Source organism: Podarcis bocagei, assembly GCF_964188305.1.
Source record: "Podarcis bocagei genome assembly, chromosome: 4".
In the NCBI taxonomy this organism is placed as follows: domain Eukaryota; kingdom Metazoa; phylum Chordata; class Lepidosauria; order Squamata; family Lacertidae; genus Podarcis; species Podarcis bocagei.
This window is the reverse complement of record NC_138128.1, coordinates 94523989-94812346: the sequence shown is the minus strand read 5'-3', so window position 1 is coordinate 94812346 and position 288358 is coordinate 94523989. Positions and strand designations below refer to the sequence as shown.

The window sequence follows — 288358 nt, the reverse complement described above, 5'->3', positions numbered from 1 at the left end:
TGTCGTGACTGTGGTCCGCCACTGTATGCACATGGTGGCGGCTGAACGTCTGAAGTGTGGACTTGAAATTGCACATAGACAGTTGGACAACAGTCCACTCGTCCATATGGCTGTTGTTGTTTAGTCATTTAATCATGTCCGACTTTTCGTGACCCCATGGACCAGAGCACGCCAGGCACTCCTGTCTTCCACTGCCTCCCACAGTTTGGTCAAACTCATGCTGGTAGCTTCGAGAACACTGTCCAACCATCTTGTCCTCTGCCTTCCCCTTCTCCTTATGCCCTCCATCTTTCCCAACATCAGGGTCTTTTCCAGGGAGTCTTCTCTTCTCATGAGGTGGTCAAATATTGGAGCCTCAGCTTCAGGATCTGTCCTTCCAGTGAGCACTCAGGGCTGATTTCCTTAAGAATGGATAGGTTTGATCTTCTTGCTGTCCATGGGACTCTCAAGAGTCTCCTCCAGCACCATAATTCAAAAGCATCAATTCTTTGGAGATCAGCCTTCTTTATGGTCCAGCTCTTACTTCCATACATCACTACTGGGATAACCATGAGTCTAAAGTGGGCTTGCCTCTTATTTCCTGATGCCCCCCCCCCCCGGCATGTCTTAGTACAGAGCATTGGTGTTGTCAACTTGCTCAACATAATGTCTGTGCACACACATGCGCAATAGAGGGAGAAATGGGGGGGGTGCGAGTGCATGTCAGAGAGATGAGGAAGCAATTGTTTAGGAAAGTGTGTCATTCATTACATATGTACAGAATCTCATTGTCTCCACACGGAGGGGGGTCACCCAATTATTCTCTACCTATCTGTGGATAGGGTAAAAAGTCCAGGGGTCAGCACACTTTTCCCACAGGGGGCCGCTCCGCTGTCCCTCAGACCTTGTGGGGGGCCGGACTATATTTTGGGGGAAAATAAAAATGAATGAATTCCTATGCCCCACAAACAACCCTGAGATGCATTTTAAATAAAAGGACACATTCTACTCATGTAAAAACACACTGATTCCCGGACCGTCCATGGGCCGGATTGAGAAGGCGATTGGGCCGCATCCGTCCCTGGGCCTTAGATTGCCTACCCATGGTAAAAACAGTCCTTTTTCCCCCAGGGGATGCTCAAAGGTACCAGCACCTCTTTGTTTGTTGTTAAAAAGTGTGGCGCTTACTGTAACAACTTCATAGTGAGTGCGGGACCTATTTTTCTAGCAAAAAAAGCACTGGGTAAGAGTTTGCAGGGAATAGGGTCCAAGTATGATTTGCAGGGACACGGGTGGTGCTGTGGGTTAAACCACAGAGCCTAGGACTTGCCGATCAGAAGGTTGGTGGTTCAAATCCCCGCGACGGGGTGAGCTCCCGTTGTTCTGTCCCTGCTCCTGCCAACCTAGCAGTTCGAAAACACGTCAAAGTGCAAGTAGATCAATAGGTACCACTCCAGCGGGAAGGTAAACGGCGTTTCTGTGCGCTGCTCTGGTTCGCCAGAAGCAGCTTAGTCATGCTGGCCACATGACCCGGAAGCTGTATGCTGGCTCCCTCGACCAGTAAAGCGAGATGAGCACCACAGCCCCAGAGTCGGTCATGACTGGACCTAATGGTCAGGGGTCCCTTTACCTTTATGATTTGCTAACATATTTGACTTCATTTTCTCACTTAGAAATTACATGTGACATACATTTTTTAATTCATATATTAAATACACCTACACATCCATTGGGGAGAAAAAGTAAAACTAAACAAACACACACAAACGTTAAAAATGCACGGAACACCTGTTTCCAGTTAAACACAGTTTTCCTTTTCCCTCCACAGCAATAAAAAATAAAAACGGCTTTGGCTTTTCACTATTTCTATTTTGAACTGCCCTAAGATCTTCGGGTGGAGGGCAATGTACAAATTTAATAAATAAGAATAAGAATAACAACGCTTCTTTCTCTAAATTAAAGCAATGGGTCAGACAAAGAGAAGTTTTCTCTCTCCCCATCAACCATTGCATTTCCTTAAATAAATGCTGCACAAGTTCTATTGTGGGGGAAACAGCGAGATTAAAATGCACAAGTGAAAATGCCGCCAGCTGCCCCTGGCCTCACCCTGATGCTGAACTTGCACAGCTGATAATTCATTTGCAACCCTGATAATTTGCCCACAGGGCTGAGGCACTTCCTGTGGCTCAGAGAGCAGCCGTTCCCCTTTCAAAGCTGCACTAAATTTATATCCATGTTGTTGCGGCTAAGTAGATTGTCGGAACCTCACTTTTAAAAACTTGAATGAGGCATTTGGGCTCTACGAAATTCTTGTCCTTAAAAATCTATATGGTGTGTGTGGGGGGGGTTTGATTTCAGTCAGTTTAGTCCCCAAGGATGCGGATTTTTGCCAGGAGAGAAGACAATTAAGTGGGATTAAGGTTTATATGTGGGAAGTTGTGGCCATTCTGGTAGCACAAGGGCCTAACTCCCAGTGGAAGTTTTTTAAAAAAATAAATAAATAATAAACTTAACACCCCAAATCTACCAGGTCTAGAAATGACATTTTATTTTTTCCTTTGGTATTTTTATTTTGATTGTGATTCCCCCCACCAACACACACACACACATTTGTAGCTTGGGAACTCAGAGCAGCGTATGTGGGGTTGTTCTATGATACTCTTACAAAAGACCTGTGAAGTAGGCCAGACTAAGAGAGTTACTAGCCTGAGATTATCCAGTGGTCTTCATAGCTCAGCCCCTGCCATCCCCCAGTTTTCATCCATGCAAGTCCAGCACCCTAGCTGATATATCACACAGACTCCCATTGAACTCTTCAAATATTGTAAGAATATGAAGCACCAGAGAGAGAGAACATCAGGGGGGAATAAGAGAATATAATGCTGATACTGAGCATTAATTGTTTTTGATAATGACTGCATCATAGCTATACCTGCGATACCCATTTAGCCTATGAATAGACATTTTTGCCTTTGCATTTCATTGCATGATTACTACTCAAATTTCTTCCAGCTGAAGAAGGGGCATTTTGTAGTCTAAGATTCTTCAGTAATAGCCTATTTGACTGTGGACTCACATCTGAGCTACACTAGAAGGTTGAATTCAAGGCAGAAATCCATGGATGGAAACCAAAGTCTATTCATTACTGTTCTGAACCGAAAACTATACGAATCCCAGTTCCATGAAAAACAAGTCGATTGCCAGATTTTGGATTTTATAAGCCTTTGAAGTTGTTTCTGTTTTTCTTCCATTTCCCCCCAAGGGCTTTAATTTTTTAGTCTTGATCACCCTTTTTATTTTAGAAGTTATGTTTAAGAGCAGGATATAGCTTTGGTAGAAACTGCGATGGAAAGATAGTTAGGAAGGAAAGACAACATAACTAGTTTCGACTCTGCTCTCTCTCGGTTTGTTTTAGCTTTAAGCCAACAGAAAAGTCTTAAATAGCCTGGCTGTAGGCTGTGTCTGGCACAGATGGAATAATGCAAAATGGAGAATGGTGCTTAAAACTGCCAACTGTTAGTGCATTGTAGCTCAATGTAGTTTGGAGCTTAAGCTATTTCTTCAGGAGCAATTGTAGACTTTCTGAAGCAGCTTATACAAATGGCACTAGAATTCCAGCTTCTGTTAGTTTAAAACACTGCATGTTTCTAGCACTCATAGTTATCAAAGAAAAGACATAACATACAAAAAGCGATGGTGAGGTGAAGTTTCAGCTGCCTCAAACTGTGGAACTAAGTCTCTGCCTGACTTTCTCCCTTGGCTTCTGCTTCCTCTACTTTCATTCTCTGCCCAGAAGTTCTCTTCCATTCCTTCCCAGAATTGATCAAATACTTAGCTAGGAATTTAAGACGTGGTCAATTTTGTCCTGAAAAGGTCATTCCCATTTCATTGTTCTAACATTTTGCATAACAGGACACAATTGAATCGGTGTGTTTTTCAATGGCTGGTCATAGTTTCATAGAGTTGTAGAGTTGGGAGCGACCCTGCTTCAAAAACCTCCAAGGAAGGAGAGTCTACCACCTCCTGAGAAAGTTCTCACTGTCAAACAGCTCTTGCCACCAGAAAGTTCTTTCTGATGTTTAGTTGGAATCTCCAGTCATGTAATGGGGATCATTTGTTTGGTTCCTACCCTCCAGAGGAGGAGGAAACAAGCTTGCTCCTTCTTCAATGTGACAGCCCTTAAGATATTTGAAGATGGATATCATAACTCCTTTCTGTCTCCTCTTTTGCAGGCTAAACATACCCAACTCCTTCAACCGTTCCTCATAAGGCTTGGTTTCCAGACCCCTGATCATCATGGTCGCCCTCTGCTGCACAGGTTTTTAGTCTTTAATCAACTTTCCATTTTGTTCTAAAAGTAGCTGCACCTCATCCCCTCAGGGGGCCTATCCACCTGCCTGAATCCTAACCATGTCTACTCAGAGAAGTCCCACTAAATTCAGTGAGTCTTACTTCCAGGTAAGCCTTTGCACATACGGGCAGGGGTACGGGCAGGGGTACCTTTACCTTTACCTATTCTCTTTCTTAACAACTTGCCCCAGAGGGAGCCATGAGGAGAAAGTATTATCCTTTCCAGGGTGCAGAATAAATCTGTGCCGTACATTTTCAAAATCGTCTTTGGTCTTTGCATTCCCAAGTGCCCCAAGATGCTTTGCTAGATTGCATTTGTGCATCATTTACATGTGTAACAAAGTCATATCAGCTCAAATAAAATGTCTCTGGTTTTGCAGTTACCGATGATGAATTTTAGTACTTGTACAAGCAGATAAATGGTGGCCAATATTTGTAAGTGATAGAAAATATCTTGGCTATAGGATTCTCTACTGAGTCTGAAAGTTGTGTCTTGGTGTCAGGGGGCTGTCACAAATAGCAGGTTCCTCAACAGGCTAGAAGGGAGACTCAGGGACTTGAAGTAAAGTTAGATGTTTTATTTAGGAGATTAGTTCACAACAATAGAGATCACACAAGCATGGCTGCCTCCATAAAGACATTACCAAGACTGGCTCTTGGAACCTCCTCTTCCTGCTACCCCGCCTCTTCCTGAAGGAGCGTCTCCACCCCCATCCTTCAGCCCAGACACTGAGGCGAGAGCCTTCTCGCAGTTCCCTCACTGCAAGAAGTGAGGTTACAGTGAACCAGGCAGAAGGGCCTTCTCAGTAGTGGCACCTGCCCTGTGGAACGCCCTCCCATCAGATGTTAAGTATGAGTACCTACATAACTTTTAGAAGATGTTAAGTTGTGGGTGAACATATCAGACGACACAGCGATTCTTCAAACAGCTCTTGTTTATTCACAGGCCAGAACAGAACTGAACTGAAGGGTTCAGCCAGCCTGCTTATATAGAGCTCCACTAGAACGCAACAGTAACCACTTTCTGTATCTATCCAATCACTGAACGTCACTTTCAATCCCTTATTTGCATATGTGGACCTGAGTGAAAACTATCTACAGTATCTCCCTGCTGGCCCAGGGTGAGAACTTCAGTACATAACAGAAGACATCTGCAGGCAACCCTGTTTAGGGAAGTTTTTAATGTTTGATGTTTTATCATGTTTTTCATATTCTATTGGGAGCCGCGCGGAGTGGCTGAGGAAACCCAGTCAGATGGGCAGGGTATAAATAATAAATCATTATTATAAATTATGATGATGGTGGTGTCTTCCAAGCAGACACACACTCTGAGGGAGAGATGCCTCCCCTCTTAGCCTTTTCTGGCTTTCTGTTCAGCTACATGTAATGCTCTGTGAGACCTGACTCAAAGGGTGAAGGGAGCTCAAGACAGAGGGACCAGGCAACTGCTGTGAAGCTGTTGCAGTGTCTGGCCCTTCTCTGTCAGATTCTGAATTTGAAGTGTGTCCCTCTGCATCCAGTCTTGTCCTAGGAGAGCTCTCTGCCTTTGGCTCTTCTTGTTCACTCAAGCCGCAGTTTCTCCCAACCCATTGTCTTCCTCCTCTGGTCTGTGTCCCCCCCCCCCTGGATCTGAGCCTTCATTCTCTGTGGCTTCACTTGGGGGTTCCTCAGCTGGAGCCTCTCACCCCTTTCCATCATAACTGGCAACCGTCCCTTATTTGGCGGGAAAGTCCCTTATCCCAGCACCGTGTCCCGCTGCTGTCCCTTATTGATGATGTCCCTTAAATTTCCCGGGTTTCAAAGGAAGCAGCTCCTCTCCCTCCCTCCCTGCCGCCCAGGGAGGAGGGAGGCTCCAACTGTGTTGCTTGGCTGCGTTGCTCACCCAATAAGGAGTCTAAGAACGACTGGGGGGTGGAGCTTGCATGCCTTGTGCCGACCAAATTGTCCGCGTTGCCTGGGGACTCGCCTTTGCTCAGCGCTTCCCGGCGGAGAGGTGACGGTGGTTTTCCTTGCTGCATCCCCTTTGCCGGGTTGTTGCGCTGTGGGAGCCACTGCTTGAGGCTTCGTTTGGCTGCTGGCTGGGCTTTCTGCCTTTGGCTCGGAGGGGCTCAGAAGTTGAATATACCTGTGCTGGGAAAATCCCTTATTTTGGCTGCTGATCCCTTATTTTTGAGGCTGCTGGTCCCTTATTTTCAAATCTGTAAGTTGACAGCTATGCTTTCCATCATCCAGCCAGTCCCTGACACTTGGTGATTAACAGTGCGAGCCTACTAACCATGTCTACTCAGAAGCAAGCACTATTTAATTCAATGGGGCTTACACTCAGATAAGAGGGGGGTTCGGATTGCAGGCTAATTTTCAAAGATTTTAAATCCTTTCTCAAACACAGTGAGGTTGACCAGGTTAGAAAGAACTGTCACTTAACGTGGTAACAGCTTCTGCACATTTCTAGTTCCAGTTCATTTTCCGTTCCATTTCTCCCAGGAATTCTTAAAAGTTTTTGTGGAGGCGGATGTTTTCCTTCATGCAGCGGCGTATGGATTGTACTCTGAAATGAATCATTTTATGCTTTATTTATTTTCTGCAGGCGACTGTTTCTGATTACAGCAGCTCAAGGAAGGAAAAAAGGGTACTTAAGTGGACATAACTGCTATTTTTTATTTTAAGACAAAGTAAGTGCTGGAGGCATGTCATTTTGAGTTACACACCTAGAATTCCCCGAGGTTAACTTCTACCGGGGTTAAAAATGCCGCCCGCTACCAGTTCGTCGTCTGAGGATGTCTTTATTGACTCATAGTGCATATTACAATATTTCTGTTCCTTTTAAAAAATAAAACTTTCCGTGAGTGAAGCTAACTTCGTTTTAAAACAGCACAGCTTGTGCTTCTGAGATCTGCCAAATCAAATGTCTTTTACAAACAGGAACTGAAATATTGCGTAAGCTTACTTTATATTTTATTGAAGGTTCATTTTCCCTCCATTAACCTTCACATCAATACAGCCACAAAGTGTAACTGTCTGAGCATTTCGAAAGGTAAATTATTTCCCACTATGGTAGCTTCAGAATAACACGCTATCCTTCAAAGAATCATTTCTTCCAGTGATTCTACATGGGTGACAGTTATGCTTTATATATACAGTGGTACCTCGGGTTACATACGCTTCAGGTTACACACTCCGCTAACCCAGAAATAGTGCTTCAGGTTAAGAACTTTGCTTCAGGATAAGAACAGAAATCGGGCTCCGGCGGCACAGCAGCAGCAGGAGGCCCCATTAGCTAAAGTGGTGCTTCAGGTTAAGAACAATTTCAGGTTAAGTATGGACCTCCAGAACGAATTAAGTACTTAACCCGAGGTACCACTGTACCTTACTATAACAATGATGTAGGAAGAATCTGACATTTTAAAATTTAATAAATGCAATCTAGCACATAATTAGAAGGGAACGATGTTGTTATATATATATATATTCATTCCATTCTATAGGAACAAATAAAATTCAAAATAGTTTTAAAAAATAAATGTGTGCTTCCCTGCCTCTTAAAATTTGTTCCCACTTTCGCTGATTCATCCCCCAGTTATATCCGTAAAAGCCTACAGCATCAATATTAAATGGTTTAAGGAAGCACACCTGTCACTCAGTGGTTTTTTAAAAAGCTGTTTTGTTTGACCAGTTGTAACAATACATGAACTCCTTTTTTGTGTTTCCTGTATTGCACAGCTATATCAATAGAGAACATACCGAATGGCATGGCACAATTGGCACCTGGTCAGGTTGGCACAATAAACTGTGGCACTTTTTAGATAAAAGGAAAATGAAGACTGAACAGCTGCTCACAAGTGCAGGTTTATCAAGAGTAAGATTTCTTTGATGAATGCCCCGCCCCAGTTCATCTCAACAAAGCTTTCCCAGTCAAGGGAAAAGCAATGGTCTTCTCTCTAATTGTTTTCTCAGAGGCAAAACTGCTCAAGAAATTCCGAAACAGAAATATATATGCTTGGGTGCATCTGTGGAGCACAAGTTTCTTTCGCAGCCTTCTTCTTATGAAGTGATACGTTGCTGAGCTGAATTTCTAATGGTGTCACTTTTGGACGATGATAGAAGTCATGAAGAACTGACAAATGAAAGCAAGGTGTGCACCCTTTCATTGACATTATCCCTTTCTCACTATGTTTCGGTGCTAGCGAGAGAGACAGACAGTCCAAAACATCTAGTATTCTACCTTGGCTCCCTGCCAAGACTTTAAAGTCTTCCACTGAGCTAAAACAACAGCAGCCCAAGTGTTTTTCTTGGCCCTTTCAGAGCTCATCTTCCAAAGCTGGACTGAAGATAGAAATCTTCTCTCAACATTTTTTTCCCCCCTTTAGACCTTTCTATTTCATTATTCCGCAGCTGCAGAGCTAGATAAGGTTCTGGTCTGTAGGCAGGGCACTTGGCCTGCTTAAAATGCCTCTAATTCATTGATTTTCTTGAGAAGCAATCTGTTAAACCTTATATCATTCAGTCTCGGATTGTTAGGTTAAATGCTACCTTAAAGATGGTGGATGCTGTGCTTCAATGGTTCTGCTCTGGCCTCCAAGGCAGTTTCCAGGAAGTAGTTATGCAAGACTACTGTTTGGCACCCTCAGAGTTACCGTATTTTTCGCCCTATAGGACGCACTTTTTTCCCCTCCAAAAATGAAGGGGAAATGTGTGTGCGTCCTATTGGGCGAATGCAGGCTTTCGCTGAAGCCTGGAGAGGGAGAGGGGTCGGTGCGCACCGACCCCTCTCGCTCTCCAGGCTTCAGGAAGCTATCCGCAAGCCTTGCAAGCCCGGCGGGAGGTCCCGCAGGCTCGCAAGGCTTGCGGGCAGCAGCCTGCAGCCCACAAGCTTGGGGGATAGCGGGGAAGCGCAGCGCCGCCACCCCGCTATTCCCCGACCTGGTCTGGAGGCTGGCGGGGGGGGGGAGAGAAGCAAGCTTACTTCCCCCCCCCCCGCCAGCCCCACAAGCTTGGGGGATAGCGGGGAGGCGGAGCGCCGCCAGCCCGCTATTCCCCGACCTGATCTGAAGGCTGGCGGGGGGGGGGGGGAGAAGCAAGCTTGCTTCTCCCCATCGCCAGCCCCACAAGCTTGGGGTACAGCGGGGCAAGCCGCTTCCCCAAGGAGGCTAGAGAGGCTGTCCCTGAAGGCAGAAGAGGGAGATGGAGCGCTCCGTCTCCCTCTTCTAGCTTGGGGATGGCTGCACAAACCTGGGGGGGAAATAAAAAAATTTTCCTTGATTTCCCCCCAAAAAAACTAGGTGCGTCCTATGGGCCGGTGCGTCCTATAGGGCGGAAAATACGGTATACTGTGCTGTCCCTCGGGGTTCCACCTTGTCTCATGTGCTATCAAGATATTTGGAGTGAATATAATAATAATAATAATTTATTATTTATACCCCAACCATCTGGCTGAGTCTCCCCAGTCACTCTGGGCGGCTCCCAACTAAGTGTTAAAAACAGTACAGCATTAAATATTAAAAACTTCCCTGAACAGGGCTCCCTTCAGATGTCTTTTAAAGATAGGATAGCTGCTTATTTTCTTCACATCTGAAGGGAGGGTGTTCCACAGGGTGGGTGCCACTACCGAGAAGGCCCTCTGCCTGGTTCCCTGTAACCTCACTTCACGCAATGAGGGAACCGCCAGAAGGCCCTCGGCGCTGGATCTCAGTGTCCGGGCTGAACGATGGGGGTGGAGACGCTCCTTCAGGTATACAGGACCGAGGCCATTTAGGGCTTTAAAGGTCAACACCAACACTTTGAATTGTGCTCGGAAATGTACTGGGAGCCAATGCAGATCTCTCAGAACCGGTGTTATGTGGTCCCGGCGGCCACTCCCAGTCACCAGTCTAGCTGCCACATTCTGGATTAATTGCAGTTTCCGGGTCACCTTCAAAGGTAGCCCCACGTAGAGCGCGTTGCAGTAGTCCAAGCAGGAGATAACTAGAGCATGCGCCACTCTGGTGAGACAGTCCGTGGGCAGGTAGGGTCTCAGCCTGTGTACCAGATGGAGCTGGTAGACAGCTGTCCTGGACACAGAATTAACCTGCGCCTCCATGGACAGCTGCGAGTTCAAAATGACTCCCAGGCTGTGCACCTGGTCCTTCAGGGGCACAGTTACCCCAATTCAGGACCTGGGAATCCCCCACACCCGCCTGCCCCCTGTCCCCCCAAAACAGTACTTCTGTCTTGTCAGAAGTGCCACCAATATACAGGTAGCTCCCAGTTCTGTCTTTCTGTTCATCTGAATCGGGAGGGATCATCGAGGTGTTAGACTGCTGCTTAGAGATGGGTGATGAGTCGGATGTGGGCCAAGAAACTGAAGCTGAATCCTGAGGGTCAGAGATATTATGCGTCTTGGATGGGGCTGCACTCCCTTAGAAAGAGCAGGTCTACTGATGGTGGCCGTTCCCTGGATTGATCACTGGCAGTGAAGGCTCAGGTGACTTTGGTTGCTAGGAATGCCTTTTTTCCCAGCTCTTGCTGGTTCACCAGCGATGGCCTGTTTTGGGTGGAAATGAGTTGGCCACTGTACTCCAAACTCTGGTACCTTCCAGATTGGATTATTGCAATGTGCTCTACAGACAGCTGCCCTTGAAGACCACTCACAAATTGCAGCTGGGTCAAAATGCAGTGCACACCTTTAAATCTCATGTAACCCCTGCTTTAAAACAGCTGCATTGGCTTGCCGGTTCATTTCCGAGCCCAATTTAAGGGGCTCACGTTAATATTTGAAGCTCTAAATGGACTCAGGCCCCAAATCGCCTCCTTCCCTACAGATCTTCCTTGGTGTTAGGATTGGTGGAGTGGTCCTTTTGGCTGTTTCACCATCCTCAGGTGCTTAGAAGGAACCTGGGAGAGGGCATTCTCTGGGGCAGCCTATAAGTTGTGGAATTACCTCCCCACAGCAGTGTGCCTGACATCTTCATGATACACCTTCCAGTGAATGCTGAAGACGCACATCTTTAGGCTGGCTTTTGACACTTGAAATGTATATTTTTAAAGGTAAAGGTAAAGGGACCCCTGACCATTAGGTGCAGTCGTGACTGACTCTGGGGTTGCGGCGCTCATCTCGCTCTATAGGCCGAGGGAGCCAGCGTACAGCTTCTGGGTCATGTGGCCAGCATGACTAAGCCACTTCTGGCGAGCCACAGCAGCACACGGAAACGCCGTTTATCTTTCCACCAGAGCGGGACCTATTTATCTACTTGCACTTTGACGTGCTTTCGAACTGCTAGGTTGGCAGGAGCAGGGACAGAGCAACGGGAGCTCACCCTGTCGTGGGGATTCGAACCGCCGACCTTCTGATCAGCAAGTCCTAGGCTCTGTGGCTTAACCCACAGCGCCACCCACATCCCTTACTTTAAGAGGAGGGTGTTCATAATTTAGGTGTGGCAACTGAGATGGCTCTCACTATTGTCCCACTTACGCACACTCCCACGCTAGAGCGGACACAGAGGAGGTCCCTCCTTCTGGCTAGAGAGGACAAGGTACCCGGGACAGGAATCACCAACACTTTGAATTCTCCAATTCAGAAGCAGATTGGTAAGCAGGGCAGCTGTTGCAAGACTGGTGTAATGTGAATGGCTCCCCATCAACACCTTTAGTCAATTTGCTAGGCAAATGCTGAGTAGAACTAGATCTACTCAAATATTCATCATCAGCTAAGAAAATGAGGAAGGGAGCAGCAGGAGGAGACAATGACAAACTTCTTCATAGGTTTGACTGAGGCCTTCCTTCCTTCTCTGAGCCCTAGAACCTGTCTCTGACCTCAGAGACCATATGGCATTTTGTATGCACCTTTCAGGCTTGTGTGCATTTCATGTGGAACCAGGTGCACCTTTTCATTGGCAGTGGAGCTATTCAGCAGCACAAAGTTATATAAACACACATTGTTACTCGCTCGGAACCTTACTTCTCAGGAACAGGAGATCAAAAGCTGAGAAAGCTTTTTTCCCTACAAAGAAATATATACATTTTCTGTGAAGGCAGGCAGGCTGTCTCATTTTGTATTGTATGCAGGCAATGATAAAAGACTTGCTTTTTGTATTTTACCGTGAGGAATGGGGAACAGGACAGGGAGTGACTCATAAGGATTTCATAGATAGTTAACCTGCAGCTGGTGGAAGAGGAAAGAGGTGTATACAGTCACCTGCAGTTCACACCGGATACCCTTTCCCTGTTTCTCATCAGAAAGATGCTGTTATGAGATGTGGAGGGGAGTAGGCCATAGGCCGAGACCCTTCTAATTCCTGGATGCAGCAAGTGCTAAAATCTAAGATATAATCTGATTCCTGGAATAGTCAGGCTAGCTCCCTGATGTGATAAGAAGAATGGATGCTTTTGAATTATGGTGCTGGAGGAGACTCTTGAGAGTCCCATGGACTGCAAGAAGATCAAACCTCTCCATTCTGAAGGAAATCAGCCCTGAGTGCTCACTGGAAGGACAGATCCTGAAGCTGAGGCTCCAATACTTTGGCCACCTCATGAGAAGAGAAGACTCCCTGGAAAAGACCCTGATGTTGGGAAAGATGGAGGGCACAAGGGGAAGGGGACAACAGAGGACGAGATGGTTGGATAGTGTTCTCGAAGCTACCAGCATGAGTTTGACCAAACTGCGGGAGGCAGTGGAAGACAGGAGTGCCTGGCGTGCTCTGGTCCATGGGGTCACGAAGAGTCGGACACGACTAAATGACTAAACAACAACAAAATATGGGCCAGATAACCCTCAACCCTTCCCTTAACTCACTGGTAGTTAGAAAAGACAACGACCAGATCTGAGTTGTGTGTTTGTGTGTGTAAGCTAGAAGATGGAGGAAGAAGCAGGCTGGAGCCTGTAAGGGAGAGACATGCCTGATTTCTGCTCACATCCAAGGCTGTGGCTATGGGTGAAGCAAGACCCTCTTGCAGTGCCAGTGCTGTGGCTCCCCATCTGTGGAAAGCTCACCCCCGACAGGATCGCCTGGCATCATCATTACATGTCTTTAGGAGCTGTTCATCCTTACACAGGTCTTCGGCTATTAAATAATCCATGACTGGATGTGTCACGTGTTCAGCTATCCATGAGGAAGAGTCTACACTTGTAGAATGCAAAACTCGCAAACAGATTTTTTTTGGGGGAAATGAGCCACTAAAACTCTACTAGATCCTGCTAAATTTCTAGAATTGGCTTTTACATTGTGTGAAAGATCAAATAAAACATGAAAATTATTAGGTAAGGAAACGTTGGGGGAATGGAATAAAGTGCTCTAGGAATGCGGCAATTTATGTTATAAGGAAGAGGGCCTTCTCAGTTGTGGCTCCTCATGTGTGGAATGTTCTCCGCAGTGAAGTCCACCGGCTGCTTTCACTGAATTCTTTTTGGCACAGGTAAAAACTGGGACACGTGTGGCGCTGTGGGTTAAACCACAGAGCCTAGGGCTTGCCGATCAGAAGGTCGGCAGTTCGAATCCCCGTGACGGGGTGAGCTCCCGTTGTTCGGTCCCTGCTCCTGCCAACCTAGCAGTTCGAAAGCAGGTCAAAGTGCAAGTAGATAAATATGTGCCACTCTAGTGGGAAGGTAAACGGCGTTTCTGTGTGCTGCTCTGGTTCACCAGAAGTGGCTTAGTCATGCTGGCCACATGACCCGGAAGCTGTATGCCGGCTCCCTCGGCCAATAAAGCGAGATGAGCGCCGCAACCCCAGAGTCGGTCACGACTGGACCTAATGGTCAGGGGTCCCTTTACCTTTACCTAAAAGCTTACCTTCCTCCAGGCTTTTATATATATATATATAAAAAGATTAATACACAAATACATACACATATAAATCATAAAACATGCCATGACTAACAAAAAAACAAGTCACTAGGGAGCTAAAAATACTAAACCATTTATTTTACAGTACATCATAATGAGGTGATTACAATAAACCAATCGAATAAGTTCTTCAATAAGTCATCTTGGAAAACACAGGAATAGAAGTGAACGAGTGAGTAAACTTGCTTATCTACGCCTTATTGCAATATATGTTGTAGCTATTTCTCATGCGCATGTTGTTTCATTTGTATATTTAATCACACCGTACTTTGTAGAAATCATCTGGTTTTTCCCCTCTCTCCTTGCCATCTTCAGTTTTTGCTACAGCTTTTCCCTTAGGCAGTTTGCCAGACTTTATTATACCGCTGATCAATATTCATTCATTGCAAGGTTTTCAAGTTCTGACTACTACCATTCTAGCTGTCCCCCCCCCCCCAGGTTTTTGATAGACTGATAATTATTTTTCTACCAGTGTGCTGCCGTTTAGGTTTTCAAATGTGTTCATCACTTGGAGACCTTTGGGTAACCATCCACTGACAAGTCTAAATACCGTATTTTTCGCTCTATAGGACGCAATTATTCCCCTCCAAAAATGAAGGGAAAATGTGTGTGCGTCCTATGGGGCGAATGCAGGCTTTCGCTGAAGCCTGGAGAGTGAGAGGGGTCGGTGCACACCGGTGCCTCTCGCTCTCCAGTCTTCAGGAAGCTATCCGCAAGCCTTTGGAGCGCAGCGGGAGTGCCCGCCATGCTCAGAAGGCTTGCGGATAGCAGCCTGCAGCCCAAAGCCCAGGGAGCACAGCGCTACGCACCCCGGGCTTTGGGCAGATATCCGCAAGCCTTCGGAGCCCGGCGGGAACTCCCAGCCTGGCAAGCTCTGGGAGCGGACCCGTTCTGGGGGCTGGGGTCGGGGGACGCTCGGGCTTCCCCCGCTCCAGCCCTGCGGCTAAAAAGGAAGGCAAGACAGCGAGCGGGATCCATCCCACTAGCTGTCTTGGCTTCTTTGCACTTTGGGGCTGGGGGAGGGGGAATAATTTTTTTTCTTTATTTCCCCCCCAAAAAACTAGGTGCGCCCATGGTCCGGTGCACCCTACAGAGCGAAAAATACGGTAAGTATAATTATAATTAATGTGAGAATACAGTTAAATACTGTTACGGAAAAATCTAGCTGCGAGGCTGCTCAGTCACCCAGCTCTTTGGGCAGAGCCCGCGGGTCCCTACGGAATAAAGGAAGGAGTCCAGCCACCAACGGGAGCAAATAGCTGTAGACCAAAGTTTATTGCGCAACAGGTTCAAAGAGGAATTTTGAACTCCGAGGATGGGGTGACAAAGACTTTTAAAAGTTTCTATCTTATCCCAGCATACAGTTCATTAAGCATCATCACTACATCATTGCTACATCAGAAAAGGGGAGGGTTATACTTGATTAACATAGGAGGAATGTGTTGGGGCAACAAGCGGATACAGGATATGTATTGGGAAGTACGGTACAGTCTAAGCACCTACTGCAAAGGGAGAATAGAACTTTGGTTTGCATAGTCTGCCACCTGGGCAAGTCCGGAGGAGTGCCTTTGCCCAGCGATTGACACCTATGAGTACCTTCCTGTGAGTACAGTGACCTCCCACCTGAGGGATTATGGTGGAACCGAGTGGTTTCCAAGTCCTTGGCCAATGGAGCAAATTGGCGGTGGAATGCAGGAAACTAGCAAAGGAGTTGATTTTATATGAATTTTAAAGCTAGGTAACTTCCCTGAGCTGTCAAGTTGAAAGGATACATTCATGCATAATATTTATAACATTTAACAACTTTAAAGATGTGCCCCCCCCCCGTAATTTCCGTAACAAGCACAAAACAGGATCAGAGGAAGGGCAACAAAAACAGGAGCGGGTTATGCAAGGGTAAGGCACCTGTTCAGGTGTGCTACTCATGTGAAACGGCTGAACAAGAGGAGGGGGGGTGAGGAAGCAAGCCCCTCACTTTCCATCAGTTGAAGTGGGAGGTCTGTAAGGGGACGCTGACCTCCTAAGGGAAGAGATCTCCCCACACAATTCAGGACACTTGCATGTAGCCTTTGCATGTCAGCAGCATGGCTAAACAGGGCTAAGATGCCCATAATCCAATAAAATGGAATAAATTCAGCCTACTGAAATAGAAAATGCATTATTTCTCGTGCAGTAATTGTTCTCACAACGAGCCCTCCCAGAGCCTCATGCCTGAATATCAGTTTCACATGGTCCCCTTTGATTTATTACCATTTTGGAATGGTTCATTAAACTCATACTGGTGGAACAGATCTGTCCATTTCTACGCACAGGAGAAGCCTTTGTCCGTCATATCTTTGATCACTAGTTTGAATGGGTGCGGGGCGACAGAGAGATAACAGGTTTTTTTTTCCTGGCTACTCTAAATGCTTCAGCCTGTCTTTGCTCTTCGTGATTGACACATCCAGGAGTGAATGTTACTGTGAACACCGTTCAGTTTTCTCCACTTCTAGATAGCATCAGAAAAGCAATCCTTAAAGTGGTCTGCAATCGCTGCAGTGAAAATTTATATACAGTATTTCAGCTGAAAAGCAGAAGGGGGTCTGGATAGAAGGCTGAACCCTCTGCTAAAGAAAACCCATGCTTTTTAGTCACACCAGGGAAAGCAGATCCAATGTTATTCAAATGCTTTCCATAGAAGTTCAGTTTCTCAGGCATATATCACTTCAGACTGGACCCCATGAATAGCTAGGAGTCTTATCCCAAAAAAGTGACAGATTCCTATCTAGGTTATAAACATTACAAACCCCCTTTTGCTTCTCTGCATCGGTTGTATAAAAATCTGGCAATTGTGTTAGACAAGCAAAAAGTAATTTGCTTCATTTTGCCAAACAAAGGAGGCTTTGTGGTATAGAAATGTAGATATGTATGTTTTGGAAATGTGAATGAGTCTTGTGTAATTTGCAATGTTTTGTAAGTCGACAATTGGATGAAGCAATAATAGAATTTGGTATGGTTTGCATTGCAGAAATGTTGTGTGTTTCCAATGACCCTGATACTTATCGAAACCTCTGACCACTCAGACATTTGGGTACAGTATTGTACACTGAATACACAATTTCATTGGGCAAGTATACTTCGATCTGTGTTGAATTGTGGCCATACTGTATTGAGAATGAGTTTATGGTCATTTAACTTGGCAAATTTGTTGAGGGATCTTCCTGGAAAATAAATGTAGATGAGAAGATAAAACCAGAGCCTATGAACCAGCATTTTCATAAATGCTTTGTGTGGTAGAGATATGTACAGTTGTACCTCGGAAGTCAAACAGAATCCGTTCTGGAAGTCCATTTGACTTCCGAAACGTTTGACTTCCAAAGCGCGGGTTCTGATTGGCTGCAGGAAGCTGCTGCAGCCAATCAGAAGCCACGGAACCCCCGTCGGATGTTTGGCTTCCAAAAGAATGTTCGAAAACTGGAACACTCACTTCCAGTTTTTAATCGTTCAGGAGCCAGAACGTTCGACTCCCAGGGCATTTGGGAGCCGAGGTATGGCTGTATATTTGGAAGAACCAAATGTGTGGATGAGATATAATGATTTGGATTTGTTAGACACTGAGGAAGAGTTTAACAGCTCTCCTTGAAGTTTAAAGAGACCCAACTGCCGGCAATTACAATAATAAGGGCCGGAGAGCATTGTTTACCTTTGCTAAAAAGTGTTTGTTATAGATGGAGAGGCATAATGAATGACCTAAAAGTGAGAATTGCATAGAAATACAGTGGTACCTCAGGTTACATACACTTCAGGTTATATATGCTTCAGGTTACAGACTGTACCAATCCAGAAATATTACCTCGGGTTAAGAACTTTGCTTCAGGATGAGAACAGAAATCTGGAACGAATTAAGTATTTAACCCGAGGTACCACTGTAGAAAACAAGCAGAGAAGAAGAAAAAAACCCCAATGAGAGCCAGTTGGGACAGTTATAATGTCACAGGAAAGATTACATGCAACAAAGGCATATTAAAAAGGGGAATGGATTTATAAAGATAGCGGAAGCTATGAAGCTACATTGATTAATTCAAGGTATTGGAAGTAAGTGAACATGCATCTGTACCTTCCAGGTAGATGTAAAATTCAGGCTTTTTTCTTTTCTTTTGTGAGCTCCACTGCAACCCAATTTAAAAGGTAAAGATAAAGGACCCCTGACAGTTAAGTCCAGTCTTAAACGACTCTGGGGTTGCGGCTCTCATCTCATTTTACTGACTGAGGGAGCTGATGTTTGTCTGCAGACAGTTTTTTCCGGGTCATGGGGCCAGCATGACTAAGCCGCTTCTGGCGAACCAGAGCAGCGCACGGAAACACTGTTCACCTTCCCGCCGGAGTGGTACCTATTTATCTACTTGCACTTTGACGTGCTTTCGAACTGCTAGGTTGGCAGGAGCAGGGACCGAACAATGGGAGCTCACCCCGTCGCGGGGATTCGAACCGCTGACCTTCCCATTGGCAAGCCCTAGGCTCAGTGGTTTAAACCACAGTGCCACCCGCAATTTAGGCATACACAAAAGCCCACCCTAAAATTGATGCTCCCAGTATTTACGAAAAGATCCTGACACGTTTCTTACAAACAGTTGTTCCCAAAGGAATTTCTGTACAATTTCTGTCTGTCTCTCTGGGACAAACAAAGAGTGCTTCTTAATGAGTCACAACCAAATATCATTGGAAAATAAGTGTCCCCGGCCAGAGAAGAATGGCAAACCAAGTTGATGGACTATGTTGAAATGGCAAAACTAACTTGAAAACTTAGGAACCAAGAGGACAAGAACTTAAAAAAAATAATGGGGAAAAATTTATAATTTATTTAGGAGACCATTGTCAGCAGATGAAAACATTAGCAGGATTTTAATCTTACCTGTGAGGTAACAAAGACTATGGATAATTCAGATGGATTTTTTTTAAAAATGTGGATAACTGACTGATATGCAGTTGTAAGCATTGAAATTAGGACCCATGGAGGGGATGAGGGGAAGTCTTGAGATTCAGAGTAATCTCTTCATATGGATTTGTAACTGATTTTGTTATAGGTTTGTGATCTGGTTTCCATCATGGTTAGGGGAAGTGTACAGAGCTGGGGGCTTTGAATGAGAATCAGAAAGCGAAAGAAAGCATGATGCATATGACGGCAAAAAGTGCAGGATATAGGGACCTGTGTTTGTACACTAGACAAGAAAATTAGTTGGCGAATATTAAAAAAACAACCATAAAGATAAAGAAAATAAGTAATTGCTACCTCCCTAGTCAAGACTGTAATCTCATACATTATTAGAAAATAGGTCAGAGTTGTTTTAATAATTCATTCCCAAGCAGCCTTATATAAAATGTTAGTTATGTGAGACAATAAAAGCCTTGTAAGGATTCTCAGAAATAGAAATGGTTTGTTTTATTTGGACTTTATTAGACATAATCATTTAGATTATGTGCAATAATTGGCCATCCTTACCATGAATACCAGATTGCAGCTACAGAAATGGGGTCCTTTAGTCTGGGCAGAAATAAATCCATTCCCACCCCCCTTTCGTGTTTACAATATCCCTTCAATACCTTGCCAAGCCAATCAGGAGAAAAGAAAATTGCTTTGGATAGGGATCTTTATCTATAAAATATGTATTTACCTTTTTATTGATCTTCATACCACTTGACAACACTCCAAATTTTGATTCAGTGTTTCTGAGGCATGTTAGCTTGGAGAGGTGGTGTTGTGTGAGGTCCTATTCTGTTTCCCCTCATGATATGGGCCAGTTTAAACACCTACAAAGCCAACTGGGCACAAACAAGTTGAGCACTCCGCCCAGAGGCCCGATTCTGAGAATTATTACAATCAAGCCTCTGTGTCTCTTCCACACTTAAATGCATGTGGGGTTGCCTGCCTTGGCCTTCAACTGACCAACAATCCTCTTAGTCGGAAGAAAAAGGCAGATTCCATCTCTCAACATGGAAGAGCTGCCATACAAAGTGATGAAGTGGCCATTGGCTGAAAGAAACAAAATCACATTTCCTCCAGCTTTACAAGTCTAATGTGTGATTCTATTCAAAGCCAGATATCTTTGGAAAGTAACCTGGATTAGCCATTATACTGAGCCTATTTTAAGTTTTAGCAGGTTTTTTTTAAAGGCTCAAAACCTGTAACAAAATGGTAGTTTTGCTCAGATCAGAATTCATCTTCATCACTTCATAACCTCTGATTTTTACACCTTGATCCTTAAAGTGCAAGTGTTGAGATGAGTCTGCTATTGTATCGTTTGCATCTGGTCTAATGGTATAGCCTAACATAAATTGGTGACCAGGTGTTGTTGTTGTTTAGTCGTTTAGTCGTGTCCGACTCTTTGTGACCCCATGGACCAGATCATGCCAGGCACTCCTGTCTTCCACTGCCTCCCGCAGTTTGGTCAAACTCATGCTGGTAGCTTCGAGAACACTGTCCAACCATCTTGTCCTCTGTTGTCCCCTTCTCCTTGTGCCCTCAATCTTTCCCAACATCAGGGTCTTTTCCAGGGAGTCTTCTCTTCTCATGTATTGGAGCCTCAGCTTCAGGATCTGTCCTTCCAATGAGCACTCAGGGCTGATTTCCTTAAGAATGGATAGGTTTGATCTTCTTGCAGTCCATGGGACTCTCAAGAGTCTCCTCCAGACCATAATTCAAAAGCATCAATTCTTCGGCGATCAGCCTTCTTTATGGTCCAGCTTTCACTTCCATACATCACTACTGGGAAAACCATAGCTTTAACTATACAGACCTTTGTTGGCAAGGTGATGTCTCTGCTTTTTAAGATGCTGTCTAGGTTTGTCATTGCCTTTCTCCCAAGAAGCAGAAGTCTTTTAATTTCGTGACTGCTGTCACCATCTGACCAGGTAGGTAAATTAAAATCATGATAGTTTCTGTAAATCATTTTTTTCTGTTTAGTTTTGATACGGCGGAAATAAGGTCTATAAGGTCACTAGGAATTGACCTCTTTGATAATTAAGGAGAGCCGACAGGCTGGGCTTGTTTTTCTTGCCCGACAGAGGGGCAGAGGGGAATATGCCCCTGCCATTAACCCATTGCAAAAGCCATCTACAAGACAAAAGACCCTACCAGTAACTGAGGGGGATGTGGGACTGATGTCACACAGAAAAAAAGATGCCCTTTTACCCAGAGGTTTTGGCAAGATATTCTGGGAACAAGGAGGAGGAAATTAGTTAGAACTCCATGCCACGCCAGCAGGAAGAGGCTGCACTGAGAGACCAGGGGCCAGGCTGCTATTTTGGACCCAGGCTCACTGATCAGGGCAGTGAGATGCACTCTTGGAGCATAATGTTATGTGCACACACCTACCCACCCCACTGAAGGCTTCCAGGTGTAAATATGTGTGAAAAAATCATATTTCTTTTCTTCCTTTTCTTTTTTAAAAATATTTTTGTTTGATTTTACAAGTATAAAATTACAACAATACAACCATATACATCCACATTTAAATATTCCTCCTAATCTCTGGACTTCTCACCTTCCTCCCGTCCGTGGGCCCTATTATTAACCTTTTCTGCTGCATCTTTCGCAACATATGAACAACTTGCATATAAACACAGACTCGCCATGGACAAATTCAATGATATTTAGAATCCATTCTTACAAATGCTGTAATAGGTTAAAATCTGGTCAAGTACAAAAAACAACCTTGTAAGATATACCGTTTTGGGTTTCCCCCCACTTTTATTTTCTTTTTCTCTTTTTTGTTTGTGTCTCACCATGTCTGCCACACATATAGTTATGTCCTTTTTGAACTTTCAATAAAGGTGTTTTAAAACAACAACAACAACAACCTTTTCGACTGCATCTTTTTCAGTAATCCATATTTTATATAACTCCATTATCTCCATAGTACTTTCTACATTACAAGTGTTATTGCAATCCTGCCATTGTTTTCATCTGCTTACAGTGGTCTCTGAGATAAATTATAAATTTTTCCCATTCTTTATGAAAGTTTTGGTCTCCTTGGTTCCTGAGCTTTCCGGTCAGTTTCGCCATTTCGACATAGTCCAACAATTTAATTTGCCATTCTTCTCTGGAAGGGACATTATCTTCTTTCCATCTCTGGGCTTAATAACATCCGGGCGGCTGCCGTCACATACATAAAAAGTCTTTTCTGCTCCCTTGGAATATCCGAAACTATAATTCCTAATAAAAAACATATTTCTAAGACAGTGCAGACTCCAGTGTGCCTTGCTTTTCCAACAGAAAGACAACTTGTGTTCCTGAGATTTGTCTTTTCCGCTATGCCATGAGTTTAAACACTATTTTGTGCTCATTCCCAGGTGGTGCAGCTGTGCAGACAAGGAACGGATAACTGGCAAATGTTTCTGAGGATCTTGTTCCAGGCCACATATAAAGATAATGGCCACATGGTGTATTGTTTTCATTTATTATTCTCTGTGGTCTGACTCCATATAAGGCTGCTTCCATCGTTTCCAATACGCAGCAGCCTAAGCAAGATGTTATCAGAGTGTGGTGGAGACACAACCAGCACACCAGCCACAACGGGAGAAAAGTGTTCGGTGCCAAAGAGGCTGCTGGAGAACAGGAGTGGAGCAAAAGAAGGTCCCAAGCTGGGAATCTGATGTTTTAGGCCAAGGGTGACTGATCTGTTCTCTGCCCTGCTTCCCGGTAAAATGTAACACTTCACCTAAGAACAGAAATGGCAGTCTGAGACAAGGCAGCACTGTGTGCTTGGTCCTTGTCGTATTCAATACAGCTGTGGTTCTAGTACAAGCAGTCTTTGTTTTTATTGCCAATGGAAGAAGTAAATTTGTTGTTTAGTTGTGTCCGACTCTTTGTGACCCCATGGACCAGAGCACGCCAGGCACTCCTGTCTTCCACTGCCTCCCGCAGTTTGGTCAAACTCATGCTGGTAGCTTCGAGAACACTATCCAACCATCTCTTCCTCTGTCGTCCCCTTCTCCTTGTGCCCTCCATCTTTCCCAACATCAGGGTCTTTTCCAGGGAGTCTTCTTTTCTCATGAGGTGGTCAAAGTATTGGAGCCTCAGCTTCACGATCTGTCCTTCCTGTGAGCACTCAGGGCTGATTTCCTTCAGAATGGATAGGTTTGATCTTCTTGCAGTCCATGGGACTCTCAAGAGTCTCCTCCAGCACCATAATTCAAAAGCATCAATTCTTCGGCGATCAGCCTTCTTTATGGTCTAGCTCTCACTTCCATACATCACTACTGGGAATACCATAGCTTTAACTATACGGACCTCTGCTTTTTAAGATGCTGTCTAGGTTTGTTATTGCTTTCCTCCCAAGAAGCAGGTGTCTTTTAATTTTGTGGCTGCTGTCACCATCTGCAGTGATCATGGAGCCCAAGAAAGTAAAATCTCTCACAAGAAGTAAATACATGCATGCAAAGGAGCACTTGCTTCACTTCCTTTCAATAAAGTAAAGAAATAATTTGCAGCTATGGAGTTCTCTACATGCAAACTGATTTAGCTGTGCTTCATGCAGTCCAGACGGTTGGGTTAGATTGCCCATTCTACAATAGCTGGTTTGGGGAAGCGACCTTTTAGAAATGTTCACAGACTCTAAACACAACGTATCCTATAGCTTCAGTTTACCCTTTCCCCTGGATATTAAACAGTGAAGATGTACTACATGAAATGAGATCAGAATGTCTCTCGCAGTTATGAGGGTCTGCGTCAAGTCTACAGTGAAATGGTATTGATTTTCAGGTAACATGGCGCCCTCTGCTGTATCTCCACTGTGGTTAAAAAAATAAATCTGGCGGAAAGCATACTGGGAAAGCCATGTCTCAAAAAAATAAATGTTAAGCAGAATTCGCATTCAGTTAAGGAGGGGTTGCTTCCTGGTTAAATGTACTTGCACCCCTAGTACACATACACTCATATTCTGAAGCCAAAGTTTAAGAGAAAGCCATATTGAGAAATGATATTCTTACACGCCACCCCTGTCTCCACAGCGGTGCGAGATTCCAGGGTTCCCAGGTTCCATATGAGGTGCAGCAGAGACTGTGGTGTGCTTATGATATATGGCTTTATTTACACATATATACAATCTTCGTCTAGATGGAGGGAGTGCAGAGCAGCCACAGCCTAAGAGGGCCTTGCCTTCTTCCCCTGTTAACCCAGTGAAAACTGTTTCCTCCAGCTACATCATCCAGACTTCAAATCCGAACCCCTTCTTGTTTTTGCCCACCAACACACAGCTAGAGAAGGAACCCTATCCCTTCTTGGCCTGGAAGCCTTCACCCTCTGATGGTTTCCTTGACGGGCCATCGCCAGTCTTGGTATCCTTTTAATGGCCCATCTTAGTGGCTATGCCAGGGGTCAGCTGTGGGCCAGTCCACCATCCCTCAGACCATGTGGTGGGCCGGACTATGTTTTTTTTTGGGGGGGGGAATAAATGAATTCCTATGCCCCACAAATAACCCAGAGATGCATTTTAAATAAAAGCACACATTTGACTCATGTAAAAACATGCTGATTCCCGGACCGTCTGTGGGCTGGATTGATAAGGCAATTGGGCCGCATCCGGCCCCCGGGCCTTAGGTTGCCTGGGCTATGCTAAGCTGGCCTGGTTTATGAGCATCAACTAAGTCCAGGGGGAAGGGTTCAGAATTTGGCACAGTTTAATCAAACCTTGGTTAATTTTATCTTTCAGTAAATTCAAAAATTATGGGTCCCCTTTCACCCACAAACTCTGGAACCCAAACACATAACAATATATATGTGAGTTTGGGTATGTAATGATCACCATTGATACTGATTTTGGTAAGAGTGTGAGATGTGTTCTCTTTTACATGGGATGTGTTTGTAAAAGAAAAAGAAAATACTTTTCTCAACGCTTAGCATATGCAAAATGGCTAAAATATGAGGAGCTACTAAGATGGCTGGGGGTTTAGAGTGGCATGTGGGTTAAACCACAGAGCCTAGGACTTGCCAGTCAGAAGGTTGGCAGTTCAAATCCCCACGACGGGGTGAGCTCCCGTTGTTTGGTCCCTGCTCCTGCCAACCTAGCAGTTCGAAAGCACGTCAAAGTGCAAGTAGATAAATAGGTACCGCTCCGGCAGGAAGGTAAACGGCGTTTCCATGCGCTGCTCTGGTTCGCCAGAAGCGGCTTAGTCATGCTGGCCACATGACCCGGAAGCTGTACGCCGGCTCCCTCGGCCAATAAAGCGAGATGAGAGCTGCAACCCCAGAGTCGGCCACAACTGGACCTAATGGTCAGGGGTCCCTTTACCTTTACCTTTTACTAAGATGGCCAGCTGACAGCAGTGACCAGTGGCCCTACCAGAAATGCTTTCAAGTTTTAAGAAACAAAATTTATAGACTTTACCTATTTGTCTACTTGCATTTTGATGTGCTTTCGAACTGCTAGGTTGGCAGGAGCAGGGACCAAGCAACAGGAGCTCACCCTACCGTAGGGATTCGAACCGCCGACCTTCTGATCGGCAAGTCCTAGGCTCAGTGGTTTAACCCACAGCACCACCTGCGTCCCTTTTAGTTTGCCTACCCATGCCCTAAACCTACCCCCAAATCCTCATGCTAGCCTGTTCCCTAACCCAACCTATAATCCTGACGATAACCCCAACTCTAAACCTAGTCTTAAACCTAACATGAACCACAGTCCTCAGCCCCAGCTACAAACCTTAATCCAAAGCCACAACCCTACGCTTAACCCAAGTACAGAACCCTAACCACTAACCCTATTTCCTAGCACTAAGCCTATCCTCTAGCCCCTTAAACCTAACACATAACTAACCCAAAGCTTAAATCTAACCCTAATAATAATAATAATAATTTATTTATACCCCACTCATCTGGCTGGGTTTCCCCAGCCACTCTGGGTGGCTTCCAACCGATTATTAACATGTAAACCTAACCTCAAACCTATTGGATTGTTTTTCTTTTCTCTACCTCCCCCCCCCCCCGCCCACTTTCTCTTCATTTTTCTTTCTTTCTAGTAGGATTCTGGAACACTGCCCAATTCTTGCGTGAGCATATGGTAGAACAAAAGAATGAAATCTCCATTAATGGAGAAATTGGCCTACTGGGCAGAGAGCAACAGGGCACCACTTCTTAGCTTGCAGTGCTCCTCATGCCCTTTCCAAAGGCCACCAAGACCCTGAGTGCCAGGAACTGTCCTCTGACCCCCTGGCCTTCTGGTCAGCCTGTGGCCTGTTTGGCAGGACCAGCCTCAGGTTGTCCAGGAAAGGTTTTCTTCTCCATCAACCAATGTCTCAATTGGGAGGATGTTTTCTGTGGCGAGCAAGATAGCAGCACCCCACCAAAGCAGTTTGCTTCCAAATCCCGTGTCCGCATGTGGGGGGGGGGGGACAAGGAAGTTGCGGCCATTTTGGGTTTCCTAATACAAGCCAGTTGGATTTCCAAAGATTCCCCCCTCCTCCAGATCGCAATCTGGGGGTCAGTTTGGGTCTGGAGATTCTTGGGTTGGGTTTGATCTACACTGCTGAATTGAGCCCTAGAAATTGATGTAGCAGTTCTATCTACAATTGATGTTCTGTTGTATAGATTGTTGGTTGACAGTTCAAATAGTCTTAATATGAGAAGTGTTATTTTGATGCTTTAATGTAATTGTTGAAAACACCTGAGGATCTTACCTGATGAGGTATGGTTTCCAAATGGATGAAATGAATAAAAATGGCAGGCCAGTGATGGCTTGGAGGAGTTGGCTGGTGGTGGGTGATGTAGCAAGCCAATGTCAGCCAGCAGCCAAACAAGAGAATTATGGTTTGTTACGGCATTCAGACCATAGTATTTCTCTCTCTCCACACATAAACATGTGATAATGGCTAGCCTAGTTATTTTGTCACGGGGCATTCTTCTTATCCCTGAGAAAGTCACGCCTCTTATTTTGTACACCAGCGAGGATGCTGGTATTGTATTTTATTCTCTGCCTTTCCTGTCTGGTTTTTTGTTTTGTTTTCTCAAGTGTGCATTAAATATGTTTGCAAATAACGCACCATAAATGTCAAAAATCCCAGCAAAATAATTCAGAGGAATACAGTGCATATAAATACATGTCAAAGAACACATTCTAATTCTTAAAGGTAGTGGCCTTTACTTTTTTTTTTTTACAGATATGCATGTCTGATAATTGAAGTACATACGGTTGAGAAATGTTTCTGCCACTAGGTGGCACTGCAGTAGTCCATAATAAAAAGGCTGTTTTCTATCTAGCAACTCAGTTTAGCAAAAACATTTCAACAAAATATTACAACTATTCTGAAAAATAAGGAATATTAACAGGAATAGGTGGTGTTAACCAAGTGTATCCTATATTTAAATTATCTAAATTATTGTCCCAGAAAACCGTCTCACACGCAGTTATCCGGCTCGCATTCTTTTTCTTCATACAGCTCTGGGCAGGGTATTCCATTATTGGCCGGCTGGAGACGTATATACCGAGTTCGTCTTTTAGTTCCTAAATGTCCACACGTGCCTCTGCAGAGGCCCCAAGAAGACCACAACGATGTCTCACAATCCAGGGGAGTTTCTGAAATATACAGGAAATTGATAAAGCAATAGGAGTCTGCTTCAGATCCAGGAGCCAAGTGTGCATGAACCATATGCATGAACCATCCTGCCCCATGCTTGTCCCTCAAGGCCAGGAGAAGGCGATGGAAGCTTCCTTCTTTCCCTCAGCTATGGTATGCTGTTGATGTAAACAAAAATTGCCCTTATGGGGTATCCAAGAGCCCATATAGAGTCCTTACATAGGTTCCCTATTGGTAGGAGAGAATAACAGAGGCCAACCAGAGAATATTGAGAAGCAAAGCAGCTAGTAAGCTTGATCTTTATTGATCTGTTGCAACAGGGTGCTCCCCTCACCCGCAGGAGAGGAGGAGGACCCAGAAAAATGGTGTGCAAGGCCTTATAAAGACTTTTGAAATTGCCACCCTGTAGATCAAGACCACCCCCCAGAAACTTCATACATACATCACAGAAGGGGTGTAACTTAAGACCACCCCTCAGATACATCACACCTACATCACAGGAAAGGCAGTCTAAAACAGAAATTTGGATGTTGTTTTTCTCCTGTCGTTGTTTATCTCCTGTCTGGCAGGTTACTTGATTGGATTGCCAATCTTTTGTAATGATAAATACTTAGTTCCTGGGCCAGGTCACAGACTCACACCCTATTATATCTTAAATGTGCCCTTAAGACAGGATTTGTGAGGAAGGAGACAATGGGGAGGTTTCCCACTTTGACCTTGCAGAGAAAACATTTGGTCAGTTTAGGAATCAAAATGGTTCCAGGTCGGTCTTCCTGTGCTGATCTATGTACGTGCTTGGTTGGTACACTTATGAACATTACCATATATCTAAGACCATAAAATTCCTATCACACTGTGTTGACAAACTGTGGTTAATTTCAAACAAGCCAGGTTTAAGCCATAGGTCTCTGACAATAAGTGGGGATAGTCCTGGAACCCAAGCCTTGCAAGCCTTTAAAAGCAAGCACCAGAACGCTCTTAGTGCCAGCATAGTTGTTCAAGATCTGGTGACTTGTATTCTGGTGACTTGTATTAAACTAACTGAAATTTCCACATACAGTGGTGCCTCGCAAGACGAAATTAATTCGTTCCGCGAGTTTTGTCGTCTTGCGATTTTTTTCGTCTTGCGAAGCACGGTGTCGGGAAAGTTTTGGGAAAGCTTCAAAAATCACCAAAGTCTTTAAAAACCTCAAAAAAGGCTACCACACCGCGTTCTATGAGTTGCTCCTCGAAGTCAAGTCGCAACTGTATTAACGGTGTTAAGAAAAAGGAAACAAACTTGCAAGACGTTTCCGTCTTGCGAAGCAAGCCCATAGGGAAAATCGTCTTGCGAAGCAGCTCAAAAAACGAAAAACCCTTTCGTCTAGCGAGTTTTTCGTCTTGCGAGGCATTCGTCTTGCGGGGCACCACTGTATATGAAATAGTCTTTCCAGTCAGAATTCGCAACAAGTGTTTTCCATAGTGTTTTCCCCTATTTGTCACAATGTATGGTTGCATAAGTTTTGTCACAATGTATGGTTGCATAAGTTTTGTTTAAACTAAAGCAAAAGCTCTGGAGAACTGTGATTTAAACAACTTGATACATTCCCAGCTTTCTTCTTACTCTTTCAAAAAAAAAAAAAAAACCACAACCCTCCCCTGCAATCTTCCTCTTTAACTGACTAAACTTTGGGAGATTGTCTGTTGCTGTACACCTGTATTGAAGCTACTGCATGGAACTGTACCAAAAGCTGGTAGTCTTTTTAAATTAATAAAAATTGTGCTCTAAATATGTGTGTGTGTGTGTGTGTGTGTGTGTGAGAGAGAGAGAGAGAGAGAGAGAGAGAGAGAGAGAGAGAGAGAGAGAATTTGGTGAGTTTGACTTATTTCCTCTAGTCTAGCGGTCAGCAACCTTTTTCAGCCGTGGGCAAGTCCACCATCCCTCAGACCATGTGGCAGGCTGGACTATATTGGGGGGGGGGGGGAATGAACAAATTCCTATGCCCCACAAATAACCCAGACATGCATTTTAAATAAAAGTACACATTCTACTCGTGTAAAAACACCAGGCAGGTCCCACAAATAACCCAGAGATGCATTTTAAATAAAAGGACACATTCCACTTATGTAAAAACACACTGATTCCTGGACTGTCCACGGGCCGGATTGAGAAGGCGATTGGGCCACATCCAGTCCCCGGGCCTTAGGTTGCCTACCCCTGCTCTAGTGATCTGTTCTAACATCTCTTTTGATCTCTCAGTTAACTGTTTCTGATAGCAGTGGTCTATAGTCCAAGGTTTGCATCAGGCTTCCTGTCTTAGCTGTGGTCCCTTCACTCTCAAAGTTAAGCAACAATGGAATACATTGTAGGCTCAGAAAGTTTTCTTTGAGGTTGAATCCTGACAAGACAGAAGTACTGTTTTGGGGGACAGGGGGTGGGCAGGTGTGGGGGATTCCCTGGTCCTGAATGGGGTAACTGTGCTTCTGAAGGATCAGGTGCACAGCCTGGGAGTCATTTTGGATTCACAGCTGTCCATGGAGGCACAGGTCAATTCTGAGTCCAGGGCAGCTGTCTACCAGCTCCATCTGGTACGCAGGCTGAGACCCTACCTGCCCACGGACTGTCTCACCAGAGTGGTGCATGCTCTGGTTATTTCCCGCTTGGACTATTGCAATGCGCTCTACGTGGGGCTACCTTTGAAGGTGACCCGGAAAATACAACTAATCCAGAATGCAGCAGCTAGACTGGTGACTGGGAGTGGCCGCCAAGACCACATAACACTCAGCCTAGTATACCTGAAGGAGCGTCTCCACCCCCATCGTTCAGCCCAGACACTGAGGTCCAGCTCCGAGGGTCTTCTGGTGGTTCCCTTCCCTGAGAGAAGTGAGGTTACAGGAGAACCAGGCAGAGGGCCTTCTCGGTAGTGGCGCCCGCCCTGTGGAACGCCCTCCCATCAGATGTCAAGGAAATTAATAACTGACTTTTAGAAGACATCTGAAGGCAGCCCTGTTGAGGGAAGTTTTTAATGTTTTTATTGCATTTTGAATATTCTGTTGGGAGCCTCCCAGAGTGGCTGGGGAAACTCAGCCAGATAGACAGGGTATAAATAATAAATTGTTGATGTTGTTATGAACTACTGGACAAACTATGAAGATTCCTAAGAGAATATGTGCTAAATGCTTTCACTTTCTAAAGGTATAATATGCATAAATGATTGCCTTGAATTTCCTTTTAGGAAATTCCTAGGCATGGAAATCCTAGGCTCAAGCAACCATTGGTGTAAGGAAAGAGTTAAGGCCATTGTAAGTTCACTCAAGCACCAGAATGCATGGGAATGATAAATTATGATGCCAGTTCCGGCTAACTCTGACTGAACATAAGCAGCACTGGGGCTGAAAGTCCAAGGGAAAGTGTACATGACGTGTTGCAAAATATGCTTACTTCCTTGGTGGTGATTACAATTTCCATGCTGTTTAACACGTGGGTGAATTTGTAAGCACCTTAACTAAACACTTACTAAAAAGTAAAGGGACCCCTGACCGTTAGGTCCAGTTCCGGACGACTCTCGGCTTGCGGCGCTCATCTCGCTTTACTGGCCAAGGGAGCTGGCGTACAGTTTCCGGGTCATGTGGCCAGCATGCCTAAGCCGCTTCTGGCAAAACCAGAGCAGCGCACGGAAACGCCGTTTACCTTTCTGCTGGAGTGGTACCTATTTATCTACTTTGATGTGCTTTTGAACTGCTAGGTTGGCAGGAGCAGGATCTGAGCAATGGGAGCTCACCCTGTTGCGGGGATTTGAACCGCTGACCTTCTGATCGGCAGCCCTAGGCTCTGTGGTTTAGACATCCCCAAACACTTACTAGCTGAAGGTAAAAGAACCTTCTCAGATGGACCAGGGGTGTTTGGGAGAGGACCTCTGCCCTAAGGTATGAATGAAGCAGCAGTCCGCACAGTTTTTAACCAAAGTAAAGCAGAGGCACTAATGGTCACTCTTTCATCTAGTCAAATAATTTAACACACTCGGTGAGGGCTGGTTGTAGAAAAGCCATCCTTCCACATGCCTGTGGTACCATTGCTCAACCTGCAGCTTTTAAAAACCAGCTTTGCGCTTTGTTGTGGCTGGTCATATGAATGTCCAGCGGGCAGTGGCAGCAATCTGCCGGCAGATGTGTGGTATCAGCATAAAGAACTTCATGTGATCTGCCTGATCAAATTCCACTCTAGCCAGTACAGTGGTACCTTGGTTCTCAAATGCCTTGGTTCTCAAACGCCTGGGAACTCAAACGCCAGAAACTGGAAGTGTTCCAGTTTTCAAACATTTTTCAGAAGCCGAATGTCCGATGCAGCTGTCGGCTATTGTTTCTGGAACACCTGCACCAATCAGAAGCTGCACCTTGGTTTTCGAACATTTCAGAAGTCAAACGGACTTCTGGAACGGATTAAGTTTGGCGCTTTTGTTATTGCTATTTATTTTGCGTTTTGGTTTTTGAGGCTTTTTTGGTTAATTTGTTTTTTTGTGACTGTGTGGAACCCAGTTCAGCTACCATAGCTGTCAACGTTTCCTTTTTTTTAAGGGAAATTCCCTTATTCCGAATAGGATTCCTCGCAAGAAAAGGGAAAAGTTGACAGCTATGCAGCTACTGATAGATTGACTGTGTGACTGCGGAAGTGGATAAAAGTCCCCCATCCAAACATTGACTATCAGTGCAGGTAAGAATTTTTTTAATTTTTTTTATCATCTACAATACAGTCTTATTTATTTTATAGTACAGTACATTGATTAGTGCTTCCATTTTATGGCTCAATGGTTTTGTTAAGATAATAAAATTCATGTTAAATTACTGTTTTAGGGGTTGTTTTTAAAAGCCTGGATTAATTCATTTTGCATTATCTTTGGGGAAGCGTGCCTTGGTTTCGGAATGCTTTGGTTTTGGAACGGACTTCAAGAAGAGATTAAGTTTGAGACCCAAGGTACCACTGTACTCCTTTGGAAGTAAACTTCACTATCACTTGCAGAAGGGAAATTGTGTGGGAAACTGTAGTCAAGCATAACTAGCAAGCTGAGGGCTGGTTAATGCATGAAGGGATTAAGGCCACAAAATTGCATTCCTAGGCTCAGCTGGGTAACATCCCTCACCTGGAAGAAAGTTAATTTCCCTCCTTTGTTTGTTCTTTTTTCACCATGTGAACTCACCAAGATAGCTCACTACAAGCTCAGACCACGTACTTAGAGCTATTTCACTATATTTTGTATCCCAAGATTTCTGCCTACTTGCCACTGAATGGAATACCGGTAACATGTGAACCTGACCTTTTGACCTTCAGTCTTTGTAAGTAAAGCATTCAAACTTACTAATGGTATGGTCTGTTCATTGTGAGAGGGATAGAAAGGGGAAGCATCATAAGCATCTAGAACAGAATATTTAAAAGGTCTATTATTCCCTTGCTTAACTTTGCTGCATGATTCTGTGTTTTTAAAGTCTGTTGGGAGCTCTTTTTCTGCTGGAGAGAATGTTTAGCCTTAAGGGACGCGGGTGGCGCTGTGGGTTAAACCACAGAGCCTAGGACTTGCCGATCAGAAGATCGGCAGTTCAAATCCCCACAACGAGGTGAGCTCCCATTGCTCGGTCCCTGCTCCAGCCAACCTAGCAGTTTGAAAGCACCTCAAAATGCAAGTAGATAAATAGGTACCGCTCCGGTGGGAAGGTAAACGGCGTTTCCATGTGCTGCTCTGGTTTGCCAGAAGCGGCTTAGTCATGCTGGCCACATGACCCGGAAGCTGTACGCCGGCTCCCTCGGCCAATAAAGCAAGATGAGTGCCGCAACCCCAGAGTCGGCCACGACTGGACCTAATGGTCAGGGGTCCCTTTACCTTTACCTTTATGTTTAGCCTTGCACTTTGGATCTAAGGGATCCAGCCAATTCTTTTATTAATTATCCCACAGGGATTATCTATATAAATCTATTTTTGCCATTTCTCCCTATGATCTCCCTGTGCATTCATTTTTTCACATTACATACCTATAGCAAAACAGTCCACGTTATCCAAGTGTTAAACACTTACCTGAAACAGAATCATCAATTTCATTCCTGATTGCAGTCACATTGGGCTGAGGAGGAGGAAATCCTAGTTTGCCTCTTTTCACTTTTATCATGGTTACTCGAGCGATAGGTGGCAATTTTTTAAGCTTGGGGTAATAAAACGAGTTCGCTGGGTGACTTGGAGAGGAAGCAGTGATCTGTGAATTGAAACACATATGCAAAAGATACCAATTTAGTATCACAAAGGGAATGTGCAGCAAAATGTTGCAGTGTGGGTTGCTCCTGCGCAGGGTTCCACCACTTTCATTTTCTGTCCCATCACCATCCATCATAGTTCGGCACCCATTGAACACACTCAGTTCTCATTTTCCCCTAAAGGTTTCTTTTTGATCTTTTACTAATCTTGGGGTTCCATCAAATCTGCTGGTTAATAGATGGCAACGTTTGGGCTGCATAAGGATAAACATTCAGAGAACTATTAGTATAGCTCTCAGTATATATTAGGAGTGTGCACTAGCTCTGGCCAAATATATGCCAGTCTTGTGGTCTGGGCAGCCCAAAACCTCTGTTATGTACTGAAGTTCTCACCCTGAGCCAGCAGGGGGATACTGTAGATAGTTATGCAAATAAGGGATCAAAAGTGACATTCAGTGATTGGATAGTTTTAGAAAATTGTTACAGTTACGTTGTACTGGAGCTCTATATAAGCAGGCTGGCTGAACCCTTAAGTTCTGTTCTGTTCTGGCCTGTGAATAAACAAGAGCTGTTTGAAGAATCGCTGTGTTGTCTGATATGTTCACCCACAACTTAACAACCTCCATGCAAACTGCCCTGGCTTGTGCCCCAAAGAATGAATGAATGAATCTTTATTTGCGTCAGCCATCAGCCATAGCAATAAAACAAAGTCAATTATATAAAATACATTTTGGGGTTTTGAATCACTAGTCAAATGGTGGATCTTATTCTGATTGCCCCGGCTAAAAACCTTGCAACCTTTGCTGTCACCTGCTCATCTTGATATGCCAAGAGAAAGGACACTGTGGCAGTGGTTGGGTGACCTGGAATGGACAATAAAAGAGGGGTAATAATCTCATTCCTCAAGGCTTTATAAAGAGTGCAAGCCAGAAGGGCATGTGCCACCAATTCGGTACTGCCAACTCCACAGGGACATAAATGTTTTTCGTGTGCAATCTGTTGGAATTATCCCTCAGCCGAGGGCAATACATTCAATCTTGCGAGAGTAAAAGCGTTGCACCCCAGAGAGGTCACTTCGGTGTGTAGAAGGCAGCATTTACAAGTTCTAAGTTCAACTTAGATGCAGGTGGCACTGTGGGTTAAACCACAGAGCCTCTTGGGCTTGCCAATCAGAAGGGTGGTGGTTCGAATCCTGACGACGGGGTGAGCTCCCGTTGCTTGGTCCCAGCTCCTGCCAACCTAGCAGTTCAAAAGCACGTCAAAGTGCAAGTAGATAAATAGGTACCGCTCCGGCGGGAAGGTAAACAGCGTGTGTGTGCGCTGTTCTGGTTTGCCAGAAGCGGCTTAGTCATGCTGGCCACATGACCTGTGGAGCTGTACGCCGGCTCCCTCGGCCAATAAAGCGAGATGAGTGCCGCAACCCCAGAGTCGGTCATGACTGGACCTAATGGTCAGGGGTCCCTTTACCTTTACCTTTACCTTAAGCTCAGCTTGACTGGCATAAGGTATGAGCACTACAGGTTGCCTTCCATCAGTGAGAGAGATGATTGTGTTTCACTGGTCAGCTACTGCCCTCATTAAGCCAGGCAGACCCTGGTCAACACAGTGCTAACCCACCACTGTCCACCTACTTCAGTGGGTTCTTGGGAGTTCAGAGTCTCCAGCGGGTTGATGTCACCCCCCAAAGGTGCGCCCTTTCATTGTCTCCCGAGACAGACGGATGCCCACAATCTCAACATGCCAACAAATGCCAGGGAACCAAATTGTACCAATTTGAACTGAACTGGGATTCAGCCAGAGTGGATAGCAGGAGCCCAGGATAGCTCTGTGGCAGATCCACCTGGGGTAATCCAGAACTATCAAAAGCAGGGGGCAAGGGGCAGTCGTAGGAGCTAGAATGCAACCCCCTACAGCTACTCATCTGTGCCTCTGTTGCAGCAAACACAGCTCCACAGTTCATGCCTCTATGTCAGTGGTGGCCAAACCTGGCCGTCCAGCTGATTTTGGACTACAATTCCCATCATCCCTAGCTAACAGGACCAGTGGTCAGGGATGATGGGAATTGTAGTCCAAAAACAGCTGGAGGGCCAAGTTTGGCCACCACTGCTCTATGTGAAGAAACAAGAATGCTCTTGTTTTGCAATAGGATTTCTGGGGATCTGTCATTTCTGGATCACAAGCTGGGTTCAGTTCTGGGATTGGCTGAATCTGGTCTAGACCAAATCTGGCCCAATCCAGATTTACAAATCAGGGTTATAAATCAGATCAGGGATGTCTGCACAGCCCTAGTGGTTTTATTGTGGTTTTATGATTGTTTTTTGTTTCTTGGTGCAATGTGTGTGTGAAGCTTTGTGAAAGTGTTTCAATAAATATATAAAACAGTTTTTAACCAATAGCAAAGCTGTACCTGAGGTTACACCTTCTCCAAAGTAGCCGGCAGCTATTGACAACGTTGCCTGCTTCTTTCCCATAATAGGGCAATGTCTGAGTGGCCTTGTTCACACATCACAGTAAACTATATTAATGTCAACATGTCAATCTTAACCACTCTGTTCCTGCCTGCTAGAGTACAGGTGAAACAAACCATGCTTAGTGTTCTGTCTGAACTGGGGATCATGGTTTGTTACACTCTGAACAAACCATGATCTGTAGTTAAAGTATGTTCTTGACTTATTGATCATGGTTTGTCTGAGCAACAAACCATGCTGTAACATTTCTCAGCTGTAGGAGAACAGTCAGCAGAGTTAAAGGTTTTTCAAAAAGGCAAAAGTGCTAAGAAGAATACTATTAAGTATGTGCATTCCAAGGCCATTAGTAAAGGGTTTGCACCTGCATAAACAAATTGATTTTTTTTTGGGGGGGGGAGTGCCATGAATTTTAAGAATTCAAAAACACCAATAAGCTCCCCCTCACATTGTATCCTATGGATGGGTTGCATGTTACAGCCTAAGAATGGCTTTAGATGTGAAACTTTGCTGTTTCCCTAAAAACAGGTATCAATGTGCAGACCTCTGAGCATGTAGAAAGAAAGAAAAATTAATTGCACCTATTTGTTGCGGCAAAAGGCTCTTGCCTCTGGAATGCTCTTTTAAAAACAGTATTAAAGAAATGTCAAAAGAGGGTTTGAGAGTTGGGATAGTGATCAACTTGTTATGGAGTCACAAAAACCCCCATACTTTATGACATCACATTTGACTGGGAGCCGACATACGCAGAGTTGTGTGCATCGCTTGATGCCCTCGATTGCTAACTCTTAAAATCAGGAGGTGGTGCTCTTGTGAAAGAGGCTTATGTGATTTGACCTCTATAAAGATGTCCAATGAATGTCTCTTGTTGTCGTTGGCATCCGTCTGTCTCGAGAGACAATGGAGTGCGCCTCTGGGGGTGAAGTCGAGCCACTGAAGATTCACAGCACTTGCTGTGGCTGCAGAGACCAGTGGTAATTCAAAACTGCTCCCTCCTGCTTTGTGTTTGCTGGATTAGTCTGCCAAAGTGACCTGCCAGGTCACTTCCTGAGCACTGTGTATGGAGACAACACCCCAAAGATATCCCTTAAGGCAGCGGAGGTTTAGAACTAGAGTTTTCCCTCTCCCAGATGAGTTACCTTCCCCTGCTGATGAGCCTCATCTGCCCCACACTTCCCTCTACAGCACATGCAGAAACTGCCTGAAATATAGACATCGTAGACAATGTGAGGGATGTGGGTGGTGCTGTGGGTTAAACCACTGAGCCTAGGGCTTGCCGATCAGAAGGTTGGCGGTTCGAATCCCCACGACGGGTGAGCTCCCGTTGCTTGGTTCCTGCTCCTACCAACCTAGCAGTTCGAAAGCACGTCAAAGTGCAAGTAGATAAATAGGTACCGCTCCGGCGGGAAGGTAAACGGCGTTTCTGTGCGCTGCTCTGGTTCGCCAGAAGCGGCTTAGTCATGCTGGCCACATGACCCAGAAGCTGTACGCCGGCTCCCTTGGCCAATAAAGCGAGATGAGCGCCGCAACCCCAGAGTCATCCGCAACTGGACCTAATGGTCAGGGGTCCCTTTACCTTTACCTTTAGACAATGTGAAGGACAGAGGAAACAAGCATGACCCCAACATCCCTGCCTTAAGTCAAATCTGTGTAAAGCTCTTGTGTTTTTGGGGGGATTTTTAAATTCTATTAACATGCATCTATAATGGAAATGGTGGAACTGGGAAGGCAGGGGGAAAAGACACCCCTGATTCCACCATCAAGGTCTTATAGAAAAATAATTGGGTGAAACGCAGAGTCCCTGTATTAGGTTTCTATATAAATAATTTTTCAAAATATAAGCCAACAGTCAAATAATGCCAGCAAATTTAATTTCCATATTAGCTTTCTTTTCACTAGAATTCATTATTACGTAACTAAGTTGAATTAATTGAGTAAGTAGAATTAATTAGTGTAGATTAATCAATTAAACAATAATTTTGATTGGGTCGCTTCACACTTCTTTGACGGAACTTCCCCACTACAAAAGAGTGCAGCAGAGCATGGTTCAATTGAAATGTGGAATAATAAAGTTAGGGCACAGCATATCCTTCTGTTTAAGAAATGAGTCAGACAACACTGAGTACAGGTGTGCTCAACATATAAAAAGGTAAAGGGACCCCTGACCATTAGGTCCAGTCGTGGCCAACTCTGGGGTTGCAGTGCTCATGTCGCTCTACTGGCCGAGGGAGCCGGCGTACAGCTTCCAGGTCATGTGGCCAGCATGACTAAGCAGCTTCTGGAGAACGAGAGCAGCCCACGGAAACACTGTTTACCTTCCCGCCGGAGCGGTACCTATTTATCTACTTGCACTTTGATGTGCTTTCGAACTGCTAGGTTGGCAGGAGCAGGGACCGAGCAACAGGAGCTCACCCCATTGGGGGGATTCGAACCGCCGACCTTCTGATCAGCAAGTCCTAGGCTCTGTGGTTTAACCCACAGCGCCACCCGCGTCCCTATGCTACCATCACAATTACGGCTGTGATATAAAATAATGATCACACTAATGTTGAATGGAATTGTGTGTTTGACCAGTCTAGGAACGGCTTAGAAACTTACCTCTGTGACAGGATCCTGTGGGATAGTGGCAAAATTGGGGGAGGAAAACGTGAAGCCGCTGTCAGTGCCAGCGTCATACGGGAACAGATCCAAAGATACTTTCTGTTTCCAGTGGTCTTTTTCACACAGATTTAAGCTGTCAATGCCCACAAACCAGTCAGGGCTGGGCACAATTCGCACTGCAATGGACACCTAGCAGTTAAAAAAAAGAAAAGGCTTACTTCAGAACCCGAATTAAGCACGTTAGTTTAAGCCTCCTTATATTATTGCACCACAACGTCACATGTAAATAAACCAGTGTAACAGTAATATTATAACATACCCTCCAAAGTTTCTCCGATGGAAATAGGGGTGTCCTATTCAATAATCATAATAAGTTGATTATTTATATGCCACCCATTAAACATTTTTTTAAAAAAATCCCTATACAGGCTTCTAAAGGTTGTATCTTCTTGGCTCAGGAGTCGCATAACTCCATACCCTCCAACATTTCTCTGATGAAAATAGGGATGTCCTAAGGAAAAGCGGGACATTCTGGGATCAAATCAGAACCCAGGACGCCTTCTGTAAATCCAGGACTGTCACTGGAAAATAGGGACACTTGGAGGGTCTGTCATAATCCTGTTTTAGGAATAATCTACTTTATTTATTTTTATTGATTATGGCACAATACGGTCCTTTCCCACATCACACTTGGCGGCCTCTTGAGCAAAATATATTAAACTCTGCGGCGCTTATATAAGAGACTCTTCTTCAAATAGTTTCAGTCATGCACATATTGGGCTGTGTACAAAGCTGTTTGTGCAGGAGTGGAGCAGCCTTCTAATGCGATGGGACGTTGCCTTCCTCTCCTCCTCTCGGCAGTCTCCGCTCCACCCTCAAAATCTGAAGTGGGTGAAAAGAGGAAGGTGACATCTGCTCATGCAATTCCACCCATGCTTCCAAGAGTTGCAACCTTTGAGTGACGGATCAGTTAGATGGCTCAATTGATCCTCAGGCCTATGCAGGGGGAGGGGGGCAGCTGGATACACTTGTGATAGGCCTTGGAGGGCTAGGTTGGTTGGGGGGGCCCTGCCAGGTACCTGCCAAACTTAGGCTGTCATGCCAAGAACGCCCTGTCAGTGGGAGACCTTGGGCTTTCAAATTTCAGCAGCATCCCGTGCAAGGCCTCTTGCGCTCCATTCTGAATTGTAGTTGTGGCACCCCCACGGCTCTAAAAAGTGAAGGTAAAGGACCCCCAAACGGTTAAGTCCGGTCAAAGGCGACTATGGGGTTGCGGCGCTCATCTCGCTTTCAGGCCGAGGAAGCTGGTGTTTGCCCACAGACAGCTTTCCAGGTCATGTGGTCAGCAGGACTAAACTGCTTCTGGTGCAACGGGACACCGTGACGGAAACCAGGGCACACAGAAATGCCATTTGCCTTCCCACCGCAGTGGTACCTATTTATCTACTTGCACTGGTATGCTATCAGACTGCTAGGTTGGCAGGAGCTGGGACCAAGTAACGGGAGCTCACCCCGTTGCGGGGATTCGAACTGCCAACCTTCTGATCAGCAAGCCCAAGAGGCTCAGTGGTTTAGACCACAGCGCCACCCCAAGGCTCTATGCCTAGCATGACCAGTCTGGTTGCACTTTCCTAAATCTTCCACTGGACCCCTACCTCCCAGCTGACTGGGGACTTTATGTGCTGCAAGACTTTGATAGTAAAATCTGAACCAGCATTACTGCATACTAGCAGATTAGGATCTGATTAGGCGCTGCAGCTGCTTTTTTTGTTTGAGTTTATAACTTTATTCTAACAAGACTCTCGCCCCGGGCATCACACAAGCTCTGCATGGGCCTGTTGACACCCCAATTCATTGGCCAACACAGTCTTTTCTTTTCTTTTTAAGCCTGTATTTAGATGTAACTACTTATATTTTTAAAAAACCATACAAAGGTGGCAGGAACCATCTTAAAAGAGGCATTCCCCCTGCGGACAGACACACAACGACATGCCTCTCTTCAAAGGTGCTTGCTGTGACGTACACATCTAAAATTTAAGGATGCCGGTTATTGAAAACCATTGTTTTACTTGCATGCAATTTTGGGGGGGGAAGCAACTGACTGAATAACACACTCGTTTTAAGTAACTGACTTCCATTTCTTTAATCAGGTGATGGCTCTATTTTTTTACAAAAAAAAATAGGCCAATGAGCATTTTCCCTACTTACCAGCGGGTGTCTTGGGTGGACCTCCAAGTCTGCGGCTGTTTGCCCCGTGCCAGTGGAAATGGCAGGAGCGGAGAATATTCCGTGAATGCTTTGGATTTTTTCCCCAGCTGCTTCTATTTCCTTCATTAATGCCCAGGGTTCACCTCTTTCGGCAAAGTCACGCATCCCGTTGCTGGCAAACTCGTTCATTTTCCACATGTTGTAGTCAGAGTTATGGGCAGCGCCTGTGGAAGGGAGGACATGGCAGCAGGCAGGAGTCTGGTTTAGATTTGCTTAATAATATACTGTATGCTGTTCTTCTCCTCTCTTTCTGAAGTGGAACAAGCTATGTTTAAAGAAGTAAGGTATGCTGTTTACTTTAGCTGCAGCAAAATTGGAAACAGAAGCTAGCTGGAGAAACCAGCCCCACATTGTATAACACTGAGCTTGCTGATAGTGCATGTTTGGTCTCTCAGTCATAGGAACTTAGACGTAACTTGATTACAAAAAAATAAATAAATTAAGAAAAGATGGTACAGTTTTTAGAGAGTTAGCTTGCCTTTAGTAACTGAAGGAGCTTGACTTACCCAGAAGTGACGACCATTGTGCTGGAGGCCTGTACAGAGGGTACTGCTTAGGGAACGATGCCTGGCTCCACTTTCCTGTGAAAATAATAGTGTACCTTGCAAGTTCTTCTGCTGTGCACACAGAGTCTTCCTCAAGAGGCAAACAATTAACAAAGCTCAGAACAGTGAAGAGCAATGCTATGATGATTCTATAGGAGCTGGAGACAGCCGTCAAGTTTTCCATTTCCTCGCCGGTGCAGAAAACCCTCCACGTTCCTCTCTGTGGGTTAAATAAATGAAAGCTTGATACAGTTAGACTCTGAGCATGCAGAAAGTCAACTGCCAAAAACTCTGCTGCATTCAAGAATCATAAGACTTTCGAATAAGTTGAAGTTGTAACAGTACCCCAAACAAATGTTTCCGATTGGGAAATGAAACATGTTTCTGGCGACGTGTTTTTTCAAGATCCGTTTACAGTTTTGCTTTTTCAGTCTTATTAGAATCACATCTTGGCCCAATTATGTTAGCAATTGTTTCGGTGCGTATGGTATATATGTTTTCAAATATTAAGTTGCATGTCAATTTGCCCAGAGACATACTTCCTTTGAAAATTGAGTTTAAAAACTGCCTCATGGCACACAACACTGTAAGGTCGGAGTTAGTACATGCAAATTTAAGGCATAATCTAGCTGCTAGGTCTCATGATGCAGAAATTAGGAGGGGGGCACATTTTACAAGGTATTAGGTAATAAAACACCAAACTATGATTGTTTTAAACAATAACTTTTAACATTATTTTAAAAACTTCTTTAAGAATTGGACAGAATTAAAAACAGCAGCTAAGATAGTAGGAATGTACATTAGTAATACATGCAAATATTTCACACTTACTGGGTGGTGTTTCCTGTGAAGCCCTGGGAAGTTAAGAGCCCTTGCTTGTTCTTGCAGCTGAGCAGTTCTGCCACAGAAAAGGAAGAAACCAGAGTGCTTGCTGCTATTTATGCCAGAAGTTAGGTCCCTTTGGTCCAAGGCTGATTGCAACCTTTAGACTAGATGAGCCGAACGCATCTTGTCCTTGTTTGAAACGTTTTCACTGTTTCATGAGAATTAATAATAAAAAAACCTATTAAAATTGTGGTGCCGAACAGATAAAACAAGATTTTAGAGAACCTTACGTTATTGCCATCAGTTCAAGGTTTCTGAAGACTGTACACTTCTTTGTTCTTCCTTTCATGCCCCAAAGCTAAGGACAAACTGCTTCCAAGACAAAACCTTTCTCGTGGAAGAGTTTTAGATGAGAAGCACATTTTTGCAAGTTTTATTGGTTGACAGATGGCTTTTTCAAGTCTGGACTGAAAGCACTCCCCTCTAATTCACCCATATGCGCACGTCTCAGCTGGAAGAAGAAAACCAAAGGTGCCTAAGGAAAATATTGTCGCTACAAATATGCTTTAGGGAAGCAATTATACGCTGTGTATGTTTTAAGTGCTGTGCACTATCTGGAGAAGCTCTACAAGACATCCTTGTTTGACAAGGTGCCACCAGTACGCCCCTCTGGGGAAAGTGTCACAGTTGTCATGTTTCAAATAAACTTGTAACAGAAAAATAAATAAATTATATATAAAAACTTTTACTATAACTTATCTTCATTAAATAGCCGGAATTAAGATTGCTGGAAGAAATATCAACAACCTCAGATATGCAGATGACACAACCTTGATGGCAGAAAGTGAGGAGGAATTAAATAACCTTTTATTGAGGGTGAAAGAGGAGAGCACAAAATATGTTCTGAAGCTCAACATCAAAAAAACGAAGATCATGGCCACTGGTCCCATCACCTCCTGGCAAATAGAAGGGGAAGAAATGGAGGCAGTGAGAGATTTTACTTTCTTGGGCTCCATGATCACTGCAGAGTGCCTGGTGTGCTCTGGTCCATGGGGTCACGAAGAGTCGGACACGACTAAACGACTAAACAACAACACCTTCATTAAAAACCCATGTAACTCCTCCCATTGGTTTAAATAGATTGCCTGTTACACCCATTAATTGCTACTTATGTCATCTCATTAAGCCAAGCTTTTTTCCACCCATATATGTCTTTGGAGATTGAAGGAAAGCAGAGGAGAAGGAGGAGCAGAGGTCCAAGGAAGCTGAACGTATAGCACTTCAATATAATTTTTTATTTGGTTTTAAAAAGTATAAACATATAACAACAAAACAATTCCCTATCCAAATATTGAGATTACTCTGAATCTCCTGATTTTCCCCATCCCTTCCATGGGTCCTAACAGTATTATTTACAACTGCATATCAATATTTGGGACACAGGTGGCGCTGTGGGTTAAACCACATAGCCTAGGACTTGCCGATCAGAAGGTCAGCGGTTCGAATCCCCTCGATGGGGTGAGCTCCCGTTCGAAAGCACATCAAAGTGCAAGTAGATAAATAGGTACCGCTCCGGCGGAAAGGTAAATGGCATTTCCGTGCGCTGCTCTGATTCGCCAGAAGTGACTTAGTCATGCTGGCCACGTGACCCAGAAGCTGTACGCCGGCTTCCTCGGCCAGTAAAGCGAGATGAGCGCCGCAAGTCGGCCACGACTGGACCTAATGGTCAGGGGTCCCTTTACCTTTACCTTATCAATATTTATCCAAAATTTTAATCCTTCTAAATTATCCATACTTTTCATTACTTTACAAGTGTGGTTAAAATCCTGCTAATGTTTTAACCTGCTTACAGTGGTCTCATAAATAAATTGTAAACGTTCTCCGTTCCTTATTCAAGTTCTTGACTTCTTGATTTCTGAGCCTCCCAGTTAATTTTGCCATTTCAGCATAGTCCATCAACTTGGTTTGCCACTCTTCTCTGGTTGGGGTAGTTTCTTCCTTCCATCTCTGGGCTAGTAGTATCCGTGTGGGTGTTGTCGCATACATAAACAATCTTTTATGGTCCTTTGGTATCTCGGTACCTATAATTCCTAGTAAAAAAAGCTTCTGGTTTTTTAACAAAAGTTATTTTAAACATTTTTTTCATTTCATTATATACCATCTCTCAGAAATTTTTAGTTACCAGTACTTTAGTTTACTTTACTTTAGTTACTTTATGTTAAAATGTACCTTCTTTTTCTTTACGTTCCCAGCAAGTATTTGAACTTATTCTGTACATTTTTGCTAACTTGTCAGGTGCCAGATACCACCTACATATCATTTTCATATAATTTTCTTTCAGTGGACAACATGCTGTGAATTCCGGTGCTGTTTTCCATAGCCTCTCTCAATCTGCCATTTCTATATTATGTCTCAAGTCTTTTGCCCATTGTCTCATTACAGATTTAAGCTGTTCATCTTCTGTATGCCACTCCAAGAACAAATTATACATTTTCAACAGACTTTATGCATTCTTTTTCTATGGCTGCTAGAACAGAACATCTTTGGTAATAATAATAATAATAATAATAATAATAATAATAATAATAATAATAATAATAATAATAATTTATTATTTATACCCCACCCATCTGGCTGGGCCTACCGAGAAGGCCCTCTGCCTGGTTCCCTGTAGCTTTGCTTCTCGCAATGAGGGAACCGCCAGAAGGCCCTCGGCGCTGGACCTCAGCGTCCGGGCAGAATGATGGGGGTGGAGACGCTCCTTCAGGTATACTGGACCGAGGCTGTTTAGGGCTTTAAAGGTCAGCACCAACACTTTGAATTGTGCTCGGAAACGTACTGAGAGCCAATGTAGGTCTTTCAAGACCGGTGTTATATGGTCTCGGCGGCCGCCCCCAGTCACCAGTCTAGCTGCCGCATTTTGGATTAGTTGTAGTTTCCCAGTCACCTTCAAAGGTAGTCCCACGTAGAGTGCATTGCAGTAGTCCAAGCGGGAGATAACCAGAGCATGCACCACTCTGGCAAGACAGTCCGCAGGCAGATAGGGTCTCAGCCTACGTACCAGATGGAGCTGGTAAACAGCTGCCCTGGACACAGATTTGACCTGTGCCTCCATGGACAGCTGTGAGTCCAAAATGACTCCCAGGCTGCGCACCTGGTCCTTCAGGGGCACAGTTACCCCATTCAGGACCAGGGAATCCTCCACACCTGCCCGCCTCCTGTCCCCCAAAAACAGTACTTCTGTCTTGTCAGGATTCAACCTCAATCTGTTAGCCGCCATCCATCCTCCAACTGCCTCCAGACACTCACGCAGGACCTTCACCGCCTTCACTGGTTCTGATTTAAAAGAGAGGTAGAGCTGGGTATCATCCGCATACTGATGAACACCCAGCCCAAACCTCCTGATGATCTCTCCCAGCGGCTGCATGTAAATGTTGAAAAGCATGGGGGAGAGGACAGAACCCTGAGGCACCCCACAAGTGAGAGCCCAGGTGTCTGAACACTCATCCCCCACCACCACTTTCTGAACACGGCCCAGGAGGAATGAGCGGAAGCACTGTATAACAGTGTCCCCAGCTCTCAGCCCCTCAAGACGGTCCAGAAGGATGCTATGGTCGATGGTATCAAACACCGCTGAGAGATCCAGCAGAACTAGGAAACAGCTCTCACCTTTGTCCCTAGCCCGCCGGAGATCATCAACCAGTGCGACCAAGGCAGTTTCAGTCCCATGATGAGGCCTGAATCCCGACTGGAAGGGATCCAAATGGTCCGCTTCTTCCAGGCATGCCTGGAGTTGTTCGGCAACCGCTCGCTCAATCACCTTGCCCAGGAATGGAAGATTTGAGACTGGGTGATAGTTGGCCATCGTGGCCGCATCTAAAGATGGTTTTTTAAGAAGCGGTTTAATAACCGCCTCTTTCAGCGGGTCTGGGAAGGCTCCCTCATGAAGGGAAGCATTCACCACCCCACGAAGCCCATCGCCCAGTCCTTCCCGGCTAGCTTTTATAAGCCAGGATGGGCAAGGATCCAGGAGACAGGTGGTTGGAGCTTTTTGCTTCAGGTATTGAAGCAAAGCCTAGGACCTCCCCTCTGCCCGTCGCCGCCACTCCTGCTCCCACTAGGCTGTACTGTGGCTATGCCGCCGAAGGACCCGGATGAGATGGGCAGCCTGGCATGGTCTATGAATTGATGAGGAGCCTTGAGAGGAGAGCGAGGGCAACCATAGAGAAAGCAGTTCAGAGAGAGGAGGGAGAGGAGGAGGCGGAGGAGGCGTGGGCAGGTGTTCCAAGGGCTACAAGGGAAGGACCGCAAGCGCTTCTCCCATAGATTTGTAGTGGTAGACTAGCATAGATGGTCTGATTTGCGGGTTTACTTCGGGCGCTATTTCCCCCTCCTCCTCCCGCCCCACCTGCTGGAACCGAGAGCTGCAGATGGAGCACAAGAGAAAAGATACAGAACTGCAGCAGCATCTTCGTAGCTGGGACTTCGTTTTGCGCGAAAAGTGGTTGCTGCTTGTAGTTATTTAATTGCAGTGTTTCATCAACTGGTGTCTTGAGCAGCAGCCTCTGGAAACGAAGGGCTAAAAACCGGCGCTGCTCTCCCAAATTATCTGGTCCCTTTTAACTTCGTATTTCAGCTGGTTGACTAAAATCCCTTATTTTGGCTGCTGGTCCCTTATTTTCAAGGCTGCTGGTCCCTTATTTTCAAATCTGTAAGTTGACAGTTATGGTTTGAGGGCCCCCTGTGAAAATTACCGTCGGTGCGCATGACATTGCCAGGATCACAGCATTTCCCTAAGGATGCAGCAGCCCTAGATCATTACTGTCTCACCTGTGTAGGGCTGAAAAAATCTGATAAAGTAAGAATGGGGAACCAAAGGGCCACAGACCCTCATGGACATCCTTCCAGAGCCGGGGCTTTTTTGGCCGTGGCCCCAATCTGGTGGAACGCTCTGTCACAGGAGACTAGGGCCCTGTGGGACTTGATATCTCTCCACAGGGCCTGCAAGACAGAGCTGTTCCACCAGGCCTTTGGCCAGGACACAGCCTGACTCCCTCCTTTGGCAATCTTCACAGAACTCTAGCCCAATGGTTGCCATCAATTTGATTTTGAATTGATTTTAGAATGAATTGATTTTAGAATGTATTTCAATTAATTGACTGTGATTTTATGTAAACGGTGTTTTTTTACTGTTAGCCACTCTGAGCCCAGCTTTGGCTGGGGAAGGCAGGATATAAATATATTATTATTATTATTATTATTATTATTATTATTATTATTATTATTATTAATTTATGTGCTGTGGTCGGTGGGGCCAGAGACAAAGTGAGTGAAGTGGGCTTAGCAATGGAAGTGATGCTTATTTATCTTTGTACAGTAGTTTGATTCCAAACGGCCCACCGAGGGGCAGGAAGTGGTGTTGGCAAGGACCACCGATCAGCTGTTTGCTGGCCCCTGCAAACCCTGCCTGGCAAATGAGAAGGTTTTACCTAATGCCATAGCGAAGGCAGGCGGGCAACCCCATCCGCCTTTCGAAATTGCCCACAGGGTTGGGTAAAGTCCGGATCCAGCTGAAACCAGTTCCCCACTCCTGAATGATGAGATTCACTCTCACAAGACGTAGCGAGGACTCCAAAATGGGACGGTACCCCTAAACATTTTGTGAATCTAACGGGAGAAGAAACTAAATAATAACAAGTTTCTTTTCTAGCACGGTGAATCGTCAGTTCCATTGCTACCCTTGATGGTGGCCCCATTTCCTGTCACTGTGTTTCTTGAATCTCAGACAGAAGCGGGAGTTTAATGTGTGAAGTAGGAATTGGAATCTGGCACAGTGATTGGTCAGTTTCGTTGTATTTACTGTATTTATTTCCCCAGATTTGATCTATATAATGGTGATTTTCATGAGTCAAAATGAGAATACCCGTAAACATTTTTTAAAGAAAAAAGCAGCACTGGTTTTTAAAGTGGATTAGAGAATTGAATGGAGGGAAAGCCTATCAATGGCTTCCAGTCAAGTTAGCTTTATACCACCTCCAGTCTCAGAGGCAGCACTGCCTGGGAGAATGTTGTGTTCTTGTCCAGCTGGAACTCGCTGGGACTCAGTTCTGGCACCTCTCAGGTGAGCGCCATTGCCATTACATTGAACCCTTGGGTTACGTTACCTTTGGGTAACGTAACTTCTGGGTTGCGAACGCAGAAGCGCTCAATTGGGCCACACAGAAGGGCGCCTCTGGTTACAAAGATTTCAGGATACGGCCGGACCTCCGGAATGGATCCCATTCGTAATTGAAGGTACCACTGTATAAGAGAACAAGGGTGAGTTCATGGTGAGTTCTGGCACCTCTTTTTCTAGAAAAATAGCACTGCTCATGTCCCTGTGACTTATACACATCAGACTGGCCAATGCAGGAACAGAATGTTAGGCCATATAAGCAGTTATCAATGAAGTGAATATGCTAACCAACTCAGAAAAGGAGGGAAGGTTTATATTCAACTGGGGTGCTCCCACGTGAAAGAGGGGAAAGATGGAGGCAACAAGAGCAGACCCATTTGATATAGTCAGACAGGAGGTAATCTTATGCCCCAAATCAGCACTGCCCCCTCTAAGAGCAGGGGTCTCGGTTTTTGAACACCAGGTCTCTGTTCTCTGCCCCCTGTCATGAAACCATAGATTGCAACAGACAATTATTCCAATACACCATATAAAACTAAATAAATCCACACAGTATTGAATGTGTTGCTGTAATCAGCCCATAAAAAGCATACTTTTCTTCTTCTTCTGCATATATTTCAATTGCTGAGGGGGTTTTTTTCTTCTTCTTCTGCATATATTTCAATTGCTGAGGGGGTTTTTTTGGGGGGGGAGAAAGGTTCTTGAACTTCAGGGGGGATCTAGATTATATATATATTTTGGAATTACTGTTATATAGGCCTGTTTCCATGTTTCTGGGATTTCGCTTGTGTTCAATATTTCATTCATGACATCTTTCAATGGGTTCGCTAATTGTTCATTTAATTTCTTATAATATTTTGCCGTAAAGCCATCCGGGCCTGGGGACTTGCCATTTTTAGAGCTTTTTATTGCCTCAAATATTTCTTGCATTGTTATCTGGGAGTTAAGGGTGTTCCTTTGTTCTTCTTTTAAGTCTGGCATATTGCTATTTCTGATGTATATACCTAGGTATTACCGAAATGTATACCTACTGTTTCACTAAAGGACTTTCAACTTTGTGCACTCATTTACCAAAGACGCACCGCAACAACGGCGGTGCTTGTCATTCACAACGGCGCCGTGTGCACGAAATTAACTCTTACATCAAAATATTATGTTATGTATTGTACTGAGCTGCTACACAGCAGCAGGGTCAGCGGCACCTTTGACACGACTGATGTTTCTCCTAAGTAGGTGCCTAAACAATACTAATAAGTTTAAGTGTTGTTGTGTTGTATACTTAAGTGTATTGTCAATAAATGAGCATATGTTAAGCCTGCGCTGGCCACACTTTTAACCAGGGTGTGCTGGTCCTGGGGGCTAACCGAGAGGCAGGGTCCGAGTCCAGTCCAAGGTTGATGGAGCGGTATGGAGGCTGTCCATCAGAGTTGTAGCTGGGTCCAAGGCGGCGAGTCAGATGGGGTCAGGAACTCTGGCAGAAGAGCAGGACAGGGTGCCAGCAGGAACAGGCTACCAACAATGTTGCTCCCACAACCTGGGACTGGGGCTGGCTGGCATTTATCTGCCCCAAGGCATAGGGCAGCCCCGGCCCACAGGTGACTCGCCTCTCCTGGCCTGGTGGCGAGTACTCCTCCTGCAGGAACTTAGTTCCCTCTGCCTCTCTGCCCTGAGCCTCTGTAGCTCAGGAGAAGCTGGAGGGTTACCGGACCCAGAGGCAACCTCCTCTTCCCCTGACGGGGCTGAGAGTGGAGCACCTGCAGGCAATGGGTCCTCCATCACCTCAGGAGCCAGAGCAGACTCAGCTGGTGCCTGCACCTGAGGATCCAGCACAGGTGAGGACCCTTCAGGCTCAAGCCCCAGCCCCGGCTCAGGCGGCCCTGGAGGCGGGGACTCCTGTGCAGGCTGGGATTCCTCAGGTTCAGCATCTGAGTCCGAATCCCAGGCCATCACACAGGGCTTTTCTTCTAGAAAAAAAAAGGTGCCGGGGCTGCATACCCTTGAATACCCCAGGGAAAAAAGCACTGGCTTTATATAATCTTCAAAATTGCATCTGTAACAAAAGCTTAACAGTGTCAGTGTTCCAGAAAATGAGTTATTTTATAGCCCCTTGAACTTTGCTATTAATCAAAGAGGTTTGAACGTTTTCCGCAATAAATTTTTCTACAGCAATGTTTTGCTTAACTGGGCCAGATTCAGAAAGCATTTGTTTTCAGTTCTACAGAAATTGAGTCACCGTTGTCCCTTATAACGTAATGATATGGACATTCTAAAACTATTTATGTGCCTGTTGCAATGTGATCCTTGGAGCTGTGCTATCCTAATAATTATATCAAGACAGCTTGTGTTACTATTGGAAATAAATTTGCCTATGCTTTACTGCCACTGTTATCACCAGGGAAAAACAGGTAGGGCACTAGGAGCAGAAAACTGGCCCATTGCACTGATATATGATGTAACCGAAAGTGCAGTTAAATAAATGGGACCTAAGTTACCCATGTTAATTAATTCCAGTGTGTCTGCTCTGTGTAAAACTTGGTTGGTTCTATCCCTGCCTCCTTCTGTGTGCAATAATTTGCGAAAGCCCAGTTCTGAATGTAGCTAAGGGAGGTTCACCCATCCATAACTCTTTTTTGTCATTATAGAAAGTAAAGGAAATAGATTTATTTTTTTAAGGAACTAACAGGCAGAACTGTTGCATATATCGTTATTCCTCGACTGTGCTGAAACAGCGTAGAATGTGGTACAGGACAAAGAAAATAGCAGACCATCTCAGCCTTCATTAAAAACAAATCGGTTTTCTAGCTTTTATGGGCTCTGAAGATATGCCTGAGATTGTGTGGGCAATGCCTGTTGAAATCTAAGAAACCAGAGAGGTAGCCAAATGAAAATAGGATGCAGGATTCGGTATCTGGAATAACTTCTTGCCCTTCTCAACGATATTCAGTTAAATCCCAAGGGACCATGACTTTAGCCCACCGTCTGTTGCTGCATGACTCCTTACATATATTCAGGCCAAAATAGAGAGTCTGCTGTGCTTCTGCAAACTCCCCTAGTTCTAATAAAAAAATTCCTTCCAGTAGCACCTTAAAGACCAACTAAGTTAGTTCTTGGTATGAGCTTTCGTGTGCATGCACACTTCTTCAGATACACTGAAGAATGTATCTGAATGTGTGTATCTGAAGAAGTGTGCATGCACACGAAAGCTCATACCAAGAACTAACTTAGTTGGTCTTTAAGGTGCTACTGGAAGGAATTTTTTTATTTTGACTATGGCAGACCAACACGGCTACCTATCTACTACTGATCCCCTAGTTCTGACATGCAGTCCTGAGTTTGTCTGCCCCCGAGAGCTGAAGTGCATTGTAGAAGTCGAGTGGTCTTGATTACTGAGCACCACAGTGGCATATATTTTATTTGTTAGCTGTCGCCTGGCAGCAGTCAAGCTGCAGCAGAGAAGGCAGGCAGGCAGGCGGAGATGGAGGAGAACTGTGAAGAAACCAGCAATGTTTGAGCCCTTCTGTGCTTGAACTTTCTATCCCAGCTGGTCATTAGAGGAGAGGGTTTCCGAGTACGTTTCCAAGCACAATGCAAAGTGAAGGAACGTCTCCACCCCCATCGTTCAGCCCGGACACTGAGGTCCAGCTCCGAGGACCTTCTGGCAGTTCTGTCACTGCGAGAAGTGAAGTTACAGGGAACCGGCAGAGGGCCTTCTCGGTAGTGGCACCCGCCCTATGGAATGCCCTCCCACCAGGTGTCAAGGAAATAAACAACTATCTGACTTTTAGAAGACATCTGAAGGCAGCCCTGTTTAGGGAAGTTTTTTATGTTTGAACTTTTATTGTGTTTTTAATATCCTGTTGGAAGCCACCCAGAGTGGCTGGGGAGACCCGGCCAGATGGGCGGGGTATAAATAATTTATTATTATTATTATTATTATTATTATTATTATTATTATTATTATTATTCAGCTTTGTTGCTTGTGGTTCAGGTTACCTCAGAGGTTAGTGTGCATTATTACCAGCTTCAACTGGTGCCTCTGTCAGCTATGACTGCAACTGGGCTGGGATAGCTTGATGACAGGGGCTCAACCCACTAGTAACCTGAAGGAGACGTTGATGTGACCGGATGACGCTTTGGGTCTCTTCCATTTCTACAATTCTGTGATTCTATGTGAAGCTGCAGCTGGTGCAGAATCCTGAAGTCCAACTGCTGTTAGGCATTGACTACTGACTGTCAGGGACTGGCCAGATGAGGAGGGATGGTGGGAGACCGCCTCCCCATCCTGACCCTCCCAGAGAGGAGGAAGATGAATACAGTATAGATTTACAACAGGGGTTTGAGGGGAGGTCACAGGTCAGAGGCAGATGAGGGGGAACATTAGGGAATCATAGGAGAGCCAGAACAACACCCAGCTGACACGTTGTCCTTAGAAAGCATTCGAGACCATCCATCTCCCTGAACCCGGCGAGCCTTAAAGGTAGGAGAGCAAAGAGCTCGAAGACAGAGGGCACATAGCAGCACCCGTAGAGGAGAGCATGAGAATGACGAATGAGGAAGTAGGAGAGATGGCGGTGTGATTCACTTGGGACAAAGCCATTATCCAAGAGGCTATAGCCCAGGCTTCCTCAACCTCAGCCCTCTAGATGTTTTGAGACTACAACTCCCAGCATCCCTGGCCACTGGTCCTGCTAGCTAGGGATCATGGGAGTTGTAGGCCAAAAACATCTGGAGGGCTGAGGTTGAGGAAGCCTGCTATAGCCTCTCTGTGTAACAATTGAAATAAAATAATAATAATAATAATAATAATAATAATAATAATAATAATAATAATAATATCTTTATTGTCATTGCCCCCTTCGGGGACAATGAAATTACTTGACTGCTCCATAAAAACACTAATTAAACAATACAGTATAATACAGCAAGGGAGATTAGATGACTTTCAAAGTCCGGGCTTCCCATTCAGGGCCGAGATCGCTCTGGAGAAGAAGCTGTTCTTAAGACGACTCGTTCTTGTCTTCATCGTCCTGTATCTCCGTCCCGACGGCAAGAGCTCGAAGAGACAGTGACCAGGATGCGATGGATCTTTTACTATGTCCAGTGCCTTCCTATGGTACCTTGTGGCATAAATCTGCTCTAAGGTGGAGAGTGTGCAGCTAACAATGCTCTCTGCTGCCTTAACAACCCTGCACAACCCCATCCTGTCCTGGGCAGTACAGCTTCCGTACCACACTGTAAGAAGCTTTTCCTTGTTTTTATTATTCCTGGGCAACCAGCCGGGAGCCGCTGACAGCATCCTGACACCGACAACATGTAATACCAGTGTTGTGGGAGCTGCACTGGCTCTCTAAAAGGGTATGGGAGAACAGGAGGCTAACGTCCAATACTAAGATGGACATCTACCAGACTTGCGTGTTGAGCACGCTGCTTTATGGAAGTGAGCCACAGGCAATTTACAACCGGCAGGAGTGACGCCTCATTGCTTTCTACATGGGCTGTGTCAGGAAGATTTTGGGCAGCACATGGCAGGACAGAGTCTCAAACAAAGAGGGGCTCTTCCATGCCTAGCATGTTGGCACTCCTGTTTCACTGCCTACATTGGCTGGTCATGTATGCAGAATGGAAGACGGCTGGCTCCCCAAGGATGTACTCTATGGAGAGTTCAGGCTCCAGGTCCCAGGCCCGTTGGCAGACCAACTCTGTGTTGCAAAGACATCGGCAAACATGACATGAGGGCTGGCAACATGAACCCTGCCTCAGCAGAGCCAGACACCTTCATCAGCTGCAACAAAACATGTATCTCCCGTATCAATCTCTGCAGCCACAGGCACTGCAACCTTCAAAACAGTTTGACTTCACCCCCAAAGGCATCCTCCATTGTTTCCTGAGACAGACGGATGGTGACAACTGGCTGACAGTAAAGTGGTGCCTCGCAAGACGAAAAGAATCCGTTCTGTGAGTCTCTTCGTCTAGCGGTTTTTTCGTCTTGCAAAGCAAGCCCATTGACGGATTAGCGGATTAGCGGCTTTTAGCGGCTTTTAGCGGCTTAGCGGCTTAGCGGATAAGCGGCTTAGCGGCTTAGAAAAAGGGGGAGGGGAAAAAACCGCCAGGAACTCGCAAGACATTTTCGTCTTGCAAAGCAAGCCCATAGGAGATTCGTTTTGCGAAGCACCTCCAAAACGGAAAACTCTTTCGTCTAGCGAGTTTTCTGTCTTGCGAGGCATTCGTCTTGTGGGGCACCACTGTACTCCGCTATATATACGAGTATGAAGACCTAAATAACCTGGGGTCTATGTACTCAAAGGATTGCCTTATTCACTCTGCGCTGTCCGATAATTGTGATCTGCCACTGAGGCACATTTAACAGTGGTGGAGCCGGTTTCTTTCCACCTAATGGGATCGGGCTGGCTCCCTCTATAATGAGCCATAGGTGCCAACTTAAGACTGTATTATTTCAGCCAAGCTTTCTTATGAAAACGATGTTTTTAATAATATTGTCAGATGTCCCATTTTGTACTTCTATTTCTTTAATATATTTTACTGTGATTTTATTTGTTATGTACTTTTGGTCTGAGATTCAGAGTGCTGCACTGCATAGATATATTTGCATGTGCATTTGTGATATAGAAATGAAAAAACCCCGAAGACAAATAAAATAATGACCTGTAACTAAGAACTTGTTTACTTCCTCCACAATCTGTTTTCCTTCTGTGTCATGGCTGTAATCTTGAGGGCAGGGACTGACTTTCTTTTGTGACCCATAAGCCTTTCTTGGCTGAAGAGTGGTATAAAAACTCTTTAAATAATAATAATAACAATAATAATAATACTGTATAGTATGTTACATGTCCAGCAGAAAAGCACCTATCATTTAAAGGTGGATTGTTGCTATGGCTTGTAAATTATTTCAGTAGGTCACTCTCTCCCTGCAGTGGAATCACTTTCCTCTTTCAGGTATTTTAGGGGAAAATCCACCTAGGCTTTTCTCTGTTTTTCATGGCATGAAAAAGTGCACTTAGAGGTGAAACCTCCTCAGCAATGCTCTCAATGTCATTTGCATCTGGAGAGCACATTGGAGGGCCCCTGGGGCAATCAGCCTTGACTAAAGACATAATTGTAAGATGAATCTTGCTCTGGAAACCTACTCCAGATACAATTGCCAGTTGGCCTTTCGCTGCTCAGAGACTTACAACATCTCCTCCTTAGTATATGATTAGAAAAACAGTTCAGCAGCAACATTTAAGGCACTGCTGCACAGAATAAAGTTTATCTGGGTTTACTAAGACAGTTACTCGTAGTTTCAATGGATCACCTTGTAGCAGAAAGGGATGCAGCAATAGAAAAGGGGCAATGTTTTTAAATTAAAGCAGATTTCATCTTCTGCAAACCCAGTCCTTGCTCGTTCAGTCAGCTGCTCTTCCAGGACTGCTGAAGTTGGATCTTTTTCTTTCTTTATTCTTATTTTCTTTTCTTTCTCCAAGTATTACCGGGAGCCCTGAAATCCCTTCTTTACTGTTTATTCATTTATGCACTTGACTCTAAGGTTGTCACAAAAGCAACAGGACAGAAAAATATCTTCTACTGTTGTAGGTCAGCATGTTAGAGTTGCAGTCCCAGTACGTTTCCAAGCACAATTCAAAGTGTTGGTGCTGACCTTTAAAGCCCTAAACGGCCTCGGTCCAGTATACCTGAAGGAGCATCTCCACCCCCATCGTTCTACCCAGACACTGAAGTCCAGCACCGAGGGCCTTCTGGCAGTTCCCTCACTGCGAGAAGCCAAGTTACAGGGAACCAGGCAGAGGGCCTTCTCGGTAGTGGCGCCTTCCCTGTGGAACGCCCTCCCACCAGATGTCAAAGAGAACAACAACTACAAGATTTTTAGAAGACATCTGAAGGCAGCCCTGTTTAGGGAAGCTTTTAATGTTTGATGTATCACAGTATTTTAATATTCTTTTGGAAGCCGCCCAGAGTGGCTGGGGAAGCCCAGCCAGATGGGTGGGGTATAAATAAATTATTATTATTATTATTATTATTATTATTATTATTATTATTATTATTATTATTATTATTATTATTATTATTATTATTATTTTATTATTATTATTATTATTATTATTATTATTATTATTATTATTATTATTATTATAGAATCAGGGAATCACTTAATCATAGAGTTGGAAGGGACCGCAAGAGCCATCTAGTTCATGGGTAGGCAAACTAAGGCCCGGGGGCCAGATGCAGCCCAGTCGCCTTCTAAATCCGGCCGCAGATGGTCCGGGATTCAGCGTGTTTTTAAATGAGTAGAATGTGTTGTTCTATTTAAAATGCATCTCTGGGTTATTTGTGGGGCATAGGAATTCGTTGTTTTTTCCTTCTTTCCAAAATATAGTCCGGCCCCCCCACAAGGTCTGAGGGACAGTGGACCAGCCCCCTGCTGAAAAAGTTTTCTGACCCCTGATAGTTCAACTCCCTACAATGCAGAAATCTCTGCTAAAGCACTGATTGCAGGTGGCCATCTAACCTCTGCTTAAAAATCTTGACGGAAGGAGAGTCCACAACCCCCTAAGAGAGTCCATTCCACTTTCAAACAGCTCTTACCATCAGAAGTTATTCCTGATGTTTCGTCAGAATCTCCTTTCTTGTAACTTGAAGCCATTGGTTTGAGTCCTACCCTCTGAAGCAGGAGAAAATAAACTTGGTCCATCTTCCTTGTGGCAGCCCTTGAGATATTTGAAGATAGCTATCGTATCTCCTCTCAGTCTCCAGTCTTCCAGGCTAAACATGCCCAGCTCCTTCAACCATTCCTCATAAGGCTTCATTTCCAGACCCTTGATCATCTTGGTCGCCTTCTTCTGCACACGTTCCAGTCACTAAGGAAAATGGGAAATCACTACATTTTGATAAAGATGGAAACAGCAAACTAAAAAAAAAAGATTTCCATTTGCAATAAAATAATGAATTGGGGCATTTATTTAAGGAGTCAAGATGTGCACAGCTGGTCTCACCACCTGGTGGCTGTGCACATAAACAGCACATAAACAGGCCTGATGCATATACCACTGTTCACATCTAGGTGTTCCTCCATAGGAAAAGGTACACAGGCCAATGTCCTTGGTCATCTAGTGCAGTGTTTCCCAACCTTTTTTGGGCAAAGGCACACTTGTTTGAGGAAAAAAATCTCGCGGCACACCACCATTACAGCCCTGTGACGTCAGCGCGCAGCGTCACGCCGGGAGGGACGCACGAAAGTGAAAGTTTTCAATTTTTTTTCCTCCCCCTTGCCGGGGAACCTCCAAGCTTTGGGGGTGGGGGGGGGAGGAGGCAGCAAAGCGAGGGACTGAGGGACGGCGGCAGCTGAGGCGGCGGCGGCTGTTGTGGTGGTGGCGGCGATAGCGGGCGGAGGAGGGGGCGGTGGCGGGGCCGAGGTGGCCGGCGGCGGCGGGGGAGGCGGCGGCGGGTGGAGCAGGAGGGCGGCCGAGGCCGGTGAGGGAGTAGGGTTGCCCGGGGCTTGAGGAGCCGTCGCCGGGAGTTGCTGCTGCTGTTGTTGCTGCTGCTGCCCGGACATGCCGGCCTCCTCCTCGTCCGCTGTCTCGCGCTCCTCCCTTTTGCACGCGCTGCCCCGCCGCCGCCCCATTGGCTGGGTCCTGTCAGCTGATCCTGTGTTATTTCCTGTGTGTGTGTGTGAGGGGAGAATGGAGAGAGAAACCTCGGCACCACCACCGCGGAGCCGCCCCCGGCTCGACGCGGATCCTCGCCGCCGCCGCCTCTCACCGCCTGACTCGCCCGCCTCCCTCCCACGGCACACCAGCCAACTTCTCACGGCACACTAGTGTGCCGCGGAACACCGGTTGGGAAACACTGATCTAGTGGACCCCATACACACAACTGATGATGTTAAGTGCATAATTGCAGGGTGTGGGGCTAGTGTCACTGTCAGGGACCGTGCTGGGGAGGGCTGCACTGAGGAAGAATGATGGGAGCCACCCCCTCCCCCTCCCCCTGATCCTGAACCTTCCCAGGAGCAGGAGGACAGTATAGATTTGGAACAGTGGTTTGCAGAGGGGCACAGTTCAGAAGGCAGAAGCTGGGAAATACTGGATGGGGAACAGCTAAGAGAAGAAACACTGGGGGGGGAGAGAGAGATGAGAGTTAACAGATACACCGTCTCTGGACAGCATTCCTCCGCTCAGCCCAAGGTCAAGAAGAGCTCAAAGTCTCAGAACAGAAAGCAAAGAGGGTACAAACTCAGATTACAAGAGTGACGTAGATTAATAAAGGGGGGGAGTGAGCCTCAATTGGGAGCACCACCATTTCTAGGGAGACGTGTTCTTTTCTCTCTCACTGTGATTATCTAACTGGTAAGACGTTCCTTTTGTTTGATCTTCTTGTTTACTGCCATGAGGGAGGAAGCCAATTTCCCGAAGCCTGACACTCACTGACTAGACGATGTGATCCTATTTCCTGCATTCCATGACAACAAGGGCAATCAATTTCCCTATAAAATTCTTATACTAAAGCTATTTATTATTGTTGTTATTGATTGTTGTTGTTATTATTATTATTCATAATTACAACTATCCGTTGCTTAAAGAAAACAAAACAAAGTCTCAGAGTGACAAGCAAAAGCAATTTTAAACCAGAAAACTTTAAAACAAATGAACAATTACAAATACGTAAAATATTAATCCAGTACAGTGGTACCTCAGTTACGAACTTAATTCGTTCTGCAGGTCCATTCTTAAGCCAAAACCGTTCTTAACATGAGGCGTGCTTTTGCTAATGGCACCTCCTGCCGCCGCCGCCGCGCCACGCGACTTCTGCTCGCATCCCGGGGCAAAGTTCGCAACCGGGAGCATCTACTTCCGGGTTACCGGAGCTCGTAACCCAAAGTGTTCGCAAGGAGGATGGTATGTAACAAGAGGTTCCACTGTACCACATTAATACAGAAATCTTCTCAGCAGCAGAACATCTGCTTTCAATGCCTCCAGGTCGATTGCTTTCCTGAAACTGTGGCAATCACACAGGGCCCCCGGACATTTGACGGTCTATTGACCCTGTGCCACCACTGACGTTAGCTTTCTTCGCTGCCACCACCCCGCTTCTCACAGGGACACACGGAGTCCAGATAGTTGTTAACATAAACAAATAATCAAGTTTATTTTTAAGTGCAGGAATAAGCGTATGGTTTCGGTTTATTTTTCTGTTGTCAGTTTCCTAAACTTAGTTCCTAACAACTCCAAACTGATTATTCCCAACTAAAGTGGTGCCTCGCAAGACGAAAAGAATCCGTTCTGTGATTCTCTTCGTCTAGCGGATTAGAGGATTAGCGCTATTAGCAGCTTTTAGCAGCTTTTAGCGACTTATCTGCTGATCGGATCAGCTGATAAGCAGCTTAGCGGCTTAGAAAAAGGGGGGGAGGGGGAAAAACAGCAGGAACTCGCAAGACATTGTCGTCTTGCGAAGCAAGCCCATAGGAAATTTGTTTTGTGAAGCACCTCCAAAACGGAAAACTCTTTCGTCTAGCGAGTTTTCCGTCTTGCGAGGCATTTGTCTTCCGGGGCACCACTGTATCTATCTGACTCCCTAACAATTCCTCTCACTCTCTCACAATAACACTCGACCAACCCACTGCCTATTCCACCCTCTTCCTTCTCCAACACCCAAGTCTCAACTCCCAACTCCCAAACCTTAACTGACTTTTCAAAACTTCCCACTCTATCTTTTACTCCCCCCCCCTCACATTCTCACTGGCCAATCACATCACACCCATTTTTAACTCTTTCCTTGACGCATCCTAGGGGCAAACGCCACAAAACCCTGGAGAGCAGCCAGCCAGTGTCGACTATACTGAGCGAAATGGACCAATGGCCAGGCAACTTTTTGTGTCCCTGTGGTCTACCCACCCCACTAAAAGGTGATCACCACTGCAGGAGGACTGAGCACACACAAATGTCTTAGCTTGGCTCCTGAAGACTGACAAGGTTGTGGCAGGAGCGTCTCCCTGGGGAGAGCGTTCGCCAGGACATGTGCTTGAGCAATCTATGTGAGGGGAAAACAATGTTTGTGCAATCTTTATTGCAGTGAATGATTTAGGGTTGCTCCATCGCCCATTGCAGGCACAGAGCAAAGGCCCCACTTCCCAAAAATTGTGAGCTCAGCAGCTGAAAGTTATTCTCTTGAAGGTGTCCATGGCCGGATTTAGGTTTGATGAGGCCCTAAGCTACTGAAGGTAATGGGGCCCTTTTTATGTCCAGCTGCCCTTTGTCAACAACAAATTGTCGCTGTTTTTTGTGTTGAATATATGCTATATGGTAATTTATGGACCTAATAGGTATCTAAAGCCATTTGCACATAACAAAATAGGAGCCTACACAACACAGAACACTGTTGCTGTGTGTAGGTTTTTTACCTTACATTTTGGAAACGTACATCCAGGTTTTTTCCTTTAATTTTTTTGGGGGCCCCCAAGGGAGTGGGGCCCTAAGCTACAGCTTGTTTAGCTTATACATAAATCCAGCACTGAAGGTGTTTTGTGCCAATAGTGTCCTGCCTCTGACTTCCTGCTCTCACTTGCTTTTACGGATCACGTTCACAACCGGAGATATGACTGTACCGTATTTGCAACATCTCATCCCACTGATAATTATTCAGCCATTTCCCCCATTAAGTTTCTCTGACCTCAGACTTTTGGGGAAGACAAGCTTTAAAGTCAGGCAAGGTTAGAAGCACGTCGCCTGCAAATAAAATCAGTTTATTGTGCCAGTTAGTTCACAATTTCTACATGCCAAGCACTTGTAGGCCAAATCAAACAATAATACGAGCAATGGCGGGGGGGGTGCAGAGTGTGTGCACTAGCGGGGGAGGGGGGGAGAGACCATTCATAACAAATGGGGTGATTAGGGGGCTTTAACCCTTTGCCCCCTGCTGTGGTCCGGATCCAGTGCAGTGTACAGTGCTATTCCTGAAACCCTGCCAGCTCTTGCCTGCTACATTAGAGTGGGGAAGTGGATTTTTTAATATAAAAAATGCTTTTTATTAATTTTCACACTGAATAAACAAACATACAGAATAAGATCACCAAGATAATAAAAGGAGAACTACAAATGAAGATATAATAAAATAAGAAAGCAAAATGAAAGGAGAAAAAATAAGAAAAAACATACATACAACCATAAATCCATAAGTTCTTGCATACGGTCACCATATTCTTTAAAGCTAATTCCTTTTCTTCTCAAACAGACTTCCATCTTCCTCTAAGTGGGACTATTTTAACTACTTGTTAAACTGCTCCTTTTGTGGATTTTTTCTTTGGCTGTGCCAGCTCCAAGCTATCACAGCTGAACGATCCAGAGATACAGTCCATATCTAAATCCTCTGGTGCGCTGTCCCGAAATGCCCTGTTTCAGCGTTTTTTTGTCCACATTCACCATATGACTCCCCCCTCCCCATCCTCCGGGAGAGAGGTGAGAGCGCTGAATCCTCACTGCCCCCCCACCAAGCCATCAACATCGGGGAGTTGGAACTGCAGGCTTATGAAACCTTTTCAGCAGAAGCCCTCAAAGCAAGCTATTGTGAAGGCAGAACTATTTATATCTTCAATGTAACAAAGGCAGAAAAAGCATCCATCAGCTCCAAGTCAATTTTCTAGCAACAAACTCTAGCTAACTTTTATGTCACATTAAGGGAGCTGGTTACATAATTAAAAACAAAACAAACCATAACAAAAATGTAAAAAAAAAAACAAAAACCCATGTAACTCATTGTGAATACTGGTTAGTGCATCAGGTAACTAAATATAAAGCTGGTTTCAAAGTCAAGACAAACAGACTGTAAAATGCTGAAAGTCTCAACATACTGTATTTTCACTCTATAAGACGCACCAGACCGTAAGATGCACCTAGTTTTTGGAAGAGGAAAACAAGAAAAAAAAATCTGAATCCCAGAAGCTGGGACAGGAAGCGGGATCGCTGCACAGCGATCCTGCTGGCTGTCCTGGCTTATGGGATAGCTGTGCGCAGCCCCCAAGAGCCGTGCTCCCTTTAAACAGCCCTTCTCCCTCCTGGGGGAAAAGCCCCGAAGAGCCATACACACGCTCCACGCGGCTCTTTAAAGGGAGCGCTGAGCAGAGCCTCCCACCTGCATTCACTCCATAAGACGCACACACATTTCCCCTTACTTTTTAGGAGGGGAAAAGTGCGTCTTACAGAGCGAAAAATACGGTAATCTTTATCAAGGTTTTCTGCAGCTTTTAACAGGCCTGGGTTTCCCCCTGTGCATAGAAGCCAAATTATAGCTTCTTGGGTTTTTCTTTCTTTCCTGGAATAGCTGGTCCAGCCTGGCTTGTTTGCTATGCTGTTACTTCCTTTGACATCTCTTCTCTTTTAATTTCAGCCTCCTTCAACATGGGCGAACAAAAACTCAGCACACATGTTCCATTTCACCCCCCCCCCACCCCGAACAAAGCCTTGCTTACTGGGGTTTACACTCTTCTTTCAGGATTTCCCCCTTCACCCATTTGATATACAAAACCCCTTTAAACCTCAGGTCACCTGTGAGCTTCTGCTGGCGCCACACATGTTTCTTCAAATGCCTCCCACTTTTCTTTCTGGTTGGAATGGCTTGCAATTGTTCCTTAAATATCTCACCTTTGGAAACCCCCATCCATCTTGGTCTCCCTTCTCTTTGGGTACTTTGGCCACCTCATGAGAAGAGAAGACTCTCTGGAAAAGACCCTGATGTTGGGAAAGATGGAGGGCACAAGGAGAAGGGGACGACAGAGGACGAGATGGTTGGACAGTGTTCTGGAAGCTACCAGCATGAGTTTGACCAAGCTGCAGGAGGCAGTGGAAGACAGGAGTGCCTGGCGTGCTCTGGTCCAAGGGGTCACGAAGAGTTGGACACGACTAAATGACAACAAAGCCATGGAATCTCAGCCAGTAGTTCCTTGAGCTTTCTGAAATCAGCTTTGTTGAGCAGTCAGGAGCTGCTACACTGCACGCTCCCATCCCACAAAGCTTCAGTGTTATCTGTTTCTAAAAGCTTGCTACAGCTAGGATGCCTGCATCTGTTTGAAAATTAAACCCTCAAAAGATATCCTGCGCTCTTTCACAAGCCAAATGGTGTGTTTGTTTGTGTGTGTTTGCTTTTTGTTTTTCATTCATGGTCTACATTCTCCTCTTGTGCCTATTAAGCAATCAAGCTTCACATCCATTTCTGTAGGTTTATACATATGAGAAAGAACTGCATGAGACATACGTCTTCCTTAATTTTGGGGGTGATACATTTCTGATATGAGATTAATCCCTGAAACAGAATTCCCATAGGAAGTCCCCTTTGGAACTTTATTGGGCTCGCAGATCATCATGAGCAAGGTTCTTGCTAGGGAGAGATTGTGTTCTTCAGGAAAAGCTCAACAGATTTTACAAGCTATGACGCAAGCTACGAAGAATTTTAGCAGTGGTACAACGCAGACAGATTTATGGAAGCTGGAAGAATCAAGGATTAAACCCTCTTCTGGCTGGTGTAAAACAGCCTGATCTTTCTAGCCAGCTGGAAAGGGAGATTGTGGTAACGTCCAACCAAAGAAAATTAATCTATTTTCATAGTGCAGTGCAGTCTAGCGATGACGACAGGCAGCAGTTGTGGAGACAAACAAATGGAGTTTATTGCTCATATGCACAGAGGTCAACAAAAAAACAAGGTTCATGAGGACAGAGGCCCAAATGTGTAAATTTTGTTATATTGGCGGTGGTGGGAACCAGAAAATGGAATGTAAGTAATGTCTTCACTAACTGGGGTGTATTTGGGGAGGGGCAGAATCTCTGCTGTGTGGGGGACACACATCGTGCTCCTTCTAGAGTAGTTCCTCCAACTTTGATCCCCACCCTGCTCTCAGCTCGCATTCGTGGCTCCTAGTGGCCACACCCTAAGAAACAGCTTTGACTGGCTGTCTAAACCAGGTGAGCGTAGCTGATGAGTTAAGGACTTGCCAGTGAGTTAGGGACTTGTCCATCCCCTGCATGTGAAGACAGGATCTGGCAGATTGAGCAGGTGAGACCAATAGTGGGCCCAATGGTCAAGAAGGAGGAGGGAATGAGGGGCAGGTGGGGTTTGTCCACCTGGAAATGTAGCCCATCTAGGAGAAGAAATATTCTGATCCTAAACCTTGCGGATATTCTCATACTCGGCAAAGGCTTTGGGAGTAAACCCTGAGGAACAATCCATACTCATTGCCATGTGGGGCATCTTCAGGAGGAGAAAAGGCCAGAGTGGAGTCCCTAAGGCTGTTGGATGATGCCTTGCCTAGCTCCTTCCAGAAAGTCCTGCAGCCAAGCTGGTGCCAAATGTATTGCTTTCCTTTCCTTTGGACCACATCAGCAAGGCCGAGAGGGGCATCTGGGCAGCCCCAGGACTGCCGCTGTTATGTACTGAGTTGAATAGGATCCAAACTGCAGCAGTCTGATTGGTCCTAAAACAATAGGATTCAGAATGCAGCAGTCTGATTGGTCCTAGAACAATGCAGCAGTATGATTGGTTGGCAGGAACCACCCAATCACGCTCCAGATATAAGTGAATCCACAACCTGATTGGCTTACAGTAGAATTCCAGAATTAACCAATCATGTGCAGCCCATTGTGTAAATAATGTATATAAAGCAGATACTTTGAGGGGACTTTCATTCATTCCTCCTCACCACTATGAGCTGAATAAAGAGCATGAAATCACTTTGCGACTCTGAGTATATTTCAGCCGCACACACTGCCCAGGCTTGCGTCCCAAAGAAGTCACTTCAGTGTTGCTAATGCAGCAAAAACAATGTGGGAGGTAGCAGTTAGGAGCTCAGCCCAATTGGCATAAAGTATGAGCTTTACAGGTTGCCTTTATTATTATTCACTTTTTCCAATCAATACAAACACCAAGCTAAAAAGATACACACAACAAAAAACCATTATAACAATAATAACACAAATTGACAACACAAATTTAAATACAGTAATATCCCTGTGCCTACTCCTTGTTTATCACCAGTCTACCCCCCTCTGTTTCCCACTGTTATCCGCCTTGTCACTTTGATATTTGTTCCAAATTTCTTCGTATTTATCCATTCTTATTTTGCGTTGACAAGCAGTTCTTTTGTATGTAGATAATTTGTCCATATTATCAATCCATATGCTCAGTGGAATCTTTTTGCAACTCTTCCAATTCATCAAAACAAGTTTTTTTGCTTCGAATATAGCACAATACAACCATTTTTATTTTTGGGCCGTTTGAGATCTTACAAGTTTCTGGAATATAATTTAGAATTAAATTCAGTTCCCCTAAATAACAACTTCTTTTTATTACTTTTGCTATAAATATCCTCACTTCGCTCCAGAATGGTCTGATCGTCGGGCAATTAATCAGCATATGTATTAAGTTCGCATTTTTACTCCCACGTCTCCAGCAATTATCTGCACTTGTTACTCCCACATCTCCAGTGGGTATCTCACTGGTCAGATCCCCAGGGACATGCTCTACCAGGAGCTAGATTCAGGTCTGTGTTACAAGGATGTCTGCAAACATGACATGGAGGCTGGCAATTAGCAACCCCCGTCTGTGGGAATCCCTTGCGGATGACTGCCATGACTGGAAGTGGTGTACCCACAGCAGTGACCAGAAGAGGAATGACTGCTGGGAGGATCTCAGAGAGAAGAAACGCCATGCTACAGATGCATCAGCACAACTGGATGCCTTCATCTGCCCCAGCTGCAACAAAACATGTCTCTCCTGTATTGGTTTCTACAGCCACAGCAGGAGATTATGTAGAGGGCAAAGGAAGAAAGATAAGATGGATCAGGTGGAGGGGTGGAGCAGGTGAATACCTTCTTCTGGAGGAAGTCACAGTGCACCGGATAATGTTAAAAGCTTTGGGGGTAATTTATGGATCTAGCTCTGCCACTGAATGATAGGGAACCACCCAGTTTTCCGGGGTTACCTGCAGCGTCTTGCTCTGAACATCAGCTGTAAAAAGCACAGTAACTTGGAGCAGGTATTTTCAGTAGTGGGAAAGAAACTCCCTTTCATTTCCAGGTGAGGTCAGAAGGCTGGTAAAAGACCTTTCTGTTTTAGAACCACCTTTGCACAGTAATTCCAGGTCTCTGTGTTATCTGTCTATCTTGTTCATCAGTGGTCTTTTCTGTTTTAAACTGTAGTATGTTAATCTCCTCCTCCTCCTCCTCCTCCTCCTCCTCCTCCTCCTCCTCCTCCTCCTCCTCCTGCTGCTGCTGCTGCTGCTGCTTCTTCTTCTTCTTCTTCTTCTTCTTCTTCTTCTTCTTCTTCTTCTTCTTCTTCTTCTTCTTCTTCTTCTTCTTCTTCTTTTGCGGCCTGTCTAGGGTGCCGTTGCAGCCAGATACCATGGTTACAGAAATCCTAGGCGGACTCTGCTTTTGCAATATGGTAGATTGCATAATCTTTTCCTGACACAATCATTTCTCCTGATGTGCTCGGACTTCTTCTCTTCATTAACGTCCCTTTCACAAAAACAGCTTCTTCTGAAAAACAATAACAATACTATAAATGCTTCGCCAGCCAGTTTACAAACTGTGGCTGTCACTCATTCAAACTGCTCTCTGTGTATTTGGCTGAAGTTTCCTGGAGATTTATTCTACTTCCCCCGAAATAACCTTTACTTTCTCTTGCTACTCCTCTAGAGAAAAAGATTAGTGACAGACGGACACCATGTAGTGTAACAGAGGCATCTGCCACCATGATCAGAAACAGGAAATAGAGAAAATAAAAAAATTCCTTCCAGTAGCACCTTAAAGACCAACTAAGTTAGTTCTTGGTATGAGCTTTCGTGTGCATGCACACTTCTTCAGATACACTGAAACAGAAGTTGCCAGATCCTTCTATATAGTGAGAAGGTGGGGAGGGGTATTACTCAGAAGGGTGGTGGGAATGGGAGATTGGCAGATAGCTGAGATGAGCCTGTTGACGACTCTAAACGACTGTAATAGGTCTTACAGGAAAAGGCAAGGGGTGAGAAGGTGAGAAATGGCTTAATCATGTATAATGAGATAAGAATCCAATGTCTCTGTTCAGACCAGGTCTCTCCATGGTTTTAAGGAAATAGAGAGTGATCTCTGACCTGCAAGTCCTTCGGAATACTGTATAACACTAGGATCATTCCACAACAGGCTTCACCACACTAAAGCAGAGATAACAGTGTTCAGCTTGTTGATGATAAATTATGAAATCGGTCTGATGAGCTGCACGTTCATTATGGATTTCCCCTTTCCCTGGAAGCTCTGATTCCTTCAGTCACACCCCAAACCTATGAAACCCTTTCAATGAAGCTGAATTGGCACGACAGCATATTTTAATCTTAATTGAAGAGTTAGTTTTCCTTGCCATCTGCTCTTCTTTCATTTGTGATGGCACAAGGAACATATTTCGCAACCACGTCAGTAAAATAAAGCCTAAGTGACTGAAGTAACGCAATTTTGATTTTGTGCGTCTTCGTAAAGAGCGTCATCCAGATGCCAATAAAGCATAGTTACTCATTCCTTCAGGCAGAAATGGAAACTTTCTGAAGCTTCGGATGCCACCAGGGCTGTTAATTTATTGCGGCAGAAAAGGTTGTGCATAGGGAAACTTCCACTGAATGTAAAACTATCTGCCGCAGCATGCTAAAAACTAAAGCTTTAAAGTTAAAAATATTGGAGGGCAGAGGCAGCCATCCTTCTTTTCAATCGACTTCGGGAAACAGATGCTTCCTATGTCTCCTTGTCTGGTTTCTAAGAGCCAAAGCAGCACAAGGGAACTTGGTGGCTTTGGAAGAAGACACACAGTCAGGCGTTCTCGTTTGAGCAATCATGTGGGGGTCAGGAGAAGGAGGGTCTTCCAGGACAGGGTTAGAGGCTGAGAGTCGCAGGGTGAACGCAGACTCAGATAGAGAGGAGTCAGAGGTTGCCCTTGCTCCCCACCAGCAGGACCAGGGCCGGATTTAGGTATGGTGAGGCACTAAGCTACTGAAGGCAATGGGGCCCTTTATATGTCCAGCTGTCCTTTGTCAACAACAAATTGTCACTGTTTTTTGTGTTGAATATATGCTATATGGTAATTTATGGACCTAATAGCTATCAGCTTCTGCCTTCTGGAAGAAGGTACAGGGTTATAAAGACTAGGACTAGCAGGCTGAGAAACAGTTTCTACCCAAATGCAATTTTGGTTTTAAATGCATTGTAAGGAGTCTGTATGGGAGCATATTGTATTTAAAAATGGGGTGTCAGAGTTTTTAGGGGGCTAACCAGGTTGGGATAGCTGGGATAGCAAGCTTGTTGGGTTTTGAATGTCTTATGTAGATTTTTCAATTTCGTTGTTCTGTATGGGACAATGACAATAAAGATTATCGTATTGTAAAGCCATTTGCACATGTAGAATGTAGGCACCCTGTATATAGAAATGAGCAAACCAGTGATATTTTAGGGAGCAGGCTAGCAGGCAGGACCCATTACTTACATCATAGGAGCCTACGCAACACAAAACACTGTTGCTGTATGTAGGTTTTATTTTATTTGTTTTTTATCTTATATTTTGGAAACGTATATCCAGGGTTTTTTCCCTTTAATTTGTGTTGTTGTTTTTCTCCTTGACACCCTGCAACATACTGATGTCTGGGTCTTTTGTTTTCAGTAATATTCCTCCTTTTTTATGCTGTAGTAATATTGCTATTAAGGGACGCGGGTGGCGCTGTGGGTCAAACCACTGTGGGTTGGCAGTTCGAATCTCAGGGTGAGCTCCCGTTGCTCAGTCCCTGCTCCTGCCAACCTAGCAGTTCGAAGGCACGTCAAAGTGCAAGTAGATAAATAGGTACCGCTCCGGCGGGATGGTAAATGGTGTTTCCATGAGCTGCTCTGGTTCGCCAGAAGCAGCTTAGTCATGTTGGCCACATGACCCGGAAGCTGTCTGCGGACAAACGCTGGCCTATAGAGTGAGATGAGTGCGCAACCCCTGAGTCGTCTGCAACTGGACCTAACGGTCAGGGGTACCTTTACCTTTAATATTGCTATGAGTTGGGGGTGTAGGTTGCTTCCTAATTCCTGGATCCAGTGCCGATTTAACTGCCGGAATAGCCAGGCCGGCTCCCTGGAGAGGAAATGGCCCTCTAAATATGGGCCATTAAGATAACAAAGGAAGTGGTTCTGTGTCAGATGCTAAATGGGTGTTCCCTGCTCCCTCAGCTCGATGGTAGTTAGAAAGACAATGACCAGAGCTGAGAGTTATGTAAACTAGAAGCTGGCAGGCTGCAGGCTGGGCAGCTGGGAGACAGAGCTATGCTTGATTTCTGTTGGAATCCAATGCTGTCACTATGGGAGAAGCAAGACCCCCTTAGGGTGTTAAGGCTGTGAACCTTTCTATTGTAGGCTCAGTGTAAATAAACCATATATCACAAAGACACCACAGTCTCTGCCGTGCCTCATTCCCGAAATGAAACATGAGCGCATGGAACCTTTGGAGTTTCACATCGCTCAGAGATTGGGGTGCCATACAGCAATATGTTTAAAATTGGCTTATGTTTAAAATATGTTTAAAATCCTGCTTCGGGCTGTCACTGTCAATTCACTTCATCACACACACACACACCCACACACACCCACACACACACACCCTATTCAGTTCTGAAGCTTTCAGTATTTTAGGTTGAAAGCTCAAATCCAAGACTGCTATACAGCAGTCAGTGAAAATACACTTACGGAGCAAGAGGATAGAAGCAACCTGGGCAGTTAGCAAGTGGTATATTAATTGTTTGGAATTTGATGATTTTTTATGTTGTGTTATCTAAGCTGCCTTGAATTCACTTGGTTAAGCAAAGTGGGGTGGATTTTTTTAAATTAATGAATACATTATATTCCCCCCCCACACACACACATAAGAGCCTCACATTTATTTTAAATTACCCTATTGAATATTTGCAGCCCTTGTTTAATTTGTACATGATTTTACAAGTTTCCCAACCACTCCTTTATTCAAGTAATCGATAAATGGATAAAAGCTGTTATATAGTAAATATGTTTTGAAATCAGTATTGTCCTGCTATGCCCTTTAAGGGACAGCAAGGGGGTTCTGTGTTTACATATGAATTCCGTAAAAGGCAGGCATGCAATGAGAACTGCCAAGTGATGTGTTAATCTGTTTCAAAGATGTCAGCTGCTGAACAGAATGGAATATAATGGGCAATTTTCCTACTCTGAAAACTAAGAAGTAGGGCAGCTTAGCTTTACCCTATATGCATGGGGGGGGGGGTGTTGAAATTTCTGGATACTCTGTTGTTTTGCTGGCTTGCTTAATATTCTACCTTTACATAATTGCTCAAGGCAGCTCACAATATTGATGAAAACAATTTATAAACAAATAAATTAAACTAAATAGACTCAAAAACCGCAAATATTAAAACCAAAACATTAGAAACCACAGTACGTTCTTCCTTCCCTCTAACTATAGAGGGTTTCCAAGTGGGGTAGTCCTTCAGAGACACCTAAAATCACAAAGAGGGAAAGACTTCTCCAGAAGTGGGGCAGCCACCAAGAAAGCCCTGCTCCTAATTGACAACTTAGCTTCCCCCAAAGGAGGCATGCCGGGTAGAGAGAGGTCTCAGTGCATTTAAAAGGTGGGTAGGCTCATATCAATAGCTGCACTTTCTAAGATCATTTGGTCAAACTTGTGGAAGGATTTAAAGATAAGAACCAGCACCTTAAGCGAGACCAAGAAATGGAATGGCAGCTACCGTAGTTGGCATAAGAACCAACTCCTAGGGGCCAAGGTCCCTTCAGCCTCCTCCAATAAATTATTCCCCCCCCCCAGTTGATGGGCATTGGCCATTCAAATGGTGTGTGCCACGTCATGTGATTAATTTTGCAGGGCGGGGCTTACCTGCCCCCCATATTTTATTCAAGTTAGCCCCCCAGATATGTTCCCACAAGGCAATGCCCACCAACTACTGAAGCAATCCTTGTATAATAGGCCAAGGAGAAGGTTCTTGGAAATTCTTGTTTAATTTACCAACCTGTTCAGCTCAGGAAATTCATCACTGTTTCCTAGAAGATTACTAAAGGCAGGGTTGCCATACGTCTGGAATTTCCTGGACTACTGTATCCGAAAGCAGTGTCCAGGCCGAAATCAACTAGATATCCAGGAAAATCCATATGGCAACTGCTGCTGGCAGTGTCATTTTTGCTGATTTTCCTAAAAAGTAGCTAAAAAATGCCTAAAGCTCAACAACTTTGGCCCCCAAATAAAACATTAACAAGTTTGCAACTCCCCACCCCCAGAAAAAAGGCTCAAAAATTTTGCAAAAAAAAAAGGCTTTTCTGTCCAGATTTTCACTTTTTGAAATATGGCAACCCGACTAAAGGGTTCTGATAATTAACTTCATGGCAAAAGGGTAACAACTCACATTATGTGTACACTGCATTTTACTTCTAGGTTAGGTGTAGAAAAGTCTGCATTCATGCCAACTCATTTTGCATCACGCGAAGAAACAGCTGAAACAGAGGCCAAAATCCCTTCATTGTGGGGACCTTTACGTGACCAGTGTTTTCTGTCTTAAGCAAAGAGCAGAGAAGTCCCAGATGGTGGTGGCTTTTATGCGTCATTCCGCAGGGCGATAGTTCATCCTCTTCCTTGCTTAGCTCAAATGAAACAGCTATGGCGATAATGTCCTGTGGAACTAAAACTATACTTTTTCAATTAAGGGAAAACAGCGTAGAGAGGAAGAATCAGAGGAAGGGAATGCTGAGCTCTGCGTCTCTCTCCAATTTCGTGTTTGTGAGCACACGTCTGCTGGGAGAACAGTTTGTGTGAAGAAGGAGCCATTTCTGTGATAAAAGAGTACATGTCTTTTCCAGCAGCTGGAAATCAGGGAGCCAGATGCGAATGCCGTGTAACTTGGCAACATGAACATTCGCGTACACGTTCATAATTTTTAAATAAATAAAAAATATCCATTTTCAGGTTGCAGTCTTTGTATTTAATTCCCCCCCCCCCATTACTGCTTGCTCTTTGGCAATTCATACACAATAAGGGATCAGGGACGCGGGTGGCGCTGTAGGAACGCGGGTGGCGCTATGGGTTAAACCACAGAGCCTAGAACTTGCCAATCAGAAGGTCGGCGGTTCGATGGGGTGAGCTCCCGTTGCTCGGTCCCAGCTCCTGCCAACCTAGCAGTTCGAAAGCACATCAAAGTGCAAGTAGATAAATAGGTACTGCTCTGGCAGGAAGGTAAACGGTGTTTCCATGTGCTGCTTTGGTTCGCCAGAAGTGGCTTAGTCATGCTGGCCACATGACCCAGAAGCTGTACGCCGGCTTCCTCGGCCAGTAAAGCGAGATGAGCGCCGCAAGTCGGCCACGACTGGACCTAATGGTCAGGGGTCCCTTTACCTTTACCTTATCAATATTTATCCAAAATTTTAATCCTTCTAAATTATCCATACTTTTCATTACTTTACAAGTGTGGTTAAAATCCTGCTAATGTTTTAACCTGCTTACAGTGGTCTCATAAATAAATTGTAAACGTTCCCCGTTCCTTATTCAAGTTCTTGATTTCTTGATTTCTGAGCCTCCCAGTTAATTTTGCCATTTCAGCATAGTCCATCAACTTGGTTTGCCACTCTTCTCTGGTTGGGGTAGTTTCTTCCTTCCATCTCTGGGCTAGTAGTCTCGGTCCCTGCTCCTGCCAACCTAGCAGTTCGAAAGCACGTCAAAGTGCAAGTAGATAAATAGGTACCGCTCCGGCGGGAAGGTAAACAGCGTTTCCGTGCGCTGCTCTGGTTCGCCAGAAGCGGCTTAGTCATGCTGGCCACATGACCCGGAAGCTGTACGCCGGCTCCCTCGGCCAGTAAAGCGAAATGAGCACTGCAACCCCAGAGTCGTACACGACTGGACCTAACGGTCAGGAGACCCTTTACCTTTAAGCAGGGATTAGCAACAGCATACTCAACACCATTCAGTGGGCCCAAGGCATTTTGCCACCTGGACGATTTGTTAAACTTCCTATGTCTTTAATATCCTCCTTTTCCTTGAATGCAGTGCCAATCATGGCGGAGGAAGGGGGTGCAGTGGGGGTGGTCTGCCCCAGGTGTCACCCCCGAGGGGAGTGACAACATGCCGGGTGGCACTCACTGCGGGGCTTGCTGCGCACCCGAGCCACATGTCTCTCCTGGGAGTGACGCAGTGGCTTGGGTGCCTGCAGGCTCCGTGCTGCGCCAAACGGTCCGCCCGCCACCTTCCCCCCAGCTGTAGGGCAGTTGAGTGGGAGGAGGCAGGCAGACTCCTCGGAGGCCCCACAGAGCGTCCTGCCTCGGCTGTCCCCGCCCCATGGATGGCTGTCCCCGCCCTTGGGCGCAGGGCAGGCGCGCCATCCTAGGCGCCCGATCAGCTTGCTCCACCGCTGGTACCCATATCAAAAGAATTGTGCAGTACTTTCTCACTTAGCCTTGGCTGCTATCTTGATATTATGATTATGATTATTATTGCAGTCACACAAGCTGGGACAGGTATACTCTTAACATATCTTTAAGTTAAATGGGAAAGAAGAAAAATGCTTAACGGTATCTAAAGAAGTACAAGGGCATGGAACACTTTCACGTGTTTTCTCGTTTTAACAGTTAAGCCAGACCCTAGAAATTAGGTTGGAAGGAAGTGATTTTGCTTCTTCTGCTCTGGATAAAGTGGGGAAATCTATCAAGCTTCCAGGACGTGCAAAATCACAACAGGACAGAAGAAAGGTTAGTCTCTCTTTTGTCAAGTTGCTAACGATCGATAACAGTAAATCTGCCTTCTTGTCTCAATAGGTCTTGGGCATCTTAACATGCAAAATGCCGGCTGCGAAGAATATATTGTATTCTAATTACAGGTTGTGTGTCGCACCCCAAAATCAGATGATTTTGTATCGTATCTCAGCATCAATACATTAATACAGCATTTTTGCCACCTAGTGGTAACTACCAGTAGCTTAGATAAATACTTTTAGCATCTTCACCTTTATGGGAAACATAGGAAATACATGGCATGATCCTGCCAAAGTTCAGTACTTTTTTCAGACAAGCTTCAGGACCGCCACACGATCCATCACTCAGAATCAAACGAAACAATTTCTTAGCTGACTCTGGGGTGTAATGATAACCAGTTCCACACTTCCCGATTTAAAGGGACTAGTAGGGAGTGACTGGGCTGCCTGGGGAATCTGTAGAAAGCAAGAGACGTTTGAGGGTTTTGTTTTTTGTTTCCAACAGGTAGTATAATTTTCAAGTTTGGAATGGTCATGTCAAAAATCAGGTGGTGCTGTGCCAAACTCATTTGCCAACTTTAATCAAAATGGCACCTGGCGTTCACATGGCAACAAAACCCTCTGCTGCCCCCACTTTGGGTACCCGTCTGCTGAGTTTGGCCAAAGCGACATTCTGGTCTACCATCTTGGTTCAAAACGGGGCCAGTGTCCAAATGCTGGCAAAGATTGCCACCCCCACCTTGGGGACCCTCGTGCCAAGCCTGGTGACAATATATTGAGAGGCGGTTGAACCTATGACCGAAAACGGGCAAAGTCACACCAAAGTGACGTTTTGGGCTGCAATCTTGACACAAAATGGCACCATGCATAGAAACGGTGATGAACCCTGAGCTGAGTTGGCTGGCAATATCCTGAGAGGCAGCCAAGCCTGTAGAAAATAAGGCAGGCAGGCAGACAAGCTGCTTTCCAAATATTTAGCAGATTGTCTGAAATAATCTGGAGGGATGAGGGTTAAGAGGTAGTTAGGAAAGGGAGGGACAAAGCCATAATGCGAAAATGTGGAAGCCATCATTTAATCAAAAGATAGGAATGTAATTACAAGATCTAAGGGGAAGAAGAAGAAAAATGAACATTTATGGGCATCAACAGAGCAAATTCAAAAGCCAGCAGTATTCCAGGCTGCTCCTTTTGCAGAAAATAGTGTAAAATAAAGAGTGATCCTTTCACCAGGTTTTTATTTCACCATAATTTGCTTCAGTGGCTGACTGAGGTGAAGGAAGGACAGCGGGGAAGGGTGTATGAAATATGGAAACATTTCCAGTAGGATTGTGTTCCATATTTAATCCGTTTATTCTTAGTCAAACTAGTTTTTTTAATATGCACATGAAATGTTTATGCCACTGTTATATTGGTTTGCAATGAGAAATATATATTTAAAAAGCTGGCTGTTCTGTGGCTAGTTGATGCTCTTTCAAAACCAAAACTTTATGTCCCAAGATGTAAGAAAACCGATTCGCATAGTTGGAAAAATGAAACGAAAGCTGTTCTTTTCCAATACATCATTTCCAGCTTCCCAGTCAGTAAAAACTTTCATTTTCCATTTGCTGTTAGATTTCAGCTTCCATTTTCCTTAACCACTGACAATGGCTGCAAAGGCCGGGGAGTCCAAGCTGAAGGCCAAACATATCCCTATCCTTGCTGTAAAATACTGAATTTAAAAGAACTGCATTTAATGATGTTGTTCTTCCGAGAAAGCATTACAACATTCAGAGCAAAATAAACCTAAGCGTGAAGTATCCCTCAATCCTCATAAAAGATGAAGAATCACCCAGAAATAAATATGTATATATACATATATATGGTGCACATGGTATTTGTTTGGAATTTTTATTTCTTGAAAATAATAATTCATACAAATGGACACAGTCACAAACATGATTTTAACCCAAAATATTGCTAGCCTACCACATTACCAGGAAGGAATCCATGTAGGCAATGAAATGCAGCTACTTTTCAGTAGTCTAGTGCCTCTCTCAATCTCTCTCTCTCTCTCTCTGCATCCCACCAATAATATATATTAACCGGTGACAAAAAGCATAATGCTCGTTTATAAAAAAAACTTTTATTTTGCACCTCAAAATCTCTTTGAAATGTCTTCATTCTGAAATAAGGGGAATTTGTGCCGAAATTAGGAGAAACTGTTTTTACTTTATTAAATTATTCTAAAAAAATAAGACAAGAAGGTAGAAAAAACAATGCACTGCGTGGCATAGAAAGAAAAATGGGAAAAATTGTTGTCCTGAGAAGTTCACCAACTGCTTCGCTTTTAGGCATTTTTAAACATATAAAAAACAAAGGATCCCAAATCTCAAAAATGGTTTGTCGAATGCCTCCCTTATATATATTTTTTTTCTTGTTGACAACTAAGCAAACAAACCCTTGTTAATGTTCTAAAAACTGTACACAGACAAGTACATTCATGATATAATTAAACTACTAACTTCTCTGGCTTAACAAAGAACCCATAGGACACAGAAACAGTGAGTCAGGTCACTGAACAGGGACAAACTACATTTTTATATGGAGGAATAAAGTTTTCAAATCTTTCATCTCCCACCATTTCTCGTTATACTGCATTTTGGACCACTTTCTAAAACATAATATGGCCTCCTCTGTATGTTCATGATTTTGCATCTATTCAAAGTCCAATCGGTTTTCCGCACGCTTTCCAAAGTTGCCCGGGCTGGGAATGATGTTTTCTTAGGCTACAACTGGTCATTAGGGTGGTCTCTATCAGCTTCCGGTTTGACTGTCTGGCCCGGAGAAGGAGCGTGGGGAGGGTGGGCGACAGGAGGAAGCCCATGCGATAAGGACATGGCGTTGGGGACTATTCCTTCTACTGCGGTAGGTAGGCCAGGTGGAGCCACGCTGACGACCCCGGGAGGATACCTGCTGAGAGAAAGGAGAACACTCGTCAGAGATCCGTTGAGACCCTGTGTGACTTTTTATTTTATTTTATTGTGCGTGTGTGTGAAGAAGATTTCCTACAAAATTTAAGGAAGAGTAACTTGTAGCACAGTGACGCGGGTGGCGCTGTGGATTAAACCACAGAGCCTAGAGCTTGCTGATCAGAAGGTCAGCGGTTCGAATCCCCGCGATGGGGTGAGCTCCCGTTGTTTGGTCCCAGCTCCTGCCAACCTAGCAGTTTGAAAGCACGTCAAAGTGCAAGTAGATAAATAGGTACTGCAGGAAGGTAAACGGCGTTTACGTGCGCTGCTTTGGTTCGCCAGAATTGGTTTAGTCGTGCTGGCCACATGACCCGGAAAAACTGTCTGTGGACAAACGCCGGCTCCCTTGGCCAATAAAGCAAGATGAGTGCCGCAACCCCAGAGTTGGTCACGACTGGACCTAATGGTCAGGGGTCCCTTTACCTTTAACTTGTAGCACATGACAACTGTTGTCTGAGGCATATCTATCGACCTGGAAGTCAGATTCACTGAATGCATGAGCATGAACAAAAGATCTCCAACTGGCAACTTTTAAGCTTTTAATCAGAAATGAAATCTTGCAAAGGAGTGCTACCGTGTAAATAGGTAGCCAGAAGTAAAAAGGTAAAGGTACCCCTGCCCGCCAGGGCCAGTCGTGACCGACTCTAGGGTTGTGCGCTCATCTCGCTCAAGAGGCCGGGAGCCGGCGCCGTCCGAAGACACTTCCGGGTCAAGTAGCCAGCGTGATGAAGCTGCAGCTGGCGAGCCAGCACCCAGCGCCGCACACGGAAACGCCGTTTACCTTCCCACTATAAAACGGTACCTATTTATCTACTTGCACTTAGGGGTGCTTTCGAACTGCTAGGTGGGAAGGAGCTGGGACCGAACGACGGGAGCTCACCCCGCCGCGGGGATTCGAACCGCCGACCTTTCGATCAGCAAGTCCTAGGTTCTGTGGTTTAACCCACAGCGCCACCCACGTCCCTAACAACCAGTAGAAATCCCAATGAAAAGGGGAAAAGTAGCTTAATGCCGCATTTAATTGCTCACTTATGAAAGGAGGGCTGTTAACTATTCTGACACTCTTGCAGATGACGTTGCTACCTCTCAGGGGCGGGGGAAGGTTATGGAGTTGCCCCCCTCCCCAATTTAGCAGCAACTACATGGGAGATCAAGGGACGCGGGTGGCGCTGTGGGTAAAACCTCAGCGCCTAGGACTTGCCGATCGTCAGTTCGGCGGTTCGAATCCCCGCGGCGGGGTGAGCTCCCGTTGCTCAGTCCCAGCGCCTGCCAACCTAGCAGTTCAAAAGCACCCCCGGGTGCAAGTAGATAAATAGGGACCGCTTACGAGCGGGAAGGTAAACGGCGTTTCCGTGTGCTGCACTGGCTTGCCAGATGCAGCTTGTCACGCTGGCCACGTGACCCAGAAGTGTCTTCGGACAGCGCTAGCCCCCGGCCTCTTAAGCGAGATGGGCGCGCAACCCCAGAGCCGGACACGACTGGCCCGTACGGGCAGGGGTACCTTTACCTTTACATGGGAGATCAGTCACTAGAGCACCAGTAGGCAAACTAAGGCCTGTGGGCTGGATGCGGCCCAAGTGGCGCCTTCCCTGTGGAACACCCTCCCACCAGATGTCAAAGAGAACAACAACTACCAGGCTTTCAGAAGACATCTGAAGGCAGCCCTGTTTCGGGAAGCTTTTAATGTTTGATGTATTATAGTATTTTAATATTCTTTTGGAAGCCGCCCAGAGTGGCTGGGGAAGCCCAGCCAGATGGGCGGGGTATAAATAAAAAAATTATTATTATTATTATTATTATTATTATTATTATTATTATTATTATTATTATTATTAATCGTCTTCTCAATCCGACCCGCAGACGGTCCAGGAATCAGCGTGTTTTAGTCTGGCCCCCCACAAGGTCTGAGGGACAGTTGACCGGCCCCCTGCTGAAAAAAGTTTGCTGACCCCTGCACTAAAGCTTCCCCCCCAAAAAATCTGGTTATTGTGGAGTACCAGCTGCCCCACCCCACCCCCACATGTCCACAAGAGATTTGGAAGTTACAGCAATAGCATTTGACGGGAGTGGCATTTGACTCAAAACGTTAAAACCTTTTGAATCTCTTCTCCCCGAGTTGACGCCTCACAATGACAGCTCACCATCAGCATGTCAACAGATATACATAGTGGATGCTGTCTACAGCAGACAAAAGGGAACGCCATTAAACTGGTGGCGAGAGAAACTTCTTACCTGTACGCAGCGCCATTGAGCTCTGGGTGAACAACTCCTGGGTCCATGCTGGCCCAATGTGTAGCTGCAGTCAAATGTTCTTTGTTGACACAGTTCCTCAGGTTGTCTGGAATGCGACCTAGCCAGACAGTTAAATATTGCAGCATAAGTAAATATAATGTCAGGTTAAAAATAAAATGCACGCGAATGTGCGTGACACGTTAATAATGGCCGTTTTTCATTGGCTGTTATCAGTTCACCTGGTATGCCCCACGGAGAGCCTCAAGGTCCACAAATAGCAACACCCTAGAGGTCCCGGGCCCTAAGGAAGTCAGATTAGCCTCAACCAGAGCCAGGGCCTTTTCAGCACTGGCCCCGGCCTGGTGGAACGCTCTGTCTCATGAGACCAGGGCCCTGCAGGATCTGATTTATTTCCGCAGGGCCTGTAAGACAGAGTTGTTCTGCCTGGCCTTTGGCTTGGAGCCAATTTGATTCCCTCCCCCTCTTTCTTTTTCCTTTTCTCCTCCTGTGATGAGGCTGCATTTTAATATTTTAATGTTTCAATATTTTAATGTTGTATTTTAATCTTGTTTTTAAGTTGTATTCATTCAACTTGTTTTTATTATTGCTTGTAAGCCGCTCTGAGCCCGGCCTTGGCTGGGGAGGGTGGGGTATAAATAAAAATTATTATTATTATTATTTGGCAAGTTCTCTCCTTCATTTGATATTAATCGCTATGAAGTGGTACCTTGAGTTACAAACGCCTCAGGTGACAAACGCCGCTGACCTGGAAGAGTTACCTCGAGTTGAGAACTTTGCCCCAGGATGAGAACGGAAATCGCGTGCCGGCGGTGCAGCGGCAGCAAGAGGCCCCATTAGCGAAAGCGCGCCTCTAGTTAAGAACAGTTTCAGGTTAAGAACGGACCTCCGGAACGTTTGTAACTAGAGGTACCACTGTAATACACATGGGGTCAGGTGTGCATCTGGTCCACACCTCCTGCCGCAACAAAATGACCCCACACAACCTTCCATGGTTCCAGTAGTAGATAGGTAGCCGTGTTGGTCTGCCATAGTCAAAATAAAAAAATTCCTTCCAGTAGCACCTTAAAGACCAACTAAGTTAGTTCTTGGTATGAGCTTTCGTGTGCATGCACACTTCTTCAGATACACTGAAACAGAAGTTGCCAGATCCTTCTATATAGTGAATATATACTGCCACATACACCCGGACAACACCATTACTGGCCCCAACAACATCACACATACCATCTCAGGACTATTTAATTGCTCATCGTCTAACATTGTGTATGCCATCAAATGCCAACAGTGTCCTTCAGCTCTCTATATTGGACAAACAGGCCAAACCTTACGCCAAAGAATAAACGGACATAAATCTGACATCAAGAATCACAGAACAGAGAAACCAGTAGGAGAACACTTCAATCTCCCAGGACATTCTATACAAGATCTCAAAGTAGCTGTTTTACTACAAAGGAATTTCAGAAATAGACTGGAAAGAGAAGCTGCTGAATTACAACTCATTACCAAACTTAAAACCATGAAAAGACCTGGGCTGAACAAAGACATTGGATTCTTATCTCACTATACATAACTAAACCATTTCTCACCTTCCCACCCCTTGCCTTTTCCTGTAAGACCTATTACAGTCGTTAAGAGTCGTCAAGAGGCTCTCTCAGCTATCTGCCTATCTCCCATTCCCACCACCCTTCTGAGTAACACCCCTCCCCACCTTCTCACTATATAGAAGGATCTGGCAACTTCTGTTTCAGTGTATCTGAAGAAGTGTGCATGCACACGAAAGCTCATACCAAGAACTAACTTAGTTGGTCTTTAAGGTGCTACTGGAAGGAATTTTTTTATTTTGCCCACACAACCTGACTTTGGTGAGACTCCACCAGCTTTGTAACTGCAGCGGTGCTCAGTTCACATTCAGAGTCGTGCTTAAAAGTCAACGTTTGCAAAGTTAGCAGTGACACACTTAGCAAACGTTATTCCAAGCCAGTTTGAAGTCCTTTGTACTACTGATGTTCTAGATCAGGGGTCTGCAACCTTTAAGACAAAAAGAGCCACTTGGACCTGTTTCCGAAGAAAAAAAAACTGGGAGCCGCAAAACTCGTCATTAAAAAAAAACTTTTTTGTCACTTTTTTATTATTTCCTTGTTTGACCCCTCAGAATTACTCCTCCTCATAGAAATAGACGTTAAATTAACAAGTTACCTTTTTTGGTGTGTGTGTTCTTCACTCCCCTTCAAAACAGTGACCAGCGTACATGCCCCCTTTCAATGCAGTGACCAGCGTACATGCCCCTTACAATGTAGCAGGCGGGAAGGTGACGTCGGGACGGTGTGTGACTAACGCACACACCGCCCCCATGCAACGTCACAGCCAGTACAGCGCCCGCCACAGTGGGGAGTGTCGGGGCGCACAATACGCCTCCTCCCCTCGCTAGTATCCGCCCTGGAGCCGCGGCAAAGGTGTAAAAGAGCTACATGCGGCTCCGGAGCCGCGGGTTGCAGACCCCTGTTCTAGATACAGAAGAACGGCATGCTCGTTAAGCTAAAGGAAGTCGGTAAAAGAACATTGAGGGGAATATGGCTGGCACCTGTGATAGCTTTCCGGATCTCTCGGGCTGCTTCTTCCCGCATCTCTATTGAGGCCTGCTCACTGTACCACGCAGCGTGGGGAGTACAGATCAGATTTGGCGCATCCTTCAGGGGACCCTGACTAAAGCTGAGAGAAAAAGTAAAGAAAGGTATCATATACTGTACATCTTATACTGTAATTCATCATCATCATCTTCCTGAACAGAGGCTTTTGTGTGTTTATTAATAAGTATAAAAAGGTAAAGGGACCCCTGACAGTTAAGCCCAGTCATGACCGACTCTGGGGTTGTGGCGCTCATCTTGCTCTATAGGCCGAGGGAGCTGGTGTTTGTCCGCAGACAGCTTCCAAGTCATGTGGCCAGCATGACTAAGCCACTTCTGGCGAACCAGAGCAGTGCACGGAAACACCGTTTACCTTCCCGCTGGAGCAGTACCTATTTATCTACTTGCACTTTGACGTGCTTTCGAACTGCTAGGTTGGCAGGAGCAGGGACCGAGCAATGGGAGCTCACCCGGTCGCGGGGATTCGAACCGCTGACCTTCTGATCGGCAAGTCCCAGGCTCTGTGGTTTAACCCACAGCGCCACCCGCATCTCCAAGAATAAGTATACGCAGCCAGAAATGAACTGCAAACACCCACGACTTCCATTTCTCAACAGCACAGCCAGTGCTGAGAATAATGGGAACAACAACATGTGCATTTGAGGAAACAGTATTGAGACGGGGTTTGAAAGCCCAGAGTAGATGCTTCCGTAGAGTTCGCTGGAGGAGGATATATGTAATAAAACAGTAAGACAGCCATTTGCCTAGATATAAAGAGAAGTACCGTATTTTTTGCTCTGTAAGACTCACTTTTTCCCTCCTAAAAAGTAAGGGGAAATGTGTGTGCGTCTTATGGAGCGAATGCAGGCTGCGCAGCCATCCCAGAAGCCAGAACAGCAAGAGGGATTGCTGCTTTCACTGCACAGCGATCCCTCTTGCTGTTCTGGCTTCTGGGATTCAGAATATTCAGAATGCGTCTTATAGAGCAAAAAATACGGTATTTATGGTAACCTTTTGGGAGAGTTAGTTCTGGAGTTACTGGTTCTGTGGTAGTATGAGAGGAACGTGGTTCTTTTGAACAGCTTCTCCTTGCCTTCATATCAAGTCTCAACCAGGTCAATATCTTGGCACCCCAAACAGATTTTGAAAGTCTGATTGACCTGTATACTGGGGTGGGTGGGCTTCCCTGGCCCAAACTTGATAGTGGAAAGGGATCAAAACAGCATCTTTGAGGTATCTTTTCCTGACTGAATCCATGGAAGCTATCAAGGTGTTGTCTAAACTTTTGTGTGGACCTGTTAGGTGCTCGCGCATCATCCAAAAACACTACCAGTATCTCAGAGCCCTGCAGGACAGAGAATATAGATGGAGGACAGGCCAAGCAGTCAGGCGGGAACGTATTTTTACTACGAAATACGCCTTTTACCCTTGGAAGATTGCGTAGAACCATTAATTTCCTACTAATCAGAAGCAAGGGCAAGCTGAACCTGCTGCTACCCAGGCCAGTGGGTCCGAAGGCGAGCAAAGGATGCTCACCAGGGGCACATAATTGATATTTTCTTTTCAATAAAGAGCGGGAAGCAACATATTCTGGGTCACTGCATATTCTGATAATAATCCAGAGATGCAAGTATAGGAGACACTTGGAACACTCTAGGAAGGACCAGAGAATCTTCATTTGGAAGGTGGTGCTGTGGGTTAAACCACAGAGCCGAGGGCTTGCCGATCAGAAGGTCAGCGGTTCGAATCCCTGTGATGAGGTGAGCTCCCGTTCGGTCCCTGCTCCTGCCCACCTAGCAGTTCGAAAGCACATCAAAGTGCAAGTAGATAAATAGGTACCGCTCCGGCGGGAAGATAAACAGCGTTTCCGTGCGCTGCTCTGGTTCGCCAGAAGCGGCTTAGTCATGCTGGCCACATGACCCGGAAGCTGTACGCCGGCTCCCTCGGCCTATAGAGCAAGATGAGCGCCACAACCCCAGAGTCGGCCACGAGTGGACCTAATGGTCAGAGGTCCCTTTACTTTTTAATTTTTCTTTAGCAATAGAACAGGCACTGAACAGGAAACAGAATCACCTGAATGGTTCTGACTCGTGTACGTCCAAGGCTGCCCCTCGTATTCTTCCTTCCTTCAGGGCCTGTGCAAGTGCTTTTTCATCTACTAGCCCTCCTCGAGCCATGTTCACAAGGAAGGCTCCCTGTCGCATCTGCGGGAAGTTAAAATACCGAGATTAAAAGCGCGCGAAATAAAGTTGATGTTAGTAGAGGAACCAGCTGTCACTGGAACAGCCTACACCAAAAAGTGGACCACTCGCCTTACTACACACTGGAAAAATGCTACAAAAATCTTCTTATAAACGAAGCTTAAAAGGTGTAAATAGCCAAGCAAAACTGCATCTTTATCACGGTTAAACTGAACAACGCCCAGGGGGAAAAGCATCAAACAGATTAATTTTTGCATTTGACAGATGTTCAGTCTGCGTTTAAATGCTATAATGTAGCCTAAGGCAATACTGAAAGCAAACCTTAAAAATATGGTTTAAAAATACTTTCCGTCTAGTTAACAGGAATTTAAAATGTGTGCCCCGTTGTACTGCACTGAAGTCAGATGACAATTTATGACATTTAAGACTCTGAGTCGCTGAAAGGAACTGCCGTGGCTTTGGAGAAAGTGCACAGGCTGTTTCCTCTACCTTTCACAAGAAACTGAACTGATTTACTGCAAAAAAAATTTTTTTAAGGTAAAGTGAATAGAAATTACTAAAAACGAGACATGTGAAAACAAGCACCCATTAGCAAATAAAATGTATTTGCTTACTGAGGCAACATTGTAATTTTCTACTTGCCTTAACATATCAATGGAAACACTTAAAGTTGTACCAAGTAGAACAGCACAGCTGTCGACATAAAAATAAGTGACATATTAATAACTTATCAGAACACCTTTGCATTCCAAGATCCTTTAGGAAAGCGGAAATATTTAATAAATTATAAAACTGACACAGACAATTGTAGTTTTCAGTAATACGCTTATGTCGATTTCCTGTTTCATCAAGAAGTTTCATGGCTTTCAGAAACTTGCAAGCAAACATATCCATAAACTATGTTAATGTAATTCAACAAATGGCCAGCCCATAATGTTGAGATTTCTTGCTTGCTGAAACCCAATTAACTTGAAACCCAGAAAGCTGTAGAAACCAGTTTATGTGAAGCATATGACTAGATAAAAGACAAATCATGAACTGCCTCAACAGAGAATCCACAGAATTAGCTGCACAGCAAATTCTGTTGGTTGCAATAAAGAAAAGTAAAGGTTTGTGGCACCTTAAAGATCAGCGCATTCATTTATACCAACATTTCTGCAGCACAATTTTTAAAAACAGAATCGGCACTGTAATTAATATAAAAAAAGAATAAAACGACAATTTGAAGTACCTCATATGATTGCAGGAGCAGCAAGATAGCAACAGGTTAACTAATGCGTTTATATTTCTTTATTTGACATCCTGCTCTGTCCCATGGGCTCAAGACATCTCAGAGAAGCTTTGCTAAACGTTAATACCTCGTTCCCTGGGAATCAAAGCACAACTCTAAAATCTAATGTGCCCTGAAAATGCCTGCTGAAATAAAGGTGGTTTTGCAACCTGCCTAAATAGAGGCGATGAAGCAGCCAGTGGCTATTCCATATTCTGTTCATCACAGCTGAAAAGCCCTTCTGCCCAGTCGCCAGACCTCTTAAAGCGGGGGGGGGGGGGGACACACCAAGAAGTGGATTGAATTCTCATGTTCTCATACAGGTTCACAGATGAAAAAGAGATTCCTGGAATTATCGCAGCACAAGCTTCCATGAACTAGGTGCCAATACATCAGGTGGATGGTCTGATTACCAAACCTCAGAGAAGTGGCTGCATAACACAATAGTTGTTGTTGTTGTTTTGTTGTTTCTGACTCTTTGTGACCCCATGGACCAGATCACGCCAGGCACTCCTGTCTTCCACTGCCTCCCGCAGTTTGGTCAGACTCATGCTGGTAGCTTCAAGGACGCTGTCCAACCATCTCGTCCTCTGTCGTCCCCTTCTCCTTGTGCCCTCCATCTTTCCCAACATCAGGGTCTTTTCCAGGCAGTCTTCTCTTCTCATGAGGTGGCCAAAGTATTGGAGCCTCAGCTTCAGGATCTGTCCTTCCAGTGAGCACTCAGGGCTGATTTCCTTCAGAATGGAGAGGTTTGATCTTCTTGCAGTCCATGGGACTCTCAAGAGTCTCCTCCAACACCATAATTCAAAAGCATCAATTCTTCGGGGATCAGCCTTTCTTTCTGGTCCAGCTCTCACTTCCATACATCACTACTGGGAAAACCATAACTTTAACTATACGGACCTTTGTTGGCAAAGGGGATGTCTCTGCTTTTTAAGATGCTGTCTAGGTTTGTCATTGCTTTTCTCCCAAGAAGTAGGCACCTTTTAATTTCGTGGCTGCTGTCACCATCTGCAGTGATCATGGAGCCCAAGAAAGTAAAATCTCTCACTGCCTCCATTTCTTCCCCTTCTATTTGCCAGGAGGTGATGGGACCAGTGGCCATGTTCTTAGTTTTTTTGATGCTGAGCTTCAGACCATATTTTGCACTCTCCTCTTTCACCCTCATTAATAGGTTCTTTAATTCCTCCTCACTTTCTGCCATCAAGGTTGTGTCATCTAGGATGCAACTAACTGCAAGACTGCCATTATTCTGTAGGCAGTTCTCCGCCTGCAGAACTAAGAAATGGTTGTTTTGATTGGCAAGCATACACTTCTGATAATGTAAGTTCAATAAAAACTAAGTTACGGCTGTAAATGCCATGGGTGATCTGCAAACGTTTCACAGTTGAAAGTCCGAAATTATTTCAAGTACTCTCCTCCGCCAGTAGCCGGACAACTAAATTGGGATGGGAATGCTTGTGAGTATTAGCACTGAACACAAGGGGGCAGTAGCCACTTAATCTACGAATTGAGATGTGCAGAAATTTTATCGGAAGACAACTTTTCGGTTCTCGAGTAAATAAAGATCCCAGTAGTGATGTATGGAAGTGAGAGCTGGACCATAAAGAAGGCTGATCGCCGTAGAATTGATGCTTTTGAATTATGGTGCTGGAGGAGACTCTTGAGAGTCCCATGGACTGCAAGAAGATCAAACCTCTCCATTCTGAAGGAAATCAGCCCTGAGCGCTCACTGGAAGGACAGATCGTGAAGTTGAGGCTCCAATACTTTGGCCACCTCATGAGAAGAGAAGACTCCCTGGAAAAGACCCTGATGTTGGGAAAGATGGAGGGCACAAGGAGAAGGGGACGACAGAGAATGAGATGGTTGGATGGTGTTCTTGAAGCTACCAGCATGAGTTTGATCAAACTGCGGGAGGCAGTGGAGGACAGAAGTGCCTGGCGTGCTCTGGTCCATGGGGTCACGAAGAGTCGGACACGACTAAACGACTAAACAACAACAACAAATAAAGATCCACGTGATTAAACTGCAGTGGTAGGATGTGACATTTCTTCACCGAGTAGAACCTATTACTAGGACAGACGGCAGACAAAATTGATACCTGGTTGCATGGCAGAACCGCTCGCCTCTCAATATACACTGTAACAATATATCTGCAAAATGGCGATGGCATCATTGGTCTGCCTCATAAGTACCTCTAAGGCGATGTTTGTGAAGTGCTTAGAACACACAAAAATTGCTATGTAAATGTTAACTCTTATCGTCACTGTGACATTATCCGAAACGTACCTGTTTAATGGTGAAGTCGTTAATAAGGTGATGGTTGTGTTCGTTTAGGCTGCAGTGGAGGGTGACGCAGTCGCTGTGAAACAACAAATCCTGCAAAGTCGTCACCCGCTGAAGTCCAAGAGCACGTTCCATGCCATCTGAGAGGTACGGGTCGTAGAAAATGACATTGAAGCCAAAGGCTTTTGCACGTAGTGCAACCGCTTGACCAACACGTCCTGCGGGGAGGGGGAGAATTTTTGTCGTCTTGCAACAAATATTGTTGAGGCAGGTATAAAACAACCACCCATTCATGCAGATGGGGCTTGGATGCAATGTTAAACTACCATATTTTTTGCTCTATAAGACGTACCAGACCACAAGACACACCTGGTTTTTGGAGGAGGAAAACAAGAAAAAAAATATTCTGAATCTCAGAAGCCAGAACAGCAAGAGGGATCGCTGTGCAGTGAAAGCAGCAATTCCTCTTGCTGTTCTGGCTTCTGTGATAGCTGCGCGGCCTGCATTCGCTCCATAAGACGCACACACATTTCCCCTTACTTTTTAGGAGGGGAAAAAGTGAGTCTTATAAGGAGAAGGTTTTGCTTCTGCTTTCAATTAACCATGGTTTATTATCATTATCCCCAAAGCTGAATCTTAAATATGGTTTAGGACAGTGTTTTTCAATTGTGGATCCCACCTGCGGCTAAGCTGGCTGACAATATTATCCAACAACATCTGGTGACCCAAAGCTGAAGAACACTGGTTTAGCAGAATCGTAAACCAAGGTTTAATGTTTGCTTCTTTCCCTAAACCATAGTTAAGAATATCCAGTTTATCTGGGTCCAAGGATAACGCGTGGCCATAATTAGTTGCAAGTGGAAGCAAAACTTTCCTATCTACTCCTCCTCATGGTTGCAGAGGAAGAAGAGAAGGGAGTTCACAAAGCAGAGGGCCATTCATATAATGATAAGCCATAGTTTAGTGTTACGTCAGAATGAGGTTGCAGAGTACGTACACAGTAGTCCAACTTAAAGAGTTCTAATGAAACATGGAGAAGAGAAATTTCCAGTTCCATTAGGAAAACATCACTGTTACTCTTCCACCACTCCCCAGACTTTGTGTAGGCTCCTGCCCACTATGGTTCAACAAACTTATTTCTGCTACGGAGTGACAAGGCGGTTCTGGAATACATTTTAGAAATGAACTACTGAGCAAAATACAGTGGTACCTCGGTTTACAAACTTAATCCGTTCCTGAAGTCCATTCTTAAACCGATTCCATTCTTAAACCGAGGCGCGCTTTCTCTAATGAGTCCTCCCACCACCGGTGCCCTTCCACAGTTCGGTTTCCGTTTGTAGACCAAGGTAAAGTTTACAAACCGGGACACTACTTCTGGTTTTGCGAAGTTCGTAAACCAAATCGTTCATAAACAGGTCAATTCTTAAACCGAGGTACCACTGTAGAGGGGTAGATATCTGGTCCTGGTAACGCAGACAATAGGTTTGGAGCATCTTAGGGCACTAGCTAACCCAGGGCAGCGATTCTAAATAGGATACCACCATCCCTAGCAGTTTGTTAGGGTCCCGATTAGCCTTAAGCCACAACAATGGATGCATTTAACTAACAAACAGACTTTATCTTCAAAGAGCAGAGAGCAGGAGAACAGGGTGGGCCTACCTAACCCAATAATGCCCAGAGTCTCCCCTCGGATTCTTGCAGCCCCAGAAGCCACTTCCCGGATCTGCTCCACACTCTGCACCCTCGTGCCTTCTCGCAAGGCCTGATGAAGCCAGGTGGTTCGTCTGTACAGGTTCAAGATGTGGCACATTGTAGAGTCTGCTGTCTCTTCCACGGATGCAGCCGGAACATTGCACACTGCAATCCCTTAAATAATAATAATAAGAAAAAACACAATGTGTTGAATCCTAGGGTGGCTCCAGAATGCCACGGAATCCCCCCCCCAGCATCTTTATGAATCCAACCAGCCCCTGGCCCTCAGAGATGTTGGAAAGACATATACTATTAAGCACCTAAAGCAGGCATAGGCAAACTCGGCCCTCCAGATGTTTTGGGACTACAATTCCCATCATCCCTGACCACTGGTCCAGTTATCTAGGGATGATGGGAGTTGTAGTCCCAAAACAGCCGGAGGGCCGAGTTTGCCTATGCCTGACCTAAAGCAAGACTATGCACCTTTCCAACGATTAAAAAATGGACAGCCCCCACCTGCTGCTTCAACCATCTAAAACAAGTCATGCATCAGAAAAGCACAAGAGAAATAGAGGGGTTGTGGGATAAACTCTTGCTTTGGGTAGGGCAGGGGAGAGTGGAGCTGGATGTCAGCAGTTGCTCCACGGATGGGACCAAGGCTCACTTGCCAGAATTTAGTTTCTAGAATGCTCCAAGGTTGTGATCCAGGCGAAGCTGACCTGTGGTCCTCCAGACCAGGGCTGGCACCAATGGTCAGCATGCTCAGGCATCTGCTGGAGGGCTCAAGAACCCTCCATGACGTGGGGCGGTGAGGAGCTGGGAGTCATGGAGGTGGCATGGAGGATGCCTTGCCCAAGAGCCCTTCAAAACCCAGAGCCAACACTGCTCCAGATCACAGAGTTTGGAAGGGACCACAAGGATCATTTAGTTCAATCCCCCAGAGTGCGAGAATCTTTGGCCCAATGTGGGGCTCAAACATACAGCCCTGGGTTAAGAATCTCATGCTTGGTCCTGTACACCTGAAGGAGCGTCTCCACCCCCATCGTTCTGCCCGGACACTGAGGTCCAGCTCTGAGGGCCTTCTGGGGGTTCCCTAGCTGCAAGAAGCCAAGTTACAGGGAACCAGGCAGAGGGCCTTCTCGGTAGAAGTACCCACCCTGTGGAACGCCCTCCCAGCAGATGTCAAAGAGAACAACAAGTACCAGACTTTTAGAAGACATCTGAAGGCAGCCCTGTTTAGGGAAGTTTTTAATGTTTAATAGGTTATTGTATTTTAATATTCTGTTGGAAGCCGCCCAGAGTGGCTGGGGAAACCCAGCCAGATGGGCAGGGTGTAAATACAGTGGTGCCTCGGGTTAAGTACTTAATTCGTTCCAGGGGTCCGTTCTTAACCTGAAACTGTTCTTAACCTGAAGCACCACTTTAGCTAATGGGGCCTCCTGCTGCCACCGCACCACCGGAGCACGATTTCTGTTCTCATCCTGAAGCAAAGTTCTTAACCCGAGGTGCTATTTCTGGGTTAGCAGAGTCTGTAACCTGAAGTGTATGTAACCTGAAGCGTATGTAACCCGAGGTACCTCTGTAATAAATTAATAAATAATAATAATGCTCTACCAGCCCCAGCCGGCATGACTCATGGTCAGGGTTAATGGGTAGTGCAGCCCAGCAGGAGCTGGAAGGCAAGGCCACAAGTTAGCCACCTATACCTTCGCTGTCTGCAACAGAGATGACACAAATATGCAATGAAGCTAGGCTACGCTTCACAGCAACGTTGCCACAGCAAAACGTGTCATAAGTTTTTGAGTCAATGTCCACAGCCAGAGATTTTGGTGGATGTAAGGAGCAAGAGTGCGCTGGGAGGGGGCAGCCTAAGTCAGTGCAAAGCAATGAACGCCTAAATATAAATAGTGGAACCCCCTTGTGTTCACAGGTGCTTTTGATCCAGTGCATGCCTCCATTAACAGAAGAAAGAATATTCCCCCTTTCCTTCTGTAACCTCCAGCTCACATCAAACGCTGAAGACCTGCTCCAGAGAGGGGGGAATCCTCCAACAGGACGGAAGGTGCCATGGCTAGTGGGGAAGGGCAAACTGGCAAAAAAAAAACCTCCCCTCCTCTTCCATTAGCAGGTGGTGCTGAGGGTTAAACCACAGAGCCTAGGACTTGCCGATCAGAAGGTCGGCGGTTCAAATCCCCACAACGGGGTGAGCTCCCGTTGCTCGGCCCCCGCTCCTGCCAACCTAGCAGTTCGAAAGCACGTCAAAGTGCAAGTAGATAAATAGGTACCACTCCAGCGGGAAGGTAAACGGTGTTTCTGTACGCTGCTCTGGTTCGCCAGAAGCGGCTTAGTCATGCTGGCCACATGACCCAGAAGCTGTTTGCGGACAAACGCCGGCTCCCTCGGCCTACAGAGCGAGATGAGCGCACAACCCCAGTCGGTCAGGGGTCCCTTTACCTTTACGTTGGGTCAAAGGTCCTTTGGCTGAGTCGGGATGATATGAGATTGGGGGGCAATTCCCATCTCTTGCGGGGGCGCAATTAGTGCCAGCACCATCCGTTAAGAGTTTGGGTGTAATCTTCGACACCTCCCTTTCCATGGAGCCGCAGATTGCAGCTATAAAAAGGTGACATTTTTTCACCTCTGCCAAGCTAAGCCGTTGGCTCCTTACCTCTCTCGCCCTGACCTAGCCACTGTTATCTACCTGACGGTCACCTCCAGACTGGATTATTGTAACTCGCTCTACGTGGGGCTGCCCTTGAGACTGACCCAGAAACTCCAGCGGGTGCAAAATGTCGCGACAAGACTCCTTACGGGGTCCTCGCTGCGAAATCACACTCACCTGGTGCTTTACCAGCTGCACTGGCTCCCGGTGGAGTACAGGATCAGGTTTAAGGTGCTGGTTTTAACCTTTAAAGCCCTATACGGCCTAGGACCCTTGTACTTACGGGACCGCCTCTCCTGGTATGTCCCGCAGAGGAACTTACAGTCTTCAAACAAAAACATCCTGAAGGTCCCAGGCCACAGAGAGGTTAGGCTGGCCTCAACCAGAGCCAGGGCTTTTTCGGCCTGTGGCTCCGATCTGGTGGAACGCTCTGTCACAAGAGACTAGGGCCCTGCGGGACTTGACATCTTTCCGCAGGGCCTGCAAAACAGAGCTGTTCCACCAGGCGTTTGGCCAGGGCATAGCCTGACCCCCTCCTTTGGCTATCCTCACAGAACTCTAGCCCAATGGTTGCCATTAATCTGATTTGAACAGATTTTATAATGAAATGATTTTAGAATGTTGTATTATTTTATTGTTGTTAGCTGCCCTGAGCCCGGCTTCGGCTGGGGAGGGCAGGATAGAAATAAAAATTTATTTTTATTTATTTATTTTTGTAAGCACCAACTGGAGTACCCTTACTTGAGTTATTCAATTAATTTCAAATACAGAGTACCACACTTAAGTGCAACCTTCAAACACGTCAGCAAAGTTTGAACACCAGCCCCCTTGGGTTTCTACATAAAATTTCACAGACGTGAATTAACGACATACCTAAATCGCCAGCAGATTTAATATCAATGTTATCAAAACCACTTCCAATTCTAACGATTATTCGAAGTGCTTTAAACTTCTCCAGGTCTTCACGGGTTAAAGTGATGGTGTGGTACATCAGGGCTCCCACTGCTTCATTTAGTACCTGAAAAACAAAGGCAAACACAATTCAGTTACGTTCTCAACACACCCTCCAGAATTCCAATTCCTGGGGTACACGCCATCGTCTCCAATAGTATGGTCATCTCTCAAGGGAGAATTTCAAGGTGCGGTTGCAGCAGAATGGGTAGCAAAATGATTGCCTGAGACTTACTGTTCACTTGAGAGACCTGTTCACAAATGCTACTATATTTTGCTAGTTCCCCCTGGGAGGTGAGAGGGACGTGGGTGGCGCTGTGGGTTAAACCACAGAGCCTAGGACTTGCTGATCAGAAGGTCGGCGGTTCGAATCCCCGCAACGGGGTGAGCTCCCATTGCTCGGTCCCTGCTCCTGCCAACCTAGCAGTTCGAAAGCACGTCAAAGTGCAAGTAGATAAATAGGTGGGAAGGTAAACGGTATTTCTGGTGTCCGCCAGAAGTGGCTTAGTCATGCTGGCCACATGACCCGGAAGCTGTACGCCGGCTCCCTCGGCCAATAAAGCGAGATGAGCACCGCAACCCCAGAGTCGGTCACAACTGGACCTAATGGTCAGGGGCCCCTTTACCTTTAGCCTAGCAAAATACCATGGATTAAGATGTTACGTACTTGGTAATCTGACTACTCTGGACCCGGTGCCCACCAACAGTCTGAGGTGCAGGTTTTGTTTTTAGCACCATGGCAAATCTCAAGACATTTATCAGGTTTCACTGAACTTGAGTGTACCCTAGTTGTTTAAGGCAAGAAAAAAGCCTTTGGGGAAATAAAGCAAAATAGAAAAATAGAGAAAAGCAATGTGTTTTCTTGTGGAGCAAAAGTGTTTTCTTGTGGAGCTATTAGCACTGTGGAGAACGGTTGTTCCTTTCTGATCCTTTAACTTTTACTAAAAGCGTAACACAAATAAAACAACTGAAAGGCAGTTCCCATCCCTACCTATCCTTCAAAGTAAAATAACTCTAGAGATAGGAATTATGCAAAGAGCTCCAAAGCGAGCCAAGATTTTATGTTCCAAAACATCATCTGGTGTCAATTTATACAAGAGGCATCTAAGGTCACGAAGAATTTCTCATCAGCTCTCCAATAAGTGGTCGGCTGGCAAGAGTTTCTCTTGCTGTCAATAGTTTGCTTATTTCTCGAAAAGAGTAACAAAAAAAACCACACCTCTATAAGGATCAAAATTGCCATAAGCACATCCAATGGCACAACTGGTACCAATTGGGGTTTTGCCATCTCCCATGGTACCAGATACCAGGTGGTAAAGGACCCCTGGATGGTTAAGTCCAGTCAAAGGTGACTATGGGGTTGCGGCGTTCATCTTGCTCTACAGGCCGAGGGAGCCGGCATTTGTCCACAGACAGCTTTCTGGGTCATGTAGCTTCTTTCCACTACTGACACAACTGAACACTGTGATGTAAGCCAGAGCGCACAGAAACGCCGTTTACCTTCCAGCGACAGCAGTGCCTATTTATCTACTTGCACTGGTGTGCTTTCGAACTGCTAACTGCTAGGTTGGCAGGAGCAGGGACCGAGCAACGGGAGCTCACTCCATCGCAGGGATTTGAACCGCCAACTTTCCGTTAGGCAAGCCCAAGAGGCTCAGTGGTTTAGACCACAGCGCCACCCGTGCCCCTAGGGTAATAATGTATTGTCATTAACATATCAAAGCTATCACACGCTGTAGCCATGGGTGATCTCGCCCAGAAGCTCCATACAAATATTGGCAGTCTGCCACCTATGGCCTTTGCTATTCCACCACGCTCAGCCGTCCCAAAGTCTACCACTTCCTGAAAGCAATGGGTTGCACCATTCCAGAGCCTTGTAATGAACTCTGACCAAAGCTTTTTTAACCTTTTTGAACCCAGCTGCTCTGTAGGCCACGAGTCGCATGTAGGAAAGGGTTGTTGTTGTTTAGTCGTTGAGTTGTGTCCGACTCTTCGTGACCCCCTGGACCAGAGCACGCCAGGCACTCCTGTCTTCCACTGCCTCCCGCACTATTCACAGTTTTTACAGCGGGGGGGGGGCACCCATAAATGGATTGAATTCTCATGTTTTCGTGCAGGTTCACAGATAAAAAAAGAGATTCTTGGAATTATTGCAGCACAAGCTTCCATGAACTAGGTGCCAATACATCAGGTGGATGGTCTGATACCAAACCTCAGAGAAGTGGCTGCATAACACAACAATTGTTGTTGTTGTTGTCGTTTAGTCGTGTCCGACTCTTTGTGACCCAATGGACCAGAGCACACCAGGCACTCCTGTCGTCCACTGCTTCCCGCAGCTTGGTCAAATTCATGCTGGTAGCTTCGAGAACACTATCCAACCATCTCGTCCTCTGTCGTCCCCTTCTCCTTGTGCCCTCCATCTTTCCCAACATCAGGGTCTTTTCCAGGGAGTCTTCTCTTCTCATGAGGTGGCCAAAGTATTGGAGCCTCAGCTTCATGATCTGTCCTTCCAGTGAGCACTCAGGGCTGATTTCCTTCAGAATGGATCAGTTTGATCTTCTTACAGTCCATGGGACTCTCAAGAGTCTCCTCCAGCACCATAATTCAAAAGCATCAATTCTTCGGGGATCAGGAAAGGGTATTTAGCAGCAACCGTGTTAGTGGACCTGAAAGTGAGTCTATTGGCTACACCCCAGCATTGCAGGGGGTTGGTCTAGACGGGATTCCTTCCAACTCTGCAATTCTACGACTTTGAAGTAGCATCTTGTCTGAAAGGCCCTGATTCCCTGCACACACACCCCTGCCCGCCCAAATAAGAAAGCTAGGTAGTAGAAATAGCGCAGTGCTGAACATTCTCCCTTCACTGAATTAGGAAACTGAATGTGCTTATCTTCAGGAAAAATGAGGTCTGACCTATGGTAACCTTGGATTTAAAGGTCAGTCGCCCATATCGGAGTGGAAACATTTGAGTGTTGCTGATGAGCTACAATCTGAAGCAAGTTATCCTGTGAGATGCTGCCAACATCTCTGGTGAAATCTTCCATCTATTAGAGGAAACAAACCTGACATTTCTCTGAAAAGGTCAGCCATTAGCAGTTTACAGAAATTACACTAATTTATTTGGTAGGGAACCAATTTTTTTGAGACTTCACAGATAGATCCGGATCTATAGTTCAATACTAGTTCAAATTTATTCTGCAGAGACACTAGCCATTTCTGTGTTGGGCTGTTCCAAAAAGCAAATGTTTAGCGTTCTTACAACACATTTCATATGTTTAAAAAAATGTACACTGTCCCAATAGCCTCTAAGAAACTCTCTGCCCAATAGCCTCTAAGAAACTTCATAGCATTGTTATGAATCGGGATGGGTCTTATTTTCAGCCTGACGGCAACTGTCTTCCTCAAAGGCAAGCTTCTGGGAGTTGCAGGCTAGTGGTGAGCAGTGCCAAAGGCAAAAAAAGGAACAGAGGGACCATGCAGCGCTGATATTTGTAGAGTGGGCTATATTCCAGCCACACAGAAGTCATAGGTTTATAAACACAAAACCCCATTTCCATCCTCTATCCTCCATCCAGGCAAGTAAGGTAAAGGTAAAGGGACCCCTGACCATTAGGTCCAGTCATGGCTGACTCTGGGGTTGCGGCGCTCATCTCGCTTTATTGGCCGAGGGAGCCGGCGTACAGCTTCCAGGTCATGTGGCCAGCAGGACTAAGCTGCTTCTGGCGAACCAGAGCAGCGCACAGAAACGCCGTTTACCTTCCCACTGGAGTGGTACCTATTTATCTACTTGCACTTTGACGTGCTTTTGAACTGCTAGGTTGGCAGGAGCAGGGACTGAGCAACGGGAGCTCACCCCGTCGCGGGGATTCGAACCGCTGACCTTCTGATTGGCAAGTCCTAGGCTCTGTGGTTTAGACCACAGCGCCACCCGCATCCCTTTTATCCAGGCAAGTAACAGGCCCTAATCACATTTCAGGAATATATTCCAGGCAAGCAAACGCACTACAAGAGAGTGCTGAGAGGGGCTGTGGCCTGTGGAGAGTTGAGAAGAATAGAATAGAATAGAATAGAATAGAACAGAACAGAACAGAACAGAACAGAACAGAATAGAATAGAATAGAATAGAATTTATTATTTATACCCCGCCCATCTGACTGGGTTTCCCCAGACACTCTGGGCAGCTTCCAACAAAGCATTAAAATACAGTAGTCTATTAAACACTAAAAGCTTCCCTAAAGAGGGCTGCCTTCAGATGTCTTCTAAAGATCTGGTAGTTGTTTTTCTCTTTGACATCTGGTGGGAGGGCATTCCACAGGGCGGGTGCCACTGCCAAGAAGGCCCTCTGCCTGGTTCCCTGTAACCGAGAAGGCCAGGAACTGGTACAGAGGGGTGCATTTGGCCTCTGGTTCCCCGTCCCTGAAATCATTCAAGCACATACATGACTCTTGGAAGACCTGGAGGGATCATCAACAAAGCAGACTTACTGGTTTTGCACTCATAACCCCTAGCTCAGTTTAGAACCCTTCTCCTGTTATTATTTCAACTGGTTGGAGCAACCACCAAACCATTCAACCAGGAAAGAGAGCACCTGGTACTGGCAGCTCATAGCCAGGGCTGGCTTCCCCAGTCTGAAAGGGCATGCCACCAGAGCCCGGATATCTGAGAGTCCTAAATATTTACAGTCGTACCTTGGATCTTGAATGCCTTGGTACTCGGACATTTTGTCTCCCAAACACCCGGAAGTGACTGTTTCTGTTTGCAAACTATTTTTGGAAGCCGAATGTCCGATTGGCTGCAGGAGCTTCCCCGCGCTCCGGAGGCTTCACGTTGCTTTCGCTGAAGCTGCCTGAAGCCCCCGGAGTGCAGCGGGAACTCCCGCTGCACTCCAGGGGCTTCAGGCAGCTATCCGCAAGCCTTCGGAACGCAGCAGGAGTTCCCGCTGCGCTCCAACGGCTTGCAGATAGCCGCCAGAAGAGCGAGAGGGGTCGGTGCACACCGATCCCTCTTGCTCTCCAGGCTTCGCTTTGCTGGAGAGGCGCTGCACAGTTTTCCCTCTCTGCGCAGCGCCCCTTCAGCGAAGCGGGAGGAGAAATGGAAGGGGCTGAGCAGAGAGGGAGAGAATTTTTCCCCCCCGTGTTCTCCCCCTCCTATGGTCCGGTGCATCCTATACAGCGAAAAATATGGTACTTCCTAGATGGGTAATTTAAATAAATGTTCAGCTGCACCTTTTCATGAATTTCTTGCGTGGACTGTGCATCGCAAAACGCAACAGTGGCGACGTCCTTCAGGATTGGCATTTCCACTGTGCAGTCCCGGCCATCCAGCAGTGCTACCAAGGGACGCGGGTGCATGGGCCCATTCATGATTGGTGGTCGAATGCCTGAAACAAAAAGGGGAAACGGTGCTTTATACACATGCTAAGTTACATCTCCAAGTGAAATAATGTAAACAAAATATCTTTCTTGAGCAGCTTACGGGTCATCGGAAGTAATGACCAGCGGTGGCAGAGAGACTGAATTCTGACTAGCTGAAGCGAAGAAAAAAGGCATTTAGTCGCTGGCAGACCTTTAAAAGCGACTTCTTTTGAAGCCATATGAGAAAATGGTAATTACCGAATCACCTCAAATCCCAGACTATGTGCTTCGGGATAGTGAAATTGCAAAGACACGATACAAAGAGTCGCCAAGAAAATTCTTTTGTTGCACTTATTACATGTACAGAGCCACTCACCCCCAGTGCCGGATTTACGTACAGTGGACGCTTGGGTTGCGAACGCGATCCGTGCGGGAAGCACATTCGCAACCCGCAGGGCCCACAACCTGCAGCGCCGCGTCTGCGCGCGAGCGGGTTGCGATTTGGCACTTCTGCGCATAGCGTGATTTAGCGCTTCTGCGCATGCGTGAGCGCCGAAACCCGGAAGTAACCCATTCCGGTACTTCCGGGTTTTGGCGTGTCCATAACCCAAATTGTGCAACCTGAAGCGTCTGTAACCTGAGGTATGACTGTATAACCAAAACAAGCTATAGCTTAAGGCCCCACTCTCTTGGGGGTCCGAAAAAAATTAAAGGAAAAAAACCCTGGATGGGTTAGATAGAAGATCTATAGAAGATAAAATAGAAGATAAAAAACAAATAAAATAAAATTGCTTTGATAAAATACCTATTTTCCTTTAAGCAAATGGCTTTAGATACCTATTAGGTCCATAAATTACCATATAGCATATATTAAACGCAAAAAACAGCAGAAATTTGTTGTTGGCAAAGGACAGCTGGACATAATGAAGTAGCTTAGGGCCTCATCAAACCTAAACCCAGCTCTGCTTTCCCCAACACCTGGAGAACTAAAAATTCCCTTCAGGTGAATTTTTGAAACATTGCCCATAATGGCACATGTGGGCAAGCAGGCTAGGGACTTGGGTGGACTTATTTACAAGCCTTGCAATAAAGAGATGCTTCAGCTCTTGCAAATTATATTTTAGGATTCCTGTCACGAGAGATTACCTAGTCGTTATTTAACACTCACTGCCCCCCCCAAAAAACCCCACACGTACTTTGCCACACAATAAGCTGGCATACATGACAGAATGAAGAAAAATGAATAACCAAAGAGGACAATTGGTGATATTCCTGTTTGTGGTTATATTACATTTAATTAGTGAAGACTAATTAAAAGCTTCATTTTGAATTCTTATGACCAGAGGGGAGATTTTCCTGCAGTGCTATAATGCACTGATCTGTGGCACTACGATATAAAACCAGCCTAATTAAATAAGAACAAAATTTATTTTGCTTATTTGTAAAAAGAAAGAAAGACTACTCCAGGCATAAGCGGTTTTATGAGTCTTCTACAATCACACTCTGATAGGGAAAAAGCAGGTATGGTTGATGAAGCTTACGGAACCAGAGGCAACAGATGGTCAGAACCAGCACCGCACCCAACCATGTCCAACTTTCCCAATTTCATTGAGCTCCTGAGAATAACAGAATCATAGAACTGTAGAGTTGGAAGGGACCCTGAGGGTCATCTAGTCCAACCCCCTGAAATGCAGGAATATGCATCTATCCCATACGGGGATCGAACCTGCAACCTTGGCGTTCTCAGCACCGGGCTCTAATCAACTGAGGAAGACACCCAGGTACAAATTCAACAGGGCTTTGTTTGTTTTGTTGCTACAGTGGTGCCTCGCAAGACGAAATTAATCCGTTCCACGAGTCTCTTCGTCTTGCGGTTTTCTCGTCTTGCGAAACATGGCTATTAGCGGCTTAGCGGCTATTAGCGGCTATTAATGGCTTAGTGGCTTTAAGAAAAAGGAAACAAACTCGCAAGACGTTTCATCTTGCGAAGCAAGCCCATAGGGAAATTCGTCTTGCGGAATGACTCAAAAAAGGGAAAACTCTTTCGTCTAGCGAGTTTTTCGTCTTGCGAGGCATTCGTCTTGCGGGGCACCACTGTATTATGTTAAAGTTGCTTTATAGATATGAATGCTGTCGTGCTTTGTGAATCTTACACTATGATTTTTGGTGTAACTGTGATGTTTAGCTTATTTTTTAGTTGTTTTGTTAATAGTGTTACATAGATGGTAATTCTTTTATTTGTGATTTGTGAACGTTTTACTGATGATGTGTTCAGTATTCTATACAATTTATGCTGTATTCGTGATGTTCCATTATGTTATTTTTATCTTTTGTTTGTAAGCTGCTTTGGGATTTATTTGAATAAGAAGCAGCATAGAAATAGAATAATAATAATTATTATTATCTGTATTCGGTATATCTGAAGGAGCGTCTCTGCCCCCATCGTTCTACCCGGACACTGAGGTCCAGCTCCAAGGGAATTCTGGCGGTTCCGTCACTGTGAGAAGCCAAGTTACGGGAACCAGGCAGAGGGCCTTCTCGGTAGTGGCACCTGCCCTGTGCAACACCCTCCCACCAGATGTCAAAGAGAACAACTACCAGACCTTCAGTAGACATCTGAAGACAGCCCTGTTTAGGGAAGCTTTTAATGTTTGATGTATTACTAGTATTTTAGTATTTTTTTTGGAAGCCTCCCAGAGTGGCTGGGGAAGCCCAGCCAGATGGGCGGGGTATAAATAATTAATAATAATAATAATAACAGCAACAACAACAACCTCAGTCAGACATAAAGCAAAGTGAGCAGAGCTAGTTCCTCAATCTGTCTTTCCCAGAGCTAGGTTTGGGGAATTTTTTCAACATAGTTTCAGTTTAATATAGTGCAAACATGCAATTCTGGGTTAAGCAGAGCTAATCGTGGATTTTTAACAGTGCTTTCGGAACCTAGTTAGCTGCCCAGATTTGACGGCTGTTAAGATACCTGGGTAAACCTTGTAAATGCGATTCGTATTCTGCAATTTGTCATGTTTAGGATGGGCAACACATGTGAATGACCAAGAAGGTGAGTGAGGTTGAGTGAGGCCCAAGGTCACCCAGCAGCTGCATGTGGAGGAGCAGGGAATTGAACCCGGTTCACCAGATTACGAGTCCACTGCTCTTAACCACTACACCACACAGCAAGAGCAGTGAGCCAAACGATGGCCAGAAGGGTGGGGACAGGGCCGTCTTAAGCATATCTGGCGCCGTGGTGTTTGTTGTGGGAGAGGAAGGGAAAGGAGATTGTTAGCCGCTTTGAGACTCCTTAGGGTAGTGATAAAGTGGGATATCAAATCCAAACTCTTCTGTGGGATAGTAAAGGGAAATGGCAAAGTCTTGTTTCTTCAGAGCTGTTCCTTTCCCTTATTTAGCCAGCAACAATGACTTCATGGGACGCAGGTGGCACTGTGGGTTAAACCACAGAGCCTAGGGCTTCCCGATCAGAAGGTTGGTGGTTCAAATCCCCGCGCCGGGGTGAGCTCCCATTGCTCGGTCCCTGCTTCTGCCAACCTAGCAGTTCGAAAGCACGTAAAAGTGCAAGTAGATAAATAGGTACCACTCCGGTGGGAAGGTACAACGGCGTTTCCGTGCGCTGCTCTGGTTCACCAGAAGTGGCTTAGTCTTGCTGGCCACATGACCCGGAAGCTGTACGCTGGCCAGTAAAGCGAGATGAGCGCCGCAACCCCAGAGTCGCCCACGACTGGACCTAATGGTCAGGGGTCCCTTTACCTTAATGACTTCAAACTCCACACCTGCCAACGTTCTTGCTGGCGAAGCAAAAGGAGGTCAGGGATGGCCTCCAATTATCCCAGGATTGGCTTGATAGGGCAGCAGTGGGTACTGCAACCCGGGTGCTTTGTCTCCTTCGCTGCAAGTTTTTAATAGTTATTTTCCTATTTAGTTGTCAATGTTTGTACAGATGGTGCGCTCTCTCTCTCTCTCTCTCTCTCTCTCTCTCTCACACACACACACACACACACACACACAGACACAATTACTGAGTTTTGTTCACAGTCATTCAGGTAAGAAGTCCTGCAAAGATCTGTGGAACAGACAGCATCATGGAAAGTTGCGTATCACAGGCGCTAGTCTAGGACTGTCCAGACACATTGAACTTACAAATAGCAACATGGAGGATACAGGCTGCTTAAGAAACAGCTGCCTTCAGTAGCAGAAACACAGGGCTATCAGTAAGAACGGACAGTGCTGGAGGAACATAATGGACACAGGAATAACTTACAGTCTAAGAGCCTAGCAATAATGCAACCATTCAAAACTAAAACCCAGGGTTTTAACGGCCGATGAACAAATCTAAAATACGGAACCCAGTTAGAATGGCGCTCCCCTTTGTCTCCCTCTCGCTCTAAAAGGAGGTTGTGGAGTTTTGATCGCAGCAAAATGGAAGAGTAATGAAATCCCCTCTATACAAGATTGGATCCAAAAGCTGACAGAATATGCCGAATTAGATGGTTTATCAGAAAAAATAAAGAATAAATCAAAACAAGAATTTGTTTCTAAATGGGAGGTTTTCAAAGAATATCTGAAAAATAAATATAGTAGTTTAAATTCTGTTGCAGCATTCGAGGAACTTCAGTGATAGTTGCTAGGTAGATAGAAGAAATTAGATTTATTGAGAATAAGTTTAATTATGAAAAAAATGTGTATTGGCAATACGTAATATGAATTTGAAATATGGAATAGACGGGAAGTTGGGTCTTTAGTGTTAAGACCAATAGATGTTTTATTGTTTGCCAAGAAAATTATGTGTCTATGGTTATTTTTGTAATTTGTGTGTAATTTGGTATTTGTGTTTTTCTGTGTGTGTTTTTTTCTTGTTGTATGTATAAATAAATAAAATTATCTAAAAAACAAACAAATAAATAAATAAATATAAGGAGGTTGTGGTGTCAATCAGAGTGACCCACCTGCTGAAGACCAACAATATAGCTATTGCAGACTTATGCAAAATGGGGAAAGGCAAGTTCAAATCCCACCTCTGACAGTGCGCAACCTTGAATATTTCTGTATCTCTTAGTCCATCCTATCCCTCAGGGCTGTTATTATTCTGCAACCCTTGGGCTACAGTGGGGATGGGGAATCTGCGCCCCCCCCCATATACTTCGACTACATCTTTCATCAGCCCTTGGCAGCATGATGGGAGTTGTAGTCCAGCAACATTTAAAGGACCAAATCACCATCCCTGGGTGATTCGTTTTCTCAGAAGCAGGTAGAAGGGAAAAGAATCTGGGTACCGTTGCTCCGGCCAAGCTAGCAGTTCGAAAGCACGCCAGTGCAAGTAGATAAATAGGTACCGCTCTGGCGGGAAGGTCAACAGCGTTTCCGTGCGCTGCTCTGGTTCGCCAGAAGCGGATTTGTCATGCTGGCCACGTGACCCGGAAGCTGTACGCCGGCTCCCTCGGCCAATAAAGCGAGATGAGTGCCGCAACCCCAGAGTCGGCCACGACTGGACCTAATGGTCAGGGGTCCCTTTACCTTTACTCATTCACCACTGACAATTTAAAACCTGGGTTTGTCTAGCACCTGGGTTGCCGAAAAGAGCACAAAGAATGTAACAGGTTCTCTCCACGAAACAGGTTACCACTTTTCTTAATATAAACCTTGTAAATAGCCACAAACCTATACAGGGAAGTTTCTGCAAAGTGGAAAGGACTTGCATAGTTTCTCCCCCACCCCCCGGGTTATCAGTGTGCCATTAATTCCCAATCTAAGTAATATACTGGGAAATGAGGCTAGTGCGCTTTTTGTGGAATACTTTCCCCACAAAATTATCCACTGCGTCAATCTCTCCATTCCCCACTCCCAGCGCAAATATTTTCTCCTTTGGTTCTTTTCTTTAAAAGAAAAACTGATTAAATACAAATCCCAATTTGCTCCCCTTTCTCTATCCACTTTCTCCATGCCAGGCTCAATTGTATAAACTTCTATCGTGTTGCCTCTTAATCGTCTTTTCTCTAAAACTTAAAATTCCCCAAAAAAGTCCCTTTCTGCCCTTCATCGTTTTGCTGGCCTTTTTCCCTGAAACTTTTCCAGCTCCTTTTTGAGAAGAGGCGACCAGAACTGTATATAGTTTTGTATAATGGCATTAGGATATTGGCAATTTTATTTCTGATTCCTTTCCCCCTAACAATCCCCAGAATGGAATTTTCCCTTTTCACAGCTGCCACATCCTGGGCTGACGTCTTCATCGCGTTATACAAATTATGCGAACAATCTTGCACAAAGATGTGGGCTTCTGTTCTACTGCATCCCGTGTTTTGTAGTAGGCCATGAGCAGATCTGAAGCATCTGCTTCTAATGTTAAACTAACCACAATCCCATATTATTTTACATTTGAACTCTGGGGACTATAGTTCGTTTAAGCCAGAAGTGGCCCTTGGCCTAATCTCATGGGCGGGGGGGGGGGGGGAATGAGATAGAAGAGGGATGACTAAATTGAGAGAGGAAAAGGTTTAGGTTACAGTGGTGAGATTGCTATATGCGCCAAAGATGGAAGAACCCTACCCCACTATAGAAGAATGGCGGTTAAAACTATTGGAATTGGCTGAGATGGGAAAGTTAACACGATTAATTAAGAGAAAAATCATTACGGACATTTGTTAAGGATTGGAATTTTCTTACGGACTTTTTTGCTTAGAAGAGAAAATGAACTTGTAATATCTGGATTTGAAGATTGAAAAAAGACTGGTTTATAGAAGATAGAATGGTTCAGTGTTAGAAACTGAGATAGGAAAGGTGGAAGCTAAATGGCACCTTAAACCGAGGTTATGGGCACAGCAACGGAATGTCTTAGGCACACTTTTTTATAAGAATACAAAGCTGAAAATGAATGAACTGCAGCTAAAATGTTATGTTTGTTTTTCACATGGCCCAGTCCTTCTCCTGCCCACCCCCCTAATATTCTTAAGAGGGTCTCTTCTCCAGTCTTCAGAGTGGCTGGAAGTGGGGAGGCAGAAAAAGATCGTCCTTTCCTTCCACTCTGCAGTTTTAATCTGAAATCTCCGGTGCAGTACTGCGCCCGGAGCTCAGAAACTGCTCGCCCTAATGAAATTCCCTGTTGCAAAATGTGCCTAGTACAATGGGAGTTTTGAACACTAGAATTGGTTGGGTCTTAAGGCATGAATATCATATGTAGCTGCAGGACAGAGAGCCAGAAGTCCTTTAATTCTCTTCTTTAGTTTTTTCTTTCTTTTCCTTTTCTCTTGCTTTCTGTTTTCTTAGGATTCTCCTCTCCTTGTCTTTTCTTCCTTCTGACTTTGTTCTCTTTTTGACTAAGCAGCTGCTTTATCTCTGTATATCATACAAAGATACTTTGTAATGGGGGGGGGTGTTTTTGTATATCTTTGAATAAGTATCAATAAATTTATTTATTTGTTAAGAGAAAGGAAACGGGGTGCTCAATCACTTTTGGCTCCAAAGCCCCCAAACAAAATTACCCCAAGGGAATGTGGCGCTTGACAAAAAACTATTTCCCACTGCTGGTTTCAATTATAGCCCGTGAGGAAAATTAACCACGGATTTATCCTCATTTGTTTGAACAAACCAGTTTGAACTAACCAGAGTTCCTCTACGTTCAGACGTAGCAGGGAACTCCAGTAAGCTTAGGGTTGTGTCTGAAAAGTCCCCAACACAACAATGGCCATAAATATGATGCAGACCAAACCCTCACTGCAACACAACTTGCAAGAACTGAAAATTAAATTAAGAATAGAACTTTAGCCACAAGCAAGCATTTAAGTTTCCATAGCTGGACAAGCATTTCCTTAAAAACAAAGTCAAAGTTGATTAAAAACAGTTGTAAGCTAGTTCCAGAGTTCTAGGAACCCCTACCAACCTGACATTTCTTAAACTGGGTTTCAGTTTCAGAGTCATTAATTCCACTTCTCAGCTATTTACAATCTTCAGTGCTGGAAGTCAACACAGCAACCTGTCATTTGATCCTCCTTCTCATGTCTTTAATTTTTCTTTTCAGCCTCCTGCAATCTTGAACCAAAGCTTTTAAAACTTCTTATCCACTGTGCAAGCTCTGTATCTTGGGCTCGAGTTCAAATTTTTACTAAAAAATTAAAAAACAAACAAACAAAAAATACAGTAAGACAACATTAAGGGTCTGACAACTGCAAAAGCCAGCAAGTTCAAACTTAAAAAGTTCTCACTGAATCTACTTTCCAACTGCAAATGAGCAGAACAGGAAGACAAATTAAGTGCTGGTGGAAAACATGGCATTGTTTAGACCAGGCATAGGCAAACTGCGGCCCTCCAGATGTTTGGGACTACAATTCCCATCATCCCTAGCTAACAGGACCAGTGGTCAGGGATGATGGGAATTGTAGTCCCAAACATCTGGAGGGCTGGAGTTTGCCTATGCCTGGCTTAGCCCCTGCTGCTTTAGGTTAACACCTATCCATAGAGTGAGCTAATTCCCCCCCCCCAAAAAAGACCCCTGAATTTTTGAATTGTATTGATATTGATGCTGCATTTTATGTTGTATTTTATGCTGTTTTTAAGTCGCATTTTAATCAATGTTTTATATTTGCTGTTAGCCTCCCTGAACCCGGTTTTTAAACTGGGAAGGGCGGGGTATAAATAAAAATTTGTTGTTATTATTATTATTAAACACAAAAGTTAGAAACAACAACAACAACACACACTTTTTCATGTTGGTTGAAGATTGCGGCCAGTGCACTTAAGCCTACCTTCTAGAAGGAAAGCAGAAAGGAAAATAGTTCAAGGCAAGAACCGCTGAATGGCCCACGCTCACCGAGAGGAGCAAACTGTGATTGACAGCAGAGGGTGACATTAGCTTATGTTATCATCCGAAAAGCAATTTCTTTGTAAGGTCTGCAGAACACATTTGGGAGGGGCAACAGCGATGTTTAAAAATGATGTAGCGTGTGCATGTGTGTACGTTTATTAATATATACAACTCAAGAGTACTTGGAGGGGCTGGGTAGCGATTTCGTAAATGCACTAAAACGTGCCGTACGAACTGGGAGGCACGTGAAGACACAGCACGTGACCTTCGTAAGTTTACTGCAGCTGTAGGAACTAAAGATCCAGTGAGAAGGCTTAACTTTGAATTTCCTGTACATAGGGAATGACGTTAAACCAGGCATAGGCAAACTCCGGCCCTGCAGATGTTTGGGACTACAATTCCCATCATCCCTGACCACTGGTCCTGTTAGCTAGGGGTGATGGGAATTGTAGTCCCAAACATCTGCAGGGCCGGAGTTTGCCTATGCCTGAGTTAAACCCTTAATGTCTTCCAAATGTATTTTTAATTATGTATCTAACAATGCAATTATTAAACCGCCTTTAGTCTACTGACCACTGATGAAGCAGGCCACTAGCATAACCCTACCATACATGTGTATATGATCCAAGGATAATATTTAACCACTCTCACATTCTTTTGCAGTGTTTAGGGCACTGTCAGCCCATTCAAGATATTCTGCAAACCGTCCTACTGTTAAGCATTTAACCGATTTAAAAAACTTTTCTTGATATGTGATATTTAGTAAAAATCAAGGACAAGAACAATATTTCACCAATATACAGGGACGGCCCAAAACATTTTGGCATCTGAGATAAACCACAAAATTGTGCCCCCCCATCCCCCCGCCAGGGAATTAAGGGTGAGTGGAATTACAATAAATTTCGTGGGCTCGTAACAATGATTGATTTTATTTTCTGATTCAGAACAGGTAAATCAACAAATTCCTGAAGCAAAACCTCTTCACAACAAAATTCCCACCACACCTTGATCTGACGATAGCACCCCTTATGCCCTGCTATTGCTTAGTTTTAATGCAGCACATTGGATGGTTTTATTATATTTTATTATATTCTGATTACATTCTGAACAGTGCATTGAAGGCATAATAGCAAGGCTCTTTAGCAAATGTTTTAGGCGCTATTCTAAATATTAAAACTTTGAATATTGAAAATCATGCTTTTTTTAAAAAAAAAAAGTAGTTTTCTCTAAATAATAGCACAAATCCAGAGGGAGATAGGCTGCAATCCTACTACATTTCAACCACGGTATCCTACCACCTAGGAGGGTTGGGAATTGGACTTCCGCTCCTTTCTCTTGAGCCATGTCCAGAAAGTGGTAATGGCAGGTTGGTGTTTGGACCCCTGTATGTTCAGGGCTCTGTCCTCTCCCCCATGCTTTTTAATATCTATATGAAACTGCTGGGAGAGATTATCAGGGGGGTTGGGCTGGGTGTCCACCAATATGCGGATGATACCCAGCTCCAGCTCTGGTTTTAATCGGAACCAGTGAAGGCAGTGAACATCCTGTGTGAGCGTCTGGAGATGGTTGGAGGGTGGTCAGTGGATTGAGGTTGAATCCCAACAATACAGAATTACTGTTTCTGGGAGACAGGGGGCGGGCAGGTGTGAGGGGCTCCCTGGTCCTGAAAGGGGCAACTGTGCCCCTAAAGAACCAGGTGCACAGCCTTGGGGTCATTTTGGACTCACAGCTGTCCATGGAGGTGCAGGTCAACTCTGTATCCAGGGTGGCAGTCTACAAGCTCCTTCTGGTACCTGCTTGCACACTGTTTCGCCAGAGTGATACAAGCTCTGGTTATCTTCTGCTTTGACTACTGAAATCCGCTCTATGTGGGGCTACCTTTGAAGGTGACTCAGAAACTACCACTAATCCAGAATGTGGCAGCTGCCACACTGGTGACTGGGAGCAGCCACTGGGACCATATAACACAGTTTCTGAAAGATCTACTTTGGCTCCCGGTGTGTTTCCGAGCACAATTCAAAGTGTTGGTACTAACCTTTAAAGCCCTAAATGGCCTCGGCTCTGTATACCTGAAGAAGCATCTCCACCCCATTGTTCAGCCTAGACCCTGAGGTCCAGCTCTGAGGGCCTCCTGACAGTTCCCTCACTGTGAGAAGTGGGAACCAGGCAGAGGGCCTTCTCAGTAGTAGCACCCTCTGTGTGAAATATGCAAGCTTATCTGAGTAAATATGAATAGGATTATATGGTTATATTAAGTTCCATTGAAATTAATGGGGCACAAATTAGTTGCAACTAACTGGGCCTATTGCTTTGGGTAACTTTCTCTGGATTTGGCCAATATCATTTCAACCCGTGTCTGAATGGAATGAAATGCACAATTTAGAGTTAAATTTAAAATTGATTTGTATGCCACTTCTCCACAGACCACTATAATTACATAGCTCACTGCATCCCTCAGCAAATCCATGATTTGTAGGCCCAACATTTGACCTACCTTTCATTTTCTAACATCTGTTTGCAAAGTCCAAAGAATTTTTTTCTTTTTTCCTCAAAACAAATGCTTGAATTCTCCTTTTTCTGAAAAATATATAAATGCCAAAAAAGCACAACACTTATGAGTAACCCTATAAATTACAAACCAGCAAGTGTGTGAAATGAAGGGTAACATAACAGAACGGAGTCCCATGTTTTCACGTCTATAGAAGTTATTGTGCACAAATGTCTTAGGATTCTTAATCTTCATAATCTTCCTTGTGGGCACTGCCTTTTTCAGAGGCTAGATTTTAGTTTACTTTTGCTTTAACATGCAATGAACTATGGGTTTTTTTGTTTTGAAATTAACATGCATTATGCAAACATTTAAAAACAAATACTTTTTAGAGATGGCATTGTTGGCATACAACATATACTAGACACTTAGAAAAGTCTTGCACTCCTACTTGTGATATGTTCCCTGTGATCTCTTAATTTCATCCCACTAGGCTACCAATTCTTCCAAGCACCTGAAGGTTGCAAATCATTTATCGCTGACTGCTTTTATGTCCGGGTGCTTTAAAAACAATGATAACCTGGGTGAATCTCTTATTCCAAGTACCGTATTTTTTGCTCTAAAAGACTCACTTTTTCCCTCCTAAAAAGTAAGGGGAAATGTGTGTGCGTCTTATGGAGCGAATGCAGGCTGCGCAGCTATCCCAGAAGCCAGAACAGTAAGAGGGATTGCTGCTTTCACTGCACAGCGATCCCTCTTGCTGTTCTGGCTTCTGAGATTCAGAATATTATTTTTTTTCTTGTTTTCCTCCTCCAAAAACTAGGTGCGTCTTATGGTCTGGTGCGTCGTATAGAGCGAAAAATACGGTGGTTATTTAAAGCGCTCCAGATGTTAGCTCGCTCTTTTGCAAAAGCTCCACAAAATGTAGGAAAACAGCTAACGGACAAGATACTTGTTGTTACGGAACCTAGGAGGTACTTGATGGTTTGGCCCCCACACTGACCCTGTCATTGTGTTCATGTTAGCAGCAAGCAAGAGGCGCAGTTGACACCTGTCTTGTGAGTTTCTGTCTTGCAAGTTGCCTGCAAAGGCACTTCGATGACTGGATAAAGCAGACATCTGGGAGTGCACCTGGATTAACATGTGGAAATGCATTCTAAGTATGTCTGCATAGGATCCAATGTAATTCTCTGCCTGGTGGCTCATTTCTGTATCTAAGAAACATCATGCACTTCAGGGGGTTTGACTTCATGAGCCCTGGAAGTAACTCCCAACTCTACAAGTTTATGGCTCTATCTCATGGGTAGGTAACCTAAGGCCCGGGGGCCGGATCTGGCCCAATCACCTTCTCAATCCGGCCCACGGACGGTCTGGGAATCAGCGTGTTTTTACATGAGTAGAATGTGTGCTTTTATTCAAAATGCATCTTTGGGTTATTTGTGGGGCACAGGAATTTGTTCATTCCCCACCCCCCCAAAAAATATAGTCCGGCCCCCCACAAGGTCTGAGGGACAGTGGACTGGCCCCCTGCTGAAAAAGTTTGCTGATCCCTGCTCTATCTGCTTTAAGGATTTAAAACAAAACATTGAGAGGGTAGCACAGAGCAGAGACGGCCAACTGAATGCCCATAGCTGCCAGGTTGGTGGCCCTTGTGTTGTTGTTTTTTGGAACTAGAAGTCGCTTCCGTCACACTTTTCTGAATTTGGGGTGGTCAATGGGTGGGTACATGACTGTGTGTGCATGACTGAGAGGGATTTGCTTGGGCAGAGAGAGGGAGAGGGGGTTGTGTAGTTTGTCACTATTCAAAGTGTGAAAGTGTGTAAGTGTGAGAGAGAAATTGTGTGTCTGGGTTTGTGTGTGTGTGTGTGTTTTCCCCCCGAACTGGAGAATGTTCCGTTATTTGAAAGCAACAGTGTGTGTGTGTGTGTGTGTGTGTGTGTGTGTGTGTGTGTGTGTATAAAGGCAATATTGTGTGGTGTACACAAATCAGGACTAGTAGGACACAGACTACTTCCCACAACAAGCATGAGGTAGTTCAATGACCGTAAAAAGGGAAAGGTAAAGGACCCGTGACAGTTAAGTCCAGTCGCGAACAACTCTGGGGTTGCGGCGCTCATCTCGCTTTACTGGCCGAGGGAGCCGGCGTTTGTCCGCAGACAGTTTTTCCGGGTCATGGCGAAACCAGAGCAGCGCACGGAAACGCTGTTTACCTTCCCGCCGGAGCAGTACCTATTTATCTACTTGCACTTTGACATGCTTTTGAACTGCTAGGTTGGCAGGAGCTGGGACCAAGCAACGGGAGCTCACCCCGTCGTGGGGATTCGAACCGCCGACCTTCCGATCGGCAAGCCATGAGCTCAGTGGTTTAGACCACAGTGCCCCGAGTCAATGACTGTACTCTTATCTAATTTAGTTATGCCATGCCCCGCATTTGTGACTGGCACCCAAAGCATTCTCAAAATTCACAATGTGCCCACCAGTCCAAAAAAAGTTTGCGACTCCCGACACAGAAGAACACTCTTGTAAGGTTTCTTCTGCCATCCCACTAAAATATGGAAAACACTACAAAGGCATTTATCACTGCAAGTAAGGAGAAATCATGGTCTTACTGATCCTTTGAAAGTTCAGCTGAGATCTCCAATCTACTTGCACAGATTTTTGAATAAAAGACTGAAAAGCACAAGTATAATTTTACTTACATTTATGTTTTGGCTAACATACGGCCACATGAAAGCAGGGTCTTTTCAAGGATATACCAAATCCCTTCCCAAAATTTTCAGATAAATAGCACAAAGGAACCAAGAAGATAAATAAAAGGAAGCAAAGGTTTCCCCTCTATTGCCAACAAAATAAGGGGGCAAGACCTTCATACACCCGTACCCATCAATCACAGCACACTTTTTGTTTCTGTTGGCATCATTTCCTAAAAACCGGCGCTTGTCCTATCACCTCAGAACAAGTTCGAACACACCTTGAACAGAGGGTTGGGTTTGGTTTTTTTAAAAAAAATGAATAACTTTAAACATATTGAACTATTTGTTTTCACTGTGAGGAATAATGACATCCACCAACTATTAAGACAGGGGGATTAAGTCCCCACCTGCTCAACGCTATTCCCGTCAATCAGCTGATTTGAATAATTACGGCTACACTGTAATGCCTGAAACGGATTCAGACATGCAAACTGGTTCTAGAGCTTCACCGTTCGATCAGGGTCTACATCTGGGCTTCTACATCCATGACTCCAGCAGAAATGCTAGGGAGCAGTGGAATGGCATCTTGAAGGATCATATTATTATTACACAGGCCAATCCCAGCTTGTTTTACAAAAAAAACCCCAACAAATAAAAACAAGCCAAGTACTTCATCTGCGTTTTCCCAAAATCAAAGCCGTTCTGCACTTCGGATTTTCAGCAGCACATTCGGAAGCCACCTCAGAGCTAATTCGTCTGATCTGAGGGAGACAAACTTTCCTTTTCTTGAGACATCAACTTCTGAAGGTTTTCTCTGTAGTAAAGCTTTCGCTGTGATTCATCTCCCCCTTAGCTAAACTTGCTATTTGTGGCAGAATAGATAAAAAGAAAAATGTCGCGTTTAAAATCATCTAGTACCCCCCCACAACATTAGTCCCTGATGCCATCTGAGCCTATTAAAATCACTTACAGCCCAGCTTTCCGAAGCTTTCTGTGATTAAGTGCTAGAGGTTATTCTTGTGAAACTGGGCCCTGCAATTCTGCAAATCAGAGGAAGTGGGGTAGAGTCAGGCAACCGTGTACGAAATGGAAACGAACTAGAATTTACTATGGAACAGCCTTTGTAAGCATAAAGTTAAAGGGACCCCTGACCATTAGCCACTTCTGGCGAACCAGAGCAGCACACGGAAACTCCGTTTACCTTCCTGCTGGAACGGTACCTATTTATCTACTTGCACTTTGACGTGCTTTCAAACTGCTAGGTTGGCAGGAGCTGGGACCGAGCAACGCGAGCTCACCCCGTCGCGGGGATTCGAACCGCCGACCTTCTGATTGGCAAGTCCTAGGCTCTATGGTTTAACCCACAGCGCCACCCGCGTCCCACTTTGTATGCGTTTGTAAGCCTAGTGCCCTCCAAATGTTTTGGACTGTAATTCCCATATCCCCCCATCAACCACAGCCAAGGGTCAGGGCTGATGGGAGCCCAGGATGGCACCAGGTTGTCGGAGGCTGCTGTCGTATGCGCCATCTAATCGCTGTTCAAAATTAGCCAGGCGCTAGGCGCATTTTGTACCTGGCTATCAGCCTTTTGCAGCCAAGTGGTGATGCCTGGGCTCCAGGATAAAGTTCAGCAACCAAAATGCTTTTTCTGGGCTGTCTGGGCAGGAGCGGTGAACAACGTTCTAGTTAACTGCAACAACATTCTAGTTAACTGCTGTCTCTTCACTTACCCCACCCCACTGCCCTGCTAACAGTTATGAAGAATATTCTTACATTATGAATGGTTCATGTCGCCATTAAGAAAAAGAGGTCAGAATAATAGTCAATATGTATGTGGGCTGTCCCTGGATTAAGTGACTTTTCTTCTTTAAGTTCTCCAAGTTCTTAGCTTAGCTCAAAGTTGTCATCTAAATTAGCCAGATGTTTAACTCATAATCTATCTAAACTACCGTAATCCATTAAGAGCGGATCCATTCTGCTGTTTGGGCTCATGACCCTTTATTAAATCCACAATTCATCTCTTGAACCAAGCTCTATCAAACACGCTGCATTAATGCTTGCTTTGCGCACAAGGGGGGAGAAACGCTGGGGGGGGGATATTTCTCCAAGCAATTGCATTTCATATTGAAGGACGGCTTTTACCTAGTAATTACCAGCCTCCCTCTGGGGAAGTTACAGGCACTCAATGCACTATCCAACACATTTAACTGTGCTATGTTCTGGCTCTTCAAGTCAGTGATCTAGCTTGATGTCCTTGTATGTTCAAAGAAAAGCAGACAGAAAACTTTCCATTTCACACCTCCTTCCTTTCTCTACATCACATATAACTGTGCATTACACAAGGTATGCTGCAGAGCAGAGATTTTGCATTATGCTTCTAGACAGAATTAAATAACGAATTTAAAGCACTTCATGTACAATAATATATGTATTAATTGCTTGCTACGGCAATGAAAATGGATTAGTTTACACTAGTAAACGAATACATCTTCATTGCCGTAGCGAGCAATTAATACATATTATTGTACGTGAAATGATTTAAATTCATCATTTAATTCTATTTTCTTCTTTAAATAACCTAAGTCATTCTCCTTGATTAAAATCAGCCAACCCTGCATGCAGCGCTGACCTATTTACTTTCTGTGCACCATTTATGATTATGTAATCATCAAAACATATATTCTGTTTCGATGGGAGGGTTTCAAGATCCAAGCACGCTGATCGTTTGGTGCCGCATCTGCTAAGACACTCCAAAAATTTATATACATTTAAAATCTAAACTCTAAAAAAACTTGACAGCTTGCGTTCTTATTCAGATACGTCACAGCTGCAAAGAGGTATCTTGCCAGGCCATTTCAGACAAAGCTAATTGGAATTCTTTAGGGACGCGGGTGGCGCTGTGGGTTAAACCGCACAGCCTAGGACTTGCCGATCAGAAGGTCGGCGGTTCGAATCCCCGCGATGGGGTGAGCTCCCGTTGCTCGGTCCCAGCTCCTGCCAACCTAGCAGTTCGAAAGCACATCAAAAGTGCAAGTAGATAAATAGGTACCGCTCCGGCGGGAAGGTAAACGGCGTTTCCGTGCGCTGCTCTGGTTCGCCAGAAGCGGCTTAGTTATGCTGGTCACATGACCCGGAAGCTGTACGCCGGCTCCCTCGGCCAATAAAGCTAGATGACCGCAGCAACCCCAGAGTCGGCCACGACTGGACCTAATGGTCAGGGGTCCCTTTACCTTTACTTTAATTGGAATTCTTTGATCTGCATGAGCCCTGATCAGCAATTTCCCATATGTAAAAGAAGGTGGGGAGGGGGGAGAACGCTGCTGACCACATCCCTACGTCACATGCACTGAATTGGGGCCCTGCCTTTGCACAAACAGCTATGGTTCTATGTGATTGTGCATCTGCATCCGCACACAATGGACAGTTAGAGAAGGTCTGGCTTCTCCATATTCCATTCAGACACCTTCGGTTTGGTGCAGACTTTTAAGTAGACTTCCATAGGCACCTCCCCACTTGCGCCCGATCAACACAAGCACACAAGCACAACTGTTTTCAGCACTGAAAGGGGACAGAACAGACTTGCATGCGCCCTGCTGATATGTGCAGTGGTTGGGAACGGAAGCCCCACATAAGCAGAGACACACACACCCCGCCACCTTTAACCTTTTGCCTGGTAGCCACAGGCAACAAGGAATCCCATGCAAGCGAGTTTGCTGGTGGAAGAGGAGTGGATCTCTCCATTCCACTGGCATCAGTCAACTTGGGTTTTCCATGTTCGCTGCAGAAGAGGGGAAGACTTTCCTCATCTGCCAGCCTGCTCGGCAGAGTAATAAATAATAATAAAATTTTATTTATATCCCGCCCTCCCCAGCCGAAGCCGGGTTCAGAGCGGCTAACAACAGTAAAATAATACAGCATTCTAAAATCAATTCATTATAAAATCAGTTCAAATCAAATTAATGGCAACCATTGGGCTAGAGTTCTCTGAGGATTACCAAAGGATTACCAAGGCTGTGCCTTGGCCAAAGGCCTGGTGGAACAGCTCTGTCTTGCAGGCCCTGCAGAAAGATGTCAAGTCCCGCAGAAGGCTTTTGCCTGTTTAAAAGCCGGTATCCTACATTTCCATTCTGGCTGTGGAAATGTGGGCTGCTAACCTCTTAGTAGATGTATAAAAAGAGTGCAACTCTGGTTGCAAAATTTGCTTATTTACCCATTTATAAGTGAGCTTTAGAAGACATCTAAAGGCAGCCCTGTTTAGGGAAGCTTTTAATGTTTAATAGATTATTGTATTTTAGTGTTTTGTTGGAAGCCACCCAGAGTGGCTAGGGAAACCCAGCCAGATGGGCGGGGTATAAATAAATTGTTGTTGTTGTTGTTACTTTCTTCTTGCTGGTTGCGGTGGCTGAAGAGTAGCTTAGCTTGGCACATGGAGACCTAACCATTGGCCGATACATTGCAGAACTGCCTGTTACCTTCACATAAGAAGCAATCTGACATCTCAAATCAAGCTCCTTATGAAAACCTCTTCATGCTCTGCTATTAATTACAGTATGGTTTCCTTTTGGGAAACTTAGGATCATAGAACTGTAGAGATGGAAGGGGTCGCAAGGCTCAACTAGTCGAACCCCCCCTCCCCCAAAGCAGGAATTGATTTATATAGCTATGAGAAAGTTTGTCAGGGAATTAATATTTTGCTGCCCCCCCAAAAAAAAAAGCCAGCGGAATTGTAACTTGGCTGGCCATAATCTTTCCCCTGAGGACAGAGAGAAAGAGGCTTAACATAATAATAATAATAATAATAATAATAATAATAATAATAATAATAATAATAATAATAATAATTTATTATTTATACCCCGCCCATCTGGCTGGGCTTCCCCAGCCACTCTGGGCGGCTTCCAAAAGAATATTAAAATACTATAATACATTATTATTAGTAACATCTTCAAAGAAAGGCCAAAATGGTATCTGTTTGCTCTAAGGACTTGCTCTGGGTTACTCAACGCTTCTCGGTCTTTTGGCTAAGACCAAATTTAGATATCTCTTGTTTAGCTCAGATCAGCATCCTCAGATTGCTTTCAGATGATCCACAACAGGGATGTCCAACAGGTGGATCGCTATCTACTGGTAGATCCCCACCAGGTTTTGGTAGATCGCGGTCGATCTCTGGCTCCCTTTCCTTAGCGTCGCTAAAGCTGACTCCTGCCCTGCTCCCTCACCCTGCCCTCCCTCACCCTGCCCTCAGCAACTTAGAGCTGACCCCCCTTTTTAATTCTGAAAGTAGATCGTAGTCTCTTGAGAGTTAGCCACCCCGATCTACAATGTTGTTGTTTAGTCATTTAGTCATGACAGACTCTTCGTGACCCCATGGACCAGAGCACGCCAGGCACTTCTGTCTTCCACTGCTTCCCACAGTTTGGTCAAACTCATGCTGGTAGCTTCGAGAACACTATCCAACCATCTCATCCTCTGTCGTCCCCTTCTCCTTGTGCCCTCAATCTTTCCCAACATCAGGGTCTTTTCCAGGGAGTCTTCTCTTCTCATGAGGTAGCCAAAGTATTGGAGTCTCAGCTTCGGGATCTGTCCTTCCAGTGAGCACTCAGGGCTGATTTCCTTCAGAATGGAGAGATTTGATCTTCTTGCAGTCCATGGGACTCTCAAGAGTCTCCTCCAGCACCAGAATTCAAAAGCATCAATTCTTTGGCAATACTTTATTTAAAAGACGAAGGTGGTAAGATGCTGGTTGTCTGAAGGTTTCTTTTGAGTCTGGCTGTCAGGCAGTGCTACAGGTGTATATTCCAGCACCACTGGCCACCCCAACAATATAGGTATCACCTAGAGGCCATTAAAGCACCCATCCACTTAGTTCTTCACGAGACTAACTACAGCAAGCATTTCGGAGAACTGGAGCAGCAACAAACCTGACTGTGTCTATCTGCTACTGAGTCCACTTTCCGTTCATTTTGTTCTTTCGGTGTACAGTGGTACCTCGGGTTACAAACACCTTGGGTTACAGACTCCGCTAACCCAGAAATTGTACCTTGGGTTAAGAACTTTACCTCAGGATGAGAACAGAAATCGTGTGGCGGCAGCAGGAGGCCACATTAGCTAAAGTGGTACCTTAGGTTAAGAACGGTTTCAGGTTAAGAACGGACCTCCGGAACAAATTAAGTACCTAACCCGAGGTACAACTGTACGGTGAAGCTGCACCGGAATAGAAAGCAGTGTATTTGTTCAACAGGCTTTCAGACATTCTCCTGTGTGGTAGTGGGGAAAAATCTGGTGGTTTGCAAAGGAGGGACATCAGAAAAGTGATTCTCGGTAGAACAAAGTTTAGGAATAATTTAGCTATACAGTGGTACCTCGGGTTACATACGCTTCAGGTTACAGACTCCGCTAACCCAGAAATAATACCTCAGGTTAAGAACTTTGCTTCAGGTTGAGAACAGAAATTGTGCTCTGGCGGCGCGGTGGCAGCAGGAGGCCCCATTAGCTAAAGTAGTGCTTCAGGTTAAGAACAGTTTCAGGTTAAGAACGGACCTCCAGAACAAATTAAGTACTTAACCCGAGGTACCACTGTAGTTTAAATGTTATTTGTGTTAAGAAATTATTAAATTTCCCCAACTATGCACAGAACTAGGCATTTTTACTCCTAAGTCCACCTGTGTTCCATTTATTTTATATATTAAATTTATATACCACCCTTTATAAATAACCAGGGGATCCTGCACCTTGCAGAACACAGCCCCAGTAACGAACGCACAGAGGTCTACTACACATTTTGCCAGTATCAAGCTCTGCCTGAGACCTTTTAGAGCTGTTGCCAGGCAGAACAGACACCCCTAGGCTAGCTGGGCCAAAATCTGACTCAGTACATGGGTCATCCTCCATCCTGCTACACTTTTCAGCCAGGCTCTGAATCAGCATCACTGATAACTACTGCAGCACTGACCACTTCATCTTCTCTGGAATCATAAAGGCGCCTTTGCCCTCCCAATATGCATAGCTTCCTTTGAATTCGCAGCGTTCACACACACAAAAAAGAAGTTCTTATCTATTAAGACTATGAGAAGAATGTTTAATAACGCAGCGACTTCAAGCATGCATCTACAGACCCAACTGACACTATCAGACTTCAAAACCAGCCATCTGTTCAGGGCTGAGGTGATTCTCCACCCCACAGTATAACTTCAGTGTAACTTGGGTACGACACCTATGTATTTCCAAAGTAGCAGGGGGTTGGGCTAGATGACCCCTGGGGGTACCTTCCAACTCTACAACTCTATGATCAGCCTCAGAGCCATCAAAAACATTGATTGTAAAAGGAAGAAGCAATTTTGGGCTCTTCCGGCAAAGGGGGAACCCCCCCCCCCCGGCCTTCTCATCTCTCACGCATACTTTAGAAAGTTCAAAATGACTGTTACAACCATGTAATACATCATTCATATCTTTATCTGGGCTAATTACCAATTGCCCCAGGCTACAAAGATATGGGGAAAGGTGACATCATCGTTGTTGTTTTGCAGTTTCTTTAGCTGGGGAATAACATGCACCGATAGCCATCTTCAAATATCCAAAAGGGCTGTCACATGGAACGAGCTGGTCTCCTCCTGCTCTGGAGGGTAGGAGCCAAACCAAGGGATTCAAGTTACAAGAAAGGAGATTCCCGACTAAACATCAGGAAATACTTTCTGACAGTAAGAGCGGTTCAGCAGCGGAACTGGGCACCCTTGGGAGGCGATGGAGTCTCCTTGGAGGTTTTCAAGCAGAGGTTGGGCGGCTTTTGCAGAGTTCCCTGCATCGCAGGGGGTCTTCATGGTCCTACCCAACTCTACAATTTTATTATTCTAAGTGTCAGCTAATTATGAGCTCCAGGTATGTGCTCTCATTCCTCAGTAAAGTAACAGAAAACACAGCTTAAGAAACGCTGAGCATCACTGAAACAGTAAAGTTACCTTCCCACCTGGTTGTGCACAGATTAATAATAAAAACTATTATTATTATTACAGTGGATGCTTGGGTTGCAAATGCGATCCATGCGGGATTCACATTCGCAACCTGCAGCGTCCTCAACTCGCAGAGGCGCGTCTGCGCACGTTGCGATTCGGTGCTTCTGCGCATAGCGCAATTTAGCGCTTCTGCGCATGCGCGGCCGCCGAAACCCGGAAGTAACCCGTTCCAGTACCTCTGGGTTTCGGCGGTCCACAACCCGAAAAAACACAACCTGAAGCGTCTGTAACCCAAGGTATGGCTGTATTATTATTATTCCATCCATAAATAATAATGATAATTTATAGGCCACCCATCTGACTGGGTTGTCCCAGGGACTCTGGGCAGCTTTCAACAAATTATAAAACCACAGTAAAACATCACACATTAAAAGCTTCCTGATACAGGGCTGCCTTCAGATGACTTCTGAAAGTCAGCTAGCTAGTTATTTATTTTTGACATCTTTGACATCTCACCAGAGGGCATTCCACAGGGTGGGTGCCACTACCGAGAAGGCCCTCTGCCTGGTTCTCTGTAACTTCACTTCTCACAATGAGGGAACCGGCAGAAGGCCCTCAGAGCTGGACCTCAGTGTCCGGGCTGAACAAGGGGGTGGAATACAGGACCGATGCAACAGGCGTAAATTCCTCCTTAATGCTCCAATTTAACTTAACAACCATGGAGACATTATGCAGGAAATTAGTGCCTCCCTCACGTCAGGTTGTGTATCCGCAGCAGTAACCAGAGGAGAAATGACCACTGGGAGGAGCGCAGAAGCAAGAAAAGCCATAGTCCACCTGCACCAGCACAGTCTTCATCTGCCCCACTGCAACAAAGAAGGTCTCCCCTGTGTTGGCCCCACAGTCACAGCAGGCCCTGCAACTCTCAATCCCTGAAGGCACTCCCCCTCCATTGTATCTTGAGACAGATGGATACCAACCATCTGTTGGAAAGAAACTGTTCCTGTCTTAACATCCCATTGCAGTTCATTTTAAGTACAGTGGTACCTCAGGTTAAGTACTTAATTTGTTCCGGAGGTCCGTTCTTAACCTGAAACTGTTCTTAACCTGAAGCACTACTTTAGCTAATGGGGCCTCCTGCTGCCACCGCACCGCCAGAGCACGATTTCTGTTCTCATCCTGAAGCAAAGTTCTTAACCGAGGTACTATTTCTGGGTTAGCGGAGTCTGTAACCTGAAGCATATGTAACCTGAAGCGTCTGTAACCCAAGGTACCACTGTACTAAGTAGAGTGTGAAGTTGACTAGACCAGTGATGGCCAAAGTTGGCCCTCCAGCTGTTTTGGGACTACAACTCCCATAGGACCAGTGGTCTAGGATGATGGGAACTGTAGTCCCAAAACAGCTGGAGGGCCAACTTTGGCCATTACCAGACTAGACCATATACAAGCTTTTGATCTAGTCAATCTCACTCTCAGGGGATGCTTAGAACAAGGAAAATGTTCCTGGATGGAATAGCCTTGCAGAAATGGAGATGAAGACTTGGCAGAAAAGTGTTATACTATCGGAATGAATGAATGAATGAAGGCATGTGTGGATATATAGCCAAGTTCTCATCTTTCCACTTTCACAGGAGAGATGTTTTCCTTTGTTTACGAAGAAAACAGTTTAAAAAAAAAAGTTTCATCTTGGTCAAAACAGACAAACAGCAGAAAAGTTAAGCTACTGGAAACTAATACATGATCCTTTGAAAATGCTGAGGTGAATCTAATCCCATTGTGAATGTTTCAGAAACTTTACAGTGCACTGGAGAATCAAGAAGATTATCTACTTCACTCCCAAACAGCCCTCGTCCTGAATTAGTTATTTCCTACACAAACAGTACAATGAACCCATTATCGTTAAGCTTTCCCCTCTGGAATTCTCAAATGTTCTTTTCCCTAAGCAGGTGGATCTAAAATACATTGGGCTGCATTCAACTAACTTTCTTGGTTTTAAAGCCCTAAAAACCAAATCGCGCAGATAAAACTACCACCATCAGAAAGCAGCAGCAATCGTCAACTCCAGATCTAGTGACCAGCTGGCATCACCTCCATCTGTACCAGTCTGAACATTCCTCCAGGTGCAGAAATGCATAAAAACACACATAAAATTTATACCAGCAAATCCAATTATTTATCTCATTTTATGAACAGGAAAGGCAATGATATGAGAAGAGATGTGCAGCAGCAAACATTGAAGTTATTTGCAAAGTAGATTAAATGAATGAAGGGAACTGGTAATGATGGCACACATGTACAACATTAAGCCAAAGATAACACATTTAATCTCTGTTAATTTAATTATTATATTTTTGATTTCAGAATAATCTGGAGACAGGCTTTTTATCAGTGCCAAACCATGTTGCTTTGGCTATGGCGGGCATAGGCAACCTAAGGCCCATGGGCCGGAAGCAGCCCATGGGGGTCGTTTAACCGGCTCGGTCGGCTCCTGTGTGCCACGCTAAACCGGTGCAGAGCACAGCAAGAACCACCTTCCATGATGCTGACCGGCTTCCCATTGGCTGCAGGAAGCTCCTCCAGCCAATGGGAAGCTGCGCAAGCCTCCTCCGCGCCGGAAGGAGTGATGGAAATGGCTATTGTGTGAGGAGCTCCCTGCTTGCTTATCAGCGATGGGCAATGCATTCCCATTAGCTATCACAGCCCACCTAATAATGTCCCCAGCTTCCTTTACTTGCGCCCTCCCCAAATATTGGACTACAACTCCCATCTGCCCCAGGGACAAAGACAGGCGTTGTCAGGCTCCTCCAGGTGAGCTGCTTATTCAACAGTCATCCTGATTTGCTTACACCAAAGCTTAAGCAGATATTAGATTGCATTTGTTTCCCTTTGCTTGTGGGGAGGCTATAAGCCTTCCTATTAATCCTTCGCTCGTCCCACACTTTCCAATGCATTTCTTGGTCACTTTCCTTACAGCAGACAGCTCATTTTATAAAAGATGGGTTTCTTGCACCAGAAAGACAGTGTACTTCAATCCACTTCAATTGCGCCGGCTGAAATTTCCCTAGATGCACGTAAAACTGGAGGTGCCTGAAGCCCAACAACATCTGAACACGTTCCTCACACCTGCCTTAGACTGACCTCTCATTCCACTTCCACAGGGCATGTGTTGTTAAATATTCTGTGTCCACACACACCCAACTTCCCAGTCGCTGCTTGGATACATTTCCTCCAGCGAATTTAGTTTCCCACAGGAGGCACACACGCACACACACTGGCCCACCATGACGTCTGCAGGATCGCGAACCGGCCCATGCCCAAAAAACGTTGCCAACCCCTGGGCTAAGGTTACAGTCCTGGCAAAACGTCTATATGACAAAGCAGGAAACCTGCCTCGTTTGGGAACTCAGTGCAAAAACTGCTATCAGAATTCATGCAGGCCAACATATTGTATTCTTCAATCCAAGGCAGCTGCTCTATGAGCACATAGGACAGATGCAGTACTGTTGCCTTCTCTCTGTGCCAGCTGCTGCACTGGATATGGACCAGCAGCAACACTGCTGCAGATTGCTCTCAATCAGCTGCTCGAAAAATGAGTCACAGCACATTGTACTGCAAGCTGATGCTGCCGTAGGCACCATTTTCCCCCACAGACAGAGGCCAATCTGGATAGAGAAAATACTTATTCTTGCGGCAGGTTTATCCCAGCACTGTGCCCCCGAAATCTGGCATTCCCCATGTATCCTTCCATCTTAAGAGAGAGGAGACTAATGATGTATAACAAAAGGCTGCTATGCAGATAGGTTTCTTTTTCTCGGACATAACCTTCCTCTCTCTCCTTGGCTAAAATACTGATGAAAAGAATATGGCACTGCGCACATGCTACCTGGAAATCTGTTGAGGTTCAATGCCGGTGAATAATAATAATAATAATAATAATAATAATAATAATAATAATAATAATAATTTATTTGCTGGGTTTTCCCAGCCACTCTGGGCGGCTTCCACAAAGACCAAAAATACACTAATATGTCATACATTAAAAACTTCCCTGAACAGGGCTGCCTTAAGATGTCTTCTGAATGTCAGGTAGTTGTTTATCTCTTTGACATCTGATGGGAGGGCGTTCCACAGGGCGGGCGCCACTACCGAGAAGGTCGTCTGCCTGGTTCCCTGTAGCTTTGCTTCTCGCAATGAGGGAACTGCCAGAAGGCCCTCGGGCGCTGGACCTCAGCATCCCGGCAGAATGATGGGGGTGGAGATGCTCCTTCAGGTATACTGGGCCGAGGCCGTTTAGGGCTTTAAAGGTCAACACCAACACTTTGAATTGTGCTCGGAAACGTACTGGGAGCCAATGTAGGTCTTTCAAGACCAGTGTTATGTGGTCTCGGCGGCCGCCCCCAGCCACCAATCTAGCTGCCGCATTCTGGATTAGTTGTAGTTTCCGGGTCACCTTCAAAGGTAGCCCCAAGTAGAGCGCATTGCAGTAGTCCAAGCGAGAGATAACTAGAGCATGCACCACTCTGGTGAGACAGCCCATGGGCAGGTAGGGTCTCAGCCTGCATACCAGGTGGAGCTGGTAGACAGCTGCCCTGGATACAGAATTGACCTGCGCCTCCATGGACAGCTGCGAGTCCAAAATGACTCCCAGGCTGCGCACCTGGTCCTTCAGGGGCACAGTTACCCAATTCAGGACCAGGGAGTCCTCCACACCAGCCCGCCCCCCAAAAACAGTACTCCTGTCTTGTCAGGATTCAACCTCAATCCATTAGATGCCATCCATCCTCCAACCACCTCCAGGCACTCACACAGGACCTTCAACACCTTCACTGGTTCTGATTTGAAAGAGAGGTAGAGCTGGGTATCATCTGCATATTGATGGGACACCCATATTGGGTGAACTCTGAATAGAGAGCAAAACATGTTGCATGGGTCAGGGAATGAATGAAGCAGCATTTGAGGTTGCATGCATTACCAATGGCCACGCCACCCGCAGAAATCAGGTGCTGAAATTACTGCCAGGCTGTGAATTCATCTCTGTCCTATCAGATGGCAGTACATACGCATATCCCAGTTGGGAATCCAAGCACTGCGATACAGTGGTACCTCTGGTTACGAACGCTTCGGGTTACAAACGCTTCAGGTTACGAGGTCCGCTAACCCGGAAGTAGCTGCTCCTGGTTGCGAACTTTGCCCCAGGATGCGAAAGGAAATTGTGCGCCGGAGGCATGCACATAGCAGGAGACCGATTAGCTAAAGTCCTCAGGATAAGAACAGTTTCAGCTTAAGAACGGACCTCCGGAACGAATTAAGTTCGTAACCAGAGGTACCACTGTACTAGCCATAATTGTTGAAGGACGCTGCATTTTTTTTACAGGACCCAGAGTGCTACTTCAGACATGGTCAAGGTTAGTAATAATAATTTATTATTTATACCCCACCCATCTGGCTGGGTTTCCCCAGCCACTCTGGGCGGCTTCCAACCGAATATAAAAACAATACAGTGTCAGACATTAAAAACTTCTCTAAACAGGGCCGCCTTCAGTTGTCTTTTAAAAGTAAAATAGTTGTTTATTGCCTTGACATCTGGTGGGAGGGCGTTCCACAGGGCAGGCGCCACTACCAAGAAGGCCCTCTGCCTCGTTCCCTGTAACCTCACTTCCAGAAGCGAGGGAACCACCAGAAGGCCCTCGGTGCTGGACCTCAGTGTCTGCGCTGAATGATGGGGGTGGAGAGGCTCCTTCAGGTATAGGGGACCGAAGCCGTTTAGGGCTTTAAAGGTCAGCACCAACACTTTGAATTGTGTTCAGATACGGACTGGGAGCCAATGTAGATTGGACCAGTGTTATATGGTCTCGGCGGTCACTCCCAGTCACCAGCCTAGCTGCCGCATTCTGGATTAATTGCAGTTTCCCAGTCACCTTCAAAGGTAGCCCCACGTAGAGCGCATTGCAGTAGTCAAAGCGGACTACTTGGTTTGTGCTGTGCCAAGTGGAATGGCAGGCCTCTCCCAACCCCACGTCACATCGCATGCCATGAACGTAGGGGGAAACCCTGCTGGAGCCAAAAGATCTATCCAGCCCACCTTCCTCTTTCCCACGGTGGCCCAACCAGATGCGTTCAGGAACCTGAAGAAGGGCAAAAGTCCTGTCCGACTGTTGTACTTCAGCAACTGAACTGCACACTGCAGCTGAGCTTGCCCAGTTCCCACTTAAAAGTTATCTAAGCTAATTGACATCACCATATCCTATAGCAAATATTTCCAGAATTTGGAAATATTGGAAAAAGTTGTTCCTTTTTTATGAAACTGCAGTCAATCAATGTGTTTTGATGACCCCAGGTTCTGGTATGATCTGCCAATTTCTTCCCAACCATGCATAACTGTATAGACCTCTATCATGCCCCCTTCCCTTTTATTTTAAATACCATTTTTTAAATTAATACTTATCCAAAGATATACAAAAGTTCATATCCAATACAAAGTATCTTTTTTATAATATGCCAGGGTAAAAGAAATGCTTTTAAAATCTAGATCCGGGCCTTCGATTCATTTTCCTAAACATTTTAAAAACAAGATTATGACTCCACAGTAAAACACATATTCAAAAGTTGGTTTTCATCCTCCACTCCAATGAATATCCTTGTTGTTACATATTTTTACGTGGCTGTTTATTTATATATATTTTAAAATTGTATATATGGATGTTTTATGATGGCTTGTATGTAATGCCTAATAAAGGTTTGGCGAAGTAAGTACAGTGGTACCTCGGGTTACATACGCTTCAGGTTACATTCCCTTCAGGTTACAGACTCCACTAACCCAGCAATAGTGCTTCAGGTTAAGAACTTTGCTTCAGGATGAGAACAGAAATCGGGCTCTGGCAGCGCGGCAGCAGCAGGAGGCCTCATTAGCTAAAGTGGTGCTTCAGGTTAAGAACAGTTTCAGGTTAAGTACGGGCCTCCAGAACGAAATAAGTACTTAACCCGAGGTACCACTGTAAGGTATTCATCCACTTCCTCCATCCCAAAACAGGAGCAGGAATGGGAATAATTCTTAGTACTTTTATTATGTTAACATTTTAAAGGCATTTTCCCCATAAGGCTTATGAGGATTTATCAGAGACTCATTTTTCATGTTCAGCTGGAAGCCGTCCCAAATGCAAATGGCCTTGTTCTGCAATCTAGAATCAACTGACTACAGTTATTGTTCCAACTTTGGATTTTCATGTTCTCCTCCTGCTCTAGACTCCGCTGCATCCTCCATGTGTAATGCTTTACTACGTTTTCATTAAACAAAGATTGGCCGGGCGCAGGAGGTTTTAAGAAGCTCTGGGTTTTGACTGCAGTGCTCCTTCCGTTGCCAACTACTGCAGGATTTTACAATCTTGAAATGCTGCAAGCCCAGAGGCCAAGTGCATCAGCACATCAGTGTTCTGGACCGTGAAATAAAAGCCCAAACGTTATCACCCTTGACTTACAAGTCCCTGGTGCGCAACTGACCACCAGCACAAAAATGCAGTTTTAAAAATGGACCATTATTAATTATCTGTCCCGAATCAAGCTATTCAGCACCTGCTGCTGATTTTTGGAGCTCTCTAACTGCAGCCACAGCTGGAAGTGCCTGGAAAAAAACAGAGGAGCAGAAAATGATCCATGAGTTCTGTGGAAATGTAGTGTCCACTAGGGATTTCTAATGCAGATTTATCCAGAAATTCCATAGGAACTGTAAGCTTTCAAAATAATCATTGCCTCTTGGAAGTTGTACAGTTCACCTTGCCCCTTGGGAAACACGTTTGTTGTTGTTGGGAATTTACAATTCAGCTGGGTTGGCCAGCTCTTTTGAAAACTACCTACTGAAAATCCAAATTTCAATCAGAAGTCTGTTTTACATAGATTTTCATGGTAGTCCACTATGGATCTACCGACCTTGACTTGGGACTATATTGTTCTAGGTCTTGCTAGAAAAAACATTCACGCCCTCCATAAATGGCTTTCAAAACTCAAATGACCAAGTAAATCTTTGCACAGTAATTCTTCGGCTGAGTAAAGATTCTGAAGTATTTTCCAGAAGCCTTTTCAACACAACTGTGGTTCCATACAACTGAGAGGGTGTTCTGCTCCTAAACCCATTGCCCCACATGACTGCACATTGCAAAGAATATTGGTAATGACGGAAAAGCTCTCTTTTGAGCAACTTGTCTGCCATTGCCAATTTAGAACCCTTGATAAGCTTCTAAGGAGCAGAGTCTGAAAACCACCAGTGTCCTACTTATTAAGTGGTCAAATAATTCGTTTTCTGCGTTAGGACAAGAGCATGCATTTAAAGTAGGAATGGTAATCTTGCAAATGCAATTTTAGTTAATATATTTGATGCAAGAGCTACTCTACTCCCAATCTGGTTTGCTTTAGAAATTCTACCCGCCTTTCCAGATCCATGGTTATGCTAGAGAGTTTCAAAACCCTGCACAATGTCTAGAATCATTAAATCAAGGCAGTGAAAGTCATCCTTAGGATTGATTCAGTCTCGGGGGTGGGGTGCATCCAACTTCAGCTAATTCAGCAACTAAAAAGGATGTGGGTTATCTTCTGATCAGTGGTAAAGGTGTGAAACCAATTCTAACGATGTTCAACAATTTCTTTCGGCTATAATAGTTAGATATGCCAGTTTAATTCTAGAGGCAGACTGCATCAAGCTTGGTTGTGTAAAAGGGTGGCTGAACATAACTTGCAGAAATCAAGATTGTCATGCTCTGCACATCATCAAAATACTTGACTATTTGGAAGAACTGGCCTTAGATGTGGGCCTGTTCTAAAAAGTAATAATAGCAGAGTCACCCTTCTTAGAATGCTTTTCGTTGCATTGATTTAGATTTCCTTTATTATACCAAACTATATTTCTTTCCCTTTCTGCATTTGTTTCCTTCTCCTTTTTTAGCGCTACCTTATACAAGATGCTTTGTCATCCTTTAATATCTCGATCATTCTTGACAACTTTATCTGCTAATACAATCCTGGATAAAGCAATGAGTTGTTCTAGCATTCATATTTTATGTTTCCAGGCCATTTTACTATAGGGAATAGGGGATTTCCCTTTGTAATTTAATGCACCAATTAAAATATGAAACTATTAACTTGTTCTTGTAAGTTACAAAATAAATGGGAACGCTGAGTATTTAGGTAACAACTACCCAATAAATAGTAACATATATGGAATCCTTTCCTAAGGTATTTTGGGGGCAAACTGCTTATACATAAATGAAGACAGATTTTCTTCTTGTGAATGTGACAAATTGATTGCAACACGAAAACCATTAGGAGTTTATCCATGGCATCTGCATATTAATAATTTTAATCCTAGACACCATATTCCATATAAAAATGAGCAATCGTGACATATCTCCTTAAAAAAGATCAGAATCTGCATTTCAAGTGTAATTTAAAAATAACAATAATCTTGGAGCAAGAATTTCTAAGAAGCAGCTTGATACTGTTGTGTTATGCATTTATTCCTCTGCCATATGTAATTTTTTTTTTAAAAAAGCAGTTCTTGAAACTTGCTTTTAAAATGAAGCTGTATATAACTGCAAAAGCATCAGATCACATGCCTCTGTGGAGATACTGGCTATGTTTAATCAATAATAACCCAACCTAATATAACAACCATCTACATTTTATAAAATAAAACAAGTGCTAGGGCAGAGTCTGAATTTTAAATCACTGCATGAAGATCACTTTCTCTATTAGAACATAAATAAACAAAAGCACATTATTTGATATAGGAAGCTGCTAATGTGCAAAAAGGTAGTAGATAAATCTGTCCAGTTTATCTAATAAATAACAAAGCTTGTTAACACACAAAAAGTATAAAATACATATTGATCAGAATATTTTATAGAGAGCAGTATTTTTAAAGCAGCTATGCTGACTGTGTTGCTAATATTAGCCTTTTGCACTGTTAGCGGTGTAACAGTGCAGATACAGTACACCACTTAATCAGATTAGAATTAGACAAGCTCTCTCGTGTCAGCTGGAGGAGTTCCTCAACTGTTATTTACTGAACAGCCTGAAAGTATGCCATGCTAGGAAATCCTTCCAAACTGCTGTGAATTATTTGTTTAAATCAGCGTGGTTCTTTCTGTTCCTTCGCTGTGCGAATGGGCTGAACTCGATAATATCACGGAAAACAGGCCCTGTTGAGTATAAGGTGCATGAATCATATCATAAGCGATGGTGCAGCCGAGTCGCTCAGCTTCAATACCGCCATCACCAAATTTCATGCGCTTCACTGCAAAAAACAGAAGGGGAACGGTGGCACGCAACAACAAACCCCTCCACCCGATTCATCATGCTTCATTTTTAAAAACTAACTAAACTGGGATTTGCTTGCAGTTTCTCCATCTGGGCAGGAAAGCGAATGTCTTTCTGGCAAGCGTGAAAAGTATCTCCCAAAACCATAGTATTTTCAAAGCACGGTTCCTGCCTTGTTCCCTAACCAAAGGGGCAGCGCCAGCCCCACACTGCTTTTTACAGCATGCCATCTATTACAAAGAGTTACGAGTCGGGGGGGGGATGGTACCCCTTTCCATTCTTCCATCCATGTGGTGTCAACATCTCATCTTTGCTGCAGGGTTAGGAGCAGCGGAGCATCCCAGCAGAGACGGAGGCCAGCCCAGCCAGCGGGGCTTTGGGGGCGCAGGCTGCCATCGCGGCCCTTTCAAGCCAGCGCTGTCCACAACAAACAGCGGAGCAGAAGCCCGCCGGCTGCACGCGGGTTCACGCATACACACGCACACGCGGGGCCACCCGCCCACTCCAGAAGGCCACCACAGGCCTTGAACCACCCTTTCCCGTCCGTGAGACCGTAATAACAGGGACACGGCGTCCCCGCTCAACTTCCTTCCTTCCTTCCTCCTCTCCGCCGCGCCAGGCAACCTCTGCGCGCGCGGAGAAGGAGCCTGGCCGGGCAAGGCGGCGGGTGGGCCTTGTTCTCCCTCTCCAGCCGCGGCTCCGACCCCCTCGCCCGCCCTGGGGGAAGCCAGGGCCGCCCGCCCCTCCTGACCGCCTTCCCCTCTTACCGCGCAGACCAGATCCGCGCGCGCGCGCGCTGGAGCCTCTCCAAGTCCCCCCTTCGGCCCCCTTTTGCGCGCCGGCGCGCGCCCGACGGAGAGGCGCAGGGGGGCCTGGCTCGCGCCTCCGAAAGGCGCCCCGAGACGCACAATGCCGCGCAGCACAAAGCCCGGCGGGCGGCGGGCGCGCGCGCGCGGCGGCGAGGGGGGGGGAAGGGAAGGGAGCCTCGCCGGCCTCTCCAAGCGCCCGCCGGCCGCGCCACGACCCAGGCAGGCCGGGCAAGGCAGGGCAAAGGCAAGGCAGGGCCTGGCCGGGCGGGTCCTTACCGAGCGGCAAGCCCTTGTTGAGGAGGTGGGAGCTGCCCATTGAACCGCGCTGTCAGGGGCACGGCTCCTCCAGCGGCGGCGGCGGCGTCTGGGGCGCAGTGCGGCGCATATGGCGGCGCCGTCGCTCTCCCCGCTCGCCAAGCGGCCCAGACGCTTCGCCAAGAACGGAGGCCGGGAGGAGGAGGAGGAGGCGGCGGCGCGGGAGGAGCTCCAGGCAGGCAGGCGTTGGTCTTCTGGTTCCTGCCTCGCCAAAGTCCCCGGAAAGCACAAGGGGCGGGAGGGAGCGCGGGAAGGCGGGAGCGCGCAGGGAAGCGCGCGGCGGGGAGGCGCTCTTCGAACCCAAGCATCCCGTTTGCAAGCGCAAGAGGCTCGCCGCGAGTGCAGTCACACATATACTTCTCCTACCAGGGCAGTGCAGCATCTTAAAAAGCAGAGACATCACCTTGCCAACAAAGGTCGTATAGTTAAAGCCATGGTTTTCCCAGTAGTGATGTATGGAAGTGAGAGCTGGACCATAAAGAAGGCTGATCGCCGAAGAATTGTTGCTTTTGAATTATGGTGCTGGAGGAGACTCTTGAGAGTCCCATGGACTGCAAGAAGATCAAACGCGTCCATTCTGAAGGAAATCAGCCCTGAGTGCTCACTGGAAGGACAGATCCTGAAGCTGAGGCTCCTGTACTTTGGCCACCTCATGAGAAGAGAAGACTCCCTGGAGAAGACCCTGATGTTGGGAAAGATGGAGGGCACAAGGAGAAGGGGGCAACAGAGGACGAGATGGTTGGATAGTGTTCTTGAAGCTACCAGCATGAGTTTGACCAAATTGTGGGAGGCAGTGGAAGACAGGAGTGCCTGGCGTGCTCTGTTCCAGGGGGTCACAAAGAATCAGACATGACTAAACGGCTAAACAACAACACCAGGGCAGTTAGTTACCTTCCCACAAGGGCCGACATTGATGCCAAAATCCAGCTTTCTCCCAATTGAAGCGCAGGGTGAGAACCAGGATATTCACAGCAGGGAAACCGAAACGCTTGTTTACAAAGCTATTGTACTACTGGCCTTGCTGTGTGCTTGTGAAACGTAGACCACTTATGAATGCCATCTCCAACTCCTCAAAGATTCCATCAGCAGTGTCTCCGAAAAATTTTACATATCACTTGGGAAGACAGGCAAACTAACTAAGAAGCAAAGATCACCAGTGTGGAAGCAATGATTCTTCAACATCAACTTTGTTGGACTGGTCATGTTGTGTGGATGCCTGATGATCGTCTTCCAAAGCAGCTACTCTATTCCGAACTTTAAAATGGAAAGCATAATCCCTGGGAAATCTTTTTTAAAATGTAGTATAATCACCAACAACTGGGAAACGTTGGCCTGTGAGCGCTCCAGGTGGAGAACAGCCTGTACCAAAGGTGTCATGGACTTTGAAGACACTCGAACTCAGGATGCAAGGGAGAAATGTGCTAAGAGGAAGGCATGCTTGGCAAATCCACACCATGATCAACTCCCACCCGGAAACCTCTGTCCCCACTTTGGAAGGACGTGTGGATCCAGAATTGGTCTCCAGAGTCACTTAGGGACTCACTGTTAAGACCATGTTCATGGATACAATCTTACTCGGTTACGAGTGATCGCCAAAGGAGGAGGAGGTCACTTGCAGGGTGGGCAAGTCTTTCCTACCCCTGATAATTTTCAGAATTAATTGGAATTGGCAGACAAGTCCTGCATATTAGGGAACAGGGAATATTGCCGCTGTACGACCTCCTTTACTTTCAGCAGGACTTGAGTCAACAGCCAAGTTAGTGCCCTTGAATAATCACACATATACACACACAGTCCCCCACTGTAAATTGTAGTTGGCAGAATTGGCAAGTGGGTGCATCTGACACTGCAACTGCCGAGTGGACAAATCAACTTGTTGCATTTCCCCCTAAAAACAGGGCATACTTGGGCCTTTCTCTGCCTACTCCTCTGTGTTTTTTTCTCCTAGCCCTTGAAATCAGTGCAATTGTGTGAATGCACCAAATACAAAAAGCCAAATACAGTGGTACCTCAGGTTAAGTACTTAATTCGTTCCGGAGGTCCGTTCTTAACCTGAAACTGTTCTTAACCTGAAGCGCCACTTTAGCTAATGAGGCCTCCTGCTGCTGCCGCGCTGCCAAAGCACGATTTCTGTTCTTATCCTGAAGCAAAGTTCTTAACCTGAAGCACTATTTCAGGGTTAGCGGAGTGTGTAACCTGAAGCGCATGTAACCTGAAGCGTATGTAACCCGAGGTACCACTGTACTGGACAATGCCACAAAGTTGGCATCTGGTAACAGAAATTTCTAAAAGAGAAGCAAACTCCTTTCCACATTCGTAAGGAACCACTTATTGGTCATTTATGGAGAAGAGATAAATTTTAGAAATATAAAAAGTGATTTGGCGGGGAGGGGGTACAAGGTCTACACATAAAAATGTATCAGTCTTACCAGCTCCAAATTAAAAAGGTGGAAGGAGAGCCCTTTGCTCAAACCACCCTACTAGATTTTAATTATATTTTCTGCTAAAAGCGCAGTCATTTCTTTTCATTTATTATTATTATTATTATTATTATTATTATTAAGGCAACTACAGTGTTCTAAGTTAGAGATTGCTTTTGTTCTAGGACAACTAGTAAGAGGACTACAAGACAACTCTAATCAGGAGACCTTATGTGTTCCCTAGAGCATCAGTTATGTATGTAAAAAGTACATAAATATATATATATTGAAAAAGCAAAACTGCCTCCAATTAGATTGTATGGGCTTTATGAGAAAGGCTGAGGAGGTGGATGTCAAACAAAATATTCAGTTCAGCTCCGCTGCCTGGCTGGGTCAGCTGACGCATAATGCAGTACACACTATACTATAGAAGAATACAATTAACTCTCAGAATGGCTGTGCACTTCAAGGCCTAATAATTTACCTGACTGGAGATGTAGCCATTGATTTCTAATCTGATGCCTTCCAACGGTTTTCAGGAAGCTTCTCACATTTGTTGCACGAGTATCGGAGCACGATCTGTCAATTCAACAGCTTTAAAATACCTTTGTATTGCTTTCAGTTTCAATAAGGAGACAGCAATAAAGGAAATCAAAACATGTAATTTTTTTTTGCTATTCATCAATAAAACCTGACTCTGTACACACCCACACACTCACACCCACCCAAGTGCCTCTTATTTGCTGTTGGTATTATGCAAAACAAAGGCTTGAGAAAGCAGTTTTTGTTAGATGCCCAGGAAGAGGCAGTTTTTGGTTTTTTTAATTATGTCAATAAATTTGTGCTAGGGCAGAAAGAGTTCCAGCAATATCAATCACCAGATTTCACAAGACTCTCCAGAACACACAAATTTTGGGAATAATAATGAATAGGGGATAATTAATTATTTTTTATATTTTTATTTTTTGAATTGACTAAGGGATTCAGGTCTCCTTTGACGTACCACTAGTCAGGGCATTGCAAATAGGAATACTGTAGATTATACTTCCTATTATAGAGACAGCCTTTAGTTTAAAAGGTTTGTTCATCACTACTATAAGAAAGTAACAATTCTCCATTAAGTTACACTGTTGCAAATTAATGATCCACATTGAGTTAAACATTATTAAGGTGCAATACAGCATAACTTGCAGACCAAGTTTATACATGTCTACTCAGGAGTAAGTTCCATTGAGTTCGGGGCATTTGTTCCCAGAAAAATGTGTATGATTACAGTGATGTAAATTAGAGTTACAGTGGTACCTCGGGTTAAGTACTTAATTCGTTCCGGAGGTCCGTACTTAACCTGAAACTGTTCTTAACCTGAAGCACCACTTTAGCTAATGGGGCCTCCTCCTGCTGCCGCGCTGCCGGAGCATGATTTCTGTCCTCATCCTGAAGCAAAGTTCTTAACCTGAAGCACTATTTCTGGGTTAGCGGAGTCCGTAACCTGAAGCGTATGTAACCTGAAGCATCTGTAACCCGAGGTACCACTGTACAAGGGCTTAAACCAGGGGCCAGCAAACTTTTTCAGCGGGGGGCCAGTCCACTGTCCCTCAGACCTTGTGGGGGCCAGACTATATTTTTTGGGGGGGAAATGAACAAATTCCTATGCCCCACAAATAACCCTTAGATGCATTTTAAACATAAGGACACATTCTACTTATGTAAGAACACGCTGATTTCCGGACCGTCTTGTGAACCAGATTTAGAAGGCGATTGGGCCGTATCCAGCCCCTGGGCCTTAGTTTGCCAACCTATGGCTTAAACTGTGGCAGGTTCACTCCCTGAATGGCTATTTTCATTCCGCCACTCATGTTTTGATAACCAAAAAGCTAGCTATAACCTAGATGCAGTGCCATAAAGTCAATGCTCCATATATCCCCAAACATTTTCTTTGCCTGTCACCAGGTATATTACTCACGATTCTTCATTAGAGCCATTTTGGAGCCATTCTAACGTGTCATTTCTCTCAGTGTTCAGTCATCATAAAGTTGCAGACATTCTGAATATGCAGTAGGCATTGCCCATAAAGGTATGAAAAAAAAGGGAATAAAATCCTCTTATTTGAAAGGGGAAATGGTATTATTTATGTTTCCAAGCACAATTCAAAGTGTTGGTGCTGACCTTTAAAGCCCTAAACGGCCTCGGTCCAGTATTCCTGAAGGAGCGTCTCCACCCCCATCGTTCACTGAGGTCCAGCGCTGAGGGCTTTCTGGCGGTTCCCTCGCTGCGAGAAGCCAATTTACAGGGAACCAGGCACAGGGCCTTCTTGGTAGTGGCGCCCGCCCTGTGGAATGCCCTCCCACCAGATGTCAAAGAGAAGAACAACTACCCGACTTTTAGAAGACATCTGAAGGCAGCCCTGTTTAGGGAAGCTTTTAATGTTTAACAGACTACTGTATTTTAATAATTTGTTTGAAGCTGTCCAGAGTGGCTGGGGAAACCCAACCAAACGGGCTGGGTATAAATAATACATTATTATTATTATTATTAGGCACACACAACCACAATAAATGACGAATAGGGAAGGTTTTCCCTGATAGATTCTAATAGCCCTTAGCAGATCTCTATTTGCATCCTTGCATTGCCCATCAAACCAGCCTCTTTGATTTCTCTGTATGCTATTTGTGGTATTGGGCTTGACTAGATAATCCACAGAGCCTAGGGCTTACCGATCAGAAGGTCGGTGGTTCGAATCCCTGCAACGGGGTGAGCTCCTGTTGCTCAGTCCCTGCTCCTGCCAACCTAGCAGTTCGAAAGCACGTCAAAGTGCAAGTAGATAAATAGGTACCGCTCTGGCGGGAAGGTAAATGGCGTTTCAGTGCGCTGCTCTGAGACTCCTTAAAGGGAGTGAAAGGCGGGATATCAAATCCAAACTCTTCTTCTTCTTCTCTTCTTCGCCAGAAGCGGCTTAGTCATGTTGACCACATGACCCAGAAGCTGTCTGCAGACAAATGCCGGCTCCCTTGGCCTATAGAGCAAGATGAGCGCCACAATCCCCGAGTCGTCCGCGACTGGACCTAACGGTCAGGGGTCCCTTTACTTTGCTTTGTTTAATAAGCTACTCCTTTGATCAGGGCACACCTTCCAACTTCCTTGTACAAAAACTGAGTCCTCGCCTCTTCTACAGTTTCCACTCCTTTATCAGGCTAGAAATGTCCTCTTTAAAAACAAAAGGCGGGTTAAAAATGAATAGCCTCCCATGGGTGTAGCCAAGGGGAGGAGCTGCCTCCCTAAATCAATAGAAATCAATAGAAATCTGAGGTTCTTCCCCCCCAAAAAAATCCTGGCTACGCCCTTTTAGCCACCAATGATTTTGAGGGCTGGAAGAACCATGCAAAAATCCGAAAACGACAACAAAAGGCTCTAAAAATGGCACATGAGAATAAATGGTTGTATTGCTTGACATCAGTACCTGACAAATCCAACACCTCGATTTTGAGCTTTCTGTCTAATTGCGTTGGGGAAATCTTGAAGCAAGGAAGATAATCTGACGGGGTGAGGTGATTCTGTATGTGTCAGAACACTGCAGTAGCATTGAAAATACTTTTGTATTATTGGTAATGGATTCTTTCCGCAGCCCCTTTGGAATTCCTTGATTTCTGAATGGCTCAATGCTCTGACAAGAGTTTATATACAGTGTGGAAAGGGGCTGTCACACTGCTATATGTATGAATTAAGCAGAAGACCCAGTCACAAGTAAGTGCTTTGCAAAAAATTATCTGCATAAACTCACTGAAGAGTTGCATATTTAGCAGATTTGTAGCAAAAGGATTCTTAAAGAGAACATGTGATAGATTATGCATCATGTTAGCTAGTGTAGTGTAGTATCGTATAAATCAGAAACTAGCAAAGAGCATAGAAGAGCCAGTGGATTATCCTTATGTACCTTATACATAAATATGCATGTATATAAAATTTAAAAAAATTAAAGGGTGCTATACAACTCTACAAGGGATGCGGGTGGCGCTGTGGGTTAAACCACAGAGCCCAGGACTTGCCGATCAGAAGGTGAGCAGTTCGAATGCCTGCGATGGGGTGAGCTCCCATTGCTCGGTCTCTACTCCTGCCAACCTAGCAGTTCGAAAGCATGTCAAAGTGCAAGTAGATAAATAGGTACCTCTCCAGCGGGAAGGAAAACGGTGTTTCCATGTGCTGCTCTGATTCGCCAGAAGCAGCTTAGTCATGCTGGCCACATGACCCAGAAGCTGTACGCCGGCTTCCTCGGCCAGTAAAGCAAGATGAGTGCCGCAACCCCAGAGTCGGACACGACTGGACCTAATGGTCAGGGGTTCCTTTACCTTTACAACTCTACAGCTTTTCAGGCAAGACTGTCTCTCAAAGTAATTCACATTGAAGATTGTACATCAGTAAAACATTTTTGAAATTAAATCTCTCTCTCTCTCTCTCTCTCTCTCTCTCACACACACACACACATAACATTAAATATTTAAATATTTTAAAAATACTACATTTAAAACTACAATCTGACGTCCAGCATCCTAAATTAAGCCGAGTCCCCCAGTACACAAGGAACTGGTAAAATACACCAGGGACGGGGGGGCCCGGGAAAGCTCATGAATAATAAATAAGCTCATGAAATAAAGTGGCTCCGGCCCTAAATAGGGCAAGCCACGCCCCCCAGCCAGCCGATTGGCTGGCTGGGAGGTGTGGCCAGTCGGGATTCCCCTGTTCTCGCGGGGGCTGAAACCGCCAGGAGGAAGGAAATTCCCCCCGGCAGTGCCTTGGCAGTGGCGGTGGTGCTGCGAAGCAGCGAGGCAGGAGCCCCCGCCCCCGGCGCTCTGCTGGAAGGGCGCCCGAGATTATTGGGGGGGCTGAGCCCCCCCAAAAAATTTTTTGAGGGGGCTCGAGCCCCCTCAAGCCCCATGGAGTCGGCGCCTATGAAATACACTGTTTGCAGCTTTAGCAATTCGGTATGGCTGAATCTCTCAAATTTGGCCTTTCTCCATTTCTCATTTTTCCAGTATTAAGTTCTGTTTGTTGCTTTTCTACAGCAGTTTGCCATTAAAAGGGGGGGGGGGAGGAAGTCCTCACAAAAATTCTGCAGCACTCCTGCAATATACACATGGCAATGCAGATTGTATGTTGTTTTTACTCATCATTTCATTTTGGGGCGCCCTTTATCTTAATACATACGTTGCTGTTGCTGTTGTTGCACTCCATCACAAAATCAGAGAAGCCCACTGTTTGCAAGCATGGCCAAACTTGGCCCTCCAGATGTTTTGGGACTACAATCATAGGCGCCGACTCCATGGGGCTTGAGGGGGCTCGAGCCCCCTCAAAAAAATTTTTGGGGGGGCTCAGCCCCCCCAATAATCTCGGGCGGGCGCCCTTTCAGCAGAGCGCCGCCGCCGTCCCCCGCCTCCTCCTCACCGGCTCCTTCGCCAGCCAGCCAGCCGCGCGCCCTAATCGGAGGCACTGCCGGAAATCCCGCGAGAACAGGGGAATCCCGACTGGCCACACCTCCCAGCCAGCCAATCGGCTGGCTGGGGGGCGTGGCTTGCCCTATTTAGGGCTGGAGCCACTTTATTTGCATATTCATGAGCTTATTTATTATTCATGAGCTTTCCCGGCCCCCCCCCCAATATTTTTTCTAAGTCCGCGTCCCTGACTACAATTCCCATCATCCCTGACCACTGGTCCTATTAGCTAGGGATGGTGGGAGTTGTAGTCCCAAAACGGCTGAAGGGCTGAGTTTAGCCATGCCTGGTTTAGAGGAACCCAATGGATGAAGCTGATGTCTTGGCTGATCCTAGTCCTCCCAGGACAGATCTGGCACTGGCGACTGGGCCCTTATAGGATGTGCTAGGTTCCTCCAGTCATCTCTTAACATCGTGTGCTCCATACCTCCCATCACTGCTTTCTTAAGATTTACCTCATCAATACCTTTCTGTTCTTCTTGAGGAGCTGTTCAGATGTTCTAAACTGAGCACTCCAGAGGATGTCTAGCTTCTCTTCATTGTTGTTGTTTAGTCGTTTAGTCGTGTCCGACTCTTCGTGACCCCATGGCCCAGAGCACGCCAGGCACTCCTGTCTTCCACTGCCTCCCACAGTTTGGTCAAACTTATGCTGGTAGCTTCGAGAACACCGTCCCACCATCTTGTCCTCTGTCGTCCCCTTCTCCTTGTGCCCTCCATCTTTCCCAACATCAGGGTCTTTTCCAGGGAGTCTTCTCTTCTCATGAGGTGGCCAAAGTATTGGAGCTTCAGCTTCAGGATCTGTCCTTCCAGTGAGCACTCAGGGCTGATTTCCTTCAGAATGGATAGGTTTGATCTTCTTGCAGCCCATGGGACTCTCAAGAGTCTGCTCCAGCACCATAATTCAAAAGCATCAATTCTTTGGCAATCAGCCTTCTTTATGGTCCAGCTCTCACTTCCATACATCACTACTGAGTAAACCATAGCTTTTACTATATGGACCTTTGTTGGCAAGGTGATGTCTCTGGTTTTTCACACCCACTGACTTCAACCTTTTCTCAGACTAGACCCATTGAAATTGATGGCTCAAAGTCATGCCTATGAATGTGAATGGGTTTACTCTGAGTAGGACTTACACCAGTGGTGGCCAAATTTAGCCATACAGTTGTTTTGGGATTACAGTTCCCATCATCCCTGACCACAGGTCCTGTTAGCTAGGGATGATGGGAGTTGTAGTCCAAAAACAGCTGGAGGGCCAAGTTTGGCCACCACTGATTTACACAGAACACAACCCAATAGCAATGTGAAGTCATTCCAGTTTTATTCTTGGACAACAATGAGACATTGTTGACTTATTACTATTCATCTTTGAATTGGAATGGTGAAATAAACGTACAGTTACAGATGTTTCACAGACCAACTATGTTAACTATGTTACCAAAATCTCCTGTACTTTTTCAGCAATTCAGTAATTTAAGCCACTACCCCTGAATAATGAGATTAAAAACAAATAGCTTAATTAATGCTTAATTAGAAAACACTCTAGCACTAATGAGGAAATTGTTTAATCAACATAAAATAGTAACGGCAATATGGGTTTTATGTAAGGATGCAATAAAACGTCTGTAAACATTACTTTGCTCATGTACAAAGCAAAGTACTATTTACAGATTTTTTATTTTTTATTTTTTTGCATCCCCCTGCATAAAACTGATAGCTATCACTGTTGAATTTCATGCATAGGTCATCTTTTTAACTGAGTTTAAGGGAAGAACATAATCATTTTGGGCTCCCCATTAAGTAGGCTTCAGCCTTAAACACCTAACCATAATTTCTTCCTGGACTTAAGTGCTGTAACTACTTTAATATCATAACAGGGACTAACACTTGCATTATAAATTAAGGAACACTTTTTTAAACATTTGACAAAAGGGCCATGAGTCTCAATACAGAGCGCGTTACACAACAGGGAAAATTAAACAGTTAATATGAAGACTCAAAGAAGTAGTACGCCAGGAATTTTGTGGTGTTTGAGTCTCTATGTTTGCCTGGCAGACCCCAGGAGGAGGGTTTGAATCTCAGGTGAGCAACAGCACCTTAAAAAAAGAGGTCTCTGTTTGCAGTTTGCAAGTTTTGGCCCAGCAGGAACCAGATGCAAATTATTGCCAATATTTCCTGCGCTAGAAACTGAAACAGCACTGCTTGTGTCAAAGACAGGTCAGAATTGAAGCTGCAGTCTTCTTACACCCCTAATGCGCGTCCTTTTCCTGCCTCTTTAATGTTACTTGTAGTCCCATAAATGCACTAATGGCTGTCCCAATGTCTGTAGGAACCACCATTGCTGCTATGCCCTGCATGGTTCAATGAACATTTTTTGGAAATGTGAAGTGTGCATCTAAAATGGCAAAGTACACATTTCCGAAAAAAACTGAAATCTTCTTATTAGAGATAATAGAGAAGGAAGTAAAAAAAGAAGACCATAAATTACTTCAATAGGCCACTGCAGCCCAAAAATGGAAATTACAGGAGACCCCAACGTTAATAGAATGGCAAGCCACATTTTTTGAATATACAGAATTCGCTAAAATGCCATACAGAATTTGAGCCCAAAAAGGGACAAAGTTCGAAGGAGAGTGGGGTAAATTTGTGGTATATATAAGATCTAACTGTAGAAGTTTAAAAACTACGGCAGGGTTAACATAAATCCTGTGATGTGTATAGAAGGTGAATAGGAAACTGCAAGAAAAGATATATATTAAGAAAACCAAAGCAGAGAAGGAAGTAAGTCGGGGTGTGAATATACGCAGTGTAAGTAAGATGACACAAAATGTAGATTGTAAAAGATTGTTTTATTTGTTGTTTGTGGAAAATTTAATAAAAAGCATTTAACAAAAATAAAATAAAATGGCAAAGCCGCAAAGCCACACTGCATCTGATCCATTGCCAACGGTTATTTTCCAATCACGACTTTTCACCCATCTCTCCCATTTGTCTCCCCCTTACATTGCAGCCTAAATGCACAGTCAATGATGTCACCAGTAACCAGGAAGAGACAGTGGAGGGTGGAGAAGAAACTGTTGCTGGAACCAGATTCCTCATCCCACACACCGTCTGTTCTCGTGTGCCCCATACAATACTCCAGTCCTGGGTATGGAGGGCAGATGGCAGCCACAATCAACCGTCCAACAGGCTGCCTCATTGACATAGCTGTCAACTTACAGATTTGAAAATAAGGGACCAGCAGCCTCGAAAATAAGGGATCAGCAGCCAAAATAAGGGATTTTCCCAGCACAGGTATGTTCGACCTCTGAGCCCCTCCGAGCCAAAGGCAGAAAGCCCAGCCAGCAGCCAAACGAAGCCTCAAGCGGTGGTTCACACAGCGCAGAAACCCAGCAAAGGGGATGCAGGAAGGAAAACCACCGTCACCTCTCCGCTGGGAAGCGCTGAGCAAAGGCGAGTCCCCAGGCAACGCAGCCGATTTGATCGGCACAAGGCATGCAAGCTCCACCCCCCAGTCGTTCTTAGACTCCTCATTGGGTGAGCAACGCAGCCAAGCAACACAGTTGGAGCCTCCCTCCTCCCTGGCCGGCAGGGAGGGAGGGAGGGAGGGAGGGAGGGAGGGGAGCTGCTTCCTTTGAAACCCGGGAAATTTAAGGGATATCATCAATAAGGGACAGCAGCTGGACACAGTGCTGGGATAAGGGAATTTCCTGCCAAATAAGGGACGGTTGACAGCTATGCTCATTGAATCATAGAATGGTAGAGTTGGAAAGGACCCTGGGGGTCATCTAGTACAACCCCCTGGAATGCAGGCATCTCAACAAAAACACCATGGAAGGTGGCCATCCAACCTGTGCTTAAAAACCTCCACTGCCTTCCGACGGTCAAACTCCATTGCCTTCCACTGTCACACAGCTCTCACTGTCAGAAAGTTCTTCTGATCTTCAGTCGTACCATCTGAAGCAGGAGAAAACAAGCTTGCTCCATTTCCCATGTGGCATCCCTTGATATAGTTGAAGATGGCTATCCTAAATAATAATAATAATAATAATAATAATAATAATAATAATAATAATAATAATAATAATAATATATTATTATTATTATTTATACCCCACCCATCTGGCTGGGTCTCCCCAGCCACTCTGGGTGGCTTCCAACCGAATATTAAAAACAATATAGCATCAAACATTAAAAACTTCCCGAAACAGTTGTCTTTTAAAAGTAAAATAGTTGCTTATTGTAAGGTTACCAGATTTTTTTCAATGAATCCGGGGACACTTTTCAACTTCAATGGATTTTGTACGGGGACTGATTTGCAAATCCGGGGACTGTCCCCAGGAAACAGGGACGTCTGGTAACCTTAGCTTATTGCCTTGACGTCTGCTGGGAGGGCGTTCCACAGGGCAGGCGCCACTACCGAGAAGGCCCTCTGCCTGGTTCCCTGTAACGTGGCTTCTCGCAGTGAGGGAACCGCCAGAAGGCCCTTGGTGCTGGACCTCAGTGTCCGGGCTGAACGATGGGGGTGGAGACGCTCCTTCAGGTATACAGGACCGAAGCCGTTTAGGGCTTTAAAGGTCAGCACCAATTGTGCTTGGAAATGTACTGGAAGCCAATGAAGATCTTTCAGGACCGGTGTTATGTGGTCCCGGTGGCCACTCCCAGTCACCAGTCTAGCTGCCGCATTCTTGATTAATTGCAGTTTCCAAGTCACCTTCAAAGGTAGCCCCAAGTAGAGCGCATTGCAGTAGTCCAAGTGGGAGATAACTAGAGCATGCACCACTCTGGCAAGTCTCCTCTTTGCCAGGCTAACTATACCCAACTCCTTCAGCCATTCCTCATATGGCTTGGTTTCCAGACCCTTTTTCATCTTAGTCGCCCTCCTCTGCATACATGGTCTACTAAGACCCCTAGATCATTTTCACATGTCTTACTGGCAAGCCAGGTGCCCCCCCCCATCTGATATTTGTGCTGCCGGTTACTCCTCCGTAAGTGTAGAACTATCACTATCTTGTGCCATGCAGTTTTGTATTCCCTCAGTGCAAGAGGATGTGGGAATGATCTTATCTTTGTCCAGTTGCTATAACTTAAGGATGGGCTAGAACTATCAGTCTTCTTCAGTTAATTTTGCTCAAGATCTCTCTGGTTTCTTACATAAAAGGTTTATTTGAGTAGCTTCCATTTGCCTTTTGGCAAATGAGAAAAATCTGTCAAAGTGAATTACTATCAAATCACTCATGGATCAAGATTTCTCTGACTACTTTTAAAATCCTCTAATAAGGACATTTGCTTTGAGCATTTTCCACATTAACTTTTCATAATTTTCTCATTTGACTGAGGAAACAAATGGAACCATTTTAAGTTGCTGTTTTATTGTTTTCATCAAACAAAATCAAATGCACAAACAAAAACTATACAAATAAGACAGGGGATCTGCCTGGATCCCAAATTAAATTGGATGATTTGGACCGAACTGGGGCTGTTCCAGAGTGGATTGAGGCTGCCTTGGATTGCTCCAGAGCAATTTGGATCCATTCAGAATTCTTGAAAGTCACCCAGAGTTCAAAGCACTCTGTAAAGAAAGCAAGACAGCCTATCTTCCGTTATTAATTGCAATACTATAGAGAAGGGTGCCTGGAGGAGGAGGAGAGCCAGACTCTGAGCACTGACAGATCTAGCTTCCAAATTAAGGAATAGAATCTCATTCAGCACTCTTCAATCAGGGGGGCAAGGTTGGTGAAGACTTTAAAAATCACAGGTCTCTCCCATTGGCTCCATTCTTTTGTTGGTTCATTGAACATTAAAAATAGCTTGGAGCTAGTTGTATTCAAGTATTTATGGTGCTGGAGGAGACTCTTGAGAGTCCCATGGACTGCAAGAAGATCAAACGTATCCATTTTTAAGGAAATCAGCCCTGAGTGCTCACTGGAGGGACAGATCCTGAAGCTGGGGCTCCAATACTTTGGCCACCTCCTGAGAAGAGAAGACACCCTGGAAAAGACCCTGATGCTGGGAAAGATGGAGGGCACAAGGAGAAGGGGACGACAGAGGACGAGATGATTGGACAGTGTTCTCGAAGCTACCAGCATGAGTTTGACCAAACTGCGGGAGGCAGTGGAAGACAGGAGTGCCTAGCGTGCTCTGGTCCATGGGGTCACGAAGTCGGACATGACTAAACAAAGTTGTATTCAGCTTGTATTATCATTTAGCACCCTGCACACCCTATTTTTATGTTTGTTTCCCATGCTGTCCCAATCCCACCTATATATAAAAAATGTTTATTGGCTGTGTCTTAACCCTAAGCCTAATCCTCCGATTCCCCCACCCAAAAAAAGGGGGAAAAATGGCCCTTGTTTTTCAGGTTAGATTTACATTTTATTTATAGCTATGTTGTATCTTCCATGTTTGTGTGTCTTCGTGAAATAGTACTTTGTCTTTTGTGAGTGTGTGTGTGTGTGTATACATATTTTAAGTACATTGTACAAAGTCAAAAAGTACATTGTACACAGTCCACAAGCAGCACGCATACACCAAGGGCCTTCTTGGTAGTGGCACCTGCCCTGTGTTACGCCCTCCCATCAGATGTCAAAGAAATAAACAACTATATGACATTTAGAAGACATCTGAAGGCAGCCCTGTTTAGGGAAGTTTTTAATGACTGATGTTTTAATGTATTTTTAATCTTTTGTTGGAAGCCGCCCAGAGTGGCTGGGGAAACACAGCCAGATCGGCGGGGTATGTATGTATGTATGTATGTATGTATGTATGTATGTATGTATAAATAAATAAATAAATAAATAAATAAATAAATAAATATTATAATAATATAATACACAGTGCACAAGCACACATACAGTGATAAGATGAGCACCAGCAGGAGACATCTATGCAGCCAAGATGCCACAAGAAGAGGTGCTGGCAGTAGCAGCAATGCAACTGCTCTGCTTTACTCCTAGTCAGGCTAATCTGTCCTACTGCTTTTGGTGGTGGTAGGAGCAAGCCAGCTCCAACTTCCAGGAGACTACTTGAGTGGCAGTAGCCTGCTAGGGATATCCCTTTTGGTGGAGGAGGAGACCAGCCTGGTGATGGAGACTGGCATCTCTGACTCCGTGCCTCATATTTTCAGCTTGGTTGAGGATATCTTAAGCTCCTGGGCATCAGGGCAAGCAGACTCTCCATCCGTGCCATCTGGAGGTATCTCCTCTGATGCCTCCACTTCCCCTGTGATGGCACTGACCTACCTCCCACTTGAATGGAAAGCAGCCAGTCTAATGATTCACCACAGAAGTGGCAAAGAGTTGTGTGGGATCACTATGCGGTGCAAGTAGATCCAGTGCTGCTATTTACTGAGTGTTGAGCACAGAGTTTCCTCCTAGCTGCCATCTGATACACCTCCAGCTTTATCATCTCCTTTGTTTGTAGGCGCATCTCGAAGCATCTCCAGAGGGAGTTCTAAGGTAAAGGGACCCCTGACCATTAGGTCCAGTCGTGGCCGACTCTGGGGTTGCGACGCTCATCTTACTTTATTGGCCAAGGGACCCGGCGTACAGCTTCCAGGTCATGTGGCCAGCATGACCAAGCCGCTTCTGGCGAACCAGAGCAGCGCACAAAAACGCCATTTACATTCCTGCTGGAGTGGTACCCATTTATCTACTTGCACTTTGACGTGCTTTCGAACTGCTAGGTTGGCAGGAGCAGGGACCGAGCAACGGGAGTTCACCCCGTTGCGGGGATTCGAACCGCCGACCTTCTGATTGGCAAGTCCTAGGCTCTGTGGTTTCTATTTCTAAAGCAATCAGCAAATCTGCCACCTCCTGGCTGTTGGTCCCCTCAGCGGTTTTGTTCACCTCATGGCCACCAGCTGAAAAGGAAAACCCCATCTATTCCCACCTCCCACAATTAACTGGCGATGGGCTTAAGATCTCGTTATTTTTTAAGAGTTTCAGGAGCTAAATCATGCAGCACCGTTATTGTCCGGTCGTCATGAGAGATATTTGCACATCCTGGATCTTTCTTCCCAAGTTTAATTTATCAAAAAAATAAAATAACAATGAAAAAAGAAAAATGGCCTTAATTTTCTCTCTCCTGTCCCCCTGTCCCCTGCATAAATCCATGTAACATAGAGACATGGTGGCTACCTCAGAGAGGATGAGGGTGGTGATTAGAGTTTATATATCGCCCTATACCTGGAGGTCTCAGGGAAGTTCACAGAATAAAATCAAGATATAAAACCACAAAATACATAATAAAAACAACCCAATAGCCCCCCCACCCCCAAAACAGACACATTTTAAAAGGGCATAGGATGTCAATCAGGTCAACCAAAGGCCTGGCTTAAAAGAAACGTTTTGCCTGGCGGCTAAAGGTGTATAATGAAGGCGCCAGGCGAACTTCCCTGGGGAGAGCATTCCACAAATGGGGTGCCACTGCAGAGAAGGCCCCGTTCTCATGTTGCCACCCTCTGGACCTCTCGAGGAGACACACAAACGAGGGCCTCAGAAGATGATCTCAGGATCCAGGTAGGTTCATATGGAAAGAGGCGGTCCTTGAGGTATTGCGGTCCTACCTTCAACAAATTTTAGACATATAGTCTACAGGGGTTTAGTACTACCCCGTCCCAATGTACAGTTAGCCGAGTGCTCGATCCTGTCAATTCTTGTGCTCCTATTTGGCCTACTCTATGAAGCTTTTTAAAAAGAAAAACAAATTGATTTAAGAGTTGTACTCCGTCTCCCAGGCAACTAATTCAAAGGAAGAGAGACACCTTAGCCAGGTGGGCACTGAGAGCATCTCATAATTGCAGAGTTGAATTACTACACTGAAAGGCAGGCAGGTGGGCAGGCAGAGGATAAGCTGGCAACGGAGTCCTAGGAAGACAGTCTTGCCAGGCAGGCATAATGAATCTCCTTAGCAGTGGGGAACATGATGCTTGTGGGGGCACAGAACGCCTTCTGAGTTCAGAGTGGAAGCACTGTTTTTAAAGGCAGCCAGGTACCGTATTTTTTGCCCTATAAGACGCACTTTTCCCCCTCCAAAAATGAAGGGGAAATGTGCCTGCGTCTTATGGGGCGAATGCAGGCTTTCACTGAAGCCTGGAGAGCGAGAGGGGTCGGTGCGCACTGAGCCCTCTCGCTCTCCAGGCTTCAGGAAGCTCTGCGCAACCCTCGGGAGACCAGCTCCGAGGGTTGTGCAGGGCTGCCTGCAGTCCCGGGATCAGCGCAGCTCTGCGCGGCCACCAGGAGCGGGGTGCGAAGTCCCGCCCCACTCCGGATGGCCGCGCAGAGCTGCCTGCAGTCCCAGGCTCAGCACAGCTCTGCGCGGCCACCGGGAGCCGGGCGCGAAGTGCTGCCCCACTCCCGATGGCCGCGCGGAGCTGCCTGCAGTCCCGGGATCAGCGCAGCTCTGCGCAGCCACCGGGAGCTGGGCGCGAAGTCCCGCCCCGCTCCGGATGGCCGCGCAGAGCTGCCTGCAGTCCCGGGATCAGCGCAGCTCTGCGCGGCCACCGGGAGCCGGGCGCGAAGTCCCGCCCCGTTCACGATGGCCGCGCAGAGCTGCCTGCAGTCCCGGGCTCAGCGCAGCTCTGCGCGGACACCGGAAGCCGGGCGCGAAGTCCCGCCCCGCTCCCGATGGCCGCGCAGAGCTGCCTGCAGTCCCGGGATCAGCGCACTTCTCCCCTTAGCCAGCCCCACAAGCTCGGGGGACAGCGGGGAGGCAGAGCGCGCCTTCCCGCTGTTCCCCGACCTGGTTCTTCCAGCCCCGCATCTGGGGGGGAAATAAAAAAAAAATTCTTTATTTCCCCCCAAAAAACTAGGTGCGTCCTATGGGCCGGAGCGTCCTATGTGGCGCAAAATACGGTAGATAGGTAGGCAGCAGCAGTGGGCAGGCGACAGGAAGAAGCTGCAATGTGAGAGCGCCACTCTTGTGGTGGTCAGATCTGGGTATCCCAGCAGCAAGAAGTGTCCCTTCAAGAGCACTAGGTAATAGGGTAAAGGACCCCTGGACGGTTAAGTCCAGGCAAAGGCGACTATGGGGTTGCGGCGCTCAGCTCACTTTTAGACCGATGGAGCCGGCATTGTCCACAGACAGTTTTCCAGGTCATGTGGCCAGCGTGACTAAACTGCTTCTGGTGCAATGGAACACCGTGACGGAAACCAGAGCGCACAGAAATGCCGTTTACCTTCCCACTGGAGTGGTACCTATTTATCTACTTGCACTTTGACGTGCTTTCAAACTGCTAGGTTGGCAGGAGCTGGGACTGAGCAATGGGAGCTCACCCCATCGCGGGGATTCAAACCGCTGACCTTCTAATCTGCAAGCCCAAGAGGCTCAGTGGTTTAGACCGCAGCGCCACCCCTGTCCCACTACCTCTCCACTAACTCAGCATCCAAGCTGGTGCGGTCGGGTGTAATTACGGGGGGGGGGGGGAATGGCCAAATACTGCAAAAGAATCATATGCATTTATATATTTATTTATAGCCTGCCGTTTTGGCTTACATAACCATAAAACATATATACATTTAGTAGGAAATCCAAATATTCTAAGACAGCTTCAATACACAAATCTTCCCTTTTTTAAAATCAATATACAGTGGTACCTCAGGTTACGCTTCATGTTACATACGATTCAGGTTACAGACTCCGCAAACCCAGAAATAGTACCTCGGGTTAAGAACTTTGCTTCGGATGAGAACAGAAATCGTGCTCTGGTGGTGCGGTGGCCAGTAGGAGGCCCATTAGCTAAAGTGGTGCTTCAGGTTAATAACAGTTTCAGGTTAAGAACGGACATCCGGAACAAATTGAGTACTTAACCCGAGGTACCACTGTATGTTGAAAATTAACAGAATGAATATTGTTGAGCAAAATTTCACCCTTTTATATGAAAACCAGGAAGCAAAATTTAAAGGAAAGCTAAGCTATACTTCATTGGAAGAGGTACAATTTAACATATATATTTTTTTAAAAAAAAACATCATGTACGCTTAAATATGCAAATTTCATTGAAGCAATGCTGGGATGAAGGAAGGAAGCACAACACTGGAAGCTTCAGCTATCCAAGTGTCAGACTAAATATACGGACTTACATTTTTGTTTCAGTGTAAATTGCAAAAACAAACGGAGATATTAAAACCTGGTTTTATTAGAAAACTACCTCGTCCTTTAAGAATGTATTAAATCAGAATTTATTCCCATTAGGTAAAAATAATTTATTTGGTGTAAGCCAAACAGAGAAGAGAAACACTGTTTAAAAATTGCCTAAGGTCACTTCATGGGCAAAACAATGCATTTAAAGTGAGGAGATGACAACTTATTTAATATTTCTCTACTGAAATTGCTTCCTTGATTACAATACATTAAAATCCTCATTGAATATTCATAGAATTTTTGACAAGACTGAGTGACATATAATCTTAGCCTCAGAAAGCAATAGCGTGATATTCTAACCGTTGGAATAGATGCCAGACTAACTGGATCGTCATCTTTGCATTCCTGGCTGGGCCAGGAATATCATGACAACATATTAGAGGCATAACACAAAGGAACCAAGCCCAATCTAAACACCTTTCTAAGTTACTGTGCGAAAGACAAAAGAGAAATCATGCAACCTTTGTATGTGCAATATGCTCAACAAGAATACAGTGGTGCCTCGCAAGACGAAAAGAATCCGTTCTGTGATTCTCTTCGTCTAGCGGTTTTTTCGTCTTGCGAAGCAAGCCAATTGACGGATTAGCGGATTAGCGCTATTAGCGGCTTATCGGATCAGCTGATAAGCGGCTTAGCGGCTTAGAAAAAGTGGGGGGAAAGGAAAAAAAACCTGCAGGAACTCGCAAGACATTTTCGTCTTGCGAAGCAAGCCCATAGGAGATTCGTTTTGCAAAGCACCTCCAAAACGGAAAACTCTTTCGTCTAGGGAGTTTTCCGTCTTCCGAGGCATTCGTCTTGCGGGGCACCACTGTAATTAGTGAGACAAAATTAATAACTGGATAAATCTCAAAAGGACTTTTACCTACTGAGTTACAATCTAGGCTTAATAGGAAACAGCATTTACCGTATTTTTCGCCCCATAGGACGCACCTAGTTTTTTTGGGGGGGGAAATAAAGGGGAAAAAATTATTTCTCCCCCAGGTGCGGGGCTGGGGCGGGGGAAGCCCAAGCTTCCCCCGACCCCAGCCCCCAGAACAGGCTGCTATCCGCAAGCCGTGGGAGAGCTGCACGAAGTCGCTCAGCTCTCCCACGGCTAGCGTAGAGCTGCAAAAAGCTTCTGGGTGCCGGTGCGGCTCTCCCATGGCTAGCGGAGCACTGCGCGAAGCCCGAAGCTTGGGGCGTGCTGAGCTGAGCGCGCCCCAAGCTTCTGGGTGCAGGCAAGCTCTCCGCTAGCCATGGGAGAGCTGCGTGACTTTGCGCAGCTCTCCCATGGCTAGCGGAGAGCTGCGCGAAGCCTGGGGTGTGCTGAGCTCAGCGCGCCCCAAGCTTCTGGGTGCAAGCAAGCTCTCCGCTAGCCGTGGGAGAGCTGCGCGACTTCGCGCAGCTCTCCCACGGCTAGTGGATAACTTCCTGAAGCCTGGAGAGCGAGAGGGGTTGGTGCGCACCGACCCCTCTCGCTCTCCTGGCTTCAGCGAAAGCCTGCATTCGCCCCATAGGACGCACACACATTTCCCCTTCATTTTTGGAGGGGGAAAAGTGCGTCCTATAGGGCGAAAAATATGGTATATAGCACAAAATATGCAACTTTGTTATACAATCGGTTGTCATTAACCACATCAAATGCACTTGCTGTCTTCCTCTATAAGTGCAGATAAATGCTGGAGAGTTTTGTTAAAGGAGAGCAATTAATACTTTGTTCAGCGACTTCTGTGCTTAGATGCACATCTTTTTTCTGCTAAATTAAAAATTAAATCTACCTCACTATTATTTTTGTTGTTTTCTTACTCTACATCCTGATGTTTTATTCACTAAGGTAAAGGTACCCCTGCCCGTACGGGCCAGTCGTGTCCAACTCTAGGGTTGCGTGCTCATCTCGCTCTAGAGGCCAGGAGCCAGCGCTATACGAAGACACTTCCGGGTCACGTGGCCAGCGTGACAAAGCTGCAGCTGGCGAGCCAGCACCAGCGCAGCACACGGAAACACCGTTTACCTTCCCGCTATAAAGCAGTACCTATTTATCTACTTGCACTTAAGAGTGCTTTCGAACTGCTAGGTGGGCAGGAGCTGGGACCGAACGACGGGAGCTCACCCCGCCGCGGGGATTCGAACTGCCGACCATACGATCGGCAAGTCCTAGGCACTGAGGTTTTACCCACAGTGCCACCCGCGTCCCCGTTTTATTCACTAGGCAAGTCAAAAGCAAATGGTTGGTGATAGCCTACATTAGAGTTATGATTAGATAACTCAGTGTCCTACGGATTGTGCTTTGATACTCTGCTTCACTACACATACACAAACAATACTCCACTCTTGGGCTTCTGAAGATATAGTGTTCATTCCGCAAGAAAAAACAAAAGAGGAAGTTCCATGCGTCGCTAGGTATGGACAAATCTATCCCAATCTATCTCATTCTCCTTCTGGCTATGGACATCTTAAGGCAGGAGTCAGCAACCTTTTTCAGCCTTGGGCCGGTCCACCGTCCCTCAGACCATGTGGCGAGCCAGACTATATTTTGGGGAAAAAAATTGAACAAATTCCTATGCCCCACAGAACCCAGAGATGCATTTTAAATAAAAGCACACATTCTATTCATGTAAAAAAAACCAGGCAGGCCCCACAAATAACCCAGAAATGTATTTTAAATAAAAGGACACATTCTACTCATGTAAAAACATGCTGATTCCTGGACCGTCCGTGGGCCAGATTTAGAAGGCGATTGGGCCGCATCCGGCCCCCGGGCTTTAGGTTGTCTACCCCTGTCTTAAGGTATTTTTCGCTCTATAGGATGCACCGGACCATAGGAGGGGGAGAACAGGGGGGGGGGGAATTTTCCCACTCTCTGCTCAGCGCCCCTTCAGCGAAGCGGCAGGAGAAACGGAGCCCCTTCCATTTCTCCTCCCGCTTCGCTGAAGGAGAACTGCGCAGAGGGAAAACTGCAGCGCCTCTCCAGTGAAGGGAAGCCTGGAGATCAAGAGAGATCGGTGTGCACCGACCCCTCTTGCTCTTCAGGCAGCTATCCTCAAGCCTTTGGAGCGCAGCGGGAACTCCTGCTGCGCTCCGAAGGCTTGCGGATAGCTGCCTGAAGCCCCTAGAGCGCAGCGGGAGTTCCCTGCGCTCTGGGGGCTTCAGGCAGCTTCAGCGAAAGCAACGCAAAGCCTCCGGAGCGCGGGGGGAGCTCTCCCTCTGCGCTTCGGAGTCTTCGCGTTGGTATCGCTGAAGCAAAGGAGCCTGCATTTGCTCCATAGGATGCACACACATTTCCCCTTCATTTTTCGAGGGGAAAAAGTGCGTCCTATAGAGCGAAAAATACGGTATGTCCTGCTTCGTTCTTGAGCAGATTTTAAACAATTTCTTAGAAGCGTGAATCAGGTTGTCTCTCGTAAAGATTTGAACTGAACTGAACTTTCCCCCCATACCCTCCCTAACAACAGGTCACAGGAATATCAGATCCCTGGTCCATATCTAGCTCAGCATCTATACTAACAGCAGCCCACCATAGTTTCAGAGTTTGAACATTCACAGCCATACCTGGAGATACCGGTGACTGAACCTTAGATCTTCCGCATCCAAAGCAGAGGCAGTGTTGTGCAGTGATAGTCTTGGACCAAGCCAGGGTCCACTCAGCCATGAAAACCAAATGGGTATAGAATCATAGAATCCTAGAGTTGGAAGAGACCACAAGGGCCATCGAGTCCAACTCCCTGCCAAGCAGGAAACACCATCAGAGCACTCCTGACATATGGTTGTCAAGCCTCTGCTTAAAGACCTCCAAAGTAGGAGACTCCACCACACTCCTTGGCAGCAAATTCCACTGTCAAACAGCTCTTACTGTCAGGAAGTTCTTCCTAATGTTTAGGTGGAATCTTCTTTCTTGTAGTTTGGATCCATTGCTCCGTGTTCGCTTCTCTGGAGCAGCAGAAAACAACCTTTCTCCCTCCTCTATGTGACATCCTTTTATATATTTGAACATGGCTATCATATCACCCCTTAACCTCTTCTCCAGGCTAAACATGCCCAGCTCCCTTAGCCATTCCTCATAAGGCATCATTTCCAGGCCTTTGACCATTTTGGTTGCCCTCCTCTGGACACGTTCCAGTTTGTCAGTGTCCTTCTTGAATTGTGGTGCCCAGAACTGGACACAGTACTCCAGGTGAGGTCTGACCAGAGCAGAATACAGTGGCACTATTACTTCCCTTGATCTAGATGCTATACTCCTATTGATGCAGCCCAGAATTGCATTGGCTTTTTTAGCTGCCGCGTCACACTGTTGGCTCATGTCAAGTTTATGGTCAACCAAGACTCCTAGATCCTTTTCACATGTACTGCTCTCAAGCCAGGTGTCCCCCATCTTGTATTTGTGCCTCTCATTTGTTTTGCCCAAGTGCAATACTTTACATTTCTCCCTGTTAAAATTCATCTTGTTTGTTTTGGCCCAGTTCTCTAATCTGTCAAGGGGTAACCTTGAGCCAAGCAGCTCAAGGCCTTAATGGGTACCTCAATGGGTTGCCACCTTGAATTGGACTTAGATGGGCTACTGGTCTGACCCAGCAGGCAATTATATTTTTAATTGGTACAAAAATTCCTGGTCTCAGAATTGGGGCAGATACCTGCAGAGCGTTGATATGTAGCTTCTCAAAATCACCACCATGAAACACCTTTCTGTATAAAACAAAGAAGTACATTAATCATAATGTTGCGCCATGTTGTCCAAAAAAATGTACCGGTGCTTTTCTATGCAGATGTATTATTTTGTTTTTTGTTTCTGAAAAAACTCGGATGATTTAAAACTTCTACCTGTGGACTCACTTTCCCCATACAGTGGTACCTCGGGTTAAGAACTTAATTTGTTCCGGAGGTCTGTACTTAACCTGAAACTGTTCTTAACCTGAAGCACCACTTTAGCTAATGGGGCCTCCTGCTGCCGCCGATTCCTGTTCTCATCCTGAAGCAAAGTTCTTAACCTGAGGTACTATTTCTGGGTTAGTGGAGTATGTAACCTGAAGCGTCTGTAACCCGAGGTACCACTGTAGTTATTTTCATGCTTTTATTTAAACCCTTCTTTACATCTTTGTTTACATTTTCCCCACTCTGCTGATTTTTTAAGTACCTCACCATTGTAAGCTGTGACCTCCATGTTCTTTTTCTTTTTGCCACATAATATTTTATTAAAGCTTTTTCATAATACAGTAAGATGAAAGAAACCAATCTAAATAAAAACAAAACCAAAGAAAGAAAGAGAAAAGAAAATGCAGAGTCCTTTCTCAAAAGAAGCTCTTAACCCTTGTCTCACACAGAATAATAATAATAATAAATTTTATTTATATCCCGCCCTCCCCAGCCGAAGCCGGGCTCAGAAAGTGGGAGACCCTCCCAGTTCTCACCTGGGAGATTTCTTTTCTTCTCTCATTCTCTCACCTTGGATGGTCTTTCCTGCCCTGCCTCTCACTTAAGAGTTCGGCCAGCAACCATCCACTACGTGTGTGTGTGTGTGTGTGTGTGTGTGTGTGTGTGTAATCCTTGGACCCCAATAAACCCAAAGCAGAGGACACCAAATAAAAAGAAAAATAGGAAAAGGAAAAGAAAAGAAAGGAGAAAAAAGGGGGGGAGAAAAGAAAGAAAAATAGAGGACTTCTGATTTTCCTTCTGTCAGTTACGTAAATAAAATTATTCAAAACATCCAGTCTAGGGTGACATCCTACTGTTCTATTTTCTGTTAAGCAATATTTTCTCAATCTTCAGACCCAAATGTCTCAAATTTGTTCGTTTTCAAAAGGGGTTCTCTAATTATTATAATAAATGTCAGCAATGGTTTTTCTCTAATCAAACATCTCAACTTTGCCTCCAATAACTTCAACAACCATGAAGAGGGGTGGTAATTAAGGAAATGCAGCACAACCAAGGATTAATTAAGAGGTAGGTGCGGGGGAGCCGAAGAATGTAGGATAAATGAAGATAACTGGAAAGTGGATGTATCAAATTATTAAAAATGCATAAATACTTTTTTCAAAAAACATCAACAAGCATTCCTCCATCTTACACAATAATAAATGTTTCTGTCTTTGTCCATACAAGAGTCTTTCCGCTGTGATCCTATACTGAGATATTATTCCATAGTACTTTTCTTGTTATGTATCCATTAATTTGCATCTCTTGGAGTAGCCATGGGGTGGGAAAAGTGCCTCTCCTGTGCAAAAGGAATAAAAGGAAAGAAAGGTTGACCCACTGAGAATTACCCCTAAAGAAAATTTAGGAACAATGGTTTTCAGTAATAATAATTGCAAAGCATATTTGAAAAAAGAAAGAAAGACAAACTATTGCTTACCTGGTCCAGGGAGAGCAGAATAAGAAGCAATTGCTTCAACATCACCTTCCTCTTAGTTTACAGTTAAACATTAGGAAAAACGCTCCCAAGGACCTGCTCAGCATCTAATTTTAACAGGGCCTTTCTTTTCAACTGGGCAAGGGCTAAGAGGTCAAAAAACATTGACTTTGCCTGCTGTGTCACTGCCAGGCAACTGGGAGACACAGTTTTTTTTGCAGCTGAGGGGCTTAAAAAAGGAAAGTATTGTTCAATGATGTTTTGTTGTGGGCATTGCATATATTTCTTTAGGGATATTTATATACCACCTGTCATGCTCACATTTCTAGGTGGTGTACAACAATGAAATACACAAAACAAAATATACAGTATCATTAAAAATTATTGAGTAACCCCGCTACAGAGACCTAGCAATCTGTAATTTGCGAAATTTCTCATGATTAACATCTGTATTTGGTTAAACATATAACCACATTGTACAAATAAAACAGCAACACAACGATAAGCACTTTGTGAATCAAAAGCCACAAAATGAACTTTGCTGAACAAACAAATGTTCTTATTCCTCCTGTCTCGTGTTCATTAAATCTGACAGGAAATCAAATATCACCATCTGTGTACTTGCAATAAAAACACTGAAAACAGCTCTAAACTAGTAAGAGTACCACAGAAGTGCAGACTTAACTTTTATTTGCAAATGAACAACAACAAAAAAAAGCTCAGTTTTACATAAGAATAGTATTAGAATTGTAGAGTTGGAAGTGACCCCTAGGATCATTTGGTCCAACCTTTTGCAAGGCAGGAATCTCAACTAAAGCATCTGTTAAGTTGTGGGTGAACATATCAGACTACACAGCGATTCTTCAAACAGCTCTTGTTTATTCACAGGCCAGGCCAGAACAGAACTGAAGGGTTCAGCCAGCCTGCTTAAATAGAGCTCCACTAGAACGCAACAGTAACCATTTTCTGTAACTATCCAATCACTGAACGTCACTTTCAATCCCTTATTTGCATATGTGGACCTGAACTATCTACAGTATCCCCCTGCTGGCCCAGGGTGAGAACTTCAGTAAGTAACAGCATCCATGACAGATGATATCCAACCTCTGCTTAAAAACCTCCAAGAAAGGAATCTAATACCTTCCAATGGAGTCCATTCTACTGTCAAACAACTCTTATCATCAGAAAAATCTTCCTTTCTTTTAAAGCCATTAGTTTAGTTCCTACCCTCCAGAGCAGGAGAAAACAAGCTTGCTGCATCTTCCATGTGACAGAGCTTGAGATACGGTCATACCTCAGGTTACGAATGCTGTGGGTTGCTCGTTTTCGGGTTGTGAACAGCGCAGAACCCGGAAGTACTGGAATGGGTTACTTCTGGGTTTCGGTGCTCACACATGCGTAAAAGCGCAAAATGACATCATGCGCATGCGCAGACATGCCGAATCACGTCACGCGCATGCACAGACTCGGCGCTTGAGGCTACAAACGCTACGGGTTGCAAACATGCCTCCCGCACAGATCACGTTCGCAACCGGAGGTATGACTGTAATTGAAGATGACCATCATATCTCCTCCCAGTCTCCTCTTTTCTAGGCTAAACTTACGCAGCTCCTTCAACCGTTCCTCATAAGGCTTGGTTTCCAGACCCTTGACCATCTCGGCGGTCATCCTCATCTGCACATGTTCCAGCTTCTCCATATCCTTTTTAAACTGTGGCGCCCAGAAGTGAACACAGGACTCCAGGTGCGGTCTGACCAAGGCAGAATAGAAGGGTACCCGCAGACACGATAGTTTATGATGTACCGTATTTTTCGCCCTATGGGACGCACTTTTTCCCCTCCAAAAATGAAGGGGAAATGTGTGTGCGTCCTATGGGGCGAATGCAGGATTTCGCTGAAGCTGTCCGCAAACCTTGGGAGCCCACGGGAGTTCCCGCCAGGCTCCCACGGCTTGCGGAGAGCTGCCTGCACCCCGAAGCCCGGGCGTGCTGAGCAGTCGCGCCTGGGCTTCGGGTAGCTCTCCACAAGCTGTGGGAGGGCTCCCACAGCTTGCGGAGAGCAGCCTGTTCTGGGGGCTGGGGAAGCTCGGGCTTCCCCCGCCCCAGCCCCAGCCCTGCGCCTGGGGGAGAAATAATTTTTTTTCTTTATTTCCCCCCAAAAAACCTAGGTGCGCCGTATGGGGCGAAAAATACGGTACTTTCCCATTCATCATTCACAATAGATGCAAATACATTTACAAATTTGATGCCTCTGTCATTATACTTATTTTTTATTTACTGTTGCCTGAGTTACATGAAACATCTCATAAGTATCTGAGGATCAAGGCCAAGGGCTCAAATCCGAACTGCTTTCCTTCAGAACATTTAAAGCCATAGAAAGCTATGCAATGTTTCTTGAATAGGGTCTCTGTTACCATGAAGCCTGAGTAATAATTTGTTTCTATCCCTCTCCTGCCAAAAGTGCCATGAACATCTGCTAACTCCTCATCCTCCTCATCCGTCAACACCTTGTCGTCGTCCTCCAACATACCATATTGTTTATTCGATCATGGTATTTTGAAAAATCCAGCACCATCTTTGCTTAAAAATGCTGGAGGCCTTCACAACAGAAGTCTCAATGTCTGTTTATGCCCAAACAACAATGTAAGAATAATTTGTGTGTAAAATCACTAAGCCTACTCTGCACTGATTTTTTTTGGGGGGGAGACAAAAAGCTGTCAGGAATATGGAAGTCAACCTTCCCATCTTCAGCAGCAGTCGGTGGGGTGGAGCAGACAGGTCAGGGTTAATCACCTGCCTTCTCAACACCTGTGTTAGCTTTCCCAGGTTTGGCACCAAGCCCCAGCGCTGGATTTAGGTATGGTGAGGCCCTAAGCTACTGAAGGTAATGGGGCCCTTTATATGTCCAGCTGTCCTTTGTCAACAACAAATTGTCACTGTTTTTTGTGTTGAATGTATGCTATATGGTAATTTATGGACCTAACAGGTATCTAAAGCCATCTGCACATGCAGAATGTAGGCACCCTATATATAGAAATGAGCAAACCAGTGATATTTTAGGGAGCAGGCTAGCAGGCGGGGCCCATTACTTACATCTGTGATAGGAATTTTGAGGTCTTAGATATATGGTAATGTTCATAACTGCACGTACATAGATCAGCACAGGAAGACCGACCTGAAGCCATTTTGATTCCTAAACTGAGCAAATGTTTCTCTGCATGGTCAAAGTGGAAAAGCCTCCCCATTGTCTTTTCCTTCACAAATCCTGTCTTAAGGGTATGCCTGTGTTTGAATGGGGTATGAGCCTGTGACCTGGCCTAGGAACTAAGTATTTATCACTACAAAAGACTAGCCAGGCTACCCAGGAAATCCAATCAAGTAACCAGCCAGACAGGAAATAAACAACGATAGGAGAAAAACAACATTCAAATGTTCTGTTTTAGACCACTTTTTTGTGATGTAGGTGTGATGTATCTGAGGGGTGGTCTTAGGTTACACCCCTTCTGTGATGTATGTATGAAGTTTCTGGGGGTGGTCTTGATCTACAGGGTGGCAAATTCAAAAGTCTTTATAAGGCCTTGCACACCATTTTTCTGGGTCCTCCTCCTCTCTTGCGGGTGAGGGGAGCGCCCTGTTGCAACAGATCAATAAAGATCAAGCTTACTAGCTGCTTTGCTTCTCAATATTCTCTGGTTGGCCTGTTATTTTCTCCTACCAATAGGGAACCTATGTAAGGACTCTATATGGGCTCTTGGATACCCCATAAGGGAAAAGGGCAATTTTTATTTACAACACATCATAGGAACCTACGCAACACAAAACACTGTTGCTGTATGTAGGTTTTATTTTATTTGTTTTTTATCTTATATTTTGGAAATGTACATCCAGGATTTTTCCCCTTTAAATTTTTTGGGACCCCCAAGAGAGCGGGGCCCTAAGCTATAGCTTGTTTAGCTTATACGTGAATCTGACAATGCCAAGCCCCCAAGCAAACAAGCTTGTTCCCGGAGAGTGTGGCACTCGCTGTCTCTTAAGCACAGCTGTGGAGTTTGCCAAAAAGATGATAGCTCAACTGGTGACTGACAATGCAAAACACTGGAAAGTCCCCACACCCCTGCTGGCTTTCTACCTGCACAATTGCTTTTGTAGTATAACTGACTTTATTGAGGGTTTGGTTTTTCTCGATGTCAAAGAAAGAAGGGGCAGAGTGGGGTGCCCTGACCTCCATGCCCTGCTACCAAACTCGCACAACTGCTTACCCCGCTTTACGCACTGTCGGCTGGTGCCAAGAAGCTCTGTCAGCTGGGGCTCCTCCTAGCTCTCGGTGCAGCTGCCTCCAAATTTATATGCCTGGCTAATTCACCCTATAGGGACGCGGGTGGTGCTGTGGGTTAAACCACAGAGCCTAGGACTTGCCGATCAGAAGGTCGGCGGTTTGAATCCCTGCGACGGGGTGAGCTCCCATTGCTCAGTCCCAGCTCCTGCCCACCTAGCAGTTCGAAAGCACGTCAAAGTGCAAGTAGATAAATAGGTATCGCTCTGGCGGGAAGGTAAACGGCGTTTCCGTGTGCTGCTCTGGTTCCCCAGAAGCGGCTTAGTCATGCTGGCCACATGACCCGGAAGCTGTATGCCGGCTCCCTCGGCCAAAAAAGCGAGATGAGCACCACAACCCCAGAGTCGGTCAAGACTGGACCTAATGGTCAGAGGTCCCTTTGCCTTTATAATTCACCCTAGCTTCTGTAGGAGCCAATTTGAGCCAGGAGGCGTGGCTCAAATTCCATCAGCTTGCTTTTCTTCCTGAGAGTCCTGTTTTATACACTCACATACCCTCCAACTTTTCTCTGATGAAAATAACAACAACAACAACAACAACAACAACAACAACAACAATAATTTATTTATACCCCGCCCATCTGGCTGGGTTTCCCCAGCCACTCTGGGTGGCTTCCAACAAACACTAAAATACAGTAACCTATTAAACATTAAAAGCTTCCCTAAACAGGGCTGCCTTTAGAAGTCTTCTAAAACTTTGGTAGTTATTTTTCTCTTTGACATCTGGTGGGAGGGCGTTCCACAGGGTGGGTGCCACTACCAAGAAGGCCCTCTGTCTGGTTCCCTGTAACTTGGCTTCTCACAGTGAGGGAACCGCCAGAAGGCCCTCGGAGCTGGACCTCAGTGTCCAGTGGAATAGGGATATCCTATTCAACAACTTTATTATTTATACCCCACGCATCTGACTGGGTTGTCCCAGCCACTCTGGGTGGCTTCCAACATATATAAAAACATAATAAAACATTACACATGAAAAGAAACTTCCCTATACAGGGTTGCCTTCGGATGTCTTCTAAAGGTTGTATAGTTACTTATCTCCTTGGCTCAGGGGTCACATAACTCCACACCCTGCAACATCGAGAAAAACCAAACTCTGATGAAAATAGAGGAAAGCGGGACATTCTGGGATCAAATCAGAAACTGGGGTGGCTTCTGTAAATCTGGGACTGTCTCTGGAAAACAGGGACACTTGGATGGTCAGCACTCTTAGTAATGCTACTGAAAAGCTTTTACTTTATTTCTGTTTTATTTACTGGCAAGAACACACTTTTAAAAGTGCCAGTTACCCTATTGGTTTGTGCACTACCTTGCACTTTACTTCAAGTAGCCTAGATTTTAGACATTTTTAATCTGCACTGACAGCTAAAGCTTTCAGCTGGGTTTTCCCCACTGACAACAGCTTAACCTTTATATTCTAGGAAAACACAGTCTTTGGGGTTTGTGGATTTTGAAAGAAGGCGGAGCCTGCCCTTTTAAAAAACTAAATCACCTGAGTTATGTTATGCCAGCACCATCTGCTGGATATTAGAGGAAGAACCAGCTCGTAGTTCTTATTTGGTCAAGCACTCCCTGCTCCCCAAAATCAGGATAAAAAACTCCAGGCTTGGTTGAGAAAGTGGGGGGAGGTCCATGCGTGGGCAGGATCTCAAGTTCTGAGTTAAAGTCCTGGCTGCCAGTTGCAAAAGAACAAGAACTCAAAGGTGGATTCTTTCCAAAGCCTTTAATGTTGAGATTGGTGGGCTGCATATGGAAATTGCTAATCTAAGGCACAGCAGGCAATACACAGTTAATGGAAGGCACAGAAAGGCAGGTGATGTAAGTAATCAAAACTTAGAGGTTGGTATCACCTTAGCACAGCAAGTGGTTCTGCTCCTTAGCCAAGGAATCTAGCACATTGCCAAAAGGGCAGAAAACCTTGAATTGTGCCCAGTCAGGAACCTGGGGATGGCACAGGGAGAGATAGATAAACCTATCAATTTCAGGTTCTGTTTCTCATTTTCCCAATCTTACCGGCAACATTTTGAAGATGATTTATTGAGCCCCAAATACCAAGCTATAAATGTGAAACATCAATTATATTGTCAGATTCGGCCAGTACAGTGGTACCCCGCAAGACGAACGCCTCGCGAGACGAAAAACTCGCAAAACGAAAGGTTTTTTCGTTTTCGAGTTGCCTCGCAAGACGAATTTCCCTATGGGCTTGCTTCGCAAAACGAAGCTTGCCCCGGGGACAGCGGGTCTTCTCTTTTGAAGCAAGGGGCTGGGGGGAGATAGCGATCTCCCTGCAGCCCCTTGCTGCAAAAGACGTCCGGGGGAAGTGGGGAAGCGAAGCGCTTCGCTTCCCGCTGCCCCCGAACCTCTTCTGAAGCAAGGGGCTGGGGGGAGATAGCGATCTCCCTGCAGCCCCTTGCTGCAAAAGACGTCCGGGGGAAGCGGGGAAGCGAAGTGCTTCGCTTCCCGCTGCCCCCGAACCTCTTCTGAAGCAAGGGGCTGGGGGGAGATAGCGATCTCCCTGCAGCCCCTTGCTGCAAAAGACGTCGGGGGAAGCGGGAAGCGAAGCGCTTCACTTCCCGCTGCCCCCGAACCTCTTCTGAAGCAAGGGGCTGGGGGGAGATAGCGATCTCCCTGCAGCCCCTTGCTGCAAAAGACGTCCGGGGGCAGCGGGAAGCGAAGCGCTTCTTCCCCGCTTCCCCCGGACGTCTTCTGCAGCAAGGGGCTGCGGGGAGATCGCTTCTCCCGGTGCTCCGAAGCCGGGCGGGGGGGCAGGGGACACCTCCCGCCGCCGCGGGGACACCTTTTGAAGGCAGGCGGGGGGGAGCCTCCAGGACCTCTTCTGAAGGCTGGCGGGGGGCAAAAGTCTTTGTCCCCCCTGCCTGCCTTCCCAGGGGCTTTTAAATCGCCCCGGACAGCGGAGAAGTCCTCCGCTGTCCGGGGCGATTTTAAAATGCCGCCCGCCAGCATTTTAAGATCGCCCGGACAGCGGAGAAGTCCTCCGCTGTCCCGGGGTTTTTTAAAATGCTGGGGGTGGGAAGAAAAGCCCTTGCCCCCCCCCCAGCCTTCAGAAGAGGTCCGGGGACAGACTGTCCCCGGACCTGGTCTGAAGGCGGTTTCCCTAGGAACGCATTAATTGATTTTCAATGCATTCCTATGGGAAACCGTGCATCGCAAGACGAAAAAACCGCAAGACGAAGAGATTTGCGGAACGAATTAATTTCGTCTTGCGAGGCACCACTGTATAAACAGCCTGCTGCTCTTTTTAAAACAACCACTATGTTTATGTTGGGAAATCAAAATAATGTCCTAGATATGCTAAACAAGGCAATATTTTCTCCAGAAGTAGGCTATTAGTACATTTTAACTAAATATGAAGTAACTATCCTTTCTTGAGCAACATGAGAACGCACAGCCTAATTATAAACTCCTACTCTTCCTATTAGAGCGCCATCTATTCAATGTCTTACCACATTATTAGAACAAATAAGCTATCGAGAAAATGATTTCATTGTTATTATATTGTTTCCACACATAACAATGCCATTGCAACTTGCATGCCCGGAACTCCAGTTTGGAAATATTTGAATATTTGGATTTGTCATCGATGGTTTTCAGTCTCTGTATTCATACAGATGCGGATAATTAATATGCAGCTGCTTTTGCTTACTGAAAGCAGAAATAAATATTACTAAATTATTCAAATGTGAGAGACAGTGTATGGTCATGTGGATGTATCGACTGCCTAGGGAATGTTGTTCTCACTATAAAAGCCGGGCTGTGTTTGGTGCCCTCTTGGTGCCCCATGTATAAGGGATAGAAGCCAGGGTCCTTACCTGGATAGGAGAGGATCTCTGGACCCTTTTCCTCCTTCCTGCCTGGGGAATACACCTCATCCATATTCTTTCATTTCCTAAAAGGGACGGGGTTGCACAGGAAATGGTCTCTGTGAAATACATACCCTTTGAGGAGGCAGTGGGGGTTGTGCGGTTCAGAAGGGGTGTGCTGCTGGCAAAAGGTGACATCAAGCCAGCCTCTCAGGTGCTGCCTGTGCACCCACGAGCCAGGAACCTGTCGGACGTCCCGTTTCAAGGTCAGTACTGTTGACAGAGCTATGTTCATGAGCTGCTCTGCCTCCTGTTCAGCCTTCAGGGGCTTTAGTATTTTCCTTGAATGGGTGGTGAGGGTTTAGCCAGGCGGTGCCCCTACTGCCCGTTATCTGGATAGCTTTGTCAGTGTGCACGCAGTGTGCTAACTTGGTTCTGCAGACCTGATTAGTTCTCTGGATGTTTGAGGCCGCATAACTTGCTTTGCTTTCCTTGGCATTGAGCTTGACACCATGGATCTGCAGTGGAGCTGTAGCTTCTACACGCTTCTCTTCTCCTTACTGCAGCCAAGGGAGCCAGATTTCTTTTCCCCTCTGTCTGCCTTGCGCTGCTTCCCTGCTCATCTCGCAGCTGTAGGAGGCTGGTTGCAACTCCCTGCTCTCTTCTCCTTGCTGTGGCAACTCAGAAAAGAGGAAAATAAATCTGCTATGGTCCTCTCGATGCTGCTACTGTGCATGCAGGAGTGAGGGAAGTGGAGACATGGGGAGGGCCTCTGTGTCGTGGTTCCCTCCCTTGAGAGCCAGCAGTTTTTGGCTATGTGTGGTTTTGCAAATACGTACGTACTGCTTCTGGGGCAGAACCCTCACATGAGATGGGACCACACTGCAACAGATTTTGTTTTGCAGAGCTTTCCATAGTTAGGATGTGTCTTGGGGGAAGGATACCATAGTAGATGTGTAAGAAAATGTATAAAAACACTCAAGCGTAAATTGCTATTATATTGAAACAACAACAATACAATTTGTATGTGATCTGTAATCCGTAAAGATAGAAGGTATCAAATATGATTTTTTTTAAAAAAAATTATTGCACTTGCACTACTGTTAACTGCTTGTCACACAATTCAGAAACAACCTAAATTAGATTTCATGTGTGTTGCCTATTTATAGTATTATATTGTAAACAAGTCATTAAAGGTAAAGGGACCCCTGACCATTAGGTCCAGTCGTGGCTGACTCTGGCGCTCATCTTGCTCTATGGGCCGAGGGAGCCAGCATACAGCTTCCTGGTCAAGTGGCCAGCATAACTAAGCCCCTTCTGGTGAACCAGAACAGTGCAAGGAAACGCCGTTTACCTTCCCGCCAGAGCGGTATCTACTTATCTACTTGCACTTCGTGCTTTCGAACTGCTACGTTGGCAGAAGCAGGGACCGAGCAATGGGAGCTCACCCCGTGGTGGGGATTCGAACTGCCGACCTTCTGATCGGCAAGCCTTAGGCTCTGTGGTTTAATCCACAGCGCCACCCGTGTCCCATAAACAAGTCATTACACGCAACATATTCCTGCTGATGCATGCTGGACTTCCTGACAATGTACGACATACTCACTTGTCAACACTTGCTTGCTAAGCCCTGTCAGCGAACTTGACCACTGATCAGTTATAACTTGCCTTTTGTGTGTTTACTTGGAAAATAAAGTAATCACTACGACTTTAACTCTATGTTACATAAGTAAACCCATGGGGCGGATGAGGACCAGAGTGAAGCCAGGGGCGGAGATCACAGCCCACCTGCCATTGGCCAAGTAGGCAGACAAGCTGTGATCCATTTCCCAGGCCTGGATGAAGGTGAAAAGAGGACACAAAGATTTCAAAGCTCCATATGGAAAAAGGATTGCCAGAACAGGAACATGAAATGGTAGAGTTGGAGGCAACAGTGGGTGAAATGGAAAAGTCCTTCACACAGGTGCTTAGAGCAGTGTTTCCCAACCTTTTTTGGGCAAAGGCACACTTGTTTCATGAAAAAAATCTCGAGGCACACCACCATTAGAAAATGTTTAAAAAATTAACTCTGTGCCTATATTGACTATATATAAAGTAATTCTCTTTAATAGGAATCAAATAAACACAAAGAAAGTATTTTATAATTACTTTATTATGAAATAGTAAGTAAACAGAAATATGAAAAATTATAAAATACTTTATTCAGTGCGCAACCTGGGCCTGTTTAGCTGAACACAAAGCTGATATTCTGGCTGGAATCGAAGAAAGACACACACGTAGCTCTTCGTCAACAGCTCTCAGTCTCTCTCTGTATTTAGTTTTTATAGCAATCATGCTTGAAAAGCTCAACTCACAGAGATATGTAGTGGAAAATGGGAGCAATGTCAAAATAGCTTTGTTTGCCAGAAGGGGGAACTCCTTGGCAGTTTCCAACCAAAAACTGTCCAAAGGTAGATCAGCAAATCTTAGCTTGAAACCACGATTTTGTCTCAGTTCAGTTAGTTCCTCCTGCTCCTGTAAAGTCATGTCCTTTCCACCAACTGATGCTGAGCTATAAGGGTCCCTAACCCAGTCAAGGCATTCAGTGGAGACTGAAGAGAAATAAAACGACAACTTCCCCTCGAGAGTTTTTAAATGTTTAACTATTATCTCACACAGTGCAGCAGTGTGAACACCTTGCCATTGCTTGGTGAGTGTGAACATTTCAAGATTGCCACTTTCCACGTGTTGATGCCAGAGTTGCACCTTTGTACGGAATCCATTTATTTTATCTGTACTTGTAAGCAGGTTTTCATTTCGGCCTTGCATTCGTGTGTTCAGTTCATTCAGATGATGAAATATATCTGCCAGGTATGCCAGCCTTGCACACCACTCATCACTTGCAAGCAGTTTTGCGTAATCTGTCCTCTCATTTGTCAGAAACACTTTAAGTTCCTCCCGCAGCTCATACACACGAACCAAGACCTTGCCACGCGACAACCACCGGACCTCCGTATGAAACAGCAAGGTTTTATGCTTCGCTCCCATCTCCTCACACAAAGCTGCAAATATGCGACTTTTCACGGGTCGTGACTTTACAAAGTTTACCATGCGCACAACATCATCCAACACATGAACTAGGTCTGCTGGTAAAGTCTTGGCTACGAGGGCCTCACGGTGTAAAAAACAATGCGTAACAATCACATCTGGATTTCTTTCCTTCACTCTGCTTACAAAGCCTTTGGTGTGCCCGACCATGGCTGCAGCTCCATCGGTGCAGACACTTGTGCAGTTTTCCCACTTAAGTCCTCCTTGTTCAAGGTATTCTGATGTGACCCGAAAAATTTCTTCTCCTGTTGGTTTTTCTGGCAATGCCTTGCAAAAAAAGAAGTTTTCTCTAATTGCATCACCATCAACAAAACGCACATTGGCCAAGAGTTGAGCATGTCCACTGATATCAGTAGACTCGTCAAGTTGTAATGCAAATTTCTCACTGATATGGATCTTTTCCAAAACCACACTTTCAATGTCTGCAGACATGTCATTAATACGTCTGGAAATTGTGTTGTCTGAGAGAGGGACTTTGGCTATTTCCTTAGCTGCTTCAGGTCCGAGCATCTCCTCTACAATAGCTTTGCAGGCGGGAAGTATTAATGTCTCTGCCACAGTGTGCGACTTTTTTGACTTGGCTATAAGTTCAGCAACGTGATAGCTAGCTTTAAGAGCTCTTTCATTTACCTTTGTGGTTTTTCTCATGAAAGTTGCCTGTTTCTCCGTGTTTTCACGCAGGCAAACAAAATAGTCCGCATTCTTGTTTTGAAGCGAAGGGTGTTTCGTTTGGAGATGGCGTTTAAGTTTGCTTGGGACCATAGCACTGTTGTTAGCTAGCTTTTCACCACACACCACGCACAGTGGAGTTGGTTGGTTTGCATCTCCCGTGAAAGTAAATCCAAATGAAATATAGCTTTCGCTATATTGCCTTGTGCCCGAGAATTTGCTTGAGCTAACCATCTTTGCTTTCTTTTCATCCCCACTCATACTTGGGCTCTCATCTGGCTCCAAATTTTGTTCAGAGTCCAGTTCTTTTCTTTTCAAAAACTTGTCCATCACTGCAGTATCCGGCCTCTCTGCAGTGCCGACTCCCGCTGAGTCCTGGTCTCTGTGCTCGGGCGGGAAGGAAGTCGGAAGATGATGTCCTACTGTGATAGGTCCAAGCTGGAGTCCGGACCAATCACAGCCAGGCAAAAACATGCATACTGTGTGAGCTCAATGCAGCGGCTCATTTCTGCAAAGGAAAAAAAAATGGGTTTAGATGGGGGGGGGGAGAGGCGGGGTAGTCGTTATACAGAACAGTTTTTACTGCCTGTATTACGGGCACAAATTATACATGGGAATGGCGGGAAGAGTAACGGCAGCACATGCAAAAGCGGAAGCCACGAGGTCCCCGAGGGCCTAGTGTGCTGCGGAACAGCGTTTGAAAAACACTGGATTAGAGAGGGCAAGAGCAAGGCAATTTCCATTGAGCTTCATGGCTAAGCAAGGAATTGAACTTCCAACATGGATGTCTTCCCCAGTTTACAGAAAACCTAAAAAGGTGGTTGCTAGTAAGCTCTGAATTTTGCCTCTGTATTTATGTACTGAATCATCATTTTAAATCTAGAATACAACATTGATCCTAAATTTAATATACAGAGACATGATGCTGGAGGAATTAAGATTATTTCAGATTAATTTACAATATAATAATGACTTAGTTTAATTTATGTGTTATTAAATTGTACATTGTTGTATATATTGTGCTTTTTTAAAAAAATACAAGCATTTTCTAAAAATAATCTATAACAGAGCACCAGAAACGTATGAAAATCCTATGAGAGAAGAGAGCAAATGTTATTAGAAGCTGGGGAAATATCCATGTAAACGTAACGGATTCAAATACTTAAAAGGAGGTGCTGAGCCCTTGACATATGCCTGTAAAAAGGTTGTTGTTGGCGTTGTTAATTGAATTAGTATTCTGCCTTTCAACCCAAACATCTCCAGGGCAGTAATGTAGCTGGCATGAGTCTGATTTAAATTGTGCTTATACTGTGAATCTAAATTCAATTTCATTTATAATGAATTGATTTATTATTTATTAAATTATTTAGGCTGCCTTTCGGGATAAAGAAATCCCCACAGAGTGGTTTGCAATGCAATGCATTGCAATAAATAAAATAAAATAAAATCTATTTAAAGCTCCACAAAGGTTATGTGGGACACTGTTCAAACTCTTTGTGATTAGGATTTCAATAATTTCCTGATAGTCCAGTTCTCTGTATTTCCCAGGTGATCCTTATTTCACCTGGCCTTGGCTTTCCTTGTGCTGACTATCCATTTTCTTTCATAGTATGGGAAGAGACTGTCCGCCCAAACAAGCCCAACTGCTGCCTGCTTTACAGAACCTCCTGGATGACTACGGATTTGTGTCACTGCCAATTTCCATGAAAGATTTATTCATGCATTTTGCACAATGCCACAATCCCACATGCAACTTTTAAAAAGGATAATAAAGGATGATCTGCATGACTGCCTTGGCAAGCGCAATACCTGCCAGGCTCAACGGCCGGTCTCGCGCTGCCGCTTCCCGCGCTCTCAAGGCCCCAGGAGGAGGAAGGTGTGAAGGGAATCCCGAAGGCACAAAAACCTCGCGCATGCGCAGGCCTTCCGCCTGCGACAGCCCAGTAGGCCGGCCGAAGCGAGCTAGCGTGCGGCAGAGCGGCGATGGGATGTGGGAGCTCGCTCGCTCGCCGCCCCGCGTGTGCCTATGTGGGGCACGTTACAGCCCCGTGACGTCAGCGCCACGCAGGCAGCCAGGCAGGCAGACGGCGAGAGCCCGCGCTGGGCGGCCTCTCCTCGCCACCGCCGCCCCGCCTCTCGCCGCCCAACTCGCCCGCCTCCCTCCCACAGCACACCAGGCAACATCTCGCGGCACACTAGTGTGCCGCGGAACAGCGGTTGAAAAACACTGGCTTGGAGAAATGAGAGTTGTGGTATTGCAGAGGTGGAAAGAAGCCATGGATGGAGAGCGGAAGAGATATACTGATCTGGCAGACATAGAGTTGAGTGAAAAAGGACTCTGTGCACGACTTGGAGTGAATTCAGAGGAAAAAGCTATCAAACCTCTGGCACTTTTTAGGGGAAAGGAAATGGAAGAAACATAAATGGAAGGGATTTTAAAAAACAGGATGGAAAACTACAACAAATGCAACAGGAAATGGGAATTGAAGATAAGGCACTGGATTCAAATTAATGAATAAATAATAATAGAATTATGGGATCTTATTTTAATATACACTCACAGTGGACTTGATATTATGTGTTTTGTGTTTTTATATTGTGATTTTATGTTGCAGCCATGCTGAGAACTACAGGTATAGGGCAGTATACAAATTAATTAATTTTGATTACAGAAAAACTACTGTTGAAATGTATTAATAACGATGATTAGAGAACCCCCTTTTGGATTTTTTTGTGTGTAAAAAGAAAAATGAATTAATGTTAGCCATTTGGGTTGGAAGACTGGGCAAATATTGCCTAACAGAAAGTAGATCTGTTGGGTATCATTCTAGAGTGAGTATTTGGAACAATTTCATTTATGTAACCAATAGACTGAAAATCAGAAGTCCTTTTTATTTTTCCTCTTTTTTCCCTTTTCTTTTCTTCCCTTCGCTGTTTCTTCTTTCACTGTGTTTTCATTTCATTTCATTTAGATTTGTTTCATCTTATTGTACTATGACAAGGTTTTAATAAAATATTTTTTAAAAAAACCTCCGTATAAAACATTTGACTTCATTTTACACACACACACACACACACACACACACACACACACACACACACACACACACATCACTATAAGAAAGCAGTATGTCAGTTTAATAAACCCAACTTTGCTATGAGGCCATTAAACGCACACAGAAACTCTCCCCTCCCCCCAGCCTAAAAAGAAAACAATTCTGTACACGCTCAGAAACACTCCCGTCGCTCCAACCGGCAGAAACAACTGTGAAACAAACCAGGCCCGCTGTCCTCGCTGCTCGACGAAGGACACCGTCGGGTCAGCCGCCTCGCTCGCTGCCTCGCGCTGAGCGGCCGCAGCCAAACTGAACTCGAAAGCGCCGCCTCAGACTCCGCGTCCAGCGAGTCCCGCCCACCCTCGGCTTGGATTGGCCGACGGTCCGCGGCGGCCGGAAGGTGTCAATCAGGGCGAACCCGAAGCCTCGCCTCGATTCGTCAAGCCCCTCCCATCCCGTCACTTCCTCCCCAACCCAACCTGCTTTTACAGATTCCTGCTCGGAAAGCGAAAAACATCGCAAACAGAGAGAGACGGACAAGAGAAGAGAAGAACGGGTGTCAGAGGAGCGCTCTGATTGGCTGCCCTGCTTCCCTGCGTCAGCCCGTCGCGCTAATGGCACGAACCATTTGAGGGGGGGGGGAAAGGGGGGAGCGGAAGGAAGGAAGGAAGCGAGCGAAGGCCCTTGGGGTGGACTCGTCTGTCATCCGAAGGCCGGCGGGGGGGGGGGAGGCGGAAGCGCTTTCTCTCCCAGGGTGCAGTTCGCGAGGGGGTACCGAAGGCTCCCTCAGGATTCTGTGAGGAGAAGGAGCAGCGCGGGCGGGCGGAGGCGGCGCCGTGGCGGCGGCGGCGGCGTTTGGTGCTCGGTCCAAGATGGCGGTGCAGGAGTCGGCCGCTCAGCTCTCGATGACTCTGAAGGTGCAGGAGTACCCCACGCTCAAGGTGGGTGGGCCGCTCTCCCCGGCGAGGCCCCTCCGGGAGGCCCCGCTTCCTCCCAGGCCTCCGTTCCCTGCCTGGCGGGGGGAGACGCCTCCCGGCATTTCGCACCAACGCGGCCGGGGGCCTCCGAGGCGCTCCCGAGAGGAGCGGGGAAAAGGGGGGCCAGAGAACGAGAGACGCGCCTCTTGTTATCGTGGGCGTGTGTGTGTATGTATTTACACATGCATGTGTGTATATACGTATAAATATATACACTATATACACACACACACAAACATATATATATATATATACACACAATGTGTGTATACTATATACATATATATATATATATATGCACACAAAATATGTATATATAGATGTATATATGTATATATACAAAATATACAGTATGTGTATATATGTACAGTGTATATGTGTGTATACACACACAAGGCTTAAATCACAGAGCCTAGGACTTGCCGATCAGAAGGTCGGTGGTTCGAATCCCCGTGACGGGGTGAGCTCCCATTGCTCGGTCCCTGCTCCTGCCAACCTAGCAGTTCAAAAGCATGTCAAAGTGCAAGTAGATAAATAGGTACCGCTCCGGCGGGAAGGTAAACGGCGTTTCCGTGTGCTGTTCTGGTTCGCCAGAAGTGGCTTAGTCATGCTGGCCACATGACCCGGAAGCTGTACGCCGGCTCCCTCGGCCAGTAAAGCAAGATGAGCACCGCAACCCCAGAGTTGGTCACGACTGGACCTAATGGTCAGGGGTCCCTTTACCTTTTTTATATACACACACATATACACTGTATACACACACATAAGAATATATACATATGTATATACACCCCACCCCCACGATACACACACACACATATATGGTGAGAGACTTAATCTTCATTTTGTGTGTGTATGTGATGTGGCGAGAGGCTTCACCCATGCAGCCTTGTCTTTGCTATTCGTGGTATTTATCTTGCTAGGTTATCTTAAAAAAAAAAACACCACACACACGAAACATCTGACATGGCTTCCACTTGAGTGCAGGAAGTTCTTGCAACCAATTGGAAGCCGCGCCTTGGTTGTTGAACATTTCAGAAACCAAAAAGGCTTACGTTCGACAACCGAGGTTTGAATATCCATTTCAAATTTTCACAGCATTATCTGAATTTGATGAAACAAAGAGGTGGATATGGTGTCATTAGAGCACTGATGAGCCTGGCCCCCAAATCCCTAGATGACTTTCAGTGCTTTCATTACGATTAGGAGGAACATATGGCCATCCAGATGTTGGACCACGGTTCCTGATGTTCCTTACCACAGGACACGCTTGCTAGGAGTTAAATCCTACAACTTATGGAGGGTTACAGCGTCCCCATTGCTGATGTAGATGTAATACCCCTATTCCTCACTTTAAACATTGAGCAGGATACCAGTTTGATAGTTGCCAAAAACTACCAGGAGGTCCAGAAGCATTAATAGGACTTTTATTTGCCTACACCAGGATGATGAATACTGTTTCAGTAACAATACAGCTGGAAATCAGATTATGGAAAATTCCAAAATCCAAGTGTAATCACCTGCTCAATGAGCACCTTGTTTCCAAAGACTTTATTTTTGACCAGCTAATGCTTGGAATAATCTTGAGGGTTCCATAGAGGCAGGGGCAGACTAGAATGAGAATAAATATAAATTAGAGGGGGGAAATAAAACGTTTGCTTCCAAGAGCATGTCTCTTGTGTTGATATACAGAAAGGGAGGCCAAGGGCTATCTGGGAAAAGCTCATTAGAACTAAACTGATGCAGAAAAGAGGCAAATGATTCATTGGCACGGCCTTTGTCTTAAAGCCTAAACGGAGGATCTTGATAACAAGGTACAAACATTTTAATGGAAGAGAGCTATTAATAAAAGGTGTAGCTCTTCCTAGTACACTATAGTTAATAGTGATGTCAAAAGTATGTTGGCTTGAGTCATAGTATAGTCATAAGGTGAGTGAATCAAATTGTATATTGTATATAGGAGTCTTATAGTTGGGATGGAAATAATTCTCTCATGATTAGTGATAGAAAATGAAAAATAGAAAGGCCTCTCATCTCTTAGGTATGTGTCGTAAAAATTGCACAATTGACTGGAAAAAAACAAGCCTCATTTTTCTCTTTGAACTTCTCATGTATTGATAACATCTTCTGTATGCTTTCCCTTTCTTCTGTGCCTTTCCTCTTTTTTAAAGCATATAGCTGAATCAACATGATCTCCTGCTTGAGCTTTACAAACTTTTTAAAATCCATGTCCATTAGGAACAGAAGGGAAATTGAAGAACTACAGTCCATTTTAAAGATATTGGCCATTGTGTTATAGCTTCAGAGGACATGTGTTTTTATTTCGTAGTGGGGTTATGAATGTTGAGTGAAGTCAATTTAAAACCAGGTATACTTATTTGTTTGTATAAGGCTTTTCTAAAATACCCTTTTTATTAAGGATTTTTAGTTGTCTATTCCAGCTAATGAATTAAACATCAGAATTAATACACTTTTTTCAGTTATTGCAGTGTTGGATTAGTGAGAACAGTTTAATGGTGACCCAACTTTTCAAGCCAAGTTGGCTGCAAGAGTACTTCAACATAGAAACCATGGGCCTTGTCATATGCAAAGGGGGGGACAGGGACTGAGGCCAAAATTTGATAACCTCCCTGCAAGCCCTCATGGTGCTTTCCCAAAGCCAGCTAAGCAAGGTGTGGGATCTTTGGAAGGAAACGTGTTCTAGAGCTCTTCCAACTTATTCCCAAAGCTGGGAAACTGCTAATTAGGCTTGGGAAGGAGGTGAGAGACCTCTGGGGAAGAGGTGAAAGGACTCTTAACAGTGTCCTAGATTCCTCTCACCTCCCTCCCAAAGCCCAGCGCCTTGCTTACCTGGCTTTGGGAAGGCAGCACGAGGGCTGTGGGGCATGTGCCAAATGTTGCCGAAAGCTGCATGCAGCCCTTGGACAGTTTGTTGGACTGCCCTGGTTTAAGCTGCTGTTTACATTTAAGGAAATGAACTCTGAACTATTCAGACCTGCTTACTTGGTGGTTATCATTGGTTACTGTTAGAATTGCTGTTTATATCGTTCAGATTTTCTATTGATGAATACCGCCATTTATTTATTTGCAGTACTGTGCTATATTATACAAAACTATTCAGAAGTAAAAACAAAACACAGTGGGATTGCTGAGTGTATATATGTGTGTGTACACACACACACACACACATATTTCCACTGATGCGTAGTTTTGCAAATAAAATGAAATCACAACATGGTTTCCAGCATTAAAATAAGGCAACAAACATGATAAAGCAATCAGATAATAGGTAATTCTTGTTAATTTTACTTTACGGTTAGGTAGAAAAGGGCAAGGAGGAGTAAGTAGGCAGAAAGCAAAGCAATATCCTTTTCATGGTCCATCCAGCAAGCAGCAGTTGAAAAATCTCCTCTTTGGGCATTTTCTTTGAACAGTCCACACATAAAGGAACTCAGTTCATTTTATGACTTTCCTGGTTTTTCATCTGTGTTGTCAGTTACTTGACTAATACAGTTCTAGTACGTTCGTCAATGCTCCTTAGGTTCCTATAGTGATCTCAGTTGATGACATGGTGCAATATGTTCCAGAATCTCAAGAGTATTGTGTGAAACAAGTGAAGTGCTCAACAGTGTATAAAATGTAAAAGGTTTAGTGGTAATGATATATTGAAATTTAAAAATGTTACATATGTCTAGAAACTTAGTTTGATCTGTCTAGCTGGAGCAGAAATTAAGAAAATGGTGGTGGACAATCAGGCCTAGTGGTTTGAAGAAAGCATTGAAAGGAATACAATACCGTTCCCTTCGGACAAACCAGTTGTGTGGAGGGAAGCAAAACATTGTAGGTCATTTCACTCCCTCAAGCTGGTACCCAGCAATCTCTCTTCTTAATAGAAGTCGCATGAATTCTTGGAGCATTAGTCATACTTGGTCTGTAATTTTATTTACTTACATATATAACACTGATTTTATTGTCTTTGTAGATTTCCCTTTCTTGCTTATTTTATGTATAGTTTTTACTTTATCTTTGATAATGGCAATATTTGTGATGACATTTTTTGGATTTTTTTATGTAAAAAAAGATTAATCAAAGGAAATTCAGTTTTATTACCAGATATTTTGCTTCATGAGGGGGTCTTTTGGTGCAGGTTTATGGGTAGAATGCTGAATCTACATTTATTTGATCAAGCATGTCTTTATATGTAAGCTCTGTAAGACAGCTTACATATAAAATAATGAAATACAATTAAATTAGTGCTGCCTATATCCTATCAGCTGTGTAGTTCTGCTCTGGAGTGGCACCACCCCATCCAGGTGTTAGGTTGCTTTGTCTGATTCCCATCTCACCCAGTTGTTGGAAGTTGAGTAATCTTGTTCCATCTCCTCCCCACCCCCGTTACATTATCAGTGGCAAAGATGTGTTCATGGGTGGATAATCTGTGGCCCTCCAGATGTTGTTGAGCAGCATCCTGGGAGCTGCTTTTCATTCCCTGGTATAGTTGAATGAACCAAGTCTAGGAGACCCAAATTCGAATCCTTGTTTGACAATAAACTCATTAGGTAATGTTGGGGCAGTCATGTTCTCATTCTCACCATACTGCTAGTATAAAATCACTCAGACAACTATGTGTGTTGTTCTGAACTTCTTGGAGAATGACTGAATAAATAGGTAATAACATTTGTTATGCTTTTTAAAAATAAAATTTAGCAGTAACAGCTAGCAAATTTATTCAGGGTGTGTATATCATTTTATTTTTTTAAATCTTTGTTCCTATAATGTCAATATTTTAAAACTGTTTGAACTGTTAATGTCCATCCTTATGGCAGGGGAATCCTCTGCACTTTACTGATTGTATTCATATGTTGTGTGAATATTTTTATTCATAGTGCACTCAGTGTTAGAAACTGAGATAGGAAAGCTAGGAGCTGAATGGCACCTTAAACCTAGGTTATGGGTGCAATAATGGAATGTCTAGGCACCCTTTTTTATAACAAGAATACAGAGCTGAAAATGAATGAACTGCAGCTAAAATACTATGTTCGTTTTTCACATGGTCTAGTCCTCATCTGAAGACTTCAAAAAACAAAGTTATGCTTCCTCTGCCCCCCCCCCATATTCTTAAGGGGGTCCCTTCTGCAGCCTTCAGAGAGTGGCTGGAAGTGGGGAGGCAGAAAAAGACCCTCCTTTCCTTCCACTCTGCAGAGAAACCCTCAATTCTCCCCACGCCCCCTTTCCTTCATATAAACAGTGCTTTTTTTCCTTAAAAAATGTTTAGGGATACTCATAGTTTTCCCACTCATATTGAAATACTGCCCCTCAATGAGGCCAAACTTAGATTCATAAAATGTTAAGGGTATTCATTCCCCACGTCGTCCCCCCCGAAAAAAGCACTGCGTATAAACATATCTTTTTGGCACCACAATTAACACAAATTAAAGGCCTGTGCAACTAATGGCAGAGACACCCACCTTGAGTGTCCCATTCGTAAACTTAAGACTTAAGGGCCTTTCAATGATCCCACTCCAAATTTTGTTCGATTTTAAGTATCACTATATGACTGAGGTAGATAACACTTTAACATGCACTACTTAGACCATCATAACTAACTGGCTAGTATATTTCAAATTAAAAGCACACCATACATTAAAAGTACATTAAACAAGGCAACTAAAACCTAAACCAAGCATGTTGGGTTTAAAAGAAAAGAAAGTGTTCAGGTTCCCAATCCATGCACGTTTTACTTGGGAGGAAGCCCCATTGAACTTGGTTGGGATTTACTTCTGAGTCACAGTGGCAATTTTAATCTGAAATCTTAGGCACAGTACTGCGCCCAGAGCTCAGAAACTGCTCGTATTTATAAAATTCCCTGTCGCAAAACGCGCCTAGAACAATGGGAGTTTTGAACGCTGTGTGCACTGCAGTATACCGTATTTTTCGCCCCATAGGACGCACTTTTTCCCCTCCAAAAATGAAGGGGAAATCTGGGTGCGTCCTATGGGGCGAATGCAGGCTTTTGCTGAAGCCTGGAGAGCGAGAGGGGTTGGTGCGCAGGAGGTCCCACCGGGTGCGCGAGGCTTGGGGCGGCAGCCTGTCGCCCGAAGCACGGGGAGCCCTCCGGAGGGCTTCCCGTGCTTCGGGCGAGTGTCTGCAAGCCTCGCGCGCCCGGCAGGAGGTCCCACCGGGTGCGCGAGGCTTGGGGCGGCAGCCTGTCGCCCCGAAGCACGGGGAGCCCTTCGGAGGGCTTCCCCTGCTTCGGGCAGGTGAGCGCAAGGCTTGGGGCGGCAGCCAGGGCTGGGGGGGGGGAGAAATAATTTTTTAAATTCATTTTTCCCCCCAAAAATGAGGTGCGTCCTATGGGCCGGTGCGCCTTATAGGACGAAAAATACGGTAATCCTCTGATGAAGGGTGGTTAAGAAAAAATTACATTAAATAAATAACCAAAACAGCTTGCAGGGCTGATCCTATTCATTGTGTGATCCTATTACCTCGTTTCCCACGGCAGCATAGTCCATTCTCTCTGTCCTCCAGATCCCACTGCCTTCAGATTGCATATGTTGCTCAGTGGGCTCCCTGTAGTTTAACCTCTACTCAAGTTGACAGAAGCATTTTAAGGGTGCACAGGTTCTGCCCAGCCTGTGTGAGGTCTTGTTTTAACAGCAGATAGAGGCTCAGCTACACCCACTGATATGAAACAATTGCATTGTGATGCAAAAATCATTGTACTGGGAAAATAACGATGGTGCTACTTGCTGTTGGTTGTCTTGGCGTGTGGAGTATTTTTGAATCCTCTGGGATTTGCACTAAGGTGGCTTGTAAGACAGTTGGAACAGCTTAGAGGTTTGTGTTGAGGAACTGAAAATCCTCTCCCATTTTTTTTGCTCAGCAGTGGTATTATGGTATTTTAATCCACTCTGAAAAGAATAATAGGGATATTTAGATGGGTGACGTTGTGCAGTGGGTAAACATATGAGGAATAGTTAGATTGTGCTCATAAGCCATTCTTCGTGCTCCCACTAGCCATTCCCCTCTCCCATAGCCTTGTGTCTATGAAGGGGGGGAGCTCTGTGACAACATTGTGCATGTGTAGGGTTCCTTTCACGCAGAGGCCGAATGCACAGCCACTATAAGTAGGTGGCCAGCTGATGACCTGGAGGGACATGGCTTCCCTGTGCCATCCCATCCCATTTCCTCCTCGATATATAATGGTGCTTATCTGAAGCACTATTCAAAAATCTGGCTAAAAGTTGATTATATAGGCAAATACTTGGTTACAACAATAACACTTTATTGCGGTCGTAGACCAGCATAAGGAGGGAGGGGTTAGGTTTCTTACATTTGCTGTGCTATACCTACAGGCTTCTCTGTGTTTTATAACAGTTGGGGGAAAAGGTATTTGCTGACACTTCTGTACTAGCATAATTGTTTGCGTAGTTCATACTGCTCTTCAGTTAGACAAATTTCTGAAGGCTGGGATTATTGAGTGACAAGGTCAAGACAAATAAAAAGAATTCTTTAGAGTGTATTGGATTTCAGGAAGCAAATGAAGAATGGTCTGTATTGTTTTTCATATATGAATGGAAGGGAAGTTTATTAGTTTTCTATCAATGCATACATTTAAAAGATATATTAAATGTAAACATATTAAATGTAAAAAATGTACTGTTTAATTGTGGTTTTATAGTTGCAGTTACCTATAATTTGAATCAAAACTTTGAATAAAGAGCACTGAATTTATTTTCAAACACTATTAAATAAGAGGATTCCAAATTCTGATAAAAGTATCACATCTTTTGTCTCTTTTGTTCTAATATATCATAGTTGGGTCATAAGGGCAATACCTATGTTTTATCTACCTAGTCTCTATTTTTAGTATCCCTGCTAAGTAGCTCTAGGCTCTAAGCATTTAAGGTGCCCTGCACAATATGCTCATACAAAAGCTGCTGTACAAGCCTAGATGTTGATTGTGGTCCAACTTCATTTTGACTCTTATGCTCATGCCCGTTTAATCATTTGGGGCATTTCATGTATAACTAGCAAGCAAACCATTCTTGTGGATGTTTAGATAAAGTTATTGTAAATCTCCCATAAATTCTGAGTGAAAGCAATAAATTTAAAGCATTTGTAGCATTGTAGCCTTTTGGGAGGAATTCAATTCCTGCCCCCGAGGCAGCATAGCAAAATCTTGAGGCAAAATCTGGTCCAGATGTGTGCTCACTGTGGTAGACCCACTTGACGTGCTGCAGGAGGCCTGCACTGTGGTTTTCACAAGAAGTCTTCATAGATGTTAGCATTTCATGTGCTGAGGAATATAAACACCTAATTTAGACTCTATCAGAAGTAAGTGGAACACAAAATTTAAACTCAGATTGCAGCTTCTGGATTGGAAGGCAGATTTACAGACATTTATATCTGCTTCATTAGATACTTGATCAAGACTAATCCAGCAAAGGATACTACATAGAACATATCAAACGCCTGAGTGCTTTAAGTACTTTGACATATTGAGTGAGACCTGCAGCTAGAGATACAGTGATTAGAACACCTTTATGGAGGGAGAGCCAACTGGGTTTAAAAAAAATATATTATTTAAAAATTTTATTGAGAGTTTTCCACATAAGATACAGTAAACATCTCCAAGTAGGACTGGAAAACACATCTTCAATTCTATGGAAAGTTGTTGTCCATCAGTGGAGACCAGGCTTCTGCAGCTTGGAGTATGTGCTGTACATTGGGCAAAGGCTGGTGTAATGAGCTCAGTGGGCCAATGGTGTGACTCAATATAAGGCTGCTTCCTGTCTTCCTAAATAGAAATAGAAAGCACAAGAGTTTTGATGTAAACACTGTTTACTCTGTTTTAATTTTTCTTCTTCTTAAAGGTGCCATACGAAACGCTGAACAAACGTTTCCGAGCTGCTCAGAAAAACATTGACCGAGAGACCAGCCACGTAACTATGGTTGTAGCGGAACTGGAGAAGACGCTGAGCAGCTGCCCAGCTGTGGATTCTGTGGTTAGTCTCCTTGATGGAGTAGTTGAAAAACTCAGTGTTCTGAAAAGAAAGGTAAGTTGGGTGGCTTTAAAAGAGGATTAGACAAATTCGTGGAGAAGCAGAGGGCTCTCAGTTGCCACAAGCTGCAATGGCTATGCTCTGCCTCTACAGTCAGAGGCAGCAAAGTTTCTGAATGCCAGTTGCTGGAAACCATGGGAGGATAAGACGTCTGGTTGGCCACTGTGAGAACAGGATGCTGGATTAGATGGGCCATTGGCCTGATCCTGCAGGCTACTCTTATGTTCTTTAGGAGCTATGCCAAGAAAGAGATTACATCATAAACACAAGGACTTACTAGGAGGTGTCATCTTTTAAAAGGTCTAGGAAGCTACAGATTTGTTTTTGATGAAAACTTAACTTCTAAATGTTCGTTTAAAAAGGTTAATATTCTTCAGCCCCCAAATGACCTAACAAGGAACTCAACGTAGAAGTAACATGCAGAAAAAATGAGGAGTAAACCAGGTTGGAAAAATGCAAATCCTTTTTGCACATAAAACCAAAATCATGTATTGGCTTTGCTTACCCCCCACCCCAGCAAGGTGGAGAGCTTTTATGATTTTAAGCTCTTCTGCCTGCTTACCAGGCTCTGGGGGGCTCCTGCGAGGTCTTGCAGGAGCCTTTCAGAGCCCGTGTGATACCTTCCCAGAACCCAGTATGCAAGCCTGAGAGCTTTTAAGCTCTAGTCCTTCCGTGTGCTTAATTTGTGCAATATCAGCTGGTTGGCCACGAAGCACTGAAGTTGCAGTTGTGCAAGTTAAATATGTGCGGATTGTGAGTCGACTGTACATAGTGTTGCACAGGTCCTGGACCATAATTCAGCACAATTGTGGATGTAGTTAATCCCATTGATTTAAGTGAGAGGTGTCTACCTTTGCATTAGATTTGGGTTATAAATTTTTGATGGGAACATTTAACAAGGTTCTGGTCCCACCAATATTTTAACTATATGTGTATGATGATTGCAAAATAAGCACAGTGTGTTACTGGAAAGTCATGTTCTGCCCTTTGTCAGAAGCCTCAGCTTCCTTTGTTAAACAGTTGCACGTTCATGGTATGACAGTTGATTCCTCCAGTATCTCCATTAGCTACAAAGATGTTAACAAATAAGTGGTAGATGGTAATAATGGCTGTTTGTGTGTGTCCCATAGTCCTGGGTAGAATAGTATATGTTTCAGCTATGTATTAATACTATGACTTGACTGTTCCTGTCAGGAGCTCGTCTTACTCTCGAGTAGGACCCTGGCAGAGACACATGCCCGACTGGCATGTTCTCTGTCTCCTGGTCTATCGTTCGGGAGTTTCAGAAGCTTTCTTCTGCCTGAACACCACAGCAACCAATGCCAACAGACATCGGCACACTTAGGGATCCGCAGAGTCTTTGCAGCTTGTGTAACAGACCTCAGCAACTCAGCATTTTGGCTAATCTACTTTATTTACATATAAACACACACGGAGCACTGCAACATGGCTCCCTCTCTCTCTCTAGCATCAGACAGCAAAGAGAAAAAGAACAAAGGACGATAGTCCCACTTCATGGAACACAGTAACACAAACATCCTGTCTCCGTCACTTCCCACTCTGTGGAGTCAAAACATACACCGTCATGTGATAGACAAAAATCCCATGACTGCAATCATGGAGCAGGAATTCTAACAGTTGCCAGGGTGGGGTGAGGGTGTTGTATTTGATGTTGTATTTTTTAGTAGGTTGTATATCTTTTTCTACATTTACAAGGTAGAAAATGTGAAATGTGGAATACAGACCTGTTCAGTGTAACTTCTGACCGAATGAGGGGTTTCTTGATATAGGCAGTGGAATCAATCCAGGCTGAAGACGAGAGTGCAAAACTATGCAAGCGCAGGATTGAGCATCTCAAGGAGCACAGCAGTGACCAACCAGCTGCTGCTAACATGTGGAAGAAAAAACGCATGGATCGTATGATGGTGGAGCATCTCTTGCGATGTGGCTATTACAATACAGCTGTAAAGCTGGCCAGGCAAAGTGGTATTGAGGTTGGTATTTGCTGTGATAAAGTACAAAAGGTTGCTTTATTTGGTGCTGTCCGGAATCTAGATAGCTATCTGCTCCCCCCCGGCTACTTCCAGTTATTAGATTGTTATTACTACTGCTTATCTGGAAGACATCACTTTCCTTGAGAAATGAAAGGTTGTCGTGGAGACCTCAAAGGCAATTGTTCAGTGCTGGGGTGCCTGCTGAGTCTTTAAGGCTGGGAGACTAGATCCTGATTTTGGGGGAGGGGGTGATGTTATGGAGGCAGCTTCCTGTCAGGGTCAGGCATGGTAAAGCATGGTAAGCCACAAGGCGGAAGCAAACTCTCTATGTTCACTGCCTTGTGTTATTCCTGTATTGCTGGGGGTTGGACTAGATGACCCACAGGGTTGCTTCCAACTCTGCAATCCTGCGATCATGCCTCTTCTCTTCCCCCATTCTTCACTCCGTATTTGACCCTATGCCTGACGGGATCAGCTATCAAAAACCAAACATAACCAACAAATGGAAGACTACAGCATATCAAAGAGAGTACTAAGCTTGCGTCTTCCTTTCTGTCCTTCAGTTTCCAAATACAGGAAGGTTTTATACTGGAGAGAAATTGTACATTTTCCTGGCTTGCTGCTTAAAAATGCAGTTCATATACCATTTTAAGTACCGATGCTGTATCTGACTATGTATCAGATATAAAATAGTAGCAGCTTCTTACTTGGGCATTGGGAATTCTAAGAAACCAAAAAGAATCTGCAGTTTTGAAAGGCTCATCTTTTTTCTTTTTTTAAAAAAATTGAACCCAGCTTTCTTAAGTGTGTACAATTTCACACATCAAAAAGTGGCCTTTTGTCCTGTGAAATGTTGAACTTTGAAAAGCTTGGGAAGTCCATAATCCCAAGAGAGAATGTACAAGTTCCATCTGTCTTCAAAGACTCACCAGCAGTTTTTCAAGCCAGTCCTTCAGAAATCTGCGTTGGCATTTTTAGTTATTGAGCAGAAGAATTAGCATGAATTGTAACATCTTTAACATTATGTCATTAAGGGGGTGGAATGTATTCTCGCTCACTGGCAATTTCTCCAGCTCATCCAAGCCATTGATACCTTCCCAAGTAGTGTATTTCTTGTCCAGGTGTGACTGTTTGTCATAGGTGATGAAGAATTGGGATCCATTTGTATTTCGACCATTATTTGCCATGGAAACAATTCCATGAACACTGTGTTTTAAGTATTCACATTATTCATCTTCAAATCTTATACCCCAAAAGCTCTTTCTTCCTTTTCTTTTAAACAATTTTTTAATGGTTTTTATACAAATACAATACCCATTCAACACTTATCCAGCAGTACATCTAATGGTGTCTGTTTTATCCATAGTCTTCAGATACACGCTTACAAATTCAACATTCAAACAAATTACTTAACGTAACCTCTCCACTGAGAATATTGAGTGATTGGTACAAGGTCTTGATTTTGGTTAATAACATAGTTCCTCCTTTTCCAGAACCTGTTGGATCTTTGGTCTGCACCATAAATCCTTTGATATTCCAGTGAAAAAATACAGCCATTGTAGTAGTTACTTGTGCAGAGTGCCAGAAATTTTTCACAAGCCTTTGGTGCTTTTTCACAGAATAGCTCTCTTAATTTATCCCACATCGGTATGTAGGGTCACAGTCATCTTTGCTGACTAGGAATGCAGAGCATATCAGTCAGAAGGGGCAACACCATTTGAATCTTTCAGGATTTCACAGCTCTAAAAAGGTGGGGATGGGACTACAGGCAGCCTTGCCACTCCTTTGCTCCTCTTTGAAAGGCTCATTCTGCCATCTTGATTCCGTATGGAATCCAATTGTATCCACTTAGACAGAAACCTGCTTCTTGGTCTCAGGAATCATCATGCAAAAATTTGGTTTCAATATCGTAAGAGGAGTCCAAATGCATAGAAAACAAACAAGTTTCCAAAATATACTGTATATGTAAAAGTTCTCATACTGTGTCGACAGCCCCAAGGTCAAAGAAGGGGAAGAGTTGGAAAGTGCTTTCAAAGAAGAGATCTCTAAACCTCATTACTGTTTTTCTTTAATTTTTCTTTAAGCAGTAACTATATTACAGTACTTGTATTAATAATTTGTTGCACCTGTCGTATCTTATAGCTTAATTATTTCAAACCTTCTTCTACTGAAGACACTCTGGAGAAAAATCCAAAGTCTTTAATCTTACGATTCACATGCTTCTAGTTTACAAAATTTCTCTTCTTTGGTGAACAGTTGTGGAGTTGAGATTTTGTATGGTCCTCTAGACACAGGTCAGGACTTTGAAGGTAAAGTGCCCCAAACTTGCCAGAAGCAGGGTTATTTTTTCATGCAATAAAAAGATGCTTTTGGCATTAAGAAATGCACATTGTATTGTGTAATTTACAGTGCTTGACTTCAAGTTACACATCTTTGCCTCTGTTTGTTCTTTTGTATAGGAAAGCAGACTAACTCATCGTGTTTGATAGAGAGGCAGGGGTTCATTTTGTTTGGATATAGACTTCCGTATGTTTGTATTGAATTCCAGTATTTTAAATCAGGTTATTTTAAAAAGGAAATACTTTAAAGCTTGGAACCAGAGCACTGCACAACTAGTTCCACATGTTCAGGGAACTTTAGCTATGTTTCTTGAACAGCAGCCCCCCACCACTGTACATGGCAAACATTCTTTGACACTGAAGAAGTTTTAAAAAGCAGTTTGTGACAGATTATTGGGGCCTATTCCTCAAAGGAAAAAGCTAAGATTCCCTAGACACGCCCAAGCCCTTGAGTGTACTTAAAATAGTTCTTCAGATTTTGCCCAGTACAAATGTTTTATTTTTTTATTTCATAGACATCGACTAGGATTTGGATTAAAATCTTCCTTCATTAAGGAAAAGGAGTTTGACTGTCCTTATGTTGGTGCTCTGCAAATCCCTCCCTTGTCCCCACAAAAAGGAAAAACCTCAATGTTTGGGTCATCTTGAAAAGCTTATTAGTTATCTTAACGAAAGCTGTATATGGTGTCATTCCTCTGGCTCTGGTGAGTAACTACCTCGTCTCATTTTTTCTTTCCCTCTCCCACACTCCTATCTCTGTTTAGGATCTGGTAAATATTGAGATGTTCCTGACTGCCAAAGAAGTAGAAGAATCCTTGGAAAGACAAGAAACAATGACTTGCTTAGCTTGGTGTCATGATAACAAATCTAGGCTCAGGAAGATGAAGGTATGCAAACTGGATGATGCTTTAATTTAATGTAACCTTTATAGGTTGCAAAAAAATTATGCCTGAATGAGCAGAGGTGAATGGATAAACAATAATCACTACCACCAGGAAATGTATTGGTTAAAAATGCATTTAATGTAATCTAGCTTGATTCTTAGAAGTTGTCCCATGTGGTGAAGCCGTATCATGGGCAAAATTTGTTTCCAGTTGATTAAAGTATACTTACTAAATCACCTTTACCTAACAAAACAAGTTTTATAAATCTTGTGTGTAAAAATAACTTGGGCAAGTATATGGAGAAGAACAGGGCTTACATAGCTACAATTTTGTATTCTACTGAGAAGTTTTCTATAAGCAAAGCTCAAGTTTTATAGTAGGAAAATTGAATTGGGTGCGAACAGATGTAATTTCATATTGGGGAAAGGTGTCTTTGGTAGAAGTTCGTTTCTGGGCAGCATAACCACATGCAGTTACATTTCCTTGCTTTAAAATAATTACAGTGCTTTAAAAAGTGTTGAGTGCACTTAACATAGGTAATCCTTGTTTTTACAGCATTCCTCTAAGGTAAGTCAACATTATCTACACATTGCAGATAGGCAAGCCACTGTCTACTTCAGCTCCCTAAGGCCACCTAAGGAGTTCTTGGCAGAGACGATGATTGAAACCAGGTACCTCTTGATCCATGGCTGTGTCTTAGCCAGAAGTGGTGTGTGTGGTGCTGCAGAGCCAAGATCCCAGTACCGGCATCCCTGTTGTTTACCTGGATGGGAATGTGGCGAGGCAGTTTTACCAGTGAGGCTGCTGGTGTTCACACACAGCCTCCACTCCGTCCCAGCACCATCTAGGTAAAAAGTAGCAATGCTAAGTTAGCAGGGCGGCTCTGCCCCACCACATGCTGGTGTGGTGTAAAGCAAACATTGGTACTTGCCATGATAAGTACTTCCTCTGTAGAGGAGGAAAAAGATCCTGTGTGGGTTGTCACTGCCCACCTCTCCACTGGCAGAAAGTCAACTTTTTGAGGTGGTACACCTGGTGGACAGGGCACCCCCCCCCCAGTCAATTCAACTTCCTGCTAGCTCCACTGAAGGTCGCTCTTGCCAGGAGCTCCAAGCACTGCAAAAGAGAGAAGGTGGGAACACCATTTTGAAAGGCATTTCCCTTTGATCTTTTGTTTGCTTTGTTCCTGGATCATCTTTCTACTCCTGCTCCTCTTCTGCCTGCCTCTTTTTCGCTCACTCCTAGCACCATCCATCTCTCCTCTTCTTCCTTCAGATATCCCTTTTCTTTGGCCTTTCAGGCCTACAGCCCTTGGAGGCTTCTGGACCTTCCATGGTGGGGAGAAGGTTTCAGAAAGGGGTGAAAAGCGACGGAAGGGTTTTTTGCCCAGGTGGAGAGCTGCTTAGGAGGATGGAGCTCTCTGTGGACTCATCAGAAGAGTCGTTGGGGTCCCGGGCAGGGCAGACAATGGACATCGTAGCCTGGACCAAGGGCTCTGCCTCAACACCTTTGGCAGACAAGTAGCAGCCTTGGGCTCAGTGTTTAGGTCAGCAGGAGCCCCTCTGAGTTCCTTCTCCTTGGTCAAATGCTTCTTGGCAGTGCTGCTAATACTGCCCTGGGATCTTTGGGTGAAGGGTGGTATACTACTACTACTACTCCTACTACTACTAAAGTGCACAGGTTCCCCACCTAGGACCTCCATATGGTACTGAAGGTGCTCACTGGTCTCCTCCACCCCTTTGAGCAGCTGCAGATGGTACCTTTGAGGTTCCTGAGCTGGAAGGCTCTCTTCCTAGTGGCTATCACCTCAGCCCGGCAGGTATTGTAGATTGCAGCCCTTTCTGTCCACAAGGAGTTATGTATTATTCCGAAGGAGTCTGCCACGCTGTGATTAGACCTTCATGCCAAAGGCTAACTCCAACCTCCACAGGTCTCAAAAGGTGGTCCTCCCTTCCTTCTGCTCAAAGCCCAAGTCCGCTAAGGAGAAGGAATGATACTCTGTAGATGCGTGAAGGCCCATCAGGATCTACTTCAGGTGCACAGTGGAATTCCACCTATCAGAATTCATGTTTGTTTCCTTCCTGTCCAGATCCAAGGAACACAAGGCCTCCCCAGCGATATTAGCATGATGGATAAAGGCCTGCATCACCAGGAGCTGTGATGGGTTCCCGGAGGGGGGACGGGCTCCTTCGGGTATCACAGCCCATTTCCACCAGGGGCGCAACAGCCTCAGTGGTATTTCGGACCCAAGCCCCTCTGGGTGACATATACAGGGTAGCCATCTGGTTCTCATGTCCCACCTTCATAAGGCATTACTAGCTAAACATTTACAACTCAGCCAAGGCCTCCTTTGGGAAATGAGTGCTTCAGCAGGTGGTGGACACCATTACCCACAGTTACCCAGTCTGGTAATTGCCGAGATACAGCCCACACAGGATCCCCCCTACTAAAAGAAAAGTAAATGTTGGTACTTACCATGTTAAGTTCCTTCTCTGTAGGGAGAAAGGGGATCCAGTCTTCCCAAGTGACCACTGTGGGGGGGAGGCCATTGGACACAAAGAACTGAGGATCGACCGGGGGTTTGGGGGCCTCTTCTCTCTCTCCCTCCACCCCGGTTTTCCCTTCGCTTATTCTTTAGCCCATACCATTCTTTTCTTCTTCACCTGGGCTGCCTTACAGGGGTCATTAGAACCTCTTGGGACTGGGCCTCAGGAACAGAGTGGTATATCCCACTATGGGACAGCTGAGTTCCTTTCTCTTAACAAGTTGTGTTCCTTTTCCTTCCTGTCCTGTTAAGTTGTTTAATTTTTGGCTATACAGTTACTTGCTTAAGCACAAATTGAACTGGTGAGGGGTTTCCCCGCCCACCAGGCATGCCCTCTCGAAAGGGTGAGTTCCTGCCAGTGGAGAAGTGGGCAGTGACAACCCACACGGGATCCCCTTTCTCCCTCCAGAGAAGGAACTTGCCATGGTAAGTGCCAACATTTGCTTTGCCACACCGGCTCTTTGTTTTGCAAATTCTCGGTACAGTCTAGTTGCATGCAGAAACCTTACTGCCCCGGGTCCTGTCGACTTTGGCAGTATAGGATTTCAGTGGCATACAATCGTTACGTAATGTTTTATTGAAAAAGGTTTACTACAAGATAAGCAGAAGAGAGCAGAATATGAATATGAATGTGTAGTGTCCTTTAAATTCATGGGGCAGGGGATTCTTTATAGTGCAGTATGCAGTTAACTATAGTGCAGCCCACTCCCCAAGTATAAAATTTCAGGATATGTGATCCTGAAGCTGCAACTTGCCACAGTGGTTGAAGGAGGAGAGCTGCCATAGCAGTACAGACATGTGATAATGTCTGGTGCAGTGCAAGTTGTAGCATTTATGCATAAATACACACGTTGCTAAAATGGGACGCGGGTGGCGCTGTGGGCTAAACCACAGAACCTAGGACTTGCCGATCAGAAGGTTGGCGGTTTGAATCCCCGTGACGGGGTGAGCTCCCGTTGCTCGGTCCCTGCTCCTGCCAACCTAGTAGTTTGAAAGCACGTCAAAGTGCAAGTAGATAAATAGGTACCACTCCAGTGGGAAGGTAAACGGCGTTTCCGTGCACTGCTCTGGTTCGCCAGAAGCGGCTTAGTCATGCTGGCCACATGACCCGGAAGCTGTACGCCGGCTCCCTCGGCCAATAAAGTGAGATGAGTGCCGCAACCCCAGAGTCGTCCGCGACTGGACCTAATGGTCAGGGGTCCCTTTACCTTTTTACACACGTTGGAATGTGTTCCTTAACTCTTTCTTCTGCAACTTGGTGCTCTTCAGATGTTTTGTAATGCAACTCCTATCAGCTCCATACAGCATAGTCAGCAGATGGGGCTGGTACAGGTTGTAGTCCAGAGCATCCGGAGGGCATTAGGTTGGGGAAGGGTATTTTAACTCTGCCTTGATGTAAGCAGACTGCAGTTTTAAACTGAAAGAAACTTCAAAAACAGCACCCCTCCACACACACCTACTGATATTTTTAAAAAACTTTAGGCACATGGATAATATTGCAGTGCAATTGAGTAATGTTTGTATATAAAAAGAGAACATTAGGATCAGTTTTAAGTGAAGGTTAGTTTTAATACAAGCCCTTCGCATTACAATGAACAAATGTTAAGGGAACTTCAGTACGAAGTAATTGGATCTGTTATCACCAAGTACTGTATACATTTAACCTGCGGATGACCTCAGTCCATCTAATCCCCCCCCCCCCGCCCATGAACAAATGCCTTTTGATTTTCTTTAAACTTAATTAAGTAGTGTGGAATAATAACTTATTCCTGTTCAAAGAGGTCTCACTGAAAGTTGCAGATCCTCCTATTTCTGATTGCTGCTTCTCAGAAAGTACGGCAGTTACGGCACAAAATTCAAATTTAAAATGCAGATAGGTAACACTGGCTAGAAATCAGACCTTAGTCATAGTAACAGGATTTTTAATAGCATTCAATTCTGAGGTGCAAATAGATTTGTTTTTATGCAACTCAAAACTATATTATTATATTATATTATATTATATTATATTATATTATATTATATTATATTATATTATATTATATTATATTATATTATATTATCTAGTGGCACATCATTATTGACATAAACACCAACAAATAGAACTGCATACACCTTAATCCTAAACATATTAACACAAAATTCCTATTGATTTCAGTGTAACGTAATGTAAAGTATGTCTAAGATCACGGGTTAAATGTGACCACATCTAAGATCCTGTCTTTTCTTTAATCTTAGAGCTGTCTGGAGTTCAGCCTAAGGATTCAGGAGTTCATTGAACTTATTCGACAGAACAAGAGACTGGATGCTGTCAGGTATGGAAATAGGATGTGCAGAATTTTGTACTGGTTATAATACTCAATTTCTACATTCCAGTCATGAGTCTCATCCCACTAGGTCTCAGTGATGCCTATTAGACCATATTTGCTCCAAATTGTTTTCCTTGGTTCTTATACCCTATGTGTTAATATAGATACAAGTCATTCCCTCCAGCTGCTTCCTCCTTGTAGTTTCCTGCCCTTTAGCAGGTTTCTGGAGTGCGTCATTGAAGCTATTATCCCCAATACCAAGTGTTCCCGTCGACCAACTATTGTCCTCTTTCCCCATAGGATTTAGTTTAAAGCACTCCTGATCAGGTTTGTGAGACTCTTAGCAAACATATTCTTGCCAACCACTTTGAAGTGCAACACATCTCTTTCCAGAAATCCTTCCTTAAGGAAGCAGAGATGATGGTCCAAGAAGCTAAACTTTTCCAAACCTAAACTGGAAATATTAGACAGCTAGAAAGGCCTTTGCTGCATGATACGTTAAGACTTGCCATCATATTTTTCTGCTAGGGGCAGTGTTGGTGTTAGTAGTGTTGTAGATGGTAGGATAGTGTAAAGGGGATGAGGTAGAAATAAGTTCCATCATAGAACATGATGTCAAATAAGGTGTCAGATACTACACTTGAACACCATTGGGCTAGTGATTAACTATCCCAAGTTACTCAAACTGATGAGGATCAATATTTTTCCCTTCTCAATTGTATCTCAAGTTGCAGATTGATTTAAATACAATAAAAGTAAACTGTGGGAACCATTGAGAATTGATCCAGTCTCTGTCATCACTGTTCCCTCTTTGCCATTTGTTGGTGTTGTGCGATATAACCCTTGGAACTTTGATATGAATGTGTAGAGTTCAGTTTGCATGATGAGTCATTGAATAGGCACAATACAGTAGACAATTAGGAGGAGCCATTAGAATATGTGACTTTTCTAGCTGCAAGCCAGCAGGTAGAATGAATTCGCTCAGATAACCTTAGCTAAACACCTATCAGGCCTTGTATTGAGGGAGTCCTGCTTTTTGGAGTTAGATAAATGACTCACTGTGTATTAGTGTAACTCGGTATTCTTAGATTTTTTGTTTTTCCCCCCTTTAGACCATTTTAGAGCTGTTGTACAGCACCATTACTGCTTTGTCAAACTGACATGTTGTGTCTCTAAACTAATGCCTTAAAATACAGGCAACTCTCAACTTACATGTTCCAGGGATAGTGTGTAAAAACCAAATCACATTTTGTTCAATTGCAGTTGGGATTGCCAAAGTCTGTCTTCCCAGACACCCACCCTCTTTCTGCCCTCTTTTAATTTTTTTAAAAAATGACAATAAAGTTGAATGTGTGCAAGTTAAATGTGCCTATGTTGTGAGCTCCCTGTATCTGTATTCAGCAATTTTTTGTTTTTCTTACTCAACACAGTCTTATCCCAGGCCAAGGGGTGCAGCAAGGAAGAAGATGGGTGACATACTAGCCTTGTTGGTCAGAATCAAAAGCAGAGGTTGTGAGATGATTGCATTGGACCAGCTGATGTTCCGAATGCCAGAACTCTTCTTCTGGCACTTGGTTGTTGCCACAACAGCAATTCTTGCTGTTCTGCAACAGCGGACTTGACAACATGTTGGTTCTCATCAGCCCTAACACTGCTACATGAAAATCAAAAGTGTTTCCACACCATTCTTGCTATGGTGGTGACATTGTAGATGAGGGGTGCACACACCCCTCAGTCTCTTGACAATGTTTAGCACTATATTTGAATCAGACACTCCCCAGGACTTGCAACAAAAATTGTGTTTTGATGGATGATCACGGCTCATTGGATTCTCTTCTGGAATAAAGTTTGTGGCTCAGAAATGTAGTACTTTCATAGATAAGTGAGAAAACTTCCTGGGGTTGTAAGATTTGCTTCGGAAAATGTTTCTCTTTGCAGGTAAGGGTTGGTACTTCTTTAAAAGAACATAAAGCAAATCTTGAGATGCTGAGGATGCAAGCAGAGTAATTTTGCGTTCTGAATTTCAGACATGCAAGGAAGCATTTCAGCCAGGCTGAAGGAAATCAACTGGACGAGGTACGACAGGTGATGGGAATGTTGGCCTTCCCTTCAGATACTCATATCTCTCCTTACAAGGTATGTGTCAATTTAATGAAGCTAAAAAGATGGGCAGATGATTTTTTCCCTTTTTTTGCAGTGTACTGATGCGCTAATGCTTACTGACTCTAAATTGATGCCCATTATTAAATATTGAGGATTTAAAACATGCATTTAACCTGCTTGTTGCTATTGGCAAAATGTTCTGTTAATCTGCTTCTCGATATTGACATCTGGGAACGGTTGTGATTCCCCGCTGGCCTATTTGAAAGTATTAAAACTGAGATGCACAAAAAAAATCCAGGTTCAACTGGTTGCAGTACATAATTACATTCCCAGTACTTTGAAACTATTGAAATATCACAGTCTGCCTTTTGCATTTTTGTGTCTCTGTGTTCCCCCCACAGGATCTTCTGGACCCTGCCCGGTGGAGGATGCTAATCCAGCAGTTTAGATATGATAACTACAGGCTGCATCAGCTGGGGAACAACTCTGTCTTTACTATAACACTCCAGGCCGGGCTTTCAGCTATAAAAACACCGTATCCTTCAGTGCATCACAGTGGGATGCTGAAACTTGGTCCTTAAAAATTCAGTTTTTTCTTGAGCTGCGTTTGGCCAATTTATGTCCAAATTTTAGACATGTTTATGCCTTTAATACTTTAAAAAACAACAACAGGGCAGCCATCTTTCATAGTTTGTGTTCTCCAAAATGCAGATTGCATGACACACAGGCTCTTAATCTTGATATAAATTGGGATTTTATTTAATTTTTTTGTAATATCGGAATTCAGAAAAGACTCGTGCATTTTTTACGCGCTTGGTAAAAAAAATTGAGCAAGCCTGAGCCATCAGGTGTCTTGGCCGCTGTTTTAGTGAGCTGAAAATTTAACAGGTTTAGGAGGCTCAGAAGTATACAAAAATAAAACTGGTTGTCCTTGAAATCAACATCTGCACCTGCAGATCCACTTTCTTCATATAAGCCTAAAAGCCGTCTTCAGTAACAAATGAGTTCTCTGTTCGGTGTTTATTATTCAAATATTTATCTATTATCCTTTAACTCACTTTTAAATAGACAATGTTATAAAGAGGATGGCAGTTCCAAAAACCCTGACTGCCCTGTTTGTAGCAAATCCCTAAATAAGCTGGCTCAGCCTCTGCCAATGGCACATTGTGCCAACTCCCGACTAGTCTGCAAGATTTCAGGAGATGTGATGAATGAAAATAATCCTCCCATGATGCTTCCAAATGGATATGTGTATGGATACAATGTAAGTGTTTTTCCATAGATGTTTCAAACTATTGTGATATACTGTATGTGGCTTCCTAAAACAGATAATGGCGTTAAATTTGTTTGGAAATAACAACAACAACAACAACAACAATGGAACCTTAAAAAAATATTCCCAGGCTTTTAAATATTTATATTTTATTGCTTTTTAGATTCTTACGCTAATGTTAACTTGTTACAAATTTTTACATGAGTTTGATGCATTTCCTAGTTTTATTCTGTGTTAGCATGTCTCTTACTTGGTTTAAACCTTTAAACCACTCAAATAAACTTTATTAGGCAATATATAAATATTGTATATAATAATAAAAAATCAGTCAAAATAGGATTACAAAAAGGCTGAACAGACATTGGCTAGTGTGTGTGTATATAGCAGTGTGGAGTCTTGGATTGTGTATAGCTGTTGCCAGCTCTTAAAACTTTGCAGTTAAAATAACAGAAACTGAAGAATGGATAAACACTTTATTTCGCTCTGGGACTATCATAATTAATCTCTCTTCTTTTTGTTTCAGTCTTTGCTTTCTGTTCGTCAAGATGATAAAGTAGTTTGCCCAAGAACCAAAGAAGTCTTCAACTTCTCACAAGCTGAGAAGGTCTACATTATGTAATTCCCTCGTACATACAATGAAGTGCCGCTGGAATTTGACATAATATATTTTGGCATGACTTGTAGAGAGAGATCTTGAGTGTGGCTAAGAGAGCTGGGGTGGGAATCAGATTGGTTGGTGGCATTTTTTATTGCGACCAAAGATCAATGAACAACAATATACACTCTTAGAAACTGAGGAAGTGTGACTAAAAGGTTGTACTTGGAGGGAACAAATATTGAATGTTTGGATTTTGTTACAGTAATTGGACTTTTCTCAAATAATCATCCAGCAAAAACTCAGCTAAAAAAATGGACAGTTTCACATGAGAAAAAAGTTACAGTGAACCTCAAAGGGCCATTTCACACTTCCAGACCTGTTTTCAACATCACCAATATGTGCCCATGTATGGAAGAACTTGAAGGGGCCAAATATGCAAAACTGTGATACATGCACCAGGGAACTGGGGCCAGTCATGGCCTCTGAATGTGTGTCGACCTTGCGGCCTCAAGTGTGTGCACGCACACACGTGCATCTCCCCTTCAAATGTGGTTGTCAGCATGAGACACATAAACTGGAAATAGATTTGCAATGTCAAAAGTGTGATGTAGGTCTGTGTGCTTCCTTTTTCTGTGTTAGCAATTGGCTAAGACCCTTTTGTTTGAAATCCTCTTCCATTCTGCCTTTGAAATGATCCCATGGGCCATAGTAGATGCTTGACGACAACACTAACACAAGGCTGATTTAACTGGATCAGTTAGGAGTTCTTTGAAAAGTACTGCAAGGGTTTATTCTCTTCCAAAAACCCTCCAGACATTGACCATCTTGGGAAGACTGCATAAATACGAAGTAACTGAAAACATTACAGGCACAATGCACTGCTTGTATGTCTGTCCTTCTTCCAGTTGACCATAGTGTTAAAATTCTTCATTTATTAGTTACTATGTGCATAGGATTCAATATCAAACCATTAGTGCTACTGCCTTATTTCTTACTTTGAGAATGTACTCACATAAAGATCAGCTGGTAACCTTAAGTGTTGGGCAAATTTTGAAGATGCCTTGCAGGATTAATTATGTAATTTTAGGGTATTCATTACGCAAGAGATTAGTTCAGTTTTAACAGCTGCAAATCACATCCTTATCACTCTCCAAATAAAACCATTGTAGTTGGAAAAAACCATATGGTAGAAGTTTGTATTTAGCATTTATTTTTGCATGTTGATGTTGATTAGCTAATAAAGACTGTAAACACAAACCCTTTTATAATCATTGTTTCTTTTCCTTAGTTGACAGTGGAATGTTAATTTGTTCTTGAAACTAGGAATTGGTGCGGGGAGTTAACCTTCACTACTAAAATGGTCACATTACAGATATTTTACCTAATACTGGTGACAACTCAGTATTTTCTGGATACTTGTCTGATTATTGGATTATACAGATACTGTATTTTTTGAAAACTGAACAGCTATCAATAAGTAAAGGGACAGATGTTGTGCTCATCTCTTCTAAACACTTGATCCAGTACACCTTCAAAATTCTCGGAAGGGTGAGGAATTGGCTAGGAGATACATTTAGATGTGGAATTGGGATACTCACATGATCACAAAATTAAATACAGAATCTATGTTTCTAAGTGAAAGACTAATGTAGGGAGACTTGATTTTCTAATTATCATAGACAAGCAGTGATTTAAACAAATAGAACACACTTGATGCAGCTTTGATTTTTAGCTTTAATATTTGGCTGCAGCTTGTGATTTGTCTCAAGTCAGACAAGCCACAAACCCAGATCTGAATGTAACCCTAAGCCAGAAAACACTCATGAAGAATGGCTGAGTTATACAGTTTTGAAATTTATTGCATTCAAAGGTCCAAGTCTTGTGTTTACAAATGCTGGTCACCCAAAACTTAGCTGAAATCTTTTTTTTGGCAATTCAGATGGTTGAAGTCACAGGTATTGCAATGCTATGCATTCGGCTGTTTGGGTGAAAATTCATTATTTCAACTCTTTTAAAGTTTCAAGATTTTAAAAGTTCCCATTTTAAACCTGTTAATTAAAAACAAGGAGCTCAACTGGTGTGTCTTTGGCAGTGAAGCATCTCTGGTAAACATTGTTTCCCCACAGGGAGAAACAACATTTGCTGCTGGAGGGAACGGACTGTAGCAATGTAATATTTTACAGAATGAGAAGGGGGACTGCTCCAGGTACATCTGCCTGTGAAAGGGGGCGAAATTCCACAATTTCACTTATCTTGCAGCCTGGCTTCGCTCAATTGCTCTGCATCTCTTGAGATTTATCTGTTATAACAAATCGCAAATCGAGAGATAACAGTTGGCTACATTCTTGTTTTTAAAACTCCCAGCTTTGCAGACACAACCCTCTGAGTGAAGGACTACTGAATGACTTAACAGGGCTTTTGAACGAACCTGTGAAGATTATAGGCCATTTTTAATCACCATTATTTCTGTCATAAGCTTGCAAGACCATGTACAAAGTACTTTCAGGTGAGGGAACCTATTGCCCTCCAGTTGTTCCTGGATTAGAGCTCTCATTATCCCCGATGTCTAAAAATATCTGGAGGGCTGTCTATGGCATAGCTGTCAACTTTTCCCTTTTCTTGCGAGGAATCCTATTCGGAATAAGGGAATTTCCCTTTAAAAAAGGGAAACGTTGACAGCTATGATCTATGGGCTCCCTAACTCTGCCTGCAGAAGTTTTTGCTATTTTTTAAAGAATTAAAGCATTTTAGTGAAGGCACATTGTGTTCCTTGGCCTGCAGGGTCAGGAATTTTAGATTAATCATGCACCAAGAACATAAGGGGAAACTGCAAGTTAAATGTCTGCTGTTAACCTCAGTGCCATGTAAGTATAAAACATGTATCTTAGTGTATTATAGCAGCTATTTCTTAGAATAGTTGGTGCTATTCAGTTCCACTGCATGCATTTGGGGTAGGTGAAACTGGGAGACAGGAGCCATTTGCCATCTTTAATACTGGTGCAGCAAAGGGAAGGTTTTTGTGTGTCACCAGAGTAAGACTGAATAACTTAAAAGTTCAAGTTTCTTCTTATGAGTTTGGAATTGCAGCATGATTAAGGAGACAATACTCATTCACTGACATGTTGAAATTTCCCCCAGCAGGTATGCTGCAAGACATCTGTGGTTACTTTGGAACCTGAGATGCTTGTTGGGGATAAAACAGGCTGGGTGGCATAGTGTTGTAGTTGAAAAGAAGCGATGAATAGACGATTCAAGATTGCTCTTTGCTTCAGATTGTGTCCACTCAGTGCCAATTTGCAGTGGGAAAAAAGTGGGTGAAGATTTGTGAACTCTGCTTTATATTCCACTGAAATCCAGGTGAGCGTCGTTTAAAGGGGAAGCAGCACTGGCCTTTGATACGCACCGAAATACAAATAATTTAGCAGCCCCTTCCTGCTCAAAATCGATATGCTCCTCACTGTACACTGCTGAGATGTACCCTTTAAGTTTATTTAAATCTATATTCCACCCTTCCTCCTAAAGGAGCACAGGGTGCCTTTTCAAAATCTGTGCAACAGGATTATTATTTTCAAAACTTGCTTTGACGTTTTTCAATACTGGAACCATCATCGATCACAATGGGCTAGGAATCGTGTCTACATCCCCCACATCCCACTCAAAATTGTTTTATTAGTTTTCACAATATTATAAACAAACAAACACACAAGACAAACAAACAAAAATCATAGCCTTATTGAAAATTACAGTTATTAACTTTGTTAAGTGACTTCCTCGCTTCCCCTTGGTTGAATTTCATTGCATGTCCTTTTAACGGTTTTCCAAATCCCAATTTTTATAAAATTTAACTTAAACATTAACATCCTTAGATCTTCACCTTATGGAATTAAGCATATTAATTCATCACTTAACATAAATAAAACCATAATCCCATTAAGTAGCTGCAAGCTGTTTTCAGTTAGTTTAACTCAGCAAATTTAACTAAATAATCATTAAATTTATTCCACTCTTCCTGATGATACTCCTCCTTCTGGTCACAGACTCTTCCGGTCAGGTCGGCTAGCTCCGAAAAATCCATCATCTTCATCTGCCATTCTTCTATTGTTGGTAATTCTTGGGTTTTCCACTTTTCAGCTAACAAAATACGAGCAGCAGTTGTGGCATACAAAAATAATTTAACATCTTTCTTGGGCAATTCCAAACCTGTTATTCCAAGAAGAAAGGCCTCTGGTTTCTACACATTCCAAGTCATTAGCAGTCCCCACTCCATCAGAGGAAACACCATCTCCCACTGTTTAGTGAAGACTTTCTCAATGTTGATGCTCTCCAGAAATGTTGGATAACAACTTCCATCATCCCCAGCTGGCATGGGAGCCACAGTCTTAACACAATGGAGAACATCAAGGACAAGAAAGTCTGGTTTAACTATCCTGCAAACAAGCATGAGTCAACACAAGAGGATTTCTCTAGCGATGCAATAAGGCAATATAGGGCCAGTACAACGTAAGGTTTCATTGCTGGTCCAGGCATCCCATTCTCCCCACTGGGATTTGGCAGTGGCGTAGCGTGGGGGGTGCAGGGGGGGCCGGGCGCACCGGGCGCAACATCTGGGGGTTAGGGGGCGCAAATCCACGGGTTGGGGGGCAAATTACTTGCCTTGCAGTGCTGACAACCCACGCTACGCCACTGGGATTTGGGCCTGAAGGACTGAGGGAAAGTGTGGGAGCAGCAATGGAGAGTTAAGTTGAGAGCAAGCACAATTTATGACATTGCGCAACATAGTTTATACCCTCCAACATTTCCTTGATGAATACAGATGTTCCCTCCAACATTTCTCCAATGAAAATAGGGACATCTTACCATACCCTCCAAACGTCCTCTGATGAAAATAGGGACGTCCTAAGGAAAAGCGGGGCATTCCGGGATCAAATCAGAAACCGGGATGGATTCTGCAAATCTGGGACTGCCCCTGTTAAATAGGGACGCTTGGAAGGCCTGCATCATTCTTGATTGTGGGGCATCAGCCTTAGCAACAGAATTATTGATTAGGGGGGCATCAGCCTTTGCAACAGAATTATTGATTGGGGGGCACCAGCCTTACCAACAGAATTATTGATTGGGGGGCACCAGCCTTTGCAACAGAATTATTGATTGGGGGGCATCAGCCTTAGCAACAGAATTATTGATTGTGGGGCACCAGCCTTAGCGATAGAATTATTGATTGGGGGGGCATCAGCCTTTGCAACAGAATTATTGATTGGGGGCACCAGCCTTAGCAACAGAATTATTGATTGGGGGACACCAGCCTTAGCAACAGAATTATTAATTGGGGGGCACCAGTCTTAGCAACAGAATTATTGATTGGGGGGCATCAGCCTTAGCAATAGAATTATTGATTAGGGGGCATCAGCCTTAGCAACAGAATTATTGATTGGGGGGCACCAGTCTTAGCAACAGAATTATTGATTGGGGGGCATCAGCCTTAGCAACAGAATTATTGATTAGGGGGGCATCAGCCTTTGCAACAGAATTATTGATTGGGGGCACCAGCCTTACCAACAGAATTATTGATTGGGGGGCACCAGCCTTTGCAACAGAATTATTGATTGGGGGGCATCAGCCTTAGCAACAGAATTATTGATTGTGGGGCACCAGCCTTAGCGATAGAATTATTGATTGGGGGGGCATCAGCCTTTGCAACAGAATTATTGATTGGGGGCACCAGCCTTAGCAACAGAATTATTGATTGGGGGACACCAGCCTTAGGAACAGAATTATTAATTGGGGGGCACCAGTCTTAGCAACAGAATTATTGATTGGGGGGGCATCAGCCTTAGCAATAGAATTATTGATTAGGGGGCATCAGCCTTAGCAGCAGAATTATTGATTGGGGGGCACCAGTCTTAGCAACAGAATTATTGATTGGGGGGCATCAGCCTTAGCAACAGAATTATTGATTAGGGGGCATCAGCCTTAGCAACAGAATTATTGATTGGGGGGCATCAGCCTTAGCAACAGAATTATTGATTGGGGGGCATCAGCCTTAGCAACAGAATTATGGATTAGGGGGCACCAGCCTTAGCTTCCAACTTCCTGGAACTGGAATTTCTGCACCAAGGGCAGCCCAAACAGAAGGTGCGGCTGTAATCCAGCCTCAAAGTTGCCGATAAAGGGACACGACTATCTCCGCGGCCGGCGAGCCGTGCGAAGCTGAAGTGAAGCCAGCCGGCAGAAGAAGAAGCAGCCCACCGTCCTTCCCGGCGCTCGCCCTCCAGCAGCTCCCCGCAGCTCGACCGGAGGCGGGGGGGCGGGGCAGCCCTTCCCTTCTTCCCTTCCCCTCCGGACTCCTCCCCGCCTTCCTCTCCCGGAACCCGCCCCAGCAGCCTGACGAGCCGGGCAGGCGAGCGAAGGGGGCGGGCTCGGCGGGCGGGAGAGGCCGAGGCCTTCCTCCGGCTCCTTCCGCGGCCTGCGTCTCCCACCGCAGAAAGCGGCCTTGGGAGGAATGGCCTCCGGACGAGGCGCCGGCGACGCCCGCCCCGCAGGGCAGCGGAGAGCCGCGGCTTCGTTTCCTTAGCGAGGCGCCCCTCGCTTCGTCCTCGGACGACCGGGTTTCCCCTTCAGAAATGGACGGCAAGCTGCCTCAGCTGGTGGAGGAGCTCACGACTTCGGGGGAGCCGCGCCTGGACCCCGCCAAGCTCAAGGAGCTGAAGAAGATGTGCAAGTATGGACCTCTTAATGTAGAATATCCCCCCCTTTATTTTATTTTATTTTTTATATTTCCATTTAATAATATACATTCACATCATCATTATTATTTTTAAATGATATTTATTGAAGTTTTACAGACAATAAAAGGTTACAAAATGAAAAATAAGAAATAAAAAAGAATAGCAATAATAAAAGAAAAAGAGATACAAAAATACATAAAAAGTAAAAAATAGTTAAAAAGAAATCAATATTTTCATATCTTATATTTCATTTACTTGTTTCCTGACCTCCTCACGCCCCCCTTTTCTGTATTCCAGTTCACATGGTTAATTCAGCAAATCCTTACCCTCTATCATTTATCTTTACTTAATATCTTAACTTATTATAACTATATATTTTCAACCATTGTCAATCCGTATTTACATATTCTTGTTAATATTTTTACCAATACCGCTTATTTTCAATCCAACATCCCTTTAACATTCATTAATTTTACAGTATTTCTGCAAGTAGTCCTTAAATTTTTTCCAGTCTTCTTCCACCACCTCTTCTCCCTTATCTCAGATTCTGCCAGTCATTTCTGCCAGTTCCATGTAGTCCATCACCTTCATCTGCCATTCTTCCAGTGTGGGTAAATCTTGTGTCTTCCAATACTTTGCAATCAATATTCTTGCTGCTTACATTCACATCATTATTATCCACTTTACTTCCCTGGCTCTTTCGAGCCTATCGACTTCCTTCCCTCCCGCCTCATGGCTTTAAAAATTAACCTTTACTCTATAATCCTTGCGTTTTGTATGTTTCCCAATTCTAATTTCACTCATTGCAGAATAACTCAAAATTTAAACAAATATAGAATGGGAAATCCTCATTACAAATCTTCAGACAACCCCTACTAGCGATGTTAATTGCTTGCAATGGTTAATTGCAATTTACTCCAGTCCTTTTGGAATACTTGATCATGCTGCTTTGGGATTTTTCCTGTCAGCTTGGCCAGTTTTGCAAAGTCCATCATCTTCATCTGGGAAGCTTTCCTTCCTCTTCTTTCTTTTTTCATTTTTGGATATATTTTTATTAAATTTCCAAAAAGTTCACATCATTCCAATACATTTGTTTTCTTCTTGCCCGCTTCCCATCCCATTTTTCCATGGTGTGTTTTATTCCTCCCCTTTACTGAACTTTGTCTCCCCGCTTTTATTATCATCACAATAACGCAACAATCTCTCATCCAGTTCTGTTGCTTATAGTTCAAACCCTTCTCCCCAATTCACCATACTGTAATATTTCTTTAAATGGTCCAAAAAGGGCTTCCGTTCTTTCATAAAGCAATTGTCGTTATTTTAGCTGTTAAATTTGCCGATTCCACATAGTCCTTCTCTTTACTTATCCGTCCTCCTTTGGTGGGAACTTATTCATCTTTCCGTTTTTGTGCATAAAGAATCCCAGCTGCTGTAAAAAGCAAATTTGGGAACCTTTCTTTTAAAAAGAATATGATAAAAAGCAAATCTGGGAATCTTTCTTTTAAAAATGAACGTTTCCATGGCGGCTGTCCGCTGTTCTTTATATTATTATTTGGAGTGGGGGGTGCAATCCTGTGCATGCTTGTTCAGAAGTAAGTTAAGCAATTGGGGAGAATTAGTTTTCTTCTTGTCCCGGGTGTTACTTTAAAAAAAACAAAAACTTCACTGTTGACGGTACTGTATTTGCTTTCTTGCTAATCATGCCGGTTACTTTTCCAAAGGTCCTCGGATGAGCATATTACTCACGTTTATCACTTGCTGATGACACAGCTGAATGAAGAGCATGCAGAGATACGGCTGTCAGCATTTCAAGTTGTGGATGAACTCTTCACCCGTTCCCATCAGTTTAGGACTTTAATCATTTCAAACTTCCAAGAGTTCTTGGAACTCACAGTGGAAACAGACTATGATCAGCCACTTCCCCCACCGGTTGAAGTGGCACAAAAGCTAAAAAGAGCTGCCATTAAATCTGTACTGGAGTGGCATGAGAAATATGGAGAGGCCTACAAGAAACTTTCACTAGGATTCCATTTCCTAAAACAGAATAAGAAGGTACTTAAATACTCACTTTCATGATTAAATGCTTAGTGGCTTTATACAAATAAAGTGTTGGAAATGTTTAGTTCATTGCTAGCAGACGTGAATATATTAAATGTGAACAAAAAAAAATGGTTCTTTATAAATAAGTAGACGAAAGACCCATATTATATTACTTTAAAGTGCTGCTGCACATAGACTGATTGGTAATACTAAAATACTTATTATTTAACAAAGACGACACTGAAAAATGAATTTCCTGTATTAGATGTGTGTTTCTACTGAAAGTTTGCATCGTTTAAGTATTTGAAACAAAAAAGGTAAGTATTCTTAAACCGGAACGGCTTAAGAAATTCTGTGTGCCTTCCCATGCACATAGAACACAATCTGTATTAGTATCACCTTGTGCTACTTCTAGTAAGGACTTGCTGTGAGATTTGCCCTAAGCTTCTGAGAAGAAGCTTTTATTGTTAGCTCAAAAACAGATTCTTTAGAAATATCTGAAAGTATTATTTTGTGCAGTCTGTTCCTTTCAGATGTTGACCACCAAAGAAAATTTGTCTTGACATGCACGATACGTTTTCAGCAACGGCAAAAATAATGAAATATATTCTACGATTCTGTAGGTAGATTTTCAAGATACAAATGCCAGAACTCTAGCAGAAAGGAAGAGAGATGAAGAGAAACAAAAAAGGTTGGATAATATTTACAAGGAAAAAGCCAAAAAAGCCGAGAGGGAAATGGCAGGTGAGTGCGGTTTAGTGCCTTAAATGGTGGTGCATTAGTCCTAATTTCATTTGGAGATGTCCATACAGTCGTACCTTGGAAGTCAAATGCAATCCATTCCGGAAGTTTGTTCGACTTCCAAGATGTTCGGGAACCAAGGTGCAGCTTCCGATTGGCTACAGGAAGCACAAACTGGAACAATCACTTCCGGGTTTGTGGTGTTCAGGAGCCAAAATGTTCATCTCGCAAGGCGTTCGACTTTCGATGTTTGACTGTACTAGTAATTTTAATAAGGAAAGTACTTATTTATTTATATTATTATTATGTATTAAATTGGTATATCGCCCTTCATCCGTAGATATCAGGGCGGTTCACATAATAAAAATACAAGATAAAAAACAATACGTATGAAAACATTTATATAGTGCTATCGTTATGAAAGAGTTTCATAGGCAAAAAGTAGTCTAAACTCTGTCCCAAAATAACTTCTGTGGGAACAAACTTATTTTAGTGTATGTGATATTTCTGTATTTTTATGGCAGTATTTTAAAACTACCACCACTTGACAGATATGTCGCAAGAAATCGAAGCTGTGCTGACTGAGTTGGAGAATTGTTTTCAGCTTCTGATGCCGGATCCCTTTGACTTCATGGCAAATGACACGGAAACAGTCAATTGGAGGACGGCTGAACTGGACAAAACTGTTTCCTGCTCTTCTGTGGAGAAGGCAGCTCAACAGGCACATGACGATAATGAGCAGCCTTGCTGCAGCAAGGACCTTCCTTCCATCTCTCTGGTTCCGAAAGCTGGTAACAAAAAAGACTTGAATAGCGAAATGGAGGAGAATGGAGGCATGGAAGACTCTTTAAATTCTGAATTGACTTCTGCTGCTGCCAGTGGAGAAGATGACTATGCCACCTTTGTTCGGAGCCATGGTCTTGGATCTCATAAATACAGTCTCAATCTTGAAATAGCCACAGGTATTGGGATTCTGTGGAACGTAATCATTAATTACAATACACTGCTTTTAATTAAAGTTTAAATGATCATCTTCACTTTTCAGCTAATAACCAAGTATTTAGAATCTGTTATAAGTACAGTCATACCTCGGGTTGAAGTAGCTTCAAGTTAAGTATTTTTGGGTTGCGCTCTGCGGCGACCCGGAAGTAACGGAGCGCGTTACTTCCGGGTTTCGCCGCTTGCGCATGCATAGACGCTCAAAATGACGTCATGCGCGGAAACGCGACACGCACAGACACGTGTTACGTTTACTTCAGGATGCGAACAGGGCTCCGGAACAGATCCCGTTCATATCCAGAGGTACCACTGCATGTTGCCATTCCTGGGTGGAAAATATATTTCTCCTGGCCTGCTTTCCTCTGACAGTTGATTTTTGCGAGTAGGGCTTGAAAAAAAATGTTGGAAGTCACAGATTTCAAATTAAGACCTATCAAGAGATCATTCGGCCTTTTTTCTACTGTTTTTCAGTATCTTCCTTATTTCAAGTGTCTAGTCACAGCAGAATAGGTTATAGCATAGCACCATAGCATGAGTGTCTACTTCGTATTGCTTTTTTAAAAAATATCTGCTGCTGTTTTCTTTGTTGTTTTTTGTTGTTTACTGTACTTTGTACATTGCCTTGAGAAATGTGTGGAAGGTGATGTATTAGTATTACTAATAGTTATTTAAGTGTCTAGTTACTCACCAAACTCTTGTGGTGGCAGCCACTGAATTAAAACCAGATTGGTGGGAGGAGAGATTGTGTGGAGAAATATCCTATTGCTTTTAGGCGAACCTACTAAGTTGGAGGCTGCTAAGAGAAGAGAACCATGTATGCCACCTTGAGGTTAGAGGATAGGTGAGATATAAATGTAATAAATAAGTAAATAAATTAATACTGTACCAAAACATTCTGTGAATCTGATATGCATTTGCTCATTGTCTGTTTTCCCCCCGCTAGATGTGAAATTGCAGGAGAATGAAGACAATACAGCTATAATAAATAACGCTACAGACGCTTATAAGCTCATCAGAAACAAATTCATGCCTTCTGTACAGTCATGGATTCAGGTGAGGAAAAACTCTTCCATTGAGAATAAAAATAAATTCTGTATTTTGTTTATTCTCTGTGTGTCAAAATGCTAATATGCTCATGTGGTGTTTTAGTTCCCCTGGGCTCTACACTAACTTCAGCATTCTTGAATTGAAAGCACATTTAGCATTGTTTTTTGTGAACTTGGAGCCTTGCAAACTTATACTGATGTTTTATTTCTGAGCTGTGTTCAGTATTTGAGGGAGGTGTCACACATTCCTTTATTTCCATCTCCTCTGATTTCAACCAAAACTTTCATAATCTCACGCTTTAAAAAGCTTTCATAAATTTCTATTCAAAAAGTTAACCTAGTGGAGAGAAGATTCTGTGTGTGTGCTTTCTTAACGGTGCAGTCAGCATTATAGTTTCCCTGACAAGTACAGTAATGCTAGTTAAGGCAGAAAATGGACATTTATTGTAATCCTTGGTACTAGGATCTTAATCAGATGCAACAGGGAAATCTAGCCCGTCATTGTTCTTTTGGATTGGGAAAAGTAAGCACTGGTGGTAAGACAGAGTTACTTGGCTCCTACTCTGTTGTATTTTGATTGAAGAGAATAGGGTTTGGGTGGTTTCCAGGATGCTTGTAATATAGTTAATCTTAGGTAAGCCTTTCCTTTCTAAAAATTATTGATATCAGAATACTTCTGCTTTGGAAATCACTGTTGGAGGACTGGCATTACATAGAATCAGAACTGCAGAGTTGGAAGAGACCTCAGGGGTCATTTAGTCCAACCCCCTGCAATCCAAGAATCCCAACTAGAGCATAGATGACATATGGCCATCTAACCTCTGCATAAAAAACCTCCAATGAAGGAGAATACACAACCTCTTGTGGGAGTCTGCTCCACTGGTGAACAGCTCTTACTGTCATAAAGTACTTCCTAATGTTTAACTGGAATCTCATTTCTTGTAACTTGGAAGACATTGGTTTGCTTTTTCACCTGCAGCACTTTAGATATTTGAAGGTGGCTGTTATATCACATCTCAGTCTCAGTCTCAGCAACTTCCTCAACCGTTCCTCATAAGACTTAGTTTCAAGACCTTTATCATCTTGTCACTCTCTTCTGCACATGTTCAGACTTGTCAATATCCTTCTTAAATTGTGCCCAGCACTGAACACATGACTCCAGGTGTGGTTTGACCAAAGCAGAATAGAGTGGTACTATTACTTCCCTTGACCTGGACACTAGACTTCTGCTGATGAAGCCTAGAATAACATTAGCTTTCTCCCTGCTGCATCATACTGTTGAGTCCTGTTAAGCTTGTGGTCTATTACGACCCTTAGATCCTTTCCACATGTACTACTGGCAAGCCAGGTGTCCCCCATCCTATATTTATGCAGCTGGTTCTTCCTGCCTAAGTGCAGAACCTTACATTTGTCCCTACCGAAATTCATTTTGTGAGTTTGGGCCCAGTTCTTCAATCAATTAAGGTCATCTTGAATCCCAGTTCTGTCTTCTGCAGCATTAGCTACCCCTCCCAGTTAGGAGTCATCTGCACATTGGATGAGCATCCCGCCAATCTTTTCATCTAAGCTCACAACATTATAAACAACCAGATCCTACCCCCGCCCACATTAATTACCATCTCATCTAATAAATGTATTTCCCTAATATGAGTTTGGTGGTGACGGTGGCTACCTTTACTTTTTATTAACCAGTGGTGTGTGAAGCTGAATGGCACACAAATTAAATGTGCATAAGTTGCGAGTTATCTGTATTACAAATTCCCATGGCCTGCCAAATGTGCATGAAATCTTGGCATGTATTTGAATGCCAAGTCAGCTAATGTTGCGGTTTTTATTTTTTAGTTGTTCACAAGGGCTGGAATAAATGATGAACATCTAAGACAAGCCATTGATCTTAAAAACAAATTGGAGCGTGCCACAGAGAAATGTAAGGAAATGAATATTGGTTTTAAAGACAGGAAGATGCCAGTGGTGAGTTAAGTTAAATATTTCTGGTATAGTTTGAGGAATATGTGACCTGAATTTAGAACATAATGTCGCAATATGGCCTCAATATGGCACATTGTAGTCTTGTATATACCTTGGTTATGCGGGGGCAGGGGGCGGGTGTCCTTTCTAGAGACCAGGATCTTTCATTGTCTTAAACTGTTTGTAACTCATCCAAGAATCACACTGCAATAAAAGGTGGGATTATAAATTTAACATGCAAATCATTTTTTTAAATCTCTTTAAACTTTTCATAAAACTTAATATATTTGAACCTTCTTGGTATTAATTATCTAGATTTCTCTCTGAGCTTCATAGTTTGCTATGTCTTTAAATAGCAGAGGATTAGATTTTTCCTTATTGGTTTTGCTAAATTGTATGAATGAAGCATTCATGCACAGTAGTAATACAGTAATTAAGCTTTTAACACAATATATACTGAACACAGTGGTAACTGAGATGGGGTGAGAGATTGCTGTAGAAAAATCAAAGTCGTCTCAACTTTTTATCAAATTGCTTTTCTTGGGGTAACTGATTTCACTTGTCCCTTAAAGCTGCTGTATTGGGTACTTTCACATATCATAAAATCAGCCATGCATTAGTCCTAGTCAACACGCAGTATAGTTAGTCTTTTTGTGGTGGTTTTCCCATAGTGTGAACTCTTAAAGAATAATGTTCCATGGTTATTAAAACTACATTTTAATAACTTCTACTTTTGCTTCCACATTTTCGTACCCACACTCTACCTGTCATTATATGAGGGGCCGCAATGCCTAAAGAGGGCTATGATCAGCCAATTTAGGACCAATTGAGCTTGGTCCTAAAATTGAGGAGCCGTTGACACACTAGTCCTCTATGTCTAAAATAAATTTTAAGTCAGTTCTGAGTAACACAGATTAGGCAAGACATAGGAAAGGAGAGCCTATGCGCTTACATCCTGAACATGTGGGTATTGGGGGGGGGGCGTTGAGTCCAGCACTGTAGTCCTACTTCCCTCTCCCCACCTGTATGGTATACGCATAGAGAGGTACTGTGTAAAACGCCTCTTAAGAAAACATAGAAAGCACTAAGTTCTCACTGGCTTATGAAAGAAGTTATGATCTACCCAAAAAATGTTCAGACATTTGAGTCTCCACAAAAGGGAATTCAACTGAGGAACCCCTCTTTACAACTGCAGAATGAAGGGGTGCAGTTATGACAGTGGTGAAAACAGAACGCATGTGATGGTGGATTATTCTTGACATCAGTTGCCCTTACAGTGATGCCACGGAGATCAGTTGACAAGTCCGTATGTTGTAAACAGAGCACTAAGTTCAGGATTCACAAAGGTCTCAGTAATAGTAGTAGTAGTAGTAGTAGTAATAATAGTAATAATAATAATAATAATTTATTACTTCTACCCCGCCCATCTGGCCGGGCCTCCCCAGGCACTTTGGGTGGTAAAATGTCATGGCAGATGAAGCAATGCTCATAATTATAGGTTGTCAATTTGGGCCCTATGCTAAGCCATGGTTAAATTTTCTTAACCATTATCTGTTGAAATGTCTGAATGGAACCTTACCTATCTTTTTAAATTGGCACTGTATATGCCAAAACTGTGTTGGCTCTAGGCCCTTAGATTTATATACAATAAGATTCTGCAAAGGATGATCTGAATGTTTTTTAGGTTGAAGATGTAGCTAAAATTATTTCAGGTGGCCAGTAGAGGGAGCACATCCAGCATGCTGGGAGCTGCTTCTGCCCACATGATTTGAATGTGTTTGTTTGTGGTGAATAGAATATTATAGCTCCCATCAATATTTAAATTGAAAATGCACTCATTTCTAGACAGTACCTTAAATTAGCTGTTCTTAACTAATGTTTTTATCTGTATGTATGGCATGAATCTTTTCCAAAGATCTTCATAAGGCTAAAGTGTTAAATGCAAAATATCTCATAACTGCATAGTATTTTTTACCTGTGCTACATTTCTCGGTAGTTATGCTTACTTATCATCTAATTCATTTCCAGTGCATAAAAGCACAAAAGAAATTGGCTTTTGTAGCTTAAAATAAAAATAGCAGTATTTCTCTTCCCCTGCTTTAGTTTTGTGAAGGATATTGTTAAGAGTAATCTTATCAAAGATTGTGTTGTGAAGCATTGATAATCCACAAATTCTGTAAATAAGAGCTGAAGGATAGTTTACAAATGAAGGCACACATAAAAAAGCTGTCACGTGGAACTGACCTGGTGTACACATAATGTTAAACATGTGGGTTCATCCCCAAAAAGAACGCATATGCAGAAGCTCCCCCCCCCCGTGTTGACTGTAGTAATTGTTGTTGTTATTTAAATTTATATACCACCCTTCATTGAAAGATCTCAGTGGGAGATCAAGGTTTTATGCAACATAAAAACACAAGTAAATAATTAATATAAAGCAATGACCCCACCACCTTCTTCCCATTGCCTCATTTAAAAGACTGTAGAATATTAATCTGCCAATTGGCAGAAGATTTGTTTCATCTGGCAAGCTGATATTCAGTAGAGCGGGATGTTGAATTCCACCCATGGTTTATTACCTATAGTTTATTAAACTATATTTTAATGTTACATGAAAGATCTGCAAAGAAATGCACATTTTTACATTTTCCCTCCATATCCACTCACACATGTAGTATAAATTTAGAGAAAATGGCAACTTTTTCCCTGGTCAAGGTATCAGTTAATGTTCATTTGACCAAACTGGTTGCTGTTGGTTTAGTACATAAAAGGGGTGCCACCTATTTTCTGCGAATTCTCTGCATAACATAGGCTATAACATGAGGATTTCAGGGTTCTTGGGCAGCTCTTTCTCTGACCTTGGGGTGAAATGTGATCTCTAAATTTCAAAGATACTTTCAGTGCAGGTGTGGCTAGTCCAGCTATCCTCATCAGTCCCAGCAAAGGTAGAGCAAGGCAAAGGGTGAACCAATGAGACGTCTCTTCTCCCCACTCCTGTGTAATGTGCAAACTGGCTCTAAGGAATATTGGCAGTCTTAGTACAGTACAGGTCAGAAATATGATGGTACAAGAATGAGTGCAATCAGAGGTGGAAATGAGATTAAAAGGCATTTTAATACATAGAGGGGGGATTGTCTTGGGGTGATTAGAGATGAGGTTGTGTTACTTAATAATTTGGCAAAAGTATATCCCTTAATAGTTACCCCTCACTTATTTTGTAATACTCATATGGATAAATTACAGTCCTTCCCCCACAAAACATTCATAGAACTAAGATTTGTCTCAGATTTCGAAGCATTTTTTTTTTTAACTACACGGGTCTGATGGCACCATGTAACTTACTAGCATATTGCATCAGGTACAGCAGAGGAATAACAGCATTATTATAATTCCCAGAAAAAAAATGGTCTTTCTTCTCTGGTCTTTTTTCTCTTTTTTTAGATTTTTAGATTTTTTGTTTATCTTTTGTAAGATGCTTTGAATATTGCTTTTACAGGCCAGTTTTCTGTTATATGCTCAAAATAAGTGATTCTATTAAAATCTGGCTTGCTAGATTGCAGATCAGGCTTTTTATCATTGCTATGGAATTATTATCATCATCATAATTATTATTTATATTTATATACCACCTCTTCTTCCAAGGAGCCCATTTCATCCCTACAACAATCCTGTGAGGTAGGTTAGGCTAAGAGATGGTGACTGGCCCAAGGTCACCCGGTGAGTTTCATGGCTGAGGGGGGATTTGAACCCTGGTCTCCCAGGTCCTAGTCCAACACTCTAAGCATTATGCCACCCTGACTCTAGAATGGCCAGGTGAAATACAATTTCACTGCTATGTAGCTGCGTTGAATCACATAGGGGTATTTGGTTAGTAAGTAATACTCGCCTACATCCATACTGGAAAGAGGGTTAAGATGTTCTGAGCATAAAAGCTTTTCCTTGGAAGAAAGCGTGGCACAACTAAATAGATGCATGAAGGTGGCATTCTGCCCAGGTTTGTAGTTCCTAAGAAGCATTTGTCTTCAAAGCTTGTCTAAGCGCTTGGCAAGTTTAGACGGTCTGTATGTGTGGGTACCTTCCTTTGAAGCCTGTGATTTGGCTGTGTTGTATCAGTGAACTAGAATGATTTGTCTGCTTGGAGCACATCATGGCTTGTATTTCACCGGTGAATAATTGCGTCATGTGGATGGTTTGCATTTGTGGTAGAGGATGGTTCTAGGTGTGCCTTGCATCTTTGTTTGTGTGAACTGGTTGTGTGGTTTTGCTGACATTCTCCACCCATTTTTCACGTAGCATGCTACCTCTGAAGGCTCAGAGGTCACAAGAAGGGCCAGAGCAGATAGCACTGTGGGGCTCTGCTGGGCTCTTGGCTCCAGAGGGGCTAGCCTTTGTTTGACTCTTAAGCCTGTGGTGCACAGCATTTAATAAGGCAGCAAGAGGAAAACAAGGGGTGGTCTTCCCTCATTCTCCAGAGAAAGGGGGCAGCAGGCAAAGGCTGTTTAATCCAAAACAATAAGCCTTGGCTGTAAACGAACTTGGAGTTACTGTGGCAGTGTCCACTAGAGGGTAGGCAACGGCAAGAAAAATAAAGCATTTTTTTTTTATTTGGGAGGGGGAGGAATGGAAGTTTCTTCATTCCTAAGTTAGAGTCTTGCTCCCCCTGCCCTTTTGCCTTGTGGTCTTGCTCTCTTTTCCAAAGGAGGGAGACTTGCATCTTGGTGCCATCTCAGTACGTAGCTTTCTGAGGCTGATGACTTTCCTCCTTGCTTGGGTCGCTGCTGAAACCGCTTTCTCTCTACCTAACAGTCTCTAGAAGCTCCTCCTCTGTGAAGGAAACAGGTTCATTTTGACTGCCCCCCCCTTCCTTTTTCTTTTGGCTGCAGGTGGTTTTCTTCAGTGAGGAGAGTGTTGGCCCAGGGAGGAGTTACCATCTTGGGCAACCTGAATCAAGTTGGGTGGATGGGAGAACTTACAGTACAGTGGATGGGAGAACTTACAGCCCCATTACACTGCTCAACTTCGCGGTCCATTTTAGGGAACTAATATTCAGGGTGCAGATCATAGCCCTAACTGCCTTTTACAGCAGATGATTCCCACTGCAGCCTACTTTTAAAGAATATTAGCAAGATGCTTGTCTCTGTGATGGATAGATTAAAGAAAGAGTCCAGGTATGTTTTCAGTAGAGACCACCCTTCTTTCCCTGTTAGAGATGAGGGGAGAGATCTTGCCTGTTACAGTGGTGTCCTCAACTGCTACACTTTTTCACATAGGAGTAAACGGCAGGGGTTGACTATAATGTACTTGACTAAGTACATTATAGAGGTCCCAACATTCCTATCCTCCTTCCAGCTCAGATCTCAAAACCAGCCTCTTGTCTGTTTCACATTAACCAAAGTTGCCTGCATTCCCGTTCTGGGCAGTGTTCTCTTTCTGACTTAAACGATGTTGTTGGTAATTAAAGCTTGCCATATCAAAACACTTATGCAACATAACATGCCTAGGGAAATAATTAGGCGAAGCAACATTTGTGTGAAACAAAATTTCAGGATGTTGCTTAAACATCTTGCTCATCTCAACATGTGTATAGGTGGGTCACTTTTTGCTGGATCGTGCCCGGTCTTCCATGCTAGTCCTACTCAAAATAGACCTATTGAAATTAATGGGCATGACTGACTTAGGCTCGTTAATTTCAGTGGGCCTACTCTTGAGTAGAACTTAATTGGATACAACCTCATTTTTCCTGGTAACATGGATGATCAAGAAAGTTGTATTTTTTTTGTCTGATAAAAATTAGAACCCCACCATAGAACTAACTCATAGCAAAATGGAGGAGGATTAACAATACTTTGTAGCGCTTTGTGTTTAAGCAAGGTAGTGCATACAATACTCCTTTATCTCAGTAAGCAATAAAATTGTTCCCAACAGGATCTTGTTGGACAAATTTGGAGCTACTTAATAGGCTTAATAGGGAAGGAAAGGGAAGGGGGAAGGGAAATACTGTCGTACCTCCGCTTATGTAGCCCTCCGGTTACGTAAACTTCAGGATACGTAAGCAGCAAACCCAGAAGTATATTTCTGGGTTTTTGCCACACGCGCTCTACTACCGCGTGCGCAGAAGCGGTCTCTCCGGTTGCGAAAACCTCAGGATCCGGCTGGATGTCCGGAACGGATCCCACCCGCAACCGGAGGTACCACTGTAATGGTCAGACACTGATTGCCCATCGAGAGGAACAAGCTCTAGTACCATAAAGCCGACCTGGAAGTTCTGCCACCATCACCACACTTCTCCATACATTGTTGATATATACTACAGGCAGCAACAGATATACGTGCCTCCAATTGATGCACGACTGCACACGTGTGCATCGCAGAAACTTGGAAGTGGCTGGAAAAGGAGGTGGAACCAGCTTATGGGTGTTTCGCTATTGTGCACGATGACCCAGAATGCAACCCAGGTGCAAATTGGGGGTTGCCTGTGCAGATAAAGAGCTCTTTAAGAGAGCAGTCTTTTAATTTTGTACAAGAAAAGCAGCATACAAATACAGTAAGTAGTATTCTGAATTCACAGTGAATTCCTAGCCCAGTGTTTTACTGCAGTTTTAAGAAAGAGAAAAGCAAATTGTTTACAGATTGGTTAATGTGACATTTACATTTATGATTTAACAGGTGTAGAAGTTGTAAAAATCTCATTTCCAGTAAGGTACCTTGTTTTGCCCTATATTGTCAGTCATTCCAAAAGGCTTTTATACTCTGCTAATGAACACTACGTGATTTGGTTACACAAATTGTAGTTTTCCTTCATTTAAGATGACTTGACTATATTTTACATCATGGCTGAATTCAAAATGCATTCACATAAAGTTGCCCATATAAATTGGTTCCACTGCAGTAAGTATTAATTCCTTGGCAAAAAAAAATCCCCCCTCTCCTCTTGGAAAAAATATTTAGTTGACTGTGAGTAGATGCACATGAAATATTGGTAGGTGGAATAATTTGCAAGATCTTCCAGTGAGGGTATTAGCATATAAATAGCAGATGCAATGATGACCATCACAGCTGAGTACATTTAATTTTTAGTTTATAAGATAAAATGGGTTTTTAAATGCATAGTCATCAAGCCTGCTGAAAGACAAATGAAGTTTAGAGTTCACTTATCTGAGGAGGCCTTACATCATGTTAGAGGAAGGAAAACCAAGCCTGCCACATAGCCATACCTGAAAGAAAGAGATTTGATTTCTTGGGCTGGGGGAAAGGAATGAAAAGTGTTCAGAAAGGCAGAACAAGGAATCTGGCAACAAAATGTTAATGATCCCAGATGCAGTGAACAATTAGCTGTAGCTTCTTGTTATATACACATGCACCTCACCATATCTGTGAATTCTTGGCCATTGCTTTTGCTTGTATAATACAGTTTTTTCAAGAGTCGGCTCCAGAAGCAGTAGAAAGAAAAGTGAATATAGAAATGCTGTGTCTCTGGCAATATGGCCACTGCACATTGATCAAAAGATTGCTCATAATTTTGAGAAATTTGGCTGAAAGCGGGAGACGCTAAAAAGGAAGTCAGTCTCCCGGCTCTGTTTAAAGTATTGAGCAAAGCCCCTTTAAAGCTGAAGCGCTGAAAGGAATCTTAAAAGAGTTGGAATTTATCTGCAAATTCGACCTTGATTGATTAAAAGTTAAAGAAAGGACATAACAGTTTTATAAGTGACAATTTTATGTTCCTCTTTCTTTTACCTTGTGGATTACAAATTTTTGAAACCCTGTTCTCGGTCTGACTGGATACAAGTAACATCGGTCTGCAGTAACTGTAGACAAAGTTAGAAGTAACATTGGGCTACTTTGTAACCGGGAAAAGGAACTGTTGCAAGCACCTTGGTAAAGAACTTTTATTCTCTGCAGTTTAAGCTTAAGGAGAGGGGCTCCCCCCCCTTGTTTTGGATAATATTTTTCTTTTGTGTGTAAAGGGAACTTTTGGTGGAAATTTCCTATCCTTCTCCCTAATTTTTAGGGAGCTCCCCCTGCTGGATTGTGGATTTAATAGTATTTGAGAACTGCTACTAGTCTTGGAATTTTCCTGCCCGGATGTTTATTTTTTCTGGAATTAATTTTCCCATGGGATTTACAATTTGACCTTGATACTGGGACAGCTGTGGAATGAGTGGCACAGCAAAAACAAGGGCTGCAGAAAGAAAAAAAGCAAAACAAACTGAACTTTTGCAATTAACTCTGCCTGTGCAGCCACGCAGATCATCTGTCCCAATTGTGACAGGCCTGCAGGAAGGACAAGCTATACAGCCTACTTTTGGAGAGATGGCTGCTGGAGGGATAGACTCCGTATCTAAAGAAATATTGGAGCAGTTGGCAGCACTGAACAAGAAAGCGGATGAACAAGCACTTAGGTTTGATGAACAAGCTGCTAAACTTGACCAGGTAACAGCCTCAATTAACAAATTGACAGACCAAGTTTCTAAAAACTCTCAGGCCATAGATAATATTGAAAAGACTGCAACAGAAAATCGGAAACTGGCACAGGAAGCAAATACAAAAGCAGACGAAAATAAAAAGAGGATAGAGGAATTAAGAGGCGAAGTCAGACCACTGAGTAGACAGGTGACTGAACAACAAGTGTACCTGTCCCTTGCAGAGCTGAAAAATAGGGAAAATAACCTCAGAATTAGAAACATTCCAGAATCAGAAAAGGAGGATTTGATTGGATTTTTGACAACAGAATTATCCAAATTCTGGGGTGTGGCAGAGGAAAAAGATTTTAAAATTGTCACCGCTTTCAGACTAGGAAGAGTGGCTAGGAAGGATAAACCAAGAGATTGCCTGATCATTTTCAGATCTAGGCAAGAAAAAGAAACCATACTCGGCTTGCATTTTAAAAATCCATTGGTGATCCAGGGAAAAAAGGCAGAAATTTTTAGAGATATACCAAAACAACTTCTGGACTTAAGAGCCACATATAAAGACCTAGCAAGCTTACTGAGAAACAACACAATCCCATACAGGTGGGAATTCCCTCAAGGATTATCTTTTACCTTGAAAGGGGTGAGGGTAAGAATCAGAACAGCAGAGGAGCAAGAAAAGTTCCTAAACGACCACGGGGAAGACCTTCGGAAAGGAATAGCAGGTGCCTGGCCACCTCCTCCGCCTGGATTGAATCCGGTTCCACCTCCAGAAAAAAACGAAAAAGGAGACACCCCAGCAGGTAAATAATTAGTCCAAGATGTCTCTACAGCTTCTCAGTTGGAACATTAATGGCGCAAATTCTCCCGAAAGAAGGAAAAAGATTTTTCATATTTTGAGAAAAGAACAATTAGACACACACACACACAATCTTTATTACGGTCCAGAGACCAACAAAACATTACAAATCAATACAGAGTTCATACAGCCTACCTCCAGATTACTCAAGCACTTTGTTTGGAATATAGGGCTCATTTGTTCTTGCAACCACCGATAAAAACTTTGCCACTGCCAACGTTCTAGCTTTTGTCCGGTCTTCCAGTAGAAACCTGACATAGTGAGACTCTGACTTTCCCGGGAAAGGCACCAGCAAGGGTAGGATCAGTTCAGCCCTGGCCTGCTCATACTTCGCACAATGTAACAAAATATGACCTATGGAATCGATGTCTTGGGCACACGAGCAAAGTCTGTCCTGGTAGGGAACTCCTCTCAGCCTACCATCCAGCACTGCAGAGGGGAAGACATTCAGTCTGGCTTTGGTGAAAAGCCTTCGATAGTTAGGTACTGTCAGGTTTTTGATGTAAGATGTTAACTCAAAGACATACCCATATTGAACTCCTGCTGCCAGTGGACTACAGACTGCGTGTGACCGAGATCTCAGGTCACTGTGTGCATTGTCCCATAATCTTTGCTTTAAAACCTTTTGGGCGCCTTCATAGCCCAGGTAATACAGTTGGGGGGGAGACAGACCAATAGAGGTGGCTTTTTTAGCCATGGTTTTCTGCCATTTGCTGACAAATTCCTCATTGGTCAAATGTTGGTACAGACCCTTCCCTAGATTAAACACTGAAATCCTGAGCCAATGTCTTAGGGCAGCCCACCACGCTCTAGCTGAAATTGGGCATTCACCAGCTTCCAACAGAAGTACGGAGTTGGGGACGCAGTTAGGCACCTGCAGCAGAGATCGTATAAATTTTGCCTGAAAGCCATCTAGCTTTGGCAGGTCCCCATTATGCCAGACATTTGCTGCATACAGGAGTTGGGAAATGGGCTTTGCATTGAAAACCCTTAAGGCTGCTGGAACATATTTGCCGCCCTTTGTGAAGAAGAATCTCTGTATGGCTAGCTTTGTAATCTCCGCCTTTTGAAGGGAGGTTTGCCAATGGTGCTTCCAAGATCCTGTATGATGGAATGTGAGCCCTAGGTAACTGAAGTATTTTACCTGTTCAAGGTTATGGCCATCCAGCACCCATTTAGACTGGGAGAATCTTCTTTCGAAGACTAAGATTTTAGATTTTTCATAATTAATGGATAAACCATTTCCAGAACAGTAATCAGAAAATTTCCTCAACAGATAATTCAAGCCCGGCCTGGAACGCGAGATGATGGCTGCGTCATCAGCATACAACAACAAAGGGGTCCTTCTCATTCCTATTTTTGGAATGTGTCCATGCTGAGATGAGCGCCCATGAATTATCCCATGAATTACCATCTGAGGGGGCACCGATCTATGCAGAAATACTCGCGGACCACTGTCTGCTGACTGCAAGAACAGTGGAGGAAATTAACACCAAATTAGAAAAGGTAACGTCTCTCCTGACGGAGTTGGTGCTCCTGGCAGCCAAAAACAGCCCACTCAGTACTAAAGAGACCGACCATAGCACTGCCCTCCCTATAGACCATCATGTACAGGGGTGCAACCGGTCTGGACTTGATAACCGAGAGACTACAAATACTAAAAACAACAAAAGCGAAAGTAGGGACCTGATCCTACAAAGTACTCAAGTAGCTCTGGATATATATCCTTTTAATGGTATGCTGCCTTACTGGAAATCAATTGACAATTAGACATTATTTGCCTTCAAGAAACGCATGTGACTAGGCTCCATAGGAGAGTATTAATTAACAAGAGACTAGGCCAAGAATTTATCTCATCAGATAAGGTAAAAAAAAGAGGAGTAGTGATTTATGCAAAGGAGACTCTAGCACCAAAATTGATCTTTAAAGATGAACAAGGAAGAATTTTGGCGATTGAAATTCAAGCACAAGGAGAGAAATTTTTGATTGTAGGAATTTATGCACCAAACGATGGGAAATCGGAATTTTATAAGAAGCTACATGAGACAATGTTGGACTATATTGACTATACTAATATCATCCTGATGGGTGATATGAATGGAGTTGTCTCCACACATATGGATAAGTCTCAAAATCAGAACTTGACCAAAGATGGCAGACTCCCAAAGACTTTTTTTGAACTTACAGACAATATGGATTTGATTGACATCTGGAGAACAAAGAACCCTCTAGGTAAAGAGGGAACTTTTTTCTCTGAGGCCCATCTTTCGTGGACAAGAATCGACCAGATTTGGACATCTAGAGGACTGGCACCTAAGACAAAAAAAGTCGAGATCTGCCCTAAAACTTGCTCTGACCACAACGCCTTGAAAATAGATTTAAGACTGGCACCAGCTGGATCCTTCAGATGGAGAATGAATGACTATTTGTTTAGAGATCAGGAGATTGTGAAGAAGGCCCAAAAAACGCTGAAAGATTACTTCGAAATAAATTTGAATACTTTGGTGGAAAAGAAAACAATCTGGGACGCAAGTAAAGCTGTGATGAGAGGATTTCTGATACAGCAGAACTCTATCAAGAAAAAACTCTGGAATGGTAAAAAGGATAAGATCTTGGAGAAGATAAGAGATGGCGAGAAAAAGTTGAGACTAAACCCAAAATCAAAAGAAGTTTTAAGAGAAATAAAATTCCATCAAGCACAATATGCAAAATTGATAAATCAAGAAGTTGAATGGAAAATTAAACAAATGAAACAAAGATCATTCGAATCGGCAAATAAATGTGGGAAGCTGCTGGCATGGCAGCTGAAAAAGAGACAAAAGTTGAACTTTGTTACCAATCTAGAGGTTGAGGGAGAATGTATTCAGAAACCAGAAGATATTAGAAAGTGCTTCCAGAGATATTTTAGAAAATTGTTTACTCAAGGACCCCAAGTGGAGACTGAGATAGATAATTTTCTAGGAAGTTATGGCCTCCAAAAATTAACACAAGACAAGCAAACAGCCCTGAATTACAAAATAACACAACAGGAGATTGAAAGTGCCATTCAGAACATGCAACTAGGCAAATCTCCAGGTCCAGATGGGCTTACCTCCAAATACTACAAGACATTGAAGGAATATTTGGTTCAGCCATTAATGGAGGTATGTAACCAAATTATGGAAGGAAAGGGGGCACCCGAATCGTGGAAAGAGGCATTCATCACCTTGATTCCTAAATTGGAATCTGAAAAGACTCAACTCAGGAATTATCGCCCTATCTCACTCCTAAATGTGGATTACAAAATTTTTGCTAACATTTTGGCAAACAGATTGAAAAAAGTCTTGAATGAAGTAATTCATAAAGACCAAGCAGGCTTCCTCCCTGGCAGGCATATGTCTGACAACACTAGGAATATCATTGATGTTTTGGAGTTATTACAGACAAATCTGAACACGAAGGCAGCTTTGATATTTATAGATGCCGAGAAAGCCTTTGATAACATATCTTGGAAATTTATGAAGAAAAATTTGGAAGGGATGGGAGTGGGAAGGGCGTTCCAAAATGGTATTGAAGCAATCTATTCAGAGCAAAAAGCTAAATTGATAGTAAACAACGTGGTGACTGAGGAGTTTAAAATTGAAAAAGGGACACGACAGGGGTGCCCCTTATCACCCTTGTTATTTATTTCTGTCCTGGAGGTGTTGCTGAATATGATTAGGAAGGACCAGCGGGTGGAAGGAATACAGGTCGGGGAAAAACAATACAAATTGAAGGCCTTTGCAGATGACCTGGTTTTGACATTACAGGAGCCAGAAGCTAGTACAAAAAGAGCCTTAGAACTAATTTCTGAATTTGGTCGGGTGGCGGGATTTAAGCTGAACAAACAAAAAACCAAGGTTTTGGCTAAAAACTTGACACCTTCAGAAATAGATGGGTTTCAGAAGGAAACAGAATTAAATGTTGTTCCAAAAGTGAAATACCTGGGGGTTAACCTGACTGGGAGAAATTTGAATTTGTTTAAAGATAATTATGAAAAATGTTGGTCGGAAATCAAAAAGGATTTAGAAACATGGTCGAGACTGAGACTTACCTTGTCGGGCAGAATAGCTGCAGTCAAAATGAATGTATTGCCAAGAATGTTGTTTCTGTTTCAAACCCTTCAGATCGTGGACAGAGTGGAATGCTTTGGAAAGTGGCAGAGGGACATTGCGAAGTTTGTCTGGCAGGGCAAAAAGCCCCGAATAAAATTTAAAATATTAACAGATGCAAAGGAAAGAGGGGGGTTTGCCCTGCCGGACCTAAGACTGTACTATGAAGCTGCATCCCTCTGCTGGTTGAAAGATTGGTTTTTGTTAGAAAACACTGATGTCCTAGATCTGGAAGGGCATAGCAATGCTTTTGGTTGGCATGCATATCTCTGGTACGACAAGGCAAAGTCTCATAAACTGTTTAAAAACCATATTGTCAGGAAAGCTCTACTTATTGTCTGGACTAAATACAAAGACTTATTCGAAAGTAAGACTCCGAGGTGGTTATCACCGGTAGAGGCTAAGGCCGTAAAATTTCGTAATATGGAGACTGGCTGGTTGAAATATTGTGAGATAATTGAAAGAGATGGTGACACTTGGAGGTTGCAGAGTTTCGAAAAACTGAAAGGAAAGGTGCGAGATTGGTTTCATTATGCCCAAATTTTAGAGACTTTTAAAAAAGACAAAAAAATTGGTTTCCAGGTGGAAAAATCAAAATTAGAGACAGAATTACTTGAACCTAAGACGAAAGTGCTTTCAAGAATGTATAATTTGCTGCTTAAGTGGAACACTCAAGATGAGATAGTTAAATCAGCTATGATAAAATGGGCACAAGACATCGGGTACAACATTATGTCTGAAGACTGGGAAAGGTTATGGACCACCGGTATGAAATTTACGGCATGTACTGCCTTAAAGGAAAACATCATGAAAATGGTATACAGGTGGTACATGACCCCAGTCAAACTTGCAAAGATATATCATTTGTCTGACAATAAATGTTGGAAATGTAAGGAAGCTGAGGGAACCTTTTTTCACCTCTGGTGGGCATGCCCGAGGGTGAAGGCCTTCTGGGAAATGATCTATAACGAGTTGAAAAAGGTGTTTAAATACACCTTTCACAAGAAACCAGAGGCCTTCCTCCTGGGCATTGTGGGCCAGAGAGTGTTAAAAAAAGATAGAACTTTCTTTCTATATGCAACCACAGCAGCAAGAATTCTTATAGCTAAACACTGGAAGGCACAGGAGTTACCCACGCTGGAAGAATGGCATTTGCAGCTGATGGACTATATGGAATTAGCTGAAATGACAGCCAGAATCCGAGACCTGGGAGAAGACGCCGTGGAAGAGGACTGGAAGAAATTTAAGGACTATTTACAAAAATATTATAAGCTATATGAATGTTGAGAATTTGCTAAATGTTCTGGAAAAACATGCTTCAGTATTGAATTTGGTAAATGTTGAAAATTAAGTTAAGATTTCGAAATGTATAAATTGTGGACTATATAACTAAAGGAAAACACAAAAACATATGAAATAAGGTATTAATTTGCTGTTTATTTTTATTGTAAAGAAAACAGGGGATGGGGGACGTGGGGAAGTCTGATCGATCATGAAAATGGATGTGAAAAATGTGAATCTTTTCTTTTTTTTCTTTTATAACTTCTTTTCTTTTCTGTAAAACTGCTTTTGATGTGCTATGGATGATATACCTTTCTTTTACCCTGGAAAAAAGCAATAAAACTTTATTAAAAAAAAAAAAAAAAGATTGCTCATAGGCTCCACCCTCTAGCCCTAGTCTCTTCATGAGGGAGCTATTTTCAGAGGAAGAACTAGGAAGGGAGGGAGACACTGTTTGCCATCAGGGGGTGGTTGGTTTCATCTGTGCTCGGGGGCATAGCTGATTTTAAAGGTACCACTTTAGCTAATGGGGCCTCCTGCGCCGCCGCTGTGCGATTTCTGTTCTCATCCTGAAGCAAAGTTCTTAACCCAAGGTACTATTTCTGAGTTAGCGGAGTCTGTAACCTGAAGCGTCTGTAACCCGAGGTACCACTGTAGTTGCTCTTAAAAAGGCATTTATGTGTTAACTAGTTGCCTCAAGGTGGGGGTGCACTTCCTCTTGAAAAGAATGCTGTGTGGATTGGCAGAATTGACAGCTGGGTGTGGATTCTGGCGTGCCTTGGATGAGCTTCAGCCATGTTTGTTGTACTGCAAGGGATGCACCAGCTAAATCCTGCTTATTCATCTTAGCTGGATGGAGTGTGAGCTTTACTTACTTCATTACTTAGTGCTTCTTAATGGAGCTGGGGGTCTTTTTAAGGGACTATTGCTAAGGATTTACTGGCCCTCAAGGGCAGCTGCCAAGTGTGTGCTTTCGGTGGAGAGAGTGAGAACTAGAGTGCTGGGCTGGCTGAAGTACAGTGAGTTAGCAGAAGGAAACTGAAGCCCTATGAGTGTTTGTTGGCACGAACCTACTGCTTAGGTGTGGAATCCTAGGCATAAGGTTTTTCTGGCTACACAGTACAGGATTTTGCATCAAGTAAGCAGATTTTTATGGAAAGAAAGGGAACTCGATACTGCAAACTGAAATAGTAAAGTTCATTACTACCTCCTTTTACATGCCTCTTTTAAGCACTTATCTTTGCTTACTTACAAATGAAGAAAAATGCGACTTGTTTTAAAAGGATACAAAAACAAATCTTTTTCCTATCTAGGAGCTGAGGCTTAATTTCTCATAGTTAGCTAAGCAGTTAAATATTTTTTAGAGGAAATATGAATTTAATAAATTCCTCAGTGAATTCAAGGGTGCAGACAATAAGCATAATATTTTATGAAAATGACCCTCATATTTAAAACCTGGCATTATATGTTATGCATTGTAGCACCAAGTCCACATCTACCTTTTAGAAAATTAAAACACATAAATTCTGTTTAGTGTTTGATATGCACTGCACTAGCTGAAAGCTATAATGGCCCTAAAACCTTGGGTTGCTTTTCACCTTTCATAAATTCCTGGGTAGATTCTATACAAAAAATAATTTTCAGCTCCGTGGCTCATTGTTATTCAAACGTGATTGATTGTCGTCATTTACTCAGTGAGGAAGTTAAGTGCTCCTGTCATTTCCAAAGAGTATAATTGGGACGTTTCACAGGTCAGTGCTAGTGACAGGTTTCCCTTTTGATTAGTGTTGGACTGATAACAAAAATTACAGTTTCCTATGATTAATGCTTCCTATAGTGCCTAAATGCACTGCTCATGGATTGTGCCTAAACAAAGTGACTTTGCATCTTATTATTTCTCTTTTCAGCAGAGCTCTGCGAGGGTCTCAAAGTTTGGGAACCTGCAAGTGTGCAGCAGTGTTGACCCCTCTGGTTTCCGATCAGGTTCTTGCACTAGGAATTTGACTGAGGCCTCTTTAGCCTGGCTTCTGTGTGTGTCCATGTGAAATCAAATCTGGGAACGTCTTTAGAAACGTTGTGTTTCTAAACACAATTTAAATTATTTGTATTCTGTCATACATGGATGCTTTGCTTGTCAGTGGTCCTTCGTAAAGGAGAATTTGACTCTTTTTGCTTGTGGTTTGAAAGGGTTTTTTATACTTCTGAGTTAAAACTTTTCCTATGAAACACACACACACACACACACACACACACACACACACACACAAAACACATTTCCCTATAAAAGAATTGCCTAGTAATTATGTCCCTCAGAGTTCTATTTTCTAATTTATTTGACAGAAGCTGTTACCTCTCGATATATAATCTTCCCAGCTAGTTTGGAAAAAGTAATGTACTCAGCACTGGAGTTTAATGTCGACCCTATAATTAGTTAAGCTAGGAGAAACTTTGATAACTGTTATAGGTGAATGGCCTTTCTCTCATCACCAGGTAAAAGTTTAAATGTTTAAAAGAGAGCAGGAAAGAACGCCTTCTGAATCTAGTGTTAAACCACGCCTTACTTTTTGTCTTAAGTTACTGTTATATAAAAGTCTCCAAACATCCTCTTCCCAAAAATCTTCATCTATCTCTCTAAAAACACAGTATGTTTTATAAAAGTGTGGGTTAGTTGTTGGTTCATGAGTAATGCAGCAGTCTCAGGGGCTTGATCCAGTGTAGGAAATGAAAGGTAGAGTTGTGTGTGTGTGTGTGTGTGTGTGTGTGTGTGTGTGTGTGTGTGTAAGTGTAAGTGTGTAAGTAAGGCTGCCTCTGCATGCACAATTAGATGCATTCCTAGGCTGGACAGCTAGAATATGGCAGATCACTGTCTGAAAAAGTAACTCTGCACCACAGTCTATGCAGAGGAGAGACTAGTCACAATCAATTACTACCATTCATTAGATATGGAAGGAACGTGGGTGGCTCTGTGGTCTAAACCACAGAGCCTAAGGCTTGCTGATCAGAAGGTCGGCGGTTCAAATCCCCGCGACGGGGTGAGCTCCCGTTGCTTGGTCCCTGCTCCTGCCAACCTAGCAGTTCGAAAACATGTCAAAGTGCAAGTAGATGAATAGGTACCGCTCCGGCAGGAAGGTAAACGGCGTTTCTGTGCGCTGCTCTGGTTTCGCCAGAAGCGGCTTAGTCATGTTGGCCACATGTCCCGGGAAAACTGCGGACAAACGCCAGCTCCCTTGGTCAGTAAAGCGAGATGAGCACTGCAACCCCACAGTCGTCCACGACTAGACCTAACGGTCAGGGGTCCCTTTATCTTTATTAGATACAGAAGTAAAGAGTCCTCTACAACTGTAAAGGCATATTTGTGCCTCAGAGCAAGGGCTTAAGCTTCCACGTGCAATTTCTAGCTTTCCTTGTATGCTGTAAGTCAAATAAACATAACTGAACACTGTTTGTTGTTTATATTGTCAGAATTTTGGTTGGTTTAAAAAAAATGGGGGGAGGGAGAGGATAAAAGCAATAACTCGAGCTTTGATATGGACTTGGAAACCTACTGGGAGTAAATGCATATCAAATAATGATGAAATAACAGGCCCTTATCAACAGCCCAGCAGCAACCAGCGGAACCAACTGTTGTTTCTGAATATTCTTCAAGGGCACATTGACTAGGTATCGTGGTTCAGCCTCAGTGGTCTCAGACCCTGCAGCAGTGGGAAATCACGTCTTCCTCTTGCAATTTAAGGACTAACAGTTGGCATGAATAAATAAAAAAATTCCTTCCAGTAGCACCTTAAAGACCAACTAAGTTAGTTCTTGGTATGAGCTTTCGTGTGCATGCACACTTCTTCAGATACACAGTTAATACCCCTGGTGGCTGAAGAAGTGTGCATGCACACGAAAGCTCATACCAAGAACTAACTTAGTTGGTCTTTAAGGTGCTACTGGAAGGAATTTTTTTATTTTGATAATAAGGGGAGTTTGTCCTTTGTTGCCAGATGTTATTCTTTCAGGAAAAGTAAATGCAGGTGTCGGAAAAGGAATGTACCAAAAGAAAAAAAAGGGGGGAGTGTGGGTCCTGAAGCATAGAGGGTGGGAAACATGTGGGATGCCGGATAATAATAATAATAATAATAATAATAATAATAATAATAATAATAATAATAAATTTTATTTATATCTCTTCCTCCCCAGCCGAAGCCAAGCTCAGAGCGGCTAACATCAAATGTATAATACATTAACATAAAATCAGACAATCAGTTAAAATACATCCTCAAATCAGGATCAGAATAAAATCCAATCGGATGGCAACCCGCAGATTAGGGTTGGGGACCTTAAATGCTCACCAGGCCCAACTGTTTGTGCTGAACTTATATGGGCCTGTGAGAAAAATTGGGAGGCCACTTTCATGCAAGTTCTTATGAAAGGGGAGAGGGAGTCAGACAGAACCCCGACCAAAGGCCTGGCAGAACAGCTCCGTTCCATATAGTGTTCTGGTTAACGCTGAAAATAAAACCGGATGGCAGATCTTCCGAGGTGCCTGTTGTAGCTGAAGCGTTTATGTGAGGGATGTTCCCATGGGGTGTCCGCTGGGTGTTTTCCGTGTTTCTTCAGTGCTTTTGACTTTTCTTCATAGATGAAAGCAACAGATGACAGTGACGAGGAGGATGAGTTTGTCGACGTCCCTGAGAAGGAGGGCTATGAGCCCTACATTCCAGACCACCTTCGTAATGAATACGGTGAGTTTGCTCAGCTGTGAAAAGCTTCATCACTGCATGTTACTACTGCGCTAAAGCAAATAAACAGCCATTACAAGGTAATAAAGCGATCAGTGGGGTGGGTAATCTTTCCGACTGCTGTGAGGAAATCAGTACATAGACAGGGGGAGCAAGACCGACTTTACAAAAACAGAAATCCTCTAGGAGTCAACTTTGGTCAGGCCAGGAGGCTTATTTTATTCACTCATATTTCACTGTAGCTTTGAACCAAGAATTGCAGCGTACGTACGTGTGTGCACCTGTGTGTGTGTCCATGCACAGGATAATTGTTTACTCAGGTGCACAGAACAGGATACAACCATCTGATAGAGCAGTGTAGAATTTGTATTACTTGTTGTAGGTCATGCCACTTTTTGAGGGGACCAATAAACTCAGGGTGTCTGTACAAAACCTCATACAAAGGTTGAGAAGAAAAAATATTCTCCTGGCTTTTATTTTAAAGCCTCATTTTTTTAAAGTCACATGCATTTTAGATCACATCCCTCATTGTATAAGGCCACTGTTTGTGTTTATCCCCAGTTATTTGTAATCTTCTTTTTCGTGGGTCTGTGGGTTTTGGAAGCTTAGCAGCTTTCGGTATATCACAGAGGAAGAAAATGTTTTAATCTGGAAACAGAGCTTTGACTGCTGAACGGGTTTTTGGTTCATATTTTAGAATACCGTAGGACTTGCTGAAACAATGCTATGATAAACTGAAACAACTTCTTCCAGTAACTAGTGTTTTTTCAGGGATGTTAGTAACATAACTGCAGAAAGGACAGGCTGCAAGATTTCATAGTGACACTGTGAGCAGCAGCAATCTTTGACTGTTTGTCATCTAAGCATCTATTCAGACCGATCTCAAGACTGGTCATGCATAAGCAAGCCATGTTTTGTCAATCTTTAATGTGCCAGAGTTTGGCACCACATTTGCCCAAATTATTGGCTCAGGAAAATCTCTAGATGTTGTAGCCCCCCAAACCCAAGGAGTTAATTATCCCACCCCAATGTGAAATGTGAGTTAATACAGCTTCTTTGGCTCTCATGCATGTCTTCAGATTCCAGTCAGAATGGAATTGCCATTAAGATGTGCATGTTTATTAATGATCCTTAAAATTCTATATACTTGATTCTTTATCTGTCTAAAATTAACTACCAAAATAACCTTAACTCCTCTGTCTTTATTTCAACTATATGGTTTCGAAAAGCTTCTTAGTGACCTGAGTTCTATTAATCACATGCCATTCAGTTTTTGTGACTGCAGTTTTAGAATAGTAAAAATGATAAATTCAGTTTAAATTTGCCACTCGTTCCAAAGCTTAGCAGGCTCTCGGGAATGTTTGCTACTCTTCTTTGTAAAATATCAGTCTTATTGTTCTCTTGTGGAATCTTCAGAGCACATTTTTGTGCATATTTACTCAGAAGTAAGTCCCACTCTATTCAGTGATGCTTACTTCCAGGTAAGTGTGCATAGGATTGGAGTAAGCGCCAATATTTGAGGTAAGCGCCAATATTCTTGTGCTGATAAGTGTTCATATTTAATACAGTGGTGCCTCGCAAGACGAAATTAATTCGTTCCGTGAGTTTTTTCGTCTAGCAAATTTTTTGTCTTGCGAAGCACGAAATCCCATAGGAATGCATTGAAATTCAATTAATGCGTTCCTATGGTCAAAAAAAGTCCAAACAAAGCCAAATTTGGTAGAACAAGAGTTTATTAAGTGCTCTTTAAAGTCACACATACTGTAAAGAGCATTTCAAACATTGAAGGAACAATAAATTAAGTTTCTAAACATGACAGAAAAACATTTAAAAATCAACAAAGTGTACAGTACATTTTCTAAGACTCTGGGGGACAACTCGAAGAAGGTTCCTCTTCCACTCTTTGCTTCTTGCTGAAGAACCCCCTCCTCAACTGTTCCCCCAGCCACCCACCACACAGAAATTCAAATCCAGAATTTTTTTTAAAAAACAGCAGAGTGGCCCAATGGTCACAGAAAATCATAAAAATGCAGGGGGGAAAACAAGCTTCCAGATTCTTGCAAACCCCTCCCCAACACCAAGTCCTTGAATTCCAAACACCCCAATCCAAAACCCCCCCAAAAAGTTTTAAAAGTTTAACTTACCAAATGGCTGCAAAAGAAGTTTTGGAAAAGCTTCAAAAATCACCAAAGTCTTTAAAAACCTCAAAAAAGGCTACCACACCGCGTTCTATGAGTTGCTCCTCGAAGTCAAGTCGCAACTGTATTAACGGTGTTAAGAAAAAGGAAACATAGGGAAATTCGTCTTGCGAAGCAGCTCAAAAAACGGAAAACCCTTTCGTCTAGCGAGTTTTTTGTCTTGCGAGGCATTCGTCTTGCGGGGCACCACTGTATGTGGATATCAGCTGCATAAACAACTTTTAAATGCTTTCTTGCCTTTGCTTCCAACCAGTTGATTGATTAATGAATCACATTTAAATGAGATTTTTTTCAATTAAGGTTTGTTTTGAAGATTCTAGAAGAAATTGAGATTTCTCTTAAGGGTGAAAACTTGCAGTGTATTGCGCAAAAGCTTGTTGGGATTAAAGGTGATATTTAATACTTAATCACTTAACTGGATAATATTCCCGATAACTTTGGATACAGACTTGAAGAAAAAGGCTGCTTTTAATTAATTTATTTTCTTTCATCAAATTTGGTACTGGTATGAGGAAGACAGCAATATGGCAGGCCCTTGAAGAGTCCATAATCTTTATTCTCAGCTTCACTGATTAATCTGAGGACATTTTTAAGGTGTGCTTAAGGCTTTCATTGATTGATGACACCAATTAATCAATTAAAGCCTGCAGCCCTAATTTAACAATGACATTTAGAGCTTTCTACCTCCATGAAATCTTTGCTTTCACACTCATCAGCCCTTTCCTGTTCTTAGAGCTTAGTCAAGATTCTGGCTGACATCCCCTGTGCTTTATATATCTAACAGTCTAAGCTTAGAAACCCATTTGAAGAAATAGGGCTGTTTTCCAAGGGCACGTTAACCAAAATAAGACTTGTATTCACTTATGTGCGCTGATTTTTAACAAGTGGTTTGTGCGTTGAAGTGGCACATGATAGTGACTGAAACATATGCACACATACATGAAATCACAATAGCCTTGGTTTTTGTACTTCTGTTGAAAGCAGTTCAGTAGAATCTGCTTTTGTAAACCACAGAGAGCTTTCTTCCAATCAAGCAATAATAATAACAATAATATAACAATAACAATTGTTATTGTATAATAATAATAATAATAATAATAATAATAATAATAATAATAATAATAATAATAATAATTTATTATTTATACCCTGCCCATCTGGCTGCGTTTCCCCAGCCACTCTGGGCGGCTTCCAATGGAACACTAAAATACAATAACCTATTAAACATTAAAAGCTTCCCTAAATTTTATGAAATAAATAAATAATAAATAATGGATGCGTAGCTAGGCTATCCGTGTTCAGAAAGGACCATAGTTGACTCACCAACCAAAAGCAGATGTAGGCACTCCTAGCCACCTAGACTTCAAGTGACAGTAATTATTCCCAGAGTACTCTAAACTCCATCAAGTGGACCATGAGTAGGTAAACTAAGGCCCAGGGGCCGGATCCGGCCCAATCGCCTTCTAAATCCAGCCCGCGGACGGTCCGGGAATCAGCAGGTTTTTACATGAGTAGTAAGTGTCCTTTTATTTAAAATACATCTCTAGGTTATTTGTGGGGCCTGCCTGGTGTTTTTACGTGTGTAGAATGTGTGCTTTTATTTAAAATGCATCTCTGTGTTACTTGTGGGGAATTGGAATTTTTTTCATTTCTCCCCCCCCCCCCCAAAAAAAAATAGTCCGGCCCCCCCACAAGGTCTGAGGGACAGTGGACCGGCCCCCTGCTGAAAAAGTTTGCTGGCCCCTGAAGTGGAGTAAAACCGCATCAAAAGCAGACTTTACCACTGAGTTTGCCAGATGAAACAGTCTCCCTGTCCTTCCCACCCCCTCCCAACAGTGTTCTGGGGGTTCTCCAACCCCTACCCCTTGCGCCAATTTCGGGGAGCAGGGGGAAAGGAGGCAAAGCTCAGGTGGTAGTTCTTGTGAGGGGCTTCTACTCACAGTGAATACCACCCTATAGGAACCGCCCTGAGACCTCCAGGTATAGGGCGGTATATAAATTCATTAAACAATAATAATAGGAAACTTGATTTAAATCAGTGTTACTCTTTGTTTCATTGTGATTTTTCAATCAGTGAATTCTGCTTCCTGTCTAGATGGCTGATATGTTGATTTATTCTTTTTATTTTCTCTATTTTATATAGATAGATAGATAGATAGATAGATAGATAGATAATTTTTCAGTTACACCCTCCATCAATATATATTTCGTTTTCATTGGTATGGGTGTTGGAAATGTGTTGCGCAAACTGACTGTTTTAATAAAGTTACTGCCATCAAGCATTAATTAGGACCGAATGTAGTCATGCACAGCATTGCACACTGTGTACGCACATGAGAGTTACAAACAAGACATGTGACATGTACAATAAAGTATGGAATATTTTCTAAACGAATGAAATATCTTTATCACGGTCTTATGATCTATTCATATTGGAACACATAATGCAAATAAACAACAACAAAGTAGGCAAGTGGACCCTGCAGTTTATCCAAAGAAATTGAGCTCAATACACATAGCAATAATTAAAAAAGCCATTTGCTCAGTAATATATAGGACCTTGTATGGTAAACAGTTCATAACCAAACTCTCATCTGAATACCCCAGTAAACTGATCAGAAGAATGTCCCAAATTACAATAAAAGGTAGAATATTAAAGTACATCTATTATGATTCCAAGGACTCTAGCATTATATGACCACAATCTATATTGAAACAGGATTCTTTGAAATTTTACCCTTGATTAGAACATGGAATATTTTAAGAAAGAATGTGCTTAGGAACACAAATAAGAGGGAAAGTAACTTAATTGGGCAGGGCTCCTGAACCATGGGGAAACAAGTTTTATTAGCCAGGGAATATAGAGTTATTGGCTCAGTACGTTAAATAAGGGAAGGCCCTCCATATCTGCTGGACTGGCCATTGCCACCCAGCATGTTCAGTGCTCAGGACTAATGGGAGTTGCAATCCAGCAGCATATGGAGCAGAGACAGGCTAGCCACCCCTGCTTCAAATACCGTATTTTTTGCTCTATAAGATGCACCAGACCACAAGACGCACCTAGTTTTTGGAGGAGGAAAACAAGAAAAAAAATATTCTGAATCTCAGAAGCCAGAACAGCAAGAGGGATCGCTGTGCAGTGAAAACAGCAATCCCTCTTGCTGTTCTGGCTTCTGGGATAGCTGCGCAGCCTACATTCGCTCCATAAGACGCACACACATTTCCTCTTACTTTTTAGGAGGGGAAAAGTGAGTCTTATAGAGCAAAAAATATGGTACTTATTGTTGCCCAAGCATTAGAAAAGACTCAAGATGATATACCAAGTAGGCAAGTTTTATTTACAACTTAAAACATTTAAAAAATAAATGAATTAAAAATGGTTGGGCTCTTTGTTCAGTCAGTGGGTGGGGTGTGTGTTGGTGTCTAAAGCCATCAGTTCACAATCCTTGTACTAACTAATCCCGATTCACACATGCACAAACCCACAGACCTATACAATACTTTCTTGATGAGTCAGTGTTCAAATACGCCAAGTCACAGTCTTAATTTAATGGACAAAATATATGTTTCGAGTTAGTTATGTTTTGTTTTGCACTGGGGTTTCCCCCCCCCCCCAAGGTAAAAAGTTACATAAATAGTTTTTAATATGTCAAAAAGTACATTCTAACTGCAAATTAAGGCAAGAATTGTGAGTTTGAATAGAGATTATAATAAGAGAGAGAGGAGGAGTGAGTCCGTTTGAGTTTCCATGTGCAAGATAAAATGTAAATTTGTAAAAGAATTTAGGTGATTAGACAACTGAAGTGTGAAGACATAACCCATTAAGGGGTGTCATGCCAAATTAACATTACCAGGGTTTTTAATGACCTCTCATTTGTATAATCCTTATTTACACTTGCACCTGATCTCTCAGGATGGCAACCATTTTGCAGTTTGCTTGTTGTTTTGTATGCCTGTAGTCATATAAGCTGACACCCCAGTCTTCCTCTGTCTGGAATGCATACATAAATGGACACCAAGAGCAATTTGACTTGTGAAAGGGTGGTTTTAAAGAGCATGCAGGCAACAGTTGTAACAACAATAGATGGATATGTTCTCAGGCAAAAAAACTGTTGTGTGTAAACAAACAAACAAACATGTACCTCTGCATGTAATGCAATACTGAATATGCAATAATAGATCAATAATTTTCCAGGGTGCAGACTATCACTTCTTCTTACTAGCAAACTCAGGTGACAGGTGAAGGCAGAAATGGAACCAAAAAGAGGCTACTGATAAGCAAGACTGAAAGGTCAGAATGCTTGGAGAAATTTCTAGGGTTGCACTAAATAATAAACCTAGCAGGGCAACTCCCTCATATTCCTATGAGAGGGGAAGATCCATTGCAACATTTTCTTGCAGATCCCACTCCCTCCCCCCTTACATGTGGTTCTCTTGGAATTGTAATTTCCAACCTATTTGTTTTAATTACATTGGCAAAAGTTTTATTCTTTATACAATATCCTTAATCATATAATAAAAATAATAATTTATTATTTATACCCCGCCCATCTGGCTGAGTTTCCCCAGCCACTCTGGGCGGCTTCCAATCAAGTGTTAAAAACAATACAGCATTAAATATTAAAAACTTCCCTAAACATGTATACTCCTTTGTATAGCTACAAAACAATGTGATGTACAGACATGGTTTTGTAGACATACAAAGGAGAACATATGATAAAGGACATTGTATAAAGAATAAAACTTCTGTCAAAGTAATTAAAACAAATAGGCTGGAAATTACAAGAGAACCACGTATAAGGGGGGACGGGACTCATTCAGCTGCTACTTGATAAATAATTTCTGCATGGTGGATCAATTGCGTGCTCAGAGCACTATCCATGAAACATGAATTGTTGCCAAAAACTGTTTGTATGGAGTAGGATCCCGATGTCTCCACTTCAGTGTCAGTGCTGCACCTCTTTTACAGCTGCCACACACTGGATTGGCATTTTCATCAGAGCTATCCAATACAATCACCACATCTGCTTCCTGGTCAGTTACTTCTATTTCAGGCACTATTAGTGTATATATATGAAAATAGGATTTTATGTCACAGTGTGTGTCATTTTAAACTTGCTTGTATTGAATTGCATATGCCATGTTACTTCCCATTCACCCAGTTTGGAGGGATCTGTTTGGAGCCCCTCACAAACCCTTTTTGTTTTAACCACCCTGAACAATGCATTATTAGCCGCAAACTTGGGTGCCTTGGCACCTTTAACTAGATCATTTCTGTAAAAGCACAGGTCCCAATATGAATCCTTGAGGGCAGTGCTGGATTTACGCATAAAGCTAAACAAGCTATAGCTTAGGGCCCCACTCTCTTGGGGCCCCTGAAAAAATTCAAAGGAAAACAAAAACTGGATGCACATTTCCAAAATATAAGATAAAAAAACAAATTACTTTGATAAAATACATATTTTGTTATGTGCAAATGGCTTTAGGTCCATAAATTACTATATAGCATATGTTCAACACAAAAAAACAGCGACAAGTTGTTGTTGACAAAGGACAGCTGGACATATAAAGGGCCCCATTACCTTCAGTAGCTTAGGGCCTCATCAAACCTAAATCGGGCCCTGTTTGAGGAACTCAACTTTCTGCATCCCACCAATGGGAGACTCATCCATTTATTCTTACTCTCTGTTTCCTGGTTCTTCACTGATACACAAGAAACTCTCTCCTCTTATTCGATGACTACTAAGCTTATTGAGGAGTCGGATGACATATATGGTGATGTATTTTGTCAAATGCTTTTTAAAAGTCCAAGTATACTTTATCAGCCAGATCACCTCTATCTAACTGCTTCTTGACAAATACCTCAAATAGGTTAGTGAGACTGGAGCTATACTGGTTCTGATTCTTTAAGACTTGTTCTTCTATATGCTTGGTAATTCTACCTTTAAGAAGGCTTACCACAAATTTTCCCAGATGAAACTTTAAGCTTTCTGGTTGTAATTTCCAGGACCTCACCACTCAGCAGATCCCTTTTTAAAAGTGGTGTTACATTGGCCACTTTCCAGTCATTAATAGATTGTGATTGTTGGCATCCATCTGTCTTGAGAGACAATGGAGTGCACCTCTGGGGGGTGAAGCCAGACCACTATGTTAGCAGCAGTGAAGTGGCCTCCTCAGGCCATAAGCCTGGGCAGTGTGTGTGTGTGGGGGGGTGGGTCCTGAGCTGTCAAGACAACAAGATATGGTCCAAAGAAAAGCAGAGCAAGACATTTGGCACCAGCTTGGCTTCAGGAATTGCTGGAAGGAGACATACAAGGTGCCATCCAATCCTCTTAGGGGCTCCACTCCGGATTTGTGTAGGGTTTACTCCTTAGGCCAAGGGTCAGCAACCTTTTTCAGCCGTGGGCCGGTCCACCGTCCCTCAGACCATGTGGTGGGCCGGACTATATTTTTTTTGAGGGGGAAATGAATTAATTCCTATGCCCCACAGATAACTCAGAAATGCAATTTAAATAAAAGCACACATTCTACTTATGTAAAAACACCAGGCAGGCCCCAAAAATAACCCAGAGATGCATTTTAAATAAAAGGACACATTTTACTCATGTAAAAATACACTGATTCCTGGACCATCCACGGGCCGGATTGAGAAGGCGATTGGGCCGCATCCGGCCCCCAGGCCTTAGGTTGCCTACCCTTACCTTAGCCTTTCCTTCTCCTGAAGATATCATGCAAGACAGCAGAGGTTTAAAAAGGTAAAGGTACCCCTGACCATTAGGTCCAGTTGTGGACAACTTCGGGGTTGCGCGCTCATCTCGCTTTATTGGCCAAGGGAGCCGGTGTACAGCTTCCAGGTCATGTGGCCAGCATGACTAAGCCACTTCTGGCGAAACCAGAGCAGCGCACGGAAACGCCGTTTACCTTCCTGCCGGAGCGGTACCTATTTATCTACTTGCCCCTGACGTGCTTTCGAACTGCTAGGTGGGCAGGAGCAGGGACCAAGAAATGGGAGCTCACCCTGTCGCTGGGATTTGAACCGCCGACCTTTTGATTAGCAAGCCCTAGGCTCAGTGGTTTAGACCACAGCACCACCCACGTCCCTCATAGCAGAGGTTTAGGATCACAGTTTTCCTTCTGCAAGATGGGCCACCTTCCCAGGTGGTCGAGACCTATCTGCCCCTCACTAGGAATATAATATAATACCACATGGTGTGTTCATGCATGCATATACAAACAAGACTTTCCCAACAGAACATTTTTAACCAAACTATTGCGGGAGCTGCAAGGAACAGTTACAGTGTGGAGTGCTTCTGTTGAGAGCGTCAGCCGGCCACCCATGCCTTTTTGGAGAAAGTCTACTCTGTTCTGTTTCTCCTGTCCCTCACCAGATACTCAGCATTCTGTGGCCAGAGAATACCCAATCACCATTATACAGGGATTTTTTGGGGAGGGGGGTGCGGGTGGCTGGTTTCCTCCTTTAGTTTTATTCTTCCTATTTTCCCCCTATTTCGGCAAGCATTATTATTAGTAGTAGTAGTAGATCATGGCCACTGGGCCCATCACGTCCTGGCAAATAGAAGGGGAAGAAATGGAGGCCGTGAGAGATTTTACTTTCTTGGGCTCCATGATCACTGCAGATGGTGGCAGCAGCCACAAAATTAAAAGATGCTTGCTTCTTGGGAGAAAAGCAATGGCAAACCTAGGCAGCATCTTAAAAAGCAGAGACATCACCTTGCCAACAAAGGTCCGTATAGTTAAAGCTATGGTTTTCCCAGTAGTGATGTGTGGAAGTGAGAGCTGGACCATAAAAAAGGTTGATCGCCGAAGAATTGACGCTTTTGAATTATGGTGCTGGAGGAGAGTCCCATGGACTGCAAGAAGATCAAACCTCTTCATTCTGAAGGAAATCAGCCCTGAGTGCTTACTGGAAGGTCAGATCCTGAAGCTGAGGCTCCAATACTTTGGCCACCTCAGGAGAAGAGAAGACTCCCTGGAAAAGACCCTGATGTTGGGGAAGATGGAGGGCACAAGGAGAAGGGGACTGCAGAGGATGAGATGGTGGGACAGTGTTCTCGAAGCTACCAGCATGAGTTTGGCCAAACTGCGGGAGGCAGTGGAAGACAGGAGTGCCTGGTGTGCTCTGGTCCAGGGGGTCACGAAGAGTCGGACACGACTAAACGACTAAACAACAAAGTAGTAGTAGTAGTAGTAGTAATGTATTGGGACTTCCCTGAGCATAGTGATATCCCTTTCTCGCCTCAGTAGCCCTGTTTTGGTTACACAGTCATCATAACTCAAGCACCCAAATCGTTTAGGATAAATGGTAAAATGACAACAGTGGGCAAGAGCCAAAGAAAAATGTAACTAGATTCATGGGAAGTATGAAAATCCATTTCTGGTAAGGAGTGTGTGTGCATGTATGTGCATACATGTTTATGTTAAAAGGAAAAAGCTAATGAAAATTCTCTTCAGCACACACTTGCCTTTTGGCATGCCTGAAGTAGTCATTTGTGTGCCATGTTGTGTTGACAGACATGTATTTTGGATTAGCAAGGGCTATGCGCAGAACAGAATGGAGGAAAGGGAGCAAAACCTTTTTCTTCAAATCTTTTTGTTCATATTATTTACATTCTAGTTCGGTGAGATCCCCCCCCCCTTTTCAATTAAATATATACTGCAACCTGCTTCTGATTCTCCTAAGTCCAAATGGCTGATGAAACCTGTTCTTTTGCTTTCTCTGAATTTTCATTGAGGAGCTTTTATCTCCTCTTAATCCCACCATTTCTGTCAGGACACAATCTCTTTCTCAAATTTACATTTTAATTACAAGGCCAGCTGAACTAGCTAAAATCAATAATGTCAGCATTCAGCAGCCTAACTTTCAGCTGAAATCCCAGCCTCTCTATTTCCTACTATTGATTTATCTCTTTAACGCTGTCTACTTTATTGCTTCAGGCAAATAGGTGCCATTTGGTCAATTTAAACAACAACAAACACCACCAGGAGATTGGACTTAAAAAAAAAAATCTTCCTAAAACCAAGTATTGCAATAAATTTGAACCAGGGTATTGTAGTAGTGATAATATAAAGGATATTTGAAAACGGAGGGGTTTGGATGGGGGATTAGCTTTAGCTATCAAGCTTTGTTCTGTTTCTGGTACAGACATGCTTTCTGCCCAAAAATAGTATTTTTCTTTGAGTATTTGTTTTTACTCTATGTAATCAAAATTAATTTGATGCCTGATTATTAGAATGAATTTGGTTTAATTTACTGGAAACAGATTATCTTCAACTGGCTGAGCCTCTACCCCTCCATTAGCTAAAGGTTCTCTAGTCTCCCCCCACCCCCCAAAAATATGAGACCGCCAAAGCCCATGAAAGAGAAAATTATTGCACTTACATGTAACTTGCTGGTCTTTGAAAGTCTTTCTGCAGCCCATTTCCCTTCCTCCCCATAGAGGCTTCTCTCATTTGAAATTGACCTTAGTGGTGTCTGGGGGGAGGTGATGTGATGACCTGGCCCTTCAGCTGAGGTCTCTGATACCAAAGCCATCATCAGTCAAAGGGAGTGGGGGCTCCAAGCTCTAGAGCAGTGTTCCCCAACCTTGGGTCTCCAGCTGTTTTCGGACTACAATTCCCATCATCCTTGACCACTGGTCTTGCTAGCGAGGGATGATGGGAGTTGTAGTCCAAAAACAGCTGGAGACCCAAGGTTGGGGAACACTGCTCTAGAGGATCCAATGACTTGACCTACTCATGCATAGATCCCATATGTGGGACTGCAGTGCGTCCTGAACAGTGGCAGGTGGTTGTTTGGGGGTGGGTGGGTCAGTATTACCTGTAGATTCATCCTTGGAGAGAAAAGAGTTGCATGTCAAGTTCTCCCACCCCATCTCATTGCATCAACAACACTTTCAAACTTAGTAGAAGTTGAAAAGTTGGGGGGCGGGGAAATGATAGTAGGTAGCAAAGAAGAGCCTATGGTTTTGAAGAGAGTTTTGTTTGTTGTTGTTTAGTCGTTTAGTCGTGTCCGACTCTTGGTGACCCCCTGGACCAGAGCACACGAGGCACTTCTGTCTTCCACTGCCTCCCGCAGTTTGGTCAAACTCATGCTGGTAGCTTCGAGAACACTATCCAACCATCTCGTCTTCTGTCGTCCCCTTCTCCTTGTGCCCTCAATCTTTCCTAACATCAGGGTCTTTTCCAGGGAGTCTTCTCTTCTCCTGAGGTCGCCAAAGTATTGGAGCCTCAGCTTCACGATCTGTCCTTCCAGTGAGCACTCAGGGCTGATTCCCTTCAGAATGGATACGTTTGATCTTCTTGCAGTCCATGGGACTCTCCTACCAAAGCAACAAAAGGGATATTGTTGTGGGCAGTCTCACTATATGCAGTGAAACAAGGATTGGATAGAACAGGCATAGGCAAATCGGCCCTCCAGATGTTTTGGGACTACAACTCTCATCATCCCTAGCTAGCAGGACCAGTGGTCAGGGATGATGGGTGTGGTAGTCCCAGAACATCTGGAGAGCCGAGTTTGCCTGTGCCTGGGACAGAAAATCACAAAATGCTTAACCTACTAGCAATAGCCAACATAATAGGGTGGCCAGACCAGCTCCATAACTGGCAAAAGACAAAGTTCAGGACTCCTTGGAGCTGTCATTCAGCTTCCTTATTATTGGAGCTGCAATCACAGTGGCAAATACAGGTCTTGGAACACTAATTGTTGTCCCGTCACTGTAAAACAAGAGGGTTCTGTTAGGACTGTCCCCTGGGTTGGCCTCTTCCAATTCTCTTTCCATTCCTCTTATAGTGTCACAAGTTCTCAGACATTCTAGATCAGACACTGTGTTTCTGAAAGAGTACAAAACTTTTTCTGCTGCTGACAGAGAGGGAAAAGTATTTGGTTGGAGACATTTGTTAATGTGGAGTCTAAATTGGGCAGTGGTGCTTTTTCTTGGACTTTCCAAAGAAATATGGGTACAAATGAAATTTTGTCCTATACAGCTAGAGTTAGTATTTTGGTGAAGACCAGCATTTTGCCTCAGATCAGTATTCCATTTCTGAAACGTGCTGTACAAACTGACCAGCTGTTACTTTCCAGAGACATAGGTTTCCTTCATACAGTATGTGTCAGCAAATGTGTGCTTACCCCAATTTTGCTTTTCTTTTGTAGGGTTGGAACCAGTATCACCTTCAAAACCCTTTGCGACAGGAAGAGCATCTGCAGCAACCTCCCAACCTAAAAGAAACGATGAGGAACTTGATCCAACCTGTGCAGCCGCAACATGGAAAATGATCCAAGATAAACTGCCTAGATTACATCTTCCAGGTGCCAGGTTGTAAGGAGACCAATATTCCGTTTGCAATCTTACCCTTTGCATTTCACGTCCAAAACAAAGGCGGGCCTTAATACTTACAGAGCATTAACCTTGCTTCTCTCCTGCAGAGAAGAGGTTTTATTTAGTGTTTGGGATTTTTGCCCTGGTTGCCCTCACCAACTACGATGCCTCCGGGAGCTAGTGATTGCCACCACCGAAAGGGCAAGGCCAAGTTTGAGCTGCTAAACCAAGCTCACCCTCATGGCAGAGGAAGAGACTTTGGGTAAAGCTGTGGAGAAGATGCTGTTGATGCAGGGAGGAGGCAGTCCTGTCTGTCTCCCTTTTTTGAGGGGAAGGCAGGTAAAGGGGATCCTCTGAACTGTCTCTAGTCCCTCAGTCTTCTTGCCTGACCTGTTTTCCCTCCTGTGGCTGTACTCATCAATCAGCCTGCCTTGAACATATTCTTGGGTCAGTCTGGTTTTACAGATATTGTAGTAGTAGTAGTAGTAATAATAATAATAATTATTTATTATTTGTACCCCGCCCATCTGTCGCTGTGGTCTAAACCACAGAGCCTAGGACTTGCCAATCAGAAGGTCGGCGGTTCAAATCCCCGCAACGGGGTGAGCTCCCGTTGCTTGGTCCCTGCTCCTGCCCATCCAGCAGTTCGGAACCACGTCAAAGTGCAAGTAGATAAATAGGTACCATTCCAGTGGGAAGGTAACCAGCGTTTCCGTGCGCTGCTCTGGTTCACCCGAAGTGGCTTAGCTGTACGCTGGCTCCCTCAGCCAATAAAGCGAGATGAGCGCCACAACCCCAGAGTCGACCACGACTGGACCTAATGGTCAGGGGTCCCTTTACCTTTACTGTCTGCTTCCACTTTTCTTTTTGCCAAAGGTTATGTTCGTTTTTGTTCTCTTCATTTGGACACGACTTGGACAAGACCTTGACATTCCATTGTTGCACCCATAACCCAGGTTTAAGGTGCCATTCATCTCCTAGCTTTCATATCTCAGTTTCTAACACTGGTTGTATTCCCCTCAAAGCACTACAATTCGCAGAGTGATTTAAAAGTCAATTCCTCTTTCCAGGGAACTATGGGAATTGTAGCTCCATGAGGGGAGTAGGAGTCTCTGAACAACTCCCAGCCCTGTTAACAAACTACAGTTCCCATAACTCTTTGGGGGAACTCATGACTGCTTAAAGTGGTATAATACTGTTTTAGACTTCTAAAGACAAAGGTAGTATTTAATCAGCATCGTGGTTCTTGCTTGGTTTGTGTTGTCTTGTTCTTAGCTTTTCTTGTTAAAGTACCTTGGAAAATCATCTAAGAGTTATGCACGTCTTCTCGTGAATCGTTAATTCCTTGTCATAGTTAAAGTATTTGCTTTTCACAGCATTTTGACCTGCTAAAAGTTGAAGTAGGTCTAACGTGAAGTGGATGCCAATTGTTGAATGTTTCCTGTCGTTCTGGATAGTAACTGTTGTCTCTTCATCATTTATATTTTATCCTACAAATCTAGAAATTCTGAACCAGCGTCACCCAACAATAAGTCTGAAGAAGAAAAAGCCAAGGCCCCGGTCGTACCGTTTGGGTTAGATCTTTTCTACTGGGGCCAAGAGCAACCAGGTTCTGGGAAGATTATTAAGTAAATATACTGCACGTTTTCTTTTAAAATATGTAAAAAAAATTCCTCTCTTAAATTGTGACACATCAAGCCTTATCTGCTCATTTTTACTGAAACCTTGAAATGTAAAAACTTTCTGCACACTTGCAAATTTTATGAGCCGTCTGATGACAGACAGCGTTTCTGACATAACCTGATCCATTTCTAGAATTCATTTTATTAAATTTATATGCCACGCTTCATCCAAAGATCACAAAGCTATTTACAACGTAAAAACACAAAATGATAAATTGACCTTACAAAATATGTGATGAAGCTGCTTATGGAGAAGTGAATCACTTGCAATCCTCTTGAGATAGTAGTTTCATTATATATTTTTTTAGCTTGCAGCTGAATTAAATATATTCAATATTTTAAAAAATCAAAGTTGTTCAGGAATTCGGGCATGTAGCTCAAGCAGTGTTTAGATATTTTAAAAGAGTATGTCATATATCAGGAGATGGTGTTAAAATGTCTCTCTAAAATTTATGTTTATATTCATGACAAAGCACTGATGTAACTGTTCTGTTTTCTAGATGTTCTTCTCAGCATCGCTTCTGGGCACCCAGCGAAATGGAAGAGGAAGTGGAAAACAAAGAAGTTGCAGAGATGCTGAAGACCAGATGTATAACATTTGCTGGCAAGTTTGAGCCAGTGAAACACAAATGCCGGGCCCCAATGCCTAATGGAGGACTTTGTGAAAGGCAGGATAGATTTAAGGTGGGTGCTTAATAACACCTCTAGACCATTCCACTTGGTCCTATTTTGCCATTTCTTTAAAATATTAATACTGTAATGTGCTTGGCCAGAGATATGAGGCAGCAGTTTGAGGGAAACTCTAGAAGGGAAGAATTGAATGTAATCCAAAATGAAGTCCCACATAGTACACCTGTTGCATTACTTGGAATTGAATTAGGTCTCCTTTCTCTAAAAGCCTGCCTCCGTAATTCATGATTAAATGATGGAAAATAATCTTGTTGCTGCCAGACCAACATGGAGCAAAATTAGACTTGCAGAATGGAAAGGACTGGGGCCTAGGCACAGCCTTTTAACAGTTTGATGCTGAATTATTCAGTACACTATAATGTCTACTCAGGATATTTCTGACCATAAGATTTGTGGTGTAAGATCACTGAGAATGCCAAAATGGACTTGGACTATGAAGAATTTCAAGTCTTCAGTTTGGTATATTAAACTTAAATCCAGCCATAAAAGAACTGTTTGAAGAAATGCTTCCCTGTTTTCCTAAAAGAGGGAATGTCCTCTGTTTTCCTAAAACAGAGGATGACCTCAAGTTCTACTGCTCTGAAAGAGTGAAGGAATTCCACTAGTTGTTTTTATCTTGGAGTTGGGTTGCAATTTGTTGATGATTGTAGCTTTTGTGGGTTTGTTGATGTTTTTTTAAAAAAATGTAGGTACTTTTAGCATTCTTGCAGAAGGAAAAGCAAGGTAGTTTTTTAAAAAATAAAATAAAATATTTCCGGGAGGATAGCTATGCTCTGCAGCAGCAAAACAATGAAGGGTCCGATCACTTCTTAAAGACTACAGCTGCAATCCTGTACTTGTTTGCCTGGGAGTAAATCCCATTGAACTTGGTTGAACTTTCTTCTGAGTAGGCATGCACATGATTGCACATTTACTGTGATAATAGTTTGTATTCAGATTTTCCACATTGATGTTCATTGCAGTATAATCTCATTTTAAACATCCTTTCCCCCACCCCGAAACTAAGAACACAAATAATTTAAGGACTTTTTTTGTAGAGCAAATGCTTTAGCCTTGCCCTTCAAGACGGGATGACCAGATTTTTTCCCCAGAAGGAACAGACACATTCATAGGTTGCAGGTTGGATATTTGGTCTGATCCACTAAGTCCATTCTTACATTTTCAAGAATTGCAACTCATTACCAAACTCAAAACCATGGAGAGACCTGGTCTGAACAAAGACATTGGATTCTTATCTCATTATACATGACTAAGCCATTTTTCACCTCACCCCTTGCCTTTTCCTGTAAGACCTATTGCAGTCATTAAGAGTCATCAACAGGTTCATCTCAGCTATCTGCCAATCTCCCATTCCCACCACCCTTCTGAGTAATACCCCTCCCCACCTTCTCACTATATAGAAGGATCTGGCAACTTCTGTTTCAGTGTATCTGAAGAAGTGTGCATGCACACGAAAGCTCATACCAAGAACTAACTTAGTCGGTCTTTAAGGTGCTATTGGAAGGATTTTTTTTATTTTGAAGCAGAAAGTACTTTGTGTTAAGGCAGGCAACATACTCCATACAAAGAAAATGCACATATGAGTAAGATGAAAAAAAGAAAGATGATTAAGTGAATCCACAAATTCATATCTCTCAAGGCTACCTCTCTATCTTCTAAAGATACTCAAAAAAACACCCTTTCATTTCACTATCACTTTCTCAGTGGTTTTTGTATATTGGGAATTTGCAGGTGGAGGAAAAAGCTTGGAGTGCATTACATGTATGTTGAGTGTAGAGAATTTGTACCAAACCCTTGGCTCAAATAAGCATTTCAGGGAACTACAAATAGGAGTTTTCAGAACTGGTTCCAGTGATAGCAGAGCAAAGTTCCCTGGATTTCATGACCACCTGCTGTTGGGATATTCCCATATCCAGAATGATATGAATCAGACAGCACAGCCATGTATCTCAAATAAACCCACTTGCAGCTTCTCTGTTCTATCCATAAGCTACAAAAAATGTTCCTAATCAGGCCTAACTTGTTATAAATATATATATATATATATATATATAGAGAGAGAGAGAGAGAGAGAGAGAGAGAATGAATGTGTGTGTAACAGCACAAATATCATTGTTTCTTTCTGAAGTGCCCATTTCATGGAAAAATAATCCCCCGGGATGATTCCGGGACTCCTATTGATCAAGAAGACAGAGAGAGAGAAGCAAAGCAACAGTTTGAGAAAAAAGAAAAGCAACCAGGTTTGTATGTTTAATGAAATCTGTGATTATTGAGTTTAAAATATGTGCAAAGTTAATTTAATTTATAAATTAAAACATGGATTTATCCTTGGTGGAAATTTGGAGAAAAAATAGATTATTCCTGGTGCAAGAAAGGACAAGTCATATTTACTAATACCCTTTTTGACAGCATTTTGGTTGTACCCAAAATGCTTTTCATAAATTAAAGCTCTATATTTTGTGTAGCATAAGCCGTTTTCTAAATTCCAAAGGAAATGACTATTTTGCTGCTTTTAGATAATAGTGCACAAACTTCAACAAATTAATTTCGGGTGAAATGTTACATTCCTACACTTCATAGCCTAAGCATGGCTACAGTCAAAGTCATAACTGGAACAAGAAAGAAGCTAAATTATCAGATCCTCATTAGCAAAACTGAAAATGTTCCTGTGCCTCAGGCCTTGCAGCACAAATGCCAGTCAGAGCTGGATTAAATTAGGGGTGGGAAACCTCTGGCCCCCAGGCCAGTCTTGGCCTGCCAGAAGGTCTAGTTTGGCCCATGAGGCCATTTCCCCCAAACCACACCCAACTTCTCATCGCTAGTGACATTAGTTCAGGCACCCCCAAACTTGTCCCTCCAGATATTTTGGGACTACAATTCCCATCATCCCTGACCACTGGTCCTGTTAGCTAGGGATCATGGGAGTTGTAGTCCCAAAACGTCTGGAGGGCTGAGTTTGCCTATGCCTGTGTTAGCTGATGGGCGGGAGGAGAAGGCTTAATCCCGCATTGGCTTGTACACCTTGTTCCCAGCAGGATTTAACACATGCTCCTTAGCAAAAGCACTGTTTGAAACAGCTCACGCTTCTCCCTCAGCACCCCCTGCCTCTGGCCACCCAGTCACTTAAAGGAGAAATACAAGCTGTTTCCAAAAACACTTGCAAAATGCTTCAAGCACAAAGCAGGTTCTCTCCCCTCTTCCCACTGAGTGATATTGCAGGAGATCAATCCTGTTTGGTCCAGGTGCACAAGAGAGCTCTCTTCAGAAAGCTTGGTCACACCCCCAAACCTAGCAGGAAACCTTCGCTACCCAGCAGGGTGGATTTGATTTAAATCAAATTGATTTAAATCACTAGTCAGTAAGACTTGATTTAAATCACTAGTCAGTAAGACTTGATTTAAATCATATATTTTTTTACAAAAAGATTCATTCTTGCTCTATAATCTTAATATTTACAACCAGATGATAGTTTCATTTTTGGAATAATAAATTTTCTGAGCAGTTTTTACAGTTATATCAAAAATTACTGATTTGCTTATGCCATTAGAAATACATAGGCAGATAATTATGAAATTATTGTGAGGTTTAATAAGTTAACTGTTTATATTTGGACAACTTTTCTGCTGTACTTTATTGGAAGGAGAAAAAACAATCATTTCCTTAATAACAATTTATTTAACTAAAGCAATAACATTATGGCATATGTATCCATGTTTATTAACTGATGTGGTTAACTTAAAAAAAAAAAAACTTAGACTGAGTTTTAGCACACATGAAAAGCTTAAAATAAATCCTTATTTCCTGATGAATAGCCTTTGGACTATAATATATCCTAAATAGAAAACTATCTTTAGAAAGATTTTTCCTCCAAAAGCGTTTTTATTTTAAAAATCCAATTTAAATAATAATAAAAAAGATTTATTTTTTTAAATCATTCATTTTTATCTACCCTGTTACCCAGTGTCAGCTGGTGCTAGGGGAGGGTGACCCAGCTTTCTTGTGCACCCAGACCGATCTGTTTGGCTGCACACATTGCAGAAATAAAGCAAGACACTGCCAACAGGAAGGTTTTTTCCCCTTGAAAGGAAGGAAAGAAACTTCCCTTCAGCAGTGCCATGGTGCCCACTACCAAATCCCCTGACATCATTTGCAATGTCAATTGAGAGGTGCTCTGTGGCGATGCAACCTGTCAAATTTGGCCTATGAGGCAGTTCTTGATAGGACTGTCACCTACGGAGCCAAAAAGGTTTCCCACTCCTGGATTGTTTGTCTGTTTGTTTTTTTAAATTTGCCTACCGCCTTTCAAGGGACGCTGGTGGCGCTGTGGATTAAACCACAGAGCCTAGGACTTGCCGATCAGAAGGTCGGCGGTTCGAATCCCTGCGACGGGGTGAGCTCCCTGCCCACCTAGCAGTTCGAAAGCACATCAAAGTGCAAGTAGATAAATAGGTACCGCTCCGGCGGGAAGGTAAACTGAGTTTCCGTGTTCTGCTCTGGTTCGCCAGAAGCGCCTTAGTCATGCTGGCCACATGACCCAGAAGCTGTACGCCGGCTCCCTCGGCCAGTAAAGCAAGATGAGCGCCGCAACCCCAGAGTCGGTCACAACTGGACCTAATGGTCAGGGGTCCCTTTACCTTTACCGCCTTTCATCCTTGTATCTCAGGGCAGTTCTGAGCATAAAGATAAAAACACAAAATGCATAATAAAAACAAGAACAGAACAAAACCCCTCCAACAAGCACATTTAGAAGGATATAGGATATTAGTCAGCCCAAGGCCCAGTTGAAGAGTAATGTTTTCGCCTGGTTCCTGAAGTTGTGTAAAGAAGGGGCCAGGCAAGCCTCCCTGGGGAGAGCGTTTCACAAATGCGGAGCCGCTGCAAAAAAAGGCCCTTCATCGTATTGCCACCCTCTGAACCTCTTGTGGAGAGGGCACAAAAGAAGGGCCTCTGAAGATGGATCTCAGGGGCCAGGTCAGTTCATACGTCGATTGATTGAGAGGCAGTCTTTGAAGTATTGCGGTCATGAGCCCCTTGAGGCTTTATCGGTCAAAACCAACGCTTGGAATTGGGCCCCTGAAACTAATTGGCAGCCAGTGCAATCGGGCCAGTTAAAGGGATGGTTTGGCAAGAATAAGGCAGCAGTTGCTCTACGTGGTCCTTGGTGTCTTTGCAAGGGAGGAGAATGTCTAGCAAAATAGAATCAGCTGGCTCTGCCCCACCTGTTAAGACACCTGCCCCTCCCTCAAATGGACACTGGCCTCACTGGTTCAAGGTTTCAGAAAGTGTGTCCCCTTTTTTCAGAATCTGGTTCCCCTGAAAATAATGGCATCTACCATTTTTGCAGTACTAGAAATAAAGAGTTGGGACGTGAGGCAAAGTACCGTATTTTTTGCTCGATAAGACTCACTTTTTCCCTCCTAAAAAGTAAGGGGAAATGTGTGTGTGTCTTATGGAGCGAATGTAGGCTGCGCAGCTATCCCAGAAGCCAGAACAGCAAGAGGGATTGCTGCTTTCGCTGCGCAGCAATCCCTCTTGCTGTTCTGGCTTCTGAGATTCAGAATATTTTTTTTCTTGTTTTCCTCCTCCAAAAACTAGGTGCGTCTTGTGGTCTGGTGTGTCTTATAGAGCGAAAAATACGGTAAAAGACGAAGCATTTTGAGTCCCCTCTTGTGCCCTTTATATCTTCCTGCCCAGGTAACTGAAAGCAAAAGGTTGAGTGATCCTCACGCTACAGTGTAATAGTGATGAAGCCTTGATTTCTGTTTCTTGACTCTTTAAAAATATTACATCCTAGCCCAAGTGTCCACAGAGCTTCAGGCTCTCCTGAAACGACGAATCATGAGGGATTAGGCTGACCTGCTAATCTGCAGTGTTCATCCTTTTACAATAGTTCACACAGAGGAGCAAATTAAGTGCCTATTTTTTGTGTCAGCCCTGAAGAATATCTGGTTTTCCAACCCTTAGTGACTTGTTAACAAACAGGTATCAGGACAAGGTAGTGAAGGCAGCCCCTGGCCAGTCAGATGTGAAATAGTATCTCTTTACTAACTACAGTATTGATTCCGCCCTACCCCTTGCAAACTGTGTAATTTTCTTTTCCCTGCTGCTAAACCAGTAACAATGTATGAAGAGCTTTAGGGGCCCATCAGTGCTCAAAAAGGCTGTTCTTCCTGGCACGCTATCGATTTTTCTCAAAGGCTTTTAAATTGCTCCTTCATTTTACTCAAATGCTCATTTCATCTCTACTGAACGCCAGCGGTTTTTTGTGTGTGTGTTTAAACAATCGCTCCATTCCCAGGGTTCCTAAACTGTGTGTCTGTGCTGCCTTCTTATTTACTGGGAGATAAACTGTTTAGTTTTTGTTAATCTTGGATTAATAGTTCCTGTATCTGAATTGCTCTGCTTTGTATTCCTTTACTTCAAAAAAAGTAAACTGTGTCATCCGTCTGCTGCAAGTGAGTGCTTTAATTTTGCCCTTCTAGGCTTCTTGCCTTGGAATTTTTCTAGAGCTCCATTTGCACTTAATGCAAAGGTTCATCAGCGCTCCCCAACCTGGTGCCCTCCGGATGTTTGGAATGCAGCGCACACCAGCTGTGCTGATGGAAATCATTCACCAAAAAGACCTGGAGGGCAACTAGTTGAGGGAAGCTGCTCTAGATGATATCTCTTCGGTGTGGAATGGTTTGATTTTTTTTCCTGACTCGGCCTCCATTTTTAATTCGGTTCTGACATTCTGAAAATTCAGCAATAAAACGCTTGTTGGTGTTTCTGCCTTTGTCTAGAGTGGCAAGACCCAGAGTTCATGAGAGAAGTTGAAGCAGCCACTGGGGCCGATCTTGGATCCTCTCGGTACAGTGGAAAAGGAGGGAAAAAGAAAGGAAAGAAAAAGAAATATGCAAACCTCACAGACCTGAAGCAGCAGGCAAACACTTCTCGCTCCCGCCTGAAAAAGAAAGTTTTTGATAAGTAAGAGGCTACTTTGCTTATAATGCCTATCTTGTTTGTTGCTCTGCTAATTTAGTTTTATTTTTATCATAGAATTGGAAGGGACACCAAGGGTCATCTAGTCCAACCCCCTGAAATGCAGGAACATTGCCTTACTTCTTTAGAGTGTGCCTTTTATATACAATATCAAGGAAAATACAGGTTTTGGTACCAGAAACGCTGTTGCTGGAAATATGAAATTATGTCACTTGAGTCAAAAATATGAAGTTACACACAGTATTAAAACTGTTAACGATAAGATTTATTTTAAAATTATTTGTGTTGATTCATGGAATATTGCTACATAAGAACAGCTAATTTTTGTGCTGTCCATATTAGGTATGTTACTGGTAACATCATTGTCATCATTTGAACAGTGGTGATTGGACTTTATTGCACATTGTATGTATTCCATATCTCTGTGCGTTGTGTTTGCCTTAAAGTAATGGATATCTGTTTTTAATACACATTTTTATCAAGCATTATTTCTACTACAAAAGACTGTGGAAGTGCTGAGTTTCCTTGACAATGTTACAGAAGAAAGTAGCAGCTTATGCATACATCTGATATTCAGTTGCATAAGATACATAATAAATACAATAGCATTCATTGATTACATAAAACATGCTACTTTTTTAAGGAAAATGGGAAGGAGCATAAGAGATATTAAGAATAATATGGCACATGCTCATATTTCTATTTTCATTTATACCCAACAGAGCTATTAAGTGTTAGGGTTGGAGTCCACCCTCTCTTCCTTATTCCCAAACTGGTCAGCTAACAGCTTTGCTGGTTGTATAGATTGCTTCTTTGTGTGAGGAGTCTGTTCTTTAGATCACAGGAATCTATGCTTACGAAATAGCTAAGCGCTCCCAATTCAAAACTGTAATCCTGTGCAAGCTAGTATGTTGAACCCCTCTGCAAATCTGACTATACACAAGGGCAACTACCGTATTTTTTGCACCATAACACTCACTTTTTTCCTCCTAGAAAGTAAGGGGAAATGTCTGTGCGTGTTATGGAGGAAATGCCTACAGGTGGCATGCCTACGGATTTCCCTCCTCTAAAAACTACGTGCGTGTTATGGTCGGGTGCGTGTTATAGAGCGAAAAATACGGTACCTGCTCAGTGCCTGGGTGCTGATAATTTAGAAATCTGGTCCCAAGAAATAGGCAGCAAGAAGTCTGAAACTGTAGCATGTTTGTGCAGAAAATATATGCTTTGTGTCTGTCACTAAATAAGAATTCTTTCTCCTTTTTTTGTTTTGTTTTCTATAATTTTTACTAAATTTTCTGTTTTATATTTTAGAATATTCATTTAAACAACCTTAAAATATCAGTGACCCCTTCTTCTCTTTCCATGGTTCATTTGCATAACATAAAGGTAAAGGTACCCCTGCCCGGACGGGCCAGTCATGTCCAACTCTAGGGTTGTGTGCCCATCTCACTTAAGAGGCCAGGGGCCAGCGCTGTCTGGAGACATTTCCGGGTCACGTGGCCAGCATGATGAAGCTGCTCTGGCGAGCCAGCACCAGCGCAGCGCACGGAAACACCGTTTACCTTCCCACTATAAAGTGGTACCTATTTATCTACTTGCACTTTAGGGGTGCTTTTGAACTGCTAGGTGGGCAGGAGCTGGGCCCGAAAGACGGGAGCTCACCCCGCCGCGGGGATTCGAACCACCGACCATACGATCAGCAAGTCCTAGGCACTGAGGTTCTACCCACAGCGCCACCCGCGTCCCTAGCATAACATAAATCCCTGCATATTTTATATAAACTAAACCATTCAGTATTCCATTATTACATCCACCAAAACTTATTTACACTGTTGAATTTCATCTTAATGCTGCCCACGTTTTCAAATATTTCCCTCCATATACTCAGTCAACATTTTCCAATCTTCTTTAAACATCTGTTCTTCTTGTTCTCTTATTCTATATTATAGGTCCGCAAGCTGTGCGTATTCCATCCGTTTGAATTGCCATTCTTCTTTAGATGGGACTTCTCTCATTTTTCATTTTTCCCCATTCTTGCTTCTTCCCTATATTTTGGAAACAGGCATATACAGGCCAAAGCCAAGAACGTTCTAGAGTGCTCTGCACATGAGATGGAGTAAGGAAAGGCCTTTTATCCATCTTTCTTCAGAGTAAAAATGTTAGGAAACTTTGAGACTTTTCATACCCTTTGAATTGGGTCAGTTAAGTGTAGTTGCATGAGCAGTGCACACCAGACATTTTCTCAAATGGGATTTCCCTCTTCTCCAGCTCACTCTTGTTCAAGGAAGCTGGAATTGCATCTTCTGCAACGAAGTGTCCTCAGCGCTGATGCACAATTTGTCTGACCTGATGTTTTAACACAATTTATTCATACATTCAAAATGTTATCGCTAATGTTTCAGCATCTTCCTATTATTATTTATCCCGCTCTTATTCCTAAAAGGAGTCCAGTTCAACAAACATTAAAGTAGCACCAATATGTAAACAGCGGCTGTTTTCAAATAATACACATATCCTCAGTGTCTGTGACTTGAAATGACATCCTTGTGGCTGTGGGTCTGTGCCTAAGTAGCCACAGCTCATTCCACAGCTGTGCCAGCCACTACCACAAATGTGGGCTGGTGACATGAAAGCTTCATTCCCAGACGTACAGATCTGCCTTTGTTGCATGTTGCAACCAGTGCATGTTCCAGCCGTGCCACAGTGACTGTTTGAAGCCAGCCTCTGTGTGGCAGAACGACAGCAAGTGTGATCAATCCAAGTGGAGCAAAACAAATGCCATTAAATCAAGAAGCAAAACACTTTTTGTTTGCAACAAAAATACTAGTGTTTACAATATTATATAACCTCAAAAGCCCGAATGAGCCAGTTTTGAGGGATGTTCATTATTTTAAAATGGTGTTGCTTTCCTTGTCTTGATGTAATGGTTGTTATGAGTAATGAAAACTCGCCTTGCTTTTCTTCTCCTCGCAGAACAACACATTGTCCATGACAATCTTGTATTATCTGGTCTTATTTTGAGGAGTCAATAAGCCATAAAGTTCTAATAAGCAGAATTTCACATCAGCTTTAGAAAATAAATTTTAAAAGTTGTTTTTAGTTTACTGTGCTTCGTGCTAATGATTTTGAATGTGTGTTAGTGCCAGGCGTGGGAATTCAATCTGTCATGTTTTAATAGGTTTCATAGTTTGCAGCACTAAACAAGATGATAACCTTGGCTTTATATAACAGTCCCAAATTACTTGAAATGTACAGGTGATAAACCCAGGCTCTAGTCTGCCAATAAAGTTAAGTGAAATTGCACACAGATCATCAGAGTGGGATCTCATTTCATTTACAGTATCTCACAAGCTAGTGCTGCTAATGTAAAACCTACATGACATGAAAGTGCCAAGGCCATTGTGCCGTGCTAAAGACTCACTTTTCTCCTGCCAATTAAATATCATTCCCGCTCCAAAACCATGACCACATAGTTGTCGTTCTTTTATAGCAATGCCTCCTGTAAACTCCTCAAGCCAGAGGAGTTTTGCTTAAAGGGCCACCTCTTTTAATCTGTTGTATTTGCTCCATGTATCCTCTGCCCTTAGACAACTTTAAAAGGTTTAAAGCAAAAGCAAAAACATGCCCAAAGCTATCTCCATTGTTGTCCTAGTTTCCAGGAAATATGACGGCAAGCTCAGTAGCTGGTGGTATCTAACAGGGAGCTTTTTAAACAGAGGCTGGATGGCCATCTGTCAGGGATGATTTAGTTGAGATTCCTGCATTGCAGGGGATTGGACTAGATCACTCTCGGGATCACTTCAAACTCTACAGTTCTGTGATTCTATGAAAAACGAAGTGTGCAAGGTTTGGGGCACCTGCAGATTGACTGCCATCAGTGGCTGATGTTAGTGCCATCAGTTAGTTGGGTGCGAGAATTCAGCCAAGATGCATGTGAACAGCACACATGAGCGTATGGTGTCTATGCCCATACAGCTGCCAGTCATCTTGCAACTAGAGGGGGATGGTTGTGCTAGAATATTACAATACAGGTTCATAGAAAATTTGTCTCAGTTACCTTATTTGCAGATTGGAGAAGCTAAACTTTAGGGGCATCCTGTTGCAGGCCAGTAGGAAAACTAGGCACTTGTCTCAAAAACTAGAGATTTCCAGAAATTCTAAAGCTGACTTGGTGAAGGGTTGACATATACACAGTAATTTTTATCCTCGAGCCTATACTTGGAAAAAACACATGAAATGTAGGAGGCAGGAGTTTTGTGAAGTCGATTTGACTGAGAGAGTGTGATTTGCCCAAGTTCATCAAGTGAGCTTTAGGACTGAGTGGGATTTTTGTCCCTCTAACCGCTAGACCACACCCGGTCTGTAATTTGTGTAGTTTAACACATATAAAATAAGTATGGAAATAAGATTCAGTGGCTTCAGTTTATTGAAATGGATCGAGATCCTTCCCTTTGTGTGGTCTGTAGAATAATAATAATAATAAATAATAAAATTTTATTTGTACCCCGCCCTCCCCGGCTGGAGTTGGGCTCAGGGCTGCTAAAGTCCTTCCCTCTGATCTGAGCAACTCTTCTCAGTTTATGCTTGGGGGGCGGATGGGACAAAATTTGTTTCCAGAAATGATTTTATGCAGATGCTTCGAGTTCTGTTAAAAACAGCTATTTGCAGGTTTGTGGGATGAATTGAATGGACGCATGCATGCACATGGCCTGTTAAGACTTAGTGGTTTAGGGGCCCCATTAAACTAATTTGATAGTTTCAAAATAGTTGCTGTTTGTTTATATTGCTCTGGTTAATTCCTTTTTAATGTGCAAAACGCTTTCTGCTCACTGCAGAAGATCATAAACATTGCCCCCTAGAGGTACATGTTCCATATATTCCTACTTCAGTGTTTAAAATTTCACTAAAGCAATTGTGTAAAAATGAATGTGGCCATAAAAGGTGTGGTGTGCGATCATTACAGTGAAGGACTTTGCTTTGTTTATTTCTCTTAATGAGCCCATTGCTAAATTAAAACTTATTTCTGTAGCTAATTTAATTAAGATTATAAATTTGCTCTGCTTCGTCATCAGCGCAGTGTTGTGGAGGCTTGATTAGCAATTAATCACATCCCACTACATTATATTTGCTCACATGTTCATAAATGCTGCTCACATTTGTGCGTAACCTCACTTTAGTTCTCTCCTTTTCATCTTGCCTTGTTTTCTTCTTACAGAACAGCCATGAAGCGCGTGGTGAAAGCGATGAATCGAATGGATCAAAGAAAACACGAAAAGTTTGCAAACCAGTTTAACTATGCACTAAACTGAGTTGCCGTAAATGGCAAAACTGCAAGGACCTTTGCCAGTACTGCCACTCTGTAGAGGAAAGCATTTTATTGGACTAGTTTACTTAGTATCAACTTGGGTAATCTAATACATTTTACAATGAAGATGAATTGTACACATAATTTTGTGTGTGCTTATATTGATAACTGTTCTGTTCTCATTTTAAACAGAAGACTTGTGGTTTGTATATATTCTAACACCACTCTAGATTTTTTACTTTTTGGTGGGCTGCAGATTTTCAGCCTTTAATACCTTGACTCAGTGGTCACAGATGATGGGAGTTGTAGTCTATGATGGGAGATGATGATGGGAGTTGTAGTTCCCCACCCTCTATTCTTCAGGAGCCACACTCCCCCCCCTTTTTTTCTTTTGGTACATTCCATTTCCAACACATGCATTTACTTTTCCTGAAAGAATAACATCTGGCAACAAAGGACAAACTCCCCTTGAGCAGCTTTTGTGTCAATCTGGATGTGTGAGTTTATTCCTGCGATTCAGCAATTGTCCAGTTGTCTTTAGGTGAGAAGGTGTTCTTCTGTAGTCAGCACACTTGTGACTAACTGAGAATACAAGCGCTTTGCCAGAAACATTCTCTGTGGCTGTAACCATGGGCATAAGGTTTTGCTGGAACGGCTTCCTTTTAAAAGCATGCCTTGGCCCTTGGGTGCACAGGATCACACAGTCTAGGTTTCGTGGGTGAGGTCAGCCTTGCTCACAGTTTTCATTTCACGGGAAAGTCATGCCTTATGGACTACCATCACATGAACAAAGCAAGGAAAAATTTATTACTTGTGTACCATTTTAAATGCCCAAGACTCTTGTTCATGATGGTTGTCAGATCTCTTCATTTTTCTTGTAGGAATTTGTATGTAAATTTGTTATAACTTCTAAAGAGGAACAACTATGTTCTGTGAACCGCCCTGAGACCTCCAGTTATAGGGCGGTATATAAATTCTAATAATAATAAAGTTAATTCCTGCCTGGGGATCTGCAGACTTGCAAAATGGGCCCAGTGGAGAGAGCATGAGTGGACACTGAAATAAACAATAAATCTTGGTTTTTTGAAGTTGAACCCTCCCCCATTCCAAAAAAAAGGAGAAAAAAATATCTATGGGCACATGGAAAGGACAGTGGCCGCTGAGGGCAGAGCACTAGTGCAAGATTTTTGAAAGAAAGCTCAAGACTACTGAGTTTCTGGGTGCAAGAATTGAGCATTGAGCTGGACGCATGAAAAGCAGCAGAGTGAAAGGCTTGTGTTGAGCAGGAAGCTCACTGTTCACTCCTCACTTACACTGCCAGTTAGGAAAATGGATTAGCCAAGCTTGCTCTCATTCACCACAAGCACACCTGACCCATGGCCAGGTGAGTGCACCTTTGCAGGAGGGAGAGTGGTAGGGTCAACGCAGCAGGCAGGACCATACTGTGTAAATTCTCTTTTAAATGACATTAATTAAAGGCCTTGTAATGACAAAAGAGTTGAAGAGCTATATAAAGGAAATAATATGTAAAATGAAAATGAATATTTAAAATCAAAATATGTATTTATTGTAGGAGGAGGAGGGCCTGGTAACAAAAAAAATTGTGAAAATGTTTATGGATATTGCACTTATAAATAGTGTGTTTTGCCTTGGATACTTTTTTCTTAGTTTTGTTTAAAAAATTATTGGGTTTTATAAACAAGAATAAGGTTATACAAACAAGTATACCAAGTTTTCTCATGTCATTTGTGTATCACAAAAAAAGCATAATAAATGTGGGGAAATATCTACAACATGTGTTTCATTATTAGTGGTCAATGTACAGGTTCCTGGTTCATGAATTGATTTAGAAAAGAAAGAAAGAGAGAGAGAGAGAGAGAGAGAGAGAGAGAGAGAGAGAGAGAGAGAGAAAGAAAGGAAGGAAGGAAGGAAGGAAGGAAGGAAGGAAGGAAGGAAGGAAGGAAGGAAAGAAAGAAAGAAAGAAAGAAAGAAAGAAAGAAAGAAAGAAAGAAAGAAAGAAAGAAAGAAAGAAAGAAAGAAAGAAAGAAAGAAAGAGGGAGGGGAATGGTGAGTGGGATGGGTTCGGGTGGTTATGCTTCTATTCTACTTAGTGTGGGTGGATACTTTTTTCTTACTCTTTTCTGGTAGCACTTTTTTCCTTTTTTATTTTCCAAAGTGGGTCCCCTTTCTCTCCCCCCCCCCAACACTCTGGGTAAGGCTAATTTATTCAGGACGCTGATCAGGAGGGGGAATGGCTAAAACATAGCTAGCTAACCAACCTTAGCACAGCTGAGTGCGGAGTAGCGCTGCCTGTCTGTGGTGCATAAGTTGAGAAGTGGCACATAATTCTATATTGAGTGTTCAGTTCATGAATGTCAGTCTTCAGAAGCGAGGTGCTGAAAATTCAGAAGACAACTGAAATTTTGGGTTATCTTGGTAAATGACTTTTAAAAAATGCAAAGCATATCTATCAGGAATAGAACAGTTTTTTTCTCAGAAAGCTTCATTTCCCTGAAGTGGGAATGGGGGGGGGGAGAGAGAGAGGGAGAACCTGTGGCTCACGAATTAGTCTTGGCCCAACAGGGAGTCCAAGTTGCCCCACAAGACCCATTTTCTCCAAACTACGCCCACTCGGCCCATCAGCTGACATCACATGTATTCTGATGCACAAGAGGCTGGGGTTAAATCTTGTGTTTCCAGCAGGAAATGGGCATTCAGCCACAAGAGCAGGATTCGCCCCCTGCTTGTTAGCTGATGAGTTGGGGGTTAAGCCCTGCACAGTTTGGCAGGATTCCATCACACTCTTTCCTGATTCAGGACCCCCCTGCCCCACTTACGGTAAGCAGGAGGAGAAGACATTCAGATGAGCAAGTCTGCCTACGGAGACTGGAGCTTGATGCAGGACCAGCTTTTCAACACAGCAGGTCCTCTTTCCTCTGGAAGTATCTCTTTTGCAACTGCTTTATTAAAAGGCTGCAAGTCAGTTCCCAGGACTAGTACACTCCTAGTGTGAGCTTGAAAAATCGGAGCACTCCAGGGTTGTTAAGATTGTTTAAATTTTGAGTTAACAACACCTCGAGACAGCAAATGATGCTAGGTGTCCACTTCATCTGCTGCTTTAACAACCATTCCTGCCCCAGTCCCAATATTCATGGGGATGTGATGATGTTAATGCAACCTCCATCCATTTCCTTTATTTCTAATGCTGCTGTAGAGCTCACATCCTTGCAAACTGTTAAATGTTATATAGAAAGCATCAGTCTCACACTATGAGGTTTTTTTTAGGAGCTTTCATCTGGAAGCTTCAGAAGTAAATAGACTTGTCTGTTGTTTAGTCGTTGAGTCGTGTCCGACTCTTTGTGACCCCCTGGACCAGAGCACGCCAGGCACTCATGTCTCCCACTGCCTCCCGCAGTTTGGTCAAACTCATGCTGGTAGCTTCGAGAACACTGTCCAACCATCTCGTCCTCTGTCGTCCCCTTCTCCTTGTGCCCTCCATCTTTCCCAACATCAGGGTCTTTTCCAGGGAGTCTTCTTTTCTCATGAGGTGGCCAAAGTATTGGGGCCTCAGCTTCAGGATCTGTCCTTCCAGTGAGCACTCAGGGCTGATTTCCTTCAGAATGGATCGGTTTGATCTTCTTGCAGCCCATGGGACTCTCAAGAATCTCCTCCAGCACCATAATTCAAAAGCATCAATTCTTTGGCGATCAGCCTTCTTTATGGTCCAGCACTCACTTCCATACATCACTACTGGGAAAACCATAGCTTTAACTATACGGACCTTTGTTGGCAAGGTGATGTCTCTGCTTTTTAAGATGCTGTCTAGGTTTGTCATTGCTTTTCTCCCAAGAAGCAGCCGTCTTTTAATTTTGTGGCTGCTGTCACCATCTGCAGTGATCATGGAGCCCAAGAAAGTAAAATCTCTCACTGCCTCCATTTCTTCCCCTTCTATTTGCCAGGAGGTGATGGGACCAGTGGCCATGATCTTCGTTTTTTTGATGTTGAGCTTCAAACCATATTTTGCGCTCTCCTCTTTCACCCTCATTAAAAGGTTCTTTATTTTCTCCTCACTTTCTGCCATCAATGTTGTGTCATCTGCATATCTGAGGTTGTTGATATTTCTTCCGGCAATCTTAATTCCGGTTTGGGATTCATCCAGCCCAGCCTTTTGCATGTTGAATTCTGCATATAAGTTAAATAAGCAGGGAGACAATATACAGTGGTGCCCCGCAAGACGAATGCCTCGCAAGATGAAAAACTCGCTAGACGAAAGGGTTTTGCGGTTTTTGAGCTGCTTCGCAAGACAAATTTCCCTATGGGCTTGCTTTGCAAGAAGAAAACGTCTTGAGTTTTTTGCAAGTTTGTTTCCTTTTTCTTAACACCGTTAATACAGTTGCGACTTAACTTCGAGGAGCAACTCATAGAACGCGGTGTGGTAGCCTTTTTTGAGGTTTTTGGTGATTTTTGAAGCTTTTCCAAAACTTTTCCGACACCGTGCTTCGCAAGATGAAAAATTCGCTAGACGAAAAAACTCACGGAACGAATTAATTTCGTCTTGCGAGGCACCACTGTACAGCCTTGTTGTACTCCTTTCCCAATTTTGAACCAATCGGTTTTTCCATATCCAGTTCTAACTGTAGCTTCTTGTCCCACATAGAGATTTCTCAGGAGACAGATGAGGTGATCAGGCACTCCCATTTCTTTAAGAACTTGCCATAGTTTGCTGTGGTCGACACAGTCAAAGGCTTTGGGGAAATAGACATAGCACAGTAAGTTACAAACCCTGGAATATGGCAGCAGAGAGCTATGGGCAAAAACTGCTTTCTGCCTTCAGCGCATTGCTCCCCTGGTTGGAGAAGACAGTAACATGTACATGCAATTCTCAGTGATTTCAGTATTTATCAGGTGAGTGACCTTGAATCGGTTGCATTCTCTCAGATAGACATGTCTCACAGAGACTATTAAGAGGATTAAAGTGGGGGGGGGGAGAGATCTTGTTTATTACCCTGAGATCCACGAAGGAAGTGCTAGATTAAAAGGTGCTTATTTATATCTTTATTTTATATGCCACTCTTGATCTGAAGATCAAAGGGCGGTTTGTAGCACAGAAATATAAAATGAAACCGCGGAATACATAACATAATAAAAACAAAGAAAAACCTATAGCCCTCCCCCCAAACACATTTAAGAGGCCTGACCTCTCTCTATCATTTGCCCGATGATAAATGTTGGAAATGTAAAGAGACTGAAGGTACATTCTTTCACCTTTGGTGGACGTGCCCAAGGATTAAGGCTTTCTGGGAGATGATTTATAATGAAATGAAAAGGGTATTTAAATATACCTTTCTGAAGAAACCAGAGGCCTTTCTCCTGGGCATGGTCGGCCAAATGGTGCCAAAGAAGGGCAGAACTTTCTTTATGTATGCCACAACAGCAGCAAGAATACTTATTGCAAAGTATTGGAAGACACAAGATCTACCCACTCTGGAAGAATGGCAGATGAAGGTGATGGACTACATGGAACTGGCGGAAATGACTGGCAGAATCCGAGACCAGGGAGAAGAGTCGGTGGAAGAAGATTGGAAGAAATTTAAAGATTATTTACAGAAATATTGCAAAATTAATGAATGTTAGAATGATGTCAGAATGAAGTTAAGTGGTTTAAGCAGCAATGTTATAAAGGTGTATGTAAAAATGGATTATTAACAGGTGAGAACCCAAAGTTATAATATATTAAGTTAAAGGATTAAGATAAAAACAAAGAGGGAAAGAAATTGCTGAATTAACTAATTGACTTGGAATACAAAAAAGGGAGGTGTGAGGAGGTCAGAGAAGCAAGGAAATGAATGTAAGGTGGAAAGATTGATGTATTTTTTAAGTGTTTTTTATCTTTTTGGTGTATTTTGTATTTTTCTTTTACTCTTATTTCTGTCTTTTTTTCTTTTCTTTTTATTTATGTAATTTTTTTTCTTTGAAACTTTAATAAATATCATTTAAAAAAAGAAAAAGAAAAGAGGCCTGACCTCTCATGGAGGAGGCACTTGAATAAAAGCTTCAGATTATGATCGCAGGCCAGGGTCTGTGTCGGTTCATATGGGGAGAAGCTGCGTTTGAGGTACTGCGGTCCTGAGCCATTTTAAGGCTTTATTATTATTATTATTATTATTATTATTATTATTATTATTATTTCAATGCAGAATCATAACAAAAATTACAAACATTGAATCCAAAATAATACTATACAAAAAAAAGGAACATACCCCAAAAAAAGGAAAAGGAAAAAAAAAACAAAGGAAACAAAACAAAACTAAACATAAACGAAAAAGCACACATCTACAGAAAAAAACCATATCATTACGTACATAAACACGTATTGACTTCCTTTGTTCTAAGACCTCAAAAAATTTACCCTTACTATATTGTTGTGTCTAATTAGACTACTTCCACCTTTGTACTTTTTTTTTAACACCATTTTTCTTTTTCTTTAACCCTGTAAAGCATCATTCATCACATACCAATATACTTCCTCCAGAACAATGTTTTTTCATATACTCTTTAGCACAACCCCATTCTTTTAATAATTTCTGGTCCGATTGTCCCCTTATGTACAGTGGTGCCCCGCAAGATGAATGCCTCGCAAGACGGAAAACTCGCTAGATGAAAGAGTTTTCCATTTTGGAGGTGCTTCGCAAAACGAATCTCCTATGGGCTTGCTTCGCAAGACGAAAATGTCTTGCGAGTTCCTGCAGGGTTTTTTTCCTTCCTCCCCCCTTTTTCTAAGCCGCTAAGCCGCTTATCAGCTGATCTGATAAGCCGCTAATAGCGCTAATCCGCTAATCCGTCAATGGGCTTGCTTCGCAAGACGAAAAAACCGCTAGACGAAGAGAATCACAGAACGGATTCTTTTCGTCTTGCGAGGCACCACTGTATGCTGTGAGTCTTGCCAGATTTATGTATTCACAAAATTTAATTTGCCAATCTTTCACTGATGGAATTATTCTCCCTTTCCAGTTTTTTGCTATAAGCATCCTGGCAGCTGTTGTTGCATAAAGGAATACTTTCCTTTGATTTTCGGGAATATCATTTGTAATTAAACCTAAAAGGAATGCCTCCGGTTTTTTACTGAAAGATATTTTAAACATCTTTTTGAGTTCTTCATAGATTTCATTCCAGAATTGTTTAATAGGTCGGCATTCCCACCACATGTGAAACATTGTTCCTATTTCTTTTTTACATCTCCAACAGGTATTCAATTTTAATTTGTAAATTTTAGCCAATTTTACCAGAGTTAAGTACCATTGGTACACCATTTTCATAAAATTTTCTCTTATTGTATAACATGCCATGAATTTAATATCTTTCCATAATTTCTCCCATTGTTCCAGCCGAATTACATATCCTATATCACATGCCCATTTAATCATAACTTCTTTTACTTCTTCATCCTTTAATTCGCACTCTAATAATAAATTATACATTTTAGATATATTCTTTTTTGAGTTTTGTAATAATACTTTTTGTAATTTTGATTCTTCTTTTTCAAATCCAATTACTTTATCCTGGTTGAATATTTGTGCAATTTGGTGATATTGTAGCCATGTGGTACAGTATTGGGTCACCTCTTCGTATGGTCTTAGTTTTAATTGAGCCTGTTCTTCCTTTAGGAGCTGCTGGTATGTTGCCATTTTTCCTATAGTATTTTTCTTTTTAACCAAAATTACTTCTAGCGGTGAGACCCACCATGGGGTTTTCGGTTCTAACAACCTTCTATGTCTCACCCAGACCTTGTATAATGCATTTCTAAAATACGTGGCTTAGAAATTCTTTATGTACTGCCACTTTGTTATAAATTAGATAGGCATGCCAACCATATCTGTTGTTCCATCCCTCCAGATCCAAAATGTCACTGTTATCCAATTTGATCCAATCCTTGATCCAAGTAAAGCATGCCGCATCGTAATATAGTCTCAGGTCTGGGAGTCCAAAACCTCCCTGCTCTTTTATGTCGGTTAATAATTTATGTTTTATCCGTGGCTTTTTGCCTTGCCATATAAACTTAGTTAGGTCCGTTTTCCATTTTTTAAAACAATCATCTTTACCTATTATGGGAATCATTTGGAAAAGGAACAGAAGTTTTGGTAAGACATTCATTTTAATAGCCGAAATTCTACCCCAGAGTGTTAAATTCAATCTTGTCCAAGTTTCCATTTCTCTTTTTGTTTCTTCCCAATTTTTTTTTATAATTATCTTCAAACAAATTTATATTTTTCATTGTTATTTGTATTCCTAAATATTTCACTTTTTTACAATTTGTAATCCAAATTTTTCTACCAGGTCCTTTTTCTCTTGATCTCCCATGTTTTTTACCATTAGTTTTGTTTTTTCTTTATTCAAAGCAAAACCTGATACCCTTCCAAAGTTTCCCATTTTTTCTAGAGCCTTTGCTATGCTTTCCTTTGGATTTTCCACCATTAAGACTAGATCATCTGCAAATGCCCTTATTTTGTATATTTTCTCTCCTAGGGATATTCCATTTATTTCTTGATCCAATCTGATTTCTTGATTTAATATTTCCAAAACCAAAATGAATAATAAAGGTGAGAGTGGGCACCCTTGTCTGGTGCCCTTCTGTATTTTAAAATAATCAGTCGTGTCATTATTTATTATTATATTTGCTTCTTGTTGTTCATAAATTGCTTTTAGCCCTCTTGTAATTTGGTCTCCCATGTCCATCTGGTCTAATAATATTTTTAGAAATTTCCATGATACTTTGTCAAATGCCTTTTCCGCGTCCACAAAAACAAAGGCTACCTTCTTACTTGGTTTCATGTCTAAATATTCGATCATATCGATCACTGTTCTTATATTATCACTCATTTTCCTGCCCAGCAAGAACCCTGCCTGCTCTTTATTTATACAATCCTGCAAAACTGTCTTTAATCTTGTTGCCAATATTTGTGCATAGATCTTGTAATCATTATTTAGTAATGATATTGGTCTATAATTGGTTATAAACTCTTTATTTCGACCTTGTTTTGGGATTACTACTATGTGAGCCTGTTTCCAGGTGTTGGGAATTTTCCCGTCTTCTAGTATTCTATTTAAGAGTGTCTTCATAGGTGATAATAGTGGTTCCTCTAATTTTTTGTAATGTGTTGCGGTAAGACCATCTGGACCTGGGGATTTCCCCAGCTTCATCTTAATTATCGCTTGATGAAGCTCTGTCGTGGTTATTGGGGAGTTTAGATCTTGAATCTTTTCTTTCTTAATTTTGGGTGTATCCTTTCCACATAAATACTCTTTTATTTCATCCTCTGTCTCATTTCCTGCTTTATATAGCTTATTATAATATTTTATAAAGCACTTTTTAATTTCCTCAGGATTATCTAAAGTTCTCCCCTCTTCCACTATTTTATCAATCAGTTTTTCCTTTTGTCTCTTTTTCAATTGCCAGGCTAGCATTTTTCCGGGTTTATTTGCAAATTCGAACGATCTTTGTTTCATCCATTTAATATTGTCCTCAATTTCACTATTTAATATTGCTGAAGCCTGGGTTTGTAATATTTTTAGTTTTTGGTTTATTCATTTTTTGGTTGTTTTGTTAACAATTTTTCATTTATTCCTTTTTCTTTCCTTATTTGTTCTAGTTTTTGCTCTCTGTTTCTTTTCCTATTGCACTTTGTTGTATGTAAAAGCCTCTTATGAAAGCTTTGCTTGCATCCCATATTGTCCTGATGTCTGTATCCTGTTCTTTATTTAATTCAAAAAATTCTTTCAGTAGCTCTTGCGCTTTTTTCACAGTCTTTTCGTCATTTAATAATCTTTCATTAAGTCTCCATCTTTTATTAGTTTTCTTGTATTCCTTTAATTCTAATGTGACTGGGTTGTGGTCTGTAATAATTTTGGTCTGTATTTCTGCTTTTTTAATTTTAGTTGTTAAGTTATTTGATACCCATATGCTGTCAATTCTGCCGGCTGATTTTTTAACTTCCGAGAAATGTGTATACTCTCTTTCTCCTGGGTTTTTATATCTCCATGTGTCAATCAGATTTAAGTTTTCTACCATCTGAAAGAAGGTGTCTGGGAGTCTGCCTTTTTTTGATTTTCTTTCTCTCTCTGTCCTATCTAATTCTATTGATGTGACACCATTTAGGTCTCCCATCAAAATAATTTCCTCTTCTATAAATTCCAGTAAGTTAGCTTCTACTTTTCTGAAAAATTCTGTTTTGTTACCATTTGGTGCATAAACTCCTACTATAATTAAATGTTCTTTACCTTTTGTTATTTTTACCCCTAAAAATCTACCCTCATCATCCTTAAATATTTTTTTTGCGTCTAGTTTAGGGTTCACATAGATCACAATTCCCCTTTTCTTTTTTACATCTGAGGATATAAATTCCTGACCCAATCTCTTGTTTTCTAAAACCCTTCTGTGATTTCTAGTCACATGGGTCTCCTGCAAGCATATAATTTTTAGATTCATTCATCTTTATTTACTATCTACAATGGTTTCATTGAGTAAATAAAAAAATGAAAAGAAAAGAAAAAGAAAACTCCGAAATTTTAGGATTTTGATAATATGTTTCTTCCAATCCCTCCCCCCCTTAATACACGCTTGTCTCTCTATGCTTCTTGTGGCGTCTGCATTGTTTCCTCTCGCTCCAATGTTGGATCTCCAGTTAGTTCTTTTTTGTACTTCCTCCAGAATTTTCCCAGCTCGTCTACTGATCTAAAAGTTTTTCTTCTGTCCTTATATGTGAAGGTGATGCCCTCAGGAAATTCCCACCGGAATCTAATCGAATTCTTCTTGAGTGCTTCTGTTACTGTCTTATAGTTCTGCCTTTTCTTCAAAATTCTTTTTGGGATTTCCTTAAATATTTTGATAGGCCTATCTTCTATTATTAACTTCACTTGTCCTTTTTGATGTAATATTTTGTCCTTGCCACTCTTGATCTGAAGATCAAAGGGTGGTTTGTAGCACAGAAATATAAAATGAAACCGCGGAATACATAACATAATAAAAACAAAGAAAAACCTATAGCCCCCCCCAAACACATTTAAGAGGCCTGACCTCTCATGGAGCTTCAGATTATGATCGCAGGCCAGGGTCTGTGTCGGTTCATATGGGGAGAAGCTGCGTTTGAGGTATTGTGGTCCTGAGCCATTTTAAGGCTTTATAGGTCAAAAGCAGCACTTTGAATTGGGCCCGGAAATTAATTGGCAGCCAGTGCAGTGCAGGTGGCGCTGTGGGTTAAACCACACAGCCTAGTACTTGCTGATCAGAAGGTCAGCGGTTCGAATCCCCATGACGGGGTGAGCTCCCGTTGCTCGGTCCCTGCTCCTGCCAACCTAGCAGTCTGAAAGCACATCAAAGTGCAAGTAGATAAATAGGTACCGCTCTGGCGGGAAGGTAAATGGTGTTTCCGTGTGCTGCTCTGGTTCACCAGAAGCGGCTTAGTCATGCTGGCCACATGACCTGGAAGCTGTCTGTGGACAAACACCGGCTCCCTCGAGCTATAGAGCAAGATGAGTGTGCAACCTCAGAGTCGGTCACGACTGGACCTAATGGTCAGGGGTCCCTTTACCTAGTGCAGTTGGGCCAGGATAGTGTCAAATGCCTAGAGTTGTTGGGGCAACCCAATCAGATGGATGGGGTACAAATGCTGTTATTTTATTCTCAAACTGTCTTATGAATACATTTCATTTTTTCTTAAGGAATTTCAATATAACAAATTATCAAATCATATAATCACATACATTATTCCCCCCCTTTCCCCCCCTTCCACCCCCCCGGGGTTCCCTCAGCTCCTCTCTCTGATTTCTCTGCACATATTATTCTCTGCATGTTATAAAATTATACATATCCTTACATTGTCTATCTATCATGTTATCAACCAATAAATTTGTGTATGTATTGAAAACCTGCCAAGGAGTCCAGTTCATTTTGTTGTCTTTTGAGATCATTTGTAAACAGTTCCCATTCTTCCTTAAAGTCACAGCTGTCCTTGTCCTGCAGTTTGTATATATGTTCAAACTGACTTGCCCTGGTGAACAGCCTGGCCACTGAATTCTGCACCAGCCAATGTTGTTTCCTTCAGATGCACCAACACCCATGCGTTGGAGTAATCTAATTTGAGAGTTTATCACAGCATGAATGACAGAAGTTAGGCTATCTCCAGAAAGGGCCATGGCTGGACCACCAGTCAAAGCTGATGGAAGGCACTCTACACCACTGAAGCCACCTGAGCCTCAAATAAGCTACAAAGCCGTTCCTTCAGAGGGTGTGTAACTGCATAAAGAGCAGGCAACATCCCATCTATCTGGTCTAGGGCTCACAGTCTTATCTGGATTGAGCTTCAGTTCATTGGCTCTCATCCAGTCCACTGAGGCAAGACAACATTCCAGTACTTCCGCTGCCTCACCTGCAGATGTAAAGGAGAGCTGAGTGTCATCAGCATATTGCTGACTACGTACTCCAAACCTTTGGATAACTCCACTCAGGGGTTTCATGTAGATGCTAACAGCATAGGGTCTAAAATTGAATCCTGAGGAACCCCACGTTGAAGGCTCCACGGGGCTGAAGAACACTCCCCAAATATCACCCTCTGGAAACATCTGTCCAAGTAGGACTGCACCCACCCCCTAACTAGAACTTAAACCCAAATCATGGGGGGGGGGATGCTATTGGCTATCTAAATTAAAGGAGAGAAAATAGTTCTAAGATGGCAGGCAATAAATAACTTTCTGAGCACGTTTTCTTCCTGTTCATCTGATGCTTAGCTGCAACAACAGCAGTCTAAGGGCTTATACACACTTAACTTAAAAAAAATATACGTTATTGAAACATTTTCATGGATAGCAAAGTGCATATAACACCTGTTTTCAAGTCATAAGAGTCCTTTCTACAGGTCAGTTACATTCAGTGTGAGACACTTTTGTGGAAGGCATTGTGAGGTTAGAGGGGAGATTACTGTATTTTTCGCTCTATAGGACGCACCCGACCATAGGACGCACCTTGTTTTAGAGGGAGAGAACAAGGAAAAAAATTCTCCCCCTCTCTGCTCAGCGCCCCTTCAGTGAAGCGGCAGGAGAAACGGAGCCCCTTCCATTTCTCCTCCCGCTTGGCTGAAGGGGAAGCTGCGCAGCTCTCCCTCTCTGCTGAAGCCGGAAGAGTCTTGCTCTCCCAGCTACAGCAAAAGGAACCTGAAGTCTGCAGAGCACAGAGGGAACTCGTGCTGCGCTCCGAAGGCTTCAGGCGGCTATCCCTGAAGCCTGGAGAGCGAGAGGGGTCGGTGCACACTGACCCCTCTGGCTCTCCAGGCTTCAGCAAAAGCAATGCGAGGCTTCCAGAGCGCGGGGGGAACGCTCCCTCTGCGCTTCGGAGGCTTTGCGTTGCTATTGCTGAAGCCAAGGAGCCTGCATTCGCTCCATAGGACGCACACACATTTCCCCTTAATTTTTGGAGGGGAAAAAGTGTGTCTTATAGAGTGAAAAATACGGTATTATCATTATACATACATACATACATACATACATACATACATACCCCAGTCACTCTGGGCGGCTTCGAACAGAATATTAAAAACACGATAAAACATCAAACATTAAAAACTTCCCTAAACAGAGCTGCCTTCAGATGTCTTCTAAAAGTCAGATAGCTATTTATTTCCTTGACATCTGATAGGAGGGTGTTCCATAGGGCGGGTGCCACCACTGAGAAGGCCCTCTGCCTGGTTCCCTGTAACCTCACTTCTTTCAGTGAGGACCCCAGAGAGAGAAGTGGGGAGAAAGGAGCCAGGGATAATGATCTTTCATTCTTTTGCATAGTGTAATGTGCAGAGTCTTTGTGTCAGCACCACGTGTATAAGTTCTTTCTTTATTTGCCTCTTTCCAGGCGTGGTTCTGCACTTAAAAGCTCCGTGTCCCAGTGTTTGCCCTGAGTTTCCCCCAAGAAAACTGCTCCTTTTTGCAGGGAAAGCTCCGGAATCATAATTTTTAAAATGGAGGCGCTTGGAAACAGAGCTTTAAAGTGCTTTGAAAGAGTGGAGGAAATATAAGTGTGGATAAGGCCCTACAGTGTTCACAGCAGTTGAATGAAAGCCCCAGACATCTGGGTTTAAACTGCTAACATCACTTTTATCAGGTTGAGGGTTTTTTCCTCACTTGTGCAGATATTTCTTTGCTGGGCTGTGTGAACCATGCTGCCCCAATGGACTTAACATACCGTCCTGCACTAATATTTCAGTCCACCTGGCTTCCATAATTAGTTCAATATTTAACTGTTTGGTCTTCCCCTTGCATTTTGACGGTGTCATTTAATAAAGGGATTAAAGTATTACCAGTGTCTCTCTGAGACTTCACTAAACAGCTATCAACTGGTAATGACCTCAAGTCGCTGCTGGAACAAGTGATGTTCACACCAGTGAAAACTAAGCTGAAAGTCTCCGGGTCTCATTACTAATCCCCTTGAGCTCATCAGTTCATCAGCCGTCATCAGCCCTTCTTCACCTGCTGTCGCTGGGAAAAAGCTCATTTAGGGTGAATCCTACCTTATAATCACTAGCCACTAGGGAAATTGGTCCCTGTTCACCAAGAGCCTTTAAGAACGCTCATCCTATCTCCACCAGCCATGAAGGTGCAGCTTGCAAGCCCTTGGTGCAAATATACCACAGCTGTTTAATTGAGTGAAAGTTGTCAGTCAGTGTAGCCTGTGTAGTCTTCCTAATGTTGCAGGCTGTGACATTAGAGCAGCTGAACTGGCACATCGAGAAAGCAATATGGTCTGAGAGGGAGAGGAGCGCAGACACAACCAACCAAGGCCCCCACATTGGAGACACCAGGTTCTGGCAGAGAAGGGGTAGCAGTTTGATTAGCCTGCCCAAACTACATCCCTTCCCTCCGACTTTTCCATATATTTCCTTTTTTATAATAATTTTTATTAGGTTTTTTTTACACACAGTTTAACATTGTTCAATTCACCTTCAATATAATCATTTCTGACATTTTGACTTCCATCCTTATGTCCGTCACGCTCCTATTGTAATACTTTATCTGTTACCACCACTACCATTTATTTTCTATTATATTGTGACTTAAATAACAATCATTTATTTATTCCCTTTCCCTTGCCTGTAGTTCGAATCCTGGTCGCAATTTCATTGGACTGTAATTTTTTCTTAAACAGTCTGAAAAGAATCATCACTCTTCGACAAAATGTTCATCTTTCGGATCTCTGATTTTTGCTTCAGCTTCACCATCTCTGCATAGTTCGATAACTTTAAAATCCATTCTTCTTTAGTTTGAACTTCTCCTTCTTTCCACTTCTGCGTATATGAGATTCTGGCTGCGGTAGTAGCATGCATAAACAATTCAACCATCTTTTTTAGGAACTCTGCCCTTATAATCCCTCAAAGAAAAGCTCCAGGCATCTTGGGACTCTTCATTATGTATCATTTCCCAGAAGCCTGTCACTTTTTTTACAAGTCCTCTTTTCCATACCTTTCTAGAAATGGCTAAAACTTCCTCAGCTACATTGACTTACTCAAACAAAAACAAAAAAACCATTCTTGAATTATGCAGCCACCGTGCTCCAAATAAGGTTTCTGTGTTTTGTTTTTATGACTTTATTTTTCAGTTTTTTAAAATTCATATAACAAACAACCCTCATATATCCCACCCCTCTAAAAATGTTTCATGCATACACAATATAAATGTTAAGTTGTGGGTGAACATATCAGACAACACAGCGATTCTTCAAACAGCTCTTGTTTATTCACAGGCCAGAACAGAACTGAACTGAAGGGTTCGGCCAGCCTGCTTAAATAGAGCTCCACTAGAACGCAGCAGTAACCATTTTCTGTAACTATCCAATCACTGAACGTCACTTCAATCCCTTATTTGCATATGTGGACCTGAACTATCTACAGTATCCCCCTGCTGGCCCAGGGTGAGAACTTCAGTACATAACAGTAAAGAATACAGTCAAACATAGATAGAGCAAGCTGGCAAATTGTTTAGAATTAATTTCATCGGCCAGGTGTCTCCTACTGTCCATCTTAAGATTGTCCCAAGGTGAGCCATGGCAAATAAAGTGCCTCTGGCTTGCAAGGAAACCCTCCCTGGAGCTCAATGAGGATGTCCTCTCTGGGCTGTTGATAGAGTCTCCTCATGAGCCAGGGGGGTGCTCCCTGCTTCTGGGTTCCCAGCGTCGCGCATGTGTGCAGTCACGCACGGGTAGATGGTGTGCTAGTGGGGAGTTGTCTGTGTGGGATGTAACATAAGCAGTCAAATACAACATTTCCTGTTTGCCTAGAGTGGACATGCAGGAGAATGTTGGTCCAGCCACTTGAACTTCCTGTTACACCTGGTCTGGAGCATCCTTCCTTTGCATGTGACCAGGTAGGTGGGCGTGACCCTTTCAGACCGCACAGAAGGTCCAGTCACACAGCCATCTCCCTCTCTTGAAGCCTTTTCTTCTCTTGGACAGCAGCACAGGGATATACCCACATGGGGTAAATCCACTCCTTCTACTTACTTGTAACTTCAAGCCTAAAGCCCGCCTTCAGGGATCAAACTGTGCTCTGATGGTGAGTAAACTTCTTATTGTTACTAATGAACAAGACTGTTGTGTCTTTATTAATTTATTAGGGAATCAAAGGGGTCTTACCGGGAATAATATAACTTTAGAGAGTCTAAGAAAGCCAGTGTGGTGTAGTGGTTAAGAGCGGTAGACTCGTAATCTGGGGAACCGGGTTTGCGTCTCCGCTCCTCCACATGCAGCTGCTGGGTGACCTTGGGCCAGTCACACTTCTTTGAAGTCTCTCAGCCTCACTCACCTCACAGAGCGTTTGTTGTGGGGGAGGAAGGGAAAGGAGAATGCTAGCTGCTTTGAGACTCCTTCGGGTAGTGATAAAGCGGGATATCAAATCCAAACTCTTCCTCTAACGAATCTGCAACTAGCTTCCTGCTGTGTAAAAGGGGGAATGTATTCTCCTGTATGAATAAACTCACTAGCATGAGTTAGAAAGGATAGTATTTAATCAATATATCCTCTCCTGCTACCCACAACATTCCTGCAGTCTATATATATATCTTTTTTATTGGAAGTGTTTTGTTGCCTAGTTTTATGCCATTTGCCCAATGGATGCTGGGGGCCACTAGGGATATTATATAACAGAAATATTAAAACTTTCCAAGCACATTCCAAGGTTCCAGTTTGAACTAATCTACACACACACACACCCTTCAAATTATTGCAGGACCACATTTGGTAATTGGTTGTTCCTGTATTGCAACTTCCTTTTTGAACACATCAATAGCTAGTATAACTGTAGATACCATAACTGTCATAAAAAGAAAAGCAAAAGACAGAAATTATTTGTTGTGAGTTTGGTTGAGGAGTTCGTCTGCATGATAGCCGAGTCCCTTCTCATTCCTGGACTCCTGGATTCAGCAAGTGTTAAAATCTAATGGAGGATCCCATTATTAAACTAGTTAGTCCAATTTCTTTGTGAGACAAAGTACTAAGTGGCCTAAGTACTGTTGTTAGTATTACTATAGAAGTTGATCTGTGCCAAAGTGCAATTGGGTGGGCTGCCTCCCTCACCTGGGTGGTACTTATAAATGCCATCTCCAACTCCTCAAAAGATTCCATCAACGGTGTCTCTGAAAAAAATTACACATCATTTGGGAAGAGAGGTGAACTAATGCCAGTGTACTGGAAGAAGCAAAGATCACCAGTGTCGAAGCAATGATTCTTCAAAATCAACTTCATTGGACTGGTCATGTTGTGCGGATGCCTGATGATCGTCTTCCAAAACAACTACTCTACAGTGGTACCTCGGGTTACATACGCTTTAGGTTACATATGCTTCAGGTTACAGACTCCACTAACCCAGAAATAGTACCTCGGGTTAAAAACTTTGCTTCAGGATGAGAACAGAAATCACGCGGCGGCGGCCCCATTAGCTAAAGAGGTGCTTCAGGTTAAGAACAGTTTCAGGTTAAGAATGGACCTACGGAACGAATTAAGTACGTAACCAGAGGTACCACTGTATTCCGAACTTAAAAATGGAAAGCGTAATGCTGGTGGTCAACAAAAGAGGTTTAAAGACTGACAACTGGGAAACACTGGCCTGCGAGTGCTCCAGTTGGAGAACAGCGTTTACCAAAGGTGTCATGGGCTTTGAAGACACTTGAACTCAGGACGCAAGGGAGAAACGTGCTAGGAGGAAGGCACGCTTGGCAAATCCACACTGTGATCAACTCCTGCCTGGAAATGTCCCCACTATGGAAGGACGTGTGGATCCAGAATTAGCTTCCACAGTCACCTATGAACTCACTGTTAAGAACACGTTAATGGAAAACAATCTTACTCAGCTACGAGTGACTGCCAAAGAAGAAAGAAGACTTTGAAGACAAAAGGCGGAGTGTGTGTGAGCTGAGCCAAAAGCAGGCAGAAGCTGGAAGTTATGTTGGAATTCAAAGCCATGGCAATGGGAGAAGCAAGACCTTTTCAGGAGTTAATGCTGTCAGCCGCTCCATCCTAGGCTCAGGTTGTAATGTACACAGTGTAAATAAACCATGTATTCTAAAGACACCACAGTCTCTGCTGTCCCACATTCCAAGGAAACCAAATCTTGGGTAAGTGCCTGGAACCCCTGCAATCTCACACCGCTTGGAGATTGGGTGTGTGTGTGACAATATAGTTCCCTGTAGCAAAATCAAGGGTTTCAAATGCCTGTCTATTCTCAATTCATTTTTTCAAATGTTGCTATGGTCGTTTTCTGGGGGATTCTGTAAGGATGTGAAGCTGCCATATATTGAGTCGAGCTATTGCCTATTTTTTTAGGGACGTGGGTGGCGCTGTGGGTTAAACCACAGAGCTTAGGACTTGCTGATAAGAAGGTTGGCGGTTTGAATCCCTGCGACGGGGTGAGCTCCCGTTGCTTGGCCCCTGCTCCTGCCAACCTAGCAGTTTGAAAGCACGTCAAGTGCAAGTAGATAAATAGGTACCACTCTGGCGGGAAGGTAAACGGTGTTTCCGTGCGCTGCTCTGGTTCGCCAGAAGCGGCTTAGTCCTGCTGGCCACATGACCTGGAGGCTGTATGCCGCCTCCCTCGGCCAATAAAGCGAGATGAGCACCGCAACCCCAGAGTCGGTCACGACTGGACCTAATGGTCAGGGGTCCCTTTACCTTTACCTTATTGCCTATTTTGACTGCCAGCAACTCTACGGGTTTTTAGCACCCGCTGCTAATGTAAGATGCTTGGGATTTAAGAACCTAAGGTGCATGCAAACCATGGGTTCTAGCTGATGTGGGCTGTTGTTATAGCTATTTTTTATTTCATTTGAACTTCCCAGCAGCCTAACTTACCACGCACAGGAAACTCCATGGATTAGCCTTCTCTCCCTGCACATTATGAATTTTGCTAGTCTCTTAATAGTTCAGATTATAGGCTATGAATCAATAGCAGGGAGCACCAGGCTCTTGTCACTCAAACTATCCAATAGTGGACATCTTCATGGGAGGGGATTTGGCAGGAAGCAGAAGTCAATACTGAGCAAGCCAACAGAATTCTCCATAAACGGGATCAATTGACTATATATCTAAATCTAATATAGTATCCAGAAGAGGGGGAGGGGGAGGCCTCATGTTGATAATGAAGGGGCTGTGGGCAAGTACCGCATTTTTTGCTCTATAAGACTCACTTTTTCCCTCCTAAAAAGTAAGGGGAAATGTGTGTGCGTCTTATGGAGCGAATGCAGGCTGCGCAGCTATCCCAGAAGCCAGAACAGCAAGAGGGACTGCTGCTTTCACTGCACAGTGATCCCTCTTGCTGTTCTGGCTTCTGAGAATCAGAATAGTTTTTTTTTTCTTGTTTTCCTCCTCCAAAAACTAGGTGTGTCTTGTGGTCTGGTGCGTCTTATAGAGCGAAAAATACGGTGCACGTTTTCACGCCGGAGTAAGAAAAATTGTACCTGCTAAAATGCCCTCTTTGCACAACTAACAAAAAGATCAGCGTCTGTTGCCCTTTGGTTACCTGGAAATCGGGGGGGGGGGGGGAATCATAATTAGTAACCGCTTTTGCTAAATGTTGTTACTTACCCTTTTATCACTACTGCACATTTTCAAGTTCAGCTGACTAAAGGAACACCGTGGCTAGAGCTTTAGGCACACTTATTCGAGAGCAAGTCCCCCTTGTTGGTGAAATGTGAACAATGGGTTGAATTACACAGTGCTTGGTCTCGTGTCTTGAGTAGCACATCCCCCAAATCTAGATGTTCTGAGATAAGGGTACCAGGTGCACAGGGTTACCATAGCAACAGAGCAAGGCATGACTCCCTGAGTCATTCACATCCCCATTGGCTCAGGAATGTAGAGACAGGTATAATAATCTTTTATTATGTCCTGTTGCATGTCTATGTCCGGACGCTGCACTGTTGGCTTGTCAGGGTCTGACTCTGAATATGTGAGAGTCAGAGGACGAGGCTGTGGGTTTTACACAGCAGCATTAACTAGCAGGGTGACAGTGTTAGCAGATCTCTCTGTACATATGTATCTTTACTTCAAAGTCCTGAGGAACTGTATATTGTGTTTAGTTTTTGCCTTGTGTCTGGAAGCAATAAATACTTTGTTACTTCGTCACTTTGAACTGTGTGGGAGAGCAGTTTTCCCCTTAACTGGGGACTCTGGAAGAAGCTGTCTGCTGGGAGCAGGAAATCTCTGAAGTCTCTGCTGGGGCTCCACATCCTTTGCTGACGCATCACACCGGTTGAGGTGTGGTGAAGTATCATCTGATTCTCACAAGTCACCAACACCCTGAACACACTAAGATTACTAAGTTAAGATGTACAGCTGAAAGGGTACGTTTTGTGGGATGTGAAACACAGAGCAGTCAAATACAACATTCCTAGAGTGGACATACAGTAAAAGAGGGGGTCTGGACCAGCCAGTTGGAACTTCCTGTTTCCTCCTCTGCCCAGGTGGGCATGACCTCACCTATGCAGGTAACAAAAGAACATAGGGGATGCAGCCAACTCTGACTCCATTCCTCGAAGAAGCAACATCTTCTTAGTCTGAGAGGCTTCCAGCCAAGAGAGGAAAAAGGAACTATCTCCTTATGGGATAGATTCCAGGTGTATATATTTTGTAACCCAAGTCTGCCTTCTGGGATCCATCTGTGAACAGAATGTGTGTGAGTAAACTCTTTTATACTTTTATACAAGGTGTCATGTCTAATCTTTTTAAGACGGAATAAAGGGGAATTACCAGGAAACTTATTTTAGTGGCTTAAACAAGCCTGGCAAGACGTTATCCACTGTACAAGTTTAAAAAGGGGAATGTTACTCTGCTAAATTGTAGAACTTGTTAACACAAGTTGGGAAGGATATAATTAAACAATATATTCCCTCTTGCCTCCCTGAACATTCCCACACTTTACAGTTGCACTTTGATGGGCACTCACCAGCTACATTTTCTGTGGCACTGGCAATGTTTTCTATTAGGGGTGTGTGGTTGCGGATAACTGTTGCACAGCACTGCAAAGGTCCATTGAGAAAACACACACAGACACACACACACTTCTGCAAAAGGTGCAGGGAAATGTAGGATAACAACAAACTTTTATCTCCCCTGCAGTGAAAAGTGAAGGTTTTGGGGAAAGTGTGTATTAAAATAAATAATATAAAATAAATATGGTTCTGTCAGTTTTGGGGAGTAAAAAAGAAGGTAGCTCTTCCTTCCTAAGGATTCCATTCCACCTATCTGAGGTCAAAGGTTTAATACAGGTGAGAGGAAAGTGGCAAACCGGTTCTGCGGTGGAAAGCCACCAGCCCCAACAATAGTGAATAGTAGTTGGTTCACATGGAAATCTGTCGCAAGAGTGCAGGGGAGTAATAAAATGAGGAAATTCCTAAAATAAAATCCTAAAATAAAAGGGCAGAAGCAGGAGCAACCAATAAGTAGCATTACTGCAACAAACAAACAACAACAACAAAACCCTCTAATCTTGAAGAGATCTGAGCCTTAGTAGGAAAGGAGCCACTGCAGATCTAGGATTGGAGGTGGTAGCCTGGCAGGGATCCCCTTGGCGTTGCAGATCCTCTGGGGCTTGCACGTGTTGCAGGCGCTTGCCCACAGCTAAGGTAACACCAGAAAGGAGGTTTAAATTCCCGGTAGAATCCTTTTCCCGGACCAAGCAGCAGATGGGGACACTGTGCAGCAAGTCAAATCATAGAATCATAGAATCATAGAATCATAGAATCATAGAGTTGGAAGAGACCACAAGGGCCATCGAGTCCAACCCCCTGCCAAGCAGGAAACACCATCAGAGCACTCCTGACATATGGTTGTGAAGCCTCTGCTTAAAGACCTCCAAAAAAGGAGACTCCACCACATTCCTTGGCAGCAAATTCCACTGTTTAACAGCTCTTACTGTCAGGAAGTTCTTCCTAATGTTTAGGTGGAATCTTCTTTCTTGTAGTTTGGATCCATTGCTCCGTGTCCGCTTCTCTGGAGCAGCAGAAAACAACCTTTCTCCCTCCTCTATATGACATCCTTTTATATATTTGAACATGGCTATCATATCACCCCTTAACCTTCTCTTCTCCAGGCTAAACATTCCCAGCTCCCTTAGCCGTTCCTCATAAGGCATCGTTTCCAGGCCTTTGACCATTTTGGTTGCCCTTCTCTGGACATGTTCCAGTTTGTCAGTGTCCTTCTTGAACTGTGGTGCCCAGAACTGGACACAGTACTCCAGGTGAGGTCTGACCAGAGCAGAATACAGTGGCACTATTACTTCCCTTGATCTAGATGCTATACTCCTATTGATGCAGCCCAGAATTGCATTGGCTTTTTTAGCTGCCGCGTCACACTGTTGGCTCATGTCAAGTTTGTGGTCAACCAAGACTCCTAGATCCTTTTCACATGTACTGCTCTCAAGCCAGGTGTCACCCATCTTGTATTTGTGCCTCTCATTTTTTTTGCCCAAGTGCAATACTTTACATTTTTCCCTGTTATCATAAGAGCCCAGCCCAAATCTATCGCTCTAAAGCTCTTTCTTCTGTGGGACTTGGGATCCTCAGATAAAGGGTGGTATAGAAACATAATAAATAAAAACATTTGGGTGCTGGTATTATGAGCAGATGGAGAACATTTACCAGCCCCTCTTTTCTGCCTTGGCTCTCAGAGCTGCTACAGGGGAAAGTACTGGCTCTGTTGAAATGAGTTTTTGTGCTCATGGGTCGGGGGAGGGCGGAGAGAGGGGGGGCAGTCAGTTTGGGCCTAGGAGTTGCTGAGGATACAAATATGCGCGCGCACACACTTGAACTCGGGGGGGGGGGCTTACTTCTGAGTAGCCACGTAAAGGGTGGGATTCAGCTAAGGAGTCCTGTCAGCTGCTCAACGGGTCCTGCTGGGGCAGCAGCGCCCCCTCTCCTTCCCCAAGGCCCCCCCCGAAATTGGCTACAGGGGGGCGGGAGAACCCCAGAACAATGCAAGGGGGAGGGGTATTATTATTATTATTATTATTATTATTATTATTATTATTATTATTATTATTATTATTGGCTTGGGCAAGATAAGATAGGATAATGCGGCTAAGAAATTTAATAAATAATAAAATTTCAAGGCATGCCCCGCTTGGTTTCGATGCATTGATGCGTTTGTTTGTTTGTTTGTAGGTCGCTTTGGGTTGCTTTATGGGACGCGGGTGGCGCTGTGGGTTAAACCACAGAGCCTAGGACTTGCCGATCAGAAGGTTGGCAGTTCGAATCCCTGCGACGGGGTGAGCTCCTGTTGTTCTGTCCCAGCTCCTGCCAACCTAGCAGTTCGAAAGCACGTCAAAGTGCAAGTAGATAAATAGGTACCGCTCCGGCGGGAAGGTAAATGGCGTTTCCGTGCGCTGCTCTGGTTCACTAGAAGCGGCTTAGTCATGCTGGCCACATGACCTCGGCCAATAAAGTGTGATGAGTACCGCAACCCCAGAGTCGGCCACGACTGGACCCTTTACCGTTACCTTTAAAGTCACAAACAAACAGTTCCCACCCAGCGCTGACAACATAGCACTTGGTGGAATTCCTCCTCCTATTATCCAGTCCTGTTGCCATCCTCCCTAACCAATGGCCACGCTGACCGGTCTGGGGCCGGTGCAACTTTGTATATAGTTTTTTTATAGCCGTGTCTGGATATGTCAGTAGCAGAATTCTGCGTTTTATTAGCGGAATTCTTTGCTTTCCTTCGGCCTTAGCCCTCCTGGTCCCCTAGCCCCGTCACGCGCTCCTCCTGCTCCCTCTGGCGGCCGAGCGCGCCCAGCGCAGACCCAGCCAGCTGCGCGCCCCTCCTTCTTCTCCCTCTCGCTCCGTTTCCATTCCCAGCCGTCGAGGCCGTCTGCGCGAAGCTGTAATTTCTCTGTCAGAAATTATAACTTCCTCGCTCCTCAAGTGTCAGCGGTGGCAGCAAGAGGCTGTCAAAAATGCTCAGCGGAGGAAGCAAACGAGAGGAAGGAGCTAATGGGATTAGAAAGAAGTCGTTTAATTCTGTCACCGCGCGCCAAGGAAGGACCGTCCGTCCCCGAAGGAAGGCCCTGTCACCCGAACGCCAGGAGCCAGCGGGGACCCCTCGCCCGCCCCCTCCGGCCCCGGGGCCAGCAGGACTAACGCTGCCCAGCCAAAACGCGGCGGGCTTTTGCGCCTCGCCAGCAGGAATCTTGCGCGCCGTCGAAAACGCGCTGGCAGCTGGAGGGCGCAGGAATGCGGCCCGCGAGAGACGTTTTCCCCCATTGCAATCTAAAAACAACCGCACCTCGCAAGTCCAAAGGCTAACATTGCCAGATTGTGGGGATCGGGAAGGGAATGCAAAGTGCCCCGCTCGGCCTGGCTGCAAAACCTACTGACCTGGGTTGAACTCCGTCCTGCGCGCCTCCCGACGCGCCACAGAGCTGCGGAAGATAAGCCAAATATTTCTGGCTTTTAATAAATAGCTTAAATGACAAATCATTATTATTGATAATATGCATCATCTCGTTTGACTTCTAAATTACACCGGCTACTGAGAGGGAAAGCGGAGTGTTTTTGTTTTTGGCGTGGTGGGTATAGGAATGGGGAATGAAAAAGCTCCCGAAACGCAGCTTGTTTTAAGGAGGGGGAAACCAAATATTGGCTAAGAAACTGATTACATATTTTATGTACACAAATAATGGCAGTATTAGTACATTTTAAAAAACATCCAAAATACAACCACGACCGGTTTATTACACTTATTTAATCCCAACACATTATATTCGCTGTCTTTGGAAACTACCAAGAGACAGTGGCGTAGCGTGGGTTGTCAGCACCCGGGGCAAGGCAAGTAATTTGCGCCCCCTAACCCGTGGATTTGCGCCCCCTAACCCTAACCCCCAGATGTTGCGCCCGGTGCGGCCGGGCCCCCTGCACCCCCCACGCTACGCCACTGCCAAGAGAAGAACCTTTACACGCACACACGAATTATTGGAGAGGGGCCGGGGAATAAACGATGGGAAATAACGTCCACACAGAAAAAAGTCTACATGCGGAATATGTTTCTCTCCAAACCAGAAACGCTGGAGGTGTTGGGGAAGACGCGGCAGCCTTTGGGCTTATTTGAAAACTAGAAACATTAAAGGCAGCCGGATCCAGGTATGTTTAAGCGGCTTGCACAGTTGCAATGGGAAAGCGGAGCGCGCGCCTTGAAATCTTCCGGAAATCACAAGGGGCGGGGGGACTAATAACTGCTTAGCTTTGGCTGGATCGTGAGTGACCTAGATTATTTGCTTCTTCTGTCAACGCCAACTAACTCTGGCGATGACTGCAGTGTTTTTTCTCTTTTTCTTTTTTAAAAAAAGGTTAAAAACAGTCGCTCAGGCAGAACAAAGTCGACTAAATCAATTCTTTATTGATTTAGATTTCCAGCAAAGTGCTTTCTATACCTTTTGGATCAATGTTTCCTGCGCACTTTATACACAAATTATAAAGTTAAAATTTGTATAACATCCAGAAATATACATAGTTGACTGATGTTACAAAAAAGCTTGTCTCTTTCTCCCTCGGTTTTTTTTTTTTAAACGCATTTCCGGTAAGACAGCCCCCTCGGTTTTCCATTTTTAAACTCCCTCCTCCCAGTTCCTCGTCCTTTTTTAAAAACAGCAACGCTGAAGTGCGTAAAAGCGCGGCGTCCCGAGGGCGGAGAGCGCCTCATTTCTTCGACGGCGCCTGGAAGGGACGCCGCGCCCCGTTTCACCCTGAGAGTCTGCGGGGCAGAGGCATCTCGAACAAGGGGCGGTGTAGGAGGAGAAAGGGGACCCGGGCAAAGACGGGGCAGCGCGCATTATTTACATGGAGAGACCGAGGCGGCCTCCTTCGGCCTCTGCTCAGTTTGTCCCGCAGCTCAGAGCAACGCGACGGCTGCCCGCAGGCGAGAATCGTCCGTGGACCAGGCGCCAGGGCACCTATCCTCTTCGCTCCGTCGGGCGGACGCGGGGATCGTAGGCCGGGGTGCGAGGCTGCCTCGGCTCGGAGGCCGACCCCGCGCAAGTCTCCTGCCCCGCAAGGGCTGGTGGCAGCGGCGGGGGCCCCGTCGGTCCCTCAGAGGTGCGGCGTGTAGAAGGCGGGCGCGCCGTAGGTTTGCGAGCCCAGCACGAAGGGCGAGAGGACGGCGGGGCTGGGCAGGAAGGGCAGCTGGGCTGCGCACACCAGCCCGCCGGCCGGGTGGCTGCCGTAGGCGCCCGGCGGGCCGTGCATGGCCAGGCCGTGGCCCCCCATGGGGGGCGAATGGCTGAGGGGGCTGAGCGCGCCTGGCAGGCCTCCACCGCCGCCCCCCACGCCGCCGCCGCCGCCCGTCGGGGCGCTGGTGTCTGCACCGGGGTTCTGCTTCTTCCACTTGGTGCGCCGGTTCTGGAACCAGATCTTGACCTGCGTCTCGGTGAGGCTGAGGGACAGCGCCAAGTTGAGTCGCTCGCACACCGACAGGTACCGTGTGGCCTTGAACTTGTTCTCCAAAGCCACCAACTGCTCGTACGTGAACGCTGTCCGCGCCCTGCGGGGCTTGCCCGACTTGGAATCCGAGCCCGGGCGCTTGCGCTTGGCTTTGCCCGACGGCGCGGACGCCGCCGACGCTGCTTGCTGGCCCTGCGCCTGAGGCTGCGGCGGCTGCCCTCCGGAGGCGCCTCCGGGCTGCTGAGGCGGCGGGGGCGGCGGGTGAGCCCCGAGGTCGTCCGCTGCGAGGCTGCCGCCGCCTCCCGCCTCGAGGGCGCCCCCCTCGCTGTGGCTGCTGCTCTCCTCGCTGCACAGCTCCTCTTCCTCCTCGTCCTCTTCCTCCTCGTCCTCCTCCTCGTCGGGGGCTTCGCTGCCCGCGCAGGGGCTCCTCCGCTTGCTCGGATCCAGCTCGGCCTCCTCGCTCCGGTACAGCTCGCCGGGCTCTGCACACAGAAGCGAAAGAGAGTGAGCCGGGCGGGCTCCTGCGGCCGTCCTCGCCCCCACCCCTCCACGCGCAAAGCACACATACAGCCCCTCCTGGGCCCGGGGTGGCCGGCGCAGAGCCGGGCCGGGTCCTCGCCCCCAGGACAACAGCGCCAGGCGCAGCCCGTCGAAAACGGGAAAGGAGGAGACATTCCTTTGCCAGCCATTCCGTCTTGGGCACATTTCGCCACCCGCACAACCGAAGTCTCTCGGTTTTAGTTTGCTCACCCTATCTCTCCCCCCATAAGTGCCTCAGACTACAGCTCTGCAAACCTACGTGGATCTGCGGTTCTGCCCTAGTAGGGGTCAGAAATGTGTCGTTCAAAAGCGAGGCGGGTCTACTTAGCCACTTTTTCATTATTCGTGATCCTGATGGTGGGCATTGGTGTCCGCACCGGGGAGGGGGCCGTCTCTCCTCCCCCCACCTTAATACTCCAGATCCCCACTTTTCATTTAAAAGAGAAAGTTTCTAGTAGCCATTCTCATTTGTTTCGTGAGAAACTTGCCTACCTGCCCGCCCTGCTCTCGGTGCTTTAAGAATTAAGTTGTATCAGGGACCGAGATCTAGAAAAGCAGAGCGAGCCAATGAAACAAACAGAAGGCGAGACTCTTGGTCTTTTATAAAACCTTTTCTGCTGGTCTTCGCTGGCAGGAAAAAAAAAAGATTGCTGCCCCACAGGAAAACAATTCGGGGGTCTGGAGTTTTGGTTTAGCTTTAATTAGGGTAGTATTGTTTACTGATAAATTTATTCATAATAAAAGCGTGTCAGCCAAGGTAACAGGCAAGACGGGAGCTCATAATGTTTCTAACTTGGGTCTTATTTCACACCAAAAAAATTGTGATTTTCTTCATCCTGTTAATACCAATGCACATAAAATCCTCCATGTTTTTGCCATATTGCAGGGGACAGGAGGCTGCCTAAGAAATTGAGGGGGTCTCGCCAGCGCTGCAAAGTAACCTAGTGTCGTTATACCCATTTTGCTGAAGTACTTTAGGACAGCCCTAAAGTATAGCTCAATGTTGTTAACCTGGTATTTGGGTCGTGTCCTTTTGTTATGTTTTGTTTTGTTTTAAAGATAAATGCAGTGGGCTGAGAAGTTGATTGTCAGAGCAATGCAATTAATAAAGTCTGCGAGGAAGTAAATGGAGTCAGGGAAATAATTCAGGTGGTCAGTGGTGAACGGACAGAGAGTGGTCTGGACGCTATGTCCACCTGTAGGTGGGCAGCAGACCTGGAGCACCAGTTCTCAGAGACCAGGTCTGTCCAGGCGTCACCGCTGAAGACCTGCTCTCTGGTGCAAGTTAGCTTTGTCTATTTGTTTTTAGTTTTTACTTCCTTCGCCCCCTTCAGAAAAATAACTGTGAATGCCCCCTTTACGCAAAGCAAGGAATGTTTAGTCGGTTGGTTGTAAGTCACTTTGGGTTACCTTGGGCAAGAGAAAACAACTTCAAAATTATTATTATTATTATTATTATTATTATTATTATTATTATTATTAGTCCCACCCACTGCACGCCTTACTCCCACTCCTTGTCCGCAACTTGCGGCCTTGAAAGTTCAGGGAGCGGCAGATGAAGAAGCAGCAGCTGGGCCCGGGTGTGAGGTCAGCTCGTCCAAGCCATCGGAGGGGCAACCGGGGAGGCCCGCTGGCCGGAGGCTCTGTTTGGAAAGGCGAAACTTGAGCGCGGCAGAGGCCTTTGGACGCGGCCTGAAGGTGGGTGGCGTCGCCTGTGAGCCCCGGGACCTATTTCTTGAATGGTCTGCCGCTGCGATTTAGGATACGGCTGGCGGGGAGAGGAGGGGGCTGGCGGGGGGGGGGCGACACCAGGAGCGTCTTCCTTCGCGGCAGGCCGCCAGGCGATGGTCGCCTCTGTTGTTTTGGGGGTCTGATCGCGCGCGTCCAGAGCCATCCAGGGGGCCCGGGAGCGGGGCCTGCGGGTAGCGCTGGGAAGCGCCTAGAGGACCCCCCAGAAGGGGAGCCCAGACCCAGGGGGAGGTTTCACTCCCCTGCTTTGAACCGCCAAACCACAAAACTCCGGGTCCCCCTTAAGTACCCAAAGCGCCTGTTCCCTGGCATGGCTTGGAGATAGGACGCCTTGGGTGATTTCCTAGGCTGTTGGCATCCCGCACTATAGACTTCAGGTCCTGTTCCCCTCAGCCCAGAAGATTATCAGTCGACGGAAAGAAGACGTTGCTTTGGCTTCCTAAAAGTACTGAACTAACTGCCAGGAACGCGCGGACTCAACTTGGAGGACAAAACTCCAACTAAATAATAATATTTTTAATTTTTTAAAAAAGCTTAATGATTAAAAAAATAATAAGCACGATCTCATTGGCCAAAGGATCGGCGCCCTTCGCTTGCTGCCTTACAGCCTGCGCAAATCGAAGCCGGATAAGCCGGGAACGGACCGCGGGGGAAGCCCGGAGAAACGCTTCTCTCCAGCCAGCTGAGCTGGGCGAATGGCGGGCACTCGGTCCCGCCAACACCCAGATTTCGTGGAAATAATGGCCCCCTCATTCCCTACTGGAAAGGACTTGTTGAAGGCAGGCAGAACACATGCAGTTTATGGCCTGATTTTTAAAAAGCTGGTTGTTGTTCTTTGTTTTATTAAAAAAGATCAGAAAGTGCCCTTCATCCGAATGGAGCCGGAGAAGCAAGCAGTACGTCGCTCACTTCCCATCAAAGCTTTGTCTGTCCGTTATTTGCTTATTCGGTTTTTTTTGTTTTTGTTTTTTTGGTTATCCCCTGGAAGAAGGATTTAATTGGACCAAATACTTGTATCGATTGCTAGAGCAGATCCAAACTTAATTAAACCAATTCTGTGTAATGTACAAAGCAGTTAGCGGTCACTTAATTTGTTTGGGGTTATATATTAATCGCCAATTAATGGGACTCGGGCGAGAGTCGGGCTCTTGTCGGTGCCCCCAGACCTCCCCAGTGTTTTGCTTTAGCCGACGAGGCAAATGAGCGAAGAAGAAAATCTCACTTTTCGAAAGCGAGCAGCTCCCGGGTGGCAAAACGCGGCCTGGGAATGGTTTGTTTGTTTGGTTTTAAAAGCCTTAAATCGCCAAGACCCCCCAAACTTCTCAGGGAAGTTCGCGCACTTAAATTATTGGAGGAAACATGAAATCGAGGATACA

The 288358-nt window shown here is 44.0% G+C and overlaps 6 protein-coding genes, 3 long non-coding RNA genes and 1 pseudogene across 19 annotated transcripts in view; 3 read left to right on the top strand and 7 right to left on the bottom strand.

Moving 5' to 3' along the window:
* Window positions 1-27227: 27227 nt before the first annotated feature.
* SPON2 (spondin 2) lies at window positions 27228-42926 on the bottom strand. The gene is made up of 6 exons (XM_081191860.1): window positions 42617-42926; window positions 41747-42005; window positions 41181-41404; window positions 38970-39161; window positions 33734-33908; window positions 27228-27688 (listed from the first exon to the last, which is right to left on the bottom strand). The coding sequence occupies exons 2-6, from the start codon at window positions 41967-41969 to the stop codon at window positions 27510-27512; spliced, it is 993 nt and encodes a 330-aa protein (XP_081047986.1). The 5' UTR covers window positions 41970-42005; window positions 42617-42926; the 3' UTR covers window positions 27228-27509.
* Window positions 42927-62854: 19928 nt separating this feature from the next.
* On the top strand, window positions 62855-259534 carry LOC308585845. 2 transcript variants are annotated; one of them, XR_014007622.1, is made up of 2 exons: window positions 62855-63004; window positions 258733-259534. It is a non-coding gene; the product is annotated as an uncharacterized lncRNA (long non-coding RNA). The 2 variants fall into 2 exon arrangements; XR_014007623.1 differs by lacking the exon at window positions 62855-63004 and adding an exon at window positions 152810-152821.
* On the bottom strand, window positions 76424-132359 carry CTBP1 (C-terminal binding protein 1). Of its 5 annotated transcripts, XM_081191786.1 has the most exons (11): window positions 132179-132354; window positions 110153-110235; window positions 106738-106959; window positions 98724-98878; window positions 93421-93565; window positions 89853-90059; window positions 88197-88411; window positions 84509-84639; window positions 82393-82520; window positions 79791-79908; window positions 76424-77502 (listed from the first exon to the last, which is right to left on the bottom strand). In XM_081191786.1, exons 3-11 carry the CDS (start codon window positions 106742-106744, stop codon window positions 77316-77318), a joined length of 1293 nt encoding a protein of 430 aa, XP_081047912.1. In that variant the 5' UTR covers window positions 106745-106959; window positions 110153-110235; window positions 132179-132354; the 3' UTR covers window positions 76424-77315. The 5 variants fall into 5 exon arrangements, with proteins under 5 accessions (XP_081047912.1, XP_081047914.1, XP_081047913.1 ...); XM_081191788.1 differs by lacking the exon at window positions 106738-106959; XM_081191787.1 differs by lacking the exon at window positions 110153-110235.
* LOC308585844 lies at window positions 157293-180139 on the bottom strand. Its single transcript, XR_014007621.1, has 2 exons — window positions 180001-180139; window positions 157293-157443 (listed from the first exon to the last, which is right to left on the bottom strand). It is a non-coding gene; the product is annotated as an uncharacterized lncRNA (long non-coding RNA).
* Window positions 167861-170137, bottom strand: LOC308585749 (zinc finger BED domain-containing protein 5-like). The gene is made up of 2 exons (XM_081191816.1): window positions 168814-170137; window positions 167861-167954 (listed from the first exon to the last, which is right to left on the bottom strand). Exons 1-2 carry the CDS (start codon window positions 169954-169956, stop codon window positions 167925-167927), a joined length of 1173 nt encoding a protein of 390 aa, XP_081047942.1. The 5' UTR covers window positions 169957-170137; the 3' UTR covers window positions 167861-167924.
* Window positions 173003-197882, top strand: MAEA (macrophage erythroblast attacher, E3 ubiquitin ligase). Of its 4 annotated transcripts, none has more exons than XM_081191807.1 (10): window positions 173003-173479; window positions 182392-182574; window positions 184371-184574; window positions 187678-187800; window positions 188353-188364; window positions 192581-192657; window positions 194679-194787; window positions 195156-195289; window positions 195823-196018; window positions 196551-197882. In XM_081191807.1, the coding sequence occupies exons 1-10, from the start codon at window positions 173411-173413 to the stop codon at window positions 196644-196646; spliced, it is 1203 nt and encodes a 400-aa protein (XP_081047933.1). In that variant the 5' UTR covers window positions 173003-173410; the 3' UTR covers window positions 196647-197882. The 4 variants fall into 4 exon arrangements, with proteins under 4 accessions (XP_081047933.1, XP_081047934.1, XP_081047936.1 ...); XM_081191810.1 differs by lacking the exon at window positions 173003-173479 and adding an exon at window positions 177133-177154; XM_081191809.1 differs by lacking the exon at window positions 173003-173479 and adding an exon at window positions 180235-180352.
* On the bottom strand, window positions 184582-187671 carry LOC308585820 (peptidyl-prolyl cis-trans isomerase-like 3; annotated as a pseudogene). The gene is made up of 2 exons: window positions 186049-187671; window positions 184582-185831 (listed from the first exon to the last, which is right to left on the bottom strand). The product of its transcript is annotated as a peptidyl-prolyl cis-trans isomerase-like 3 (transcript).
* Window positions 198460-202870, bottom strand: LOC308585885. Its single transcript, XR_014007667.1, has 2 exons — window positions 201488-202870; window positions 198460-200756 (listed from the first exon to the last, which is right to left on the bottom strand). It is a non-coding gene; the product is annotated as an uncharacterized lncRNA (long non-coding RNA).
* UVSSA (UV stimulated scaffold protein A) lies at window positions 203023-258716 on the top strand. Of its 2 annotated transcripts, none has more exons than XM_081191638.1 (13): window positions 203023-203343; window positions 205072-205402; window positions 206014-206134; window positions 206683-207093; window positions 208074-208183; window positions 210019-210147; window positions 229447-229549; window positions 242918-243083; window positions 244586-244711; window positions 245266-245449; window positions 247584-247695; window positions 252238-252421; window positions 257652-258716. In XM_081191638.1, the coding sequence occupies exons 1-13, from the start codon at window positions 203246-203248 to the stop codon at window positions 257743-257745; spliced, it is 2169 nt and encodes a 722-aa protein (XP_081047764.1). In that variant the 5' UTR covers window positions 203023-203245; the 3' UTR covers window positions 257746-258716. The 2 variants fall into 2 exon arrangements, with proteins under 2 accessions (XP_081047764.1, XP_081047765.1); XM_081191639.1 differs by having other exon boundaries at window positions 203024-203343; window positions 242918-243080; window positions 257652-258715.
* Window positions 259535-283797: 24263 nt separating the features above from the next.
* Window positions 283798-288358, bottom strand: part of NKX1-1 (NK1 homeobox 1) — a gene marked incomplete at its 5' end in the record, with an annotated part of 7192 nt that continues 2631 nt past the window's right edge. The window contains one exon of the mRNA XM_081191166.1: window positions 283798-285175. Within this exon, the coding sequence (XP_081047292.1) occupies window positions 284343-285175 (833 nt within the window). The 3' untranslated portion in view covers window positions 283798-284342. The remainder of the gene's footprint in view (window positions 285176-288358) is intronic.

Coding starts and splice junctions, on each gene's coding strand:
- CTBP1 (XM_081191784.1), bottom strand. CDS start 132,218: ATGGGCAGCTCCCACCTCCTCAACAAGGGCTTGCCGCTCG. Junction 90,060..93,420: donor TAAATCTGCTGGCGATTTAG/GTATGTCGTTAA, acceptor TTATTATTTAAG/GGATTGCAGTGTGCAATGTT. Junction 82,521..84,508: donor CACGAGTCAGAACCATTCAG/GTGATTCTGTTT, acceptor TTTTTCTCTCAG/CTTTAGTCAGGGTCCCCTGA.
- UVSSA (XM_081191638.1), top strand. CDS start 203,246: ATGGACGGCAAGCTGCCTCAGCTGGTGGAGGAGCTCACGACTTCGGGG. Junction 203,344..205,071: donor GAGCTGAAGAAGATGTGCAA/GTATGGACCTCT, acceptor ACTTTTCCAAAG/GTCCTCGGATGAGCATATTA. Junction 207,094..208,073: donor CAATCTTGAAATAGCCACAG/GTATTGGGATTC, acceptor TCCCCCCGCTAG/ATGTGAAATTGCAGGAGAAT.
- SPON2 (XM_081191860.1), bottom strand. CDS start 41,969: ATGGAAAACTTGACGGCTGTCTCCAGCTCCTATAGAATCATCATAGCA. Junction 39,162..41,180: donor TCCACCCAAGACACCCGCTG/GTAAGTAGGGAA, acceptor TTTAACTGCTAG/GTGTCCATTGCAGTGCGAAT. Junction 27,689..33,733: donor AATTGATGATTCTGTTTCAG/GTAAGTGTTTAA, acceptor TGTATATTTCAG/AAACTCCCCTGGATTGTGAG.
- LOC308585749 (XM_081191816.1), bottom strand. CDS start 169,956: ATGTTTTTGCCTGGCTGTGATTGGTCCGGACTCCAGCTTGGACCTATC. Junction 167,955..168,813: donor TGGATGATGTTGTGCGCATG/GTAAACTTTGTA, acceptor CTTTGTGTTCAG/CTAAACAGGCCCAGGTTGCG.
- MAEA (XM_081191807.1), top strand. CDS start 173,411: ATGGCGGTGCAGGAGTCGGCCGCTCAGCTCTCGATGACTCTGAAGGTG. Junction 173,480..182,391: donor AGGAGTACCCCACGCTCAAG/GTGGGTGGGCCG, acceptor TTCTTCTTAAAG/GTGCCATACGAAACGCTGAA. Junction 195,290..195,822: donor CTTTCAGCTATAAAAACACC/GTATCCTTCAGT, acceptor ACTTTTAAATAG/ACAATGTTATAAAGAGGATG.